At 43.6% G+C, this 288,358-nt stretch overlaps 3 protein-coding genes across 8 annotated transcripts; 1 reads left to right on the top strand and 2 right to left on the bottom strand.

Annotated features, from left to right (window-relative positions):
- The first annotated feature begins 84,762 nt into the window (after positions 1 to 84,762).
- ALX4 (ALX homeobox 4) lies at positions 84,763 to 125,892 on the top strand. Of its 2 annotated transcripts, XM_039731038.1 has the most exons (5): positions 84,763 to 84,943; positions 85,036 to 85,434; positions 112,646 to 112,956; positions 120,389 to 120,517; positions 122,563 to 125,892. In XM_039731038.1, exons 2-5 carry the CDS (start codon positions 85,038 to 85,040, stop codon positions 122,884 to 122,886), a joined length of 1,161 nt encoding a protein of 386 aa, XP_039586972.1. In that variant the 5' UTR covers positions 84,763 to 84,943; positions 85,036 to 85,037; the 3' UTR covers positions 122,887 to 125,892. The 2 variants fall into 2 exon arrangements, with proteins under 2 accessions (XP_039586972.1, XP_039586971.1); XM_039731037.1 differs by having other exon boundaries at positions 84,763 to 85,434.
- A 7,288-nt stretch (positions 125,893 to 133,180) lies between these two features.
- Positions 133,181 to 203,899, bottom strand: EXT2 (exostosin glycosyltransferase 2). Its single transcript, XM_039730970.1, is given in 14 exon segments — positions 133,181 to 135,941; positions 141,981 to 142,063; positions 143,238 to 143,366; positions 143,884 to 144,027; positions 151,118 to 151,284; positions 162,922 to 163,111; positions 171,907 to 172,038; positions 190,439 to 190,532; positions 191,404 to 191,543; positions 194,847 to 195,042; positions 196,976 to 197,089; positions 201,830 to 201,919; positions 202,091 to 202,650; positions 203,827 to 203,899. Coding segments are annotated over 13 exon segments (2,154 nt in total). The 5' UTR covers positions 202,627 to 202,650; positions 203,827 to 203,899; the 3' UTR covers positions 133,181 to 135,802.
- Positions 203,900 to 209,445: 5,546 nt separating this feature from the next.
- Positions 209,446 to 272,834, bottom strand: ACCS (1-aminocyclopropane-1-carboxylate synthase homolog (inactive)). 5 transcript variants are annotated; one of them, XM_039731012.1, is made up of 19 exons: positions 272,678 to 272,834; positions 270,699 to 270,811; positions 269,725 to 269,873; positions 268,241 to 268,415; positions 237,349 to 237,447; positions 224,207 to 224,820; positions 222,638 to 222,697; positions 219,985 to 220,055; positions 219,374 to 219,443; positions 218,179 to 218,245; positions 217,627 to 217,724; positions 216,979 to 217,056; positions 215,874 to 215,974; positions 215,111 to 215,200; positions 214,101 to 214,146; positions 213,810 to 213,951; positions 213,079 to 213,221; positions 212,546 to 212,699; positions 209,446 to 212,348 (listed from the first exon to the last, which is right to left on the bottom strand). In XM_039731012.1, exons 6-19 carry the CDS (start codon positions 224,801 to 224,803, stop codon positions 212,050 to 212,052), a joined length of 2,016 nt encoding a protein of 671 aa, XP_039586946.1. In that variant the 5' UTR covers positions 224,804 to 224,820; positions 237,349 to 237,447; positions 268,241 to 268,415; positions 269,725 to 269,873; positions 270,699 to 270,811; positions 272,678 to 272,834; the 3' UTR covers positions 209,446 to 212,049. The 5 variants fall into 5 exon arrangements, with proteins under 5 accessions (XP_039586946.1, XP_039586945.1, XP_039586947.1 ...); XM_039731011.1 differs by lacking the exon at positions 237,349 to 237,447; XM_039731013.1 differs by lacking the exons at positions 268,241 to 268,415; positions 269,725 to 269,873; positions 270,699 to 270,811; positions 272,678 to 272,834 and adding exons at positions 234,965 to 235,055; positions 261,751 to 261,904.
- Between the last annotated feature and the right edge of the window lie 15,524 nt (positions 272,835 to 288,358).

Genomic DNA, 288,358 nt, shown 5'->3' with positions numbered 1-288,358 from the left:
TGCATTTTGTTGATCAAAATCACTAGTCATTTTCATTTTAAAATAATGGCATATCAAAAAACAGTTTTTTCTTCTCAAAAGACAAATTAAAAAGATCAATCTTCATTCACTTTCTTAAAATGTTTTAAATCAATACAGTGAAAAATAGCTGCTCTGCCTTTTTCCGCATATTACATCTAAGCTAAGCCCTTTCCTGTTTCTATTCACAATTGCCCTTAGCTGAATTTTTTGAAAGATTTTTGTTTTTCTCTTATAAAATTCTCTCTTACTATTTTACCCTTGTACACTGGTATTTTTCTCTATAGCTCACTTGTGTATTTTATGCACCTGAATTTCTTTGCACTTTCATGTCTTTCTCCACTATTTGCATTTAATCTAGCTTAAAGTTTCTGCTCTCTTTAATTCCTTAACTCGTGCCATTTTATTGCCATGATTAAGTAGCTGTCCCTAGGCAGCAGCAATGAAAATGCAAGCTTTCCCATCACATTCACTTATCTGGTACTTGCTGGAGTTAAGATTAATTATAGTTGTCAGCGCACAACTAAAATCACAAATGTCAATTTCCTCTTTTCACGTTTTTCGCTGTCAGAATAAATTGCATAATCATCACTTAATACCGAGCTCTTGTTTCCCTAATAATCCCTAATAATATGCCGCAGCCCAACGTTTACCAAAGGGAGCCCAAGGAAAACACAGGAAACCTGAGAGGGTAAATACAACGTGGGAAAGCACAAGCGTGATAAGGCTGGTGCCACAGCTGGAGAGAAAGCTTCACAGCAACTCCAGACCTTAACCTCACTGGCAGGGCTTCCATGGGCCACAGCGCTGGGCTTTGCTCTGTTGGGCATGATTGCCTAGAGAATGGACACCTTGGGAGATGCCTGTGGTACACCTCTTCCTGGAAAAATGGCCAGCAGTCAGCCAGGACTTTTCACAGTTGCTGCCAGGGAAGAGTTCTGCCGGTCCAGAAAGAGATCCAGGCTGGAAACTCCTGGCAGCAGCCCACATCTTCAATATGAGCAGTTTGTGAGAGCCCTCCACTGAATACTTGCTCTCACCACCTCCCAAACATCTCAGTGTGTCTGCAACTAGATTTGGGCTCCTGAAGGTTTGTGTCACTTTGGATTTGACAAAATTAGAACATATCTGTTAGAACATATCTGTAACAGACTGCCCTGTCAACATGTCCTGTTCATGTGGCTCATGTTCTTGATATACAAACTCCCCTTCTGAGCATGAGGCTAGATCATGGCCCAAGGATGTAAATGGGGAAGCTTATTTTCAAATTAGGATCCCAGAAATGACATCAACAGACAATTCACTTTGTTGCCCTAAACCCCTGCTCGATCCCATCCTGCATCCTGATGTCAACCCTGTGAATCACATACTAGTTGTCCCCACAATCTAACTTTGTACTGGATTTTAGACCCTCCTTCTCTGTGCTTTCCCTCTTAGTGACGTTAGTCAAAATCTACTAAAATTTATGTTCCCATGGCCTTTAACAGGGGGCAGCTGGGGAAGAAATTGCCCCTTGTATCTTTACTCCATGATGTCAACTCAGATGTCAACTTTCCCCCAGAATTCCTCTCCTTCCTCCAACCTTCCAGGAAGCACTCTCAGGAAAGTCATCTGCAGCTGTGGGTACCTGCAGCTGGATGATGTTTGTCACAGCTTTTGAAAAACTGAAATGCAGTCTTCTCTTTTTATCTTCCTTTAAAAAACAAAACAAAACAACAAAACTTCAGATATTTACTATTAAAAGAAATAAAAACATATATTTAAAAGAGAAAATTCAGAAATTCTTTTATGAAAATTCTGTATTTTAGGCTCCAGCTCTTAAGCTGGAGAGTATATTCAAATCTTGACTCATATTTGTCATTCCTTGCATTCTCCTAATGCTTTCTAAGGGAATTTCCCATTAAAAAAATTAATTCTAGTATCAAATTTATTCAGAGAGTTCAGCACTACAAAGTGAGAGAAATATATGATTTCTGACCCGGTATATCAATAGTAGACTTGTGTGCAAACCAGAATGAAAATACCACTGTAGTCAAGGCCTTTTGGTAAAGTTACTGTTTCCTTTCCGGTTCCTTGGTTTAAATGGATTTTTTAAGATCAATTGCCATTACTCTTCTTTATTTTTGGGTCGGGTTGTTTGGGTTTTTTATTGTTGTCTGCTGTCTTCAGAAGCTTAAGGTGCCAAATTTCAGGAACTCTATGCAGAAACTTATAGGTGTGCTTCAGACACCAGCTGTTTGAAAAACTGGACCCATAAAAGGACATTGCTCAGCCTCTGACATTTGAGAAGATTTTTCAAGTCCAAAATACAGGAAACCTCCAAAACTCACTGTCCTCAGAAGAACCTGTTGTCCAGAGCAGACGAGCAGGGTGAAGAATCAGAGCAGAGGAGCTGGTGGGGGATTTGCAGAAGGGAATGGGGTGTTCTGGAGGCACTGCAGAAACAGGAATATCTGGGTCTGGCCCATGCCCCTCACCTGGCAGCAGCAAGGCATCCTGCAGCCCTTCAGCCTGCAGAGTGCCCACCCTGAAATTGTGTGGCTAAATTGCTGCACATTACATTGCACTCAGAAATAAACCCCCACACCTTGTAAAATCAGATACTTAAGACTCTTGCAAGCAGTTCAATGTCATCCTTGGCTCCCGTGGATGTGACAGCTCTTCTTCAGAGCCACAGAGGAAGGGAGCCCTTAGCAGAGGTGCTGGGTGCCAGATGCCTGGTTTTCTTTCTGATTTGGCTGCTTTGGCTTTGTCCCAGACTCTTGTGAAGTGCTCTGGAAAGCTGGTATGTGAAAGGAGAGAGGGAGAAGAGCTAAGATGATGTTTCACAGTGCATGTGCTAACTTCAACTGCCAGCTTTCACTGCTTTCCCACAGACAACTCTCTTCCCAAACCCTTTTCCTCAGTCTCCTAATCCTCCAGCCCTCTCTGAGGGCTGTGGTGTAGCCGAGGCACCAGCAGTGGCGAGACTGGGGAGCCAAATATTTCCATCCCACTTTCCAACAAGTAGAGCTGCTCCCCTCCTGGCCCCCCATCTGCCCCACAGCCCATCAAACATACCCTTGTGATTAATGGAAACAGTCAGAGATAAATAGCTGACTGACTGCAGCGCTGGAGGAGCAGATCATGGAATTATTTGAATAGAGGCAGCATATCAAACAGTCTAACAACTTGGCTTGATGTACTTCCTATGGCTTCTTTTTTTTTTTCATAGAAAGCTGTATGCATGCTTTTGGGTATATGCCTACTGGCTGTGGTGCCAGGATAGAGAGGGAACACAGAAAGGATGAGCTTTCCCCTCTGCATTGTGTCAGAAGTAACAAGCTGCCAAGATGAAAAGGGGCCTCATGAGATCCTGCTGCTCTTTTCTGGAGCCTGATTTGGGCTCAGAGGCAGCAAAAGCCCTATGTTACTTTACCCTTTCAAAATGCAAAGTGTGTTTGGGACAAGAGAGGTACCAGTGAAGGGAGCAAGCAGCAGAAAGTGGGTTATTTTTACTCTCCTAATGAACTACTTCTCCAGGCAGGCTTGTCTAAGGGAATCACAACTCCCTGAAGACAAACCTCCCTCCCATCACTCTCTTGCTTGGGTCACATTCTTGAACAATATAATTCATAGTTTGGTTTATTTTATTTTTTTTAAGTTTTTCTTTTTTAATGCTGTCAATCCAAAGCCTTCCATAACAATGGAATCTGTCAATAGCCCCCAGATCTTCTCACACTTCCCATCAAAAGCTCTTTAAACATTTGTAATATTCAAAATTGTGACAATTAGTGTTTTGCTCCTTCTTGGGTGATGTCATTTTTACTGGCTGATGCAGTAAGAGTGGCTCAGCATGCTAGCTCTCCAACTAGTGAGGAATACTTTTCTAACTGTAGGAATGATAATGTGCACTATCATCCTCTGTACTGCAAAACAGATGAGGGCTGGGGGCAGAGACACTGTTTCCTGGATGGAGAACTTTCTTTTGTCGCAGTAGGGTAATCAGTGGCTAAAAAATGCTGCTGCTAATTTTTCAGTGTTTCATGTATGCTGTTATAATCTGTGAAATGCTGGAGACCTGAATATTTCTTTTTGTATCTCATCCTAATCTGAACTTTTCCAACAAGCAAGCAATACAACATGGCATCAGTGCTTTAATTTGCAAAATCGCTTGCAAACCACTTCTAGTATTTGTGACCAGCTGTTAATTAATGTATGAATCCTAATCCTATTCCTACTCAATACAGAAGTGGCTTGATTTCTCGTATAGAACATCAATGGCACCGTGGAGGTTCCTGGATGTCAGCTCTAGCCTCTCTGTAAGGCTGAGGGTAGCACACAGAGTGAACAGCAAGGGTTACAGACACACAGCCTGGTAGCCATGAGAGCCAAGCTAGCAGGATGTAGGGCCTCCAGCACTGCCAGCTCGTGTGGACAGTTTTATGTGCCGTTTCTCTGCCTCCTGCTTCACAGGCGGGATAAACAGTGTGTGAAAGGAGCCAAGAACACATTTTATATGAACATTATGTACTGTAGGAAACGTGTCTCTGCCATCTTGCAGCCTTGGTTCCTTTTACAAGAAGTTAGCCACTCAAGAAAATTCCATTTCTTCCCGGTCTGTATTTTCTAAGTGTGTCAAGACCCATATGAAGAGGTCATTAACAGACTAGAGGAGCTCAGTGTCCGCAGCACACACTGTGGGGAGGCAGATGGCTTCAGAGAGATGTGAGCTGATGTCACCTCCGTGCAGCTGTGGGGGCTTTTCCAAGACAGGTAGCTGGGCTGATGTGCCCTGGGCCCAACAAGTGTGTGCCCAAGGTCCTTTGCTCACTCTGTAGGCAGGTAGCTCTCTCCTCCTTTGCACCTGAGATTGTTCTGGCTCTGTCCTAGGGCATGTCACCCTCCACTCCATGTTTTTGGGCTGCACATTTTGGTGGCTGCAGATGCACTTACAAGATGGAAGCCTACATGCTTTCTAAGCAGCGAAGTTCCATGACACCGCTCACTCCTGAGCCTTCTATTACATGAATGAATTCCTTATTCAGGGAAAAAGGCCTCCTGTGCTGAGTGAACTGTTTTTTCTGAAAGCGAGGGTCTTTTCTCGTACAGATGGGCTAAACACAAGAGAAAACATGTATTTTTTGTCAGTTCAAAATCAAAGTTTTCTCTTTAGGAACAAGGGCTTTTGACTGTGTGTATTGACGGCATCTAGATTCAACATGGGTACTAGGAAAACCTGTCCTGTTTTGTCTGAGGAGATACCAGGGAGTTACCAAAGGTTGAATTAGCTTTTTTTTTCTTTTTTTTTTTCCTTTTTTTTTTTTTTCCTGGAGTTAAATCAATTCCAGACTCTATTAGTTTGAGCAAATGCCCTTTGTCCCATTGCCTGGCTATCCAGAGCTATTGTATAACAACTAATTGGTCTATATGTCCCCTTCAATAAGGTGAGGCTGCCACAGACACGAGGCTCGTGGAGTCCATAAGTGACGCCCGGCTGGGGGGAGCTGCGACATGAGGGGAGCTCAGCGCAGCTCCTCGGGAAGGGGACTGGGGTGAGGGGAGGCAGAAGGATGAACAGTTCAGAGAGATTATGAACCAGAAGACAAATAAACACCACCCCCAACCCCAAGCTCTGAGGATGGTGAAGGTTTAGCTGTGCATGTTGGGATGCCAGAAGAGGGAAAGCGCGACCCCGAGCAGGGGTGGGCTGGGCTGGAAGCAGCCCAGCAGCCATAGCCTGGCAGCAGAGACATGGAGTCAAGGAGTCTGTGAAGAGCCTGCTGAGCTGCAGGAGTGGAGGAGAGGGGTGTCTGACCAGCCAAACCCAGCCCAAGGGCTTTGCTGTCACTCCCACAGACAGAGCTGCCGTGGCTCTGAGGGTGAGCCATAAGCAGCCTCTGCTCACATGGGGATCGTGCTGAAAACTTATTTGCCACCTCAGTAGGGAGAAACATCCTCTCCAGGTTTGGTGATGGGGCAACAGCAAGGAGGATGCCTCTGGTCTCATGGCACAGGATGTATCCCCAAAGCCACTCCCTGGGGCTGATCCCAGTCCCTGGGCCAAGGAACATGTGTAAAGGTGTTAGGCGCTGCAAAGGGGCACCCCATGAATGAACAGGCCTGTTCAGCTCTTAACATGAACAGAATTCCATGATGGTAAAGAGATTATTTTCAAAAACAAGACTCCTCTCTGGGGCTGTCCTGGCCCCAGAGAGGACAGCCTTTCTCTCCCAGCAGGACTGTGTCCTGTGAGGGCTTCAGCCTCTCCTCAGGAGATGCTGATGAGAGAACAAGGACAAACATTTTGGCTGCAAGAGGGTTTCCTGATGGGGCACTGGGGCCAGGTTTTGGCTCACATGTTTAATAATTGACACCAGGGGTAATTTTGGCTTCCTCAGGGCTTCATTCCTGTGAACCTCCCTGCCCACCCTCCAGCACCCTGTGGACTTGGGCCAGCTGAACTTGGGCCCAAGAAGTTCACTAGAAGTGGCCCCAGGGCAAAGACCACGGCTTGCCAGCCGAGTCCACCCCTGCACAGGGCTGATACAACGTCCCCATGTCCTTTTGCTGCACCAAGATGAGAAGGTGGATCTAGCACAGCTTTCAGCCCTTCCCTCCTGCCTTTTCCTTTTCCTCAGACAAGAAACAGAGAGATCTGCTGCCACTAACACAGGGGTGGACTGATGCTTTGCTCATCATGATGCTTGAAAGCAGCCACTGCTTTCTCCCACATTTGAGTCTGCCCTGCCATGGATGTCCTTCATCAGTTGTGATAAATCTGCTATTAATAAATATCAGGCAGATGAATAAAGATGTTATTAATTGGGGGCAAAAAAATAGTCTCCCTTGGCAGGAACAGTGGGGAGAGGAAGGCTGAGGGGAGAAAGGGAAATGGGTATGCCGAGAGCACAGGAGAAGGGAGAGCAGGAAAAGACAGAGAGAGGGGACAGGCAGGGTGCACAGGAGAAGGAAGAGGCAGGAAGGGGCAGTTGCAGAGGATGAGACACAGGAACAAAGGAACGGATACCAAGGAGGACAAAGAGCGGTGTGGGGTAGATGGAGGGAATGGCATGAATGTGTTTGCAGAAGAATACACACTAATTCTTGGAATATGCCAGTCCCTTAAATCACCACCGCGGGAGGGGACCCATCCAAGGCTGGGGAGCCCCACGGACTCTGGGTGACAGGCCATGGTCTCTCCTCAATAAGAGACTGAGCAGAGACGGGAAAGCTTGAATCGCTGCGCCTCCTCTGAGGGCTAACATTTCTCTCCCTCTTTCTTTTCTTTCTTGTCTTAAACTTGAGAAAATCAAAAAAGAAAGCAAGTAAAACAAAAGCTCCTTTGCCTTAATTAAATTACTCAGCCGCCCTCTGGGGTTGACACTGGGGATACATGAGGCTTTTGTGTAATATCTGGAGGAATTCTCCCGCCGCCTCTCGCCTCCCCCTGCCCTGTCCTGGGGACAGGCGGGAGGATTTCAAAGGGGAAGGGAAAGGAAGGGGGAGGGGGGTAAGCTAATAGGGATGGGAATTATTCTGTGATGGCTGGGGGGATAAGAGAAAAAAGGGAAGGAAAGTCGCTGCTGAAATTGAAAGCTGATTCCCTGCGCTGGCTCGAGGCAGTGCTCTGACCTGAGGTAACTGCCCTTTTGCCAGAGACACAGGCAAAGTTCAGGGCACAGGGAAAGCTGCATAAATATGAAGTCTTTATCAGGGGGATGATCCGCTGCCTCAGGACGTTCCTGCCCGCTTTGGACGCAGCGTGACGAGGCAAGGCCAGCTCTCCACGGCCACCAGTGCCGGGCAGGGCCCGAGGCAGCCCGGCCCCATCGCTGTGCAGCTATGCAGGGGCAGCTGTGGGGCTGTGCCTGAGCAGGGATGCTGCTGGCAGCCGAGCCAGGCCATCCCGCAAGCTCCCAAGAGCATCCCTACTGACCCAGGCAGCAACATCATCATTCAACATCTGCTGCAGCAAGATCCCTGGGTCCCACCAGAAGGTTAGCAGTGGGAAAACCAGCTCCCATGAGCAGTTGGATTCACTCGGAGAGGGAACTGATGTTTTTTATCAGTATGGCCTCCAACCCTGTTGTGCAGAGAGTGTCCTGGAGATGTTGCAGCAAATGCATGCTCTGTCAGAAGAATAGATTTTACACTGCTGCCACTGGTGGACTTATATGAAAGCTGTGGTTTTATTAAACAGAATCTCCCATTAGAAAGATCCTACATCTTCCTCTCTGAAACATGGGTGAAGAGAGCTTTGTTTTGCCCCTTCAGTTTGGTCTGAAAAAAGGGACCTATATCTGTGCTTGAAAGAGAAAGGCACCCTTCACATTAGGAGTTGTCAGCAATGGTAGTCCATGAGGGACTTGCTGGATCCTTCCTCCATCTCCGCCCGTATCTTCCAGCATTGCTCATGTCCCAGAGCCCCAACATCAGGTTTGATCAGTGGCTTTTGGGGAGGGAAGTGTGCTGTCTGGAACTTGGGGTGTAACCCATAAACAGGCAATGCAAACAGAAGGAGCGGGGACTTAATACCAGCACCAGTTCCCTTTTACTTACTGTTGGGAAGGAATATTTCTGGGAACAAAGAACATCTGGGCTGTAGGCTGAACTGGGCTTTATATGATGAAGCTTGTAATACTGTCCCATCTGGTGAGCAGCTCCAGTGAGCTCTGTGGGGAGATAAGAGACAGAGTCAACCATAAATCCACTCCTTTAAGCATGACAAGTGTGTGCCTCATATTCCAAAGAGAGGAGGGGGAAAAGTAAGTGGAAACATTTTTCTCTGTGCTGAACACACGCAGAGCTCAAAAAAGGCCCGTCTCTCCATAGTGTGATGGGAGGTTGGTAAGCATGGAGCACCCCCAGGGTGCCAACAAGAACAGTCAAAGGCTTTTTCTGCAGTGACAGCTTCATTCCCGAGTGACAGTCAGGCCTGGCGGGGACGCACAGGAGCTGGAGGATGCTGCCACACACACAAAGCCCCTGTGCAGCTGGAGCTGGAGGCAACTACCGCTAGGCAAGAGAAGGAACCAAAACTCTGGGGCTTCCACCTTGGTGGGGAAATTGGCCTCCCACTTCTCAGATCTTCTCTGCTGTTTATTACTAACCATGATTTATGGCATTAATAACAAAAGCCTAGCAGATGTGGAAGGCCCAGGTGAGGAATCAGGCTGTGGGCATGGGGGAATAGTATCAATGCTAGGGAAAAAAATTAAAAGGTCTATTATTTCCCCAAGTGAACTATCAAGGTTCAAATGAGCTCTTGATGTTTGTACCCAGCGGACTGGCAGCACATTCCAAATACACACCTTGCAGATGGCATGCGATGCTCCCTGCAGTGGTGTGCCTCCCCTGCAACAGTGTGGCCCCACGATCAGCCCACCCAGGTACCCCATGTCTGGTGAGCACCTGTGTCAGCCAGCTTGGAGGAAGGTATAAATACACCCTTCTGTTTATCTAGGATTTCCCACTTACAGCCTTCGGCTTTCAAATAGCCACCCACTTGAGGCTTTGCATCCTTGCTTCTGTCCTCCAAATTTCTCCCGCAGTTCCTTTTTCCCTCCCTTGCTTCCTATGATTTTCCAGACTGGGTTGATTGATTACAATATTTGACTCTCTCTGCAAGTTATTTCTGGTGTGTTTAAAGAAGTAGATGATTTTAATGTGCATCCAGGTCTTTTGTGGACAGTCTGCCACTGTTCATAAAGAAAAATCATTTGTAGGGCAGCAAAACAGCACGTTGCATGGCACAGTGCCTAGTGCAGAGCTAAACTGCCCTGCTCCCTGCTCCAAGAATCTTCCAATCAGAAAGCACTGGGGACAAGGCTGACTGGGATGGTGGAGGCCAAAACTTGGAGAGAAGTAAAGGAGGAATGCTTGGGGCTGGGGTAGTCACTTCTACAATCTGTGCCAGGAGGGATCAGTCCCTTCTCATCCAGGGGCTGGTTGTGCCACACGGAGAGCAAGGTGAGTTGCCAGCACCTGAATAAGAAAATATCACAAGGAAGGGGCTTCAAGGGAGGACTATCCTCGGGAAGTTACTCAGAGGTGGGAACAGGGGCAGACATGAATAATGTCAAGGGACTGTATCATGATCACACCTTTTGTGTCTTTGTCCACATCATCTCTGTGCCATTTATTAAAGTCATCTAGCTATGCCTGGACCGAAAGGAATGGAAAACTCTCAGCTTGCGTATCTATCTGAAGTGAAAGCCCTCATTTATTTATGTCCCAGAATGTGCTGCCTGGATCCTGCACCCCAGGCTGACAATAACTCAAGCACCACTTATCTTGGCTTTTAGTTGCTAAAAAGCAGGATTTAGCAAAAAATGAGATTTGTGCTGGCCCATGACAGGGATGTTATTTTCATTCACTACTCCCTAAACTATATTTTCCCATAGAAAAAAAAAGGGGGGGAGGTGTGGAAAGGACAAGTAAGGGGAAAATTAGAAACATACTTATTCCTGTAGAATGCTGTCCTCATCTGATCCATACCCCACCTTAGTTCTTCCTTCTGCCATCTCTCCCCATTCCATGGCAAAAACATCAAAGATGTTTCTAGGAGCTGGCCTGCGTGTGTGTCTGTGTCAAAGGGAGAGGGAGACCATTTCAGACACAGGTTATTTATTAAAGGTTTAATATTGTTCCATATAGAAATTAAGTGGAACAGCATTCAGACGTGTCATTAAAATTTACTGCTTTTTGCTATTTAAAACCCGTGTAATCATTTCAAGTAACACTGATTAGGGTCTTGCAAGAATTGAAAAAAACCCAACCAAGTCAACTCAGGCATCACCACAATGTCTCCACCTAATAGCTGCTTTATTAACACAAGTCTGGAAACAGGACTGCCTTATGTTAAATTTATTTATTTTCCATTTACACATCACTTTTCTGTTGGGTTTCTTTTCTAAAGCATTTGGATGATGACCACTTCCTTCTTGACAGACTGCCTGACTGTATGGTATTTAGTGTTTCACTGATATAAACATGTTCATTTCCCTAAAAGTGTGATTTTTTTTTAATAAATTTGACTTTTGTATTTTGTTCTTAACTTGCTCTTTCTGGAGTGAATGTGCCTGAATGCACATATATTCAAATGCATGCACATGAAACACATAATCTGTCACACTCTTCCTTTTCTATTTCTTTTATTTACACACATATGTATACCTCCTCCCAGTACTTTATTTTATATGCATTCCTAGGCATATGTTAATATATACAAGTACATGTGAAAAACTTTTTATTTTCAAACCAAGCTGGACTCTTTTTATTGCCCATGTCTTGAAACCCAGGAAAACTCTTACAAACTACTTAAGGTTTGGATTTGGGGCTGTTGTATTTGTGGTTTTTCAGATGAATTAATAAGAAGGCAGGAAAGCTATACTGGACTACGTGGTAAATGTGTATTTGCTTCAATTATTGATGCTGGTGTTCAAATTACTACAGATTGCTTTAGATCACCATTCAGTCTCCCTAGCTGGAGTCCTTTGGTAGTGTCCAGTGAGAAGGCCGTGGTTATGTGATGGGTTTATCCTAGCAAGTCAGGAAAAGGGAAGGATGGTAGTGATTTTGAAAAACATTCTGGAGGTCATTCACATAATTATTATGTCATATGCCTTATGAAGATCATCATATGGTGATCTGAAGGTTGAGAGTTTGATAATGTAGATACATAAAGGCTGCATCTTACAATATCTGATTTACTGGCATTGCACCAGTCAGGAAAATGTTGTAATGTACTCCTGCCAGATAAGGCAGGACAGGATTTTTTTCACATGCATTCTGTCAGTGTTAAGGCAAACACTTCTGGATTCACTGCCATCACATAAGACTGGAAGAACAAAAAAAGAGACTGCCCAGAAGTGTAAGCCATAAAAAGAAAACATGCAGCCTGGAGGAAGCTTTGAAGGATTATCCAGTCCAGCTTCCTATGCCAGGGGAAGGCAGGCTGTTTCTATGTCCTTCCTGACAGTCATCCAGCTGTTTCCATAGAAGTTGCAGCAGTAGAAGTTCTGCAGCTTCCTCAAGCAGTTTGTGGCTATGCTTTTCTACCCTCATTTCTGCAAAGCTTTAATCCCAACATCTGTCTCAAAATCATCACCACAGTCCTGCTCATTTTGGTATTTGCATTCCATTGGACAGAAGAATTGGGAAGAGCATTTGGAGACAGGCAGGAACTGACAAATCAGAGAGTTTCATCCTGGCTGAATGGCAAGACAGAAGGTAGCCCTAGACAGGATAGGGCTAGACAGACTTTTCCTGCAGTGGGGGTAGGTGAAGCATTGATAAGGTCAACAGTTCCCCCAAAATTAACTTTAAAAATCATCACTGGAAGGAAGATAGCCTTTAGGATGTATTATTAACATAGACTTCTAGTTTGCATGGATAAATAAATCTTCAAGGTGGTTAGATACAGAAAGGTAATAAGTGTTTTCCAAATGACTCCTGTTCTTCTACAGCTGGCATACCTTGCTTGAGAGCTAGAAAAAGGAATGAAGAGTCAGGTTACTAGTCAGAATTTCATTGCTTTCACTTGGGCTTTTTGGTGGGTTTTTGGGGGTTTCTTTTTGTAACTTGGTTTCCAAGTTTATAACCAACAAATTAAACCATTGTTTTGCCAGAAGTTTCTTTTGTATATGTAAGCTCAGTTGTTACATAACTGAACTGTGCACAGTAAGAACAGCTTCTACTTCCTCAGCTGTGGTCAGACAAGCAGTAGATGCTGTCAGAAGCAGTTCTGGCTGCCTGAAGCATCAGGAAGTGTCGGAGTCACAGCATGCTGGGAAGCATCTACTTTCAGGATGCACAAAGGAGCAGCCTGATGGCTGGTTTATCCTGCAGGTGTAACCAGAGGCCCTTTCAACAGGAGGGTCTGTGAGAGCCCACAGTCTGAAGCACCCCACACCTTGCACAAGGTAGGTCACCCATGACTGCCCTTTGAATGAGTGAAACCCATTGTGAAGAGGCTCAGCCAAGCCCACTTACACTCTTGTTCTCTCTTGAGTTTCTCTCTACCCTGGTCTTTGCATTTCCTCAAACATGGATTGTATTGATTCACTCCTGACCTAAGTAGAAACATGTGCCTTATCCAACATATTGATCTGATTTACAGAAAAATCATCTTATACAAAATATGGAAGCTTTAAATGCTGGTGTCCTCTGCACATCCCCACTGGGGTGAGTGACCTCCTGCCTTGGTTTCCCTAGTGACTAACAAAACAGACAGTGTAGGACTAGGACTGGGCAGCTGCTCAGGACTGACTGATGCTAGTCCAAGGTGTGTTATTCATCTCAACCTCCTTTCATTTGCCTGCACTCAGTAGAGGAAAATAGCAAAACTACAGCTTGTATCATGGTAGGTATTTACAACATGGCATCTCAGCACCACAGCTGGAACCACACAGTTAATTTGCTGGTTAGTTTGTCCTGCAAAATATCACCACCATGCAATGATGTTGCATTATGACTGCTCATTTTTAGCATACATATATAGCTTCTATAACTTCTTGAATATAAGTCAGGTGAAGCTGCATGGATGATGGGATGGATGACAGCACTGATAGAAGATTATATGCTGGGCCAACAGTGTGCCAACACCTTTAGGAGGCTTTCCTTATGGACAACTCCAATCACATCTCTACAATAGCATATACAAAAATACTTTGGTAACATCTTCACCTGTCAGGAAAAAAAATTGCCCTTCCTCTCACCAACTCTTTCTCAGAGTTAATTTTGTTTAATGAAATAGAATTTTCAAACATACATATTTTAAAATGCATATTCAATACAATTCTCTCGTGCCTTTTTTTTTTTTTTATTCTGAAGCTTGATACATGGGAAGGGTGCATTGATCCATGGATTAAACTTAGTTAGCTTGGCTAGCAGTTGGGCCTTGAGCGCCAAGATAACCAGGTCAAAGAGGAAAAAGCATGAATATTAAAAAAAAACAATGTTTGACTGACAAAAGCAATTTTGAAGAGATGTGCAGGGTAAGGGGAAGTGAGGAGGAGAGCCCTGGTTTACACTGAAAATGTCTGTTATGTAATTTAAACATTGTAACTGTTGGTTTTGCTTCACCACCCACTGTTCTGCCCAGATGGAATAGCCTGAGGAGGGTATTTAATACTTTGAGTGGCTGCAGAGCTCTGGGCCTAACGCTGATGGGAGCAGACTTCTGTCTGCTGCTGAGTCCCCACTGCCACCCAGCATGCAAGACATGGAGCTGGTGACATGAGAGGACTGGTTTGCCCCATGAGCCAAAGGAGGGGCAGCACCAGCTCTTCTTTCTGTACCTTCCTCAGCCTTCTTTACCTAACAGTTGCCTTCCTGGGGAAGAGCTCAGGGGGCATTTTCTGAAGAAACTCATGCACACTCATACACCCCTTAGAAAGCTCTGGCTTTGTCACAACATTTTCAGTTCCAAGAAAGGGCTAATTTCAAAGCCTCTTCTGGTCTGAAGACCAGAACTCTGAGGAGAAACAATGGTCATCCTATCCTCTTTTGGCATCTCCAGCGGGAAAATGTAGGGTTCTCCCACAGTTCATTGATACAAAACCAAAGTGAAAATCCAAGAAAAATAGTTTGGCTGACCAAATCTCTGTTTGGTTTTTCTGTGGATGCAGAAATATCAGAGAGCTTCCTCACCACAGGATTGAAGAGCAGAGCCCATCCATGGATGGTGTCCAGACATTCCTCCCCAGAGGCCCAGGAAACCTTGACAGAAGTAATCCTTTTGTCTGGAGCATTACTGGTGCTGACTTTTCAAGAGCATCTACAGAACCATTGTTTCACCAGCATGTGAAGCCAAAGCTATTGCCAGACTGGAGGTCCTTGTATTATCTTACCTTCAGAAATGCTTTAACCTTTGCTGTGAGCTCTTCATCAGTTTTCCCTTGACTTCCTGCACATGCATTCAAGGACGCACTGCAGAATCACAGGTCAAGAAAAGAAGAGTGATAGTACCTTGAAGCAGTAGAAGCCAGCCCATTGTTTTGTTCAGGGGGTTGAAATAGGACTCAAATGATGCTTTTGTTTGTCCTGAGCTTTATTGTACAGGCAGGGTGTTCATGATTTGATTATGGTGTGGGTACTTGGCTCTGAGTCTGTATTGTGTGCATATACATACTCTTCCTGGGAGACTTCTCAGTCAGGGGCAGGCAGTGAATGAGAGCTGGATTAACTGTTTGCAGTCTCTAAATTGCCACAGTCCCACAGGAATGTAGGACTCTATTAAGAAATCTTGCAGTACTGGATAACCAGCAGCTCTCATGCAGCAATTTCCAAGGCAAATAACAGAGCAGCCAGGCATGGCCAGCCCAAAGCTCTGTCAGCCCAGCACATTGTCAATGTATAGATGCAATGCAAGAACAAGAAAACCAACATTAATAGTTATAAATATGAATGGCATGGTGAAGGACTGACATTTTGTAAGCACATGAAGAAATGTGTATTTCAATCCTACTAACCTGGTCAGCTAAATCAGCTTCATTTGGAATTCCTAATTCTCTCCTCCAGGGGAGTCAAGAACTGTCCTCCTGATGATATTTTTGGTGAAGTACAAAGGCACAGCAACATTGAGGCAAAATGGTTCAGGGAAAGCTGAAGACCAGGACATATGTTTCTGTGAGCACAAGTAATTATTACAGTATGTTTTAAGCTAAGAAGGTTTGCTTAATAAAGGTGTTGTAGACTTGATGCAGTGAGTTTAAGAAAAATACTGATTTTACTTAATGGTTTTCCACATCCTATACACTTCCATCATACCTTTTCATTTACTGAAATAATGAAAATTTTTGGTTTTAGCCCCAATAGGATTGTGGAACTTCCTCAGTAATGTTCAGATAGGATCAAGGCATTCGCAGTGTCACCAATATCAGATCTTGACATCTCTTTCACAAGAGCATCAGGCAGCAACATGAAACTTTAAAACATTGTCATAACACAACAAACAAATTTGCAAAGTAGTCACTCTGTGAGCTCTGATAACCCTTGGTGGTGCAGAAAGACCTCCAGACATTCCAAGACTGCAATCTTTTGTATACTAAAAGGACAATTGCCATTGAGCTTGGCAATAAACTTGGCTGAATAACTAAGACCTCATTTCAACCCACAGATCTTGGATCTCCAAGTGACCGCTTGCCAGATTTACATTTGTTTCCTCTATGGGGAATGTGGAGTCCTTTTCAAACCCTTTGAGCTTAGTTTTTCTTCTCTTGGCTTTGCTGCCAGATGATAAAGATTTAATTCTTTTATTACCATTACAATCCATCTGGTTTTGAGCACAGAAGTCAGCTGAGCTTTCAGAATGGCTTCTGTTCCTAAAAGAAAAAATTAAGTGTTTTCACCTATCCTAGTCTGCTTCTCTCTTGAGCACAAAATACACTTAAAAGTGGGCGTTATCCTTGCTCTTCCCACACCCTGGATCTCACCTGTATTGATGCATGGACTTCAAAATAGAGAAGGATGGCTCTTCTTCCCTTCATTCTTCAGCCCAGGGGACTCCAACATGGAAAGTTTCCATTTTATCTTCAGTCTGAGTTTATGCTTAGTTTGGTTTAGAGTGGTATGGGGATAAATAAAGAGCAGTCCCAAGTACCACTGTTCAGCTGCCACAAAGAAAACAGTGCTGCCATTCCCTCCGGTAGCCTCAGCTTCTTGCTACCCTCTTCTACAGTCTAGTGATAATATATTGACTTGGAGGCAAAACCTGTGCTTGCTACAAATATGGTGGGTTTTTTTCATGAAAACAAGGCTACTAGGTGCCCTGATGCATGTTACTCCTGTTGAAATTTCTTCTGCAGTGCAGGCAAAACATAGGCTATGATTTACTCCTGTTGTGCATTGTTAGAAAAAATATTATATCCCAAAACTGGCTTCTTTCCATTCTTTCCCTTGCCCTCTGTTTCTAAGAGCTCTATGATCTCTGGGTGAAAGCTCCTAGATATATGTGAGTTAATTAATCTTACCAGACCAAGTTCTTCAGTCATCAAAAAGTTCTCACTCATCAGTTGTGCACCTCTCTGTGGAATATCAAACTTTCTTCACTTTCTAGTACAGCTCCCAGGGCAGTATTTCTCTAGAATAAGAGCACACAATATTTTAAGTGAGTTTTCTCTGTTATTTGCAATACCCAGTATCTGAGGCCTCTGTAACCAATGACAAGACTGTCAGAGACTTCAGTGAGCTTATTCCATAGTAATCAGGCATACCTGAGATCTAGAAATTCTGATATTAATATTAGCAAAATGTATGGGAAAAACATATAGTCAGATGTTTCTGATGAGATAGCAGTGCTTCACAAATACAGCCATGCAGTGTGTGCTTTTACATACCAGTTTATATGCCCATTTCATTCATAGCTGTTGAACTTTCTGCAAGCAGCATTGATACTGGGGGTTAAAGGTCAGAACTAAAAATCCAGGCACTTCTCTGACCAGGCTGCAAAAGCAATAGAGTCAAAACATGAGAAAAACATTCTCAGCTCACTGCTTACCTGCTCCAGGGGTTTGCTAGGAGTTGGATTGAGGGGATAAAAGAGAGTGGAAGAGACCCAGGACTGGGGCTCAGAGCTGGAAAAAGAAACAACAGTGAAAAGGTCAATGTTCAGATGATGGTATCACATCCTCCTTTCATCCCTGCGGTTCACACGAAGGCCGGGATCCTTGCTTTGCTTTACTTTGGGGAAAACTCTTGCTTTATTTGTTCATGTTGAACTGCTATCAGAGCTCAATGTCTCAGTGTTGTGTTTTAATAACATCAGTTTCCCTGGACCAGATACATATGAAGTCGGTTAGACGATTCTATAAACAATGGATCCAAGTCACGCAATGCAACATTTCTGATTGCGAGATAACCTTTCCAAGGGCGAAGTTAGCGAGGTGAGGGGTTGGATTCCTCAGCCAGGCACGAAGGGAGACCTTCAGTGTTCATAGCTGCTCCGGTGGGACAAGGTTCATCTCCTCTTCTTTTGGGGGAACAGCTCCCTGGTTTGTTTTTCTACTCCCCAGTCAGCACACTGGGTGACTTTTCTGAATTCTGGCTGCCCAGAGCATACTTTGTTGACAGTTCATTTAAGGAGATCTGCACAGAATATTTTCTTTGAAATCAGTTGAGAAGAGGAGTTACACTGAAGTTTTAGTGAGTGCTTCATTTTTATTTTGGAGTTTAAAAAAAAGCAACAATTGTGGGAAGATGTTTCTAAACCAAGAAATGGGAAGGTTCATTGAACATAGTATGGGAAAGGTCAGAAAGGAAGAGAGGATGGAATCAGCCAGATGAAGACTTTGGGAAAGTTTCTCTCAAATTCTAGCATTTATAGTTATTTGTTGATGAATATATTAGTTCCTAACATCTATTTTAATCCAATATGAAATGTACAAGAAGTTTGAATTTTTCTTCCCTTTCTTTAGTACCTAACACTAGGGAAAACGTCAAATCCTCAACCTGTAGCTTTACCTTCACCAGCTGATGAGCATGGTTACCACCACATGTGAAGGAGTCTGGCCTTCACATTTATAAACAACACCAGTTTGGCACCTACAAATACCCTAAATGTATGTCCTGGCATAAGACCCATTCCTACACTTAGGAGAATTCTGCTCTGGAGTGTCTTCTGTTCTTTTTACTGTATAACCACACACGAGCTGAGTACAGAGACATGCAGGCTTTATTCTTTTTTCCTGTAGCAAAGTTGGTGTGCAAAAGTACATATCATGATGATGAGATGCTGATGTGTTTTTGCTCATGATTCAAATCCTCATCTGATGGTTATTGAGTGTAAATCACAGTGAAAACAACGCTTCAATTAAGCTAAGTGAGTGGTTCTCAAAGTGAACATGCACTTTCTTCTTCAGGTACCACAAGCAGTCTTGACATTATGGCATAGGGTTTCATACTTCCTGTGGGCTGATTGACCCTCTCTTCATGTGTTCAGAGGAGACTGGATAAGGGAATTTGATTCATTTCATAAAATCAGAGATTTAGGTCCTCATCTCAATCTTGAAGTATAAATGTTCAGACCAGAGATTGCAGTTGTAATCCATTTTTATTGGCTATAACCCATAAATAATTTAAGTAGATCTTTAACCCAACATGCATCTCCATAACTCTCATCATAAGTAACTGATGTAATCCAAGATTCATTCAGAGAGAAGCTTCATTCATCTAAAGGAATGGGGCATCAAGGGGAGGCTAAACAGCAAATTCAAGTTGTCAGTCTCTCCCAGCATCCTCTAAAACAAACCCTCATTCACTTTCACAACAAAAAGATCCTGGAATAGACACTTGAAATGGTTTCCCAGTTCAAGGGATGGTCTGGAGTAGAATTGCATCCATAGGGTATTCCAGACCCTGTCTAAGTTACAATGTCATGTTTGGCCAACAGATCTGGCCATGGGCAGGCAGCTGATTCCGCCAGGCGTGGTGACAACTGCAAAATTCCTTTGCAGATAAGGCACCAGTTGGCTGTAAGTGGCACATGGATGCAAGTGACTGCCTGCTGCATCTTATCAGCTTCTACTTTATGCTGTAGAGAAACAGCTCATAGTGCTCAATAGTCAGGATCTCATAACTACTCAGGCTGCACTGGATTATCAAGCAGTTCCATGCACAGAGACTCAAAAGAGGACACAGTTCTAGCTGCACAGAATGCCCTTATGAACTGGGCTGATGTGTTTTAGGTCAGTGATTATCCTGATAAAGTCAATCACCAGCGCATCCCTCTGTGCGTATAGTTGGTTGTCTTCTTTTCCGTACAGAAAAGGAGCTAACATCTCACATATGTTTGTGGAAGATTTGTTTAATTAAGCAAAAAGTAATTGACATAATGAGAGTTCATTTACAGTTTACAGTGGCTTATGCATATAGATATAAAGCTGGGTTTTAGAAAAGGCTCTGGCTGAGTATCCAGGGGGTCTGGATCCAATTCTCAGCTTTGCCATAGGCTTCCTGTTTAAACCTAGGCAAATCATGCAAAGACAGATCTGTGAGGTATCAAGGTATTTGATTCCTAAATGTCTATAGATTTCTTCTGTTATCAGGGCTATGGTGCCTTTTTGCCTCAATTTTTCCACCAGGAAAAGGGAGATGATTGAGGGTCTCTTCATACACTGCGGCTGGAGCATTTGTTTCAAGCAAAGGATACTTCTGACTGTGCCTCAGTACAGCAGCAAGAGAAATCAGGTCATAATCTTTTGAGTACTACTGTGCTGTGAATAAAAATAACCCTTAAAGCAGAGACTGTGACATCCACAGTGACACTTAAACTAACACACTCTCTGTTTGTTTGTTACTTAATTTTGTGAGTGAATTGTTTTTTTTCTTGGAATACTGGTTGTATATTCCCCCCAGCTATGATACTGTGCTCCAACTGCAATGTTTAACAATGGGAAGATCCCTGACCTTTTGTCCTGACCTAATACTAACTGACTGGATTATTTTAACAAGAGGAAAAGTAAGTTTTCCCACTTCCTTCTCAGTTTAAGCCTTGTGTAAGAGTCATGGTCTCTGTTGAACTCTTCCTTTTTCTGTCTCTCCCTTTTTCTCTTCCCAGCTTTTTGCTGAGCCAAATAGTCTTTTCCACATGACATTATGCTCCATTGGTTTATAGTTTTTTTTGTATAAACCAGTATCCAGCATTGCCAGTGAGCATTAATTATTGCCTCAATTATGACACACAATGTTTTTTTGGGTAAAATGAAAGCCACCATCATCAAGAATTCATGACCAGCCCTCTCAGCAAGGACCAGTAATCTATGGGGTAGACATTTTGGAAAGATCCCTCAATCCATAAGTCATTGTATTGATTAAAAGCAAAAGGGGGCTGGCTGTGTTAAAAACAAAACATTCTGTAGCTTTTCCAAGTTAATTATTCAACCACAGAGGCATTCTGCCACCCAAGAACTGCACTCACTTTCTTGAATTCTAAAGGAAGTGTCTTTTCAGTTCCTTTGCGCTGGCCATCTCCTGGGCCAGAGTGGCCAAGATGAACTACAAAAACTCAACACAAAATGCCTTGCCCAGGAGGACTCTCACTGCCATCTGTTGTTTCCTGTTTCTTTGCAAAGACATTTGGGGGGATCCACCATTCTCTGGTACTCAGCACATCCCATCCTGATGTGGGAATTCCCAGGTTACTTCCCCATATCAGGAAATGCCTTTGTATCCTATTTTTCACTAATGTGCTGAAGCCCCTGACCAGGCTGACATGTTCAACCCTATTTCTTCCCTGGCCTCCTTAAGCCTCTAGGAAGAAGAAAAAAACAGGTGCCATGGCAGGTTTGTTTTTCTTCCTACTTCTTTTATCCCCAAAGGGTTTTAAAGAAGTGTCCAAGCTGCTCCACAGCAGGGACCTGGCCTGCTGTTCAGTCCTGCTGGATTTCATGCTCTTCTTGCCAGGCTGCCCTGGTGCTCGTTCAAACACATGTCATCACATGCAATATGGACACAATACCCTCATTCCTACGGGCTCCAGGACCCAGCAGAAGAAAGCGCAGGCAGAAGATCAAACATGGAAGGAACAGAAGACAGAGGAGCTGCTGTTGTCGTCTGTGTCTGGAACAGAAAAATGAACACAAGGGAAGAGACAGGGTAGGGGGATAATTACTTTCATCCCAATTTTATTCCCACAATTCCCAACCACTTTTGAAGCCAATTTTCCTTTAATAAAATATACTATTAATGACTCAAGTAGAAGCCTTTTGTGCAAGACAATACTCAGTGCTCCAGATGGAAATATTTTGTGTTCTGCACAATATACATGTATATATATTTATATACATAAATTGAGCTGTGAGCATAGTCTGTATTTCCCTACTTTTCAAAATGAAAAAAGTTTTTTCAAAATATGTTTAATCTACTTCCTTTCTTTGAAACTACTTCTTTCATAGTTCTCCCTCTCTTCTATTTTTCCTTATCCCTTAAAGAGGAACACAAGCCAAACAGCAACAAGAGCTATATCCCATCATTTCTGGAAGCCATTCATTTGCTATTTCTGTTCATCACAGCTTCAGAATGAAGGAATTTAAAGAGCTACTGATGCCTTTTGTTGGCATATATATCCAATATTGTCTTTCAAGCAGTTTAGACACATCCTTCTTCTCTTTCTTCTTTAACAGCCTGTCAAAGAAATAGGCCTAATTAGTTTATTGTGGGTTTGTGTGTGAAGAAGTTATTGAGGGAGCGCCAAGCCAAAAAGTCAAACACAAACTGATTAATTTTCACAATGCACCCCTCTGAGGTGGGGAAGTTCTGACAAATCCACTGGGTGTTCACAGTTATCCTGTGCTCTGCTCACGGAGGCTGGGAGCCATATGGAGAGCAGAGCACTGGCACCACATTTCCCACTTCCCAGAGCTCACACTCTGGGTGCTGGGGCTGATGCTGAACTTTCATGCCCAGTGAGAGCACAGTCCATCAGACCTGTCACTTCCTCTTCTTCCACTATCAAATGGCAGCCCATGACAGCCACACTTCATGACAGTCCCTCCTTGAGGTCAACTTTCTGGGCACAGCAGAATATGCACAGCTTAGGAGTGTGACACAATCCTTTATCGGCTCACAGAAGAGATAGCTGGGGTTTGATAAACCACTAGGGTAAAAATCAATGTGCCCATCACCCTGATTAGGCAGCCAGCATCCTGTTTGACCAGGCAGGCACCAGGAGAGGCTGGATTGGTCTCTGCAGCTCCTAGGAACTAACTCACTTCCTTGCTCGGTTGTCATATTTTCCTGGCTTCACTGACAGGAGCAACACTCCCTACACAGGACACTGCCATTCCTCACAAGCCTCCATGGGGTTTAGTGTTCTTTGCTGGTTTGTTTGTTTGGGGTTTGTATTTTTATGCTTCACAGTTTCCTGTGTTTCATGGTAGTGCTTTTCCTATGAATCCTTGAGCAACATATGGACCCGTCACAACAGTGCTTTCTCTATCAGTATTTTACGTTTCCTATGTCTCTACAGACTTTCTCTCAGTCCTTCCTCAGGAGCCTGAACCAAGGTTATGAAGCTGTGTCATATCAGAGCAGGGCTCTGCTCCTTGGTTCACAGGCAGTTGAATCCAGAGACGGTTTACAGAGGGGAGCTACAACAGTTACTTGGGAAGGTCAAAAGGAAATGACTGGGTGGGCTGGTGTTAAAGTCTGGCAAAAGACTGAGCTAGATTGGTGGCTTTTAGTTCAATGAAACTTCCAGAAAAATGTTCATGAGCCACAGTGGTTCCCATTTCCAACCAAACACAAATTAGACTGACCTTTAAGAGTTTGCTTAGTGTAATACTGCCCAATGCATTTTCTTACTTTCTCAGATGCCAGAGAATATCAGGAAGAGGAAGGTTTATTTCCCCCAATGGTTTTGTGAAACGCCTTGTAATGCCTTTCAGATCAGCAGTTGTTCTCCTGATCCTAAGCTTAAAACACTGTCCTAAATGATTTCCAAAGGTCCCTTCCAGCACTGTTTTGTTTAATTCTGGAAACTCAGAACCTCTTGAATTTCTATCACTATTCTATTGCCACCAGCTATGTGCAAGCTCTCAGGACTATCTTTTGTCCCGTATTATGCTGGCCAAATAGTTTCAATGCAACAGAATATTTGTTCCTGTCATAAAAGGTTATTTGAAGTCACAGCTGCCACAGGAATGAGTCTGATGGCACTGCAACCTTCAAAGTCTTGAATTTATCTCACTTGGAGCTTTTTACAGGTTACAAGTTCCATGAACTTTTGCAGTTTGCAAGGCTAGATCTCCACCCATTCAAAAAAAAAAAAAACCACCCCTAATTCTGTGAACTTTAAATTGTGCTTCAATAAAGCTATTCACCTCTCTGTCTTTATTTCTGCTTTAACAGTGTTCTCCAATGAGGCTTTTTTTACAGTCGTCTGCTTAAAACAGTTTCAAAACAGACACTGAATCAATATTAAGAAGCAATCACAAGGCATCCAGTTCTACCAATAGTTTCTCTGAGCCAAAGTGTCACCTTTCTTTGCTATAGAATTTATAAATATATATTTAAACAAGTGACTAGGAGGTGAGAGGAGAAGTTATTTCTATGTTCAAGGAACTGACAACTGACCTTTCAGTCACCTACCTGAAGCTGTGGACCTCAGCCCATGTTTCCATAGGGGGTCCATTAAGATGCTGGTCTGGCATTGACCACAGGGTCATTCAAGCCTCTGTACTGGTTTAGCTTTAAACCTCTATCTGCTGGGTCAGATTTGCAAGAGTTGGTTTTTGTGGTAGGGCGTTGTGCCTCATTTGAATTCAAACAACGTAATGACACTCGAGGGGTTTATCTGAAATATGAAAACACCATAAATATTCATTTTGAGAAAATCCTGCTCAGACAGGGAGCATAGGGCAAACTGATTTGTGCCCTGCTAATGCCATCTGGCTGTGAGTGGGCAGGGAGACCCCAATGCTGCCTGTTTTTCAGACCCACATCAGATCCATGTGCCTGGCTTGACGTCCTCCTGCTGTCAGCAGCCTCACAGCCCCGGGCAGCTCAGCAGTGACTTGCCTACAGCTAGGAAAGACAGTTCCCATGCCTTCCACGTATGCTGGCTGGAATGTGCTGCACATGGGTGCGAGGCAGGCACGATAGAGATATACAGTGTTGGCCTGATTTAGTGGAAATGAGAGTAACTAGACATGTGTTAAGCACATTAAAAGCAGTGGTGCATATTGTGCCCTGCTTACTGTTACGTCTCCCTGGTTGGTTTTTTTTCTGGGGGGGAGGATTCTTGCAGATCCTCCCTCCATGCCCACGTGTAGCCTTATCAGGGAGAAGGGCAAATTTTAGAAAAATAGTGTGAGTCTTCTCTGTGATCAAGATAATGTCCCTAATGATCAGAAGCCATGTCCTGAGTCAGAGGGGAGCATTTGGTGGAGCTTTTATTGAGTGCAGTGCTGGATCAGATCCCCCTGGTCTGTGCCCCAGCATCAGCAACCCAGAGTCCCTCACCAGTCCCAGATATTTTCAGAGGAAAAGGACAGGCAGCAGCCACCTTAATCCAATTTCATCTAAGTATGTAATTAGGGCTGTACATCTGGGATCACTTTTTCTCCCGTTCAAAAGTTAAAAAGCTTTATGAACTAGAGGCAGGAAGAAGGGTTTGATCCAGCTTTGGGTGTTGAAAAATTCCTCTCATCTCAGCTCAGCTGTACAAGGCCCCAGAGGCTTGCACTCACCATTTGATGGCCCTGAGGGAAGCCAAAAACTTGTGCAGTCATCCCAGGGCTGTTTCATTATAGCCATTTCTCTGCTGTGTGTGCACAAGATTTCTGTTTCTCCCCAGTATAATCTTCTGGCCTTCTTTTGCCAAGGTGGGACACCTCAGCAGTGAGCAGCTGCTCACCTGAGCATCCCACCAGGCTCTGGGGTTTTGCCTTTCCCGCATTATTGATTGGAGACACATACTTTATGTTTCCATACAATGCTTTGTACAAAAAGGGGCATCTCTGCCATCAACGTGTGCCCCTGTTCACTATCCCCATCTGACAAGGTTCAAAAGAGGCTGGATATTTTCAAAGATAGCAAAATTACTCAAAATACAATACCTAATGTGAAAATATTCCAGGCAGTTTGTCCAGCTCCTGCTTCAGGGGAGGACTTTTCTGACCTGGCATTCACAGCCAGCTTGTGGTCTGGGGAAAAATATTGAGCACTTCTGCCCCTTTGTTAAAATTCATACAGATAAACAATTACCTGAAGGTATGAAAATTTTTGAGTGGAAGGAAGAGGCAAAAAGGAAGAGCTGGGGAACATCATGCTGTGGATGTACTGTTGAGGAAATTCTCCAGGCAGTGTAAATGATCCAAGAGGTTTACCACTTTCATCCAACCCTTTCATAGGAGTATCTTTTGCCCCTTCAAGTGAGACAACACTAAGTCAACTGTTTGTGTGACCAGGTGTCTGCTGACAGCCTGGAAACTCCTCGGGCAAAACACATGTGGGTGAGGACACAGTCGGATCCATGTGGAAGCAGGAGACACTTATCAATGGACTTCAGGGCTTAAACACACCTTTACTACCAATAGGTAGGCGAGCACGGAGAGAAGGCAGAGGCTATTCCGTGTGGGCTCACAGGTCTCCTCCCTGAGAGCGCAGAGGGCTGGCGAGGGCGCACGGGCTGTGCGGGAGCTGCCATGGAGCTGATGGCCTGTGGGCCAGCGCCAGGCCCGCACGGGCACCATGGGGTGACACTGCCCAGCACCTCCACCCCCCTGCTGGCTCATCCTCGCTGCTCCAAACCAGCTGGAAAGATTAGAACATGCTTGATTTTAAAAGATTGCCAAGAAAAAAAACAACAGATTGTGATCCCCCTCTTAGGCCTTGCTTCATCAGATTGGCTGGGCCAGTCTCAGCCTTTATGGAGGCAAAAACACTCCTCTAACTGCCGCTTTTGAGCCAAACCCTCAGCTGGGGTGACACAATTTTCAATGGAGCTGTGCTAATTTACAGCAGTCTTGTGTCTGACCTTCTTCTGGGGAACAATTCAATGTGAGGAGAATGAGGATTATAAGGGGGTAACCTCAGCCTTTCTTCTAATATAAATCACAGAGGAGCAAAGTTGGCAACAGACACTGGTCAGAGAAAGCTGATGGAATTGCACTCTGTGAGAATATGCCCTTCCATCAAGATAAAACTGATACTGCTGTTGTTATGTGAAGAAGAAACCTGGAGGAAGGGAAGGAATTTCAGCAATGCCAGTAAAAAACACAAGATATTTTAATATTCTGGAACAGAGAAATCGCCCTTTCCTTTTTGATAGAAGGTTTTGCTATTTTTTTTTTTCTAAGTCGTGCTACATTTAGTATAAGAAAACAATTAAAAAATTAGAAATCCAAAATCAGTCATAAGTATTTCAGTGGCTCCCAAATATATTTTTCTGTAGAATTTTGTGTCATAGAGATCCTATCCTGGGGAGGGTTGATCAGATTTGGAGCAGAACAAAATTCCCAAATCTTGAACTATTTCATGAAACAAGCATTTCATCTACTTCGCTGAACAAGTCAGAAAACTTTGGTTTGTTGTAGGAAAAAGGTGAATGCTTCCTAGCTGCTTCCTAGCTGCTTTCTAGCCTTCCCAGACACTAAAGATGTCTGGTTTCATTTGAGACTCAACAACCTCAGTCCCAGAGAAGTTACAAAGAAGCTTGCCTGAGCAACTTACTTTTACTCACTTAAAAAATAAATAAATTCAAATGCACTAAGCAAAGGATTACAAAGTCAGATTTAAAGATAGACCCTGAAGAAACTTATTTGTAGATGGGCTTAAAGTGTGGATAATAGTACTGACTCACCATTATGAGCTGCTTTGAGGTCTAGGGATAAAAGGGTTTATGTTAGTACTAGGTATTATTACATTTTATTGTTAATTTCAAAAGCTAGAAAATTAATAACAAGAAGGAAAAAAAAAATCTTTCAGTGAAATGAAGGACTTAACTTGATAAGAGATCCCAAATGTCAACACTCTGGCATTAGGACTGCCCCTCCAGCCCTTTTTACCTTGCTGGCCCTTTTTAAACCCCTTCAGTGTGGAATGAGTCAAAAAACTGCAAGCACTTGGACTTGAAAATTCATAGGGTTTCTCATAACCTATTTCTTCGCTGTAAGTGTTGTCACGTATGACTTTGTTCCTTGTCATGTTGTCAGAGAGAACCCCTGCACACGCTCTCAAACACACGTTTTTCCTCCCATACACACTCTATCCTTAACAGGTAGCACATACAGCACAAAAAGGGGAGAAACAAGTACTGGGAAATCAACATCTGGTTTGAATAATTCCCGTATTTAAATTTTTACTTAGAGAACTCCCATTGGTATCAAATAATTGAACTAGGTTATTTACAGCCTAAAACCCTGGTAGCACTCTTCCCCTCTGGTTTCATGTTGTGGATCCTTGCACCTTGGCTCCTAAAGCCTCACTGGGGATTTGTGTTGCAGGTACCACACAGCAAAGGCAGATCCACGTTCCTCCCTGCCTCCTCCTCCCACTGGCAGACATTAAAAGATGTTGCCTTGCTTTCTCTCGCTTCTCTCCTTTATTAGGAGACGTTGAACTTATAACAAATACACTTCACTTTGCAAAAAGCAGTGTAATTAGCCTTGCTTTTTTTGGCCTGCATGTGTGTGGTAAAATGTCTAGTAATAGTTGGCAAGGCTTCTGCAGGGAATGAGATTCCCATGGTTAGATCTAAAGCCCAAATACTTGGAACAAATTAACACCAGCCAAGAAAGTGAGGTTAATTACTGGAACACTTGGAATAGGAGGTCTCCTTAGCCTAGAAAACTGAAATACACTATCTGCATGTATGGTATGTGGCCAGCCAGGATCTCTGCCTCTCTTTCTCTCTCTTACTTGCTCTCTTTCCTTTTTTTCCTTTTGTGTCCCAACTGCAGACAAATGTCAGAGCCACTGAGAGCAAAGATTTCATTCTTCTCTGACCCGCTGCTCCATCAGACCAGTGCCATCGATGGCCCTGGAAGCTACTCAAAGCTGAGAAACACTGCCATCAGGGGCTGGCTCTCCTCCTGTCTATGTTTTCTCATTAGTGGTTTTGCGTTGTTGAAAGGCATCTTCATTGGAGGCCCAGTATTCCAGCAACATGCTGCTTTAATCTGGGGTGGGCACTGAGGCTTTCAAAAACACAGCCTACGACCCAACAGGAGAACAGTCATCTTCCCTAATATGCTCTTTGGAGAGCAAATCTGTAAATCCTGTAGGCCCCCAAACATCTGCCTTTGGTAAGGTTTTAATGGGGAAAATTTGCCTAGTAACCACATTGCCATTGACCTTTGATGTGTGAGGAATGTATACATGCACATGTCTGGGGGGAGCTGCGGATGGGCGAAAACCTGTGAAATCAAGGTTGCAAAACCACGGAGGTGAAAGCTACACAGTCCAGTCCAGTTACCTGTGCACCTTTAGGAGGGCTCCCTCATGTGTTTGCTTTATTCATGACACGGCCTTCTTGTGGCATGACAACAAGGCTTTTTATCATGGGATGGCTGCCTCACTCTGTGCTCAGGAGGGACACTGCTCATTACAGGAACAGCTATTCAAGATTTTGTTTTCTCTTCATTGTTCAGCTTGTGACCTCAAGCCTTACTGACTGCGCACTATTCAAATCCGCCTCTGAAAACAACATCATTTTGTTTTCTCATGGGCTTTTCTATAGCACTCATGACAATAGTATCAAAGTGTCTCGTAAAGATTAATTCGTCTATTTTTGCTACAGCCCCAGGAGGCAAGTCGGTATTTGCTTCATTCTCCAAATGTTGAACTGAAAGCATAAACCCTGTCCATACAATCATGGGTGCAGTTTACCAAGCAGCTAAAGCTGTAGTGTCCTCTGAGGCCCCACGACTGTTTCAAACAGAGCCTGCATGGTCTGTCAGGCTACATCTGGCTTCAGCATGTGCACTGCCTGACCCCCTGGCCACGCTTGCAAACTTACAAAATTGAATCTAGTCTTGAAGGAAGCCTCAGGGCCTTTGACAGTATAGACATAGCCATATGGTCAACAGTGTGTCTACAAGATCCGTGGTAAGCATTAATTTTAAATCCTGTCATTGAGATGCCTAGGTCTTGATTTTTCCTCTTGCTTGTCATTAGCCAGCACTGCAGATGTTCATAGCAGAGTTCCTGCCGACCTCAGTCCCATCTGAGACCCCAGGGTCTCAGGCTGAGTCCCCAGAAAATGAGAACCTACATCTAGGATCCCTCGGTGAACAATTCCCTGTAGGCAGCATGGCCTCTGTGGGGCCAAACCTTTTTCTCTTACAACTCCCTCAGGTACAGCACCAGCCCTCCCACTGCTCATCCTGCTTCAGCTGTCTCTCTCTCACTGTCACCTGCAGGAGTCCAGGAGCTGGTAGCTTCCCCTCTTTGCTGGAGCATGGCAGGAGACCTGTGGGAAAGAGGCTTCAAGAATGTAACACATGATCTGCCCAAAAGGGTGGGATTACCGTTGTGCATAGACCTAATCCAAGTATTTCCTGATTTTTGAGTGATCAAATAGAAAACCTTGGTACTGTTCCCTTAGGACAGGGATGCCTTATTTCCTATGTTTTAAAGTAAGCTAGGGGACAGCATAAGCATATTACAGTAGCCATACCATGGATGTGTACAGGTTTTGGCATCAAGATGGCAACTTTCTAGGGCATGTCACTGTGCCAGGAGTTAAGCTGGCAGGAGTAAAAGATCCTCTCCACTTGCTTTTTCTAAGTATTCTAACTTGGCCAAATGTGAGTAGTTTTTCACAGAGACAGACAAAGCCCATCCCAAACACAAAAGCCACCTCTTCTGCCAAGTGTCCAATTGCACTTCCAAAGCACAGGGGTTCTAGGGCTTTCCAAATAAAAGGTTGTTAAAAAAAAAAAAAAAAAGTAAAAAGCAACAAGACAAACAATGTATTTTTCCAGGCTTCATCTCAGAAACACTATGTCATTTTGGCTGAAATTTTGGTAAATAATTCACTTTGAGGCAAACACCCTGTACCTAAAATTTAATACCAAACAGTTGAAGCTGTCAAAGTTACAAGTGAAAGACCCTATAACTAAAAACATTAGTCAAACTTACTAATAAGCAGTTTTGCAGCTGCAGGTGATGCATCATGTGGGCATTTGCACATATTCAATATGGGCTGATACATCAGGCAGGCTTTTAAAGTTGTTCCGAAAGTCCTGCCCTGAGAAACAGACCCACTCAGCGCTTGCTGTGCCATTTAGAAAAGAATATTGGAAAATGGACAGAGAGAGGAGACAAAATGACACTGTAGTGACAAGAAATTAATCAGTGCAGTGTATAGCCCAGAAGGGCTCTCTTCTTCTGCCAACCCAGCCCTCTGGAGCTTTCCACATTCTTAGACTAAGGGGTCAAGCAAAACATGGAAATGCAGGGCTGAAAGCAAGGAATTCATCTAGCCAACCCCTCATATCTAAACTAGGATTAAACCAACTTATTCTTGACCAAGTGACATCCAACTTTTTCTTCCAGCACTTCAGAAAGAGGATCCCCAGTACCCCCAGCCTTTCCCAGTGCTGAACTGAAAGTGCTTAGAATAGCTTCATTCTATTTCAAACAGCCTATTCATTGCAAACTGAACGCATTCTTTCTACCTCTGCCCAGTGTTAACAGGGAGCATGAACAATCACTGCTCTTTCCAGAAGCAGCTTTACATACCAGAGGGCTTCCATATCGCCGCCACAATTCTCTCTTTTCCGAACATACATCAAATTCCTTTCTCTTTCCCAGAAGTTGTGTTTTCTAACTTTTATTTTTCTGGACAGTCTTCACTACACCTTTCCTGAAGTGCAATACAAGAGAGTCTTCCATACGGGTATAAGGCAAAAGTCATATCTAAGCAGCCCATCTGCTCACAGCACCTCCATGTCTCAGCTAATGTTGGGTGAGCAAACCATTGACGTGTATAGGAAAACCCCAATTCAAGAGTAGTCAGGAGACTAATTTTACAGCTAAGTTAATGCAACCCAGCATTTAAGATGGCCCAGAATAAGGTGAGACCCTAAGCCTATAAGCCTTACAAAGACTTGCCTGGTACTCTGGCCACAGAGTACAACAGGGTAATTACCTTGCTTAAAACATTCATTTTGCCACATTGCAAAATCAGGTTGATGGGAGGGTGGGTTTTTTTTGCTGTGCAACTGCATCATGTTGTTGGCTAATGATCTTGGATGTTTTTTAACCAGTTTTGTGCTATGTTCAACCTGGTCATGCTTTTCTGTTCACATGGAAGGATATCTGAGAGTTTTCTTGATGCCAAGAAACATGTCTATAACATAGACATGGGTTTTATTTGAATCCACACAACCAATTACCATTTCCAAGAGGGAATTCTATGTTTCTTTATCTGAAACACCTTGTACAAAATTAGACCTTATATGTTTTTCAAGCCAATATATCCTGGAGTAAGGGCCCCCAGCTATCAGAAATACATCCATAGGGGTATCTGGGTACCTGACATTCCTTCCACAACTCACAAAGTACACCTGTGGTGCCAGAAACAGCCAACTAGTAATGAGATATAGTACTTCACATTCCCTTTAGCCAGGCTACTTCTGCTGAGCAAAGCACGTATCTCCCATTAAAACAAGCTTGCTTACTGTCCTAGAACCTTGAATCATTTCCCTACTAAGATCTGTCTGTATGTCCTCTTTACTCTTTTGACTACTTTAAAACCACACTTATCTTGCTAACACTTGCAGAGCACATTAGCAGCATCATATTCTGAGAGGATGCTTTGTGCCCTCTGTGATAATCCAGAATCTCATTGCTGTGCAGACATGCACACAGACATATGACCCCTGAAAAAAAATGTTTCAGAGCCCTGTCAGGTTTAGTGAATCCATCACACAGCTCAGGAGTTTTGAAAGTTCACAGAACAGCAAAGATCACTGTGTTTATGCATGGAACAAAGGGAAAGGGAGGCAGGTACAACACTAATGTAACTGTGGCCATTTACCAACTTGTTTTCATACCCCTGTAATGAGATGCTGAGGAAGGTGTAGGTCACACAACAACATAAATCAGCACCCACATGTGTTCTTTGCATGATCATCCCTTGTGTTAAGGCTATGCTACCTAAGAAAAAGTAGAGTATTACAAATGTGCTCAGACTTGCAATTGCTACCCATGGAGGCAGCCATCCCAGGATCTGGGCATGCTCACAGGCTGCAGGTATGGGCACATCCCAGCAAGAGAGGGAAATATGTATCCTTCCTAGCCTTTGAGTGCTGTATCTGCAGTCATCGTGGAGGATCTGTATGGCTTGTGTGTGCTCATAGAATGTCTTGCATTAGGGAAAGGTGAGAAAACCTCTGGCCAGTCTGCAATGTGATCTCCTGACAAAGTGAGGGCAGGAGTAGGAACTGTGAGCTGGGACTGTGGAGATAAGCTCACCAAGGCACACAGAGGAAATCACTGTAAGAATACAAAGCTCTCTGATATTATTACTCCATACCATTTAGTGGAAGGTAATGTGTACAATAAATACATATTGCACAATAGGGTTTATTTCCTTAAAAAATCATTTCACTCTATTCTCCAAAGTGTTGCTCAAAGCAAATATAATTTTATTGCTGACAGTTTAGAGAAGCTGAGGTTGTTATTCCAGGGTTGGTGGGAGGCAGCTGTATTTGGCGCATTTCATCACTTGCATATGGAGAAAATTTTGTTATTAGACTCTCTCAAAGTTGAAATTTATTTCCCTGAGACCCGACTTCCAGCTGTGAGAAACAGAGGCTTCCAGCACTGGTGGCATATGAGGACTAGGACATGTATCCTTAGCTCAAGCACATGAAGGTCTTGACAGCTGTTCTTGGATTAAATTTGTGTTTTCCTGCATAAAGGCACAAAAACTGTTTCTTGCGTGTGCTTGATGACTGACTTGTATTAGGGAAGGGTGAGAAACCCTCTGGCCATGAGTGTGAGCTCTGGTTGAGCTCCCTCTCTGTAAGATAGGAAATTCCCTGTCTCTGTTTGGAATACATTGTCCACATGCTCTTTCCTTCATAAGATCTGACAAAGTCAAAAAAAGCATAGCTCAGGCTTTGGTACACCTGTGAGTGACCCTTCTTTAGATAATTTTCTTTAACATTTCCACAACCCTTCCGAGAGCCTGCAAACATCTTTTCTTAATAACTGCATTGCATCATGAGGAGCAATATGTGTTATTACCAATTTATTCTTCATCCAAGATGTCAGAATAGCTTTTCAAAAATGCTTTAGTTAAGCCCCCTAATCTCTCCAACAGAGTAGTTGGTACTGTTATCCTGGGAAGACAATGGACCCAAGGTACAGAAAGATGAAGTAACTTGCCCACAGCTGCACAATATATCAGTCACAAAGCTGCAGAGTCCAAGAAGCCCAGCTCCCAATCTTAAGTGTTAACCACTAGACTATGATCTGTACAATACCAAAAAGAGCAGGAAGGACCAGGAAGCAGCTACATAACATGAGGAATTAATTCCACTGGAGGGATACGGGAGAGGCAGAGGAGCAAATCTTAGCACAGGCTCTGTGATGATTGCTGCCTTACTGTTCATGGGCAGCAGAATCTGTCTTCCGTTCCCACATCTGCCCTAGATCTCACTGTTCTCTCTCTTTTTCATTTTTCCTGTCTCTCCTTGTCTTCCCACAACCCCTCCAGATGTTTGTCTTTTAATGTCTTTAAAAAGAGAATCTTGTCTTTTACCCAGTTCTTTTTCTCAAAACTTGTTGGAAGAGCTCTAAAATGTCTGTGGCTCTCAAGAGTATTAAGGCAACACAGCTCATCTGTCACAGTGTCTGGGAAGCCAAGCTCTTAACCACTGTGGATTTCAATCCCAGCATAAGCCCCCATAGAATTTATCCTGTAGTATCATATAGTAAAACTGCACAGTATCTTGCACCTATCAGCTGTTTTGTAAAGACAATTTTCATCAGAAATTAATTTCTCTTTAGATTCCTAGTCCAAAGAAATTTAGGCTTTGGCATCAGTTTTTCTACTCTGCAGAAATCTCAAGAGGATTTCATTGCATATCTCTAGGCTTCTGGAAATTCATATGGAGCTGTAGGGCAGAGGGGAACAACCTACATGATGTGGCACCAGGCTTTTCAAGAGAAGTTTCCTAGATAGATTTCCAGGATGTGAAGCCAGACTGCCCCTAAATAAGTGAAATCTGAATGCAAGAGAGGTGGCCAGTAAAAGTGGAAAGCGTGTTTGAAACTTTAAATCTCAATGATCAAACCCCTGCAGCCCTGAATGAACTCTAAATTTCAGAATCAAAATCTTTTTTGAGATAGACATTATTGCCAGGAAAAGTAAGCAAAAGGCTCAGAATGGGTTTCTAGTCCATGTTTTGAGCGAAAAAATATGATGTGGAGTCTACCAACCGGGTTCTTTGCAAACAGAATTCTGATATAAACCATTAACCTATGAAAATAGGAATTTTCAAAGTCGTAGGGAAAAAATGTCTCCCTTTACAAGGAGCAGACATATCTTTTTCAGGGAAAAAATCCACAACTTAATCTCATTACAAATAATACTAATAACAGTAAGCTATGCCATAACAGAGAACAGTGTCTAGAACTCACAAACAACATTTCTCCTGAGAAACAGGACTGTCAACAGCATACAGAATGGTAAGATAGTTTGACAAAAAGCCATACTAATGTATTTATTTCCCTTATTGGTTCTATAGTGGTGAGTTTTGCAGGCCATCCCTTGAAGCACTGGTGATCCCATGGAGTCAGCATTCCTGTTTTGTTGCTTCCAGGAGCAAAACAGTGAAGTGAGCCAGCAATTACAGAGTTAAATGACAGTGGTACCTCTGGTGACTCCAGAATGCTGAGGGGATTGAGTTCCTGGACTGGATAGTTTTGCTGGTGTTCTTTCTAATGGAGCTACTGCAGTGATGCCATTTATCAATGGTTTTGTTTCTCAGGAGAGGAGCTATAAACTGTATATGGCTACTACCTGCCCATACACTTCAGATTCAGGTGATCAGAGATCCTACTGCCTGCTGGGTTAAATGGAGCTTTTGCCAATAGGAAAGTGAAGTGTGGCCACCTGGTATTCATCAATCCTCTTACCATTTCATGAGTGTCCATTAGAAACCTACATGCACAATCCCTGCATTTCAATTGTTAGAAAAATTAGCTGTTAACCATCAGGAAATGACCTGTTCCCCTAGCACAGTCACTCAGACCCATTATAGGCCCTGTTCTAAGCCCTCTTCCTATTGAACACAGTTTACAAGAGGTTCACTGTAATCTCTTCAAAATTAGATTCTTGGTCTTTTTCTAAGCCATTCAGATTGTTACTTAATAAAATCCTTTTGTCTGGTTGCAGAGAGAATGAGAAGCCAACACTAGGGTGGGTGATGTGGTATCATGCATGACTCCAGGAGAGTTGGCTCATAATTTGGAGTGCAAAATAGTTTTTCATCAGAAGTGGCTGATTTGCAAAGAACATTTCTCACATGTAGGGTGCCATGTCTGGCGAGAGCTGGGAAGAGGCAGGAAGAAGTTCAAGGGAAGACAGGTCAATAGCGCAAACCATGGCAAATCTTCAGACCCACTTTGGCCTCCTTCTGATACAGTGGGATACAGCCCCTTTCCATCATGTGGGGCTTGTGGATACTGCTCCTACTGCAAGGTTTCTTGCAATGTCTCTTGGCAAAGGTGTTAAATGTCAAAGAAATACTCATTAGGAAAGGGAGAGATGGAGCTGCAGCCCCAAAATTAAGCAAGGATTTAAATTCACAATATGTGAGTGCTTTACCACCAGTCTTACTGAAAATGTTTGGTTGTTTTTCTCTGTTTCTGAAAGGGAGAACAAAAGGGAAGAGGTGGACAAGGATTTTGGAAAAAAGTATTTATGTGGCTTGCTTTCCATTTGGCTGTGCAATAGAAAAGCACTTTTCTTTAAGCTCTGAAATATTTGGTTTCAAGAAATGCTTTCAGTTTAAAGTTTTTGGTTCCTGTCTAGTTCTAGCCTTTGGAAGATTGTCCATGACAGGTATTCTACCTTCAGGTACTCCTGTGCCAAACTGTGGGTACACAGTTTGTGGTAATTGGGGTGGGGCTGCAGCCGAGCCTCATCCCTATGGCTACAGCTGTGAGCAGCAGGTGAGCAGCACTGACAGCAATGAGCCATGGAGTGCCCAGCTGTGCTGAGCAACCCCCAAACCGAACAGAGGGCATACAGGTGCAGTGCATGAACATGAGGGGTATAAAAGGTTGGGCTGAAGAGCAAGAAGGACACATGCCTGAATCTTTCTGAAGTGGTGTGGTGTTACTCTGTATGGGTTGAAGCCTTCAGCTCTCATATGGTGATATTCTGTGTATCGTGGCTGTCTCAACTGTAGCATCTGCTGTGGCATGTACTTTGACACAACACTGCCTGTACTGGCTGCCCTTGGGAAGTTGCAGTGGTGTGGCTCCATTATGGGTGATATATCCCACACATGGGTGCTTGTCTTCAGACTTTAAGAAGCATTCTTTCACTGGTCTTGGGTCACTTCTCAAATAGTGTGGGGAGAGTGGCTTAACTGATTCCCAGAAGCTGAAACTGAGCTCTACATAGAAACCAGGATTGTGTCTGGGCAGTGTGTGTACAGAAGGAAGAAAAGGGCAACCAGAAGACTTGAGAACTTCAGGGGTGTCAGAAAGATATGGTTGGAGTCCAAGTCAAGCGTAGACACCAAGCTCCCACCCTCACAGCTGTTCATAACCCAGAAGATTACACTTTGTTGCAGATGCACTGTTTGCATTTCAAAGGAAACACTGAAAAATCTTAAAGAGTAATGTGTCTGTTTAGAGCAAAAGCTGATCTTCCACCTTTCTCTATCTAGTCATTGCCCTTCTAAAACTCATTTACTATGAATTACTCCAGAAAATATTATCCCAGCCACAGACCAGTAGAAGCCTGGAATTTTTTTCCACAAGGTGGAAAAAAAGCTTAATTTCAAACTGTAATTAGAGGATGCTGAAAGCAATATGTCAACAGTCAAACATATTAAGCACTGGAAAGTCTCTCAGGAGAAGCAGTGGAAAGAATATTTGTTCAATCACAGTGACAAAGCTCTGGGAAATGCACACTAGGCAGAAATTTTGCCTTAGCTAGTGCTGGTTATCAAAAGGCAGGAAGCCCCATCTCATGCCAGCAAGAGCACACAGCCTGTGGCAGGGGGAAACCCCATTCCCACAGAAATCCAAACCTCAGTTTGGGCTTGCATACTGCAGGGAGAGCTATGGGTGATGCTGGTGTGATGCTCAGCTGTCCCAGCGCTGGACACCCACTGTCTGCTCAGCCCGTGCTGCCTTACACATCTGGCCTTCCACCATCAGTAGAACTTTCTCTTTTTTTCCAAGTAAATTTAATCAGGAGTTTAGTCACATCCTTAACTCACTTCATGTGAACTTAATTTCCAGCCCTGATAGTTATTTTCAAAAAGGAATTTTTTAAAGTGCAGTGGGGTTTGAGGACAAAAGAAGGAGGAGGGAAAATTCAATTAACATCGTTTCCAGTGTTTCCGTATTTCTCGGGCGTATAAGCAAAGCCATTTCAGGCATTAGAGAAGTTATTTAGATTTGGACTGTACCTCGCCTGACAGATCATATAACCAGGCTTTTGGCTTCTTGGATCTTATCCAGTAGGAAGGATGATTTCTGCACTCCACCAGTGCAGAGCAATGCCCACAGGAGCTCCTGACAGCAGGGACAGTTTTGTAACATTGCCAGGGCTAACGTGCATGAGAAGGTGTTACAGCCTGGGATTGTTAATAGGTACTTAAGAAAACACAGAAACAAGAAGATATGAACTAAGCCTATTTCAAAATGGAAAAAACTATGGGAAATCAATAGATCTTATGGAAAATGAACTATTCTCCCTTGCTCTCCAGAGCAAGATTGCCCTTCAAGGATTTTGGGGTGGGGTATTTTTTTATTGTTTTTTACGTCAGAAAGCATAGCTACTTTTAACCTCCCTGCTTAATGGTAAGAAATAGGAAGCATCAGTAAGGACAACAGAATGTCTTAGAACAAAAATCTAGAGTTCAAAATTTTTATTCATTTGTGAAGTTTTTTAATTTAAAAAACTTAGAGTCAAATAAACTAATTCTGAAATAAAACTATTATATCTGATTTTAATGGACGTTTTAGTAACACTTTGCAACAAAGTAAAAAGTATTCCTTTCATAGTCTTTTTCTTTTTAAATGGAACAAAAAGTGAGCTAAATAGTTTTTGCAAGTGTTCTTGAAGGAGAGCAATAATTTCCATCCAATTATTTAACCAACCAAGGGCATGAGTTCCTAATGACTATATTATGTGATGACCAATTTAACCAATCCTTTCTTTGGCAGAGACAAACTTATCTGGGTATGGCCCAGGAGACAGGAGTCAGAGAATGACCTATGCCATTGGATTTGCTTAATTAATCCTGAACAATTTCTGATGTGTTTTCCATTCATCAACATGTCCAAATGCTTTCCCTAGTAAAAAAAAAAAAAAAAAAAAAGAATGCCAAACAGATTAACCACCTTAATCAGACATACATCAATATTTTGGTGGCCATCCCAAGAAAATCTGTGTAAATCCCCACTACTATACACTTTATGCAATAAAGTCTCTTATGTGGGGGGGTTATATCTTTTTCTAATTTTCCATCTTTCAGAAAGATACTCAGTGCTTCCAGATAATCCAGACTTCAATCCTTTAAGAAAAGCATTGTTGTTTGATTGATGATAATTTCAAAGTCATGGCTCTTGCTCTCCTCACCACTTACTAGTGGTGAGGAGACCAGGTGCAACTTCCCAAGACCTCTCTGTCCTCAGGTGACAAAATGAAATTTTTCTCAAACAACACCTTTTTTGGTTTGTTTGTTTGTTTTCCCTAGATGTTCTGTATGAGTTACCAGTTCAGTAAAACTCACAAATATTTGAAAAAACCCACCATTTGATACATTTCAATGGTGCAAAAATGTACATGCTCCGGAGAAATAAGAGATTGCCTTCCTTTCCATGTCTGGAGATCTCTTAGTTAGACACCTGGCTGGAGTTGTCTGAGCAATGATGGGTTTAGATGTTAGTTAGTCCCAAACATTTCCATCCTCTGACATAGCAGAGAGCTACCAGCAAGCATGCAATTTTGTGGGGAAGGCCATAGACAATGCATTCTTCAGTAGCACTTCTTGTCATAACACAAACCAGCCTGGTGGTGTGACATGGCAGCAATTGGCACAGCAATGCCATCTTCCCCACCGTCTTTACTTTAGCAGAGATCTTCCCAACCCACTCTATAGTTTCCTTTCCTTTCCATCCTCTTTTCCTAGCAGTGTCTCTGCTGAATCTTTTCCTGTTACCTTGTTGACTCATTCCTTTATGCATGTGGCTCCTCAATGATCCTACTCATTACTATTGAAATTTTCTTCATAAAGTCACCACTGTCATGATCACATCAATCAGCTTTTTTTTTTCCCTTCTCTCACCTGATTGCCTCTGCTTGGTTACTGCAGCAATAGAGTCCTTGGGTTTCACTCCCTGTCACAGACCACTAGCACCTTCCTGCTGCCATCTGCAGTTGGAAGAGCAACCTGATTCATGGAAGAAGTCCTCTGTACTTTGACATGCAACTTTCCCTGTAAATCCTGAGCAGACACCTTTGCTCCTGCTGGTCAGCAGTTTATCCAAATGAAGTACTTTCTGTGCAATTGCTAGTGCTCAGTAATTTCTTCTGTCTTCTGCTCAGAAATCTCTTTACTGAGGAGTAGTGACAGTCCAGTTTCCCCAGTGAGAGCTGCCTAAAAATTGTTTTTCCTTTGCTTGTGCTCCTATGCTAGAAAGCTTTACCACGACTTTAAGATATCTGGGCATTGTGTGCAAATGAAGGGAAGAGCAGTGAAAATGCAGAGGTTGGCCTTGCAGTGTGGGAGGTGGCTTAGCAGTGCAACTACAGTGCCACTATCAGCGTCCATTCTCCCCTTGGACACTCTGGCCCCTAGTGACCCAAAGGACTTTACAAATAATGGTAAATTAACCTTCATAGCCTTAGCCCAAGAGGGACAAGATTTGTCCGCAAAGCACACTTGGAAAAACTGAGACATCCAGCAACAAAATAACTTTGCTGAGCAATCCTGTGGTAAATCAAAGGGAAAAGGAACAAAAAACTTCACTCTCAATCTAGTCATGGGTTATTATCTTCCATTACTCAAAGAAAATAAATACATTAGCCTGGATGACATCTCTACTGGTGCCCAGATTTTTTTTACTGTCCTTCGTGCCTCCTAGGCCTCACCAAAGTCAAAGGTTCTCAATGGACATTTTGAGAAAACATGGGGCAGGAGAGGAATGGAGCAGGGTGGCATTAAGTTTTACCACCCCTTTAACTGTAATACTTTCCTTTGCGTGCTCTGTTTCTTATTCACACGGCTATAAAATCTGCCACATCCGGGCGAGAACATCCCTCCAGTCAACCAGGCGGTGTTTACGGACTGGAAAAGGCGTTCTCTTGCTCCTCTCTGTAGGGGTGAGACACAAACCTTAACAAGTCACTTGTGGTTTTCTCTTTCCAGGTTGGGCAATCAGACCTCTCTTAACACCGCAAGAGGAGACATAACAATTTAGGGACATTTTATACCTCTGAAGATTTGCAATCAGCAAATTGTCTGGAACGTGTTTGATTTCCCCACCCACCTCCCCTCTGTGGTGTCCCACCACAGAACTCTTGCTAGGGACATCTTGATGTTTGTGGTCTCACAGGCTCCTTGCTCTGGCCAAACTCATTTCTTGTAGTGCTGGTTCTCAGCCGAGCTTGCTTTACATCATAAATGTAAAAATGTTTCTTTTATAAAAAAAATTAAAATAAATTTAAACCAAAAAAAGAGACTAAACACACAACCAACCTATAAACAGAACATAAAAGCTGTTTAATGGAGTGCATAATGAAGCAGAGAGGAAACAGACTCACATTGATTTTCCCTGACATTTCACCTATTAAATTAAAAGCTTCTTAAGGAAGAGTCTGATTTTTTTTCAGTTAATTCGAGTTCTGTAATGAGTAACAAAAACATTATTGTCCCCAGCAAGCTGAGGCTGCATGAGAGGCAAGGCAAGAAGAAATAAGGCCTGAGTACAAAAATACCCAGAAGAATGTCCCTCCCCATTTCAGATACCCCTCATGCTAGTCTGGACACTACAGAAGAGATTCTGAAGGAAAAACAGGTCACAGAAAACCATATCCTTGAGACAAAATGAGAAAGTGAGACCTCAGGCCTGGTAACTGAGCTGTGAGATTTCTGCCACAGCTTTGGAAAAGCTGCTCAGATCTCCAGCTACTTGATCCTGTCCTCTGCACAATGGGAGCACCAGTGTTGACCACTACTAACCCACCTACTGAGATTACTGGAAAGATTAATTAATCTCTCAGGCTCTATTGAAGGCAGCGTTCATGCCAAGAATTCATCTGGAAGTCCTCATGCAGTAGTTGGGAAAAACTATAAAGCACACCATGTAGCTGGAAACTGGGGAGAAAAGGGCTGCCCACGCTGTGGCAGGGAGACACTTAATGAGGGACAAGATGAAAAAAATAGCAGCACAGCAGGAAAGTGAAAAAACAATGTAGGATTCATTCCTTCAGGCACAACGACTATTTTTAACATAACTCAGCCTCACAAGTCACTGTTTGCTCCTCTCTCAGCAGGCAGGAGAGCACTGCAGTGTGAGGGTCTGTGTGGCTGAGCACAGGGATGCTCGGGGTGGTCAGGGCAAGGGTGTGAGTCCCACGTGTTGACAGTGCCATTGTCAGCCCCACAGATTCTGCCAGTACAGATATCCCAGAGGAGGGCAAGGGGCTGGTGTCATTCACAGAGCCATGGCATGGCAGGACCAGCAGCCTGGCCACCAGCAAACTCCTTGTCGTAACGTGGGCTGACTGGTCAGCTGTCTCAGAACATTTTTTATAGCACTCCAAAATAGGGATAAATTTTGGAGAGGCCCTTGGTTTCCATGCAGACACCAAGACCTGTCATTCCCAGGGCAGCCCAGCATGCTGGGGGCTGTCTCAGGGCCCACACCACAGCATCTGCTCTGCAGTCACTTGGCATGATCCTTCCCTGATTTGTCTCTGTTATGAATGCTCAGGAGCAGCTGCACTGTGCTAAAACTGAAGCTTTGACTTATCAGTAGGTCAGAGCAGCCAGAGCAAAGCCTTGGACATAAGCAGTATTGGTTTGGTTTCTTAAGAAAGGTGGAGGTTTTCCAAGTGAATGTTTAAAAAAAAAAAAGGAAAGAGACTTTTCAATTGTAATTCTGCTAAATAGAGCAAAGTTCTCAGTGCTGTTAGCAGTGCCATGTCCTTGAGGTGCCAGCATGCACTGGGAGCTGTGCTTGTAGCTGAAGAGGTCAGCTTTGAGGTGATGGCTGAGTTCTGTCTCCTCGGGTGTGCCACTCACGTGAGTGACATGAAAAAATGCAATAAATTCCTCATGTGGGATTTGTAATCTTCAGGCTCTGGAAGCATGACACAAGGTCTTGCTTTGAAAGGATTTTCTTCTCCAAACTACACACAAAGCAAACCAAGGCTTATAGTACTGATGGGAACACCAGCTGAAGTAACTCTTGAATGTGTTGTGATGGCTCACACAATTGTAAGAAAACACCTGCATGTCCCCAAAACCATCCACTGCAGTAATACTGCTCTTCTGGTTTGCCATGTACAAGCGATCAATTTCAGTCCCTCTGACTAAATTATGTCAGAACACTGTAAATCAGTGTTTTACTGTAAATAAGTAAATTTTATTGAAAGATAAAGCAAAGAATTGTTCTGGAAAGCTTATTATTATCACCAGAAAGTACCAGACTTGCTCAAAGAAATGTTCCTGCACTTCTGGAGACCTCAGTGGCCCAGCAGTGCAGGGCACACAGTCTGTGCCACTGCTCCTGCACACACCTTGTGTGCCATCACACAGGTGAGCAGGGATGCTGCTGCCAGCCTGGACCCCAGGAGCAGCTCTGAGTGGGGACAAGGAGGGTGCTGATGTCCCTGGGCTCTCTCACAGCAAGCCCACCCGCTGGAGCATGGGTTTCACTGCCAGACCCCACATGCACTGCAATGCCATCATGTCCCACAGGTTGCCAAGGGCTTGCCAGCCCTGGCAGGGAGGCACAGCATGCCACGGCATGGCACAGCGCGGGGGCTGGAGTGCTCAGCTATGTGACCAGGTCACCACTTTGTTTGGTTTCACATAACTCCTTGAACTTATTAGGAGGCTGGGGAAAGGAGACATTGTTTTGCTTTGGCTGTGAGGTTTTGGATGCTTTGCTTGCAGGCCTCCATCCCAGTGATCCCAGCGATGAGGACAGATTGAGGGAAGATTAAGTCAATGCCTTAGGAAATTTGCAGTTGGAGCCTGGGAGAGAAGTCTGTCTTCTTGGGAGAAAAAAGAAAAGTGATATTAATTCAAATCAGAATATGTTTACATATGTGCGTGTATACACACACACATACAAACATGGAGTTTTTGCCTTTCAGTGTAGTTGTGTCTGTTATTTCTGTATTTCTCTATTTTAAGTTTCAGGTAGACAGAAGCAATTGAAGAGTTTTCCTCCCACGCACACCCCGCTAGCTATAATGGGGGAATAGCACCACTGTAATTAAAGATCAAGATTGTTACACAGAAAGATTTTCTAAGTGCTTCAAAAATCCACATGCTTATTCAGACTTTCTTGAAAATTGCTTGCCTCGAGGGCTGCTGGGGAAGAGCTCCAGCACAGCCTCCTCTGTCTTTGAATAAGCAGACAGCCCACAGACGGGGCAGCAACAGCAGCAGTGTTGCACTCTTCTTGCAGAGTGCACTGCTCTGCACAGCTGTGGCTCATACTTCCTTTTGGGTCCTTTGCACCAGCTAACTCATTCAGTATTCAGGTGGTATTTCATCATTTCCACTACCCCCACTACCCCTTTTTTTAAAAAGGAATCCCTGCTTTAAGAGTTTTTTGAGTTATAAACTGAACCACCGGGCAAGGGCTGCCCTGTAAGTGCAGCCAAAGGGGGAAGCTGCCTTTCAGAGCTGGGTCAGGCTACTGCAGATGCTGGGTGAAGACTGGCTTAAGTGAGTGGCTGCTACTTCCCAGGAGCCTGTAGAAATCACCATGCTCTCCACTGTACTCTCTCCCCTTCCTTTCCTCTGGTGGGGGACATTCAACCCATCACCCCTAAATAGCGAAACTCAAGTTTGCCTTTGCTGAGTGAGTCTGGGGATCCAGTGTCAAACACTGAGCCCAGTCTGGGACTTTCCTGCTCTGCAGCAGAGGCCCCAGGTGGCAGAGCAAGTCTGTTGTGAAGTATTATGCCATGGGGAACAATTTCAGGTGTCTCTCTACCCAGTGGCTTTGATAGTTTCATTTTATGCTCTTTAAAATTAAGGGATCAGCCTGTGTAACCTGGGGACCCCTGTAGAGGCTTTACTTTAAAAGCAATGATTCTTATTCCATAGCTAAAATGTCAAAATTTGCTAAAACATACATGCTGACTCTGATTTAAAATAATTAGCATCCAGAAGAAAATCATTAAGCAGTGAGCTATTATTTTAGAGCAATATAACAGTGCCTTGTGCTCTTTATCCATACGTAGACAAGGGGAATGAGTGCCATATTAAAATGAAGTGAATTACTTATTTCCAAAAACTCAATGAAAAACAAAAAGCAAAGGTTCACAGGAGACAGGTCAACCAAAAAATGCTGTAATTTGGGGAAACAGGAAAAATCAGACATCATGCCAAACCTACCATATGACCTTTCTTAGAGTGACTGTAATAAACTTCAAATGATATTTTAGGGCATACGGAAAAATGCGTGGAATGCAGACAAGAATAAACAAATGAAAAAATGTTTAACCTGAAGCTCAGAGATCTGGCAGGCCCTTCTGATTTTCACTAAAAAGAAAATCCCCAGATAAACACAGTGATGGTGCCATCACATGTCTCCATTTGTACTCCTGTGCCCTGCGAAGGCCCAGGGCGCTCTTTGTGATCACAGTGGTTTTACCTTTCCTCTTTGTCTTGTGGCTTTCTGGGCGTGAATTTAAATGAATCTAGCACAACATCAAGCATGCACTACACATCTCACACCAAGGCCATTACTGTAACCAAGGATTAAAACAGGGGCCTGATTCTCTGTTCTTTTGGGAGGAAAGCATACCCAGATATTTCATGGAACTTATATTAAATTAGAGTAAAGTAGTGAATTGAAATTAAGTTGATAAGGCTAGACTTAGCCAAAAGGCTGATTAAAAAAGGGAAATATTAAAAAAATAGAGTGGAAGGGAAAATCCTTCTTCTTTTGCTATTCCATATTTCTTTGACAAGAAGCTCATTCCTTGTCCTTTCATTAATATTTACATTCTCCCTTCTTTTGTGCCCTAAACTCACATGTCTCAAGTAGCATTTTCCAAAGCATTTCCCATCAATTTCTGGACATGTGAGAGGTTCATTCTGCTTCTAGAAATTAATTAAGTGCACGCAGAAGTTTATAGTTCAACAGGTACAATTCCTAAAGCACAGCCCTGGCCTTTGATAATAACAAATAATGAAAGTAATAAGCCAGTCTCCTGGCACAGATTCCTTGCAATGGCGTATGCATATAAATATACTGTAGCTTTTCCAAATGCCTTTTGGGGAGCTGGATTTTATTCATGGCTGCTCAGGAGGTGAAGGTTGCTTGGATGGTTAAGGTGAAAGACAGTTCACTAATGCTGCTGCTCTCCTTGGAGCAGCTGGGCTGAATGCTGAGGCACTGGAAGCACTCAGGGAAGGTGCTATCTTAAAATGCTATCAGACAGCAAAATCCATTTTGGAACAATTGGTAGTTTCTCAAGAACCACCTATTTGACCTGACACAGAACTGAACCTTTAACCACTAAATTGGGAGATTTGGTCAGGGCTAAAGGTGAACCTGAGGCACTTGAGACCTGCACGGTTTGGGAAATTATCTAATTAGGACTTTTCAGCAGTGACGTCACAAGGAGTTCCTGATTTTACAGCTGGTTTGTAACTGGCAAGGGTTTTGTAAAGGCTCAAGAGGTCTGAAAGGTCAGCTGGTCCCTGAAAGCTGGTCTGTTCTTTCCTCTATTGTGTTCTGTGCCCCCTGCTTTGGGACCCCTAAGATGCCAGCAGCAACTAAAACAAACCAAAAAAATAGCTTATTTATCTTTTTTTGCCTAGTACACTGCTAGGAAGAAACATTTCCAGACTATGACAATTGTCAATTGTAGGAGAGGAAGTTCAAACATAATCAAAACCACTGATGCATCCCAAACTCCCCCGGCCACAGCTGTTGGCTGAATGGGATTGCTCCTGGCCCCACAGGCATGAACCTGGCTGGTGTCACGGCACTGACCAGGGTCCCCTTTGAGGTGGCCTGGACATGCCTCCAGCTGGTGCAGAGGTTATTATCCCTGCTGTGGTTTGCAGGAATGAATAAGGAAAAATGAATGATAAGTGTGATGTGCCTGTTTAAGCTCTAATTATCATACCAGTTATCAGCCTTCTTAGCACTGTAATCTATCCATCCTATTCTGCTGGAGAACTGCAGGTCCCAGTGGCAACCGGCTTTACAGAGCTTCCTTCCTGCACCTCTCTCACACAGAGCCATACAACCACACTGCAGGCTGCAGGTCTCTGTATCAAAGCATCTCACTGTCAGTTTTTCCAGTCTTTACTAAAAGAAACACTCTTCTGCAGCTAACTGTTTCTTAGCCTCTGTCTCAGACCGTTAAATTCTCTTTCCTGAAATGCTAATTGTCACTCAACCTGAGGATTGACAAAGTGTGGGTCCATTCGGAGACTGCAGAGGAAAAGTTGTTTGCGACAACTCATCACAGGTTGAGTTAAAATTACAATAATCTGTAGTTGGAAAGGCCATCTGGGCTGTTCCTTAGAGGCCTGATTTAGTGAGGGACCATGAACAACCAATGCCCTGTCAAGGAATCCTTAAACCTAAAATTTTGGACAGAAGATGCAGGCTGGTTTTAGAAATCTCATTTCCCCTCTCTTGTCTTCCTATTTGGTCTGTTCCCAGTATTTTATGTCCTCCCTTTACCTCTCTTTTTTAGCACTTTTGCAGCACTAGTGGCAAATGTGGAGTAAATGTTTCTTTGTATGTTCTGCAGAGAAGGACTACTTTGTTCTTTCTGTGCCTTAATGGGCCTGGGATCTCTGGTAACATGCTGCCTGCTCTCCATGACTAACACACTTTGGAAGGAACAACATGCCATCTCAAATGACTTTTTCCACAGTGGAAATGCCTGGATCTGTAACCTTGTAACTTGAAAACAGGCAGCTTGAGTATCCTTCTGAGGCCAGACCCAGTGCTCAGTAAAGCAAGTTTTTATTAAGGGTGAAAATTTCTGTCTGAAATTCAACCAGTTCAGAGAAGAAGCATCCAAGGCTGTGGGTTTCATGTGCAATGAAGCATGGCACAGAGCCCCCCAACCTGCCTCAGTCCTGGCAGTGGGCACACATGTGCAATGCAGCTTGGGGTCTGGACAGAGCAGCAGAGCAGTGTCTCTGCAGTGTTGCTCCATTGTGGCCACACTCCTTCTACGTTCAGCATTCGTTCGTGCAGACCCAGCTCCTGCCTCTCCGTGCTCAAACACACATTCCTGGTCTGGTGGCAGAGACACCATTCACAAGAATGATGTGATAAAATGCTAGTGACCCTCAGGTTTAGGAGTAAAAAAACAAACAAACCAACCCTGTTACCTTTAGCTCATCCCCACCCATTTGAAGTCCAATCTTCCTTGGTCACACGTGTGAAAGATTGGGCCCAGTCACACAGAATGTTGTCAGAACCAAGCCTTGATGAAGAGGGCTTGGCAAATGGGCCCAGAGTGGGAGTGTGCCTGCCTTTGGGTGACTGGAGAAAACAGGAAAATGTCATATTCAGTGACAAGCCTCTTCTTTTCCAAACGAAACAGCTCTTGCAACAGTTGGAGAGACTATGTCTGTGTGTTTGTGTGTGTGCTCACATAGACACCCTCACCAGACCAGTCATACCCAGCAGTCTGTGTGCATAATTCCCAGCCAACATGAGGAAGCAAATACTAGTTAGCCTAATGACTGAAGAAAATGTTTTCTTCATGGAAGTCTCGTTCTGGCAAGATTCATACTGTCAGATTATGTCCTTGTTGCATGTCTTAAGAGGCATAACCACATTTCTGTTCCTGCATGCTGTGTCCCTATTACCTGGAGCATCCCCATCCAGTATATCCTTCCTCAAAGGTCAGCAAAGTGGTGATATACTCTTCACAGCACTAAGTACTAGTCATGCAGGGCCAGAAAGAGAATAAGACTGGAGAAAACTTTACATCTCCCTTCCACTCCTCTTCATTTTCTCCCCTTTCTTCTGTTCTTCCCCAGAAATTGTCAATCTTTCGCTTTCCAACCCAAAAGCAATCAAGCTGAAGCAAGATGGCAGGGTGCAGAGGGTGAGCTGAGTCAACCCCTTTTATATCAATTTCAGTTCCTGTTGGGTGTTCTCATGACATTTCAAAAGACTGCAATCCTAATGAAAACCACACAAGCTCCTGAAATTAAGTTAACTGCTTTTGTAAAAATGCAGGGGTGGGAGGAGGAGGGAGAGAAGAGGGGGGTGAGAGGGAAGAAAAAGGAAAGAAAAGAAAATGAGAAAATTAAGGAAAAATCTCTTTCAGGTTGTATTCATGCATGTAAAAACTGGATTGTTTATCAAGCCCTATTCTGCCCTGTAAACAAACATACTTCTTGTTACTACAGAGCATAAAATCTCTACAGAAAAGCAGAAAATATTTTTCAATTTGACTATTTTTGCCTTAAGAAACCAAAGTAAAATAATTCAGACAGTTTTTATTTTTGGTGCAAAATACCAGTCTTGAGGTTTTTTCCATATATATTTTTGTATTATTTTGACCATTAATGGACCAGCATGTTGAAAAACCTGCTCTCTTCCTAATAATACAATTTCCTAAGCAGCACAAATCCAGTACTTTTTCTGAATGTTGCTGACTTAGATCCTGACTTCTGTGTCTGTACAGAGCTGAACACAAAAGAACTCCAAATCTTGCTACACTACTGATTATGCTAATGTAAACTGAAGTAAAATAAAGTACTTAGAGCTCTAAAGGGAAGTAGCTCATGGGTCCCAAAATCTAGAGGCCAAAAATAATTATATAGAGAGAGTGAAAAAGAGTATAGAATCCCTAGCCAGCCCCTAGTGGAAAGAGGATATACTCCTTAGATCCCAGAAGAAACGTTGTTTTGTGGGGCACTATTGTTGAATGCCAAAGTGTAAGGAGCACATCTATAAAAAAAAAATAGATGTATAGCTAAGCCTGTCTTAGAGTCCAAGAAGCATCTGGACTATGTTCTAGTTACATGGTTTAGTGTTTGGTAGTCCTGAAAAGAGCAGAGAGATGGACTTGATGATCCTTAAGGGTTCCTTGAGATATTCTTGCTTGAGGTGTTCTTTGATTCTATGATTGCAACATTTCTTGGCTTATTTATAGAAGAAATGTTCTTGATGTCCTCAAGTCATAGAGCACATGTAAAATGAACTTCCAAAGCAAGATGAGCCCAGCAAAAGGACAATAGATTAGTGCTACCCATTCCAGCAGCCCAGCTGGCCAGATGTCAACACATCAACTGAAGTTGAGCTTGTTAGCCATTTAGTCACTTGGGTAAACACCTTCCTTAATGCAAGCAAGTATAATCACCCTTCCTTGTCTCCAAAAATTTAAAAATCTTGTTCCTGAGTCCTGTTGCTTGGTCTCCTGCTAAAGTAGTGGGAACATATTCTGGGAACTGAAAGCTTGGTGATCAATCCTTTTCAGCATATCAAGGAATAGTTAAAACCAAGTTTGTTTGTCCTTGATGATGGCTGGAGAAGAGAAGCCAGAATTAAAAGTCAAATCAACACTTGGCTTTCTATGCCTCTCTACTAGGTAGGTTTTTCTACAACCACTCCCAAAGTAACCTTTTGTTTTTTCTATAATTTGTGAAGGATCACGGTTTGAATGGAAGTCATCAGATTTTCCATTCTCTGACTCTCCTTCAATGGCTCACCCCTCAGCTTCTGCTGAAAAGAGCTCAGACTTTGCTGGCATACAGGTCTGTATGGAAGCCCCCACCTTAGGGAAGGTTTGGATACAAATGATGATTTCAGTAAACCCACTGGTGTCAGTAGATTTGCTTAGAGTACAGGACCATAGCCTGGCCCTTTCTGAGTCACCTTGTGGTTCAGATAGTCATTGACAAATGAATTGGAAAAAGCCTCATCATGCTCCTGTTTTCTAATCAACTCAGAGAAAATAAAAGATTTTAACTACATGATGACAGGAGACCTCTGGCAGGATTTTGGTTGCATTTCTCATAACTTCTAGTGTATACAACAGGGAAAAATCTCTCATTCCTGGTTATGATGAGCTTCATATATTGTGAAATCTTCCAGAGTTTCAACATGAGAATGTGGCAATTCCTAGTAGTAGAGAGTTTAAACTCTTGTGCCTGGACTATAATGTCAAGAAAGCTGAAACTTGGCATTGTCCCTAATTGTACAGGAATCATTATATACATTTTCTTCTAGTCGGAGTTATCCACTCCAATGCCAAGATGAAAAGGGAAATCAAAGTCATTAAACACACTCAAAAGTTAACAAAGTTCACCAGAAAAACATTCAGACTATGGACCTCACCCAAAAGCCAAGATGCAGAGGCCTTGGGTAGATGTGTTTTCAGGAGGTTTTTTAGAACAAAGAGGTTGAAAGAAAACATGTCACCTTGAGACTGGAAACTTCAAAACAGCCATTTTCTCTCTTTCCATCTCTCCCTCCTTCTGTCTTCACCAATATCCTCAGGCAGCTGGAAGAACCACTAGGGTGATCTCAGTGGTAAACAACGTCCAACATGTTTTTCCCCGCTTTTGATAATGAGCTGGTTTCATCAAAGCTTGGCCCATTTGGAGAGGCTCATGGGGAGTTCAGACCCACAAGGCTTCCTCCTTTGCAATGTGCTTTCAAAAGTTTCCAGGACAATGACATCATGAGAAAAATGCCTGTCTCCTGTTGCCTAGACAAGTTTTGGGAGAGGTGCGCCTCTTTGCACTGCTTTGCTCTGCTTCAAATGGGGAAGTCAGACACAGTAGGTTCAATTTTTCAGAAAATTATAGCAACAGTTCATCTGTCCAGAGGTGCAGTTGCACCTCCAAGGGTTTCAAGAAGTGGCCTGATTTGCAGACACCTCTGTTAGCTCATAGCATTCCACTAGAATGCTCACATTTTTACAAACCTGATGATGTAAATGGAAGGTTTTGTATGCTGAGAACTTCTGTTGATCTGGCCTCTGGTTGCATGAGCCACACCATAGCTAGGTAGGGTCTCAGTACAGACAGGGTATTGCCACTACAAAGTGGCTCGTGAGCTCTTGGCCATACAGTTCTTCCTGTTATCCCTCCATTAGGACCAGGTATTGCTTCCCTGTTACTCATTTAGGCTGCACTGCTACTGAGAATACAGCTCATGAATATCTCTCCAGTGTGGAATTAAACTACATGGCTCAAATACCATTCTGGGGTTGACTGGGATGAGAAGGCAGCATGAGTGTCAACGGGTAACCCACACGAAGGTCCACGGTGCTGCAGCTCATTCAAACTGCCATGCTGGTCCTCTAGCTGTAGAGGAGCTCAAGGTTTCTTCGCAGTATAGACCAAAACGCTTGCTCCTGCCCCATGGATCTTGGCCGAAGCTAAACCTGGCTTTTCTGCTAGAGAAGAGTGGAGCTTAAGTGGATATGCTTTAGAGAGCAAGGCTGGCTGATTCTGCTGCCATGGGAAGAGGAGAAGCGAGGGGTTAGGCACTGGTGCTGGGATCAACATCACTCCTACTATAAACACACAGAGCAGCTCCTTCCATGAGTGAAAGCAATGGTAATTTTGGCTCTCCAAACCTGTCCTTTTCTGCAGGCAGAGGATGTGTCAGACAAAGCGTGTTGCAGGCAGCTGCCAGCTTTGTCTAAACCCAGAGTCCACCCTATGTAAAACTCTCCAACACATTCCTGGATGTGGATAGGACTCTAGCTCAGGAGAATGAGTTTTAGAAATTACTCTTCCAACCTGATGAAAGCACATGTCACTGCAATGGCTATCAATGGGGTTTATTTATACATATACTAAGGGCTAATTTCCTCTCTCTCATGTCTGGCCACATGAGCCAGGGCACAGCTCACAGGACTTGTGCACACGGAGCAGAAAACACATCTCTAGCTCCAGACCCTGTAGAACTACAGAGCTGTTTGTAGGACTGGAAACCACTAATGCTACCAAGGCTCCTTCCCAGTCAGTACCTTGCAGCTGAGTTAGTTCTCCTGCCAAGCAATTACTGCAGTCCCTGTTACATGAAGAGGAAGGAAGAGCAATGGACTTAATGAAATCCAGTGCTCTGGGCCCAAAACATGGGCTGCAGCACTCCCACTGCACTCCATCCCATCTGAGATTGCACTCAAATCCCTTTATTTTCTATGGTTCTCCTGCTTTAAGGCAAGGTTAGTAATGCCCACTTCATATGGGGAGATAGGTGGTCAGTAGCATTTCTTCAACCCCGCAGCATGTGCTCAGCTGGGTCGGATCCCACAGTATCTGGGGACCAAAATCATGGAAATAAGATTGTCGCCCTCTGAAAAGGAAAGCTTTTCTGTCTTGCATAACATCTGCCACTCTGTCCCCTCTCTCTAGCCAAGTTGTCTACCTGTTCCCTGAAGCAGGAGGCTTCAGAGCCGCTGTAAGGCAAATCCATACAATAGTCACTCCTTTTTCCTGACTGCCACTGTTGTTTTCAGATAGCTCTCACACCTGACTGGTGTGGTCATAAGCCATTTAAAGATTGCTATAGGATTTGTATGATCAGGACTGGCTTTTTCCATATATGTTACTTTTGCAACATTTAATTTCCTATTCTATAACTAATCATTTGTAGTCATGTTGCAACCCTCTCCATTTAGTTTTTGGTTTTGACTACCCGGATCAGTATTGTATCATCTGTATTTTATCAGCTCACTGTTTATGCCATTTTGTGGAGGATCATTTCTGAATACCCTGAACTGTGATCCCAGAAGGATTCTCGAAGGACACTGTGGGTAACCTCCCTCTATTGTGAAAGATGACTATTTCAGCCTATTCTGTTTCCCTGTTCCCTTCAACTTGCTATTATTCTAAGAGAGGAGATTTCCTATTGCCCCAAGAGACTTTATTATCATTAGTCAATCTTTGTGAATGCTCTTTTGAAAATTTAAGTGGTTTAGATCGGCTAGACTACCTTCCTCCATGTGTTTACTGACCCTTTAAAGAACTGTGCTAGATTTAAAACTTGCTTTCTCACTACAAAGTCATGTGCTCATGATGTTAGTATTATACTTAAGCATATTTATTTTTATGGGACTTTGGGAAATTTGCCTGTAACCTGTCCTAAAGGATAAAGTGACAACTGCCACATTCAGGCACTTCGATAAGTGTTGGGGTATCCTTTAAATCAGCACCTCCATTTCGGTTCATCTCAGACTACAGGGTGAACACAAGCTCCTTTGCATCCTCCTCCTCGCTTCCGATTCTTCTCCTTCTGCTACTCCCACTTGACCAAGTGCCTCCCTTTTATGCAGCCTAAGACCTGGGTCTTGTATGAGAGCTGCCCACAACTGAAAGTGTTGGTCCTGCTGCACCAAGCAGTCATTAATGGGGCCTGACAATGAAATGTCCCCACGATACTCTCTTAAAGAATTTGTCCCATCTACTTGGGGATGCACAAAATTCCCTCTGTGTTTTCTTCTTTTGCAGCTATTTAAATTCCATTAGCATTTCTACAGACACCACCAAAACTGGACAGGCTGATCAATACTACACCATAGTCCCACTAGTGCTAATGGTCCCCAGTGACCCCTCATGTCTCTAGAGTTACAGTAAAAAGATACTCTGTGGTAGGTGTTGATGTGATTAGCTTGTTTCTCTTCTTTGACGTTATGCTTTCTGTAATGTAGAGGGCCACCCCCCACAAGCACTATCAGATCTGTCTTCCCAGCCCCTGGGTGGTAAATTAATGTTGTCACTCATATTTATCCATGAGTAAGTACTCTGAAATGCAGACAGCTGAGGGGCCCCCAATGTCAGCCTAGACCATAAGCTCCCCAGGGCAGAGATGGCATCTCTACTGCGTATGTAACCAAGATGTGCAACTTTTCAGCCTCCAACATTTCTTCTAGTGAAGGGATTTGCCTGAACCACAATGTTCAAATATTAAGTTGTGTAAATTTTTCCAATTCTCCAGGTTTCATTCAGACGTCTTCAACAAAAAGGCTCATGAGCCTCTGGGAGCCTTTGGATGAACTTTTGCCAAATTTGCAGATAGTCACTAAAACATAAGCCCAGATAAATTTAACAGAGCTTCTGGGTTTGCAGCTAAAGTTTAAATGTGAGTTCTTTCATCAGAGGCACTCTTAAATCAAACAGGGATCTCTTAAAGCACAGTGTCTTAGTGATGATTCTTATCCACATATGAATTTTGCCATTCAGGTCAACACTCTGTCAAAAGCAGATATCAACATATGTGGTTCTGCTTCCATCTCCCACAGCGCAGTGCTACACTCTGCTAACTTTCTCCAGACCCAAAAAGATTCTCCCATGCGTGGAGACAGCCACAGCACAGCCTGGCTACATCACTTTCAAGTGACTCCTTTATCTTTGACAATTGTTTTTTCCTTACAGTGCTTTTCCTCTGGATGAATCTGCTTATACAAAGTCAAAGCTTTGAACATGTTGTATTAGTTAACAGAAAAATTCAGCATAGCTAAACTATGCCGTAAGGTCTTTTGTACCCCTCTTCTCCACTGCAGAGAGAGAACAAAGGTTCTGAGGAAGGAAGGAAGGAAGGAAGGAAATATCACATGAGCCATAAGGGATCGGTGAGTTGGAAGGAATCTGCCTGTGAAATAACTTTATGAAACCTCAAATTCACTGGACTAAAAAGAAAAAAAAACTACTTAGATGCAAAGTGAGTACTGTCATTGAACTCTTCCCTTTGGCATGAACTAGTATCATTCACATGCATTTCTCTGTTTTTCAGAAGGTCAGGGCCTTTCATAGAAGGGGGAGAAGGTCAGTCATACAGAGATTGTGTGTCTCCCTAAGACATTGCCACTTTTAGATCCTGTATATGGAAATTAGTGGAGAATAAAAAGGAGGAGAGATGCATCTTGTAAGAAGATAAAACAATCCCCTGTGTTTATTTCTGCTGATCATAGGATCATTGACCATCATCTTGTTTTCAAAACCTTTGGTTTAGGAGGGCTGAACACATTTTGGGAGAAGCCTCTGGTCAAGTGGCAGAACAAACATGTCTACTCATAGTTCATCCTACAGTGTGTTAAAGAGCTTGAAGTATCTTCAGGACTGCCTGAAACACAGCCCACAGCTCTCTGTCCTGTAACAGTTCATCATTTATAGCCCATTGCCTACAATGGAACAGAACATTCATGTCACAGCCCAAATAAAAAGGCAAGTGATTCATCAACATCCAAGATTTTAAAAGATTAAGTTGAATGGCTTGTTAGGTTTTAAATTATTTTTTAAAAAAAGTATTAAAGAATGAAGTGGTAAGTTTTGATCAATACTGGAGTCTGTATTCCACAACAGACAAAGTAGAAATTATATCTTAGGGCCTGACTTGTCTTCCACTTCTTTTCCCCCTGCCATCTCAAGTCTCACAACTCATCTTAAAGGTGGATTGCAAAACTGTCCTGTTCATCCACATTTGGATATCTAAACAAGGTGGTCAATATCACAAGAAATTGGCCAGGAGACAGCATGCGACAAGTGTGAGGATTTCAGTTTCATCCCAACCCCCAGGAAAACACAGGCACAAATCAAAATGTGCACAACTTTTCACCATGTGAGGCAGAAATTGATCAGTGAAGGCAATTGGGATTGGAAATTATGTTACTGCCCCCACCTCCAGAGAGCAATAGTTTTTCTTCTAAAAGCAAAATGGAAAGAAAGAACTTCTAAAGGTATAAAAGCTCTTACAAAACCAACCAAGTTATTTCTGCACAAAGTCTACAAGCCAGCATTGCAGTGCTTCCAGATGTTCCCCTTTATCTGGTTGCTGCCTCCCCATGGTGCACCTGCCTTCCTCCTTACCCTTGTAAACAAGTTATCTTCCACAAGCCAGGGCATATTTTTCTCCTGTTTTAACCCATGACCTAAAAGTTTGTGATGAAGTTGTATAAGCTTTTTAATGAAATTATCAGAGGTAAAATAACACAGTAATAACATACCCTTCCTACATTATGTGTCTTATCAGAAAAACAATCACCCACATCTTAAGGAAGCTCAAATATCTGGAAATTCAAATAGAAAGTCTGCTCAAAGATGCTGGGCTAAGGTCTGCAGAGATGTCAGCATGGGAGCGAGGCCCAAAAGTGTGGCAAAAAAAGATTTAATGTTTCAAATTCCATCAGCTTCTAGCTTTTTTTCCCTGACATCTTCCCTAGAGACCTACAGAGGGATAGGTCATCCCAAGTCCCTGCAAAGAGCTTCCATTGACCAAACTGGGCGGTTTCAGAACTGCTTTGGTCATCCCCAACTGACTTGTGCTCTGCTGCCCAAGGCTACCTCTCAGTACCCATCTCCATGTGCACACTGCACACCTCAGCAGAGTGGCACTCTGTTTATGTCCTTGGTGCCTGCAGGGAAGGGGCTCCATGAGACCAGGAGCTGCAGAGCTGGGCTGATGACAGCTGCCAATGCTGCGGGCACTGAACCCACAGCTGAGCCAAGGTCAGCCATGCCCATGGCCAGAGTGGAGAGCAATAGTCAGAGTTGCTCATTTCCAAGTGCTGGCCTCTGTCCATGTGCAGAAGTGTGTCACAGCCACCACCGCAGGGCAGAAAACATGACCATGGAAATCAATGCAGTGTTTGGAGAACAAAATGTTCCAATGTGTTTGGCTTGTGATCCCTTGTGCCACAATCTGACTCTGTGGCTTTCTTGAGTCAATCAAGGCTGTAAAAAATACAACTGTGTCCTCCCACCACCGAGCAAAGATGTGGCCTCTCCAGCTCAAAGGGAGGGAATTTATGAAATGCCAATATTAAGCAATGCCATCCATTTGGAACAGTACAAGGCTTGAACTTCAAGTACCCTGTAGATATATTAATCAACTCTTTTTAAAAATTATTATGGTTTCTATTTTCACTTCTTCTTAGGTCTTCACTGCAGATAAGTATGATTTGGTGGACGCATTGGTGAGATCCTTCCCATCCATTCCAATGCCTGGTTTTATCTACTCGCTTCTAAAGTGGAGATTTAATGTTCATAATAAGAATATCCAGATGACACTAAGGTAATTAACAATAAGGAACAGCATGCTTCAAGACAGGCCAAATTCCAGCTGCCTGAGGTCTGGAGGAAAAAGAAATCTCTTTAGAAAATTAGCCCAAAAATTGTCCATAAATTATACTTTCCCAGTTTCTTAAGAAGTAGGCAACAGCCACCACCCAGTTTGCTCATCCAGCTAGTTCATCAGATCTAGCACAAGGATTTCTACAGTCATATGAAACAGGCAAACAAGTATAAGCAGCTCAGAACCCTGGGAAAAGCCAAAAGCAGGCACCCCACTTCACTCTGATATTTATCATTGCCTCTGGGAGGCACTGAGTGTCAGCTCAAGGACTTTCATTGCAGGAGAAATTCAAGATCATATCTTTGAAATGGTGCAACAAGGATAATTAATGTCCCCTGAATTTATTAAGAAATATTCATAAAGACAAAAGACACAAAAATCAATTGCACCTGAATTGCAATTAAACGTTTCCCCTTTCTGCTCCATACGTCATCACCCAGCCTACCTTCCTGCTCCCATTCACCTTCTTTATAGCATTTATCATTTTTGCTTTCCAGCCAACATATCCCCTCTAGGGATGGTCTGCTGGCTGCTCTTACCTCCCCCTCAGTCCCAGTCTCTTCCTGGGTTGCCATCCTAGTGCCTGTGCTCTCATGCCCCACACTGAGCACAAAGACCTCAGAGCCATCATTTCTGCAGGTGACAGCATTGCCCTGGGCCTGCATCACACTCGGAAGAGGTTGATGTGGCTTCTGAAGTCAGGCAGCACATCACAGCCCTCTCTGCTGACAGCCATGGAGAAGCAGGTGGCCCTACCAGCCTGTATCTGCTTCCCGTGACAATTCCTGAGTCAGCAGAGGGGATTTGAGCAGAAGGTCATTGTTGATTCATTGAGCTTTGCAGTAATACACAGCATCCTTGTCCATTATTTTCCTTCAACAATTGTCTGTCTGATTTTATTATTTCAAGAACAGATAATTAATAATTATATTGCAAAGAGTACTAGAAGCATGAAGCTCACACTGGTCTGAATGTGTTTATTTGGTTTGTCTGTTGCAAGAACACGAGTAGTTTCCCTATAATATCACAATTTTATTTTTTTAATGTTTTCATAAGAATGTAAGAATTGCCATCTCAAAGCTGCCGGAAGTCCTGTCACTCTCTTGTTCTGGATCAAAAAAGTTAGGTATTTCACAATGTGTGCTAAATGATATGTCAGATATATTCTTCAGATCTTCAGATAAAGAAAATAGCTCAGGCTCCAAAGCCTCCAAAGTCTAACGTCTCAGTCACAAAAGGATGACTATTGATGATCATGATAATGCATTTCCTTAGTGTCCCTTTAATGTGCAACAGGAACCACCTAAAATATTGGTGAGTCTGTTGGAACATCAGAAGTTAAAGCAAGACCCTAACACTGGTTATTTCTCCCTTAGCTTTGGGATTTAATTTTAGCTGGCTGCTTTAGGCACTTGATCATGTTCTTTTCAAAATACTTACTTTGAAATTTTGAAAATAATCAAAAATCAAAATAAAATCTAATAAGAACTTTTCCAAATAAGATTATTAAGTGGATTTCATATGCTTAGCTACCTTGAATCGATCTAGTTGCCAGTGACAGCCATCATTTTCCCTGGGGAGCATGGTGTGGATCTCTGCACAGGGAAGAGGCAGTGCCTATTTCAGCAAGGCTGCTCTGCTCCTCTCAGACAGCACTGGGTGCAGCTCAGGATGGCCCATTTTGGGATGGCCTCCACCCCCGACCCTGCCTGCCAGCTCTGTCCCAGCAGGCTGTCATGTATGTGGGGATGCACAGCAGGCTCCCTCTGATCACTTGCTCAGAGGGAAAAGGCAGCAAGCTCGAGGATTTCATGGCCTCTTTGGGTGGTGGATATCAGTTTCAAGGGCCTCCGAAAGGGAAGTTGAAAATGCACCAATTTCATGTGGATTCTGGCCAAAAGATGAATTTCCCCACTTTGTCCCTGGAGGATTGAAATGCATCAGTCATGAAAAACAGAGCCCTATAGCTGCTTCACTGGAGATGGGGGTGCAGCTAAGCAAGGACTTCACAATTCTCACACCTGAGGGCTCATACTGTCCCCCACCATTTTTTATTCTGCTCTTCATCCCCAAAGAATAAACCTTATTTTAACCTGGACTTTTCCTAATTTTGCCAGGCTACAGCAGTCAGAAAGGCACTAAAGAACATTCACCTTACCCTGGAGACTCTAACCTCACTCCTTCTCCCAAGCCTCCAAGAAGTCCATATGGATTTTCACAAGACCAGGGAAATAATGTGACTTTCACATTTAAAACTTTATCTTTTCTGTTAGGAAATGTTAGTGTTTTCCATCATGTCAGGACACTGCAGTTACACCCCCATGCCCTATTTCCATATGTGGAACAAGGACATTAGGTCTTTCCCCACTGTGGTCAGTGTGGAGAAGAGGTCGAAGCAGGAAGCTCTGACAGATGCCAATACCTGACCAGGAGAGAATGATTATTCACTAGCATGACGAATAAGTTTCACATGGTATAATTTCAGGAAGAATTTTATTTAGAGAGGTGAATTCTAGGTGTCTGAGTAAGTTGGGGCAGATCATTTAGCTCAGCACTAACAATGCACTAGTGAGGTTGGTTTTTGTTTTTTTTTAATTCAGATGCCAAGCTGAAATTTGTGCTAGGTTGGAATTGATGGCTTGGCATCAAGCTAAAATGTTAAGTTTTGAGGTAACAATAGAAAAAAAGTCTGTTTTTTGTTTTGTTCCAGCACCAAATGCTTCCTCCAACTCACAGCGATTGAAAACTATTTAATTTTTTTCTCTCGCTGTTATTTTTACCTTATGGGTTTTTGGTTTTTTGGAGTTTTTTTGATAAACTGCATTAGTTTTACACTTCTAAAATGCTTCCTACCATTGTTAACAAAAAAAACCCATAAAGCCTTATTAAACAGTCCATACATAAGACCCTTTTTTCTTTGATTCACGTTTTTCCAGGTTCTCTCCACTAAAAATAGCACATGCCATTTTGCCTGAGACAACAGCAGACAATCTCAGTTTGTCAAACAATTCCTTTTTTTTTTAGAAGAGGAGGATGCCCTTCTGGTTTAAGGCACACCTGACCTGATACCTCTATGAGATCATTGAGCCAGGAGAGCACCAAAGCAAATGCCAACATCATCAGGACTAAGGGGGCAATGAAAAGAAGCCAAAACATGGAATCAGTTTAATCCACTGCTGCCTGCAAGGATAGCACAAGGCAAGGCAAAGATCATGTTTAAACCACTGCCTATACCTGCTGTAAATAGTCCGTTCCTTTTTCTCCAGTGTGTTATACCCACTGTGTCTCTCTGTTTGTCCCAGCCTTTTCCCGAGCTGAAGCCAAGGGATTTTTCCATGTCCCCAAGGAGTGTGTTAGAAAAGCAGTGTTTATGTTAAAGGACTTCATTAACATTACTAGTCAGGCTGTAGTACCCAGAGACCATCACAGCGAAAACGAGACCTTGTTCCTTTGCGTCATTGGCCCAAGCAACCACCAGGCTGAAACTTAACCCTGGCTGCTTGCCTTCAGGGGAAAAAATAAGAAGGGTAAAGTAAACAAGGCCCCTGTTCAGCTTTCCTGAGCCTGGATGAGAATTGCTTGCAATTATATATCAAAACTCGGAGCTGACTCTGAGCAGGCTCAGCTCTGCTCCTCTGCAGCCACAACCATGGGAAGAAAATCCATGCCTGCAGCTTGCAGCTGCTCTGACCAGCCACCTCCACCCTGAGCAGCGAATCCAGGAAACTCTTAAGTACATGCTTAAATCTACCATTCCTCAGGACAGCACTGATTCAATACCAGTGGGGCTTAAAAGCAAGCATGAGGTTACAGGCTTTCCTGAACATGCTTACTTTACCGAGCCTGGTTTTCAGGCATTCATTATTTTATCCTGATGACAGCTGAGGTTTGGGGTTTTTTGGCTGCTGAGCTCAATCCCCCCACTCTCCTCTCCATCATGGCAAGCTCAGCCGTGCTGAACCCGCTGCACACCTGCCCTTGCCAGTTCATCCCACTCTGTGATCTCCATCACACCTCCTGCTCCTGCAGCTGGCTCCTCCTGCAGCGCCTGCTGCTCAGCTGCCTCTGCTCTCTGGGGATGCCTGGGGATCATGAATGGCAGCTAAAACCCCCGAACACCAGGTGCAGGTGCACCAGGGTCCCCTGATCACATTGTCCCCTCCCATCCCCTCCTGTCCCACTGGCAGAGAACAAGGGGGTCCCACTGCCTCCCCAGCCCATCCTGCTCAATAGGGCCCTAAATACACCCATCTAGGGTCCTAGACTCATTCCTACACCAATGCAGCCTATTGTCTAGCCTGTTGCTCATTCTTGGGAAAAGACAATTGGTTTCCACCTTCCCTATGAGCTTTAAAATTCTCCCACCTCCCAACAAATCGACTGCATGGAAACAGAGGAAGGGTGTCAAGTAAAATCAGTGCTGCCCTGATCTTGTAGTCTCTGACGTCATCTTATGTGAGAATAAAGAAATTCTCCAGACAGACTGGTAGAATCTAGAGATAGTTGTGCTGGGTAAATTTTATATAGTCAACAGGAAAAATTAAGCTTTGGATTTGAAGTGACAGCTGAAGCAATACAGCCTTATCTCACCAGTAATCTCCTCTCCTTCCCCAAACAGTGTAAGCTAACTAGGCTTCTGACCAGACAGCATTCCATATGTCTCTTTTCTCTTCTCTTCTCTTCTCTTCTCTTCTCTTCTCTTCTCTTCTCTTCTCTTCTCTTCTCTTCTCTTCTCTTCTCTTCTCTTCTCTTCTCTCTTTTCACAATTCGTAATGATGCATTTAATTAATAGTAAATGTGCATAGAAGTTTTCTGGGCAGCCATACGACAGCCACATTAACACCATATGAGCCTAAAATTGTTTATTGTTATTACAGTAAATACCAAAGTGAATCAAGAATGATTGATTAGACATTTATTGTGACTTGTCCAAATATATATATATTTAATAATAGGATGTTTCAAAAGAAGAAAGAGAAATGCTGGCAGAAAAGAAATTCAAATATATATGCCTCTTTCTTGTTTGTTTGTTTAAAAAAATAACTAATTATCTGAGCTGTGTGGCCATATTTGAAAGAAACAGAAGTATTCACTATGTTTAATACCACTACGCTAACCCAAGGTGACACCTACAGAAAAAACTTGGAAGTGTCACTTGACAGTCAATCAATTCCTTATGGTCACAAGCCCATTTAAAAAACCATAGCACCGAAGGTATTAAAAAAAAAATTAATAGGCCATTTAAAATCCTGCAGAAAGACAGAAATGTGTCAGGCTGGGAGGAAGGCAGGAGCAGGAGGGCCCTGCCTGGTGTCCTCGTGCTTTCTGCAGGGAAGAGCACAGGGACTGGGGCATTCCCCACGAGGAGTGCCCTTGTGTTGCGCTCACCCAGGGAAACAAAAAGAGCAGCAGCCCTTATTGAAAAGATTATCTTTCCCATCAATAATCCCCCTCTAAGAGTTCTTTATTAGTAAACCCCGTGGCAAAACTTGACATATTTACAGCTTGCAGTAAACTTTATGTATCTGAAACAATATTAATAATAAGGAGCCGGTGACCAGAGCAAATCATTCCAGCCTGCAAAATGATCAAGTGAAAGCTTAATTGTACTGAAAAGAGAGAGTCCTGACAAGTTGAAAATCCTTCCCACACACCCTTTCCAAAAAGCAAACTTTACTAAGATGAAAAAAGTGTGTTGGAGGATTGGAAACATAAGAATACATATTTAAAAAAAAAAAAAAAAAGAGCCCAAGTCTGATATCACAGGCTGAGCTGAGACAGAAACCTGATCTTTTACATGGAATGGGCAACATTTGGGTCTGTTTTATGTGAATTGCTCCAAGCTGTTTTGGTTAGAAATGTATAGATTTTAAGGTAAGGAGTACCCTATAGGCAGTGCAGGTCATTCTCAGTATTGGAAGACGTTCCCCATTACTTTTCAGCTGACAAAGGTAGGGTCCAAACTTTTCTTTCTTTGCTGAGTAACTTATTTGCTTTAACGCTGAGCTGGATTTGGCAAGAGAGACACTTGTATTTTGCTGCCTGATTGTGCTTTTCAACACTCTCATTGCATCTCTCCCTCCCTTCTAAGGATTATCCTACTTTAGTCACCAACCTGCAGAAATTTATATTTTCCTTGTTCCTTCTAATGTTAAAAGAAAATGTTATTTCTCAGTAATTCTACAAACTTCTCTCTGTTGGTAAAAATGGGCAAAATTATTCTGTTTAGAGCAATATTTTGGAGGGGATGAATCTGAAGATTTCCAACTGTTTTTCAAGTAGGCTTTGTTTCTTATTAGACAGCATTTGTGTGTTGTTATTATGATTTCTTCACTAAAAATATTGAAAAATACCTTCTCATTTTACCAGTCAAAAATATTTCCTTGCCTTTATTTTACTTGACATAAGATGCTCACAAGCATCTTTATATTGACTAAATAATATAACTCTTCATGGAAAAAGCAACCAGAAATGCCAAAAACAGCATAAGCATAAGAATTTTTGTAAGAATTGTAACATCTTCCAGAATGTTTTCTAAATCTGTTTCTGCTACCGAAAAAAAATCCCAAACACCCCCAAAAAATTATCAAACCTAGTTCCACTTTTATTCTTTGAATTATTTTAAACTATATTTTGACAGCATCATATTTCTTATATATGCAAGTTAAAACAAGAGAGACAAATATTGCAATTCATTTTTGAATGTCTGATACGTGCTATTTGTTGATTTAAAATTTACCAATGAAACGCATAACAAGAGAGCTGTAAAACTCTCTTTAATATGTTACATATTTAAGTAGTGTTTACTTGTCACATTTTGGCTAATACTTATGTAGCCTTTTAAAATGAAAATAAAATATCTTGACCATGATGTTGTAATTATGCACAGCGCGTTCATTCCCTTTCTAGAATGACTCCCTGCTTTATTCTTCTCTGATAATCACACAGCAATAGCTTTCCTATGTGGCAATTTATTTTTTTTGTCCTCAACGTATTTCTGCTCTCAGAAGATTTTGCATTTGTGTGGCAGCATGTCCAGACAACGAGCTGCAAACACTTATTTGTCTGTCCCCATGTACGTCTGTGCACGCATGGATAGGCAGCGGGTATAGTTCAGTTCTGCAATGAAAAGAAGAAAATCCAACATGAACCCGCTCCATTATTTCCCTGCCTTCAAGCCGTCCTGGTTTACCGTTGGGGTTTGTGTGTTTGGCACATAAGTTTCTGCTGAGTTTGTCCTTTCGATTTTTATCTGCTTAAAATGTGGATTTTTTTTCCTCAGAGCATGAGGTCAGATCTTATTTGTTTGTTCGCTTTGTGTCATCAATTGTCACAAGCCATATTTTCACTAAATTCATTTTGCTGCAGTACAATAGTTATAAATGAAGTGAGGGGTGGGAGGGTGACTGCTGGGTGACTTGTTTTTTCCTCAACTATCTTCATAAAAATAGAGAGAGATTTCATAAAAAGAATGAGGGAATCATTTTGTTTGGAAAAAAAATGCAAGCAGCAGAGATGTGCTGCTTACTGCCCTCAAGAAATTACTAAAACAGACTTGAGAAAAACATCAGCTATTTTTGCCTTGTGATTCTCTTTAATTTATTTTTATTGTCTATTATTATGTAGAGATACATCTGTCCATAAATAGATTACATTACTTGCTTTCCTAATATAGCTCTGCTAATTAAATCAACCTCAAAAAAGAAATATTTTCTCATCACATTTTCAGTTTAATTGCCTCAAACTTGGAATAAAAAATTGTTTAAATAGTTTTAATTTCAGTACACTGGGAAGACTCATATTTAAAAATAATAAAGTAGCATACTCTAAACTTATAGTGATTTTCCTTTAGCCCGTTAAACTTTCTAATAATCTTGACTTGCCTATTTGGAAATTTTAAAGACAATACCACTATAAACACAGCTCTTTCTGCATTACCAGGTACATGCACATATATATATATATTCCAAAGGCAGGTTATAAAGTGCACCCAGTTGGCAGCTGTCGGGAAGGTTATTTGTGGAGCGAGTGCTTTAGCCTAGGGACGTAGTGGGCTCTTAATAATAAGCAAGGGGGAAAAGAATTTAATGTTTTCTTTAAATTAAGACTCAAACAGAATTGCTTTAATGAATATCGGAGAAACTCATAGGCTTCAGTTTGCTCCTACTCTAACAAAATTTCCTTTGTGGTTTTCACTGTAAGATCAAAAGGAGCCAATTAACTTTTCTATAAGGTAAACAAACGGGGAACTGGAAATAGACCCGCGAATGATCCGACTGGAGGGGTCCGGCCTTTTGTTGTTTCCCGTTATTTTCGGTGCCTTTTCCCGCATTGCCAGGGCAGGGACAGAGGAGGTTCCCCCCGTGCTGGGCTCCGAGGGGGCCTGAGCAGGGCTGGGGAGGCAGCCCAGCCCCAAGGGGCTCAGGAGAGCAGCGGGAAAGGCTGACAGACCGCGCAGAGGAGCCAGGGCTGCACCAAGGATTGCCCTTGGTGCACCACAGCTTTTGAGATGCAAATGCTTCTCAGCACTGAGGAGGATAACATAAATTGAGACCACCATATGATGGGGGAATGGGAGCATTTCCTCACCATCACTGCTGGCTTCACCAGGGTCCTCCACAGCTTGGAAAGTCCCGCGCAGGCACAGGAACCCATCGGGCTGAGGGACCCGGGCACAGCTTGGCCATGCTGCACGGCCCAAGGAGAGAAGAGAAGGCACACACTGGGATTGCTCTGGAGGAATCTGGGGAAGGAGAGAAGCAACCAGTTCACACACAAACACAGAGACAAGAGTGGTGGCCAGGGTAGAAGAAAGAGAATGCACAAGAAAAACTTCCAGCTAAATCCTCTGCAGTTTTCTTCTCACAATGTGAAAAAAAAAAGAAAACAAACAAAACAACATAAAAATATGCAGGTCCTCACTCCCACCTTGCACATAACTAGGAAAGCTGTTCATTTTAACTTTTTCTTTGGTGGATATTTGCTTGGCTCCCCAGCACGGCAGCACTTGCCCGGTTAGCCGTGGAACAGCTGCGCTGCTCTCCCAGTGGGGAAGCAGAGTCCTCAGGATTGCACCTCTCCATCGGGAGTGCCACGCTGATCCACAGCACCACTGATCCCCAGCAGCCATTGCTCCCCACCATCACCCAGACAGGAGAGCCCAGATGGGTCCCTGCATCTCAGCAAAGTCACTCCAGTTTTAGGGAGCACCAGCTGTATTTACAAATACAGATAAGGGAATAAAATCACATACCCTGTGGGAAAAAAAAAAAAAAACTTTCTAGAGCTCCAGTTGCGTTTACTTGAAGTGGCCATTTTGTTTTTCAAAGAGTCCCTGAAATTGCATGTACCACAGTAGGACAAAAGAAGGCTCATTTTTTTACTCATTTTCTGATTTTCCACAGAAAAGTAGATACTTCAGGAAGATGTCAGGCCATGCTGATGCTCCTGCTTTGCCTCCAAGGTAGCTCTGTCTAAATCAGCTGGAGTGCCTCTGACCCACACCACCTCATGGTGTGGGGCCCAGAGGTGCTGCTTTGGAAACAGCGAGGCTGTGTCTCCAAGCCCCCAGCAGCATTGCTGTGTGGGAGAGCAGCTCTCACATCAGCCATCAAAATATCAGGGTGCTAAACCCCCAAGAGCTTCAGAGGGCACAATGTCCTGCCTTTAGCCATGAGGTCAGAGAGCTTGGCTTTGCAAGGCCAAGCAGGTCTTGGTCATCCATGCAATGTGAAGTCCATCAGCATTAATTGCTTTGCAGGGTCACATCTAGAGGTGGGAGCAAACTCAGCGTGGTGACACCGAACTCTTCATAGCTCTTGGGTCAGGTGCTGCAGTCACCAGCACCATGGAATACTACAGATTGACAGGCTCAAAGACACCAGGGTGCAGATGTGAGTCACATATTTCATCACTGTATAAATATCTCAAAATACTTCCAAACCTCTGAATAACACAGAAATGCAGCCAGCTCTGGGATGGAGGGCAGCAGATAGCAAACTGCAGCATTACAGATTAATGGCAGGAAGGAAGGAAGGATTTGGCAGGCCCCCACTCACACCAAAAGGCATCCACGGTGTTTGATGTCCATGCAAAAATATCTGCTCCCTCCCAACAGCAGCAAAGAACTGCAAAGCCATCTCTCCTGCATGTTCATCCTCAGCAGCTCCAGCCCCAGATCTCCCTCCAAGTGCCTGGGAGCAGAAAGGCACATTTGCACTCCCACCAGCCATGGGGTTTTGCTGGCTCTCATTTCAGTGCCACAGCCTCGCTGGAGGAATGCAGAGAGGAATGTGCTGTTCCAAGGGCTCTCCTCATGCTGCCACAGCCTGGTTCCTACACAGGTTCCTACTCAGGAGCACAGAGAGTTTCTGCCCCTGGAACGTGTGCAGGGGTGACCTGAGCAGAGTGCTCATGGGACAAATCATCCCACTGCCCTGATGAACCAATAACTTGAGGAGATGGGCAAGCAGAATGATGACTGCAATGGTGTGAATAGATTGTTATGTTAACTCTCAAATGGGTTTAATTGCTAGGAATTTTTTCCTTATTCCAAGGGACAGCTAACAGTTCCTTGGGTTTTTCAGAACAGGCTTTCCTCATCATGTCACCGATATACAAAACTAAGAATTTCTCTACCTCCACTCCCAACCCCCACATCTTCCTGTCAGATCCCTTTGGTGGGGAAGGAGAGTTAGCAATATTCACAGATCCCAGTCATTAGGCCTTTCCTGCATAATTTCTATAATGCACTAAGAGAAAAGTGGGGGGCAGGGGTGGGGGGCAAAGAAAAACTCCTTTATTGTGCTGAGGCTCATAAATTCACTGCAGGACAATTTATAGCAGCAGAGCGTAGCACCTAACTCAAGTCAATGCAAGAGGTTAATATGAAAGGTTAAGGAACTCGGTTCTGGCTGATTTATGGTTGGACTGTCGGCTTTTATCCTGACCACAGCTCTGCAACTGTAGCTTGGGACTCTACAAAGCACAAGAGGGGGTGGTGGTGTTAAAAAAATAATGTGTACTTAGACATTATCCCTGCCCATAAAATAAAGACCCCAAAATTCTTAAATGACCAAGAAGCTTTTGTATCACCACATGCCACTGCAAACGCAAAGCACCTCCACTCTTCTATTCCCAGGATCCCAGAGCAGAGGGGATTGCTGTGGTCATCTTGTTTGCCTCCTGTATTACACAGGCAATAGGTTTCTCCCACAAGCTGGGTTAAAGCATGTCTTTCTGAAAGCTACCCAAGATTAAAATTCCCACATGCCAGCACAGAGCCCAGGATAGGCAGAGGTGACTCTGTAACAATAAATGATATCTTGCTCCAAGGATGAACTTGCTTGACTCCAGAATCCAGCCACTGCACCATAAAAAGCACTTTTGCTTTCAGGATGGAAAAGCACCATGTAGGTGGATATTTCTGTTTGCAAGTGCACACAGTCACTGACCTCCCAACATTTTGTCTCCAATAGAACAGCCTCCTTCTATGAAATTTATTAGATTGTCTTCCTAAAAATCTTTTCAACTTCCTCCAGCACTTTTCCAGACAGAGAAAGTCAGAACAGGGTGCAACATTTGAGTAGCAGCCTTACCAAGTGTCATACAAGCTCTGCTTCCAGAAATATGCATTTCTACTGGTGTCACACTGGCAGTATTTTCATTAAAATACATGAATGAATTTTCTTTCAGTTTATGAAGTTCCATCTTAATTCCACATACTAGAAGTTTTTAATCTGGTGGTATTAAGACAAGCATAGTCAAGAAATATGAGTAGATGGATTTAATGTAATTTGGCTTTACCAAGTAAGCTGTATTCCTGTTTCAAAAGGATAAGTAGCTCCTCTCACAAGACCCATTCCTGTGAAACAACGTATTGGCAAAAGACTTTTGTCCTTGCTGTTTACCAAAACTTTTAATCCGTGACCAACATCAGACTGCTCTGTCTATAGATCCCCAAATCATCCTTCAGTCCCAGACTCAGCACTATTTATTCACAAAGTCTTGTGGATTGGCCCTAGATGTACCTCTGTGCAACTGAGAGCCCAGCCTGGGCACTCGGGAGCAGTCCTGTCTAACCATCCATGCTGGAGACGGGACATAACGAGGATATTTTGCAGTAACATTTTGCAGCAATGATCAGACCCACAAGAAATTCCTGTGCCTGTAGGTCTATTACTATGTTAGAGAAAAATTGCATTTGTCCTTTGATTTTTTTTTTATTTTTTTTTTAATAGAAGAGCATCTCTCTGTCAAAGCTTTGGGGAGCTGGGCTGTGTTAAGGCTTCAGCCTGGAACTGGACATGAAATTTTCCTGCTCAGGAGGGAGGAAGGACTGAGAGCCAGAGGCAACCCTCAGGCACTCGGTTTTCCTTTCTCTGCTTGCAGAGCAGGGTGTAACACAGCTGCCCCAACCAGGACACAGTGTCCCCTCAGTCCCTGACAGAGCCCTTGGCCATTCTGATCTTTGCCCAGAGGTGCAGAAACTCCACTCCCACAACTGCCCTTCCCAAGCTGCCTCTCCAGCAGCTGCCTCCCAGCATGGCACACAAAGGATGCTCACGTACCAGCTGGGCAGCAGCACAGAGGGGAGAGTGTCCCTGTCTGTTTGCAAATGCTTCCTGCACCAAGGATACACTCCTGGCTGAAAATAGCCTTTGGGTTTACATGTGTTGGCTAAACAAACCATGAAGCTTTTAACTCCACTTGAAACCCAAATCTCCTGAGGATTTCTAGTCGGACAGAGAATTGTACCCTTATGTGTTAGGGAAATACATTATTTTTTTCTTAGCTGTGTAACTAAGTTTTTTGTTTTCAATTCATTTTCTTTTTGGTCAATTATGGTTGAATAAGCTCAAATTTTAATATCTCCATGTTTGTGCTACTAGATACTGTTCCTGCTGCTTCTGGAGAGTAGAGGATATTTGTTTATGGCCTATATGAGGCAGAGAGAGACAGAGACAGTGAGAAACAGAGAGAGAGGAAAGAAGTTAACTTTAACTTTAGATTCTTCTTTACCCGATTTTGAAGAACAACTCATGGCCATATTCCTGGTCTTGGCTCTTAAATTATTTGCATAATACTCTAAGTGCGTAAGATGTACAAGTATCTTTAAGAGCCATTATGCAAAGGTGAAGTACAGAGTAACTTTGTCAAGTTATTGTAATCTGGGAGGTAGGCATTTGCATAGAATCATAAGTTTTGTACACAGCTAGTAAGATGCTTAAATGCTCAGTGTATAGTATTTCAAATAAAAAATAAATCCTCTCTCCTCTCGCTTTCCCTATCATCAATTGACATCAATGGTTAAAGGCCTTGGCAGAAAACCTAAATCACAGATAAAGAAGTAATACAAACAGAAAGCCTAATCCTGCTGCCAAGATGTTGAACAGCAAAAATTTTATTGATGTTAGCACAGGCCAGATTGGGCCCAGGCACAGAGAAATTAGGAAAAGTTGCTATCTAGATTGTATGAGCCACCATAATGCAGTCTCTAGAGGTTAGGGAGATTTCCCTTTGGAAACACGTCCACCCAAATGCTTGAAATGCTGGCATTTCATATGACTAAGAGACTGAGATAGTTCCCAAAACTCAACTTCCCTCACAGACTTGGATGTCTTCTTCTTGGACAACTCCAAATATATATATATAATTCTCTTTTTAGCAGATAGGAAAGCAAACATTATAGTCCACATACCTGTGCTAGTAGAGCATATGTGTAGGTGTACTTTTTGTGTAAAGATGGGCTGAAGAAATGGATATTTTTAACACTTCTCCAGACTCTTGCATGTTCTTGCACTCTTCAAGCTCAGACATCTTTTTACAGGTTTAACACTGTGAGCAGCCACCGCTGCAGGGAGTCCACGCTGCTGTATGTATGTGGTCCTCTATATTCTAACCAAAAGAATCTCTCAGGAGATGGAAATATCAGTGCAAGAGCCTTGAATTGGCCTCTGTTTCTGTAAGGAGACTGTGCAAGAGGTGTATCCTCAGCAGACCTGAACAGCAGCATCACTGCAGCAAACTTTACTGAAGGGCTTTTCCTCCAGGGGATTAATTTAATCTCCAGGTAAATTCAGTTCCCCATGACCACACTTGCCACTCAGAGAAGGTCATAACCTTGCAGACCCAGTCATAACCACGGCATTTTTCTTTTCCTGCTGTAGTTATTTAGGGATTTCAGAGGGCAGTCCAGAAGGATCAGCTCAGCAAACCCATATAGTTCTGAGAGCAAACCAAGACATTGCTCAGCAGCTTGCCACATGCAGGTATGAATCAGAGGTCAGGGTCAAGCATCCAAGAAGACCCCACCAAACTATCCCCACTGCCTCTAGCACCAGGTTTTCTAGGTAGTTGCCCAAGCCAGGGCACTGACTCCACCTGTGATGCTTGCACCCAGGGTAAAACAGGAATTGTGCCCCTGGAGAGGAGGAACTGGACACGAGGCAATGCATGGAGTTCCATTTCAGCCTCAGCCATGGAAGTAACTGGATTCATGTTTCTTTGGTATCTGTGAGGTCTCTGTTCATCTGTGCAGTTCAGTGATCTCATCCTTGCTGCTTGTCCCAAGGTAAAATAAATTTATGGATTTAAGGTGACTGAAGGTTTTTAAAACAAATCTCTTCTTGTCCCTCAAGGAATCTAAAAAAATCATATTTCAGCTTTCTGTTTTGTTTAAATGGCATCACACAACTCCATTGCCCTCCTGGAAATATCAGCAAGAAATGGCCTCAAATAAGATCTGGGAGAGTGCTGATGCAGTTGAAGTAAATCATGCCAGTCATCCAGAGTGAACTTTTATTCCCATTCTCCTTATAAAAATAATATTAACCAAGGTAAAAAGAAGGAAAAAAAAAAAAAAAAGAAAAAAGAATGCTGACTTTCTTGGAACTGGTTATCAGTTGAGTGGGTCAATTTAAGGTTTTTAGTGAATATATTTCCCTCATGCTGCTTGAGGCCTTGAAGAGGAACTACTGTACCTCTTCCAATATTTTTCAGTGCTGCGTGTTCTATAAAAAAAAGAAATCCTTTTGTCCAGGCTGGCTGGAAGTTTTGCTGATTCTGATTGCTGAAATACAATCAACCCAAACCCAAGCTGCCCTCCTTCTGAACAGCATTTTCTTTTTAACATAAATAGACTTTTTTTTTTCTTAATGGAGACAAATACTGAAGAGTCAAATGCCTTGTGTGAATTGCAATGATGCCATCATGCCATCAGAGCCATGCCAATTTCTGTGAGGTGAAAAACCATCCTGGGTGTTCAGTACACTAAGGCTGCTGTAGACAGTTCTGCTGAGAAGGAAGATGGGAAAATACAAGAGGTAAAAAGATGTGCCTTAGCCCCTGTAGAAACAGCAGGTTCATATTTCAGACCCATGGGGTCACAAACTGATGTGTTTCTTAAAAGGAGTCAAAAAGTCACAAATACTGTTCACTGAGCAGATGTTCTCCAGGTAATAGCAAAGGCTTGTTTGATTAATACTCTTTTACCAGCATATTTAAAATTTTCCCCACAGAGCTGTAGGCTCTTTAATTAAATTCCTGTTCAAAACAGGAGTGAAAAGAAAGAAAAGGACCAGCTTCTAGGTGTAAAACTAGTGTTATCCTCATTGAAACCACTCTGAAGCCAATAGAGCAAACAACTTGAAGTAAGGAAAAATCTGACATTTTCTAGCCATGTTCTGGCAGCACATATATTATTGACACTCACTGGCAAGGAGCTGAGAGTTGTTCCCTTCCTGTCAGTGGAGTGCCTGCTGGTGGGCAGCTCACCATTGCCATGAGCCTTTTGTTTCCAGTAAAGCAGACATGAGTTCACAATCATGTGCATGCCTCATGCACTCATGACGTGTGTGACTAGGAATAATTCAAATAGAAATAATCACGTTAGCTCAAAGATGGAGATCAAAAACCTTATTGACCTTTACAGGCAGTGACACCTTCATTCTGACCAGTGTGCTCAGGGCCGAGTCTTGATGCTTATTTCATACCACTGAAAAAAACAGAGGCACACTGCAAGATGCCATGGACAAGAGTAATAAATTTTGTCTCTCTATGATTTGGGATTTTTTGCCTTTGATGACAGGATTCAATGCAGAGGTTCACCCAGATGGCGTGGAAATTTCAGAGAGTCACAGACAGCATGAAGGAGAATCTGGGTACTGTGAACACTTACAAATTGGTCATTTATGTCAAAACATAAGAATTAGTGTGCCATAACAGGTTCTTTCACATATGGAAGTCATGAGCACAATTTCAAATTTATTATATACCACTTGTTCAATGAATCTAATATCATAGGCCAAACAACAGACAGTCATTTTGTCCATAGAAACCTCAAGTGTTGGATGTGAACTCAAGAGACACATGGCCTGAATACAAAAAGGGGTTGAAGTCACTGTGTGCCACCGTAGCAGAACTGTTTGTGGATTTGGTGCCCTTGACCCAGGGCAGAGAATCTTTCTGATTTCACTATTAAAAAATAGGGAGAAGTGAATGCCATACAAAAGTACTCAGAGATCAGAGATACCCCATGGAAAAGGGAGAGCTGGTTGAGCTGGTGGCACCTTTGTGAACCAATGGAATTTGTTCCGCGGGAGTGTGTACAAGCACTGGTGATTCAGTGAAACATCACAGTACAGTCAGTCTCTGAATCTGCTTGTGCTCTGGAGTGATCTGAGGAGAGAAGGAAATCTAAAAAATTCAGATCTAGCCACAACTGGATTAATACACACCTCAAGGCAGAGACACAGCCATGCCAGCATGTGTCTGAGCTACTGGGAATGCAAGGTGAAGGGTGCCTTGGAGAATTGGCAACCAAAAAGCTTTTATGACATTAAATCTGGTAATTCCTGGAACCCATTGGCCTCTCCTGGTCTGATGCACAAAGCTGTGTTTCACATGCTCTGGATGTGCAGTTCTACATGATTAGCCCATGCATACTTCACCCACACTCACTGTGGGCATGGGACACATCTCTCAGTAGTGAGCAACCTGGCTGCATAGTGCTGCTGCTCTCAGCACATTTTTGTTCATCACATCTGAATGAGGGTTGCTACTTCTGGGTAAGCAATCAAAAGTTTAAACTGCATCAGCATAAATATTTGCCATCACATGAGGGTTTAAGCTGCTCTCAGCCAAGTCAGGAGTCATCAAGCAGATGCCCATGGCTTGTCTGGGCGTATCACCATCTGTCTGCATGGTTTTGTCCTTTTTCAGTGGCAAATGTGGGCTTAGTGCTGGTGCACGTGAAGGACTGGTGGCTTCACAGAAAAGCAGGTGCTCTGAAAGCTTTAAATAGCTCTGCCACATACTTCAAACATGACTGGCAGCACTCCTAGTATTCTGCCCTGCATTATTTGGCCAAGAAGCCTCAGCCTTTAACTTCCAGACTTGGCTATTTCAACCTTAAGCCTCCATATGTCTCAGTCCTTCAGAGCATCCCACCACTGAACCTTGCATAACACAGGTATGGCTCCCTGGGGTGCTGTTCAAACATGCCAAGGGAGTGGAACATAATGAGAACCCATGGCAGGGCATCTTTAATTTAAGCCAGGATTTGAACCCAGGCCTTGGCAGATGTCTAGGAGAATTTTGCCCAAGTGTGCTTGTTTTCCTCCTTTCTTTTTCCAAGTGTTTGTTTCCCAGTTTGCACTAAATTTTATTGAAAACATCAGGCTAATAGCAATGGGGAGAGTGGTTGAGTAGATTTTGCCTCTCTTTCCCTTTTCTTTCTGGAATGCAGCCATCAAAATAAACATTAAATGCAAAATGCTGGGGCTTGAGTTATTACTTGTGAGGGTGCTGGGAGGGAAATTTATAGCAACATTACTGTGTTTTGCTAGAAATCTCTTAATGCACCAAAGTGGAGAGGTGTGTGTGTTTTTTATTAAAATGTTGCACTCTATAAATCTGAGCAGCAGGGAGGACACAGGTGGGCCCGAGGCTCAGCTGACTGGACTGTCATTCTAAACTTGGGGAAGGTCTGTCTGACTGTCCTCCCACCCCATCCCAGCATCAGCACAGCCACAGGCTGTCTCCATCACAGACTGCAAGGGCTGTGGAGGCTCTGCCTTTGCTTCATTACAGCAGCCTTCCACCTAAAGTGGAAAGAGGGAGAGGGACTTTTTGCAAGAACATGTAGTGATAGGACAAGGGGAAATGGCTTTAAACTGAAAGAGAGTAGGTTTAAATTTGATTTTAGGGAGAAATTCTTCACTGTGAGGATGGTGAGGCACTGGAACAGGTTGCCCAGAGAAGGTGTTTATGCCCCATCCCTAGAAGTGTTCCAGGCCAGGGTGGACAGGGCTTTGAGCAACCTGTTCTAGTGGAACATGTCCCTGCCCATGGAAGAGGGATTGGAACTGGGTGATCTTTTAGGTCTTTTCCAACATACACCATTCTATGATTCTTTGCTGTTATTGTTGTTGCTGTTGGGTTTACTCCTTCTTTTTGTCCTTCTGATTTTTAAGCCACCAAAAAATGACCAGTCAGACTGATATTGCTCCTGCTTTGACAGTAAATTTCCTAATGATGTCATTCAAACACCTTTCCTTTTGGGACTTTCTCAGTGACCTTCTCTTGTGCCCTGGAAGCAGTGTGTCCTGATGAGAATTCCTCATGAGTGGGTGACCTCTAAAAGCTGAGGATGGCAGCTGGGCAGAGGTCTGTCACTGGGACTGGGCAAGGTTGTCACTGTGCAGTTTGGAGATGGGTGCACTTCACCAAGGTTGCTAACTTAGTACTTAATACAGGCTCCAGGAAAGCTGAGGAAGCTCAGGACATAGAGAAATACCAGTCACTTGTGTCCCTGTGTCTGTCAGTAGATAAGGTTTTTTGCCAAAATTCGGAGGCTGGCCATGCTGCTCACCTGGGCTGCTGCTGCTCAGCTGCTCACTGAAGGAAGGCACAGAGACCCACAGGATTCCTGGGCTCTTTCCCAGCATCCAGTGGACAGCAGATATTGTGGCAGAGTGTGAGTTTGGGCAATCACTGTTTGAGGCTCATTTTCTCTGCCTTAAATCAGGGGTGCTTCCCTCAGTGTGAGACTTTAAAGTAAGGACATGACATTGTTGTGGGATGTCCATGCAGGCAGGCATGTCCTCAGCCTGCTCCACTGCTTGCAAAATATCTTGGATGCTTTCTGTAAGACCAATCCTGGACCATCCTGTGGAGGGAATTTGCAAACCCTGTGAACTGGCTTCCCCTTAATAAGACATGGCTCTGACACAATAAGCCTTGATAGGATTTTTTGCAAGTTAAAAAAATAATATATATATATATATAGGGAATAGCAATGTTCCTGGAAGTCTTAAAAAAAACAAACAGGCAAACGAGTAACAGGAAAGAAGGGGTCATATCTATAGTCCAGGAGACTGGAAGAACACCATGAAGCCCCTGCTAGGGATCACATCTACTCAGAGGTCCCGCCGCTGCGGCTGGGATGGAAAGCTGAGCCCCCGGGAGCGGCGGCGGGGCCGGCAGCCCCCGGGCCGAGCTGTGCGCCCGCGGCTGCCAAGGGCGGCTGCGGAGCGTCCGGGAGAAAACACCGCGCAAAGAAGAGAAAGATTTTATTTGCAAATCCCCTTTGTTCCTGCTCCCCACCCTCTTCGGGACAGTTCTGGAAGGGATTTTTCCAGGGCTTGCCTGAGCCTCCCAAAAAGTCGCGCAAAGAAGAGAAAGATTTTATTTGCAAATCCCCTTTGTCCTGCTCCCCTCCCTCTTCGGGACAGTTCTGGAAGGGACTTTTCCAGGGCTTGCCTGAGCCCCCCAAAAAGCGCACGTTCCCCTTCCTGTACTCCTCCTCGAATGAACCTGCTGATAAAAGGGGGTTTCCTCCGGGGCCAGTGCCTTGGAAACCAGCGCTCGGAGCAGCGGCACGGGAGAAAGCCGCTGCCGTGGCCCCGGAGCAAGCGTGGGAGCCCAGCGCCGGCGCTCCCACCCGGGCCAGGAGCTCAGGAGCTCCGCGGCGCATTGAGCCACAGCCCTGAGCACTTAAACCGTGCTGGGCAGCAAATTATGGCGCAAATCACAAGGAAAATAAGTTCGTGCGTGGTGCACTGTCCTCCTAAAATTGTGCTATCTGTAATTGGTACACAATTGTTATCAGGAAAAGGAAAATCGTCACTATTATAATTCCTAGCACTGGGTCAGGAGTTGCTTTATTTTGGGAAGATCTGTTTTCCTTTGGTTTGTAGCTGGTTTAAAGGAGCTGCTTGGACATTGCAACGAGAAAGGTGCATTTGTTACGAGCAACCCCGCAAATATCTACCGGAGAGAAAGGCAAGGAGAGGAGCAAACGAAATTCCAGGGCCAGGCAGGACCGGGACGGGGCTAAGCCGGCCGCTCCATGGAGGCAGCCCGAAGGTTCGGGGCGCCGAGCACAGCGCTGCAGAGTGCGGGAACGGGCGCGGATCTGCCGCCCCTCTCCTGGAGCCGCTTGCCCTGAGTGCCTCATAATTGTAATAAAAAGTATCCACGCTTCTCTGGGAGAGCTTTTCATCCTCCCTGGCAGCAGGCACCAGCTGCTGTTCGCCGAGGGATGCTGGAGGTGGGTCGCCGGGCTGCGCCAGCGGCCCGGGCGGCGAGGCCGGGTCCAGCACCAGGCGTGACGGACCGGGGGCGAGCTCCCTCTCGTTCAGCCTCCCCCCCCTTCCCCAGCATGTCCCCGTCTCTTCTCCCTCGCCCCCGCGGGCTGTCCCAGCTCTGCCCTGCTCATAAAGGTCAGGGAGAGCCGCTCTCGCCGCGCTGACAGGTGCACCAGCTGCCACGGGATGCCTTCTGCTCGGAGCTCTCTCCTCCCTGACCTCTTTGTTTCCAGCGCAGGGCAAGGGGGACATTCACAGGCCGACGCACCCCAAGGGGAAATGCCTATCCCGCGGCGCATCGCGGCCCCGGCCCCAAAAGGTCACCAGTGTCGGGGGCAGTCCCTGTCCTGTTCCTGGGACCAGAGCCGGGCGCTTGGGGCGGTGGGTCCGCCCGGTCCCGTAGCACATTCCCAGGACTGGGGGCGGTACCCAGAGCGGTACCTCGCATCCCGAGGGCTCCGCTGCCCCGCCGAGGGCCCGGCCCGCCGCCTCCCGCAGCTGCCGTGGGCGCTGCCGTGCAGCATCCCGCGGAGCCCCGGGCAGGAGCCGCGGGGCGAGCCCGGCGTCACCGCCCGGAGCACCACCGCTCCCCTGAAGGCAGAGCCGCCCTGCCTTCATCGCGCCCGAGCTTCTGATTTACGCAAAAAATAGCCCCTGATTTCAGAGCCAGTGCTGGTAAGGTTACACGCAAAAGGAAAATATCGAGCAAGTTGATAGCAAGTGCATATTTCCCCGCGGGAAGGAATTTACAGATAGCCACCAGGGATGACATGCTCAATATAGTCACCCTCCCCTGGTCTGATCTCCCTGATCTGTGCGGGGTGCTTGGAAGCAGGACTAAGTGAGCGGCAGGGCTTTAACTCAGCCCGGCTTCACCGTCTAAGCCAGTCTGTGGTCCTCGACCCGGCTCGGCCCGGATCGGGACACGGTGCCAGCTGGGAGGCGAGGCGGAGTAGGGGGCGGAACGGGGTGCGGAACGGGGTGCGGAACGGGGTGCGGGAGCCGCCCCTGCTCCACCTTCCCATTGGTCCTCACCTACTGGCGTCACCCGGGGCCCCGCGAGCGCGATGCCAAAAGAGGTGATTTTACGTGTTTTTCTGGGAACACTGGGGACAGGACGGGATCGAGGGGTTTCTGCTGCTCCGGGGACCCCGGGCTCGGCTGACCTCCCGGACAGCGCGGGGCACAGCCCGCTGCGGAGCGGGCCCAGCCGCCCTTCTCGGCAGCCTCGGGGCTGGTGCAGGGCCGGGGACACGAACGCCCTGCGCTGCCCGCAGCTGGGCGCCAGCTCCACACTGTCTGGAAAAGAAAACAAAACGTAAAAATTAAAATAAAAAGCAAGGGAACACAATTATCGTCTGGAAAGCCCTTGGGGTCCGGAGCAGCACCCTAAGGCACTTTAGGGCGAGCAGAGCAGGCCGTGGTGGCTCTGGCCCCCTCCTGCCGCCTCCCCTTGTGTTCCGCACGGAGAGGGCTGGGGACCCCCGCCTCGCCCCCTCATCCCAGGTACCGGGCCCCACCATGAGCTGCTCCGTGCCCGGAGCGGCAGCGGCGGCAGCCCGGCTCCGGCGGGTCCCTCACCCAGCCAGCCAGCAGGTGCCCTCTTTGGTGACAACACACAGATACACAGGCACAGGTGGCCGTGCGGATCCTCACGGAGCCCTCCGTCCCCGGAGCAGCAGGACGGGCCGCGCTGCGGACTGGGGCCGAGGGCTGCGGACAGCGGGACCACGGCCGGAAAGAAGGGCTGAGGGATGAGAGCCTGCGGGAAAGCGGGGCTGAGGGGTGAGAGCCTCGGGAAAGCGGGGCTGAGGGGTGAGAGCCTCGGGGAAGCTGGGCTCCCTTGCTGAGGTGGCTGTAAGAGGCAGCGGGGCGGGATCTAAGGAGGAGGATGAAAAAGCTTTGCCCGCATAAGCCCAGAGGAAGAGGCTAGCCTGGCCAGCATCGGAGCCTGGTCCTTCCTTCTTCCCGGAAAGAAGGGGAGCGGGTCAGCTTCAGTTCTCTGCAAGCGCTTTCGTTACACGAGGAACGCGTTTTAGCAACATTCGATATTTATTCCCGAGGAAAGGCTCAAAAGAAAGGACAGCAAAGCCGCCGCACCGTGCAGCTCAGGCCTCAGCCTGTGCCCGGCAGGAAGCAGGAGCCAGAGTGCAAGGCGGCAGGTACCAGCTTAGGTCACTAAAAAAGCTCCACTCCTGAAATAAAGATGCAGCCTTCATCCCGCTGGGGGAAAAAAAATGTTGGGGGAGATTAGCACGAGTACTTTTTTCCCCTCACTCCCCCCTTGCAGTGGTATTATAAATAGGTCGCCTTCAGATCTCGGTCCAGTACAAAAGGAGCCCATAGGTCTGAAGTGACCACACAAACCAATCTGTTGGGGAAATAAATTCGAAACAGTTTTCAAGAGCAGGGCTCTGCCGAAGTGCCAGGAGGGAACGGTGTGAAAGATCTCTCCTCTCTCCATCTCCCTCTCCAGTGAAATGACCCCGCTCCCTAAACCGAGGTATTTCCTCTGGGGTGCTGCATCCGGCACCCCGGACTCCTGCCATGGCTCTCCTCCGCCATCTCCCCGCCGCTCTGGCTGCAGCCATCGGGAATACAAGGAGGGAAACCCCTCAAGACTCGGGTTTCCCTCGGCGGTGGCTGGGAAAGTGGGGAAGAGCATTCTTGCCTCCTCCCCCCGGCCTCCTGCGAGAGCCGTCCCGCCTGCGCTGCCGCGCCCGGTGCGCAGGGAGCAGCGGAAACCTCCGCTTTTCCCCCCGACTTAACACAAGCTTGGGTGTTTAAATCACACAGGAATAAAGATTTATTTTTCTTCCAGAAATCGAAATGCAGGATATGCCCACCATCGCCTGCGCCTCGCTCCGGGTCCTCACCCGGGAGTGACGCCCGCCCTTGCCTCGGCGGAAAGGAAACAGCTCTTCGGAAACAAGCTAGTCAGGGCTGCTCTGGGCTGTCCCTTCTCCCTGGGGTGTCGCCGGCAGGCGACACCTGGAAGGCCCGGAACTGCAGATTCCTGGCGATTCCCGCATCCATTACTCGGTCGGTGTGAGCTGCCGTCCATACAGGCGGGAGCGGCTGGCTCTCACACGGGCTCCCGCAGCTCGGGGGGAGAAGGGACCCTCGGGAGTGACCTCTTCCGAAACCAACAGGGACCATTCCTGAACATTTTCTCGATATAAAGCCCATGTACACATGGAAGTGACAAACGGCTCCTACGGAGCGCAGACCTTCCGGCCGCTCTTTTCTCCTTCCCTTTTGGACGCATTTGATGCGGAGACAGGGCAGGTTTGGGGTCACTCGGAGGAAAAACGATGAGACCGCGTTTCAAACGGTGCGCGTCCCTTTGCGCCCTTGCTCCGCGGATCCTGGGTCCCGCAGTGGAGGATGCGGAGCGAGCGGGCGGCAGGACGCCGCGGCCGATGGACACGCAGCTCCATCGCCTCGCTGAGCGGGAGGGCGGCTACAGGCTCCCTGTGTGCTTCGGTACGCGCAAGGCTCCGCTCCCGGCTAACGGGGGCCGGGAATCCCCCGTCACACTTGCTACACGCCAAACCTAGTCCAGCTAAACGAAAACAGTCAGAAAAAGTGATTTCCCGATTATTCCCCCCCACGCCCGCTAGATCGCCAGGTATTTGCGTACATCCTTTCCCCCGGTAACGATTCCCGAATTAACCTTCCGCTTCTAGGGATGCAAATTGGCTCTTAGGCAGAGGGTTCCATTGCTGTCCTTTCCGAAGGCTGCGGATTAGCCCTGATTTGAAGTTACTGGATTTTTCGTTATAATTTAATGCAAGGAGGGGATAGCCGAGACTTCTGGCCAAAGGAACCCTGGGCAGCTCTCCTTCGGTTCGGCCACGCTGTACTGCCTCTGCGAGCCAGCACATTGCAGCGTTTCTGAATAAAAATGTTACATATATATATACACACACACACATATATACACACACACACACACACATATATATACAAATACATATGCGTGTTTATAATCTCCAGATCTCTCCCTTTAGTTTTTTGCTGTTGTTTAACTTCGCCGAAGAGAAATCCCGAGGCCGAGTATAATGCTGTATCATCGAGAACTGCCCTCACATAATTTCTTTCAGGCTTCTTTTTATTTCCCCCAAAACATTGCGGGGAAAGGAACCGGGGAACACGTATTTAAAGTGCCCCTCCGGCGTGAGAGACGCTGCGAGTCCGCTGCGGAGGAGCGAGGGATGCGGGAGCCGAGGTGCTCCCGGTACCCAGGGCAGCTGCCCTTCGGCGGAGCCGCTCGCAGGCTGCCGGTACCGGCAGAACGCAGGCTCCCTTGGCCGCCCCGAAGCGGATTTTAGAAAGGCTTTCATGCATTGAGCTGGTTTGGTTTTTATTATGTCGTGGACGAGGGAAAGAATGGGGCCTGCAGTGGGGTGGGCGAGTTTGGGAGGGGAGAAAGAAAGGACGAGAAAATAATTAAGTAGAGGTAATAAAGAGAATAAGGGAGGCAAATCCGCTGAAAGCTTTCTCGGACTAGAAAACTCAGCGAGCCCGGCCCTGCTCTGAGGGAAACTCGCAAAATGGTTTAAAATCTCGTAAATGAATCCGTCTCTGGCTGTTTTTAATGACGACGTCGCTAGAAATCCCTTCTGCATCTGGGGGGCGAGGGGTGGGCGCCTATTCTTGTCAGATCCGAGCTAATGAAAACGGCAGTGCCGCTCTTGCCCGTGGAGCAAAGGCCTGGAGGGTGGCGGTGGCCACGGGCCCCTCCCGAGCCGTCGTCTCGGGGGTCACATTCCCATTCTGCCGTCCCGCTCCCCCTTGAGCCGCATCCCGCTCCCCCCGCCCCAGATATACACACACTCAGATGAAAGCCACGAGTGCCCCCGCTCTGCACGGGGTGCGGGAAGCCACGCGGGACAAGGGAGCACACACGGCTCGGGCCCGAAGGGAGCCCGCAGGGAGCCCAGAGCAGCAGCGGTGCCCCCGCTCCCCGCCCGCGCTCCCGAAGGGGTTAACCTTCTTCTTGTCTTCCCTTTCTCTTACTCGTTTTTTCTTTTATTTCTTTAAACTTTTCTTTTCTTTTCTTTTCTTTTCTTTTCTTTTCTTTTCTTTTCTTTTCTTTTCTTTTCTTTTCTTTTTTCTCATTTCTTCTGAAGAACTGTGGATTTAGTTTGCGTAATATCTTTATTACTGAAAACTTCAAGGTAAGTGAGCAATAGAAACCAGATGTGGGGATGGGAGGAAGGCAGGGTAAGAGTAAGTAAGGGGTAGCAGGAGTTAACTGGGGGAGGAGGGGAGTCAGGTTGAATGGGGAGTGGGGGGGGGGGGGGGGGGGGGGGAGAGGGGGGGGGGGGGGGGGGGGGGAAGGACGACGAAAGGTGAGTATTGATTTATTTTTAAGCTCTTTCTGGGTTGTAATTGACCCCTCAAACCAAAAAGGGCTCCTGCCAGCCTCTGTCCCTTTGCAAGTCACCTCTGGCAATCCCAGAAAATTGGTCCAATTCTGTGTGCTTGGTGACTCTGTTAAAATCCGTCCCTGGCGCCCTCCCGTTTTGGAGTCAGTAGTTTTATACCTGAAGAGAGCACGTTTTTAGAGGTAAATAAATAATGACCGCCATAAACGTGTGGCGAGACCCGACGGAGAGCTCGCCCGGCTCCGTGCGGGGCGACGGCGGCACCGCCGTGCCACGGCAGGGAAACAGCTCACGGCACGCTGGCACAGCTGCCGGCCCCGAAGGGGTTAACGGGCGGGGGGAGGCTTAAAGGCAGATAGCTGCAGGGAAAATCCGTATTGCCTTTAACAGAGAGAAGGGGTCGCAGAGGCGAGGGTCCCCACAGCTGGGGCAGCGAGCAGAGGCGAGAGCGGAGTGAACAGAGCATGTCACGAGCATTAAATCGTCCCCGGCTCTTCCGCCGGCGCGGATCCCGCACTCATCCCTTCGTGGAGTTTATGTCATCTACTTGATTTTCTGGTTTATAATCATAAAAATTTTGGGGCTGGTTTGTTTTTATGGTTTGGTTTATTTTTAATTTTTTTAACGCAAAAGATATGACCTCCACCTTCCCCCTGCTTCCACACACCCCCACAGACACACACACACTCACATACACCCCTTCCTAGGCCCCCTCCCCTCCACTGTCATCATCTACATATTAATTGGGGGAGAGGTCTCCCTCTCTCTCTTTTTTTTTTTTTTTTTTTTCTTATGTGGTTGGGGGGGAAAGCCCAGAGAGGAGCCTCTTTAGAATGTAGTTTGGAGGGAGACACGGAGGGCAAGCGTATGTGAGAGAGGGAGGGAGGGAAAGAAAAAGACCCCTTTTACTGTGCGAGAACTTAAGGGGGTTTGGAGATCTGGTCAGCTTTCACAAACATCTGAATCCTCTTAGAGCTCCCCGGCCCAGCTGTGAGTGTGTGTCTATGCGAGAGGGAGAGAGAAAGAGTGGCTCCTGGTGCCCCTCCAAGCGCATTAAGGACACTCGGGCCTTTTAATTTTAGGAATGAATGCTGATACTTGTGTTTCTTATTGTGATCCGGCTGCCATGGATTCCTACTACAACGCAGCCTCCCAGGACACAGAAGGCTCCTCGCCTTTTAGGGCATTTCAAGCAAGTGACAAGTTCAGCCCTACTTTCCTGGCCAGCAAAGGACAAGGCTTTGGTGACAGCAGCACTAAGTGCCGGAGCCGCTACAGCCAGCAGGAATGTCAGTCCCTGGATGGCAGCGTGCAGGCTCCCGGCTCTGCCGGGTCTCCGGCTCCCTTTAACAAATACCCGCAGCAGCAGCAGCCGCCGCACCTCTACATGCAGCGAGGCCCCTGCAAAACCCCCCCGGACAGCAACATCAAGCTGCAAGAGAGCAGCGGCCACAACGGAGCCCTGCAGGTCTCCTGTTACGGTGAGTCCTTGGCGTGCGGCGGGGAAGCGCCGGAGGCGAAAGCGGAGAGAGGCTCCCGGGCCTGGGAAGGACCTCCCGGGAATGCGGGGGGCGGCTGCCCGGCAGGACAAACCCTGCCGGGGTCAAGGAGACCTTGCCCGGCTCTCGCCACAGCGGGGGCCGCCGTGCCCCACGAGTTCCTTCATTCCCAGCCGGGTCTGGAGCCCGCGGTGCCCGCGGGAAGCCGCCCTTCCCCCGTGTCCCGCTTAGCCCTGATCTTAATCGTAGTTTGGGGTTGCGGGCGATGCGCTCCCGCAAAGCGTTAGCTCTTGTGCGATGCGGGGAGCTCCGCGGAAACCGGGACGGAAACAGAGAGGGAAGGAGCGGAGCGCCGGGCTGTGCCGTGTACTCTCCGCGGGGACCGTTTTCCGCAGAAAGAATTTCTGGAAAATTTCGCCGAAATCATCATTTTCGCGGTAACGGCCTCTCCTGTCTCTCACTTTCTCCCCTAGTTGCCACTCCCCTAATTGATTTCTGCCCGGCTGCAGATAACCCCCTCGCATCCCCTCCGTGGGTCATTAGCGGCAATTAAGACACTCCCTCGCGCTGGCGCTCGACAGAACAGCCGGGAACGGGGGCGCTTCTCATGTCGTTTCCGACCGTGGCTTTAAAAGGGTTTTTCGGGAGGTTTCCGCTGTATCGGGGCAGTTAGGGAAAAGCAAAACAAACAAACAGCTCCCCCTTAAAACAAACAGAAAAATTCCACGATGAAACAAATAAACGCCCCTAAGTTTTCCTTAGAAGGTGGAAATGAAAGCTCTTCCTTTCCCTCCCGGTGATCTCTCTCTGGGCAGAGGGGATGTCCCGGCCTAGATTCAGAGCGCGTCTCCGCTGACGGGGTCTCATTCTCGATGTGTTAGTCCCAAAGGCAAGGACAACTATAGGACCGTGTCTCCGGGGAGACCCTAAGACGGACAGTGACTACGGACTGGGGGCACAGAGGACGTGGAAGAGGTCCGGGTCAGGCCAGCAATCCCATTTCTAGGCTCCCGCCGTCATTTGAGCACTCTTCGCTCTGTTTACCTTTTTCCTCCATCTCTAGACTTGAAAGAGGGTAGAGGCGCCTTACTTACTTCTGCCTGTCTCCCAAAGCCCGGCTTGCGAGGTCACCTTCAGGCGCCATCCCTCGCCCCCGGCTTGCAGCTGAGGTGTCCCCGGATCCAGCTCCACAGCCCCAGTTTCCCCACGCACAGGTGACTCCCCACCACAGGAAAAGGACATTAAGTCCTCTCCACACAGCCGTGCCCGGGAGCCGCAGGCACAGCGCAGCTCCTGCCCGGACCCGCGCGGTCCTTCCCGCTGCCGGCGGCACAGCCATCCTCCCGCGGGTGTCTCCTCACCGGGCCGGGCAGTGCCATGACGGCTCTCTTTGGGGGCTGCTTGCGCACATTTGCTGACCAGAACTGACCCTCTCTTACGCTCCCTCTCTTCCCCTGCCCTTTCCCCGTGGGCGGACAGCCCCCACCGGCGCCAGGCCCGCTCCGCATCCGCGGAGGCCCTCGGGGGCCAGCCGGGCTCCGCGGGAAAGGACGCACGGTGGCACCGGGGGGACCTGCGGGGCTGCGGCCCGTGCAGGAGGCAACCGGTCCCCGCTCCCTCTGGGAATGGGATCGCAGGTCAGTCTCCCGTGCCTTCCCCGCCGCCCCGGCATCCTCTCTCTGCTAACCGGCTCTCTTGTTTTTGTAGGTTGCAAGGCCCAGGGCGCCGGCATAGCCTGTGATGACACATCACAACCCCCGGTAGAATCACACGAGTTTATTGCCTTCCTGACACCGCCGGGTTTCCCCCGATTTATTTTCAAGCGAGGCTCGGGGTTCTCCTCCAGTGGGAGCCCCGCGGCGGCGGCGGGTGGCCCGGCCCGACCCGGCCCAGACCGCGCTCGTTGTGAGCCCCTTGTGATGTGGCTGGGGACGGTGGGCTGTAATGAGAGACACATGGTTCGGCAAGGATAATTAATAGCAATAGCGGTAATAATAGTGCTTAATGGTTGAAGAGAGACACTCGCTAATAACAGACAGATCAGGGTTTCGCGGAGCGACTGCAACATCCATGGGCGCCTCTCCGCCTTTTCCCAAACCGCGAGACCTCCGCGCCGGGCGCAGGAGTTGCGCCCGAGGAGCCCCCGCGAGGGCCAAAGGGACAGGGAAACCTCGGAGTCGGGGTAATGCCTTTGGAGCGGGTGAGCCCGGGCCAAGGGAAAGCCGCCCTCGCTCCGTGCAGCGGGCACAGGCGCTCGGGGCGGTGAGGAGAGCTACCCGAGAGGCTCGCTCGGGAAGCCGGGGACAGGCGGCTGTCCCACTGCTCCCCGCCGGCACCTCCGCAGCTTCGGCGCTGGTGCTGCCGTGCGCCTTGTGCAGAGGTGAAGGAGCGCGTCGGGGACCGCTGGCTCCCCGCGTCCCCTGCTGTCCGGGCCTGAGCAGGATGCTGGAGTGGTGGGACGCCGTGACCGTAAACCCCTCAATTTTAAAAACAACAAAATCCCAAAAGAAGAGGAAAAAAAAAAACAAACCCAACTAAGCAAAACACAAAGCGGGGCCAGCCAGCAGGCAGGCTCTCCTGCCGGGCCATACCCAGGCGCTGTGGCGGGCCCATCGCCCGGCGGATGCTGGAGTGGTGGGACGCCGTGACCGTAAACCCCTCAATTTTAAAAACAACAAAATCCCAAAAGAAGAGGGAAAAAAAAAAAAAACCAACTAAGCAAAACACAGCAGGCAGGCTGTCCTGCCGGGCCATACCCAGGCGCTGCGGCGGGCCCATCGCCCGGCCCGGTCCGGTCCCCTCCTGGGGGTGCTGCTCCCCGCACGGCGGCCCCGTAGCCCTCGCCTCCGCCTTTTCCCTGGTCGCTGTGGAGGCCCGGGAGAGCCGGGAGTCGAGCGGGGCACGGCGGGCATGGCACACACTCCGCGTGCCAGAGGGACAGGGTGTCCCCTCCTTTTTTTAGTTGCTTAATTTCATTTTATTTCTTTAATAAACAAGTCTTTTTGAGTTATAAAAAGCCCGAGCCTGCCATCTATTGCTCTCGGCTTCTATTTCTAGATCTAAGACCTTCCACTGCATTGTACGGATAAATATAGGCCAGGGAGAACTGCGGCCGTAAATACACGGAGGACACGGACGGCGATCGTCGGAGCGCTTCCAGCCCGGCTTCTGGCAGGGACAGCGGCACCGGGCGGCCCTGGCTCTCGGCCGGGCGCCCCGCGGCCCCCTGCAGTGGCGGCTGCCAGCCTGTCCCTAAGGCTCCTTCTGTGCCTTCCCGGAGCCCGCTGCCCCTGCCCTGCGACGGGCCGGCAGCCTCGCACTGCTCACCCCGCGTTCCCTGCCTCGGACAGGGGTACGGGTTGTTCCACAAACAGGCACGGGCAGTGAAAGCCAAATTCTTAAAAAAAACAGTCACAGAATGAGAGAATCTTCAAGGCTGGAAGAGACCTTAAAAATCATCTAGTCCTGAGAACAGGTTATATATCTTGGCTTAGGAGGGGAAAAAGCTTTCGGATGATTTATGTGCTGTAGTAATCTGACTTGCTATTTCTACTGCGTGGAGCTGAAGTAAGTTATATTTCTTGAAACATATGTATTCACATACCCCTATACACACAGAAATGTATACTTATATTGCTGTCTAGAAATACCGGCTGGAACAAAATCCTTTCGGGAGTGAAGGCGAACAAATGTGATGGGGATGTTTGCTCAAAGGAAACAGGAGAAAGGAAACGGCTTTCTCTGACAGAGGAAATTCTTTAAGTACCCCGTTATGCAAATAACGACCTTTTTTTAAATTTTTTTTTTAAATTTAGCTAGCAAATAAAAAGTGCGGCCGTACGTGCGTTATTATTTGAAGTACAGAAAGCCACTGCTGTGGGAATCGGAGGCTCGCTGCGTGCTTTTTTAAATTGACACTTTCAATGGTTTTCTCCTCCTCCTCGTTCCCTGATGCAACGCAAGCTGCAGGACGAGCTCGCCGGCGGTCCCTCTCCGCCTCCCGCGAGGGACGCTCTGTGCCCGGCGCTCGGGGCTCCCCGCACAGCCCCCGCCGACGCTCAGGGCTCCGCGGGCTCGCCGCTCGCCGCGCAGGGCCCCCTTCCCCCGGCTGCCGCACAGCCCCGCTCCCGGAGAGGAACGGGGGCCGTGTGCTCCCCTCGGGACTCCCGCGGGCTCCCCGCCTCGGGCGGTGCCGTGTCCCCGCACCGCGGCCGGGCCGCTCCGCTGAGGATCTCCGCAGCAGCGGCTCGCCAGGAGGGGATGGCGGTCCCTGCCCCTCGCCCGCCGAGAGGCCGGGCTGCAGAGGGCTTGGCGAGGGGTGTCCCGAGCTGCGGCGGCCCTTCGGTCCTGCCTCCCCTTCCCTCTTCCCTCGGCTTTGATCTCGGCTCCTGCCCGGGCTCCTTCGCCGCGGCCGAGAGCGCAGCGGGGAGGCGGGCGGGGTGCGCGGCCTCCCCCGCACCTCTCTCCGCCGGGGTGGGGAGATGGGGAGACGCTGCTGCCCTGATCCCCGCGGGGAGCAGCACGGGATATAAAGGCGAGAGGTGCGCGGGAGGCAGGCGTGAGCGGGGAAGCGGGGGAAGGGAACAAGGGGAGACGCGATCCAAGCTGGGAGCAGGGAGCGGCCAGCGGAGCCAGGAGGGCGGGGAGGCGAGGCGAGCTTCGGGGAGCAGGGCGGCAGAGCCGGCCCTTCCCTCCCGCTGGTGTGGGACCGGCTGCCCGGCGAGGCTCGGCCGCCGGCTCCCGGCGTGCTGCTGACGCCGCCCTGGCAATAGCCCTCTCTTTTCCACAATAGGGCCACCAGATCTGCCATTCAAGGGTTCCGGCACCCTCCCAGGGAGGGGAGGGAGCTCTCGCCAGGAGTTTGGCTAAGCCTCTGTTTGAACAGACACTCGGAGGTGCGGGATCTCCTCCGCGGAAACCTGCGGGATTTCCTCAGGGAGCCAGACGCGAAGGTAGGGCTCACGTTCCTTACCCCTAGGGCCGCGCAGGAAGGTTTATTCGCGGCTCCTTCCAAAAGGTGTTTTGCGCTTCTCTTGAATTGGACAGTAGAATTGATAGATCTGGCTGGAGGCTTTTATAGGATTCCTGACCCGAGCTGTTTATAACACTCATGTGTCAAAGGACCGGGAGACTCCCTCCCTCTGTATCCCTGCCGCTCCCTCCTTGCAGGAAGATTTCTTTTCGCACTAAAGCTGTTTATTTTCGACTTGTCCGCTGCTGATTGGAATTAACTCCGCTTTAGCCCCACACTTCAGCAGCGCTCGCCTGTAAACCCAGCAGGACGCTACCAGCAACAAGAAGGTGCGGAAAGAGAGAGAAAGAGTCTTAAAACTTTTACTAGTCTTAATTATTTTGAGAGCAACACAGAGCGAAGCAGACAAGAAAAATACTGATGTAGAGAGAGATTTGGAGGTGCTTATTTGAGTGCGTTTTTTTCCTAAGGGTTTAGTGTAGGAGTCCTATTAACAATATATGCTGATGCCAGATAGCGCAAATGAGCTCTGTGTGTGTTATCTGGAGCTGCAGGCTGTTTATTTTGTGCAGCCTTTTGAGTGTACATTCAGTGTGGTTGCATGACTAACTGGCTGGAGTGATTCACTGGCTGCTTTATGGGTGACTGCTCAAAACAAGTTGTGAATCAAAAGAGATTTCTTTGGCTGTGGTTTCTAACCTCCCAAGTTAAATGCACCCACGGTTTAAGGGGAGCTAATGTGCAGACTTCAATCCCTCAGATCGTGAGGATTTATTCATTTTCCAAGCCCTGCGTTCAAAGGCATGATGAGTTTCCCTTGTAAGAGGGAGGTGGTGTCTGAGAGGCTCGGAGCCAAGGTCTGCTGCTAAAGGACATCTCCAGACCTGTCCATTCGGTCACCCTAGTTCCTGGTCCTTTAGCCAGTTTTGCTCCCCGGAGTCCTTAAGATGCTTTATTACTCATTCAGGGAATTTTTGTAGCTTAGCAATTCTCAAGTTAAAAGTGTGAATGTGTCTTGGAGCAGTAAGAAGTTTTGATTCTCATTTTACAGTTGGAAAAACTGACACTTGGTATACCCGAGTGGCTTGTACAAGGTGAAGCTGTGGCCACTCAGTGGCATCAGTGTGACCTTTGCAGGGCCGTGGCTCAGGCAGAAAGAAGCATTCAGTCAGCTTGAGAGGAGCCACTGCTGGAGTCAGAAACTCACAGAATAGAGGTGCCATGTGTGATTTTGTAGGGGCTTTAATTTAGGTTTCTTGACAGCCATGTCCTTATTCTGTGCAAAAAGCTGTAAGCAATCGGTGTGTTCTTACATCCTGGGATTTTTCCGTATGTAAAATAGGTTCAACCTGCCAATCCACATTAATGGTCTAATCTTTAGAAAGTAACTCATCAGCGTAGGCAACCTATATTGGCCAACATGAGATATGAGTTATGTTTTTCAGAAAATGCTGAGCAATCACTGCCCCAAAAGTCATATGTTTCTGAGGTATACCTCCTACACATCTGAAAAAATATCCCATCTCAATTGTTAATCATGTTGGAAAGCACAGGTCTAATATTTTTACATAGATACATTTTCAAATGGAAAAAAGAGACAGCTGTGGATTAGGAGAAGCCTGAGTGGTAATGCAGCTGATATAGGACCACTGTGACTTGAGAAACATTTACTAAGAGATTGATGGAAATATTTAATATTAAAAAAATGTCAGAGCAACTTGTCATAGTTACATGTGTCTCAACAGCCTCAACTTGTAAAGGAAAGTTCATAAGTAAAGGAGGAAAGCTACTTACATATAATAAATAAATGACCTCCACTTTATTTTCTGTGTAAGTTCAGATGATTCAATGCTATTATACATACTGGTGAATCTGCTTGGCCATATTTTTTATTCATGCTTGTAAATCATATTTTGACTGTCACATAAGTAGACACATTGTGAAAGAGCAATTGTGATCGTGATAATTCTAAGGTAATTTTTTGGTCAAAGAGAGGAATCAGTGAGAAATAGGGTAAATGGACAGAGAGGAAGAAGAGATGAATGAGGAGAGGCAGGGTAAGAAGAAGAAGATATCTTGGATGGGTAACAAGCAGAGCAATGGCAGACTTGGGATTATTATGGAAGGTGGTCTACAACAGATTTCATGAGCTATCTAAGTATGAACCCACCAGTATAAAATTCTTTATATCTCCCTTGAGAATGTCTGTGATTCAACATTTTGTAGCTGCTGTCTTCAGGTCCCAGCAGGACTTAGTCATGACAAGTTGGTATATCATGAGCTATGGTCTCTCATCTGCACTGACTGGAGACTGTTGCATTATCCAACTCAGTACTAAATGTCAGTTTAAGTCTGTCTGTATCTAATTTTTTTAAAATGAAGATAAAGTTTAAGTGTTATCCTTTTTACATTTAATCTTCTTATTTGAAACAGATGGTTGAATCAGTATTATTTCTAAATATATTATTTATTAGTAAGAACTAATAGGTTCATTAGCTGTAAGGCAGTGGGTGAGCTGGTGGTGCAGCCTGAAAGGCAAGCTGGTTTATTCACCAACAGACTGTATGTTACTTGCTGAGCCTGGGTGCAAACTCTGTGGGATTCCACATAACAACACCTTTATTCAGTGCAAGTCTGAAAACCCTACAAAACCAGAGGGAAGGGAGTCAACAGCATCAAGGCCCATCATAGAAGTGCTATCAATGGGAAATCAGGAAACTGAGGAAGAGTACGAATTCTTTGGGCAGACTGGTGTTGGAGGGAAATAAAATAAATTTGAAAGCTCTCAATGTAACTCCTATCTGATTGCTGTTCCCCATCTGGGCTCTAGGTGCAATCACTGCTGTTTAAAAGAAATATCTCATGTCACATCAGTTCCTCCCTGTAGTGGAAGCATTCCCCTCAAGACTTTGAATATTGACTGACTACTTCTCTTATGAGCTGTAACATCAGTGTTAGGGTAGGATGCTCTTTCCAAAAAGGGGAATGGGGAACTGTATTTATTCTTTTCATGCAAGAGAGATCAGATAAAAGTGCTTGCAGGTATCTAATCTATTCAGGACCAGTGAGAAATGAAAGAAATTCACACCAGAATTAAATCAAAACAAACTAAAGTTGTACAGTATGCACAGGGAAAGAGTGCAATATCGAAAATTTTCCCAGAAAGGGTCAAAAGCAATCAGAGAATGACTCTATTCTGGGACAGTGCTCAGAGAGATCTGAAGCCCCATCTGCAAGACCACAACTCTGCAAGGTGTTGAGAAATGTGTGTGACGCAGGCCAGAAGATGTTTTACAGAACAGGGGAAACAGGAAAATATTGCTCAGGCCAGCAAGGTTTCTGAAAGAAAAGAAATGCACTTCAAAATTATACCACAGGCTCACAGAGGTATCAATCTGCTGGTCATGGAGCTGTCCTCAGGCTGTTGGGTCAGCCAGGTGGGGATGGGTTACCTGAGAGACTGGTCCTCCCCAGTGTGTGTGCCCAAGCCCACAGCAGCAGGGCTTTCCTGCCCCAGAGATGCCCCTCAGGAATTACTGCATGGGAGGCTGATGCACGTCCGCTCCCACTGTGCGGCCAGCTGGAAAGGGGACTGGGCAGAGCCTTGCTCTGCAGAGCTTGTTCCCAGAGGGGAGCCCCAGGCCAAGCAGTGGGCAGGGTATGCCCTAGAGCCTGGGCCACAGTGCTGGTCTGCAGCTCGTGAGGCAGAGACGTTCTGGAGCACCGTGCGGTTCTTTCCCAGCCTTCCCTGGGATGGTGCATGCCCAGACCTCTTCCTGGAGCAGAGTCAGGAGCACAGCTGTGGCAAGGACCCATAGCTGAGAGCTGAGAAACCCTGCACTATAGACATAACCTGGCTTATCAAGATTTGGTCTGAACCTTCCTAAGCAGATTGGAGCCAGATATCACTCTGAGCTAGACAGGACACAGCCAAATGCTAGAAGGCAAGAGGAAGAAGAACCTACCTAAATTGGCAGAGGACCTGCAGACATTTTGTGTTTCTCACATCTCCAGTGAGGACTTCCAAGATAAATAGCCGATGGACCAGACAGTTAGACAGAATGTGCAGAGGGCCAGAAACACTCCACGAAGCTGTGGGATTTATGGCAGAGCTTGTATATTGCATTTCAGCTCTTGAACAGAAGTTGGAAAGCTGCTACTGGAAGAGAGGGAAGCTGGTTGCTTTATATAGGTATGAGCTCTTGTGCTAGAGAAATGAGTATTTCCATCCAGATCATACCACTTCAAGCTATTAGAAAAAGGGATTTATGAAGGATAGAAAGCAATGGGGTATTGGCTGCAACATCAAACATGAGCACAGTAACTCAGTGGCTCTGTTGGTGAGGGAAATATCCACAGAGAGGGTTGTTATAAATACATGGCTGGTCAGGACAGAGCCTTATAAAAATCTACTGAAAGGCCCAAAGTCAGCCCAGGAAAAATAAGAACGTGTAGCTGCACATGCAAAGCTGGGTGATGCTGGTTTTAAGTTAGAGTTGAAACTAAAATAAAGCTTATTTGTGCCTAGGCTTGGATATTAAGTTGGTATCCAGAAAGCCCTGCTGTTCCCTTGTGGCCTTTAATTCATTTGGTTTTGTGGCTGGTTGTCCTGAAAATCCCCTTTTCATTGGACTGGGTGGTAAAAATTTGAGTTTTTGGTTGAACAACCTTTTTCTCCATTTGTCAGCACTCCACCTCAGAGGGTGGGCAATGGGAATAGCCAAGTAGCAGGAGAGGGCTTTGTCACCTGTGTAATTTACAGGTATCCCAGGTGCTCATTCAGGTGTGGAACTTATAGATGAAATGTTGTATAGGAGATGAGAAAATAAAACAACTTGTGACAAGCACTCTTGAGAGCTCATTATCACCAAAACCTTCAAAAAAGAGGTTCTGATGTTTTGCTATGATGTCTTGAAATTGTTAAGTCCTTAGTCATGCCATGAAAAAACTGGTTTTGAGGAAAATGCAGACAGATAATGGCAAATTAGTACAAGGAGGTATGATACTATTCTAGCATGTGTTGCAGGTCTAAAGTGGGTCTCCAAAGATGAGGAGAAACCCTACTGCAGTTGGTCATTGAAACCAGAGAGGGAGATGATAGGACAGTTCAACATGCAGCCCTCACCCTTGCATGGGTCTGAGGGAAGGCAGGGGCTGAGGAAAGTGTCCTTCTTGGCAAAAAATGCATGCAGCAGACTGGACTGCTGGGATCCAGGAAACTGCTCAGCATAGCCAGGGTGGGAGATGAGCTATCACTGAGCATACACATCACTGGGGCTGGGACCTGGTCAGTCCTGAAAGCACCAGGGCTTTCAGCCTGCGCTGTTTTCCTTCAAAAACATGGCTCATGTGAAAGAAAGAGGTTTGAGTAATCTGTTGGTGGTGCCTGCCTCTGTGGGCAGGCCCTGAGTTGTCTCTTTGAGCTTCTACACAGGTTTTTGGACCTCAACATCTGTCCTGGTTAGAGAAGAAGGCCAGCAAGAGCTTTGCTGTGTGGTACATTAACCAGAGGGTGCTTGTGTCTTACCATTACTAGATAATATCTGGGATGTGCCTTACTAGGCTCATTTTGGTTTCCAGCACAGTGAATATCTGGAGGTGAAAATGGCTTTCATGTCAGCACAAGTCCATCAAATACTGTAGCATGGGTCTCCCCTCCCCTGTGTACAGCAGCCCTCCCTCAAGAGACCAAGACAGCAGGTACTGCACAGGCAGCCACCAGACCCTGGGGTGCAGCTGGGATGTCCTGGTGTGGGGTGAGCCCTTTAATAGGAACCAGTGATGTTTTATAAACAGGCTGTCATGAGCTCCAGGCTGCCAAGCTGAATTGAACCCAGAGCAAGGTGAACTGCTGAAGAGAGGCATAACGTGCACCCTGGGCAAGCTCAGCCAGGAGAAAAGGAGCAGTGCTTCCCCAATGCCAGGGAAGGGAGCACAGGACTGTCAGCCTGTCTGGCCTCGCAGGGCACTGATCCTGCTCCTGGAGGCTCAGCTGAAGGCTTGCCAGGATTACAAAAGCTCCACATGCCCCTTGTGAGAAGAGAAAGCTACCCTGACAGTGAAAGGAGAGCAGCCAGGCATTTTCAGGCTGAAGCAGTTTCCATTGAACTCAGCTGGGGGTGCCTGTGGGGTCGGAACAGCACTGACACAAGAGCACAGTCACCAAAGACTAGTTCTGCCAGTGCCTTGTTCAAAGGCGCTTTTTTTTTGTGCAGATACCTCCCTCAGCAGGGCAGCAAGAAAAAACTGAGACTACATCCTTTTTTACCTCCTTCTTCCACAGTGTGCAGGAATGAAAACTCTCCTGTTTCATCCATAGATGTAAGCTTGCAAGAGCAGAGTTCATGGAACTAAGAAGGAGTGTTCCTCAAAAAGGCTCCTGGCATCAAACAAGGTGTGATTAAAAAAACCAAACCCTCGCTTGGCAACCTTGTCTGCTTTTTGACTCTTTTCAGACTACCAAGGCAAAAGCCCTCTGGTCATGGTGGGAAAGCTTGGAATTTGAAGATGAAATGTTTTATAGGAGATGGGAAAATGAAACAACTTGTGACAAGCACTCTTGAGAGCTCATTATCACCAAAACCTTCAAAAAAGAGGTTCTGATGTTTTGCTATGATGTCTTGAAGTTGTAAAGTCTTTAGTCAAGCCATGAGAGAGCCAGTTTTGAGAAAAATCCAGACAGATTATGGTAAATTACTACAAGGAGGTGTGATACTTTTCTTGCATGTGTTGTATTTCTAAAGTGGGTCCCCAAAGATGGGGAGAAACCCTACAGAGCAGTGTCTCCTGGGGACCTTACTGCCATTCATTGTTGTTGATGTTGTTGGGCCTTTGCCTGAGACAAAATCTGCCAGACAATATTTGTTGGTAGCTATGGATTTCTTTAGAAAATGACCTGAAGTTTACCCAAAAAGGAACCAAGAGGCTATGATAGCAACCAAGCTTCTAAGGGCTGAATTTTTCACCATATTTGGGGACCAAGACACAAAGAGCATGCAACAAAGCAGAGGCTGTGATGCCGAAGTGTTTCGACAGGTCTGTCAGATGCTAATAAAGGCAATAGGAGGTATCCAGCATCCTAAAGATGGTAGGGAGGAGAAGCTTGGCTGGGGCTCAGAGAAGGCATAGAGCCAACTGTGGGCCACCTGGCCTGAGATGCCTCCATTTACACTCCCTCCTCTCCCTGTGGTGCTCCTCAAGGTTTGGGTACCTGCCCTGTGTCAGCATCTGAGAGACTTTAGTGTGTTTTGCACAGCACCAAAACCTCATGAGTGTGCAACTGAATCACCCCCCAGACACTTCACAAGAGAGTGACAGAAGGACCAGGGCTGATCCAGCCCTTTGTCTGTTCTGTTGGGTTTTAGTGACTTTCAGTGCAAAGGGAAAGTGCTGTCTGACCCCAGTTGTCCTTTTCAGGCATTAGCCGGAAACACAGCACTGTCCTTGAGAGAAATTCCTAAATCTGGACTATGTAAGTCTGGCCTATCTGGAGTCTGCAAAAATCAAGTGGAACAGCCTAGGTTTTTCTAGAGAAAATCTGATGCAAATATTGCCTCAGGCAACGTGAATGTTCTCTGATGTATGCTTTTGTGTGTTAATCTGGCTGATTGCACCTCCCACAGAGATGGAGATATTAGGAGCCTGCAGCAGATAAACCATGGTCTGTGGCACTGACCACATGCATGCATTAACACCTAAGAGGCCAGTGGGTCTGGCCAAGGAGAAGTTATGAGGGTCCTGAAAGCCAAGAATACAGCCAAGGGTGTTGAGTCTGGTAGAAATTAGTTCCCCACTGGGGAAAAACAGGGAATGGCCTCATTTAGCCCACAAATTTCATTAAAACCAAGAACTTTGCTGAGAACTCCTCCTCAGGATTTCAAAAGAAAAGGGAGCAGCAGCTGAAAGCCTGTGGTGGCATCTCAGTGGGAGCAAAGTCAATCCAAGCTCTGTGAAAATGTCCCAGTAGGAAAATGTGATATGAGTGTGTAAATAGCTGCACTGGTTGCTCTGGCACTTCCTCCCTGCATGCCTGGCATGGAGTAGGTCCACGGGTCTGGGTTCTTCTGGAAGGAGGCTGAGCAGGGCATGTTTTTGCAGGTATGCCTGACATGGTGAGCAAAGCAGTTCCCTTTTGTTCAGTCCTGTGCCAGAAGTATTAACACAGTGGTGTGAGCATGGGCACTGAAGACTGCCCAAAGCACATCCCAGAGCGTGCCTGGCCCAGGTGGCAGGGGAAAGCAGGGCAGCTGGCAGCATGACTGTGGTTGAGGTGACCTGCTCCTCACCCTACCCTTTGTCCTGCCCAAAGGGATGTCAGACCACCCTTTTTCCAGGCAGGCAGTTCTGCTCCACAGCCTTCAACTCTCCTGGGGCAAAAACCATTACACAAAAAGAGGGTACACAGGCTTCCAGACTCTCCCTGCCTGGTCATAATCTATTCCTACTGCAGCATCCAAAACCACAGTCCATCAGTTGACAGGAGACAAAGTAACCTTTCATTTTCTGTTTGTCAGATCATGTTCTTGACAAAGTTAAAAACTCATGTCATGTAGTTCACAGTGTACTACAGTTTGAAGCAAATTTGACTTTATAGCAATTTATAAGCCCCAGCTTCATAAGATGAAGGAGATGTCAGTGGGGAGAACAGTGTGGTTTAAGCCAAGTCAGGAAGCTGCATCTTTGTTTTGGAAAACAGAGGACAGAAGCAGCAAATACTCAGAGGGTCCCTGATGCCAGGCAACTCGCTCGTTACCAGCAGGCAGTGCCCAGAGCTGAGCTCCCTTCTTTGGGATGGAGAGTTTCCTCTAGCACTAAACCTTGGCTCCAGAACCCTGGCTTCTTGGAAGCTACATACTTGTAACTGCGTTTGCTGAAGGGGTTTTGGAGTCCTATTATTTACATCCGACTGTATATTTTCTCCTGAGAGCCCTATAAACCAAATGAATTGCAGAAGAAATCACACATTCCCACACAGGCATGTTTGCCTCTCATGAATCTGAAAAACCGTGACCCAAATGTACTGTGAGATAGTAAATCTGAGAAGGCAGTGTGTGGGAAGCCTGGTCTGAGATGAGAAGGAAGGAGAAAGCAACCCACTGCAGCCCCCAGCATCTTTCCCTGCAAGCACTCTGAGCCCATGAGCTGGAGATGCTTTGGGGAAACAGAGGCCAGCTGGTGCCTAGTGGCCCCACTAATTCCAGGAGCCCTCAGACACTGGGGACTGAAGTTTTTATCTGTTCTTCCTAAATTTCAACCTTTCCAGACCCTTGCAGACAGGCTTGTTTCTGAAGAGAAAAGGAAGACAGCTGGTGAAAAGGGGTCTTGCTTACTCTCATCTAGGAAACTGAATGTACCTTTCCAACCGCTGCTTTCCAGGGGTATTGATTCCAGCCCATGTTTTCTGACTGTATTTTATGTCCTCTCTAGGCCATCCTGTCTGCAGTCGCTCTTTCCATCTGCTTTTAAGGCCTCCTGCTGCTTCCCACCCTGCTAGAAAAGGCAGCTTTTAAGCACTGAAGCTCTGCTTGTGGCACTGGCATCATGATGTCTCTAGGAAGAGACTTTCTGAGTTGTGGTCCATGTCAGCACACAGCCACCTTAATGGAGATGAGGTATCTCCCAAAATAAGGGCACCCCTAAGGAAATATTTTGGGAGACAGGGAGCAGGAAGGATGAACGCCCTGTGTGTTTTATTTGCAAATTGTGAACAAGGTATGAGTTTTTGAGGTCTGTCTGGGATGCAGGATTGTTGTTGGGATGATGTTTGTGAGTAGTCTTTGGTCAGCAGATTGTGTGTGGGTGAACTGGTGCAAGGAGCAGGCAGCTGAGAGGGCATCTGTGGTGGTGAGTGGAAGGTAGGACACAGTGGGCACAAATGATGAGTCCTTGTTCCCTGATTGGATGAGCACCTCTGGCAGAAGCAGGTTTCTGGGACAAATATTCCTTTTCACAAGTTCCTAAAGATGATTTCTGTAAATGTTTGCTAATGTTTACTTCACATTTGTAGTCACTCATGTCAGTATGATCCCATTCTGGAATGTTAACTGGAAGCAAACACAAAAGTGGGCATGAACCCAGCTGTCTAATTTAGGCTGATTTTCATGGTCATTATCTTTCATGTAATCATCCAGTTTGGTTGAGAACTAGTGGTGCTCCAGGAGCTCCTCTCCTTCCAAGAGTCATGATTTTTTTTGTTTTCTGTTAGGAAAATGTGTTACCAGAGTCACTGTTGTTTGTGTCTACTGCCTGACACTTCATACCACAATCCTGCATCCAGTTTCTTCTAACTTAATCAAAATTTAACAATCTTGCCTAAAAGCTCCCACAGCAGTTGTTTGCCTCTGGCTGTTTTTATAATACTTCTTTTTTTAAAGTTCTTCTGAATCAATTAAGCCATTTCCAAGAATGTAACTAAAACTAAGCACATTTTTGTTTTCTCCATGTCAGGAAAAAAATCTGATGATGACTTTTTTCATAAGTTCTGCTGCACTGTGCTGTGGAGCAAGATAATCAGATTTACAATGGAGCTGGGCTTTGGGTAGGATATGTGCTTTATGCCTTTCCTCTGAAAGATTATTTGACTACTAGCCATAAGGAGTTGTGGTTTGTACTGTCTCAGTAGTGACACCTTTGATTTTCACACCCAAAGACACAGCAGATTTCTCATGTTTTAGGAGTGTTTTCAGCCAGGTCTGAACTTACTCTTATTGCAGTGGCCATTTACTCCAGTAGCTGGTCCAGCCTTGCTTGGACCCAGAAAATGAAGGGGAGCAAAAGGCTGGGATAAGGATAAGGAATTTTGATGTGGCAGAAATTTGTTCTGAAGACTGAGGAGTGTGCTGGGTTGAATGGGGGTTTAGATTGAATGAGGGTTTAGGTCTACTTGGCCAGGATACAAAGGTATTGCATGATTCAGGGCATCTGAGAGACACAGGACCTTCACCTCCAGGCTGCAAAAACATTAGACAGTGCTAAGTACTTTTTAAAACTCAGGCTTAGAGTGTTTATTGTGTGCCTGATGGCTCTGTGTCAGTTTGCCATCCACACAACACAAGAAATAGCAGTGCCTGACCTCACCGGGCTTGCTGTGACTCGGGCATCTCTGTGGGACCCTCTGGCACAGCTTGGTGGATGCTGCGGGGAACCTGAACAGCACTGCTGAGCAGGGTGTGGATGCTATGCAGTAAATAATGATCACCTTCCAACACTGGATGATGATGAGAAAACAGAGAAGTGTTCACCATAGAGAGGGATCCAGTGTCTGTGATCCAAAGACCCGGAAAGCAAGAAGTATTTAGCTGGAGAGTATGTTCAGGATGGGCAGTCACTGTGGGAACGTGGCTCACCAGGCACAGTCTGGGAAAAGAACTGACACTCAGAGATTGGGTAGAAAGTAAAGGTCAAATGCTCTTGGCTCATGCAAACCTTCTTCTGGGTTTTTTTGGTTGTTTTGGTTTTTTTTAAATTTCATTTTTCCCCCCTGGTGACAATTATATGTGTTGCAAGGTGAAGTAGTTCTCAAGTGAAATGAAATCCCTTTCTCTGACCTCAGAGTGCATAGCTCTCTGAATTACTTGACAAGCACAGTTTACCCTTTGAGCAATTCATGACTCCCCTTTCACAAGTAAGAGCACACTTTTGTGGATGTTTTCCTTGCTCAGTACTACTTAATGGAATTTTTTCCTTAATAACTGTCATTTGACCTGCATCTTGGGTTCAATCCCCATATGGGCCATTCACGTCAGACTTGGACTCAATGATCCTTGTGGGTCCCTTCTAACTCAGAATAATCTGTGGGTCTGTGAATGTTGCTATTCTCAGCTCAAAATTAAAAATGTAAATACTATTTGTTGTTCATTTACTAGAGGAATCTTATGCACATCCATTCCATTTCCTCTTAGTGCCTCATTATCAATAAACCTTTGCCTCACTGCTTCTGTAAATAATTTTCATCCCTTTCCTTTGGGAACCATGTGTTTGGGCTCTTGCACGAGTGTCTCATAAGAGTAATTGGTCAAGTCATGGAGTATCATTTTCCTCCTTAATGAATTGGCAAAACTTCATTAAAGGGGGATTATTGAAAAACACATAAGTATTTTTTTGGATGAGGAAAGCATTGCACTTAAACCATGATGCAAGCAGGGTTTCCCAGTATTTGACCAGGCACAGTGGCTTGTGTCAGCTGTTGGAATAATTCAAAAGACTTAGATTATCCTTTCTCCATAGTAAACATATATCTTCTCTCATCCGGGTCATGAAGGGCATGGAGCTAAAGCCCCAGAGAAGTCCAAAGCTGGTGTATATGTTTCAGAGCTGATGACAAATGAGGGAGAGTTTCAAACACTCTTTCCCTACTCCTCACAGCCCCAGCAGAAATAAATGTGAGGTGCAAGAGAGTAGCACTCACAGCTAATGGTGGTCTCCCATCAGAGGCTGCAGCGGTGTTGGCAGCTCACAACAAACACCAGTGGTGGACACAGACCCAGAGCCAGACTGAGGCAGAGGAAAATTTTTTGCTGCAGAGACTGGGGGAACCTACAGAGGCCAAGGGTTTATTAAACTTCAGTTTGACTGGAGCTGAAATATGTGCCTCTAGAGCAGGGCAGGAGAGGTTCACGGAGTCCTTTCTGCAGACATTTTATGACAGTCTTTGGGGATACATATAAGAAGACTGGGGCATTCTGAGTAATTTAAAAAAATATTTGTTTAGACTGTGTCAGGGTCAACTGGAGTTTCCAAGCAAGCCATTCTTAGATGGATTTTTCTGTCTTTGCCCTTTCTCCACAGCTGTGGTGTAGACACACTGCAGTTCATGGCCAGGCCATGCAGTGCAGCCATGTCTCCTCAGTACCTCTCTCAAGCTCAGAGAGACCTTGATGTCATTGTACCCTCTGCACTCCATGTGGGCTCATGGAGACAAGGGATGAGTCCCTGGTACCAGACTTTGCTGCTGCTACCTTCAGAGCGTTTCAGGAGTCTGGGCTTTCCCACCCCAACTGGCATCAGCATCTCCTCTGCAGGAAACCCCTGTGGGGCTGCAGCACTAACCCCCTCTCCTGATGAGGGTATAAAGGTCAGGGGAAACAACCTGCTGTTCTCAGGTTTGCTGTTGGTTATTGTCTTGCTTCTAGGCTGGCAAGTTCCCAGTTTGATTGTTCTGCTTCTTGCTTCACTTTGGGATTTTGTTGCACTAATACTCTCTGCCAGTAAAAGCTGATGCCAGTCTGTTGCCCAGGCCCAGTGATGGTGAATTAGTGGGTTTGGTAGCCAGAAACCTAATTTCTTTCTGGAGTGTTTCTAAAAGTCTAGTGCTTGTAGGAATTATCCCAGACCCGGCTGGCCTTGAGTTTTGCAATGTGCAGTTGGAATGAAAATAAATTATAGATGTTCTTCCAAGAACAGGCAGGTTTGGGGAGGGCTGAAGGTTTTTCTTCCCTCGTTTGGGCCTTTCTTTACTAATCAGCTGTATAAAACTGAAGAACAACAGAACTGCTTTGCTAAGAAATCTTGCCCAAACTTTGTCTCAATGTGTAAACTCAACCCTTTCTGTGGTTCTGTGAGGTTCAGCCAACTTTGGTTGTTTTCTGCTTTTACTCCAGCTTTCTATCACTCCTGCTTTCCAGTTTCCAAGTGTAAATGGTAGCACTCAAATCCCCCTGAGATGTGTCATACTTGGGTTCCAATGGGTTGCCACAGCATCTCATCCAGACTCGGCAGTCTCCAGGTCTTCTCCGTAGGGGCACCTGAGGGCCCAGACTGAGAAGCACAAGGAGCACCATGGGAGTGGTGTTGGGAAGATTTGTTTGGACTTGCCTGACTGCCCATCTGAAGTACATAACACTGCACTTTTGCATAAGGGTAGTCCAGGGACACACATCCTGCAGTGCCTTGCTGGACTAGGGCCACAGGCTGGCTGCTTCAGCCTGGCAGAGCCTGCTGGACACCACCCTGGCCAGGGCCCACAAGCCACTGAAGTTCATCTGTCATTAATCTGAACCAGGACTTCATAAGGCAGACAGAGCTGAGCTCTTGCCCAGCCCATTACAAAATGACCCTGACCTCCCTCCTCCTGCCCCCTTCTCAGTCGGCAATTTCAGGTTGTAGGTCCAGCCCTGCTACCAGCAGCACGAAACAGGCAACTAGAAGTCACCTCTGGGAGGCAGCTAAACTTCAGCAATGCTTGGCTGTCTCTGCTGCAGAGAGGTTGCTTTTGCAAAGCAGACAGACAGAAGAATGCAGAGAGAGGCAGACAGAACAACCAACCCAATGAGGTGAACAGCGTTCAGGCAGGCACTGACCCACAGGATGGGGTGAATCACTCTGCAAGCTGGCAGCAGGGAATTAAACTGTGCCGTAGCCAGACATCAGAGCAAGGATCAACTCCCTTCAGGCAGCTCTGTCTCACCAGCAGGAAGGAGAATCCCCCACTCCCTCCTTAACTAGATGGTTGATTTATACCTTCTGTCAAGGTGATGGCCAGTGGTGCCTCACTTGGTGTGTGGTTGTCATGGAAGGCAACACACACATTGAGATATGAAAGGTTGCATGACTGCCTCATACCTCCCTCTCACCCTGTCAGAGCAGAAGTCCTGCTCATCCAACACACATCCTGGGGTGGAAATTGCAGCACAAATGTCCAGGGCATGTTGTGGGGAAAAGTGAGGCACTGACTGGTTGCAGGGGAAACCTCTGGAGAAGAAGACAGCTTGTGGAGAAGAGCCCCCTTTCCTCTTGCAGTGCTCAAGGGAGGGATCTTTTCAGATCCTTGCAGTGGCCAAAAGGCATGGGTGAGGTTAAGATGAATACATAAATCTGCATCTGATGGGAACTCATGCTTTTCCTGTCAGAGTGAGAGCTTAGCCCTAAGCCCTGCATCAGCCTCATCTGTCACTCTGAACAGCACTCAGTGCTACTGCAGGCACTGAGTGGCACTGAGCGCTGTCAGTCCCAGAGCTCCGCAGCACACACTTACCCTGCTGCAGGTGCAGAGCCTGACTTCACAGGGCCCAGCACAGGGAGGGGATTGAATGCTGGCTGCCTTAGGTGCTACTGTCACTAACTCAGCTGGAGATAGCATCCAAGCAGAGGAGCAGCAACCTTGCTGGATATAACAACACAACAGAGGGATAATTGAATGATCCCAAAGTAAGGTAGACCTGCTGGGTTGGGCAGATGTTGCTCCAGATGCTGATAGCCAATAAGGATGTCCCAGTAGGAGAGCTCAGCTCAGACAGGAGCAGAGCAGAGTTCCAACACTGGGACAGAGCATCAAGGTGTGCAAAACCCTAAGTGCCTGTCTGTGGAGAACATGTCTTCAGCAAACAGCACTGAGGACCTGTTAGTTCTGTGTGTAGGTAGGAGCCTATGACTGAGATGACACCATTCAATACTTTGCCCAATATTAGTGATGCTGATTTTTTTCTAAATGAAATAATACATTTAATCCATTCAGCATTGAGCTAAGTCTTCAGAGCACTTAGGTGCTTACATCTGGTTCTGACGAGCTTAGGAAAAAGCAAGACCCTCAGGTGATCACTGTCATGGCAAGGCATGCAGGACTGCTTGGGAAGGAGGAGACTAATCCAAAAGGTATCAAAACCAGAGCCAAGAGGAAACTGAAAGCCCTTTCAAGCCCCCTTCACATACTTGTCTGCCTTATCCATCTTCCCTGGCTAGTACTCACTGGGGGTATATCAGTTCAGAGGTTCTAGATGGCTTGTGGTTCATATGCACTGCTTTAGGCAGAGACACAAGTAGGGTGGAGCAGAAATCCACGATTTTTTCCTAGCTGTTTGTGACATGCCAGGGGGACTGGAGAAATCAGACATGTTAAAATGCATTAGCTGACCCATCTTGTCTGTCACCCATCAAACTTTGCACATGGCCTGGCATGCTGCAAACCTGTAGCTGATCACCCCCAGCCCTGTGCCTGGAACACCTGCATGGAATCTAACGAGGCTCTGATGTCACCGAGGTGGCTGCCACTTCCATCTGCTGTCACTTAAAAAGTCATCTTTTGGCTAATCCTGGCATATCCCCAAGGAACTGTGTCACCCCCTGCAACACTGAAGACCTTCAGGTGTCAGAGAGGAAAAACTATGTCTCTGGGAAATCAGCAAGAGAACTGAGATACCCAACTCCAGAATATTGGCATAAGCAATAATCTTCCTTCTCATTCAGTAGTGAAAAAGCCGTGGTATGCGATGGAGCAGTTTCATTTTCTCTTCATGGAGGCAATGGCAGTACATTTTCTTGCTCTTTCCTTATATCTTGTTCTGGGAGCCAGAAAGTCAACTGCAATTGCAGCAGGTTGCTAGAAGCATTTTTGTGCCTTCAAAATTTGCTAGTCAGCACTTTCCTGCTTTTCAGATGGATGTGCCACATGAAAAAGGGCTTGGGGAATGAGCTGTGCCTTTTTCTCTAGCCACAGCTTCTATGCAGAGTTTTCAGAATTGATTTGTTTATGTAAAAGCCAGTTTTGTTAGCGTCCTTTAAAAAACATGAAAGAGGAGCAAGAAGCACATGTTGCATTTGTACAGACAATGCTGAGCTCTCCCCAAGTAGCCACAGGGTGTGTGAATCCAGCTAATCAGGCAATAAAGCAACACATGCCCTCAAAAACAGATGTTTGTATTGGGGAAAAAACCAAAAAAACTAGTTCAGAATAAAAGTGAGAGGAACAGCAATTTCCCCAAGTAAATAGTGCATATTCCCAAGGCTTGCTGTGATGTAAACTTCTCAGCAGCACTAGAGCTAATGTTTATCAAGCTGTCTGTCCCCAAACTCATGCAGTGATTTAGTCCAGGAGAACTAGCCAGCCAGGAACAAGAGGGCTTAAGTGCAGCCAGGACTGAGGTGAATTTGACACCCACAGAAACGTCTCCCAAGCATACAGCGGAGGTAGAGCCAGTGACTCAAGTTATGCACTGGCTTCAGGGCCACCAAAAATCCACCCACGAACTTGCTGTGTGGGACCTTTGACACTGTCTCCAGCCTGCTTTTCAGGAACAGAAGGAGGTTTTTAGACCTTTCTGCTCCAGGCCTTAGTATTGTTCCTGCTGTATGCTCTGATCAGAAAAATAAGTCTCTTCTCAAAGAGGGGAGTCCTAGGTGCGGTCAGGAGGAGCACAGTAGAGAGAAACACTCCTGTCCCCTTTCAATCTTCTACAGGTAGACTTTTCTGTCGGACTTCACTCTGCCTGTAATTAGCTCCCCAAGGCGATCAGGTATTTCACAGCTATTTTTAGTCTGTGAGTTCCACCATGAGTAACCACAGAGTGTGTCCCCCCTTTGCTGTAGAGCCTCAGGAGGCTGCAGGCAGCAAAGCAGCAGTGCCAGCAGCTTTGACAAGCTCAGCAGAGAGGGACAGAGCATCCATGCAGATGAGAACATTCATGCACGGGTCTCTTGAGCACAGTGGGAAGTCAGTGAATGCTGTACCGTGCGCAGAGGAACAGCATAGACCTTATTCAGCCTTCCTTCAGGTTCTGCAGAATCAACCAAAGGAGGCCTGGTCTGGGAGGGATGGACAGGCTGTATATTCATCCTTATCCAGAGGTGAAATGGAGATGCTCCAACCAGCTTCTGCTTAGCAGCAGGTGGTAACTGCAGCTTCCAGAATGAAGCCAATGGTTTGTGTCCTATCTAGAATTATACCATCTGCATTTAAGAGACAAATGCTGCCCAGTTTTACACTTCAGTTGGGCACAAGAGTGAAAGTATGATTAAGCATCTGATCATTGCAAATAAAATCAATGATGCCACATACAACTACAAAAGTGTTAAAATATTTTCTACATGTGTAGACTGCAAGAGCATTGACACCCTGAACAGAAATAAACCTGAATATTTGGGTCTTTATATGTCTAAAATTCAGTCACTTTGTTTTTTCCTATATAACCCAAAATGTGAATGTTTTAAAAAGAATAGTCGTGTGTTGACTTCTAGATTTTAATGACAGATAGGAGGCAGAAGACTGCAACAGACAGCTTAGAAACAAGTGTGATCATTTCAGCATATGTTGAGGCAGGATCATAGGAGCTGGATAAGGTTCCTATAGCCGTCCAAGTCCTTGAGGTGTGCTGGCTGGGCTGTGGTGCAAATCTGCCTTGGTAAGAAGTGTAAAATGCACTGCCTGAACCCTTTTAGCACTGGTATTTAAGCAAGAGTTGAGAGAATGACATTAAGAGCTTTTTTTTATTTTAAAGGGCCATTGCTATGAAGAGTCAGACCATGCTTGTGCAGGCAAGGAGAGGCACCCTGAAGTGGCCAGCCCTGGAGACTGTGGAATCTGGGGGTGGGCAGGGGAGAACAGCCCTGTGCCCACACTTGGACAGGAAGGCAGAAGGCCCCAGTGCCATTTAGTGTGGGAGCAGAGGGGCAGCCTGGTGCTGCCCCATGCCACCTGTGCCGTGCTCTTTGGACATGGGCTGTCCACAGGCAGACAATGTCTGTGAGCTGCCACATGCCAGCAGAAGTTCAAGGCTATTCTTGAAGCCTCCCAAGACTGGGATAGCATTAGCTCTTTGCTGAGACTGTAATAGCTTGGACAAGGTGTTGCCAGAGCAGTATATTAGCAGTGCCAAGACCCAGCAGGGATTTTTACCTGGAGCCCAGGGGAAACTGCCCTGTGCTGGCTGTGTCCCCAGGCTGTGCTGGCTGTGTCCCCAGGCTGTGCTGCCCATGTAGCTCTCCTGCAGCCTTATGGGCTGTGGGGCTGCCATCCCAGGATCTGTGTGAAGGAACCTATCAGGCAGGAGCTGTGGCTTGTCACACACGTGCTGTGCAAAGCAGACCTACCCAAAGCTGTGTGTTGGAAATGTCCCAGTCTCCATCCCTGTAGATGCACCAAAACTGACTTTGCTCTAAATTAAATTCCATGGATAAGATTGTACATAGCCAAGATTTTACTTCAGCACCTTCTTAAAACAGCACACCTGAGGAACAAAACAGATACAAGCTGTGAATCCAAACATTCTGACAGCATGATAAAGATGGCTGTTCCCTTCAGGAGCATGTCAGCAGAGCAGAGCAATGCCTTGCTGTCTCAGGGCCTTACCTCATGGCCACAGGTGAACATGGTCTTGTGTCTCCTGCACCCCCTTTCTCCTGTAGGGTTCCCAGGACAGATGTGGTGAGATTTGAAAGGCATTATTCTGCATATCCCCTGCAGAAGTGGGAATGCAGGCATCCCTCCTGCCCAAAAGGAGCTACAAGATGCTTGGGGCCCACATGCCCAGTTATCCTGGACTGTCCCTTGTCAGCTGACACAGGGTGACTCAGGGAAGGTCTTGGGAGTGCTGATGGTCTAGCCAGCAGCCAAGGCACTGGAAGAGCAGGGTATAATTGTGGGAAGTCAGAAAATATCCTCCTTCTACTGCTACGAGGGCAAGGATGGATTGGCAAGCAGTGCAGGAGGCACCAACTCTGCTGTCGGGCTTGCAAGGGTGCAGTGGTGCTCACATCAACTCCTTGTCACAGAGATCTTCACAATATGTAACTCAAGGTCTCTCTAGGTTTGATTAGAAACAGACACCCCAAACTTTGCACTGAAACTTTGAGGCCATCTCCAGTTACAGGAAGTCTGGGCATATCCATATGCAGATGTATGCAATTTGTTTCACTTCAGCAGTTAGCGTGACTGTTTTGAGGTCAGGGAGCCTGTTTCTAGGGAATGAGAGTTGTTTCTTGGGATGTTCAGCTGAGAGTGGATGCACACCATGCCCTCCCAGCACTGCCATCAGGACCTCCATCCCAGAGTTTCCGCCCCATATAAACAGTTCATCCCTACCAGGGCTCTCAGGGGCTGGAGGTGAAGAAGCCCACACCGGCTGCAGTGCAGGAGCACTGGAGCAGCATGGCTGAGCTTCAAGGAGGGGGCTCAGGACTGGCAGAGCAGGCATGGGAACACCCACTGTGTGTGCAGCAGGGACAGTCCTTGCTCCTTGGGGCTGATAGTTTGTGATGGAGATAACTTATCAGTGCTGAAAATCCTGGGCCCAGCTCTCAGCTGCAGTTTGAGCTATGCTGTCAACGAAATTAGAACAGACACAGAGCTTTTCTCTCTTCCTCTGTGTGTGTTTGTGTTTGTGCATGTTTGTGCAGACCTATCCCCAGCTAACTGAGCTCCTGAAGCAGATAAAAACCAGCAGAGGATTTCCCAAGGAAAGGCTTCAGGTCTTGTGTTTGCTGCTGCTGGAGATGCAGGGGGCTTAGGAGTTAGGGAGGCAGCCAGAGCAGAGCTGTAGGGGAAAATGTACTGAGCTTCCTGACATCATAAATAATCCTCGAAAGAGAGAAAGAAAAAAAAAAAAAGAAAAAAGAAAAAAAAACAAACCAAACCCAGAAAAACTCACAACCTCTTGGAATACTTTATTTATTACTCTGTCTCTACTGAGTCTCATAGGTGGTAGTCCATTGCTGCAGACTTTCTGGAACTGTTTTATTTTCAGTTGTAAAAATTATAAATATCATGTCCGTAACTTATGATTTACCAAGGCTGTGGGGCAGGGCACTGTCCCAGCCCATTTTAGACAGGTCTGTCCACCTGCATCCCCCAGGAGCAATGGGAGAGGTCAGCCAGTTGGAGAAGGCAGGTTCAAAGAGGAGGCAGAGTGTCAGTCACTGGCCTAGACACTGGTTCTGGAACCCAGGGAGCATAAATCTTTGCAAAATGTTCCCAAGGATCAAAGAAAGAGAGCTGAGATAGACATCAAGTTTTGGTAAGCTTTATAGGGAGCTCCTCAAAAGTCTGAAGGAACAATATTAGAGAAAGCAATAAATCTGAAATCACAGTAGGGTGAAAGTGGCAGGTGATTGTATTGCCTTCATCCAAGGTCTGCCTACAAGCCCTCTGTACCACCTGGGCAATTTTCTTCCCAAATCCCTTTCACAGCTCATCCTTCCAGGCTTAAACCTGGGCCACCCTCACTCTTATGCCTGAGGGTGAGCTACATGTGAGCTACATTTCACCCTCCTGGTTTCATCCCAATCATCTCAGCCTTTCAGTTGTGAGAGTGAGAGATGGGCAAGGACTTGTACACTGTGCACCTTTTCATAACAATTTTCATGGGCTTTTGGCTGTGAAGATGTGACAGGTCTGTTCACAGAAGGGCTAAACTGTAAATACACAGTGAATTAGTAAAAGGATTTTGTAACAAGAGATGAGTATTGCCAAAGACACAGGCTAAGATGCCTAAGCTGACATTAGTGACCCTATCACATTGCCTGGGAAAAGCTCCCAGTGGAAACATCACTAAATAGTGGAACTGTTTCCCAGAAAGACTGATCCTGTCCTGGTAAGTTCTAAAAATAGACTAAAGGGAAATTTCAAAAAAATATGAGACACTTGATGTGCTCTTGGCTTGGTAAGAAGAGCATGGATAGAAAATACCACAGTATCACTTCCCACACATTTAGGAACTGAGCATAGTGGCTCAAGGTTAAAGCCTTCAGTAGGGCTACCATGTTTTTTGCCCCCAGATCCCAGGCAGAAACGTGGCCAGGCGCCACACTTGGCTGTGCATGATATGGCAGGTGGCCAGTTGCTCACACAGATCCCTCTTTTTCTGTCCTGGGTTCAGCCCACCATGCAGAGCAGTGGCATCAGATAAAGGAGAGCCATGGATCCCCACCAGGGTCCTGCAGGCATAGCATCACTCTTGCTCATGAAGGGGACACCACTGTCACTGGAGGCAGGAGGTGTGCAGGAGAGGACACAGACAGTGCCTGTGCCTGAGGATGCATATACCCTGTTACAAAGCCACATGGTGGTTTTACTGCAGCTGCTAAGCCTTAGAAAGGAAACAGTTCACTGGTTCAGTGGTTGAAACCTCTTCCTCCTGCCTGCCATACTGCTCTCACATGTTATGTCTCATTAATTATTAATTGTTGAGGGCAACCAGGTGGGAACAGCCCCCAGACTGCTGTCACACTCCTCTCATTTCCCTCTGCCCTGCACACAGGGGGTGCTGTTTCTGCAGGTGTGGCTGAAGGAGAGCCTTGCTCAGGTGTGTGTACCTGAGTGCACAGGGCTCATCCTCCCACCTGGGTCTCTGAGAGGGAGCAGGAACTGAGAGACCTTGCCCCAGCCTCCTCTTGCCCACCTGTGCTGGGCAAAATAGGTCAAAATATTCACATGTGTTTCTTTTTCTCTCTCTCCCTTCCCCCTACCCCTGGTCAAACCTGCCCTCCTCTTCCCTCCCCTACCTCCCACTGAAACAGGTAAGGAAAGTGGATTGGGAGAGCCTGACTTGCAGCCAAGCTCCGACCCTTCAGCAATGGACAGCAGCTACCTCAGCGTGAAGGAGGCCGGGGTGAAGGTGCCCCAGGACAGGGCCAGCACAGACCTCCCCAGCCCCATGGACAAGGCTGACTCGGAGAGCAACAAGGGCAAAAAGCGGAGGAACCGCACCACCTTCACAAGCTACCAGCTGGAGGAGCTGGAGAAGGTCTTCCAGAAGACCCACTATCCCGATGTCTATGCCAGGGAGCAGCTAGCCATGAGGACAGACCTCACCGAGGCTCGTGTACAGGTATGGGGGGAAATCCTGGGGCTGGCTAAGGGATGGATGAGCTGCAAAAAACCTCTGAAGTTCCCTTGCAGCCCCGCCATAAGCTGCAGGCAGCTGAACCCTAATCAGAACCTGTGGCACTGGGGGAGCATGAGGTACATCCACATGTTACACTGGTGTCACCTGCTTTATTTGGTCTGGTGTCCTGCAATCCAGTGCTCACAGAAACACTCAGAAACACTCTTGCCCTTGAGCTAATGGGACAGCAGGTGGGTAAGCCTCACCACCACCCTGAACAAAACTTGGACAAAACCTGCTCTCTTCAGGAGGCTTGCAGGGGAACAGGTTCATTAGTCTGAGTGGGAGCAAGCTTTTCCACACCATCGGCTCCTTCTGGCAGATGGGGCTGCAAGGTGACTGGGAGTTCAGTGCCAAGAACGTGGTGATGCAAGAGAGGCAGCTCTTACTGCTGCTTGGCAGGTGCTGAGACTGCATGAAAGCTGGAGATCTGTAGGCAAAAGGTGCACCCACCACCTTAGGAGAAGCAGGAGAGTCAAACAGCCACACTCTGTTGACAGTCTCAATCACCCCCACCCACACAGGCACCATCTCTCATGAATTAACTCCCTTGAACTAACCTGGGGGGCCAGTAGACCCGAAATGCACATCACAGGAGGGAATGATTCTCTGACTACTGCTCTTTCCTGTGAGTCAAGGTTAAACAGAAGGCATGTCAGGGCTCAGAAACATGTGAAAAAGGAGCATCACTGCACGGAGTGGACATCCACAGCTCACACCTTGGTGGCCAGCTCCTTCTCCAGCACAGCTAATCCTCTCACTTCCATCTGCAGGCATTTGTCAGCTCACCACCCCCAGAACCTGCACTAGCATCAAGAATAATTGGCCCATGGAGATGCCTGATTCTATCTTTTATACCAGGAATAGTCCCAGCTCCCAGGCAGCCTCTACTTTAATCTTTACAAGTAGTTGTTGCAAATAAGGCCCACATCCATGCTCAGGTCCATTTTAGTTTGTACATTCACTTCTGAATTCAACCAGAAGCAGAACTTTTCTTGTATGCTTGCCTAAACTGGCCTGCAGGGCTGGTGTGCTCTTCCTCTCCACAGCTGTTTCTCTTCAGGCTGGACATGGCTGTGTTTCAGTAGGCAGCAGGGAGATTCCCACTGGTCCTGAGTGCAGCATGCTGAGCACTGCAGGATGGGCAGAGCAGGGCAGTGCTGCAAACATCAGCTCTTTACTTGTGCCACTGCATGCAGCTCTTGATTTCCCAAGAACACACCACAAGTGCTAATGGGGTCTCCTGGGAGGCCTGGCATAGCATCGGGTTACTGGCTGCACAGTGCATGACATTCCTTCAGCTCAGGAATGAGAATGAGGTGCTGGAGGGTGGCGAGCTCCTCCTGCTCGCTTCCGAGCCAGGGTTTGCAGCTACTGTGTCGTCCCAGGCAGCGTGAAGGGCTGTCCATCAGAGCCAAGGCAGGTGAGGCAGATGCAATCTACACATTCCTTACATATGACCCATTTTCGGGTTTTTCCCCACTTCACTACTGGATCACACTTCATCTGAGGTCAGAAGAACTTCCTAGGTAGCCTGGAGTATATTTGGCAAAGAGGGGTTTGGTTTGCTCTGAGATAAACGTGCCAGTAGCCTGCTGCCATAGGCAGCAAGAACAGCCTCCCTGCCAGTGCCACCTCTCACTTGGGAGGGCGATGACAGGGCTCGTGTGACAGAGCTGCTGAAGGGCTTGTCTGAGTGGCCTGGCTGCTCGTGCACTTACCCCGTGGTGAAAGGGGTAAGCACTTGCATTTCAGTCATTCCCTGGCTCTGCCGGGAAGGACCCACTGACCTGGGCTGTGGGCTGGCACCAGGCCACCACCTCGTGATGCAGGACTGCCATGCTGTCAGCAGCAGAGTGCACTCCTGCCACTGGAGAGCAAGGACCCGCAGGCTTGTGCCAGAGCAGCAGGTGCTGGTATCTCCGATGTGTTCCCAGGGGGATGAGGCTGTTGGTTAGGGAGCTGCTTGGCCTTGGCACGGCAGTGGCAGCCCCTGGGAGGCATGGAGGTGCAGTCTGAGGTGGCACAGGGCTCTTCTGCTGGTGTCACAGGGCTGCTCTTCACATGAGACAAAGCCTTTTTTTAGTGAATCAGCCTAGTTCCTGTCTCCACATCTGGGTTGTGCTAGAGCTTGTTTAGCCTTGTTTTTGGTCTCCCACCCCCTGGGCAGTTCTGCTCGTCCAACACCAGCAGTTTGGCACCAAGGGCCATTAGCTCCCAGCCCAAGAGTGGGTACGGGCATGGGACTGCAGCTCAGGAGGCTGATGGTGAAGCAAATGCCTACTGCAAGGACCAAGAACCAAGGGCTAGAGGGTGGAAATCACAAATTAGACACGAGCCACTCGCTACTTTTCCCCTGCAAGCTAAAGAGCTACTAGGTACTCAGACACCCTCCATTGCACTGGGAAAGGCTCTGGCTGCAGTGGGGTGTTTGGGCACACACCTGCTGCAGTCCCATGAGCCTTGAGGGAAGCACAGTAGTCCATCTCCCAGAGAAGATATGGTCTTCTAAGGGATAATCCTGCCCTGGAATGATTTTCTGGAGGTCAGCTTCAGCTGCCTGCAAAGCTGAACTAAGCAAAGCAAGATGGCAGAAAGGCGAGGCACAGGTTTAAGGTGTGATGCTCCCTCCCACAGCTTTTGGCTGGAGGTCAACCCCTCTGGCCAGGCTTGGCTTCCTGGGGAGCATAACCAGCTGCACAGCAGGCAGGAGCAGATGCAGGGCCCAGACAGGCTCATGCTTCATTAGTGAAGTAGCTGCCGGAGATTTTGGTGTCTGGAGAAGAGCCCATGCCAGCAGCATATATGAGGTGGACCATACTGTCTGTGAATCAATGGCATTCCGTGGCCTGGCCCCTCTCCTGCTCCATTTCCTTGCCTGCCTCAGTTTCCAGCCATCTGTACTGGTGTCTGACAATACCAAAGCTAATTCCCCCTGTGATGCAGTGCAACATTTTCCTGTCTACTCCTCACAGCCTTGCCCCTTGTTTCCATGTAATATTAAGGTACTGCACATCCCTGTTTTCCAAAGTGGGAGCCATGCATAAGCTCTGTGCAGAGGCACAGCCAGGAAGAGGTTGCTATGGCTCAGCCACAAACCTGCAAGGGTGCACAGGGAGTGCTGGGTTCAGGTAGGTCCTATATATCCCATTCCTTTCTTCTCCTCTTCCATGTCTGGGGCTGCAGAGGCCCAGAAAGAGCTTCTGCTTGGTACCAGCAACTGCTTTAGGCTCTTTCAGCTCATCCAGGTCTGCAGCAGATGTCTGAGGCAGTGGCACTAGAAAAACAAGGTAGACACATGTATTCACACATTATTCCTTCCCTTTGCACAGAAACACACACAGGCACATCCCAAGTCCATGCTAGCCTGGCCCTGGCTGCTTATCTCTCTTGGGTTATCAGTATCTGCCTCCTGGACTGCTCTCTGGGAGAGGAGAAAGGGATGGGACTGGAAGGAGGCTTCACAGCCAGGGAATATAACCCCTCAGCCAGCCCCCCCTAAGAGCCAGCTTTATGATTGCTGGGACCATTAATGAAATGTTTTCGGCAGTGACCCTGTGATGCGGCAGGGGCTTGAAAGTGAGAGGGAAATGTCAAACTCCGCTGTAGCAAAATCACCGCCTTGGAAAAAAAGAAAAGAAAAAAAGCAAAGCAAAGCAAGAAGTAATATATCTTGATCCCTTTTCCCCCATAAAACCCTGGGAGGCTGGTGGAAGGAGCGGAAAGACTGAGCTAAGCCTGCAGGAAATTAAACATGAAATGAAAACAAGCTCGAGTTATTCAATTCTCTCATCCCAGGCTCCAATTTCCCATGCCAGGCCACTGATAAAATGGTGTCCAGTTTCAGCACTCAAGGATGAATTCTGGCTCTGTTCTTGCAGTCTGAAAAGCAAAGGACTGGTGTCCATCTCTGGCGAGAGGGGAGACAGCCTGGCCTTTCACAGAGGGATTGGGTCCTGATGGAGGCTGAGCAGAGAGAGGAGGGTAGCAGGGTGAGAGGACAGGAATGGAGAGAATGGATGCTGTAGGGCTGCCAGAAGAGAGTAAAAGCACAAGAGACTTGAACATGGTGGGCTAGTTCTTACCTGCATCAGAGCAGTGATGCAGTGAGAGGTGCTGGGGACAGGGCATGAGCACAACCCCACAGCTGCTACCAGCTCACCACCACATGTGCAGAGGTCAGCCTCACCCACCATTGCCATGGCGGGGATAGGAGAGAGGGGAAAACACTTTTTCTTTAACTTGGAGGAAGGAAAAATCAGTGATGCAGCCCCTAACTAACCAGACATAGTCAGTGGCCTGGGTTAAGTCCCAGCTGAGCCCATCCATCTGTGCCCTGTGCAGGGCATACAGGGATTGGTGGCAGGGACAGACTGGCAGTGCCCACTGGGTGCGAGGGTAGAGGCAGCAAGAGAATGAGGAGGAGCCTCCTTGATTTGTCTCAGGCCACTTCTGGCCTCTCCACCCCCAACAGCACATCAGCTGTCTATGCATGTGGATGTAGGTACCACATATAGCTGAATGTTTATGGACACACGAAACATTCTCTGTTCTGTAGATTTTTACAGGGCTGATTTGGTACATCAGGGCTTATCAAAGCATTGTCTGCATGAGTCAGATACATGACATTACCATACACTCCTGCTGTAATTGCTAACACAGAGATCCAGTGGCCCCTGCACAGCAGACACAGCCCATCCTGACCCCAGAGGACATGCACTAGCCACTGCAACCTCCGCTGCCACATTCCCATCCCACGACAGCCGCTCTTGACAAGGAGTGACAGGCAATGAAAGGAAAATGAACTTCTGTTTGGGTTTAGATTTGCTTTTTAAAAGCAGGTGTCTTCTAAGACTGTGGAAATACTGAGGATTAGTTGAGGTTTTTTGCTGACATTTTCACATTATACGTTGCCATGCCTGTCTTGTTTTCCCCGGAGCACTGTGGAGGCCTGGAGAAACCCAACTGCAAGACACCAAGAAGCCTGTAAGGATTTGGACCAGAGGAGAAAGGAGAGCTTTAAAAAGTGGTCTAAACCTTGCCACAAGTGCTTCAGAGCTCACTGTCAGCTGTCAGAGTGTCTCTGGTGCCTGTGACACCAACACTTGGACTGAAGACACTCTTCTTCAGCCTAATGTGATGACTTGTCACGTCGTCCCAGCCCACCAGCCACGTGGCAATTTGGGAACTGCCAGTTTAAATCAGTTTGCTCTGGTCAATCCAATACATAAATGTGTTAGAGCAGAGGCTGAGACCTCACTCTGCTCTGTCAAGGCAGCTGTTGTGCTGTCCTGGGAAGAAGAGGGCACAGACTGATGGCTTCGAAGGTCACACTGCAGAGCCACACACTGCCGTGGGGGCCCGAGCTCGGCCGCCCTGCTCCCAGGTGGGATGCTCAGGCGGGCAAGGCAGCCAGTGCCTTCACCCCACGGGGAACAGCCACGTATGCCTGGCACATGTTCATCCCGGCCTCATGCACAGGCAGCACTCTGCTCCCTACCTGCTCTGCACCCCTCTGTGCACAGCGGGGCCTCCTCTGCCTGAGGAGGAACCAGGTCAGCACCGCTAACTTTGAATCTGCAGATCAAAGCGGCGTGATCCAGGCCAGCCCTGGGACTGGCCTGCAGCTGGGCTGGAGTGGCTGTGCCAAGAAGAGGTAGAAGAAAAACAGACAGCTGCCTGAGGCATCAAACCTGCTCCAGTAGGACGCTCTGCATGTGCAGCGTGTGCGCAGCTGGGATAACGATAGGATGCTTCTCCCCATGCTTTTTGCACCTACTGAAAACACTCACAGGGTTTTTGATTTGGGGTAGGGGGTTCATAGGAGGTTGGCCAGCTTGTAGATGACCCACGCCAGTGGCATTGCCATGGCCATGGGGCCGGGCACTAAACTCTGTGCTATTCTCAGCCCACATGAGGAGCACGTGCCTGGCAGCTGCATTATCTGCTCCCTGCCCAAAGCAGAGCAGAGTGCACAGCCAGACCCTCAGCTGCCTACTCATACCACAGGCCTGGCTGCGAGAGACCAGCACGAGGCTGTCTGTGTGGTGGAAGGCAGAAACTGAAGCAGGAGAGCCTGAAACAACTCTTCCAGCACAAGCAGGAAGGTCAGCTCAGAACAGAAGACCAAACCCCTTATCCCTCCCTGTAGCAGCTTCTGGCTGCACTGATTCAAGCTGCAGGTGCCACAGCATTTCTACCCCTGCAAAAATTGTCCTGCCATCCCACCCTGTGCCAAGAACCTGGCTTGTCCTGCTGTCCTGTGAAGACATGAGCTTCCTACCTGGCATCTGCTCTCCACAGGTGCCTGGCAAGCAGCAAAGCTGCCCCACGGCCAGGCGTGGGGAGGGCCAAGCTGCTTGTCAGCAATACCCTCTCTGGCCCCCTGCAGCGAGTCACCGTGTAAAACTCGAAGCAGAGCTGAGAGGCTCTAGGAGTGCTCCTTTCATGCACTCGAGTGACCTGCACAACCCAGCCCCTGGTGATCACCCTCATCTCTCAGTGCCTTCAAAGCAGCTCTTGATTGATGTGTTTCCCTGACTCACGAGCTTGAAGAGGCTTTGAAGACACTGGGCCAGGCTCTGATCTTTCTTAGGCTGATGCAAATCAGGAGCAATGGTGCTGACAACAGTGCAATAATCCACACTGATGTCAAGCCAGTAAAAATAAGAGCAGAAACAGAGTTTTGGTCTTTGCCTTGAAGGGATCTGAGCAGCACTGTGAAGCAAAGAGTAGCAAACCCTGCAAAGAAAACTCAGTGTAAACCAAAGGATGCTATAGAAGGACACCTGTCCTTTCCTGCAGCTAAGGAGGGAAGGGGTGTTCAGCTTTGTATTTCTTGTTGCGGTTAAGAAAAATGAGGGAGTTGGTGAGAAATGCAAGCTGCAGTCAATGACATCATCATAGCCAGGATTAGTCCTGGGGAAAGCCCCGTCACTGCTGTTTTCAGCCTGGCAGCAGCACACACAGATGTATTCACACTTCTCCTCTGAGACTGGCAGGAGAGCTGCAGGCAGAGCCTGGGTAACACAGATTTAGGAGTGAGAGGAAGATGGGCTACGCCAAGGCAAATCAGGCTGTGGGAGGCAAGAGCTGGGAATGTCCCCAGAGAGGCTGTGCACTAGAAGATGGACATCCCCTTCTGCACGGAGTGCTCCCTTTCTAGGAGTGCAGGCTGTTCCCAGTCCCTCAAGAGAAGCAGGGAAGGACCGTCTCTCCCCTGCAGAGCATGTGTGTGGAGCAATGCCCTTCTCTGTGCCATACCAAACCACCCGCCTGGTGAGGCCCTGCCCTCTGGTGGGCTCTTCAGGGCTGCCGGGCTACCAGACACTGCCGGGCTCCCCTTGCTCACAGCCCTGCTGTCCCCTCTCCCCAGGTGTGGTTCCAGAACCGGCGAGCCAAATGGCGCAAGCGGGAGCGGTTCGGACAGATGCAGCAGGTCCGGACCCACTTCTCCACCGCCTACGAGCTGCCTCTGCTCACCCGTGCTGAGAACTACGCCCAGGTGAGTGCATTCCCCTGCCTGGGCACTGTGCTTGCTGGACACGCTGCCTCTGGTCCCAGTCCTCCCCAAGCCATGCTTCACTTCTCAGGCACATCCAGCTGCCCTTAGGCAAGCCTGCAGGGACACCGGGACTATACTGCCAGGCAAAGGGCTGGCAGTTTTTTAGTCAGGTGTCTTGCTTGGCTCCCTCATGCCCTGACCCAGAGCATCCATCTTTAAAGCAGGTACCAGGCACAGCACTGTGTGATATAGAGCAGCACCCTTGGGCACAAGTGCTCAGCACAACCTATCACATGTGCTACTGCCCACTAACTTTCCACTGGTTTGAAAAGATCCAAAAGGCTAATTCATGCCTAAAGAATAGCAGATCCCGGGGAGGTTTCCTGTTACCATGTCTGGTTTCGATGCCCCTTGGACATGGTGGTTGGATAAAAGCATTTTTCCCCTGGCAAATTCCCACAGCAGTCTCCCAGTGATGGGCTGTGGTACGTACAGCACACTTGGTGACATCTGGGGATGCTTCCCAAGGGAGTTGTAGATTTATGCTCCAAAGGAAGAAGGGAGGAAGCAGTCTTGTTGGGGTACCTGAGGTGCTTCTGAGTCCTATTGAAACTGTTCCTGCCCTGACTCTGGGAGCAAGTCACAGGGTTGCCTTCCCTTCTTAGCTTCCTGTCTTGGAAAACCTGTCAGCACAATAGCCTCCTAAACATTGGGCCAGCCCCAGTTTCACAACACTTCAGATGATGCCAGGCAGACTGGGGTTTGCTAGCTCCAAGGCTAGGCTGTGCCCCAGAAAGCACTCCCGCCTTCCTCCACTCCTCTTCCCACCACCCAGAATTTGCTCAAGGGCGCAATTCTGCAGGCATGATGCTCTGAACCTGACTGTCCTCACAGATCTGCTGGAAGCCCTCCCTCCCTGCCACCCTGTCTGTCAGCTGCCTCCCCAGGCAGTGCTGTACCAGTGCTACCCCTCAGCCAAGCCAGGAGTGTTTGACCTCTCTCCCGCTTGGCGTCTCCCATAAACTGAACAAGAAACCCTTTTGAAACAGCTGAGATGCCAAAGCAGCTTTTCAAGCAGAGAACACTCTCAGCAGCCTTTTTAGCATGTCCTTCTCTTGCCTTTGTAACCTACACTGCTCTCTCCCTCCATACTGCCCTCCTCTCCCAGCACAAGAGATTCAAATATTTGAAAAGCAATTTGCAGAAGGTAAGAGATCAGAGAAGGCCCAAGGGCAAGCAGTGGGATGAAGGGCCCTTTGCTCTCTTGCTCCAGCCAACTGCTCATCTCTTCTCTGCTTTCATTCTGCATGTCCACGTGCCCCCTGCTGCAGCACACCTATTCCCACTGCCAAATACTGAGCCCTCCTCTTTTCTGCAATATCACTTTATGAGTGACACTGCAGGATCCCAGGTGGTCTCTCAAGGTGGCCCTGCAGGGGTCTGCTCTGCAGCAGGGTGGGTGATGCTGCCCGGATGGGCACTGCTGGGGGAGAGGGGCAATGAAGCTGCCTGTGCTGAGGGCTCAGCTCTGACAGGCATGTCTGTGTGCACAAAATAGCTCTTGTCTAGGCAATTGCAGCTGCCCCAAGCTGGAGAAGGATGGTGGATGAGCAGCCTCCCATCACTGCTTTCTGCCTGATTCCTGCATAATGAGTAGGACCACAGAAACACCATGGATGACACAAAGTTTCCTGTGCTGAGAAAAGTGCTCATGGTACAAAAAAAGTAAGAGTGTCTGGGAAAGAAATAAACAGATGCTGTGGCAGAGAAGGAGCACAGTGCTGCTCCCTGTGAGTAATCCTGCTGCACTCCCTGCCCCTGTCCAGGCTGGCATACGGGTTTTGGAGCGGATTTGCTGCCTGCAGGAGGGCTGAGGGTGCTGCAGCTGGCAGGGCCCAGCAGACAGGACTGCATACCCATCTCACTGGCTGCCCCTCCACTAGGCTGCCCTGCCAGGCCAGGGCTGGGCACACTCCACTCCCCCAGGCCAGCTGCCCAAAATATCCTGCATGGGGCAGCCCTGATGCTTCTTTTCCCTCCCCCAGATCCAGAACCCCTCTTGGATCGGCAACAACGGAGCCGCCTCCCCTGTGCCTGCCTGCGTGGTCCCCTGCGAGACGGTGCCCTCCTGCATGTCCCCCCATGCTCACCCCCACGCGGCCGGCGGCGTCTCCGAGTTCCTCGGAGTCTCCGGGCCCGGCAGCCACGTGGGACAGACTCACATGGGTGGCCTCTTCGGCACAGCCGGGATGAGCCCCAGCCTCAATGGCTACGAGCTGAACAGCGAGCCGGACCGCAAGACCTCCAGCATCGCTGCCCTGAGGATGAAAGCAAAGGAGCACAGCGCCGCGATCTCCTGGGCGACATGACAGGGCTGCGGCCCAGTGCCCGCCAGACACGGAGAGAGCACGTGGGGACAGCCCCATAAATCCATCCGCTTGGACTCCAGACAGCAGTTGCCTCCTCGGGGATCTGAATGCAGCACTTTTAGCTACCCTAGGCATATAAAGTACATATGTTAATGTAAGTGGAGTGTTTCCAGCATGAACGTGGCAGCTCCCGGCTTCCTGGGATCAGGCAGGGAGAGGGAGGCTGTGGAGCAGCACCTCTTCCATCAAGATCTGGGATGGAATGCATCCCTTCTCACTGCCACCTCCCCGACAACCTGGGCATTTTTTCTTTCCGCTGTTTTTTCTGACACCAGACATGCCTTTCCAAAGAGCAAGAGGCCACTGGCCTTCCAGCAGCTTCTCCCATCCCACCACCCACCCCCACACATATTCTGCCCCGGGCAAGGGACTGGATGGGGACTCTGGCACCAGCAAAAAGACTCTCTCACAATGCCAACATCATTTTAGCGGGAGCTACACCTTCCCACAGCTGAGTGGGGAAGAGGGCTGGGAAGATAACCAAAGCTAGAAACAAGGCAACATTAGCCCACCTCCTTCTACCCTGCTCCTGCTCCATCTTGTGCTCTGAGATGAAGCAGAGTTGTAGAGGCCTGTGGAGGGGATGCCCCTCTACCCACCATAGCACAGTGTTATCACACTGAGAGTCTTTGCCAGCCCTCTGGTGACCCAGATGGAGACACACCCCAGCAAACAAAAGTTTTCCAGCATGGCTCAATGCCCCAGGGAGTGCCTGGGCTTTGCTTTCCCTAGTTGTGGTCTATGTTGAGGCTCACAAGCATGGTGGTACAGAAAAAGATTTCCTCTATCTCACTCGGTCGGGAATTAACTTCAGTTTAGAGACAGCAGCTCTGGCAGGGAAGCACAACTGCTATGTAAATCTGCAAGTCCCCAAAAAGACTGCTCTAAGAAAGATCTCAAGCACTAGCACACTGCCACAGTGGCACAAGGCCACCAAATTCCTCATGCACCTCATCCTGGCGTCAGACATGTGCAACGACAGGCTCTCCCTCAGCCCTCCACCCCAGTGCCCTGTGGCACACAATGGCTGCGGGCATCTCTGCACCAGAGACAGCAAAAGGAACAGGCTGGGAAGGGGCTCAGGGGAGAACAAGGTGATACTGCCCCATCTCCAGCCACCTCAGATCCTCTTCACTTTGCAGAGGAAGTAGGAGAGACCAGAACTTCTCTGGTTTGTGTGACCCAACATGCCTGTCTGCTTTTCCGTCCCGCTGATCTTACCTGCACAGAGCTGTTAAGATCTCCGTTGCAAGGCTAAATGTTTTACAAGTTTTTCAGTGATCATAGTGCATGGAGTAATTTTGGAACATCCTTTTACGCCACTGAAATACCACCAAGGAGAAGCTGAAAGTCAGCTGGGCACTACCACCCACACAGTGTGGCTCTGCAAGCTGGGCTTGAGCTGGGGTAGCCATCTCTGAGATTTGCAAGGGAATTATAGGATACTACTCCCAGAAAAACTGGTTTGTCACCTTGCCCTCTTTCCTCATGCTTACTGTTAGGGGATCTTGTGGTTTAAGGTCCAGGAATATCTAGTGGTCTTGGAAAAAGTTCCAAATAAGCTACAACCAAACGTCCAGCTTCAGGTTAATGAGCCATACAAGCATTCCCATAGTGCCTAGACTGTCAATGCACTACCTTAATGATACACTATTGCTAGGTCAAAAGTAATATATTTACTGGGGTAAGACAACACCAGTAGTCCTGTTTCTTTTCTCTCCTCAGAAATGCTAAGAGATGCATTCCCTGCTATGCACAGGGAGCCAGCATGCGTTTCACCACATCATGTGCATAACCAGGGCCTCTCCCACCACAAGCAGCCAGGATTTACATCCCAGCCTAAACATTCAGCTGAGACCTCAGGCACGGTGGCTTAGATGCTGAAAGTGATGCTGATCACCGAACCAGGCAGGATCATGCTGATCAGCTGGAGGTGTACATCCCCACTGGGTACCCCAGAAGCCACTGAGCTTCCCAGCTACCCAGGGACTGGTGGCAGGAGGCAATTTGTCCAGGTTTGTGCAGGCAGCTGAACACAGTGTTGAGAGCTTTTTCCCAGGTACACTGGGAATCTTGATGCTTCCCAATGTCAGCAGGCAATCAGTGGAGGGCTGCTGCCTGAACAGTCCAGTACCATTGCTGACAAGGCAAATTAGCAACAAGCAGAGCTAAGGAGAGGGCAGTGGAGCAGGCAGCCATATGGGGACAGGCCTCACTTAGCCTGCAAGCCTGAAGGCAGCTCCAGTGGAGGGCTGTATCTATTCAAGAGCTTAGCTGCATTCCCTACTGAAGTTAAAAGGTAGCTTTTCCTCACAGACTTCCACGGGGCCAGTATTTCATTTGAGCTGTTTAACAGCCCAGAGGATTAAGTGCTGTATCCCTGTCTTGTTAGAGAGAGAGAGGAGAGTCTCCTGGCAGCAGACTTGGCATTTAGAGAAGCTTGGCCCCCACTTTCTCTCACCTTAAAATTCATGTGGAAAGCACATGTTGGACTCAGTCTAATTTAAACACCACTGCGCGTGCCCAGCCCTCAGCCTGCCCGAAAACACCATGAGGCAAGGGGAATTGTTCCCTGGACCCCCTTGTGCAGGGCTCCCTTCCCACCTCCACCTGCAGGCAGCCCCACTGCTCATCAGGCTCTGCCTCACCTCTCTGGGTGCTGCTGCCATTCCGGCACAGTCCCTTGCACCCAAACTTCTGGGTAACGCTGGAACAGGGGCCCGTCCCAAACCTTCAAAAGCAGTTGTTCTGGTAGTTTTTAAGCTACATGCATCTGTACTTAAAACACATTTTAAAAATTAATTTAAAAGGGTTTTAAAAACTAGCTGTTAAATTAACATGAAAAACTGTATAAATATATATATATACTTATATATATGTATATATATATATGTGTGTATCTTAACCTAGCCAGCCTACAGCTACTGCATTTCTTAAAGGTCACAGGGTCAGTGCTGTTCTTGCAATCTCACGTTACCACGATGATACCTTTTTTAATTATTATTGTTGTTGTTATTTTAATACTTTTCAATTCTATTTATGACTTTCTTCTCTATTTATTTCTTATTTAGTATTTTACTCATGTCTATACATTGAATCACAATTCCCTGGCTTGGACTTGCCTTCAAAGCTGCAAGCTTTGTCCCCATCCACCACCATAATGTCTCACAAGCATCAGCCACCCCAACACCTGCCATGCCCATGGTGGCATCCTCTGTGGGTGCAGCCCAGCTAACTGGGCTCACCGAGATGCTCCCTCCAGCCTCATGGAGGGAGGAGAAAAACATTTCTCCCAAGCAGTCTTGGTCCTGTCTATGCAGCAGGTATCCTACAAAGTGGCTGCCTTTTGTTGCCCATGGTTGGGAACCCCAGAGATGTCCATAGCTTTGAGACCAGGAGGATGCAAAAGCAAGAGCAATGGGTTCCTGGCACTGGCTTAAAAGCAGTTGGATACCCACGAGTCTGGGTACTCATTGCCAAGCACTCAAAAGCACTTCTTGCCTATTGCTACTTCTAGCAGTAGTTAGTGCTTTGGTAGCAATTGAAACCAGTGGGGAACTAGGCTTGGGCTTGCTGGGCCCTGCGGGGTGCATACTCTTAGGGCTGCCGTGCCTCAGCAAGCTCATGGAGAAGGGCCAGGTCAGCCCCCTGGCACATCACCTACTGCCAGCAGTGCCACCCACCTGCACTCGCATCAGGCTCTCCGGCCAGGCTCCAGTTGCCCCCTCCAGAATATGCTACCCAGTTCAGGTCCCACTGCCCCAGCACCTACCTGGGTATAGCCCACAGGGAGGAAGACCAAGACAACAAAATAAAAAGAGAACCACCCTCTCTTCCCTCGAAAGCCTGTGGCAGGGTGTGAGCGAGCGTCCATCCCTGCCGGAATGCACATCCCTGCCAGGTGACACGTCCTTGCTGGACCACGCCTGGCCTGAGCCATGGCATGGGCAGGGTGTTAGGGAAAGGCCACACACAGTGACAATGTGTCACACATGGAGTTCCAGAGCTGCAGCACACATGGCTTCACCTGCTCCATCACCGCAGGGACGCATCACCAGCCTGGTCCAGGAGTGCCCTGTGTGCTGCCCAGCAGGGCTGCCTGCTGGTTTCCCCCTGCAGTGGAAGTGTTTTGGGATGGGGAGGCGCGTTCCCCTGATTCCCAGAGTACACTCAGACTGGGCAGCACATTGTAAAACACTTTCCAAACAAACTAAGGCAAAAAGGTAGTTTCTTGGAAAAGGATTGAAAAATAATCAAGCAGAGGCAGAGCCCTGTGTTTATTTTGCTGCTCTGACTGACACAGCAAAAAGCAAACAGACCAAGGGAGAAATTAAACCCAAATGGGAAGGGGGGTGGAATCGGATGGAAAGTCATTCAGCCCTTTGCAGCTTCCCAAAGGGAGCTGGGAGGAGGTGAGGGAGCAGCCTTACACCCCCTTAACTCTTTGCTGGTAACATGGTTCTCCACTCCCCCCACATAGCTAGGTAGGTAGGTAGAGCTAGGACTTTTATACTACTGATTTTGAAGGACAGTTTTCAATGTATAATAATATATCGGTTTAGGTGTGCAGTGCTTGAAAGAGAGACTGGGAGAAAGAAAACAAACCTCAATCAATATTATTGTTTTTTTGTTGTAAAATATTGTAACCTTGTATAAATGCTACCTTTTTTTTTTTTCTCTTTAGCTTAACAGCCTGGGGTAGAACATATTAAAAAATTAAAAAGTTTTAAAAATGTTCAGGAAAAAAAGAATAAAAAAAATCATTTAAAATGTTGCCACATGAGGTTTGTGCCATGCAATGTTATTGCCTATGCAACCATGTATTACCAGTTCATTACAGTGGAATATTAAAAAAGAACAAACAGTCTTGCAGCTTGACTCTTTTTAACTTTTTTTGAAGTAAGTTATTGCATTGCACTTGCAGCTTCTTTTTTTCTTTTTTTTTTCTTTTTTTTTTTTTTTGGAGGGGAAGGGCGGGGTTTTCCAGTCACCAATTTTTTTTTTTGCAGGTTTTCAAAGGAATGGGAAGGTCCCTGCTACCCAGCCACCCAGGCCAAGGGGGCACAAACGCTGTTGTTGTTTTGGTTTGCAATAAACTCCTTCTCTTCTCTCCTCTCAACTGCAATCTGGCTGGTTTGTTCCTGACTCATGACAGATGAAATGCGATCAGAGGGGCCTCCAAAATCTCACGTTAATTGAAGCTGGCAAAAAATACTAACAGTGCCCTTTTGAACTGCTGACGCAGTCCAGAATGGATTAGCCGGGGGTAGATTAACAACAGGTGGCAGCTCACGGGCTGCTGCCTGTCCGGCACAAAGAGCTGGGTGCGAGCCAGCCAGTGGGCACGGCAGCGCCCTGCGGCCCAGCCCAATGGGCCCAACAGGCCCCGCGGCCGCCGGCAGCGCTTCCCCACCGCACCGAGGGCACCCTGGCCACGGGCTGGACAGCACGATGGCCTCCCGGGCTTTACTGCTCTGCAGCTGCTGCTTCAGCTGAGCTTCAGCCTCACAGGGCTCTTGGAGGCCTCCCAGCCCCTCTCAAGCAGTCCTCAATGAGGCAGCCTGTAATCGCAGCTGATTTGGCAACAAGAGGCCACAGAACTGGGGACCCTCAGCTTCCCATGCTGTGGCACCACCCCTTTTACACAGCACAGTCACGTTAGGGGCACTGAGCACAAGGTCTCTTGAAGCCCTAGGAGAAGACACCTGGGGCTGGCAGCGTTTCCCATATTCCCATGGGCCATCACACTCCCTCCGCTCCCAGCTCCATCTTAGCAGAGGCATCCAAGCCTCAGCCACCCTCTTCTCCCCTGTGGGTCTGCAGGGTTTCCCAGCAGTGCCAACCTGCAGCCAGAAGCTGCTCAGTGAAAGCCAGAGGGCTCAGTCTGCCCTCCTCTGTGGGGCAGACTGAGCCCTCTGGCTTTCACTTGGCTCCACACAAAGGGAAGGGTTTGTTTGGGCCCCAGCAGTTCACAGGGCACAGCTCTTGTCCCACTGCAGGAAAATCTGCCTTCTGTGAGGGCCCTTTCTGTTGCTTGCACTCCATCAATAAACTCAGCTGCAAAACTGCTTCCTTCGGACTGCACAGACCCAGTAAGAGCTCAAGTCCCTGTACCCAGATGCTGGGTGGACTGGAAAGGACCTTTCTTGTTCAGGCAAAGCTGAGAAGGTGCCCAGCAGCTGCCAGCAACCCACCAAGACCCACAGAGCTCCTCTGGCCTTTTCATCAGTTTTCGGGGAGCATCAGCTTGCTTCAGATGGTGCTTTTCTGTCTCACAAAGAAATGGATAATGCAGGTGCTGTTGCAAGCTTATCCATTCCTCTCACTTGTAGGAGAAAAATTCCTTCCCTCCCCAAGCACTCAAAGCCAGATTCTCCAGATGTTGGCAGAGTTCAGAGTGTTGAGAGCCTAAAGCCAGTTTCAGTAACATCCTGCTTGTATGGGTTTACATCAGAAATTGCTCCTGGCCTAAATGATGTCAAAGAACTAAAGAGTCTCTTTCTAAACTAGATAGTGGCAGAACCCAGATTAGAAATGGGCATTTTCTTTTTGAAGCTACACCTTCTTAGTGGAGTTACAGGAGTTATTCAAAACACATGGAAAAATTTCTCTCTGGAAGATGTGGCTACAGCTCCTATGTTAACGCGTTCCTTCTCTGCTGGAGAATATGACTTTGAGGCAGGGCAAAGTTCGGGCAGTTTAAATGAAAACCAATTTTTTATTCCTGTAAACTAAACAGATTTGCCTTTTTTTCTTCCTCTTTTTAAAAGCAGGTTATTAACCTTTAAGCAGATGGATGTTCAATAATCTTCTCATTGGCAAGGAAGGTAACAGCCATGCAAGGTGCATCTACTTATGGCCAGCTGGAGCCCACATGTAAAGGTGTTGCATTTAATCTGAGACAAACAAGTGTTTATTATTTGTGAAAGGATCTTCCACTTTCTCTTGCTTTGCAGTTCGTAACTTACTCACAGGGCAAAGACAGATGCTCTGAGTTAGCAATCTGCTCCTTTTGCTGTAGCCTTACTGAATTCCTGGATCTCATTTTACGGTCCTTTCTCCTTAAAACCTTTTCCCCTCCCTGTTTGTATGAAGTGTGGCAAAGCAGTTATTGTTCCCATCAGTCTGCAACTGAAGGCACCCGGCACTAAGTGTGGCCAGCACCCAGCTGAGACCTGGCCCTTGCCTTCAAAGAGAAGTTTCACAAAAGAAGGACCTGTAAGTTTATAAACAGCCAGCCAAGCAGGTGAGAAACAATGATTTTTCTGAGTGTATGGCACCTATACACATGGGCACATGGGAGGGAACACAGCCAGTGGCTTGAAAAGCTCAGGTATCTTTCCAAGGCATTATGGGCTTATCTCCTGGATGAGCACAAGGTATTCACACTTGTGAATTGTGGGCACCTGGATATCTGTAAGTGGCACTTTGTTCAGTGAGTCCCAAGCTTTTTAGTTTTACATGTTCCCATCACTGCACAGAATGGAGGGGAAGGGCTAAAAGAGATAAGCTTCATCCTTAAAAGCACAGGATGCAAAAGAAACCACACCTCATAGTGACACATGGAAAATCTCATGTGGGTCTGCATATCCCAAGTTCTTCATGCCTTCATTGGTCAAATGGTGAGCTTTGACCAGTCCCCCTCAACTGAAATTTAGGTTAAAAATCTAGTAGATGTGACTTAATAATTATGCTGATATTTTCTTAGTCACAACATCCCCCCTGCACAGAGTCTGGTACTGAGCACTGACACAAGTTTATAGACCTAATAAAATTATAACCAAGTTGCATTGATCTCTGTCCATGGTCACTATGGAGTTGGTATGCTTGTCTGGAGCAGGAGTACTTCCTGTTTATGCAAGTAAACAGGCATTTAGCATGACTAAAGGAAATTTGAAGGACAATTACGGGATCCTTTTCCAGACAAATGGAGACAGCAAACAGGCAACCTTGCAGGAAGAACCTTTGAGCAGCACTGTTTTCAGTCGAAAACTCCCTTCGTGCTGCTAGCTCCAAGCCAGTCTACGTAATTGCCTCAATTGTCCCTGTTATCCTTTAATGGGAAACATAACTCACTTTCAAAGCAACCACAAGAAGCTGCAGACAGGGGAATCCTGAAGATCAGCAGAGGTGGGACTGCATTACAGCCATTTCCATCAGGCTGAAATTACACAGAGTGCACCAGGAATGTCTCTAAATGGCTTCAAGCCAGGGCTGCTGAAGCCTGCTGATTCTTAAAGTCAAGGCTAACAGTCCTCTGCCTTGGTACTGAGGAACCCAGAACTGCAAACAAACAACAATTCAGACAAAAGTGTAGCTGTTCTGCTAAATCCCAGGCTTGAGATACTGGTGTTCAATCCTGTTTTTTTTACCCACACATCTCCAAAGGGAATCCGACTGCCTCTCTGTGTTTCCCTATCTGCAGCTACAAGTAAGAGACTGATCTTACCCATGCAGGAGGACCATGAAGCTCAGTTTCTTGCACTTAGATACAGCAGTGGCAGGCATCTTAAAAGGAACTTACACTGTCCTACAGGCACTCCCAACAGCACGAGATACAATTTAAGGACCTATGACTCAATAGTAAAGCAAACGTGTTCTACCTGAATTTTCTGCTAAGCAAATGCTACCTCTGTCACATGCTAATGTTAACAAGAGGTTTGAAGTGATCTGCTCATGGGATAACTTGCAGATCCTATGGAGTATTGTGTTTGGTATTTTCTGACAGGTTTTGACAGAAATTATTATTTTCAGCCTAAAAGTTGAAATGAAAAGGCAGTACAGGCAAAATACTTGCCAGGATTTGCTCTGCTCTTCTCAGCTCTTTAGGATCAGACTGAAGTTAGCAACTGGACCAACTGGAATTGGGAAATTGATAATTTTCTAGCACAGATTTGATCAAACATAAGTTTGCAGAAATTTATTTTTTTTTGTGATTCAAGTACATGGATAAGACCACACCCAATAACAAGAACTACATATTATTTACATTTTAGTTTACAAAAGAACATGTTTTGCAGCAGTCGTAATAAAATTTAAGTATGCAAATCTTCAAAGAGAAAAAAAAAATCATACTCACTGTCTGATCCAATTTTCTCATCAGCACCATCAATTTTAGTTTTTCTTCCATGTATCATGTTTTGGTGGTGAGAGCAGCTTCCATGTAACAGGGCTGGACAGATTTATGCAGTACCCATTAACCATTCTGAGATCTTTCCTGATCAAAAGCTGCTCTACCTGTGAGAAGTACCCAACGTATCAGATATTCGTTATGATGGGCATTCATATAAAATCTTGGAGGTATATTTTAACATTAAAATTGCCCTTGTAAATCTATTTTCATGTGTCTCAGTACAGCATCTTTTCAGAATGCTCAACATTCACCAATACAGCCTAGAAGCAAAATGAGTCAGAAATACTGAGCATCACTTAAATCCCACCTCACAATTATTTTGACATCTGTGTCTCCGAGGTCCTTGAGTTTAAAAGGCCCTGAATAGATAATTAAGAGGGATAAACTTATTGCTAGAGTAAAGCATATTTGAACCACACCAGCGAAAGCATGATGGTGGTAGGAGGTTGCAGAGCAGGAGCTAGAGATGGAAGGAGAGAGTCATTCAGAAAATTAGGGCCTGAAACTTCACATCCTGTAATAAGACAGTAGAGCTGTGAGGAAGGAAAAACTCCTGCATTATAGGAAGAGTTAGTGATGCTAAAAATGCATCCTTAGGACTCCCCACGACTGGCAGAGCAGCCCCTGCAGCACATTCCCCCTTGCTATGCACGAGCAGCAAGGTGTGCCATGCACACGCTGCCCTTTTGCAGCATGATCCACAGGTCCACAGGGCTCCTGGAAACAAAAAGCTGCCACCACATTAGATTCCACAATCTCAGCGACTCAGCCAAAGATCACTTCTCAAAAGCACAGTTATTTTTTTTTAAAAAAAAAAAAAAAAAAAAAAAAAAAAAAAAAAAAAAAAATCTTGGCAGAAAATTAGAGTATCCCCAAAAGGTGACTGGGATGCAGACCAAACTTCTGTTTTCAAGAAAACCATCAAACTCCAGTTATGGGAAAGACAAAATATTGACAGATCTTTCTGAAGTTCATTGTGAATATTGAAGTTTAACACAGATTTATGTAGTAAAAGAGCTTGTCACTGAAATTCTTCCTTCTGAATTAATTAATGTTTCCTTGTGCCACTCCAGAAGTGAAATACAATAAACACTGATGTGATTTAATTTTTAATATACAATTATCAAGCTTTTTTAATATCATATATACAATGAAAAGTTTAAAATTACCTTAATTTAAAGATTGACAAAACTCCCATTGTAAATCAGACATACAATTACATCTTACCTTTACAGAATTTGCATCAATAGCATCACAATAATAAATGCAGAGAGCAAGTAAGTAGGCAATTTTACAATTTTTCTTTATGGTCAATTGCCCAATTTTCCCAATTGCACTAAACAGGGACAAATGGGGTTGTAAATGAGCTAGCTCTATAAAAGCAACTGTAAAAGGCCAAAGGATAAACATAATAGTTAGGGGTCAGTGGACATTTTGTGCAAGGGGAAACTACTCAGATGCTCCTGCATACGGACACAAGGACATGTTACCCTTTTACAGACTGGAGATAATACCTCAGTTTAGCAGGACTGGTTTGGCTGTCTACATCTAAAAATATTCAACCAAGTATTTCAAGTCCTCAGTGTCTTTTATGACTGTGCAAAATGAACCTTTACTGGCTTACTGAGAAAGAATCAAAAAATCACAGCAGCTTCACAACTCTGTAAGGAAGGTGTTATAACTCAGTTAAACTGCTAGGGCCTGCCAAGCTGAGATCAGCTCCAAAAGGACAGCTAAAACTGACTACTGCACTGTTACAGCTACCCTTTTAAAGCAAACTTCTCCAGGGAAATATGCTGATGCTCAAGCACCAGCACATAAATCAACAGGAAGAGTCAAAAAGAAGCTTCATGTTAATAAACCTGAAAGGCTGCAAAGGAGATATAATGAGTAACAAACCTTCCTCTCTCTTGTGATAGCCACTGTGCAGACAGCAGTTGTCACTGCAACAGCTATCCTTTTAGCTCCCATAGCAACTCAGGAATGAAACAAAGAGTGCAGCAAAGAACATTTACTAGTAATTAAACACTCCCAGAGAGTCAGATGATACAGTTTACAGGCACATCCCAGGGAGGTTATGAAGTGAAGCATCCCCTCAAAGCTATTGTTCCAATATGATTTTTATTCACAGCACATCCACTGCATTGGGCAATAAGATAAGTCTTAGTGGGGGTGAGACAAATAGGAGCAGATGTTTCCTGTTTCTAGCCTGACTTTCATTTGGTTTCTGTCATTGCTGCGTATCCAGTTTAGGAGAGGGGGTGAACCATGATGTCTAACACTTGTCCTATTGTTTGGGGTTTGGCAAATCTGAGGAATAAGGTTGCTTGCACTGTAACAGAAAAACAGCCCATCAAGTAGGATGTGTCTGTAACCAGCAGCAACAGAGGTTTCAAAAGACAGTGAAATCACACTTATCTAGTAACAAGTATTTTATCAGTGGAGCTAGAAAAGAGATTGCATTCTCAGCCCAACTTAGGACCCTCGTTAACACTGAAGGGCAAGAGTAACAGTCCAGGCAACTGTACTTCTAATTTTGTTGCATTTCTTTTTCTCATTCAGGTTCATTTCAGTATGGAGAAACAATTCAAATGCTCCCAAGAAATGTAAATCTTCTCCAAAAGACCTCCTAAGCTGTATGTTTCAGCCTGTGGCAATGGGTTCCTTAAATTACAAGCAAAGACACAATAGTTTTTCCAACAATGGTAACTTACAGGAGTTTGTAAGTGTGCGTTAACAGTGCCTTACACATACACATGTGCCTGTACATAGAAGCTGGAACTGGGAATTTCTGCAAATATAGTGTCTTACAAATTAGTACACTGCTTGTTGAAGAGGATTCAGACATGAAAAACTTATTTCACACTTCATCCCTATGGATGGCTACAATGTAAAAGAGTAACCTGATTGCTGGTTTTATAATGAAGATAAAAAATATAAGAAGACTAAAGACAAATAATTTTCTGTATTATACAACTAGTTCTGATAGACAGTCAGAGTCTTTTGCATGAGTGCAGCAGAAAATCTGAGATTTACACAGGAAGTGCAGCAATTGCAGTTCTGTCCTGCAGGTCTCTGCTTTGAAGGACAGTGTCCTATGAGATGCTGTGTCTCCATCTCCATCAAAATAATTTAAGTAACACAAATTTTGCTTTTCTCTTTAAACTAGATGAAAACAGACAGATTTTTGTTTGTGATGTTGTAGAAAAATAAACATTTGTCTCATATTACAGATGAAAATATTTGTAACACAGTTACTTAAGACAACAGTTAAAGCTCAAAAGACAGAGGCCCATCAGCCACACAGGAAATAAACTCCTCCCAAAAGAGAACAGCTCTACATGGCAGACAGTTGTTTGAATGGATGGATGCTCACTAACCAGAGAGCCTGCAGCACATTTGATAGAAGAGGTCAGTCATGCCAGTCAGGCCACAGAGAGCAGGATTCTGTTTTATTCTTCCAGGTGCACAGCCTCCTCTGGACAAAAGCATGTGTTTGACATTTTTTGGAGAACCCGCAAATAGATTTGACTCTCTGTGAGCATCAGAGGAGCAATTCAGCTTTCAATTACAACTTTGTGCAATGTAAAAGGAAGAGAACAACATTAATTCCCATCTCCCTCAGATGCAACGCACTCTCTAGCAAGTTTTGTCTTCAGGGCCTTACAGTCCTCATAGCACCTTTTTAGCTGTTGTTTTCCTCACAGAGGTTTGTCCCACTCTTTACAAGCTGCCGATATTGGGAAAGCTCTTCAGTTTCTCAGGAAAGTCATCTTTGTACAGGACGGGGTCAGCACGATGCTCCACCACTTTGAGAGGCATGGTCCCAAAGACAGAGGCAAACTTATTGATGCATTCAGATCTGGGGAAAAGGAAAGCAGTATAATTAAGAACTCCCAACAACTGGGCTGGCTACTGACTCCCACACCAAAATAACTGGTAGAAACCTTTCCTCTTGCACTTGGAAGTATTTCAGCCGTGCTGGCTACTAATAAATAAAAAGAGAGCCTCACTGCAGAGAGACCAGAAAAGAAGCTGGTGTTCTTTGATTTATCCATTTAATCACAGAGACGAGCAAGGGGATGCTGGCAGCAGCACATGTGCACATGGAGGTCAAAGCTTCCCTTCTCCCTCCCCCTAGAATTCCAGTCATTCTTAAAGCAATGTACATGCTGTAAACCAGAACAGATTAACTGCCAACATGTCTCTTAAAGGGCCACTGTTGGGTCAGTTTCGTTTATAACCAAGGTTTTGCAAAAACCAAGGCTTTGTGAAAACAGAGTTCTAAATAAAAAAAAGTCTGTCTTTCTTCAGGCTTCTTCAGAAGCTCTATCTTTTCTCACAAAAAAATAAACATGCCTCAGAGAATAGGCAGAGCTGATTGTACTGTAACTTAAAGGTGAAGCTGAATTAAAATTATAAAATGAAACAAACTAACTAGTTTATTTTCCTTGTCTAAATAAAGACATATTGAGCAATAAGACGATCATATTAGCACAAAAAACTGGACCACTGATGACTCTTTCAATTTTAATAATCTCAGGTGTCAATAATGGGGAAAGGAACAGCCTCTGTTCCTCAGAAAACAAGCAAACATTTAACCATTTAACCATTTACATTGCTCCTTTAACTTTTAACCATTGAAGGGCACTGTACCTGTGGAAGCAAGGCAGAGAAAACCTGGCTCATCTCACCTCAGCTAATGCTCAGCTAACATGAGCTGCCTGCTATATAAAACAGCTTTTAAGGAATTCAGATACCAAGGATCAAGACAACAGTTCCCTGCACATAACAGAGAGCTACAAGAACACAGGTGACATTTCTTTTGCCATTCAAAAGGGAAAACAAACAAAGAAGTGAGCACTCTGACTCAGCTACAGAGACTGAAGTGCTGCAGGCGGTGGCAGAGCAGGTCTCTCACTCTCCAACCACTGCACCCTCTCGCGACCCCTTTGAAGGGTTAGAGGGTCACTATGGCTCCAGGATAATTTTCCTCATCAGGACCTGGTCAATCACACCAACTGAGTGTGACAGTTCTGTGATGAGGACTGCTCAACACTGCCCCAAACACTCTTTTGAAGTAGACAGGACAGCAAGAGCAGTTTTCAAAATTATTTCCTCAAACACATAGCTGTTTCAAGCTATAATGGTCATAATTCAGACCATTTTCTGCCCTGAGAAAAGTGTCAGAAAACTATTTCATATGAAGTGATACTTGAATAAAATATTAATACAGGTAAATGCAGATGCTTCACTTTTTGCTATCTTCCCATCCTATCGTACATCATCCTACCTCATACCTTCCTATCTTCAGATTCAAATCATTGGGACCACAAAGAAAATAAAAGAAAAGGAATTCAGAGTGTAAGAGAAAACCATGTACAGTGGGACACAATCTCTACTCCTGTGACAAGCACTATCTGCTCCAGTGTAGCACAGATCTGAAATAGCAAAGGAGCCACCAGTGAGGACTGAAGTGAAGACCCAGGTAGCTGTTCAATATCTGCAGTAACAAGGTGAACCATCAAGAGAATGAGATTTGGACCACAGGCACTGAAAGGTTCACTGCAGTAGTTCCTGCAGACAGCAGGATCTGAGTGTATTCTCCAGGAACATTAAGCAGTTTCTGTTGCTTCCAGAGGATGCCCACCATGAGATATCTTAAACACATCTGATTTTTAGATAAAGTCAGACTTTCAAATAATCTGTTACTTGTAAGAAATGTGGTTAACTAATCCATTATGTGTATTGGAGAAGCCTCATGGCAGGAAACCCACAAACTTCACAGCCAAGGAGGTAGATGCACTGGGAGATGTGCATGTGAGAGGTTTGCACAGCTGCTGGCCTTCACTGGTTTCTGGAATACAAGAATACTTTTAGTCTACTGGTTCAAATCCTGCCTTTGCCAGTAATGACTGAAAGACATTGTAATGTAACAGCTGCTTGGTGGCTGGTGTGAAATGAATTCGTTTTCTCAGCCTACTGCCTGGTAGGCAGGTGTCCACATCAGAGCAGCCATTGTCACAACCGGAACTAAGTGGCACCCTCAGAGCAAAAGACAAAACTAAATGGATAGGGGCAGACAAAACTGACCTATTCCCTCCAGAGATTATACCCCCAAATCAAAAGTGAGGTCTTATGACAAAATATCAAGATGGGATCCTTCTACAGCTGAACTTATTTTGGTGGCATTATTTGGCTGGCATTTAAGCTTGCCAGTACAATATCTTCAACCACCAGGAAACCATTTAATTGTTAAAGAAATGGCAAAAATTAAAAATGGAACAATTAGCATGTTCTAAACACTCCAGCTGAAGCAGAAGTTAGCCCTCCACAAATAAATATCAAATTCAAAGATCAGAAAAAGGCTTTTTTAAAGGAAAGAAATATCATGCGCAAGCCACAAATTGTGTTTGAAAGAAATACACTTCTTTCCAAAAATTTCATCTCTAGCACTGAACTAAATCACTTGAATTCTGAAGTCCTTGCCACTTACGGACAATATAAACCAGAAAGGATATCCAGAACATTAAACACTGAAAGCTAGGTAGCTAAGAGAATGTAATGTCATCTCAGTATGGAGGGAAGGTGTTTCTCTTAGTTGTGTCAATAGTTTTTCAAAGTAACAGAGGCATGTTTGCTTCCAAGTATTATTTTTTCCCTGGCTTTGCTGACAACGTGCAGTTGTACTCAGCTCAATAAGACATTAAGATTGTGTGAACTCAGAAATTGAGAGCCCCATTGCCCCTGGATGAACTTGGTGCTTGTTAAGGTCTCTCTTAATCAGGTTCCTCACTGCTATAATCCAACTAACTTTTTGGCAGGGTAGCCCTGTACCTGCAACCTTTGGCCAACTGTGACCCAGGCAGTTTGCCTCTTAAGGAAATGGCTTCCTATTTTGACTCTGACAAATACTTGCATGTCCTAAATAAAAGACTGCTGTTATTGTGGCTGCAGAAGCAGCTCAGCCCTTTGCTGTATTTACTGTACTGGCACTTGCCCTCTAGACTGCACTTTAAAGAACTGTCCAGTTTTGAGAGCCAGATGAAAAGATGCTAAAAGCAGTAAACTTGTTGCTATTTAAACACCTGTAAATACAAGGATTATGAGACCTTCCTGCAGTTTCTTCTGTGACCTGAAGGCTAAGGGCAAGAAGGGAATTCTTGGTTCAAAGTTTCCTTCAGTTAATGTATTTTAATGATGGAGTTTGATAACCCTGGGAACTAAAGTCTTCTATTTATCTAAAATAAATTAGACAGCAGGAAGAATAGCAAAGTTGGCTTTCCCATAATTCAGTCTCTTGCTAAAATAATAAAATTTCTTAATAAGAGACAGAGTTCAACTATACCATCTTCCTTTATCTCCGCTGAACGAGTCAAAATGTCCAACAAAACCAGTTAATTACCTATCTTTCCTGGACAGATTTCCACAACTGACTTCTCAAATCTTTTCCCTTTACAAAAACCAACAGGCAGTTGCTGGGCATCCCTCTGCTATTTCTGAACCAGAAACCTAACACTAAATTCTGTACATGTACGTGACAGCCCTGATAAACTGTTTGTTTCACAAGCAGTAGGTTGATTCCTGGATATCCAGGCAAGTAATTAGCTCAGACTACCTGCTGGTTATCTCTGAATGCTAAAAAGCAAGGAGTCAGGTACTTGGGGAAGCTGCAAGTGAAGCTGGTAAGGGCGCTTTTCCTGACACCTCAGGTATTGTCACTGTAAAGTTATCAGTACAAAGTTATTCTTTTATAATGACAAGGATTCCCTGATGCATGCGTTTTTTTCCATTCAGCTTCTCTCCTAACCCTGAGAATAGTGGATGGATGGATGGATGGATGGATGGATGGATGGATGGATGGATGGATGGATGGATGGATATGAGAGCCTTACTTACTGCTAAGTTAGGAGAATCTGCTCTAGGAGTTGTTACTATTTATTATCCACTTAAATGAATATCTAGCATAGAAGATTAAAAAAGTAAAACCTTTTAGATTCTCAAATAGCTCCCTTATATTTAGGTAAATGATAACACAGGGCAAGAAGGCATTAGGTGTAGCAAGCAGTTTCAGTATAATATTAAGGATTTTCAAAATCTAGTCTGAATACACCTAAACTGTATATCTCTCTAGATTCTCCTGCACTCAGACTCTATCTCAGCATGTACTTCTTTGGCTAGGCAAATAAATGTGGATTTGCAGTCCATCTAACACTTCCCACAACCCAGTATTCCCCACTTTTCAAAATTACAGACAAGCAAAACAACAGTTTAAACATGTTCTCAATAAACTGTCAATGACACTTTACTCTGAGGATACAAGAACTGCTATAGACATGGAAACATGACCTTTACCCAGCATCATAATGCACTTCAAGGCAAAGAGCAATTTTTTCATCTTATGTTTTTATAGCATTTACCTTAATGAGAACCTAGTTCATAACTAAAATTCCCAAGTGTTGTTTTAGCACCACTACTACGACCACAGGAAAGCTTAACTTGCTTGGGTAGTCCATCCTGTAAGCCAGGTCAGAATTGTTAGATATGGGGGAACCTTTTGTGCTTCCCTTTTAGCCAACATTTAAGATCTACAAAATTTCCCTCCCCTTTATCAAGTATTTTCCTGCAGAATAATTTTTACCATCTTAATGGGGTATGTTTTACTTCTGAGTTGCATACTCCTTTTTTTAATCCAGTCTTACTAAAACCCATACAACACTTAAAATCTTGTGATTTCTGCAGAGAAGGACAGAAAAAGGTTCACTGTTAAAATAATAAGTGTCTTACTAATGACTAGTAAGATAACCATGTTGTACTTACCCATGCAAATCTGAAATGGCCTGTTTTAAATGTAGGTCATATTTTTTTTTTTTGGTCAACTCTTAGAATCAAAAATGTTGGAAGAGACCTTTAAGATCACCAAGTCCAACTGTCTGTATCTGCTGGTGACTTCTTCCCCCTGCTTACCTACCTCATCAGTTCTATCGTAGGAAATAATTTTTCCCAAAGTTTGCAGGAGAGATGCAACAGCTCAAGAAGCTTAAAGTGAGATGCCTTTATTGGTCCTAAATCTCAGGTTAATTCCACCTAATAACTGGTATGTACATTTATTGTCAGATAGCCCATTTCACACATGGGTACTGAACAGCTTTGCAAATGAAGAAACTTTCCCTGATTTCACAAATTCAGAAGCCAAGGCAGAGAGAAGCCTAGTGTCTTGGTCAAGGCTGGAAAGCCCTTTACTGGAAAGCAGGGAATGCAAATATCACACTTATAAACTTTCAGTATTTCACTCTAAGCATCCACTGCCTTTCCAAATGCATACTTCATTTCAAAATTAAATTTTTAGAAAAAACATAATAATGCTGCCATTGTCAAAAACTGCAACATGGAATTGTGCAGCAAATGCCCTTCACTAGTGGAAGCAATGTAATTCACAATCCTTAGAAATAAGACAATGTACAAATATCACTTAAAATTATTTTATTAGTAATTTATATCCTTTCTGCTCTTTGGTAAACTACAAATTGCCTGGTTTAAAAAAAGAATTCATACTTATTACAGCTGATATTCCATGGCAAACAGAAATGTGGTATTACTGACAATACTGCCAACCAAGAACCTGAACTTCATATATGTGTCCCTATAAGCTTTGCAGCAAAGCTGATGAAAATTGTAGCCTTCTAAAGTAATTTTTTGTAGTAGTCTGCTTTTCAGTGACACATCACCCATTTTAGGAATGACTTATGCTTGATAAAACATGATCAAATCCATGTAACATTCTTTCAAAATTAGTAATTTATAAAAACACTATCATTTTTGATCCTAACTTAATGAGACACAGGATAAGATTCTAGGGATCAGAACAAGGCAATCAGAGAAACAGAGAGTGGTCACTCACCTTTCCACCATGTGTGTCTGGTCCAGTGATAACCCATCAATTGCTGTACATTCTGGACATTTGAACTTCTTTCGTGGGGTCACCTGCAGAAAGGCATGCCAGATATTATCAAATATCAACAGAAGGGACATTAATCTCCTTGCACAGAGAGCAGTGCAATACCTCTGAACATGCCTGCAGTGTAAGCTGAGCTCTCTCAAAAAGAGGGGGTGTAAAAAAAAAAAGCCACTCTATTCCTCCATTCAGCTCCATCTGGCCCGGCTGACTGCAAAATTCACAGGGGCCCAATAAAAACGGCTTGGAGGGTTTTTTCCTTCTGTAACTGAAAAGAAGTGGCGATGACAAGCTCCTTAATTCCTGTTTAATGACTGTTTTCTCACTGCCAAGGTCCCTGTATAAACACCATTTGTTCTTGCAGCCATAACAGCGATGAAATATAGCTTCCCATACTTCACCGTAACGTTAATCCAACAGGCGCTCTTTTGCTCTCTCCAGTTAAGAGCTGACTGGCAAGCCCTGCAAGGCTCTCCGAATCGCACAGAGGTGCCAAATTACTCTGCTCTGCCCTCATACAGCTCAGAAACTTTTTCAGCAAAAGCACACACTTTATCTTCTAAAGACTTTTCTAGGAAATGCAGCCACCAGTCCCAGTAAATGATGATGGACAGAAGGGAGAATGGACCCTGCTAATTGAAGTAATGCCTGGTGGCCTCTAAATCTCATTCCAAGTTGACACAGTTGGAAATGAATGTACGGAGTGAATGTCTAGACCTGAAAACGTGTCGAAACATGTCAGGAAATTAATTCAGGGATAAAAAGTTCATTTAAAGCTGATCTTGCAATTAATGTTCTCGCAATTAACATTCCTATAAATCAGCTGTTGTCAGGCCACGACAGAGCGAGCTGTGGACAGTTGGCAATTTCTTTCCTCTAGCAATCTCAAATAGTTAAAATATATGTCTGTGGGCATGTACATATACACATATGTACAGCTGTCATTTAAATTATCTTTTTTATAGCTCATCTAGATGGCTAAAATAACCACCAGAAACAACTGGTAAAAATAATTCTGTTCTCAGTTAACGTAAAAATTTTACCAGAAAGGCTTTTCTATCATGGAAGGAGACCAAGATACTATACTGGGGGAAAATGAGAGAAAAAGGAGGATTAAGTAACATATTGAAGCCAACTGAATAAATTTAAGTAAGTATCTCATATTTTTTAATTTTGTAAAGATAAACAGCAGAAAAGCCCCACCTTAATGACTGATTTGCCAGTGACATTTGCTACTAGAAAATTCATGGCAATATCTTCACAATTCATATGAGCATCCACCCAATTCTTGATGTCTCCAGGCATCTTATAGGTGTAAAGATAGTTGAAATACTGTAGAGAATAGAGTGAGAGAAAGAAGATAATTTTAAATATAGATACAGTAACTACAAGACTAAATATTTCAGTCATGGAACGGCAGGCAGCTAAGTGATAGTGCCTTCAGACAAGAACTACTTCAGCAGATAGAAAATAATTTTTGGGTGCTAAACTGAGTATTATTCCTTTCCTGACCACCACACAAATTTCACTAAAATTGATTCTCTTTTTTAAACCTGCCAGCTACAAAGCTACATTCCCTGCAAAATTTGCTAGGTACTTTCAGGTCATGCAAACTGGCAGGAGTTTTGTAAGTTCATAAAGGTAACCAATGGTTTTATTTCACTGGCAGAGACAAATCAGTGATTTTTACAGCAACTGAAAGAGGTCTAGGGAAAGTTTGCAATCAGTTCTCCAACTGTTTTAAAGAATATAATCATAGCACCACAAAAACTGATGGAACAATGACAGAAACACATATAGATATTTTTTAATGTACACACTGTACATTAGTGCAGTGCAAGCATATCACCTTGTGATAAAAGGCTGCCCCAGTGAGCACCATGGAGACTTCATTGGTCCATTCTGATTCATATTTCCATTTGTTCATCTCGTGGTCCCAAAGATGCAGGCGACCTGGATATCCAACCAACCTGTCAGGGAACTCACGCCAGACCTGAAGAGAAAAAAATGTGACATGCTGTTAACCAGGCCTGCAAGAAAGCAAATGCAACACATCTGCTTTCTGGAAGGGTAGCAAATGCAACACATCTGGAAGGGTAGAGTTTCAGTGGGGCAAAGATCACTTAAATTCTTCTAAGTCCAAATTCTTGGAACAAAAGTTGCCAAGAAGAAGTACAAAAAACAGTAAGCTTTGCTGCAGAAGGACCCTACAATTCAGAGAAGCCATGTCCCAGAGCAAAAGACCACTAATGGACTACTAAAATAATTGTTATAGAGAAAAACAAATGACTATTCAAAAAGATTTTAACTCTAACTAAACCCAAGCATGATTAAAATGAAACTTCTGATGTTAACTTCAGTAGATATGACTACAACCTAACTACTTTCACAGCTGGCTTTGGATCTAACCAACCTGCTTCCTTTGTCAGGAACTGGCTTAAATTTTAATATTTCTGGTATTCTTTAGTGGGTGCTTGGCTACATGGAAGGCTGCTTTGCCCTTGACTTGTTCCAGACAGCTGGATACAATCAAGATACCATCCTTGTCACTCCATACATTATTTTATAGCTGACTACAGGATCAAATACAGTAGACAAGAACAAGGAGAAGGGCATCATTAACGCAACCCCAGTTCTCCACACTGCTGGCCACATTAAATAATAGACAATTTTTGCATTAGAGAAAACGGGAGGAAGGATTATAATTATTTAGAGGGGTCTGAATGCTATTTGTTTGCTAGATACAATTTGTCTGCATTATTTGCAGACAAATTATTTAAAATTTGTCCCTTAATCCAAATAACTGCTTGGCTTGTTGGAAGAATGAGTCTTCACTCTCTAATATACAGTTAGGTTACAAGTTTCTGGTTCAGGTTGGTAATGTGTAAACAAACAGATGCATCTATAATGAAATTTTTGTATGCAAGATCAGCAACAAGAACAAAGTACCTCAAAAATCCCCAAGGATCCATTCACAAATTCTTTTATCTGTACAAAAGACAAGGGAACCCTACAGTTGAATGTACAGTAAAGGTAGTGTCATCTGGAATTCCACCATCCTGCTAATGTCATCCCATCAGCAGTTCACTTTGGCCATTTCTTATGTGTCAGTGCATTTCAGCTGGGAATCCTGGACTATAAGGACTCTGTGCAAGTATTTTGTCACAGTAAATATGATAAAACAATCACTTTTAAGTTACTGTTTCTGCATCTACATTTCTGTGATTTTTCATTACTATATACCTTTTCATCTTTTCATCTCAACACATTTTATTGCTGTCAGTTAATACAGCTTCAGAATCCCATGATGAGAGCAGTTATTATTTCAAATGTCCAGATGAGGGAACCTGCCAAAAATCATACAGGAAACAGGAATGGGAACCAGATCTTCTGACTCCTCAACCACTATTTTATCCAGAAATCAATCTTTCTAGACAGTTCTAGGGCACAAGTACTGGGATATGACAATGCTCCAACACAAAGGGTTCTTGAAAGCAGAGATATTTTGGAACTGAAGAAAGAGAATTCATAGGACACTTACAAGTTGGTGCCATAAGCTAATTAAAACAATACAGACTTCTGGCAGGCAAGCCAGTGAGGGCTTGAGATATCTATTTTGACATGATGTAGAAAACCCTAATAAAGAACACAAAACTAAATGTACAACACCAAAAATTTATTCCTCACTCTCCAGGACTAAAAAATTTAATGATTTAGTTTTAAACCTGAATATTAAAATGTCTATCTCCCAGCTGTTGGAAGGCACCACCACATAAGCTACTGAGGCTCAACAAAGGATTTAATGGAACACTACAGATCTGCACCGTACTGGGCTAAGAATTCTTGTAGAGGAAATGGCATGCATATTAACAGCAGCTGAAAGAAAGATTAAAGTCAGCTACTGCTTCCCATGGGAGTGCAGTGCCTTCTCAACACAGAAACCTGGATTCATACCCTTATAGTTTTTGCCCTTGGTGTCATCTTCAAGAGTCTAAATGACATAAAATAAAAGCCAACTATAATGCACATTACTCATACAGATGTTGTTGTGTCACTCTAAATATCAACTCTACCCTGTAAAAAAAAGTCTTGGCCTCTGAAAATTGTCAGTTCGATCTAAAAAGTAACTTTGGTGTTTTGAACAAAGATTCCCTTTAAAAGTAATGCTTTTGAAGTCAGTGGAAAAGCTTGGCTTTTTCATAATGTTCACCACTAGCTCATTCAATGGTGATTCTGGAAAGGCTCCCAGTGACTCCATCCAGCTCATTGCCCAAATCCATACATATGCTTTGTGCCAAAATTAATATATACAGCTACTGCATATAAGGAAGCTTTCAGAATAAAAATAGTGGTAATGTTTCTAATACTACTCTCTATCTTGTATTACTGTCCATTTTCTTGTTTGATGGCTGCCTATAATTTATTAGTCTGTTAGGAGTACATTTTATTTTAGCCGGTGATCTTATTAGCTTTCTCAGACTAAGCAGGATGGCCCTGCTTTAATACTGGTAAGGGACACATCCAAGGAAAAACATATTGCCAAGTGAAGAGGAGGTATGCTTATTTGCAGACAAGTCATTCCAAAGACTCTGGTAGTCAACCCTGAAGATAAATATTTTTGGATGAAGCATCTCCCATATGAAATGTCAAATAGAAGTCCTGACTTAGTAGTTTTACTAAAAGTCTTGTAAGGAAAACCAAAAGGAAATGATAGTAATTTTGTTTCCAAGTCGAGTTCCCAAGTGATATAAACAGTATAGCTAAAACACCCTCCAGCCTCATCTCTCCAGAGCTCTTTCTGCCTCACAGCCTCAACTATTCTGTGCAATTTGCTGTGCCATCAGAACAGCAAACTCTCCACGCAGCCAGAAGGACCGGGAAGCATTTCCTTCTACAAAATATTCTCAAACATTTATGCATTCAATTCAGTAGACTATATTAAGTCACATGCAATTTCAGCAATTTAATGAACAGAAAAATAGTCAGCATTTCCAAAGCTACCATGACAACATTTTAAAAATGAAACACTGATTTACTGTCTTCAAATGAAAACAAACTCAACCCATAGTACTCCTTCTGCTTTCCAGAGCCCCATCCACTCTTAATTCTTTCCCAGTCCTCAAATAAGTGGCTTGTGCTATTACTAAAAAAATAAAGTAAAATGTAAACACAATCCATTAAAAGATGTATGATGCTTTGCACACACACATTTTGTAAAATATCATCAGTTTGAAGAAGAGCTTTGAATGTGTCCAGCAGTGAAGAATTATTTTGTTAAGCAGAGTTATAGTACTCGTCCTACAAAGGAATGCTGAAAACGAAACTTTTAAAGTCTAAATGAGCAAGGAAGAATTCTTCTGAAGAAGGCATTCCAACTTCATGAAAATTTCAGCCTAGCAAAATATGCAATTCAACAGAGAATAGATTTTTTTAAAGAGTGCCAGAGACATGAAGCACTGAAAAACAATTATGAGACAGAATAAGATCATCTACCAACAGAAGCGCAAAAGTTTTCAACAGAATAAATGCAAACTTAGCAATACACCAAACTGTATATTTTATGAATGAAAAACATAGGCTCAGAACAATAATCCCCATTTAGACTATTTCCATTATTGCTCTAATAAAAATATTTTGTCTCTGTAAGGACAAAGTGCTGCATAAGTATGGGATAAGAAATTAATGCTATGATATCTGCCTCGAGGCCAGCTGAGACACAGAGGTGGGAATGCTACAATGCTTGATTTCAGTCTTGTATTCAAACACCAGACACTTCAGAGGTGGCCAATAGTTTTGCTTTAACTTTTTAAGATTATGATAATCCAAATACTTGTTCCATTTCTTGAGTCTCTCTTGATACTCTCTCTGTGAACAACAAAGTTCAGTAAGTGGGAAAAAAATTATCTAGACATAACAGTTGTTTTCCAGTATCCCAAGTCATGTAACTGAACAGAACTACTTCTTTCCAAGTCAGAATGTCATGAGTATTCTTCTGCTACCTTAGTACAGCAGCACACAGGGACTATTTTTCTGCTTGCTCCAATAGATTTATGGAAGGTCATAAATCACGGAACCATAATAGTTCACTTTTAACAAGCAAAAAATGTCTGACACTTTGAGTGTTACTATATTTTTTATGGCTGATAGTGTACAGAGATCAAAGTTTTCTGTTTTTTTTTTTTTTAGGCTTGCTTTATACATTCAGAGAAGTGTGTGACAGAGGGGGTTTTGCCACATGTTTAAATGCAAAGTCTCAAGGATGTCCAGAGAGAAAAGAAAATTACTGAATGTCACGTTTCCAGCCCTTCATATGACCAAAGCAGAAGCAGACCTACTTTTAAAAGAAAACTTTCTAGTAACCTTATATGCTGCTACTGTTCCCTCTGGATTCTCCTGCAAATGAGTCAAGAGTTTGAGAGATACTTTTCTGGTAACACACATAAACAGATAAATAAATTATCACAGGCTGAGGACAATTTAAACATCTGGGAGCCAGCTCAGGCCTGTCAAGCAACTCACAGACACTCAAGGACAGGAAAGATCAATCTTCAGCCCCTGATTTCTGTGCCAGAGAGTAGGAGTTACATCACCCACTCCCTATACGAGAAAAACTGAGTATTTCTAGAATAATTTGCTCTGTTTCTGCATTCAAAGACATTTCTATTCATTTAATTTACTGAGGGAGTGGGGGTGGTGAAGCCAAACTCAAAATACAAGTATTCAAATTACTCATAGGTTTATCTCAACTGTCTTCTCAACACAGCAATTTAATTTTCCATCAATGTTACTGTGCAGCAAGCTGACTTCCCAGAATTAAAAAGGAATAGGATTTATAATAAAATGCAACTGCAAAAAAATAATTTCCAGTCTGCCAAAGTAAACAATCTCATGTCCAAACAGTTACACTCACGCACAGAAGGTAAGGACTGTTACTCAGATAGTCCCTGCAACCAAGGCACATGGCCATAAGGCCAATAAATGAGCCAGTACTATCAAACTGCTAGACCTGTTGGACTTAATCCTAGGAGATAAACAGTTGCAAGTCCTAATTATCCCCTAGATGCACTGACTACAGGGGAATTCACATCAAATTTTTTTTCTTTTTTTTTTTCATGAGGATTACTCCTTTCTGTGTGAGTGTCCAGACTCAATATATGTGATGTTACAAATATTGTCCACTGAGGGTGTTAAAATTCACAGTTCAGAGATACACAAAAAACAAGGTTCTTTGCATGACTTCTTTGCATGACAAGGTTCTTTGCATGACTTCTGGCTGACACAGCTGGAACTCTGTTGCAGTTTGAATCTTTGCTTCAAAGCCCTTCAAGCCTGCTCTGCCAATAGCACAACTACTTAGACAGTCACTTAGGTGACTTTGGTAAGTCACTCCTTACTCTTAGTCACTTTGAGACAGCTTTATGAAAATGGAAGTCAAAATGCAAATGGGGAAGGAATTTATGCAGCATGCATATTACGGATCTGCTATATTTCATCCCATCAGATCACTCTCAAAACTAGTAGTTATAAGCACCAACACAGGCAAAAGTAAGTCAGCTTGCAGAACTGCCAGCACTTGATTGCTCTGCTGTTGCAGTACATTGCTTAAAACATCCAGTGTAGACAACAAAGTATAGAGAAGGTCTGTGCAGCCAAAATCCCCTTCCTTCAGTTGTCTTCTCTTCCTTCCTTCTTTCACACTTCATGTATTAAGTCACTACTCTTAACCTGGCAAGGAAAGTATTTCCTTTCTGGAGACACACATGATAGATGAAACCTCTGTCTCCACTACTTAACGTCTTTGTTATTACTTCAGCATACCTACATCATCACAAGACATTTCTGGAGTCCAAAAGCTTGTTACTTGCTAACAGTCTCTTTTACTCAAGAGGGAGAAAGAGCAATATTTCACCTCACATGTACATACATTAAAGAACTATGTGCAATATATTTTTAAAATATCATCTTGTATGAACTACACTTAAGATTGCTAAAAATTTGACAGCTCAGCTATCACATTTTGATAGCTTTCTCCACCTTAGAGAAGCAGTTTCCATAATTTCATTCAACTTAGGTAACAGTTTCATGTTCTAGCTCTCACTTAGGAAGCCCAGTGTTGTTTTGCTCTTGATAATACATGTACAGGCGTGACTAAATAATTCAAAGCTTTCTTAAAATATGGCATTACATTTTGTAGCGTTTCTGATTTGTTTACAAATACAGCATCTTTGTCTTAAATACAGACATATAACAGTAATGATTATGGACTGTGGACTTAGACTATAGACTGTTATACACTGAAATACAAATGGAAGAAAAAATTACCTAATTCAAAACATAGTTTTGGAAGGAAGACAACCCTGATGCTTCGAGTGTACTTTTAACAAAAAATTCAAGTACCTATGAAGACCGTTGCTTCTTTGTACTGCCATGGCTAACTGATTTGGACAAGCTTTCTTTTTGTCCATACCCTCATCACAAGAGCAGCTGTTGAAGCTTTGCCATTTCAAGCACATGATCTGTGTGTCCCCTCCTTGAAATTCTTCAGTTCTTCCCTTCACTGCACTCCACCTTACTTCGGCATGTCCCCAAGAGGCCTTCTTTGCTCCCAATACTTAATCTCTGAAACTCATCGTGCCCATCAAGACATGTTCCTTGGCTAGCATTTCTGATTTATCTGAAGTTAAGAATGAAGCTCAGTCTTCAGACTGCTTCCCCTACACTTATTCTGCTACAACATTTTCTGGAGTCTCTTGGCACTCCTCCAAGACATGTTCCTTGGCTAGCATTTCTGATTTATCTGAAGTTAAGAATGAAGCTCAGTCTTCAGACTGCTTCCCCTACACTTATTCCGCTACATTTTCTGGAGTCTCTTGGCACTCCTGTGCCAGTTACTGATAACCTCTTAGCTGGCAGGTTTTTCAATAAAGAAGTCACTATCTGTAAACTGTTTCAGTCAGCACTGAACTATTATAGTAAAGAGAGATGCAACAATCTGAATCAACACACTGCGCAGTGCTTCCTCCACTTTATATACAATGTTGAAGTGGATGGCCCAGGAGACAGCAAAAAACCAATTCTCTTACCTCATAGCCAAACTGGAGTTCATCTGAGGTTAGCATAATGATATCATCATCAATAGCCAGCACTGCTTCCGTTTCAATCTCATCATAAGGGAAGAAGCGGTTGCTAAGCTTGTTTTCTGCAGTCCTAACAACTTTCAGGGGAACACGAATCTTTGGCCAGAGGGAATCTAGAGAAAAGTTAAAAGAAATAGAATTCAATGTTATACATTTGAATCTGCATATCCATCTTAGCTGCTTTTTACTCTTTTCTTCTTCACATCTAAACAAATGCTTCTTTAATGGTGAATTTATAGCCGTTTCAGTTTGGCAAACATGAGAGCAATGAAGGCAAGAGACAGAAGTTCAGCTACATTTCCCTCTGTATCTCGCAACAAAGAGCTTCATGGGCAGCTGTATAGAGGATAGCTTGCCCAAACCGGCAACTTGCAACACTCACAGAGTAAGCGTAGGGATAATATGTATTGGTTTAGGACACACAGCATGGAAAGATCCTTGACTCAACTGCAACTAAAATACTTTGAAGCTGCAGTATACAATCACTAACTGCAAGTCTAGGGTCATAAAGAATTTGATTAAGAATGTTAGTTCTATCAAGGGCTGAGCAAAAAAAAAAATTATATCAAATAAATGTTTAGCACTATTGACTAGTGCTAAGGAGTAGATTCTGTGTCTCAGCAATTTCTTTCATCTTCGAAGTCCTAAGTTACAGTGATAATTTAAAACTAGATAAATACAAATGGATTCTAACTTGTGCCCTACAGCATTCTTCCAAGTAGAATAGAGCACTGGAGTACACAAACATTAAAATACACAACTCAAATGAGGATTTAAATAGCAAGCAAACCCCCCATAGATACAAAACTGGATCAAATTTACTCTACCAATTAATACCATGGCATTAATTTCCATTTTTTCCTATGTTTTTAACATGCAGAACCTTAAGTGTCACATTAACAGCTTCTGCACAGATTCAAAAATTTTCAAATCCCTATTCTATTCCTACAAAAGAATAACTATAGGTGTAAATATAGAGCACCAAGCTAAAGGAAATGGAAGCAAGGGCTGAATATTAAACACTCATTCTAAATGCATGTAACCATCCACAGTTTCTAGTACAAAGGTTAACAGTAGTCATTATTACATTACGATGCATCCCAAAAGCAACTATTAATGAAAATGTACTTAAATTAAAAGCAAGAGAGACATGGGCAAACTGGAGAGAGTTCAGGAAAGAACCATGAAGATAATGATGGCACTGGAGCACCTCCCCTCCAAAGAAAGGCTGAGAGTGCTGTGGCTATTTAGCCTAGAGAAGGCTCAAGGAAGGTCTCACCAACAGGTACAATCACCTGAAGGGAAGATGCAAAGAACAGAGAACTAGGCTCCCCTCTCTGGTGGCCAGTGAAAGGACCAGAGGCAAAGGCACAAACTGAAACACTGGGGGTTCCCTCCAAACATCAGGGGAGACCTTTCCAGAGTTGAGCGTGACTGAGCACTACCACAGGCTGCCCAATGATGCAGTGAAATCTCTGCTCTTGAAGATATTGCAAGCCATCTTGGAGATGTTCCTGCTTGAGAGGGGGGTTGGACAGCTGATCTCCAGAAGTCCTTTCCAAGCTTAGCCATTCTCTGATTCTGTGGTAAGTGGAGTCTAGAGAAACTGATACTGAAGGTACTGGAATTTTCATGTCTGAAATACATATAAATTGCCAGTGCAATTTGCAAGTGACACAAAGCCTGGAGACATGAAAAACAGTGAGCACAACAGAGTCATACAGAGCTAACTAAACTCTATACAACCGGACTGCTTAGTAAACTAGGTGCATTTAAACAAAAAACACACTGACATATTGGAGACACGAGGACCAAGGCAACTTTTTCCCTAAAAGCCACTTCTGAAAAGGATTACAGGGACAGAATACATATTAATTCTCAGCATGCTGCTGTTGCAGAATGGATTAATATAATTTTTGTATATATAGATGGGTATGTAGTAAGAAATCGGGGCTGAGGGCAGGACAATTTTACCTGTATGCAGACACAGGCAGGTGCTAAAATAATGTTTCATTCTGGTGTTTTTATATTTTAAACCACGTTTCTTTACGCTCTTTTCTGAATTTTTCTATTTGCTCCCCATGTCCTAGTAGTTTTATTCAAACTTCCTATTCTTATCCTGGTGGCAGTCAACACTCTTACTGTTCGTGGTGTTTGAGGCAGAAGGTGCAGTAGGACCATCTGGGTTGACCTGTGTCCTAAGTCACCACATTGACTTTCTTTTCAGTCCAGTGACTTCAAACTTGACTGCATCTTCTATAATAATGCCCAGTCTTGTTGAAAGACAAGATGTACAGAACCAACTGCTGTCCTTTTAAACTTTTGCCAGAGGTTAACCACTGTTATTATTAAAAATGTCTGCCTTATTTATACTTTGAATTTGCCTGGCTTTAGATTCCAGTCATTGTTTTTTGTTATGTCTTTCTCCAGTTTGTTGAAGATGCATGTCATTTTTCTTCTTGTGTAGGTGCCTCTACATGTTAAGCAAATCTATTTTTTTTTCTTCTTTTAATAAACTAAACAGATTGATCTCCACATTCTACCAAAAGGCATTTTCTTCTGACCTCACATAACTCATGTGATTCTTTCTACACCATTTTAACATTGGAGCAGTATTTTAGAAAGGAAGATTGGCAGGCATGGGTGGCTAAAAAAAAAAAAAAGAAGAAACACAGAGTGATATTTACTGCCAAAATTTGTATTCAGTATTCGGTTTCCTGTCCCAAGGTTTTTCCTGTAAGGTTGAAAATGTGTCTGAAAAATCTACTTTTATCTGTGTGGTCTTGTAGACCATGGCCTTTATTTGACACGTATGCACGTTCTTGTCCTGTTTTACTCACCCCTTGTCCTTCTACTAGAAGGCATAAGGCATTAGCCCTAGCACATCTGAGTGCCTTGTGATATTGAGCAGTAGTCAGCTGCAAGGATTCGATCCCATTCTGGTGGACTCCAAGGGAGTCACAGTCAGCCCCCAGCTGGGGACATACAGCAAGCTCCTTGGGGCCACTACAGATATGGAGCAATGATTCCAATTGTAGCATTTAGGAGCTCATTTTAGTCTCAGCATTGTAAGGTCTTTGAAAGCTCTGCATGAACCATAATCTGAAATGCTGATTCCAGTAGGAGACCACTGAAATTGCAAAATTTTCAGCTTCCTAGTCATTTCAACCTTAGGAGGCAGTAAAATTAAATGACTGGAACTGTTTATTGCAAATTAATACTCTTGATTTCACTCACTGCTTTCTTACTGGTTTACCATACAATGTGCAAGTGCTATTTGATAAATGGCAACAGACACTCATAGGTACCTCACGAAGACAGATGTCACTGCCTCATAAAGACTAAAATGTGTAATATTTGCAAGCTTCTTACAGACCTTTAGATAATAGTCTATAATTATCCAAATGTAACCCCTGAATTGGTATAAAATAACTTTAAGAAGCCTGATAGGTCCCAAAAATACTGTTACAAGTGTTTCAGTTGCAATCAGAATTGCCATAGGTATGCATGCCTTTGTAAATTTATATTTATATGTAGCATCAAAGTTTACATTTGATACATGTTAAGCATACTTTTATTCAGCCTTTTCTTATTTTTGTGTCTGATACATTTTGAAAAAAATGACAACCAAATTGCAACAAAGTCCAGGAATATATTGAAACAGAAATGGAAACTGAAAAATCACTAGGATCGAAAAATAATAATTTGGAAAAACAAGCATGCATATAAACATTAAACTTCCAGCTCTTCTGAAAAATCAACTATTTGATAGCTTACTAACAGACATGCCACTTGCATAAAAAATGGTTATAGTAGGAAAAGTCATGAGAAGTGTATGAAAAATGAAGATGTAATCTAATTATAATCAGCACGCATCTCAGATGTCAGCAAATCCTCTTAAATCCACATGATTTACTAAGGTCTCGGAAAGTCTCTCAAAATGACCAGTTCTCAACAACGGGTATGCTACTGTCAAATATTTGTGCTTTGAGAAACATAATATAAAGTTTCTGAATTTAGCCTTAGATTAATGAAAAGAAAATATAAGCATTTTGGAGAAACTTTGAATAAGACATTAGGATACCAGTTACTCTGCAGCATGCAAAATGCACAAGGCTACTTGCTGCCTCAAGGCTGACTTGATACTGGAGCTTGCTGCCCTGCAGGGATGGAAGAACATGGGAGATGTTATTACACAATGATACCTGGGTAACAACTGGCAACCTGAGTAAAATTAACCATCATAAAGGACAGCAGGCTCCAGTGAGAGATCAAAGTATTACAAATCAGCTCTGCCACAGGAACTCCAAAAGAAATACATACATAAAAAAGCAACAGTCACTTCAGAAGTCAAAGTTTCAGAATCCATCAGGGAGATTAAAATTGCCTATATTTATTTTAAAGGACTACAAAAGAAAAGCTTTCGTATTTAAAGACCAATCAGAAACAAGATTTGTCACTTCTGTAATATCAGACTTTTCACATACTGCTCGGAAAGTTCTGAGAAACTTCAGCACTAGCAAAACATACATGGAGGAAATTCTCAGTTGACAAGACTTTGTTATAACCAAGGTAAAAGCACAGGCTTTATTCTTACAGTAAGACAGACCTTTAATAGAGTATGGTAAATACAAAAGAAGCTTAAGGATCATACATCATGGCACAAGATCCTTTAGGCATACAAAAGTAAAAATTCACGTTTGGACTGGGGACTACTCTCATTTTTTTAAAAAATAAGTGCGGACTCTGTGATGCAGCAGAAAACAGAAGCAAATTATAGAAATAAAGCTCTCTGAAGTGAATACAAGTCTATGTATGTAAGGATTCTGAAGAGAATGACAGGCACCTCCTATTGTGTGTCATACTGAAATAATCATGAGAGAAGAGTGAATAACACTTATACTTGCTCTCTGGTAATGACTCAGGTCATGATTGGAATTATGTGCTATTTAGGACTACTGATGCACTGAGTGCTGGAGAAGCCCATAGAAAACAGTGTGTGGTCCTCCAAACACAAAATCACCAGTTTCCCCACTTTGCCCAATGCAGCTCCTTCTTCTAATAGACTTACAGACTCTAACAGCCCATACATGGCTGTGATTCTGGCCAGCCCACAATTCCACTATTAAGTCCTGCAAGTCCAAATCTCACAGCAAAATGTTTAAGCATGATTTCAAGATTATTTAAATTGTAGGATAAAAAGGTGCCATAGTTACATTCCCAGTTAAAATACTCACACATAAAAGAGAAGCAAAACATCCCATCTTCTAATTATGTGTTTCTCAGCTACAACTGCCAGTGTATCACATGAAATGTAGATAAGAGAAGGGAGAGCAGTCATGAGAAAGAGGCAACTTCATTATAACCTAAAGGAATACCCCCTCACACGAAAAACCTCTCTCACTTTCCACACCTCCCTAGGCTTGTGATCAGATGTTTGTAATGAAAATGTAACTAAGTCTGCACACTGTTCATATATAAAAATGATTTCTTAGTCTGAAATCTAGCCCTGTTCCTCAGTACTGAATGAGCTGTTACACCATACATAAAAGGGGGATCATTAAAAATAATAGAGCACAATATTTCCATGGAATGTATTATTTCTTTTCAAAGAGGAATGGCACTGTGCCATGGTTTGGGAATGGTACTCCCCAGTTCAATGCCCCACAAAGACTCTCCAAACCACACACCTCTCTCGCTGTCTCTCACTCTTTCCCTTCCCCCTGCCTGCTGCAGGAGGATGGAGAGGAGGAGAATTGGAGGCACAAAAGGCAAAGATCACAAGTAGAGGTAAAAATAACTTACTGCAAACAGCAGTGAGATAAAATGAACCATAGTGGCAACATACTAACAACAAGGTATGAGAAAATAAACTATTCACATGGGAAAAAAAAACAGCAATAGACAATATCAGACAGCTCCTTCCACCAAGTTTTTTCTACCAGAAGGAAGCCCTTCTCCTTGGAAGAGACTCCCTTTCCCTCCAAGTGAGGGAGGTAGTACAGAACAGTGAGGTGGTACAGACTGCAAAAATTAACCCTGTCCCAGCCAGAACCAGGACACACCATCGTTAAATAGCACCATTCCCTGTATCCTTGCTTCTGAGAAACTAGGAAGCTAATAACATCTCAAGAAGTCCTTTTGCAGCACAAACATTATTGTTGATCTTGTCAGCAGACATAAGTGTATTTACAAAGTGTATTTACTTGCTCTGCTTACTAATCATCCATTCTCAGTTTCAACACTCAACATAGGGAAAATAAGAATCAGTACAGCAGCTGTACAGAGCTAAGCAATATTCTTGGCACACCACTTCTAAGTAGTATCAAGTTCAAAAAATAGCAAGTAATACTTGAATGCAGATGGCTTGTTGCATTTGCAATTGGAAGCAGCAGGTAAGGATAATGAGGAGCTGGAAATACAGAATACACTCCTGATGACAAGAACTGAATGCTTGTCAGTATTAAAACCAATATGACAAATTTTCTAAAATCCACTTATTGGATTTATGCCAGCTAAAATCACAGCATTTTGATGATTCATAAAACATTCTTTCTCTGTTTTACTGCCTCAATAACAACAGCTAAGAATATCTCATGACTAGTGATAATCTGGGTCCAGAATACGAAGTCATATAATGTTCTCACTTCCCAAAACTTCTACAGAGTCCATTTGGAAATATAAAAAGGAAAAACTTTCCAGAAGTTTTGCAAGGTAGACAAAGACTGACAAAAAATTGGCAGAAAATGTCCTTAAACATGCTCAGTTGGTACCTGCAGTTGCACAAAATCCCATACATCATACTCAATTCTCAGACCTGAACTTTTGTACAAGCTCTCCTGTGATGCTTATTCTAGCTGGTCTACAGTAGTTTGCATGAGTGCAGCTAATTGAACATTGCTAATGAAACCTAATTAATACTTTTTCAGTCTCTAATACTGAATGGCAGAATTTAGCTGGAGTCTGAAGTTTAAAAAGACTGTCAGAAACAACATCAGGCATTTTACATCTACTTATTATCAGAATTCCTTCTATTATAGCTGAGAGAAAAAGACTGTTCAGAGTTCAAAACAGGTGGTTTCTACTCACATTAATGTGTTTATATTGTTCTACAGAAATCCACAGAATTCCTCTTGTATATAACAAAACAGAACATTTGGTTCTAGGACACAAGGGCCCAGTTTGTTAAGATGGGTTTGATAGGCTACCTTTCCAGATTTCCCTAGGAAGTAATATTGCAAAATGTTTGTAATATGCCTTGTGGAAAACTAAAATCACCATGAATTAGTTCTCTAGCTAATCAAGGAAAATGGCATTAAGTCCATCATCAAGAAGCCAAATTAATTCAAAATTTAGAGAGAAACCATTCCTACCAGTGCTGACTACCAAAGGCACAGTATGGAAAAAAAACCAGACCTCTCACTGAAGTTGTTTTTATTAATTTTTTTTAAGATAACACATTCCTAAGGTACAGTAATCCAAAGGATACTCACTTTCATTAGCCCAAACAGTTTATATCAATGCTGTCCATTAACAGCATTAACTAGAAATACAAAGATTATTATTTCAGTAGCACCACAAGAAGTTTATAGCAACTTAGCTTCAGGATCCACAACTAAACAGAAAATACACATTCCTTAAAATACACTTTTCATTTTTATAAAACAACCTAAGGAATCAATCTACCACACATGATCTGTAGCTTGTTGCATATTTACTAACAGTAATGAATTTATACATTGTAATATGTGGTAGACAAAATGGTTTCTTCACTTGTCTGAAACAAATGGTGGTGGAAATTTCTATCGCAGACTATTTTTTTGAATTTCAGAACTAGCAATTTAGAAAAGCACAAATGAAAGGGAAAAAAATATTTGCCTGATGGAGAAAATCATGATTTCTACAAAATATTCCCAGCAGCAGGCACTTAGACCACAATGTTTATTTTAATTGATCCAGAGTGAGGGGGAAAAGTTTATTTTTTCCCTATAATATTTCAAGGCTTTTTACTATTTTTATTACTATTATACGCACCGTTATGGGTCTACTGACATTACTGCTGCATTGATGGGCTTCTTGCATACAATGCACAGAAAATAAGCAAAACTCAGCCAAAGACACAGAGCAGAGATCATGTTCCTAAATTCTTTGAGTACTTAAGATACAAGCTGATTCTATAATGTTTTAAGGTTCCAGAGTAGAATCATCATTGTATGTGATATTTTCTTTCTGCTATTTCACATATAAGAGTCTATATTTTTATCATCAAAAACATTGTGTAAACTTCAAACTTTGTTGTCTTTGCACAAGACATCAGTGTTTCTCATAGATTCATCTTGTTTCTTTTCACTGATTCTAAAGAAAACACAGAACCATGAGTTCAGACTTCCACAGACAACTCTCAGACATTCAGTTACAAAAATGATCCTTACAAACTCTTAAGGCTAAGGAAAAAACAATCTTAAAATTACTACTGATATCTAACCCACGTACACACATGTAGTTCTCCAATTTTATATTTTCACACGCTATTTGGTTGAAAACTTTCCAGTCAAGTGCTTAATTAATCCATTGTCCTCTTACCTGCTTAACTTTTTTATCAGCCAACATAACAAAAAACTTCTGTTGCATCAGAGCTGCATCTGCCTGAGAGGTTTAGGTTTGAAACAGTTCATTTCCAGACACCTTGCACACTCCCTACACTTGTTACCACTGCACAGCAGCTGAAATCAACTACAGCCTCTTAGCTGGGATGCTCAGCACTACTGATGGCAGCGACCACCTGTGACTCCATGATCTTAAATTTTGTACAATGTTTAGGGTATTTCATTTTCATTTGGTTTTCCTCCTAAGTCGTGAGTGTCATTACATAAAGACACTATTGCAAATGCATAGCATATTGTTTTGATAATAATGATATTTTCAGTTATAATAATTTTGTGGTGTTGACAGAGGAAAGAAAGGAAAGGCCACATGTCACTTGTGTGGCACCTTGCCAGCTGCATCCCAGGAAACCTAAGCCCAATTCTCAATTTAGCACACATACTCACTAAGGAAGGCAATTTGGATGTTCTTCACCCAGCCCTCCCACTTACACATGCGAAACAAAACGAAGACATGAAGAGCTGCAATGACAAAAGCCAAGATCTGCTTCTGTACTGAAACATGTCCCTTATGAGGAAAGGACCAAGAAATAAAGCACTTGATGCTCTAGAAGGTTAAGCACCTCTGCTTTACTACAACCAATTAAAAATGAATAGCCATAAAAGTGCAGATACTACTGTAGGGTAATAAACTAGACTTTATCAGTGACAGTGGTGCACATTACAAACTTCAAACTCATTCCTTGTTCTAATCCATCAGAAACTTCCTGGCTTTAACAGGCTATAAACAGCAGAAGCTTTGAAGTCCGAGGATTAGGATCACTAATAGACAGACTGAACGAGAGACTGGCTGAAGAGCCAAGTGGAATGTCCTGCATGGATCTGGAATAAAACAAGTTCATTTAATCAAACTGACCTCTCTCTATCCATGGGCCAAGAGATTACAATGATTGAAACAGCAATAAAGGGGCAAGGGACACTAAAAACAAATAGTTATTCGCTTCAATGCGATGCTTAGGCTAATGCAAGGACAAAACTGCTTATGCTTTCAACTGTGCTCTCAAGTCCACAATTTTAAGCCCTACAGGTTGGGGTTTTTTTAACTAGTTTATGACTTAGAGGTAGTAGAGGCAGAAAAGAATTAAACACACTTGGATTTTCAAGATCAATACAATGATTGAAAAGAAAAGGTAATTTTAAAGATCTTTTTGCTTCAACTCTCCTGTACCTCAGACTCACTTGAAGGAAATGTGGAAACAATTCATTTGGGTTCAGTGATTACATAACTGCATATATCACTATGCTTTTTTGCTTTTAGAAAATAACTGCACACTGCAAAAATTCCTGTTGCTATCAATTCATACACAACAATTTTTACTCTAAAGGGCTACAAAACATTTAAAATATTACTAAAGTTAAAGTAGTTAGCCCAGAAGTAATAAAGAACACTTTTTAAAGCAAACAATAAAGTTACTCAGCTTCAAACTGCAGCAAGTTGCCAAAATGGCAAATGAGCCAAGTGAATGGTAGCAACAGCTTGGCTCTAAGAAGTTCTTAGGAGATGGTAAATTAGACAAGTGGTCAGGGATTAATTTCTACATTCCAACTTGCTGCTATGCAGATTAACTAACCTTGAAGAGTAGAACATAGCAGCAGTTGAAGCCTCTGGAAAGAGAATTATAAAGTGAGGAGTCCTAATAACAGAATTTGTTACAGAAGACAAAAGAATACGACTCTTTTTTTTTGTGGGGGGAATATGTATTCCTAGAAGGAAACATTTCTTGTCCCACAAAATCACATTTTCAGATGAGAATGACAGATCCATATGTACAGCATATGGGAACCAGACTCATATACAGCTACCATAGCTGCAGTATTTAATCCAGAATGAGGAAGCTTTAATTGCCCAGCACAATGCTCAGGATTTAAGTACTGGTCTTCAGACCTTGAAGAAAGTCACCCTAGGGAACAGTAAGCACAGAAATAAAATAAGCAGCGTTGGAGAGTCTGTCTAGCACTGGAGAGGATTACCAAAGGCCAAGCCTAGCCAGCTTCCCTTACATGGGGCAAGACCTCCCATTTATTCTATGCTGATTTCATAATGGAATTCATTAATGTCAGGACATGTGTTTGCAGCGGAGGACCTGGGAACAGATTAGAAGCAGCATGGTCTCATGAGGCAGGCAGCCTGGGGATGGGAAAAAAGGGAGTTGGTTGGACACAGAGCAGCCCAGGGACTGTACAATGACATTGCATAGGAGACAAAAACCCATGGGATAGAGAGCATTGGTTTGAAAAGGTAGGCAGCAAGCTGCGAGGACTGGGCAGACTGAGACTGAGGTCTTGGCACAAGGGGATACAGCACAGCATTATGCCAGGCTGGCAAAGCACACCTCAGCTACTGAAAATGAAATAATTGAGATATTTACAGCACTGAATTCACACTGGAGTAATTAATATATCTTTGAAACCAAACCTCGTTCCAAAAATCTACACATATAAATAACTTGGGAAAATGCCTGTGAATGAGTCCTCATTTTAAAATAACCACATAATAATAAACAATTTTAAAACCATGCAGATGACACCAGACACAGTCACATACTACAAAGAGCAGCACAGTATACCATATGTGTTGGAAAGAAATATTTTAAAACAGGCACTTATTTTCATTTCATCAACCAATCAAAATATTCACTTATTTTATAGCTCCAAGCATTCAAACTGCTTTGCTGCTTTGAACCACATTTGCTCTAGAAACAGTCCAGTAGCAGCAGTATATACACTGTGACAAAAGTCTGTCTACAAAGAAATAAAAGCAAGTACTGACAGATCAAAAATAGGCTTCTCCTTACTACTCCCTCCAAAAAAGTTAAGGACAGAAATGTTTCTGCAATACTGTATTTATAACTTTTTATTTAGAAGTTAGCAGCACAACCACTGGTATGCTTTTGTTCTTGTTATCTACTTTGGCTTCTCTTATTTCACTTTCAAACACTTTGTCACAAAAAATCCAAACTGATTATTTTGAAAGAACCATTAAAGACCTCTTGAATATAAATTATGTAGAAGTGAGATCATTCTCTAACAGGTGTCAATAGACATGCTGTTTCACCTTCCTCCACCACCCTTCCCATGGGTTTTTACCTTCTGGTGGATTCTTATTCTGGTTGTTCCAGACTACCAACAATTTGGACAGACTGGGCACTTTCGATACCTCCGTGATAACTCGGAAAAGGCTCTCCACTCTGTCATAGGTCAGAACCACAGCTGTGAAACCCTGGGACTGAGGTGGGATCAGTGGAAGGAAGAGTGGGTTGCTCACACTGCTCCATTTCTGTGAAGGAAACAAAGAAAACAGCAAGGCAATTTGTGTAAGGTAAATTATCACAGTAGGGACTAATTCATACAGCCAGGCCCTAAACATCAGATTTGTAATTTGCTCAGATCAGGCAGGCTGACTCTCCAATTCTGACTTTGGCAATTTCTCAAAACCTTTATTCCAATCTCATTCTTATTTCAATTTTCATTTATGTCTAGCTGTAATGTTGCAACTAGATAGAGATTAAGGTAAAAACTAAAGTGGAAGAGGCAGATAGATTTGTGGAGAAGGAAAACCAAGGTGAATTGAGCCCAGCTAGCATGGTTCAATTCTCATTTACTAATCATTATTTCAAGATATTTATATTTATAGTCAGGACTCAATAAACAAAGAGAAACTTAATCAGCACTACAATTTCAGAGCGAAAAAATGTTAACAACAACAAAAACAAAGGAACACAAACTTGGCATATAATGTGCACCCAAGCAAAAAGGTAAAAAGCAGGAGCAAAGAGGAGCAACGTACAAGCTTCCACAAAGTTTGGTCAATGGTGGAAAAATCCTACCTATTACATTTAAAAAAAAATTAAAAGACATGAGATTCAAAGATGAATTTCAGAGTTATCTGCTCCTTGTGAATTTTAACTAGGGCATCCCTCTTAAGAATTTAAAGCTCTTACTTCAATACACAGCATAGGGAAGCCAGCCCAGATGGCAAGAGACAAAACAGACGACTACATTCCCATTGAATGTGCCAATCCCCTTTGTAGCTGACAACATGGGGGAGGAAGCACTGAAGGCACCATTTGACAGAAGGAAAACACCAGAATTTTAGTCTCAAATTTTCCATTCTAACTGACGTTCCAAGCAGGGGTCGGACAGAGAAGCAAAGGGAAAAACCAAACCCTTTGGGACAAGGTGAAAAGGGGAGTTGGGAAAGCAGAAACTGAGTGATGCTGTTTTGCAAGGAAGTTTTGAATCCTAGCCCATAAAAACTATGAAAACTCGTAAGAGGTTAGCAACTGCCAGCAGTTTACAGAAATACTGTGAAATTCTCCAGCTAAACTCATACCATAGGCCTGCTTGTATCAGGAGTAAAGCAAGTTTTACAGACTCAGAGTTATGAGGTCATATTTGTAGGAAGTAAACTTTGAAATCTTCTGTTTCCCTATTTAGTCTTTGGTTAACTTTATACACCCAACAATCACGTTCCTTATGTTTAATGGTTAGACACCTCTAACTACAATGACTTCAAGGATGAGGAGGATAAAGAGCCTACTTACTGAAAGACATCACAACATTTTGGTAAAGGAGAAAAAAAAATGATGTGAATATGATTTCCTTCTACGAACAAATCAAAACTGAAGAGGGGATAAATATGTGAGGCAGAAAAGTTAAGCACAGCATTGGCACACTCTTTTTTCCAGGATGGTCTAAGGGTATGTTCCAAGCAAGGACCAGTCAGTAGGAGTAATGTTTTACTAACTTCCTGAAATAGTTGAAAAGACAGACTGGCCTTCAGCTACACAGACTTTATCAGGTCTGGTAAAAGCAGCATTCATCTTAAACCGTTTGTGAGGATCCTAATGGAAAACACAAAGTTCTAGTTTTTACCCAAGAGGAATAATAGGATAATGTAGAAACAGTAACAGTACAATATGGAACCTTGGCTCTTGAAAGGGACATGGCTACCTGTGAAAGCACACTCAGTAATTCAGAAAATATACATCCATTACTTCAGCAACTGATATGTGCAGAGAAAAATCTGCTTTCAGATTATTGTATTTTCTAAAATTAAAGCTTTTCTACATAGTTTGCTAGTTGTACAAGATGACTAGTGGCAGATGGGGACAGCCCTCTGATTTTGATGTAGCTTCAATAATTCCTACAGCAAATCACAATCTAAATGTTACCAGAGCATAGTCCAACTCATTAAAGCATTACTACAGATTTGTTTCCACACAACCTCCACCCCAAGACTGTTATTATCTGAATGACCCTGGCAATGTCAAGCACTTCTTAGCACAACTCTCAGAAACCTCTTTTCATTAATACTTGAAACAGAGGTTTAACATCATAATCAGAGTGCCAAGAAAATATTATGTTTCTGTCCTACAAGAAGAAATAACTGGTAGAGCCATCTGCAGACAATGTTCTATTTATTATTTACGGGTGAGAATTGCTTACTAGATTGATGGCTCCCATTTGAAGTTTTTCTAGAAACGTTTTCTCTCTGTCCACAGCACTTCCTAACAAACTGCTTGCTCTAATATATTTTGAAAAGCATTATTCCTTTTCCATAATCTAAGACTATTGTAGATACTTACAGAAAGAAATATATTATGCACATGTGTGCAAGCACATGCATATGTACCTAAACTGGTCATGAATTTCTCTTATAAACTTACGTTTTAGGTACATGCCTTAAATCCCAACTTCTACTACTTTCAGAAAGGCATGAAAATTCTCCCCTGCTGGTCATAACTTAGGAAAATAAAGCAACTTTAAAGTAGGCTTTGCTTCTGCACATACTAAAGGATGATGGAGAGAGGGAAAAGCCTGTAGACACACACTAATGGATGGGAGAACCATGCCTCTCATTTGAGAAAAACATTTCAAAAAGGCAATTAAGCATCTCTCAAGTGCCATTAAGAGCCAACCCCCTGCTGCCTGCCTGAAGAGTGTGTCTACAGTCTGAGACCTATTGACCCCACTTTCTGCAGGAAATCAGGCAAATTCAAGCCTCCATAATTTGCTAAAGTCTTCCAGATTTCTGCTTGGGAAAAGCAAACCATACAGGCAATTAATACAACAGCAAGCTAATTAAATCTCCATTATGGCAGCAAAGCATGAAATGGCTAATGACATAGGGATGGGTTCTCCCAGTCACTGCTCAAGCAACCAAGTGATGAAGGCACATTTGCTCTATTCCCATCTTTATTAACATTCTTGATGGAAATTCACAGGAACTTTCACTCTCAGAGAGGAGAAAAACAGCAACAGTAGATTGATCATCCATCACCTTTCTTTGACAAAGTGCTGACATTCAGCTATAGATAAGACAGCCCTTCACTATCACCCTCCCAGCAAATATCATTAGAAGAGGCACGATAATTAATCTAAGATTAATAGGTTACTTGCTGTGAATCATTTTTATGGGCAAAAAGGATCAAATTGAAATGTTAGTTTCCTAAGAGTAATTTGATGTCGCTTAAGTCTCGCAGTCTCAGTTGTCTGACAGCTCTTTGCAGTTCATGTGAAAAACCAAAGTACTGGAATGTGAGCGACAGTGAGAGCTCAGGAATACCCTGAAGCTGGAAGAGGGGAGAAGTCAGGAATGGCTCTGTATATGCTTAAGATTCAGACTGCTGCAGCTGTCCTCTGCATGCTTTCTTCAAGCATGCACGTGTGATAATGCCTTAGAAACAAGGCACCTTCCTTTACTATAGCTCAATCAAATATTTTCCTCCCTTTTGGTCATCAAAAACAACCTGATGCTACTTTAGGAAAAATAAATATATTAAGGATGCATCAAGGGAACTGAATTCTCATGATGTGGGAGGCTTCAGGCTGGATTTGATGTAGAGTCTTCAGGTTCAACTTAGCAGGGAAGTTTACAGCAGACCTTTCTTAGGAGGGTGCAGAAGGGAGATAGGTGGGAGCTTCACAACATCAATGAACACACACAACTGGACTGAGAAATGGACAATCTCAATATTGAAGTTCTATGGAGCCTCAAAGATACTGGTAAAGCATCAGAGGTAAAGAAGACTCAGTCCTGTCCCAAAACTTCTTAACTGCTTGTTCACCATTGAAAGAGACTTGAAGAAAGGTACAGCAGACACATTAGAGACTACATCACAGAATGGTCTCTGGGAAAACAAGCTGTGTAAGATGTTCTATATCAAATAAGAATCGACAATTTCCCAGGCATCATTTAGTGGGAAAACTCAGCAACAGCACTTAAGAAAAATAAAATTTCACTGCTCCCATAAACAAGACAGTGAGCTTTTCCACCTGTTTTATTTTCAACACCTAGCCTGCTTGTTGTAAACTACCTATTACTGAAACCGCATAGTCTGAACAACAATTCATTGTCTTTTAAAAACACAGAAGTAAGGACAGCAGTGTGCTGAACTTAGTAGCTGAGCAGTCCTATACATCTAAGCAAAATGGAGATATATCCCCTGCCACTGTGGTTAAGGCTTTTTCAGCTGGGTTGTTCTTAAAATCAATCTAACCTCAACATGGTTTCAATTATGAATTACCAGACCAAAAAAAAAAGCCTTGATTTATTCTATTTTTCTCCAATTATTTATGGTAAGTTTCTATTCAATACTTTGAGAAAGTATTTCATCATGCTTCCCATCCTCAAGTGGTCACAGGGCAAACCCAAAGGAATTAACCCTCCCTACTTCTCCAGAGCCAACTGAAGTGCTTACACCCAACAGAATTACAAACAAAGATGCAGTGGCCATAATTTCATGGCCTTAAACCCTCCTCACATAAAAAATTAGTCACAAGACAGACAGAAACTTTTATCTAGAGTAGAATAATCCACAGTGTAAGAAAAGAATCCTAACTCTGGGCAGGTAAATTAAAGAACCAACTGTTAAATCACATTTCACACTCACATAAAAATACCAATGTTTACATCTGAATACGTGTGGGATATTCAACCAGTCCATAATACCAACACAAAAAAAAAATCAATAAACTGAAATTTATTTAATATTTTTAAAAAACCTATCTTCTAATATAATAAATAAAGCAAGATTTGATCCAGCTGATTGAAACCATCACACAAGTAGCTGGAAAATACAGCAGAAACAGAAATCTAATATTGTCCAATAGAAAAAAATACCAGATCTGCACTGCCCAGAAAAGTGCTAGCTTGTTCTCATTTACAGGTAGATAAAAAAGTGTATGCTAATATTTGCTTAATGCTTTGGAGATGACAAATGGTACTAGGAGGATAGCACATTTATAACAATAACATTATCTATAGACTGAGGACTATAAAATATTAGTCAAAGAAGTTAGGAATAGTTTAATTTTTTAACAAGTGTCAAGTTCCTAGTAATTGGCAAGACCCACAAAGTATTCTGTAAATTAACATTCTTCTTAGGCTTTGCTAAATGAATGGCATTCTGGGCACTAAGACAATTCTGCTATTTTACCTTACACCAAATGATGGTGCTGTTTTCTGCCTCACTGGAAGAAATGAATTCTGGTATGTTTATTGTTCACATACTGATATTCTCAAGTGATTATTAAGCTCTAGTCTGTATCATCCAAGGTCAGAGCTCAAAAGCAGCCCCTGACAAAAAAAAACATCTAATGTTTCATAGGTCTACATTATAAACAGGCTTGAAAGAATTTCAACAAAAGCAGCTGAAGAATTCTGACAAAACCTGTCTTACTCATTTTTCAGAAACCATACATATTAGTGAGGTATAAGGCAAAGAGGAGAATTTAAGCAATCTACAACGAAGCATAAGTGAGGAAGTAATTTACCTCTATCAGAGCATAACAAAGTACTTAATTGAAGGTAACAGATCACATCTCAAGCCCAAGTCATTATTTCTAATCCAGCCCAAACTGGTAACCATCAGAATGCACACTGCAGAATCACTCATTTTCTGGCTTACTTGGATGTAACTGATTGCTTCTGCCTAATGGATAATGGTGGGCCAAAAAATACAAGACATTAAACTTCCATGCCTGCATAAAAAGACTGTCTGAGACATAAAGGTCTCAAGTAGTCCAGCAAATAATTTCAGGCCCCAAAAGTATCATTTGCTCCTCTTCATTAAAAGGAGGAAATATGTCATTATGAATTTTTATTCAAAGTATTATTCCATAACATATTAGCATGTTATATGCTACTATGCTTCCTCAATAGGACAGTGAATAAGTAGAAAAATAATCCACTTTATTACTTTTTTTTTGCTTGAGAAAGGCCAACAGTCTTCAGTCAACCCACAAAAAACACATAAAACTGCTTGGATCACTTCCCTGTGTGTACATTCCTCTGTGCAATGTACTAAGCATGGAGTTAACTGTATATGCACTTATCTTCTGCATACTCCCTCCTGGAAAAACACCCTCCTGTACCACTGCTGGATCAACACTCTGGTGAAGATACTCAGACAACAGTCTTACTAATATTTTGAGCCAATATAAGTCAAGCTAATGCCAAGAAAAGCAGCCTTCAAGCCACCCAGTCCCTCCCTTGCCCACACCCCCACTCTTTCTTTTTTTCTCTTGCCTGCTAAGTTTTACATAAGGAACATTATTTTGGCTAATTCACCACAAGTGAAATAGAAATATCAAAAAAAAAGGTTGCAGATGAAAGAGGAAACTGTGACCCAACTGTAGAAGAGTACAGGACTGCTTCTTTGGGTAGGAATCTAATTCTGGAAGCAAACACATGAAGCTACAATACTTCAACAAAATGCAAAGCACAACGTGCACGTTGTGGAGAGTTACAAGCCATTCTAATTGTCAAAGTAGAAATAATGGTTATAACTGCTTTGTCTAACACCTGAAGCAGCTGTAACAATTTAACAGCCCAACAATTAGTAACCAGGACATTTTACCACACTTTTTCTGTTACTTCTCAGGATTCTGAGACCTACTAAGCAAAATTAATCACTATAAGGACACAAAAAGCCATCCCACCTTAAACCAAGGAAGAGGGCAGGTAAGAAACCATGGCCAAGAGTTCTAAGTATCCTTCTCTGCATAATGATCTTGCACAGCAGCTGTTCTTTCTGTTAGATAGGTAAAATTGTCCTACCAGGTAAATTCACAAATCCCTTAAAGCTGGCATTTTCCTGTATAGATATTCCACAAGCAAGTCTGTGCACTGATTTTCAAAACCTCACTATTCAGAGCACAGCAATCTGAGCTCTATGAACAGCCTTGTACTGATTAAAGTAATTTCTGGCTAGTTTCAGTAAATCCTTAAAACAGTGATTGCACCTCTGCACCTCTTGTTAACGTGCCTACATCTTCTACACACTCTTTCTGCACCTTTGTTTTCCAACAGAAACAAAAGAGTTCAGAAGAGCACTGCACTTAATCCCTACTGACCACAACACCACATGGAACAACAAGCAGAGCTACAGGAACTGGATGGACTCGGCTGAGCTTGAAGGCAGAATACACATGGCCAGTTCTGGAGGTTAGTTCTGGCCAGTAACATAAGAATTCATGACAGTTACTCACAATTTTCACTGTGGTATTAATCTTAACTCACAGGTGCTTGTTTTAACAATTAGCTATATCCTAGTCCCGAGACTGACCTGAACTAATTTTCTTGAAAAGATTCAGTCATGGAGTTTATTTAGAGAAGAAAACAGCAATTTTCTTGTAAACAAAAAGGACATTAGTTACTTTGCCTTCTCATCAAAGTTAAAGAATACAGTTGCCATTTTCTGCTACCTCAAATGTACATATTTAAGTCTTTCCAACTACAATGTTTCATCCAGGCTGACTAGAAATTTTAACAGTGCTAAGAGTGGATCTTAGGCAGGACCTAGATGAGACACAGGCTCAAGCAGATTATTACTGCCTAGCAAGCACACAGCTTTGAAACTCTGACTAGTGCATTACAAAAAAAAAGCATAGGAGAGAATCCAGGAGATGTTTTTAAGTTCCCTTTAAAGACTGAGTAATCCTTAAAGCATTTTCTTTATTTCACTAAGTGTGTTTAAAGGTGCTTGGCTCTGCTACCATAATTGTAAAGGTGTTAAGATATTCTGATTCCCTTCTTGTGGAGTACACACTAGTGCAGATTAATTTCTTCCTTAAATACTGACCAGGGCCACATTTCCTCCCCAAGAAGAGGAGATTATTAATGCCTTTGGCTCAGCAATGGAAACAGAACTTCTGAAGCACAGCATTGAGCTTCTGACTCTTCATCAGCAACTGTTCACACTCCATGGGTCTGAAGAGTTTAAAATAAAACCCACTTTACTCCTACCCAGTACTCCTACCCAGCTTTCTTTCTCTAAACTATCATAAAGCAAGACAGTTAACAAGTTTGGTTTTATTAGTAGAACAAAACTATTTTTTATATTTTGACACAGAGAAAATTAACTGATTATGAGTGAAAATCATCTACAGGCTTTTATATAGTAAAAAATCAGAACCAGCTGCTTGGTGCAGGAGGTTAATTAATACTGCACTTTTTCTTAACAGAAGTGAGTTCAACCAGTGAAACTTTAAATTAAACCAAGAACAGACAAAAAAAATCCAGTAAAACTTTGATCATCAGTCTCTGTGTAAGAGAAATTGCTAAGAAATAACATAGAGAAAATTGTAGGCATAGGAATAATTAGCTATTTCAACAGAATTATATGAATGATCCCTGCAGATTTTTTGAGATCTTCAGAATTTCCACTATTTTCCTTGCATCATATAGACTATATCCAAATATATGCAGTACTTCAAACTCTTCCTGAATTAAACAGAAATAAAGAAAAATGCGTGTGTGTGCATCAAGGAAAAATATATAAATAAATAAATAAATAAACAAGGAAGCAATTTAATGTGTGCAATAGCAAAAGTTAAAAGTTCTCATCTCAGTGCCAGGACATAAAACAAACTGCTAGTTATTTTGCCAGTTGTAATAAAATATATTAGCTTCATCTGTGCAAGTTAACAGCACAACCCATATACACACAAACTCATACACAGAATTATTACCAAGTTTCATAGCACATACCTTTTATACAAGAAAAAAAAACCAAACAACACAAAACCACAATTTGTTTTATGAGTAAATCAAACGAATTTACTCACCACAGCTGGGGGATCATTCCATTCTTCATAAGAAATGGCAGCATATGGGTAAATTCTATCATTGATAATCTGAAGAGTAGCGAGAGCAATTGCTTTCATCGATCGAAAATATGCTTCCCAGAACCACCTTGCCTGTAAAGAGAATAAAATTCACTTTCACATTGCACAGATCCAGTGCTTAATAATCAATTTCGGCTTGCCATGCACAATCTGTTCCACACAGCCTACATGTCAGGTGGAAATTAAATTAGGAGGCATGTTTATTGTAGATAGAGTATTTCCATAAAGCCTGAAGGCTTCAAACTCAACTCCACCCCTTAAAAGGACTCACAGTCAATAAAAAGAAGCAGCAGCATTATTTTACAGGAGATTAAACAGAATGAAAATATTTGAAGGAATCAAGTATTTTCACACTTAGATCATATGTTTTCATCCTGAAAAATGTAAAAAGCGTTTTGACTATAGAACAAAATAAATTATTGTTATACTCAATTTTTTCTAAGGCAAAGGAAATCACAGTGCAGTTAAATAGTCAAATAAAAGCATTCTGCCTGAAAGGCAGAACTCAAAAATCACTTTCTAACATCAATATTAGATACACTTAATCAGATAGAGAATTTCAGTATTCATAAACCCTACCAGACTAACAGCTTACAAGAAACCTAACATTATTTATATAAGTAAAAGATTATGATTTTCACATAGAAGTACATGTCAATTTATTACTGTTGTTAATCCAGGCCAATTTCTAGCACAGTGCAAAACTGCTGTAATGAAGCATGAGATTGTTATACACAGGTGCTCTGAATTTCTCAGATAAGCTGTTCCAAAACTAAGGTCCCATGCAAGTTATCATGTTGTCCCAGTTTCTGTGTAAGACAGAAATTACAGAAGAAAAGCAGGGGCCTGGAAATGAAAATGCTGACTTATCTCACTCTCTGTTAAGAGATATAACATACTTTTTCAATCTCTAGAACTATCAAATGATCCTGTAGGTCCCTATCCAACCCAAAAGGAAACATGCTTAACCAAACCATGTAGTTCAAGAGTTCTGGCCCAAAAGACATTATTTTTTTTACCTTACTTTTCTTCAGGAAACTGCAGCACATTGAACTTTCCAGAAATTAATTTCATTTGCAATCTCCCTATGGTTCATTATCAGCTATAAGAGTATGTGCTTGCTTCTAGGAGGTAGAGCAATTAAACCAAATGCACTTTTTCATTAATTGGAACCTTTAGAAGTTTTCAGAGTCAGGACAATACACAAATTTGGACAAGTGCTATTTTACTCTTACTACAGATTTCTTAAATAGCAAAAAGGCTCTAGAGAATTTAAATAACATGCTATGAAAATACTAAATAATATTATTTACCCTATCTAGTTACTGTATTATTTACCTTATTTAATTACTGAAGGAATACCAAGTTACTGGAGGTAACAGATCTTAGGATGAACCAAAAGTAACTCTTGTTTATCTGTTTTTAACAAATGCCAACAAAACCCACTCTGAAGGTCAGTACTTTTTAACAGAAGACACACAGTGATTCCTGCACTTACACTTCCTTTTGATACTCCTAGACTAAATAACAGTATAGAAGAATCATTATAAGAACAAAATTGCGCATATTCATGTTTATGCTACCCTGTACTTTACCCTGAGTGTAAGCTATGGGGTTTAGAACTAGACTTGTTGCTGAACCACCAACCCTAAAACTCTGTGAGTAAAAAAAAAATCTGTAAAACAGATTCTGCAGAATATTTTGCAAATATTTAAGATGAAAAAAAATCCATGTTACAATTTAAAAAGCAAACTAGGAAAGAGATTATTGCTCTCTGAAGTGCTACATTTACTGTGCAAACAACTGTAACTGTGACTATTTCAGGCTATTTCCAAATTTTACTGCAGAGTGATGGGTATGTCCAAAATGACACTACTCTGGAGCTTGTCATCTAGAGAGAGTGCAAAGCAACTTCAGTTTAGAATGGAATCACTTCCCTCTCCCTTATTTCTCTTCCTGATAGGACTTAACAGCTGGATAACAGGCTGATTACCAAGAACACAGAACAAAATTACTACCACATTCAAGTGTAAAAGCAGAAGAGTTTCATAAATGGGTAAGAATAAGTAAAAAGACAATAAAGCAAACAGCACATGGTAAGCAAAAGCATTAGTATTTCTTTCCCCATGTCCTATTCCTTAAGAAAAATGCATTATCAAAACAGCAAACTACCTAAAAAGAAAACCAGAAGCAGGTTAAGAATTAAAATGGACCACAACAGCTAACTTCTCTGTTCAATTATGCTAAATAAAAAGGATTCCAAATTTTATTTTCATGATAGACAACAGTTTAGTGCTGCTTACAGCAATTATTCTAAGTTGGAAGGAGAAACTATTTTATGTAGCCTTTTAACATACAACTTTATAAGCAATTAAGTAAATATTAATAGTGTGAAATAAAGGATTATGTATTCCATTGTCATTAAATGACAACATTCCTACAATGTTCTAAGACTGTTTATTAATACCGTAATATCCATTATTATCTAGCTTCATAAAAATCAAAGATGGTTTTCTTCCTTCAGCAAAACCAGGATGTATCTGATCTAGTTTCTCTTTGCTTAAAGAATGCTTGTAATATCAGGGAAGATAACACCTTTATACCAGAAGCAAATCTGGAGAAGAGGGCAGAGGGAATTTATGTTTTCTAGACTAATATTTGTGCAATTAATTTTTTGTAAAGAGCCATAAAATGTTCCCACAGTTGGTTGTAATATTTTTGGAGTTGTGTTTCTTTAAGGCAGAACTCAAAACCTTCTAAGGGGATTTGAAGTCCCCAAACAGATGTTTCAGGGTCTCATTACTTCCTCCCCACCTTGTTTGCTTTTATAAAGCAGAACTGATTAACATGGGTTGCTAGTGTCTGCTGCTCCACATGCTGAGTTACTAAATATTTTGGGAAAGTTTTCTATTGGGAAGATGTATGTTGATTCCATTCGAAATCTATTTTCTACTCTACTTAGTGAGGTTGAAAGCTTATGTTGGAATGTAAGAAATAGAGAGGATAGAAATCCCATGAACACATTTATGATACAGGAAAGAGTAACAACAACAACAGAAAAAGGTTTCTGTTCCAGACTCCTATGCCAACTTTCTCATTATTCTTATGTAGCTTTAATGAGTTCTCTGTTCTTCTTTTCCATATCTATGAATCCAGGAAACTCAAGAGTAACTTTAATACACTAAGCAATGTTTTTAAGGCACGGTAATTGTAATGCACTAATTAGAGCTAACTGAACACCTTTCAGGATCTTGAAATAAAAAATCCTTAAGTCCAGACCTTGGCTTTCACATAGAATTGATTATACACAGACTACAACTATGATGAAGTCGGACTCCTCCTTTCAACTTGAACTGAAATTAGCTTCTAGTACTCTAGAAGCCTGCTTGATGAGGTTTCCAGAGTTTTCTAAGGAAACACACTATCTAGACCACAGACTTGCAGAGAAAGCTAACTTTGTATACACCTAAATATTCCTTAGGCCATGGGCAATCTACATGGTTAAGAGAGATCAAACATCTACTTTGTACTTTGTTTGCTAAGACAACACAGATCAATGTACATTAACCTGTATGGCTTACAAGGAATTGAAAACAGAAAGAAGAAATACAATTTCTCTTCTTCTAAATTTCTGGATAAATAGAAAATCTAGGATAGATCCAAAAGGAAAGACAGAAAAGCATTACTTTGGAAAACAGTTTTACCAATGCTCTGAAGAGTCAAATCTGGCATACTGTGTAACTTGACTGACAGTGAGAAATACATTATATTATTGGGTTGCCCATTGGGTTGGAAGTGACGGGAAGTTCTCATTACACAATAGATTGCCCATGAAATTAGTTCATCTGAATTCAATTTCTGCAATAAATTTAACAAAGCCATGACAACTTCATTATGGAAGCCAAAGACTGAAGGAATTGGAGACCAAATTCTCTCCTCTCACCAAGCAGTGAGCACTGCAGACTGAGTTCACAAACATGGGCACGCCAGTAAGTAGTTCTAAGTTGTAGCCCTTCCTTTCTTCCTTCCTCCTGCCCCACTTCCAACTACTGCAATATCATTAGATCAGCCATGCAAACCCATCACTTTCTGTGAAAGCCAAAAGTTCTTAACATAATGTAGTGTTATCAATTATCTCTACAAATACACATGCACACCTTGAGAAAGACTAGCAATATCTGCAAGACAGATGTTCCTTAAACCAAGCAAGAAAGCATCCAACCCAAAAGTTCAATTCCACTTGATTTCAGGTCCAGGATTTAGTTCAGTTGGACCACAAAGAAACTAAAATGACAATATTCAGTACATACCAGCACAGGCAAGAGCTTGGGAAGGGAGCATTTGCACTTATTTTCATTCCAGACAACAGGCAGCAGCATGCAGCAACAGTGCAGCCTACTCATAGAAAGCAACATTTATTTAGGTAAGGTGTTATTTTCCTTAGAAATAAACACACTTGGGCTCCTAGCATCTCTCTATAAGCTCTTTACAAGCCAACATTGCATCAGGTTACAGAGTCCATTCATATAATGTTTATAAGTTCCAGTGTTAATGCCATTAATGGTGCACTGCTGTGGAGTGCAAGACAGATCAATGTAAATCTTTCGATTGGTTTGTGACAAAAAACCCCACTGGGCATAAGGTAAGGAAAGGACTACCTTCTTTAACATTTAGATCAAGGGGAAAACAGTCCATGAAAGAAACTTTCTAGCCTTCTGTCTTTTCACAGCCCATGATTTGGTGGCAGTCCGTAAAAGTAGCAAGAGAGGGAAAAAAATTCGCAAAAGAGTAGTAAAATTTAACTGCCCATAAACCACCACTTTTCTCAACTTTTAGGTCAGGCGCCATGATGCTGTGAGATTGTGCCCCACTGCAGCAGTTCAGTGTTTCCAAAATGCCTTGAAAGAGTTTACAAGACCTTGAAATACAACCATTTTCACACCACCTATGGTGACTCTACTTAAATGCTTTCCCTTCTTAATGGCTCTTGGTGTTCCTGGTTTTTACTCCCAGCTGGATTAGAGAAGTCTATGCAAGCAAAAGAGTGTGGCCTACCTGCTGCAACAGCACTGGCCTGGAAACTTGGTGATCTTACTTTTAATCCTGGTTCTGTCACTTACTCACAGACAAAAGTTTGACATTTATTAAATTTCTTGCTTCTACTTCAGCATCTCAGCAGTATGTGTAATACTGACCTCAAAGAGATGTTGTGAGACTTAACCATTCTAAACCTTTCAAATTTTGGGATGGATAGAAGAATAGGAAAAAACCCCAATAACTTCATCTTTTCTTTTTATTTGCAAATAAAAACTTTAATGAAATATTTAGCTAAGTAACTGAAGTAACTGACTGCAGTAACCCTTTGCTAAAATGTACCTTCAACAGGGATACAAAAGATATTACAGTAAATATCTACAGCTCAGCTGTGCATCTGATAGCTCTGGACATGGAAGTGCATCCACAAGGCCTGCTCAAGTTATATGCCATACTGTAATATAATCAAACATTTTCAAAGTTACTGAGACATAGCACGTTATTTCCCATCGAGTAAAATACTCAGATTGGTCCCAGGCAACCTCCCCTCCCCCCAAACTATTGCCATTGGGCAGCAGGATTAAATGGGCTACTGAGGTTCAAGATAAATTGAATTTTTGTAGGTTTGCCCTATACTAAAGATGCATATGAATATAGCTGATGTTATAAAATAGTCAGATAGCAAACCTGAGCTCTCAAGAGCCCTACTGACCTCCTCTGCAAAAGGGGACTGAAGAGAAGGTAAGTTACTCTTTTCGCAGCAATATATATTTTAGAAAACGTTTCCCAAGATACATTTTGGGTTTAGACTGAGGGACATATAGCCCCAAGTTCCCACATTTTTCTGCTTATAAATTGTAATCTGCACCCTCTTTCTGTACTGTTTCATTGTTCCTGCATCTGGTTCCCTGTTCCAACAGCTTCCTTGCTGATCACACATACTACTTTTAGTATGCAGTTCTCCAGCAAAGATTATACCAGCTTGTATCAGCTAAAACCAGTGACATGTTTAGGTTTTTTTATACAGGGTTACAAGAAAGCTTCAGAAGATATTATACTATTAAGAATTAAACAGTATTTTGTTTTTTCTAGAAAATTGTAAGATTTGGGGATTTAAGAAAAATACTTGATTGGTTTAGGACCCTTGGTGATATCACTCAATCACACTCAACACACCTAAGGCTGGCTGGCTGGCTCACTCTCTCTGTAATCAGTGCAGGAAAAAATCAGGGTCATTCAGACAGAAATTTGGACCTCTGGTACCTTAAAATAACTTCCAATAAATCAATTCTTCTCTTAATAATGGATCATGAGAGGATAAAATAAGTGACTAGCTCTAGGTCATGGTCCTTCTTCCGCTTAAACCTCTGTTTTCAACAGTGACCTGAAGTAGTCTCATTTTTCCCAGAGAGGCATGAGGATTTGAAATGCAAATCTAGGCTACACAAATCTAGGTTACATTTTTCAAAAACAACTCATGTGTTTCAGCCTATGAATAACAGTAAGAGAGCTGTGCTCTGAAAAGTTCTCTCTCTTTTGGGGTGCCAGTACAATTACCTGAAACTGGAGGTAAACTCTTTAGAAATTGCAGTCTGAAAGTAAAAATTAGTTTCTTCTCCCTATACATGGACTATGAAGAAATTTCAAAAGCAATCCATCAAAGCAATTAAATACTGGTAAAATCATGCTAACTTGCCTAAAACTGAGAAGTTTTCTGATTCTCATGTTTTTACAGAATATCAGATTAAAAGCATCTTCCAAATTCAATCTAAACTGGCTGTTGCATGTTTCTCACTGCAGACCTATCCAAGAAAAGCAGTAGTGCAGGCAGTATATAAAGAGTGCTCAGAGTAACAGCATGTCACCTCTAAAGCTAAAAAATGGAGATAAGCAAGGAATTGAAGTTTTGGAGGCCTGTGATCACTCCAAATAATGACTAATGCATAATTCAGCATGGGGGTTATCTGAACCTTAAACCAGAGGTACCTCTGCAAAGGAAAAAGGAGGAATGAGCAGTAGAACAATGCAGGGCACACACTGTTGTTTCCAGTTAAGTAAGGTTTGCTCCTAATGTAATCTGACATCATTATTTTAACATCATTTCTGAACTTTCATTCCATGTTACTGAGTTATATGCACAATTCTCAAGTAAAGCCCTGAGAGCACTCAATTCATCTATTTAACTTATACAAATTATATGAGTGGCCTATAGAGGAATATTCTTTAATTATAAGACACTTCAGCAGTATGAGCAAACAAAACAATAATGTATATTATTACAGTCAAATATTTCAAGAAAGAGATTCTAGGCAGACATTTAATGGTGCTGGTTTTTATTGTAATTCAGCTTCAAAAACAATATCTTCAAAAGTGAAGCAGTAAGTTGATTTAATTCTTTGGCTCAATATTCTCTGCTTTAGTAATTCCAGCTATGAAACAAGTACATTTGCCTCCTTCAGATACAAAAGAGAGTGAAAACTGAATCTTTCCATTATCCAAATTTCTTTTTTTCCTTTTTCTTTTTGAAGCTGCCAATTCATAAGGGGACAGAGGTCAGAGTTCGAAATGCTAATCTTACCCTTCAGATAGCAGCCACTTGGGAATAACTCACTTCTACTCACTCTCAGTTTTATTGCTGGAGACTACTTGCTGACTCTTAGAAAAGTTAAAAGAAAATGTTAGTGCAAGCTTAAGATATTAAAACTTAGCTTCTTGCACTGCAGCCTTCCTCAGATTCTCCTCTTTGGTGCTTTGGAAAGAATCACATCAATTACAGTAATCCACACATACAATACATACTGTGCATATACAAGAATGGTTCTTAGAAGCTTATCTTTTAAAGTTAATATCTTCACTCTTGCTTCCACACTTTCACATAACTTTGGGAGTTTGAGAGGGTTTTTGATTTGTTTTAGGGGTAGTGGGTTTTGGAGGTTTTCTTGCTTTGTTGTTTCTAAGGTTTTCATCTTCTCATGAAGAGCCTTCTGCTTAAATACATGACACAAAAGAAGGTACTTTCAATAAGAGTTCTCATTCTTTGTCATTAAATGGCATTTTTTTATAGTTTTGAAATCCTGCATTAGCTTTACCTGTAAAATACAGATTTCCACTATTCCTTGTCCTAGTAATAGCAACTTAATTCTAAAAATAGCAAGAACACAAGACTTGAATAGATAAAAATATCACTTAGCACTGGTGCTCTCCACTCCCTCCATGTATTTCTGCACCTCAAACTTGCTTCTTTGATTAATGAGTATGTCAACTTAGCAACTCTGTTGCAGAAGGCAACACTGCACCAGCCAGGAAACCTGACTTACCGTCCTGGCACCCTACAAATCCACAGTCAAAATACTTTTCAGTCATGGAGCCAACAAACAGATACCAGCACTATGAGCAGCAAGGAACCCTCCCCATTCTCAGCTGTGGCCAGGAATACTGTTACAAAATATGGAGACAGAGCCAGCAAAGACAGCAGCAGGATAAGAGGAAAAAACAACAAAACCTAAAAAAAACCCCACAACCAAACAAAACCCCAAAGTTTCATGCAGCATTTACAGCTTTTAAAACATGTGATATTAAAATATTACTACCATTTTCTGAATTTCCTTTGCTCCCAAAGAGCTTTCAGTTAGTCTTCCTATTTACAAGCAAATGGCATGTGTTGACACCATAGAAATAACACAGCTGAAAAAGGTGTGTTATTTCACATAGAAATAACACAGCTGAAAAAGAGAAATAAATACTACTCTAGCTTCCAGATAAGCCATTATCTCTACATAATCATCAATAATGATGTAAAGACACAAAAACCTGCTCTCTTCCCTCGAGTTTCCAGGATTTTGCATGGCTCTCTAATTACTCCAATTTCACCAGACCATTACTGTAAAGTAAGTGGCAGGCCCACTTAACCTGGGGAATAGTCAAAAATCCTTGAAGCTGTATCATCCTGATTATGATGTTTGTTCTCAACACAGTCAACATAAAACCAGACCTACAGTGAGCTAGAATTGTGCTATCACTGATCCAACAGCAGTCAGGAAAATAACAGAAAACAAATATTACGTATGTAATTGCAGGGAACATTCAACTACTGCATGCCCAGAAGATGGGGGGTGGGAAGATGTTTTATCCACATTTCTTGACAAGTGATGGACAGCTCCTGAAACTGAAAGCAATAGGTTTCTAGTCCTAGGGGTATTGCCTTCAAATATGTCTATGTTCTCAGGGTAGATCAGTTTTCCCTGCTGCAGGCATCCTGCTGAGAGGTGAGGTCCCAAGCAAAACACAGGAATCTGACTGCAAGTCTTTGAGGTGGCAGGAGCCAAGGGAGGTTCAAAGACAAGGCTGGCTGGTGGGCAGCACCTCTGAGTACTGCTGAGGTTAGAGGTTAGTAAAGCAGGAGCCACTGGCCAATAAAACAGTGTTTGGAGAGCCCACCCTATAGATAAATTGGGGATCTGTTTACACCTTTCCCAGCTTTCTGAGTTACACACACTGATGCTTCCCACTGTGATCTTGTCCTGTGTCCACCAGTCTCTCCCTTCCTTGGCAGCTGCCCTGCTCTCTGCTGGTTGGCTTTATAGGATAGCTAAAGGATGCTTGGAAACTTTTAATCAGCATCCAGCATCAAAAATAAATAAATAAAAGCACAACTGCTTTTATTTGTGTCAACTGCTGCAATAAGATCTGGCTTGTTTAAGATTTCCCATGACTGCTGTACTAATGCTGGGAGAATAGAAGCTTAAATTCCCTTGATTAGAGAAGCTAAACACAAAGCAAGCCCAGTGCCAATCACACACATGAAAGGACAGCTTTTTGAAGGACGAAAAAAAAATCTAGGTAAAGTTACCACCATATTATAGCTGTCAAAAATCAGCACATACCTCAATTTCAGAGCTTAAGCTGTATACCAGGAAGAACTTGCCCTTTTGATGAAGGCATGTTTTGCTCAGTTTCCTGTAAGCTATACAGTTCTGTTTTATATAAGCACAAACATAACACACATACCCCCATACACACAGTTCTCAACACTGGACAACTTTAACCACAGACATAACTGCCAGTGCTGCTTGAATACAAATTCATCTCACTGACTTCTCTGAGGATAAAAGCTGAACCATGGCAGTCATGAGGTTTTTTCCATATCTACTGGAAAAATTCCATTTAGGACATGGCACTGCTTTCTTCCTCAACATCTTAAAAATAACTGTTCTTAGCTTGAGCTATATAAAAATACCCCATCCTTCATGGATTAAACTGCACATAATGGCTATCTGATGAAATGGGGAAGGTGAGTATTAACTGCAAGTTGTGATGATATTATCTGGTAGTCACACCACAATGAAACAGGATGGAAAATAAATTTACATTAAAAAAATCATTGAAAGACATCAACAAGAGTTATTTATTTCTTCTTGGTAAATATCTGGAATAGCATGCTATTCTTTACTGTATGAAGCCAAACTTCTCTCTATGATTCCCTACTCCAACATTATCATCCTGGAATATGCACACCCTCCACAATACTTCTGCCCATAGCATCTCTACAGAACCAAGTCACCAGAATTCAATGACAACTAATGCCAGCTGCCATTTTAATTTATAAAGAGCATTCAAAATTGTAGCTAATTGAAAAAAAAAAAGGAAGAAGCCAAACTCTAGATACAAAATACAGCATTTGAAAGCCAAGGGACACAACAGTATATTCCTAAAACAGCCCACTATTCAGATTGCAAAAAAAAAAAAAGCATAATTTTCCTACCTCCAGGCATCTAAGAAATTATTCAATATATCTGCATAATTTACAGACAAAGATCAAAGGAAAAGCTGGCTGAAGATTATCTGGCAGCAAATTGTTTCTATAGAAAACGTAAGACCTTTCTAATTTAAAAGCCAGATGTTCCTACTGTATTGTAAGATACATTTGATACAGTCATTAAAACAGGATCTAGATTTCTAAATTCCATTATTAGTATTATGATTTGCCCTTGTACAAGTTATTTACATATCTATCTACTCATCAGTAAAATGGATACAAGACCAAGGTGTACTTACTATTCTATTTAATAGAATAGAATCAAATACTCATATGCAAACTACTACAGCAATGCAGTTTATTTATGCTATATAGATAAATTCTGAAGTTGTAATACTTTCAATAAATAAAGGGGGTAAACAAAGCAAGCAGCTTTGATAAGAAATGTGATGTGCTACAGACTATATAGCAGCAGAGGGAAGCACACAGTAACAAAGAAAGAGTGCAACACCAGGAGATATGCTTAATCATCCATTTGTCTGCAGCTAACTGCTTCATGTGCATGACAGGATATTTTCAAATATTCTTTCTAAAAGTACATGCCTTTCCAATTTCTGGATCATCTGGTTTATCTGTAGTCTATTCAAGTTGTGTATAGCAATCTGCAAAGGGTATCCAAAAATCCACTGTGCAACATGATACAGACTCTTAAAAGACAGATTCTTAAAATCTAATCTGAAAAACAAAACAAAATTGTCTCAGAATAGCACTATTTTCCTCTTATAGTTAAGTTTAACCTTTTACTGTTTAGAAGCTGCCAATGTAGATACAAAAGCAGCCCAAATGTATCCTATAAAAACTGTACATAGAAGTGCTGATTGGTCTCAAATTTCTGAGCTCTTTCTCAGAGATGCCACGAAGACAGTTTTCTTCATTCTGAAAAACAACAAGGCAGGACAGACAAGAAGAAAAAAAATCTAGGATAAGGATACTCTCTGCAACAACTGAAGAGAGAGGGGAGCAATGAAGGTCTCATATATAAATGCCAAGGATTCTACAACTCCCATGGTGATCCTGGCAGTAAGCCAGGAAAAAGTTTTTTTCTTTCCTTTGCTGTTTGCAGCAACAAATCTTTCCTCTGGGGGAGGGGTGAGAGGGCTGGAACTAACTTCACTGCATCTGATAAGATGGCAAATTGTCCAGGCCTGACATTTATGGGGGACCCAGAGCTTCACTGAAGCACTCTGGGAGGATTAAAGCAGGGTTAGGCTCTGCAGTCGCACTCCTTAAAACGCTACAAATGGCAGACAGATGAAAGTTTTCTTAAATTTGATAATGATGATTCTACAGAACCCAGAGACAGAAGCTGTCCCCTGTCAGAGAAAGAACTGCAGCTGTACATTTAATATTCTCATTAAAAGGACTTGTAAAAGCCTAAGTATGCTCAAAGAGCATCTAGTGTCCAGATATTGAAATGAATTTCTGTTTAATTGGTTAACAAGAACTAAATCCCATCTCTTTCATGTCAGCTGCACCACCCACAGGAAAACTCCACCACCCATTTGCTTTAACTCTATCCAAGACCATTTCACTGCAAGAATGGGATGTTTCACACGCTGGCAGTGATTGCCTGGAGCCAGCAGAAAGGCTCATATAGCTGTCAGCAAGCTGATAAGAGTAGAAATTACTCTACAGAGCCCTCTTTAAAGAAGAGCCAAAGAAGCACATTAAATGAAACGGAGGAGGGTCAGAAAAGCCAGCCACTCATGTTGTTTTAACGTGGCACTAAAACAAGTCATTGATTTATGCTTGTGTCTTCAGCTCTGTTTGACCTGGAGTCTGAACTTCTCTTCAGTTCAGGGCTGAGGCACATGGGATGTGCCCAAGAAAAACCACAACAGCTTGTCCAGGTATTCCAACTGTGGGAACAAACACTGCAAACTACATGTTTTCTATCCACAATTTTTAACCCTGAATTTACATCCTGTTCTAGCCTTTAATTGTCCATTCAGGCTAAAAAAACAAGAAGTTGTGATCATCTAAAACTTCAATTAATGAAAAGCAAGAATGGTACATGGCCACTATTTGAGAGGGTACCTTGTGGGGCTTCAGGAAAGTGAATTACACATTCACCCAAAGAAGGAAACTATGCACCACTTTCAAGAGTCTCCCTCTGAAGCGTTGGGCAGTCAGTGGAGTCAAGATGAATTTTAAAAACCCCTGATTATCTGACGTTATTACACGAGGCAATATAATACTAAAGTCTTTTGTAAACATGAGTCCTGAAGCTGCCAGGTCTGACCAAATAGCCTTCTGTTCCCATATTCTCCCTCTAACAGAGTTCCACAGCAGGTACCTTAGGAACCCCCTCCCACAGACACAGCAGGCATAAGCCACCACTTCCTCAAAGTACTCTCCAGCTTCCAGAAGTCTGCAATGCAGGAACTTTTAAGCCAGAGGGTATATCTTTGCATTCATCTCTGACAGATTTTCCTTCTCTGGATTTCTTCATTCTGCCTTTTATGTCAATAAAACCCCTTCACTCACAAAAAATTATGAAGCAGTGATTCTCACAGGCTACCTCGTAGTTCTGAGATCATCTCTTTTTTTTTTTTAGACCAGATTCCAAATAATAAAAGGACTGTGAGACATCAAATGAAATTGTGTCCAACAATGTACAGCCACATCTATTCACTTTTTCATTACCTACTTATTTTCAGTTCTGTTTTATATTCCTGCTTCATCATCACCAATCATTCATTTTCAAGATGAAGAGTGTTACACTATTTCATCAATCTTCTCTTGAAACTTTTGATCACATTTGTTCTATCACATAATTTTCAAGATGGGAGAACAATCACTACACACTGTATTCATGGTGCAAACATACAATAGATTTACATAGTGGCACAGTATTTTCCATCTTGTTCTCCATCTCTTTTCTAAAACTTCTTTGTATTTTTTTTAACATTACTGACTATAGGACTTATACTTTCACATAACTACTTATTACAGCTCTTAAAAATTCTTTCCCAAGAGATTGCAGCTAGTTGAGAGGCCAAAAATGTTTTAAATTGCATATATACCCCTTTGTACACTGAATTTAATTTATCACTTCATCATTTGGCCACTTTCTCCCTGAATTTCTGTGGCCTAAAATGTGTCAGTTCCAAATAAAACCTTTCCCAAAGCAGATAATTCATAATGGATAAATGCAAGTGGTTTTCTATGACTGTTAGCTGCAAAGCTGCAAAGTTTCTCATAAAAGGCCATGCTATTCTGGGGTACTTAACTCCTAGACAGGTGCCCCGCTTCAGGGAATTTCTTATCTCCAGCCTCTCCACTTCTCTGAAAATTTGGTTGAAATTTGGCACTAAGAGAAATCAGAAGAGAAATCAACATGCACATTGTACATGATCATACACATTTCCCTAGAGAACAGGATGAAAAGATTCCCACACTTAAGAACACCAGCTCACCATCCCTGTGCCATCAGAGCACACAAAGTCATCCAGTCTTCCAGAACAGATACGAATTCAGAAGTTTTATTTCTGTGAGATGGGGAGTGTTATAAAGTTAAAAAGGAACAAGAATACAAAGCCACCTTTTGAAAATAAACTCCTTACCTAAAATCTCTTCAGGGAGAAAGAATACCTAAATAAACAGAAGAATAAGTCTTCTATTCCCACTACACAGTATTTCTGTATTCTGATTCTATGCCTTAATGAGTCTATCCATGCTAAAAGAGTTCTAACTATGTTGGTATTAAGTGAAGATAAATACTTACAAGATGCCTGTATATTCATATAGACAGGTTCACCTCACAAAAAGAGGGTAAAAAAAGCACAGCAGCAGCTGAAATATAAGCCGAGGAAACTCTGAGATTAGTTAAACACATATATCAAGATTCTATGCCTTAATGAGTCTATCCATGCTAAAAGAGTTCTAACTATGTTGGTATTAAATGAAGATAAATACTTACAAGATGCCTGTATATTCATATAGACAGGTTCACCTCACAAAAAGAGGGTGAAAAAAGCACAGCAGCTGAAATATAAGCCGAGGAAAACTTTCAGATTAGTTAAACACATGTATCAGCTACAGTGCTGAAACACGTTTCCAGAAACTAACAGGTTTTCAGAACAAAACCTTCAAAAAAACCCCAAAACACTTGTTGCAACGGAAACTATACAAGGCATGACACAAGGTGATACCACCAAAGTTTTGTTTTGTTTTATCTATTTCACTCTGCAGGAGCAAGACAAAATTTGAAATTTACTCTCTACCATACAGGCCCATTACGTCTACTTCTTCCCCTCCACTTCTAGAATTTTGCTATTACCTGGGTGCTGGTTAGAGGTGCAGGTAAAATGAAAGCCTAGGATGCAGCATCAAGTCTGTGCAGCTAAGCTGCTTATCAACTTGCCTCTGGGCACTTCTGCCAGTGTTTCAGACTCCATATGGAACTATTTGTGAGAGGGGGACGGATCAAGGAAGCTTCAAAGAAAATGAGAATGACAACATTACTGTAGAAAACAGACAAGACAGCAATCCCAGAGATACGTAAGTTTCATCCAGGCTGCTATTAATTTTAGCAGCTCAATCAGCAGAGGCTGGTTTTGATCATCAAAATGTTGCAATTTATAAGAGCTATTATTATTATATTTATTATATATTATTATATGGAAGTTGCTGCAGTATTGAAAATATGTATCAATTTTTTGCAACTGTGTAGACCAGGCTACAAGCACAGAAAGCATTCACTTTTGTGAGGACAGACAGGAAACTGGACTGGCAATTGTTGAGAGCAAACTGTTCTGCAAGTTTGAACAATAAAAGTGCAAGTTAATATAGCTGAACTCCAGAGATCTCAGTCCAATCATGGATGATGTAGGACAGTAGAATTAATTTTGATTTCCCACACTCAAGCTCTGCTCAAACCAATGTATCTCCTTCCCAGTTTATACCATGTACTGTGTGATAAAAAGCTGAGCAAAATAAAATTGTGCTGTAGGAAATCACAGCTCAGGTCATATCAGCCACGGATCCTAGCAGATCATGTCTCCAAAACTGAAACTTCTGTATTTTATCCTCTTCATGACAGTGTTATGTGATATCCATGATAGGTGTACAAACTGGAAGAACACACTTTCAAATATGAGTTGTTATATAACTTAAATGTAATGACCTCTCTCTACAAGACTTCCTCTCTTACCCAGCTGATGTATAGCTAAAAGTATCTCCTGAAACAAAGAAAAAGAAAAGATGCATAGAGAAAATTTTACTCATTAAAAGCAGACAATCTGAAAAAATTATATACAACTACATATAGGTATGTGCTTATATGTTTATAAGCACACACCTTGAAAAAATTATATACAGGTATATGTAGGTGTGTGCTTATATGTTTATGTCTACATTTTAAGCTTGATGTATGATCTCCAGAGAATCTCCTGTGATAAAACATTGCAAAAAAATACAAAGTCATCAATAAAGAAAACTGTCAAGCAAACATTTACAGTAATATTTGTTTTAATTTTAACGTTTTCCAAATAAGGATAAGAATTCTATCATAAGACAACCACTGAAACCAATGCAGTTGGACAGCAAGGCTCCAATCCCACAAAGGTTATCAGACCCAAAAAGTCTGATAAATGCATGCTTCGGCAAGGAGAAATTAAGAGCAGGGATTTGTTCTATTTGCCTAGAAAAATATGATCTCAACCATATATGTCAGGTTACTGGTAGTCCACACAGTTCCAGTCATTAAGTACTTTTCACCATACTAGATGGCTGGAACACAGAGCACCTATCAGCAAGGGAATTTCAGAGACACACAGGTATTTTGCCTTGTAAATAAGGCTGACATGAAATGAAGGGCATGAAATGTATGGATAACATGTTTAGGTATCCTCAATACACAAACAGAAATAATTCACAAAGATGAAAGACCCACCTTGTGATTTCATCCTGTTACTTTCACAATCAAAACACACAATAAAAGCAACGAGATGTGAGAAGGAGCTTTAGAAAAACACAACACACCTTCAGTCAATAGAATCACATTTTCCAATGATGTTCAGTGATGTTTTAACCCAGTGACAATGACTATTGCAAACCACGTATAATCCAACAAAATTCACTCTGAACAGAGACTATATTTGTTATGAGCACTAAAATATAATCTAAGTTAATTTTATAGAGTTACATGTAATATAGATAATGTATATATCATCCAAATTAAGGGGGTTATTGTTGGTTTGCTTAGTTCTGAATGTTTAGGGGGTTTGCTCTTTTGTCTTTATTTTGTTGGCTTTTTTTCTTTTACAGATGAGTTGCCTGATTTCATACTTTAGTGTTTAAGATGTCCATAATGTCATGTGCATTGTCCATAGCTGGAGAACACTGTCCTGAAATGATTATTTTACATTATCAGTGAAATAGTCAACAAGAAAGTTATTGCACACTTTGACAGAATATTATTATCAGTTTTAAAGCTTTATTAGGCAAAACTCCCTAGTGTTGACATCTCCAAACCAAAAATCACATCTCTAGGAGTTGTAACACCAAGGTTACTTTCTCACCTCCTGGTTTTGTTGGCACATTTGTGCAGGCCCCATCAAAATGGTTCATTTGAGTGAAGGCATTAAAGAGAAAGGAGACCCCTGATGGCTGCTGTGGTATTTGCAGACTCAGAACAGAGTGAAGTGAAGCTGGCAACAGAATTTAGGCGTGAAAGATATTTACATCTACATTTAAGTCTATTTTCTCCCCATATATCAGTATTTATGTACACTGTGCAGCTTTCAGCATTGCCTAAGGAGAAATAACTAAAGTGTTGTAGGCTACATTCTAAAAAAATGTCTTGGGTCACTTTTTACAAAGGCCATGCAAAGGACCACTTTGTCACTAAGGTTGTGTAAGGGAATTTCAGACACTTGACTTCACAATTCTTGCAGAAATTGGACTTGAAAAGTCCAATTCACACACCTTGAACAGTCACTTGAAATCAGATAGTTAACTTTTTCCTTAAAAACCCAGCCCTTACTTCCTCTATGATTTTCCTGGTGAGGAACTGAAGCAGTGATAAGAGTACCATCTTACCGTATAACAGTATATGCTCAGGTACAATAAGATGTCAAGGATGAAATATCCTAGATACAAGTGTACATTACATGTTAATATCCTCTTTGCTGGCCTGACAGTTCATGGTCTCAGCTCTTGCAGCTATCAAACAAGAAAAATCTCTCTCAGAGGAATTGTCAATGTAGATAAAATATTTAAAATATTTTGGACTTAATGCTTCCCTCACATTTTAAGTGACTAAAATTTTTCTACAGACCAAAGCTTCCTTTGAAATAAACACAGACTCTTGAACTTTTTTACTACAATTTAAATACCATGTAGAAAAATTAAACACATATACGCCGTGATTTCATCAGAAATATGTTAATAGAGGTCAGTAGGCAATACACTCAGGGAGAGCTTCCATCCCACTGAAAAGTGATGGCAAATGCAGATGTTTAGCATAAAGAAAGAACAGGGTCAAATAATAAAAATATTAACATGAGAGTACAGTGGGTATTTCTGCATTCCACCAGCTTTCAGAGCAAGGCAGATGTATGAACCTACACTCCAACTGTAGAGCAAGGAAAGTAATTTGACCATGGTACATTGCTTTACCTGTCTTTGCATCTCTTCAATCTGTCGCTGGGGGATACTTTGCAGAATGCTGTACATTTCAGGCATCTTCTCTTCAGGGATGACAACAGAAGCCCTATAAGCAAAGAAAATAAAACATTTGGCAAGGTGAGAAGAAAGAAATTCTACATTGAAAGAAGTTTTCATTAAAAGACTGCTTTTCCACCCAGAATCTTGTGCTATTTTAACAAGACATATTCAAAAGACATAAGCAAAAAGAAGCAGTCTTTCAGTGTAACAAAATACTCCACAGAAGTTCCTTCCCAGCACCAGCCAGTCTGCCCACAGATAATGCCACCAAAGGCTGTAGACTGATCTGTCTGGACTATGGAAAGGACAGAGATTCAGAAATCCTGAATTCTCATCTCTGCATTGCCACTGACTTACTGTCAGCAGAGATTTTTGGAATAAACAAACAGTAACAGCATATACAGTGTTACACATAAAACACATAATTTTTGTACATATTATCCCTATCCCAAGATCATGTAACTGGGCAGAGTGCATAGAAAAATAATCTAAACTCCTAACAGTGTACTCCGTCACAAAGTAATGATATCTTTCCATTTCAGATAAACTTGGGAATCATGGTACAATACAGAGAATTAGCATTCCTGTGATGCAATATTTAGTATATATTTTCCTTAAAAGAGCCTGAATGGAGACCAGTCCTCACTGAATTCAAGCACAAGATTATACAGCAAATCTGTTTTAGAAAACTACTGGCTACAGGATAATCAAATGCTCTGTCATATCTGTCTCATTTACTTTCCTCTTCTCTTTTTGATACATAATAGACAAAGGGCAAAGACAGTGTGCATCTTACTCTGTAATTAATTCCCTGTAACCCACAGTACACTTGACTTATCACACAGATTTGATTCGAATCACTGAGGCAGTGAAGTATCTCAGGCAGTGGCTCAATGTACAACAGTGAGGGTACAGACCTCTTCCAGTCCAGAACCTCAGAGAAAGGTAAAATGTAGGAGTCAGCAATGATGACTGGGACACAGCCAGCTTGAAGAACATCACTCAGCACAGCCTGTCCCAGGCGGGCTCCACGTAGAACAACACAGAACGTAGACTCCTGTCAACAAATGGTATCCAAGACACAGATGAGGAAAAAAAAGGAAATGTTATATTTGCATTGTGTGTGTGTATGTATATGTGCATTATATTAAAAAAAAAACAAAAAAACAGGTCAAAAGGAAAACCGAGTTGCTCTGTGCAATGAACATATTCTGAATAATTAGCTAAAGTTGTAAAAGTATTTTGAATTATCTTCTAGAGGGTAGGAAAAATATCATAAGTGGAGGAATGAGAAATGGACTGGTAGGACAATTATGTGCTTTATTTTAATGGCCAAACTTTAGAATTCAGTTGAGAAAACTCAAGGATAAAAATAAGTTTAAAACATTTCAAAGGCTTGGCACAACAAGATGAGCAACAATTAAGATAAATTTATTTGAGTATAAACTGCATGGAGCCAACTTAATTTTCTTCTGTTATAAGGCAGCACAGCTCTATGGATAGCAGGGAAGTTTCAGATTTTGTATCTCAAGTCACTTGACGTGTTTGAAAGCATTTTCACATGCAAATTAAGAAATCAGGGGCTGGATAAAGCCCTTATAGGCTCCACAGTTACAGAAACTCCAGTTAGAGAACTCCAAGTATAAAGTAGTTAGCAGTTGCTCACAAGTTAAACAGTGATGTACCAAGTAATCTTTCCTAAGTGCAACAGCATTCAATGTGTCCCTCAGTTAACTGAGTAGCAGAATTAAGACCATACTTATTAGACCTCACAATAGCTATGATTTTGTAGGATTAGCAGGCATAATGGATACCAGGATTAGACTTTGACATCATATGCATAAATCAACTAAGAAATACTGATACATATAGAATTCAACACTTAGAGAAAAATAGCAAACTGCACAAATACAAAGCATGAAGTAACTGGCTAAGATTTCACTTTGAGAAGAGGGCATTCCCTACAAAAGAACAGACAAAGAAAGGTATTCGTGGGACAGAAATGTGGTACTGTTGATAAAACAAAACACTCCAGCCACAGGTAATATTACAGTCCAAAAAGACATACAAGTGAAGAGATCTGAAGGATTCGCTTACTCTTCACTGTAACAGAAGACCTCAGAGAGAGCAGGGTTCAGTCTTGGGCAATGCACCTCCAGTGGTAAGTAAAGGATGATTACTTACCTTGACAGTATAATCTACAAGGAAGGACTGACTCTATCAATGCTACTTATTCTGAAGGAATGGGCAGGAGGAAGGGAGCTTCAAAGATAAAAAAAGCTGTCACAGAGAAGAGTCTAATCCATTTACTCATGTCCACAACAACAAGACAAAATGCCATGAGTTCATGAGTTCAACCTCCAGCAGAGAGGACTTCTCGACTATGTTACACTCACCCCGTATTTAGGGATTTTGGTTCTCACTGCCACTGAGAAATCTTGCTACAGATTCAAGATCTCAAAATAAATGCTAGTAGAGTTCAGCTACACAACAGGGAAAATCCCAAGTCAGTATTATCCCTAAGTTTAAGAAAGAAAAATTATAAAAGTTGATACAGGGATTCCCACAGATAAGAAAACATTTTTCCAGCTTGTGTTCCATGGCCTGAAAAAAAAGAGCCAGAATGCTCAGCAGGGCAGCAAAACATCAAGATGGAACTAGGAAATACAAGAGGCTTTGCTGGCTCTTCACTTGTTTCCTGATGCAATCATAAGACCTGTGTTCATACCCACAGTGTACTAAGAGCCTTCAAAACGAGAAGCTTCCTGCAAACAGGAAGCATTAACAACCCAGAAGTCCAAGAGTCTGTCCAGTAAGACATCTGTAAAGGCAGTCCTGGAAAGGATGAACTGTGATCAAGTCCCCCTTCCCCCAATCTTAAGACAGGAAGAGAAGGAAAAGAAGGATGTGGGGAATGGAAGGAGCTGAGAAAATGAACACACATTTTAACCATTGACTCACTAGATCACACAGCAGCAGGTGGAAAAGACAAGTAAGGTCTGGGAGAGACAAAAAAGGAAGGAAAAAAAAGCCCAGATGTGGACACACATGCTCATCTGCCCAGATAACCATTCTTCCTGTCTAGACAAAGGTTACTATAAATACATCTCCTCACATCATCACTGTTATCAGCCAGACATTCCAAAGGGAAATGCAGGGGAAAGTATTTTAACAATCTCGGCATGTGCCAGCTCTCTTCTGAGTTATAAAATCATATATAGCAAGATATAGATACAGATTCCCTGACTTGCCAACCTTTAGCAATTCAGTCTGTATTTAAAGAAATAAAGCAAACAAGGTTTTTTTTATTCAAAGTTGAGGACTCACAGTGACCCTTTCCTCCCTCTCCTACTCCTCCACATGGAATTTTAAACAGATTTCCTACGAAACATAACAGGAGGGGTGGAAACTTTGCCTTTCCTCAGCTTGTTTGTTATTTCACCATCATTTGCTGAAGTTCAAAGACAGATTATATGCTGGTGGCCACAGACAGAGCACAGTGCCCTATGGCATAACTCACTTCACCACACTGCATGCCAAAGCACCTCTGCTAGTGAATTGCCAAGAGACACAGGGGTCTGAGAACACTATCTAGCTCTATCTTCACTGACACATCAAAAGGCCTCTGGAAGTTGGGCCAAGGCCATGAAACACATTTCACCTAGATGTTTTCATAGCTGCAAGCTGACAAGCCTTCTAGCACAGTCTGTCATATGTACACAGATAGTTTTGTACAATTTAACTACTAAGTTGCATACAACAAATGTAATCTGACTAACTCTACTTAAATGTAACACTCTTGCTGTTTAAAGTTTATCTTACTCTTCTATCCAATTGACAAAGTCATCTTCAGCTCCAAGCTTCATCTAGCAAGGCCTGGATTGTCATAGCTGAGAAATTAATTCCAAATTCATGCCTGATGAAAGCCCTTTTGTCTATTTTGGAAGGTGTAGATTCCAATATTCCTCTCCAGTTTTGAAGTGAGCAACTTTATCTGCCTCCTAAAGTTTTTCCTCCTTTCCTCCATTTTAGCATCTCATTGCTGCTGGACTTTGCAGTATCTTCTGTGTAATTTTTTTAAGTTTACATGACACTGTCTTGTGTTACTAAACCACCATGACCAGTCTCATATAAGCATAGTCTGCATCTAAGTTTGAGTACATAGTTTTTGGCCCTCGTAAAAATAAGGATAAAGTTAGGATATAATACTCAAGCTAACGTAACAAATTATGCAGTTTTAAAACCTATCCGCCACATTAATTAAATACAAGGAAGTACCCTACCACTGCTAAAGAGGAACAGATTCACAGCTAAGACAGACACCGCTAGGAAGAGGAGTCTGCAGGAGAGACAGCCTTACCTGAAGCACCTGAGGATAATCAAAGACTTGATTCTTGTAGCAGCGTTTGCGAACAGCAGGGACTCCATCTGACAGGTTTGAACATTTGTCCAGGACCAGCACTGACTCCCCATTCTCAGCCTGAAGAGCCTCCAACTCCAAGCGGTATTCTGGGTGCAGAGCCATCTGAGATGACAGAATGAAATACCTGCGAGGGCTGACAAACACAGCCAGGTCACCTGACAGCACAGCAACTTTACTTCCAAGATGCTCAAGAACACATTTTCTTCCATTCTGGAGAAGCAGAGCAAGATTAACTAAATGTGGACATGCTGCCAAGACCATATTTTCAGGCAGCACTGGAAAGGGTAATGATGAAACATAATTAAGTCTGGGAGAGTAACTGGCTCAACATTATTTACAATTCTGAATAAATTTGTACTTGGTAAGAGTGCTTATTACATTAGAATAGGCACTTGCATTATAACTTCTGTTATAAACTTAAAAGAAAGATTATTTAGCTGCATTTTAAATCAGCCTGCTACTGATGCCAGGATTGTACTTTTGTTCAGTGTTTGTGTACTAAAACAAAGTAGATAGGACACTGAGTGCTTCTAGTTTCTCCTCCCATATATGTTCTCATGAGTTTTAATTGAGAAAAGATGTTGAACTGACAACTCAGTATTTAGTATTTAGCTTATTTAGTCTTGATATGATGACAGCAGCAATAGCACAAGCTCATCTTTTTAACTGTGTTTCAGTTCTGTCCCTTGGGGCAATATAGAGAAAACATTTCCAAGGAAAAGTTGAAGGTCCATATGGTGTATATTGTCCCATACATTCTCAACTCCTACCATGCTCCAAAACCATAAATATTTAAAATGTGCTGAACATTTTAAATACTGACATGTTTAAAAACACTAATTAACACTGGAGGTAAACCATACAGGAATACAAGCTCAAATTAGAAGCTTGCTGCTTAAAAAAGTTATACTAATACTGGAAAATAGCATGGCATATAATTATTATACTCATCTACTTGGGTTTCCTTTTAAAAGAGGTCAGCTAAAGTCAGACTGCTCCAACCACTCCCCAGTGAAAGGAACACACATAGTGAGTGAGTGCCCTCATGCTGCCAAAAGAACACAGGAAGCACGAGCCCTGTACTTAGGGTTCCAGTTCTACTCCACGTGATGCTATCTTTAATTTACAGCTCTGAAAACACACAAACACACACACTTTATAAAGTCAGACCTCTCCTGCTGCTCTTCTCACCTCTTCTACTCATTTTCATGCTGGTCACTTTAGTTGCTCCAATTAACAGATGCATAGTATTTTTTTAAAACATTCTTTCTCACAAGTTTCCAGCTGCTACCAACTTGCTACCAGCAGAAGAGGATTTTAAGCAATCCAATTAAAAACGCAAATAAATCAAACCCCCTCAGCTGAGCTCTGTAAGAGGCCTTAAAAAAGGAAATAATGATACAGATGAGTGATAATAAATGCATACAACCAGCTAAAAAAAAGTAGGTTTGTTTGTGTACACATTTTAAAGCAAATTTTGTCTTGAAACTGTTATCACTCTGACACTCAAAATCTAGCTTATCAAACATTGCTACAAAAGAAAGAACATGCCATCTTCCAAGAAATAACACACAAACATAATATGATGAAATTATTTATCCCAAGCAAGTCTGGATTCTGGGTGGTGTGTCCTTGTCCCACCCCTCCTGCAAAAAGCAGTCGAGGCTGGGAACCCGTCTCACCAGTAACGCTGACTGGCCACTGGATGGCACTCCGGATACCAGGCTGCCCGACACAATTTAAAAAAATTAAAAAAACGGTTTTGAGAAACATAATCTCTTTACTGAACACAAGACTTACTTCTCTTATTCGGCCCAAAACCAGACACAGAGTTTATCTGACTACATGGACATGAACAATATAACTGCAACTGAACCAAGACCATCACCACTGGAACCATCAGCATTGAAAGCATCATCTATTTTAATGGCAACAGCCATTAAAAACAACTCTTACAACATTGCCCAAGCTCACCATAAAGATAGTAGCTATATTTATTTTCCATAATCATCAATATGAAATATGATAATGAATATACTTTGCCCAATTCATGGGAATTACTTTACCCTGGTCCTCTTTCTGGCAAATGTACTTCTCACAATGGGCTGTAAACAGGAATACTGACATCGTAGCCTTGCCGGTAAGTCCAAGTGGAAAAGCCTCCACCAGCCAACAGAGCTCTGGAAAATACAAGAAAGTAAGTTTAAACTGAGAATGTGTAACATTCAAACTCCGGTGATTCAGTGCTTGTCATTACCAGAACAAGAAGGCACGTGCTCTGACATAAGCTTTTCACTCAGCATTTGTCAGTGGCATGTTTTTATGCTGATTTTAGGTTGACTTTAGTTTTTGTCATCTTGGTTTACTGCTAAATTGAATCTAGTCACCAACAGAGTGCTTACAACTGTGTATGATCACTGAGGAATGGACCATTTTGCATTAATATAAGGAAATCTAATATATTGCTGTCATTGTTGCAATTTGCAAGCTTACATATCTTAAAACAATTTTAATCTGAAGAAATACATTCTGAATTATTTACACTAGTTAAGATATTCCTTGCTGCCTGTACTAAAATTGGGTATAGCACAACTTTCAAAGCTATATTTCAGATACAAATCACAGTACAGTAACAGTATTTTACCATCTAACAGTGATGCTGGATGCCTCAGGATGGAAAATAAGATGAAATTATTTGCAACTGTATTTTCAAAGTTATCATACTAGTGATATTTATTTCATTTTTATATTACACAAAAATTCTATAAACAGAAAACATGAAAACAAGAAATCTGTATGTCATGACACTAAGTTCCAACAGTAGAGGTTGCTTGCAACACTATATGCTAGAGAGCATGGGAATAATCAAGGACTGATAAATTAAAATGCAATTCAATCTTCCAATAGGATGACTTCTATTATGCCTTCTCCTAGATGGGACAACCTTTCACCATACAGAAGTGCTTTAAGAAACAGAAGACAACAATGTGTATAGAAGAAAGCAGTATATCACATACAATTCCAGAAGAAAAAAAGGTTTTCTACTATCTCCTATCACAAACCAAGCCTCTTTGAAATATGCCAGTAGAGGACAACAGTTTTTCTGTTGCCATTTCATGTCCAGTGACCAGGTGGCATCAGGAATACCTCATCCTAGTTCCAAAAGAATCTCAGATTCAGCTTCTTTTGTGAGACCTCTCAAAGAGCTTATCAAACTTTCTGTACTTTGTCACTCAACAGGAGGGTGTGCTATAGTTTTAGCTGCTTCTGGGATACTGGTTCTGCTTAAGGTACCATATTTCTTAATTCCAGTTGGTCTCTTCTCTGTGGAAAGGAGCAGGATACAAATACATTACTAGACAAGGCATTAAAGAAAGCATCTTGAGGAGCTGTACCCATTGTTGCAGCTATGATTACAGTGAGAAGCCTTACTGTCACAGTTCAAGTCAGAGCAGGCACAGGGCTCAGTAATCAGGACACACACAGAGGAACAAAAAGGCAACATGAGACTGGAAAGGGCACCAACAATCCATTAGCTAATATTCTTGTTTTCAGATATCACTGAATGAAATCCTTGGTAAGGTGTTTGGAGAAGCAGTTTTCCACAAATGTTAAACAAGAGATTACCATTCTACCAAATTATCACCCAAGATTTTTCCCATCAGAACAACACTCGGTATGTTGTACCTGTTCTAATCCCCATCAGATGCCCCACAGGATATTTCACTTCCTGCTCTGACCTGCAGCACAATTGTTGAGTGTTCAAACACTATGATCACACTTTGCCATAAATATGACTCTTCATTCAGAGCACAACCTCTGATAGGAACAAAAATCAACCTGAGAACCAGATGATAAATTAAGTACATGCTGAGTTTAGATTCCAAATAATTTCTAATTCCTTTCCAATGTCCCCCATTCCCCTGCTTTTGGTGACATGTACAACACTATGACTAGATCTCACAGTTGAAGCTGCATGTTCTATGTCTTATCCATATTAATTCAGTTACAAGTAGAGAGGAAAAAAATCGGCTTGAGTGTTACTGTTCTTGCACTTTATATCTCCCTTCTCTTTTTTACACCCCCTCCCCCCAGACTGGGAAACCAGAACCAGATTGTTTTAATAGGATCCAGTGAAAACACGACAGCACCTCATCAGCCTTGAGAAAGCAGGTGTGTGTCATGCAGGCTTTTACCTAAATAAATCCACAGGGAGCCAACACCAGTTAAGTAACTCCACTTGGATTTTCATTGTGCAGTGCATTAAGAGAGTAGGGATATTAACTCCTAATGTACTCAAAACAAATAATCTTTAAATTGCACTGATCAGCAAGGAATGACTGTCCCTGAGCAACTTTTCACCACTTTTCAAATATTGATCCTTCTTTCTCCCCATGAAGTGCTCCAGCTGGCCTGTATTCTAAATGTTTCTGTCCAACTGCCATCTGCAGTAGCTTTCTGCCAAACTTCACAAGTCACTGAACCCAATTCACGGACTGAAACAGAAATAAATAAAAAGTATCTTAGTTCATAAATTCAATTCTACAGCACCAGAATTTCTTTGCAAAAGAAATCCTTTCAACCTCATCATTGTACTGAATCCAACAGCACTAATTAATAGACAATATAGAGCTTATCTTTTAAGTTTTATGGCAGGAGATTACATATGTTATGGCAGCTAATACTAGCAACATAAACTCCATGCCCACAAGGCAAACTTTCACCTTTGAAACTATGGAATAAAGCACTTTTACACTGTCTTTGGAAATTAGATTTAAAGATTTAATAAACAAACAATCCCTTAGTGAAGTACCTTAGCCAAGAACTTTTCCAGATGTAAAATTATTATATAAGTGAACTGCACCCTGTGTATAAGGTCTTACTCTATCTGGATCAATACTCTGCAGCAAATTAGTGGAACACAAGTCTATTAAACTTCATGATCCATACAGTTCAACTGTGTATGATGTCTCAGACATGTGGACTAGAAGGCGGGCCACACTTCTCTGCAAATTTCACAAATATTACCTACGGATTTCACAAGTGATCCACAAATTCCCACAAATGCAGTCCTTCTGGAGTTGTCATGGCACAGTTCAGATAAGTCATTCAAAACCAACTGAACTCTGCCAGCATGCCTTTAGTTTGGCCAGCAGCTTCTCTCCCTGTGATGCTACAAACAACTGTCTTTCACACTTGGTTAACTAGCATTCCTAACACCTTTAGATAGTCTCAAATTAAGAAAACACACCCAATATTGCTTGTTCTATTAGACGTGAACTAAGAACTCCAAAAGTCTCCAAAATCATACTGAAAGCTCACACTGCATCACTCAGGCCTCTCCAGGACTAGGTCCACACTCCCTGCTTCTTTCACAGGCCCCTTGTCTTCATACCTGAGATCTGTAGAATAGGTTCTGTACATAAAACAGTCCAACTGCTGACTGCCTACAAAAAGGAATGTCCATTTCATTTCCATCCCAAGCACTGTTACTGCCCCTCTTATGTATTACAGCTCATGATGATACAGCTGTGGACTGAGTCAGACTGGCAAACTACAATAGCTGAATGCCAAAAAACACTTTCGTTTTTTACTTAAATTACTCAGTTTCCCATGTTACCATGACAAATACTTAGGAGAAACACCTACCAAAATAATAGGTTTCCTGCCTGCTAAGCCAAGGCACGCAAGGCCAAATGTAAAGGGAGATTTGACATCAAAAAGTAAAAATAAAGAGTTCTGTAGCATATCTACTACTTTCAGCTAATAAATTCAGTTCTTTGATAGACACGTGTATCCATAAACATGCAGACCATTCCACTGTCAAGTGAAAATTCTCCTTAAGTATAAATGTAAGATAACAAATGCAAGTATTTACTGACAGATTAACAGGCTTGTTTACTTGAGACTGATGCTTGACTGCCCTCTCCAGGCCAACCCACACATACAATATTTTTCATACAGAGAAGGAAAAAACTAAAGCCTTATTTCACAGTGATGTAATTATAATGAGCAAATTTACTCTTTAAACGTGCAGAAAAAAATTTGTTCTGGTACTGGAGGATGTTTTAAATTGTCTTTGCTGAAAAGAAATCAAGATACACTTCACAGACAACCATCTTAGCAAAGATCTCAAAAATCTCAGGCAAGATTTTATTGACATTTGGCAGAAGAAAGTTAACTTTGACCTTCAGGAAAAGCACTGGTTACAATGGACCTAACTCAGCAGAACTAAGCACACACAGGCTGACATATTAGACACATCTTCACCAACAGTATCACCTTCCTCTTATTCCAATTCTCTTTGCATTACAACCTCCTTTCCTCTTCCAAAACTAAACTATCCTGCAATTGAAAATTGAGATCAGAATGTATGCCTTTTAAGTTCCTGGCAAATACTTTTAAAGCACACTTGCCAGAGAATAACTAAGAGGATTTGTTCAATTACTAATAAAGTCTAATTATTAAGATAACAAAAACCATTGAAATTCAGCATAGTTTTGTCAAGCAGAGCAGCTGCTTTAAAATGTCCTTGAAGCATGTGACTTCTATTAGAAAGCTGCTGCTACAATCATCTTTGAATTTCTAATTTGCATCAAATGGGACATTCTGTAAAGCATTCATAATCAGTTATGCACCAGATCAAGATTCGCCACCCTTACAGCAAGTCCAAGAGTTAAAAGCAAACTATCAGCCACATCCCTTATAAATTTAAGGATGGGGCTAAACTGTCAAATTTCAAAAGTAAATACCTCTTCTATACAAGGCTTTATTTTCCCTTTTTGAGAAGCAAGCAAGTCATAGTCTATCTTTGCAAAGTTTAAGGAGCACATCCTTTGCTACCAACTGCTCTTCTGAGCTTGTTGCTTCATTAGTGGCGCTTAAACCCAGATCTGTCCATCCGACAGCACAACACATACCTATCTCTAGGAACATCCAGGGCAGTGTTATAATCTGGTGGCCCTCCAGGCAGCATATTGAAGAGCAAATGATTTGTACCTCGATCCCACCTACAGCAAAAGAAGAAACAAACTGCAATTAGGAAGGTGTTCTCTGCATAGAGACAAGTTCTGTCAAAGCCTAGTGCTGGCATTAACTCACTGCGTTCTCCCCTCCTGCATTAGACTCACTTTTTTCACTTTGTGTCCTTTACATTCACACACTGAAGTTCCAGCACATACCTGGATAACTGTGCCAAAGCCTGAGCTGTCTCTTTGATACGGAGGGCATTCTGATTGAGGACATCTATGGATGGCACAAAAAGACAGGCCCGGTTGACATCGTCCGTGTAGAATTCACTGTCAGAGATGGCTGTCAGCAGCTCATTGTACTCCCTGGAAATGGTGTTGCTCACCAACGTCCCATATTCATCCACATACTTTTTCAGTGAATAGATGTACACCTTGATTTTGTTCTTGGGATTGAAGCCACATCTATAGACATCGAAGCAGGTGTGCATCCTGCAGCTGAGGTCTCCCCGCTCAGGAATGGGGCTATCAGCAGGCAGCTTGACCACAGGCACATCATGGACGCTGCGCTTTTCAACTGTCCAGTCGCTGGATGATTCAATGGAGTGAGGCCAGAACTGGAACATTCCTGTGGCAATTAGGCCAAGCAGAACTATGGAAAAGAGAGTGATGTAATAGATGCGATGCTTGGTTTTCATCCTTGGGATGAGGGCTGGACCCCGGGTGTTATATTTGGCTGAGGCACACATAATGGCACCGATTATCTCTTGTCACTACAAAATAGAGAGAGAGGTTTTAGGATGAACTCTACAAGAGATACACAGTTATCACAATGCAGGAAACACGCAGTTACTCCTTTCAGGAAAGAGTCTTTGCCTCAGCAGATTGTAGTAGGCTTTCTTAGATGCTCATGAGTCCCACTGGAACGCAGGATGCCAACCGGGTCTGCCAGTCAGCAGGCACCAACTGAGGCTGATCTGTTGGGCCTGGCTGTAATGAAACCATGTGGGCCAATTAACAATCACAAGCCAGAAAAAGGCACAGAGAGAGGGAGAGGAAATCTCAGATGCTGCAGAAGTCGCGAGGCTTCATAGGTCCCACTACACCTACAACAAAGCATATTCAGAGGCAATGCCAATTAAAAAACAAATTGCTTATCTACAGGAGAAGAGAAACAACTTGGAAACCTACAAAGGGCTTATAAGACAGCATCACACAATACTCAGGACCATGATGCTGTTTCTAAGGTAAAGGTGCTTCTACACTGACTTTCATAGGAGCCCCACCATATCTGATTAGAATGATGGCAAACTACTTCTGGCAAGAAAAACGAATTATTTTGTCATCTTTGTAAACATGCCTTGTGGGGCATAAAAGTGTTCTGTGAGCTGCCACTGCAGCCACACTGAGAAAAGCATTTAAATAGTTCACTACAGCCTGAACTACAGGTGAAATGAAAAATGTGACATAATATAAAGTACCACAAACTACTGTCATCTTTGATCTTTCTTACAAGCTCCTACACAAAGGACTGTGGTTCCTGCAAAAGCAATTTACATTAACTACAGACTGAAAAATCGGCAAGCAACAACTTGCTTAGGTTTTCAACTAAAACTTTCATAATAAGTAAATTCAGCCTGTACTCTCCATAATGAGAGCTTTTTGAGAGTAGTAAACATGTTTTCCAGAAAAAGAATGTGAACAGTATAATTATGTGTTGTTCTTTTGGAAAAATGGAATGTTTTCTTGGTTTGTGAGCTAGAAAGAAACTTAGACATGTCAATTGTCCAGCAGACAACAAATATTAATAAAATAAGCATAAATGAACAAAAGAAGCATTGATTTAATTATTAATTAAATGGTGCAACAAATTCAATTATGCTTATTTTGTGTTCTTAACAAAAGACTGTTAGGATGGGGTGGCTAATGCATAACTTGACTGTACTTACACACAGTAGCACTAAAATAATCTCAGATGCTAAAAACCACTCCACTTTTAACGGCTCTTCCCATCAATTTATGTCCACAATCTGACTCTGGAGGAAGCTTCTAAAATCTCCTGTACAAGGCAATACACGTGTCATGCTGTTATCAGGACAGAAGGCAGAATGCTACATTACAATCAGCTTCATAACTAAAACCTTCCCACATGCTTCCGACTGTAAACCACGTCCTGTATTCCTCCTTCCTGCCACAGCACCAGAACCAGCTATGCGATGACACTCTGCAGCGAGCGCTTCAGTCAGGGGCAGCTCCGTCCAGCCCTGAGCGCGGCTGGAACACCAATGCCTCAATGGAAGGCACCTCTCCATCCATGCCAACATTCCCTCCTAGACAGCACACAGCCCACCGGGACAGCTGCACGCACGGCACCTGCAGCGCTGAAAGCAGCGGCAGCAACGCAGCACACAGACAGGCGGCAACAGCACGACGGGGCGCAGGGCCGAGAGACGGGACGGGACGGGCCCAAGCCAGCCCGGAACCCGGCCGGCAGGAGCCGGGCCGCCACCCCGCTGCGGCTCCCGCAGCTCCTGCTCTCCCGCCCGCCCACCGGGCCGGGCTGGGCCGCGCCGTCGGCACTCACTCGCTCCGCACGCGCGGCCGCCGGCCCAGCGCCCCCTGGCGGCGGGAGGGCGGGAGCGCAGCGGGGCCGGCCCGCAGGGTGTTCCCGGCAGGAATCGGAGCTTCTCCCGGGAGCGGGCACGGGGGGCACACCAGCGATCATCTGCCTGTGCAAAACTTGTACCGATGAACCAGCCTGGTCTCCAGCACATTTGTATTCTTGGCTCGCTTGCCTCCAGTCCTGTGTGCCTTTCCAAAGCTGTACTGGGCTTTCTCATTGACCAAGCATCTTTGGGTCATTTGTCACTTTCTGCTGGATCATGCTACTTCAGTAAGGAAATATCCCAAATCTACACCTTCCCCAAACCCTTCATAAGAGTAACTGGAAGTATCTTCTAACAGAAGATAGAGGACAAATTTGTTGCACAAAACTCCAGCCATGTGGGAGTCAGGAACACTGCATTCATTCCCAAAAATGGGAGCTGATTTGGTCTGTAACCCCACACACCTACACAAAAAGGCAAAATAGAAAACAACAACAAAACCAAACCAAACAAAAAACACTCAAGTAGGTAAGAACATAGAATGGTTTGAGTTGAAAGAGGCCATCTTAAAGATCATCTATTTCCAACGTCTCTTCTGTAGGCAGGGACACATTCCACCAGACCAGTTTGCTCAAAGCCTCTCCAGCCTGGCCTTGACTTCCAGGGATGGTGCATTCCCAGCTTCTCTGGGCCATCTGTGCCTCACCACCCTCACAGAGTAGAATTTCTTCCCAGTGTCTTATCTAAACCCTCTCTCAGTTTGCAGCCATTCCCCCTTACCCTATCACTACATGCCTTTGTAAAAGTCCCTCTCCAGCTTTCTTGTAGGCTCCTTTCAGGAGGGCTGCTCCGAGGTCCCCCCAGAGCATTCTCTTCTCCAGCCGAACAATCCCAAAATGCTGCAGGTACAACGGAGACATTCCAGCAGCAGCAGTGCAGTGTCCCTGCCTGTGACACCGTGTTCTTCATCCTCCTCTGCTCCCTGTGCTGAAACAGCAGACCCGGCTGACTTTGTATCTCTCACCTGTAAACAATTTTCAGCTGTTAGGACTGTAAATGTTTCAATTGTTACAGTTGACCCAATAAAGTTTTCAACAATTATGTCCTGCCACAAAAAGTTCTGCTGCAGCCCCTTCAGCCCCCTGGTCTCTGAGCCAGAAGCATTTCCAGTCTCTCTGCCCCCTGGGATACAATGCAGGCCAGTTCTGCTTCTGAACCTTGTGATCCTCGGTGCTCTTACCATGTGTATCTCATGATAATGTCAGCTTTTGTATTTTTGCCCTTTCAATTTTTCTTGTAGCCATTTTTATATATTTGTATCTTATGTACAATGGTAATGTGATGGTGTGCAACTCTATAAAGTGTGCTTGTGAAAGGATGGGGGTTTGCACCTATCCCTGCTCTAAGCCTCTAAACTCAATCTCTCTGTCACACACACAGTACAGTGTCCTTAAACAGCCTTGACTGTCAGCAACAGATTAGTTCTCTTTCACTTCACCTGCCCTTGGGAAAACTGCTTTCTGCAAAGCCATCCACATGCACGCACAGACAGCTCGGTGCTCCCACAAAAAACGCTGTCACTGCAGTGCTTCCTCCTGTTTCTTTCAGCTTCTCCTCACACACGTGGCACTGCAGGTGATGCAGCATCCTCCTCAGACTCACTGCTACCTTCTTCATCTTGTCTGTGACATTCAAACCAACAACAGACAGCACTCGCAGATCTCAAAGCACCTTTCTGAGCTCTGGTACTGGCTTGTTCCTCCCCACAAGTACAAGTTACGGGGTTTGTTACAGCACCTAATGTTTCTGGGCGTAACCCATCAGCTTCCAGTTGCTGCAAGCTGCCCCATTCATAAATCAGAGGCAGGAACCCTCCGTGTCTGATTTTTGTGAATTGGAAGGCGCCCCATTCATGTCTTGGGGCTGCTCAGATGAGCGCTGGCTCTCTGCAGTTATGGGATTCACCAGCGTGAGCAGTGCCTGGATGTGCCTGAGCCAGGCAGAGGGGTTCCCAGCCCTGTGGCGTGACAGGGACACTGGCTGCTCCACGTGCACGGCGGGCGGAGGGGAGGGGGTCACCGAGCAGCCTGCACCAGCCCACGCATGGCCCGCGGGCGCTGCCTCTGCCTCCCCGCTCTGCCGGGGGGAAGGAAGTGCATCGAATCAATCGTAGCTGAAACATTCACAAAGACTTGGTGATCCTTTTATCCCTGTAGGAAAATTTGAAAATCGATGCAATTTTATTAAAAGCTATATTAAACAGATTCAAGAGGAATCAGCTATATAGCAAGAAAAATGGAGGATGTAGTCTGTCTTGATGGAGATTTCCCTGAAACCACACCAGGGAGCCTGTTTATATTCTAGTGATGTAGCTAAGCCAGACAAGTCTGCGGCACAGCATCTATTTTTAGACTCCAGGTTGCCATTTATAGCTTGCGAAAATATTCATCAGCATCTGGATAACCAGCTATCAATTTTTATAAATGCACAGGAGAAATCAGATATTTTACTTTGCTTTGCCCTTTTATGTCCTGCCTTATGCGGTTCTTTGGGAATCATTTGGAATTTAAGGGCTTTACCATGACACCATACATTTGCCTGCTGTCGCATACAGCATTCTGCATTTTCTGCTGGGATAATGAGTGTACAGAAGAGAACCTTTTCCTAGCTACTGTGTCTTCACATGTAAAAAAGCTGCATGTGAGATTATGGTGCACCTTGTGCAGTGATGGAAGCAGCATATTCTGCCTCCATCTTGTATGATTACAGTGAGTACAAGGAGGTAATTTTAAAAACAAATGTGAGGAGGAAATCTAATGGTTTGAGGTCATCTTTTCAACCTTATTTTCTACCTATGACATAACTAAAAACTCTTAACTCAGTTTATTCTTCTGAAAAATGTTGGTTTTGGCTGCTGCCAATACATCAGGTACTGAACTAAATTAAATAGTTTCTATTATAAGAGAAAGAAGGATATTGCAACAGCCAGGTCCTTGCTTTGGTTCACTGTTCTGGTTAAAGTCTTACAACCAAATGGCACCCTTATTTATATCAGTGAAGGTTTTAACTAGTCTGATCAATAAACTATCTAGCAGCCAATTGCATGGTTTTCTCTCTTGATCCAGTCCATCATACACTTCCAGTGCTACTGGTTTGTGATGGATGGCACTGGTCAAAACAGTGATTTAACTTATGTCTGTAACTCTTACTTCCTCTACTGCCTTCCTGAACTGAAAGGAAAAAGAAGTGTAAATATACTTAGAAGGGGTGCTGCAATAACTCCCACTGAGGGATATGAGACACAAGGAAATTCAGTTAGGCAAGAGTTCCCTTCAAAGAAACTATTAATCTGGCAGAAAGATGCAGATAGAAACAATCTGTCAGTGTGTGTTTCCCCCTCCCTAAAGCTTTCAGCTGTCATGGTCTGCAGAGGCATTAATCTTTAATCAATTGAATGCCTTCTGCAGAGAGGCATCCAGGGAAAGGACAGGTCATAACAAGCACTCGCCTAGAATAACTAAGCAGTCGTGCATGAGCTGTGCCATCAGACCTTGCTGGATAGCAGCAGGGAATAGACAGAGAGCTAAAAATAGCCTTTCCTTGCAGTGTTTTTCCAGACTATTTTTGATTCTTCATTTTGATAAGGTCGACTGGCTATTTGCTAAAAATAACCGATCCTGGCAAACTGAGGACAAAAAGTAGAGTATTTATAACCTCCTCAGACTCTTTAGTACATTTGCTGGCTGTAAATAATCTAGGATCTTGTCATCAGTCTGTTGCCAGTGTTTTATGTAAGTCAGTAATAAATAAAGCATTAATTGGAATGGAAAATGAGTCTATCTTGCCACTCTGATTTTCTCGGATGGAACACATATCATTTTGTATATAATCCTTGTAGGTTACCTTGCCCTATTCTTCATGATGTGGTCTGAATTGCTTCAGAAATAACCAAAACAACTTCTTGTTAGGTCAGCCAACCTTACAAAAATACCTGCATAAGTAATTAAAAGTGCAAAAGCAGTTTTGTATGCCTGATACTTCAGATGCAGAAATTTTCAGGGGTGCAATTCACATAGCTTCCTCCATGAGAGGTTTTTTAGCACAGAGCCTCAGTGTGCAACTCTGATGAAATGAAACCACTACTCTGCCAGCAGGATGAGACCAACACAGGGATTCTGTAAGCAAGTTACTGGAGGAGGACTGCAGAGGAATTGTCAGTATAAATGACAATTTGACCCCAAGGCAGGTTTCAAGAAACTGAGTCATTATGGGGATGGGGGAAACACACAGCAGTCAGCCCAACTGTGTGACCTGTTGGATGTTCCAAGAGAGAAAGACAATTAAAGGATTAACATCTATTTTTAAAAAAAAAATATAGTCTATCACACAGTACATTTGAGCAACTGCTCTTCTAGAGTTAAGGTGGAAAACTCTGAAGTTATCAGTGAATACTTTCCCTTACAGGTATTTGGCTTAGGTCCCGTTAAATTTCTGTAAGAGAAAACTCATTTTCACAGATTCCTCCCATAAGTATGCATGATTTTTCATAAATACTTATCTTGAATGGGCCCCACTTATGTTTCTGTTTAACTGCAATGTAACACAGGTTAATTATTTGGAGATTTACAGATTTTTCCTTCCCATAAACATGAAATGTCATATATTTGCCTAAAACGTTTGTTATGGAAATTTCTCTGACAGAGAGCAGTTCTGGACAGGAAATTCCCACCTTTACCCTAAAATTATTGAATATTTCTCTGGAGAAGAGAGACAGACAGAGAGGAGAACAGAGAGGGAGGGGGAGTGAAAGAGTGACTAGAACATGACAAGAACCACGAAACCATCTAGGATCCTTTCTGTGCTCAAATTAATGATAACTGGAACATAAAAAAGTTGTGCAAAGTGGATTTTATCATCTTGTATAATTACAGTGAGTACAAGCAATGAAGGCACAGTGTTATACTCATTTTGATGGCATTTCTTGCTTTAGACGAAATGCAGAAGTTTTAAAAACATAGATGTGACTGGCGTCATTTGAGGTGCTGCTCTGTTTGCCTATCACTTGACAAACAAGTCAAAAGAAATGTGAGGGCAGGGACAACATGGGAGAATCCTTAATTTGTTCTCTGTTTTTGTCTGTAGAGATTTGCCACATAGAAAAAGAAAAGGCCATTACTACAAGATACATCAAGCAGAGAAAACATCTAACATGAAGGTAGCAGAAAGAACAAACAATTTGTACAGGCAGAACCTGTGTTTTTCCTCTCTGGGGTAATCTTAGAGCAAATAGGAATTGATTTAGCTTCTATATACATATGCACAGAAATTTCTACATGTTTAACACTTCTTGTAAACCAGTTAAAGCCATTTACAAAATTTATGGGGTTTGCACAGTCAAAAAAAACCATTGTTTTTTTCAACAGCAGACTCACGACCACATCTCTCTCTTGCCTCATTACCAGTTAAATTTTTATTTTGTGACCAAGCTAACATTCCTCAGTGGAGAGGTCCTCAGGCAGGTGTTAGACTTGAAAAAAACATAGAAAATACTGTGTGTGTGTGTGTTCTGTTACAGCAAGCTCAGATGTGACTGTCAGCCATATTGTACTAGCTGTGAGGATTCTGAAAGCACATCACACCCTCTTTCCTGCAGAGGTGTGCTTTACTAGCTGAATCCACACAGAGACAGTACAATTAACCTGCTTCCTGAGCAGTAAATATATATAGGTCAAAAATATTATATAAATTGTTACTATTGTATATTCATATACTCCAACAGAAAGAATGACTAGAACAACAAAAGAAAATGAGGAGTAATTAATGGGTTGAATTTGCTATAGAGATCCCCTAAAATATCACTTTAACTAATGACTTACCTGGTTCTTGACTTCAAAGAGCTTGATCCCTAAAATTTTATTGTTCATGTCCTCCTTGGGGTACATAAATAAGAGGGGGAAAATCAGGAGGTCCATTTGTAATTTGTCTGTACATCTCACTCCCCATTCCATTAAATGAGACCTGTCTTCCGCTATAGCTTTCTTTGTGGTCTTTGAAATATTGTCCAAATATTGAGCTAGTTAGCAAATACTATGTTTACAACTGTCCTTTACACTGATCTTACCCATCACCTCACCAACCTTGCCTCATTGCCAAACGAGGAGCTGGCTTCTGCTCACAGCAGTCACCAGCAGCACCATCTTCTCTTCAGCCACTGCTCAGACTTTCCTTCCCACTGTCCAAGCAGTTCTCTGCCATCACCACACAGCAATCCGTAGTTGCATTAATTATTTGTTGACTATGCTTTGGTAATTTGGTTTATGATGCAGATGTGCTTTTGTCACTCATGCCCATCTGCCAAAATCTATGAGGGGAAAGGTGCAATTCTATTCAAAAATTTCATGAGCAATTTCCTTCAACTCTTGATTAATACATATGCAGAAAAACAGCTCCAACTTCTTTAGGATACCTAAATTTTATAGTACCACAAGTTAAATAGGTTTTACCTGTGAAAGAAGCCTTCCAGTTGAAATATTCTACCAACAGAAAAAAGTTTCTTAAAATGGGAAAGAGAAGGAGACAGAAGAATACCATTTAGTCAAAAAAATTACTCTGCAAATTGAGAAACAAAAAATTGCATTCATTATTGTGATAATGGTGGAAGATGCATCCTTGGATGCCTATGGTAGGTGACAGAAGCAGCTGTATCTGCAGGTACACCTAACATGGTGGCAGAAGCATTCTCTGCACTCTTTTGCCAATATATGTTGCTATTAACCACAAGGGATGGACTTCCAGGAATAGAAAAATGCAAAAAGAACATATACTTTCTATTGCCTCTCCATTTGTAGCTTTTTTCTGGACATTCTGCCAAGAGGCCAATGGATGCAGTTTATTTATATGAATATAAAAAAGAAAAATAGAAACAAAACCAGGCATTTCACCAGCAGAGGGTGGTGGATACTGTCTGATCTGAGATCAGGCTGAAAACCAACTCAAAACAAAATGATTTATAGAACTCAGTCTAGATGACTATGGTCCTAAGAGCCTCAGTCATGAAGATGAATCTATGCACATGTTTATTTACCCTTAGCCAGGGCTAAGTTAGGGCTGACACTAGATTCTATCTCCCAAAAACACCTCTGTGAGACAGTTGGCTCCCAAATGGTTACATCTGATCATCATTTAAGAAAAGGGAATCTTCACATAAGTTGACAATATAAAGTGTCTTTTTGGAAAGTGTGAAGAAGAATAAAAAATTACACCACAGGACCTTATAAGAGAGTTAAGAGCATATTCATTAGAAATTAAATATAAAATACAATGATGCTGCAGAACAGAGAGCAGCACGCAAACAAGACACCCCCCCTTCCCTACCCTCACCCCAATCCAAGGAAACACACCTATATAGTACAAATCAGAGATCTCAAACAGGGGGGAGAGGAGGGGGCCTACAAAGTAATTTTCTTGCTATACAGAAAATATATTATTTGCTGGAAGTCACTACTGAGCTATTAGGAGCCCAGGGTCAGTCACTGCTCAGGAATGCCCCTGGAGGCACACTGATCCCTATTGCTTCCCCACCAGTTTGCTGAACATGTCATAGATCTCTGGCTTTTCCTGGGCAAATTGCTCAGCTGTGTTTTTCTGTAGCCAGTCAGATGAACGCATCTGTTGCTGCAGGAGGCCAATGAGGTCACCAAGGCTGGAGCTACTGGCACAGATAGGGTCCTGGTGGCGGGATACAAAAATGACTTCATCTGTGCTATCTGCTTTGCCATCCTGATCTGATTGACAAGGCTGCTCCTTCTCCTCAGCCAGTATCTCCTGCTCACGCTCTTCCAAAACCTTGCGTATCCGTTGCATACCTGCAGCGGTACAAGGAGCAGAAACATTACTGGATTAGTTTAAGACACAGTTAGTTTAAGATTCAGAAAAGGATAATGGAGAAAGGGAGAAAAAAACAGAGAAGACAAGAGGATAATAATAACCTAAGTTCAGGATTAAGAAGAGACGGGAACAGTGCTGCAGAAATTGTGGTGGGAGGAAAAAGAACATTACTCACCTAACTGCAGCCGGTGGGTCTTGTCAGCAAAGATGATGCGGAACCATCCAGGTTCACTGCACTCAAAGGCTTTTCCACAGGACAGGAGGACCTTATTATCCAGAAAACGCTTCCAGAGCAGCAACTCCTCCTCAAATGTGCCTGTCTTAAGGTACTAGGAGAGTCAGTAGGGCCAGAGGTTAGTACCATATAGTCTACATCACTGAGATCCTCATGAATCTGTGATTCCCATAAAGTCTGCAAAGGCCAAGGGAGACACCTTTTACCTCTGAAGTGCAGCAGTTGTGATACAAAGGCAGAAATGGGGAGGGAAGTGGCCTGAGAATAGTAAGATTCCTGCAAGGAGGGAAGTTCACAGATTGACGAAAGGAAAAGAACAGACTGAAACATCCGGCAGTCCTTCCCTCTCCTCATCAGATGACAGATTTGTTGAAAGAAAATGCTTGTCACAATATTAACTTTTCCTCTAGAGGCAGTTGCACTACATGCCTGCCCTCACCCCAGGAGAAGCCTCACTTCCTAAAACTACCAACCTTTCGGAAATCAATCCAGACAAAGAAGCCTGCATTGCGGTTGAGAAAAGGAACCCCAAGTGTCTTCAGCTCATCTGTCACATACGTATGGGCAGCTTTTAGGCGGGCATGGTTGGCCCTCAGGTACACCTGGTTGATCCAATCTGATCAGAAGAAGAAGATAAAGAAAAGAATCACAAACTGAGGAAGTATTCCAATCTGTTCAAGCTTCCAAGACACTCAGTGTCTGCTTCACACTTCACCTCCTTCTTTTGTTTCCTCATATAACAAAAAGCCAAGAAGTATTTTGCAATTTCATGTCTGTGCAGAAGAGGATCTCCCTGACCTTCCTGAGGAAGTTTTCCTATATTTATAGTTTTTAGTCATCATGGAGTGTTAGCATTCTACCCTGGGCAGAGTTTGAAGCCCATTTCCATTTCCCTGGTCCTACAAGCCTGTATTCTTTGTTTCTGATCATCTGGTTCTAGGTAACTCTGGCAATTTCTGTATAAATAGCTACCATGCTTCTTCCAAGCTGCTGCTCTAACTCTGCTGATCAGGAGCTCTGTAGAAATGGTCCTTTACTGCAGAGCTGTCAGCCTTGTGTTGCATGGGCAGCTTCAGGGTAATGGAAGACTGTCAGTTTAGGTGTACAAAGAGGAGACCATTAGGGAACATAACGGGAGGGGAGATCTTCCAGGTACTAAGATACACAAAATGGCAGAGGATTGTATGTGGAACTACTGACTCACCTCTGTCTCTAAGCAGCTGGGCAACCTTGTGCTGGACAGGTCCACAAACCCCGTGGAAATAACACAAAGAGGCCACTGCATTAGCAACATCTTGGTTCTCTGTATATAAAGTACCAAAACGAATCCCAGAAACAGCAAAATCCTGCAGAAGGCACAGAGACACTACTTTATTACACTGAACAACTGGGATCCTATTACTACTAATGTGATCTTCCAGCATGAGGAACCTGAGAAGCCCAGACCAAAACCTACCAGCCACAAAGACACAGCACAATAACAACCAGCACTCACCTTGGTTATGCCCCACATCACATGAGTCCGCTGTGGATCAGGCAATCTGTATGTAGAAGGATGCAGATGGGCAGTTAGTGTCATAGGTGCTGAAGCTTTTGGATCACCAGTGCAGCATTGCAGAAACAGAGAGGCAGCATTACACAATGACAGACAATGCACCACCAAACAGCAGTCAAGCAGGGAAAATTCAAATGCAACCTGACTTTAGAACCTAGGAACCCCTTGGAAGTAGCTTGAGACAGAATTTTTAAATATTTCAAAGACACAGATGCTTACATGTGCTACATTTTACATGCAGATTTCCTGAAGCTCGTACATTTAACACTAGAAATAAGGCTTCTGCCAATGTATTTTGTCAAGAATCAAAAGCAATGTTCTTGTACATCTAAGCCCAGCAAGGCTGAGCTAACACTTAACTGAGTATATTTTATTTCCTTGCAACTGAGCACAAGATAGCTAGCACCACAGGTGAAGACTAGAAATTAAAAAAACCCAAACAACTCAACAACACACCATATTTTAAAAAAAGATTTTTAAAGTTTTTAATCTCATTAAAATAATACCTAATAAAAGCCATTATCCATTCTGTAATACTGTGATCTGGGACTACTCTATGGAAAATTAGGAAGTAAACACCAATAGAAAGTCTTTATAAGCATCAACAGAAACATGGGGAAAAGATGTTTAGATAGGAAGGAGAGCATCACCTTCAACAAAAGAAAAATCTGTTCTCTTTTTTGGGGACTGTCATAACCAAATACTGATACACACATTGAGAAGTATACCACAATAAAAAGCTAGCTACCATTTTTTACTTGCTAGATTGTACTTGACAAAATGCATTTGCCATTCAGAAATTACTAAAAAAGAAAAAAAGGGCATAAATCAATGTAAGGTGGATTCAGAATTAACTAGCTCATGACTTAACTTCCAGTCACAAGTTCTCAGCAAGGCATCATGTTGAACTGTCACTGGAAGATGGCCAGGGAAGTAGGAGCTGCTTTTACCTGTCCATGCCTAGGACACTGTGAAACGTGGCTGATTCATCAAAAACTGACAGCATGTAGATCTCATCTACTATCACATGCAATTCATGCCTGCAAGAGGACAAAATGGAGATTACAAAAGAAGACTGCTTCTGGTTTAACAGAGATTAATTCTGGCCTCCAAATACTTGCCTTATAAAGAAGAGGGGATGCCAAACTTTGCAGAAATAAAGCAACTTTTCTCAACTTAGATCTATTTTGTGTACATTGAAATGATTTGAGGTATATCCACTTAAGTGTCACCCACTGTGACCATGTAACCAGACAAAGATCCTATCATTGCCAGTGTGAAAATTAATTCCTATATGTACTACCCATCCACTCAGCGTCTCATAGAATCTGAAACTCAAACAGTATTATGATCCATGATGAAACTGGCAACCCATATTCATATACTTCTTTGTCTTTACAGATACAGAGAAACTGAGAGAAAAGAACTCAGCTTTCTACCAGGAGAGCACAGTGCCACAGTGTTTCCTCAGATCACTGAAAAATAAAACTTGCATTCCTTGATGCAAGTTGCTTTGCCACCCCAGATGACTGCAGGGTCCATGATCCCAGCACTCCCCTCTCCTTTCTTAAGTCCACCAATGTGTGTGAAGAATAGACTATTTGCCTGACTTAAAAGGTATTCATAGATAAATTCAGGGACAGCAGGTAGTCCACCAGATTCTGAAAGCTGTATCTGACTCAGGATATCTCAGCCTTCCTAAAAGTGACATACCTTTTAGCAAATTCCAGGTAATCCCGTAGCTCTGACAAGGAGTAGATGTCCCCAAGGGGATTTTGGGGATTCAGAAGAATTAAGGCCCTTACAGTGACACCCTGCAGAATACAAATACCATAGTATTAAGAGAGTGCCTATCATGGGATAAATTTTCAGTTCCTCTACTGGAGCAGTCCCTCATTTGAGTGTGACACAGGATTCCCCTGAAGATTCTACCATAACTTTTCACCTCAAAGTTAAATTTGTACGAGAAAACTTTCAGCCACAAATTAAGATTTTTGTTTGTTTACAATTAAATAATTTGCAAAGTGAAATGAGTGAAATATTATAGAATTAATGTATGATTTTGAAAAGAGGGAATTGCCACCACCAAGTAATTGGTTGCCATCTGGTCAACCAATTAATGAGAAATATGATCTCACATGCTCTCAGTATGGAAGTTCTTTTTCTAAGCTGCATTAGTAATTGGGAAATAATAAATTACTGAAGACTACCCATGAAAGTGACAAGAAAGATGAGAATTTGATTTAGGTGGATGCAAAGCATACTTATTTAGAGCACACTTGGCTGGAGATATCAGAGCTGGTAACAATTCAAAGATGCAGCTAAACGTATATGGGATTTAGGACAATGCCAAACTTAGTCTCTAAGTTCACTTCAGAAAAGTGATATTCACTTATATTTTATCACTAGGGTTCCCTCCTCCAAAAAAATCTCAGCATTCTTAGTGAATTCATCTGCCCTGCTGTGTAGAGCAATCAGTTTTCAGGTAAGTCAGCTGGCCTTTCTGAGGGGGAAATCCTGGGTAGTCCCAAATTTTAGTGCATGCCCAAGTACATTATTTTTGGTTATATGAATGGGTTCCAGTGCTTTGTGAATTGTCTGGTTTATCCTTTTGTGCTGTGACCAAAACAGGACAGACACAACACTGAGGGATTCCCCCTAGAAGTTTGCAAGCTGTCATCTCAGACAGTCTATAAGGACAACCAGAAAGCCAGGTGCTAGGTTTTGAAAATGATTTGATCTTTAGGCCACATCTGGGATGTGACATCTCCAATATATTGCAAACTTAGCTAGTAATGTGAAGCTTAGCTAAACTCACCTCTGCCCGGGCATCCTGCAAGGCTTTTTCCAGTTTTTCCACTGTAAGCTGAAAAGGCCGAGTACTTGTTCCAGTAATCTGAAAGACATAAAAAAGATTTAAAAGGCAAAGTTGTTTCAATAGAGACTGCCTTGAGCCAATCCACTGAGAAATGTTCCCTGAAAGAAAATAATCCCCCAACATTAATGACCTAGCAACCATCTTCTTATCATTTTATACTACAGAGAGAATAAATAAATCAATAAGTAAAATCAAAGAAAAGTCCATCATGGCTGGCCAAAGCCAGAATTTTCTTGCTATCCTTGAAGAACTAAAGCAATGCAAGATCTCCATCTGCTCTTCTACCCTGGGACCACCTTCAGTAGGGCACCACATAACTTCTCTCTCCAAGGTTCAAAATGGTAATTTTTTTTCCTTTCAAGGACTTTTACTGGGAGTAAGATACAAGAAAAGTACAAAACTGGAATCCAGATTCATGGTCTCAAGTGACTTTCTTGTAAACCATGTGTCCACTTTCCCAGCAATAAACTGTGCAAATGTTCACTGGCTTTAGTCTACCCTTGTTCTGAGAACTGCTTGAAGAGATTCCCAAAGCTCAGTTTTCCAGTTTAACTACAGAGGTTATTATTCCCTTCTCTCAGATCTTACCTTACTGTCTAAATAGGCATACACCAGCTTGACATTACCATAGAGGAAGATACTCTGGGTAATACCACTATAACAGGGAGTAGCAACCAGAATAGCTTCTGGAACCAAGAAAACAAAGTTAGTTACCAACAGGTCATAGTCTTCTCTCCTAATGTGCTTTAGCTAAATATGAAAGCATTTTTACAGCTGTGTCCCTTGGAAACACTGCAATTCTACTGCCTCTTTCTTCACTTTATTTTTACATTAATTCTTTAATCTTCTGCAAGTGCCCAGGTAACCATGAGTATAGCCCATGTCTCGTCTGGCAAACTAAAACAGGGCACCACAAAAACAGTGAAGGCAGACAGGTCAGGCACCAAGTGTGAGTGCAAGACATCTGCAGACCATGGAAATTAAGAATTTCACAGCACAACTTTGCAGGAAACAAGAACTTTGCAGCAGACCAATGCCAATTCTATTATTTCACTTCTGTCTAACAGTATTTAAACAAAGTAACATTATGTCCCAGCAGAAAAATAACAAAACAAAACTTTGTTCTAACCATCCACTTACCCCCTGGATCACAAAGGACTGTGGCTAATGCAGAAAATAAAGAGCCACAACCATTTAAAACAATCACCTACAGAAAAAAGAGAAATGCTAGTGATAAATCCATACATAGAAAGTCAACACTATAAAGCAATATCACTGAAATAAATTTTCTCCCCAATTCTCTCCCTAATTCTCCGTTAGAATTTTCCTGCTGAAATCCCACTTCTACCAGAATAACTTTAATCCTGTTCTTTCACGACACTTTGTTCTAGTGCCATTTTTCATTCTAATAAGCAATTTAGAAAAATAATAGGCTTAAAATAGGGAAAAAGTTGGGGAGCAGTTCTGAGATGCTAGCAAATCAAAACACTTTTCAACAGTTAATATGTGTTATCATTTCTTCATGGTAACAGCAGTTCTAACCTCCTGCCAAATTTGTGCAGAAGGGGAAACTACTGTCTCGTACAGACGCAGGTTTGACTCCCTCTTCTACAGGACAAATGCTCACAGGTACCATGAGTTTCATTCCAAGTATCAGGAAGAATCTGGTGCCTTGAAGAGGCAGTGATCAGCAAACTGATCAGTGGTAACCTCAGTTCACATGAAGTGTGGGGTTCTGTTGAATTACTACAGCCAGAAAAGCAATGGCTGCACCAGCTCCTGCTGCCTTCAGCACTCAGCAGAGTCAGGATCTCCCGACTTCCACAGGCCCCTGTGCCCAGGGTGTATCTCTCACAAGCCAGCAAGTCCTGCAGAGACTCAAGTCCTGATGTCTTTCTAGCAACACTGCCACAAATTTTATAGGCTAAAACTAACTCTTGGTTCAATTACAAATCTGTCTTGAGGTGTAACAGAGGAATGTGATGACATGGAACTCAACTGAAACAGTGGGTGCTCTTTGTCAAGGCTGAGGGAGACAGGCAGAGTAGGTCCCTGAGCTAAACAGGGAGATCAAAATGTAAAGCTCCATTGAGAGTACTGGCAGGAGGAGTTGGCACACAGACGTGAAACACGAGGCAAATATACAGTAGGCCTGAAGTGTTCTGGCAGAAGTGTGTATCAAAAGCTATTGAAACGAAGAATCAATCTCATTTACATGATAACAGCTTGCATTCTTACCAAATAATTTGTTTTAAAAAAAAACCAGAATTTGAAACTTTTTCCCAACAAATGGCAATACATTAGAACACACACCAATGGACGCTGGGTTACCTACATTCTCTGCTTTGAGAGGTGCAGGGGCCTTGCAGTAATAGGTCAAAAATCGAGCCACTTCTTCCCGTAAACTGAAAAATACATGAAAGCAAATACTGATTCAAATATTCTCCAAGAGGCTGGGCTTCCAAACCAGGTTCACATCTTAGGAAAGTCAAGTCAGGGACAGTACAGCCTGGTGAAAATAGCTAGAAAACAAGATAGCTCTGGCCTATGGAACAGACAGGATTTTTACACCCAGTAGAGGCGCTGCAGATAATGTTTATAATGAGGCATGCATTTCTGATGAGCTTTAATCTGGTGCAGAAAAGAAGGATTAACAACCCCAAGTGTTCACTATGTTTTAAAGAATTGTTTGGAGTTACCCAATTTTTTAATGTACACAAGTGCTTTTAAAACTCTGCTTTAGAAAATTTGCGTCTTCTCTCACATAAAAGGATTTTTAACTGGATGAGCTGGTAGGACAGCTAATGTAAAGTTTTGCAAAGAAAAAGATTATTTAAGTGACCTAGAAATGTTTTAACTAGAGAATGTAGCAGAAGAGGTTTGTATTCATCCATTCTGTTTATTAAACAAGTAGTCAAAAAGAGAAGTGTTATAGAAAAGACTTACAACAGATGTCCTTTCCAGTCAGGATACTGAAGCAGTGAAGGGTCCATCACATTCATATCAGCCTGTGTCAGCTGGGAAAAATGAGAAGACTCATTAAAAGCCCAGTTACTGATAAGGGAAATATGGAGATAGACAGGATCCTTGCACAGGCACACACCTGCAGAGTCACTTATGCAACATCAACAGCTGTAGAACTGGATTGGGAAAGCTATTGACCATCAAAATTAATGCAGCTTGGAGAAGCAAGAACCATCAAATTGACCTGGGATTGTTTCAGGTTGTATCAACTACAGGCTTCTGCTAAGTTATTGCAGCCAAAACTTCACTGCACAGAAATCTACAAAAAGGATGCAGACAGACAACATACGATGCCCATAACCCAGGCATCTGCAAAAGACTTTCTCAGCAAATGAAACAAACCCAAAAGTGTTTTGCCCAAGCTCTGAGGACAACAGCTTTTGGCTGGAAAAATAAGTTGTGAAAGCTCGGGTCCAGACTGTAAGAAATAGTTAGAAAGGAATTTGAATCAGAGTCAGATATGCATTTTCCTTAATTAACTTTCAATCTATTAATTTTTTAAATTAATTACAGCTTTCCTTTACTGTTTCAGTTCAAAGTTATGGCAGCTTCTTCAGATTTATATTTCTGATCAGTATGGTAAATATTGAAGTAACAGGAGCTTTCAAAAGACATGAGAAAATTGAAATTATCTTCCTAATAGTTATTCCCCAGGGTATAAAGTACCTTATAAGGCACCTTGTTCCTTATAAGAAGTTCATTCGGATCTCAAGCACAGATTGACCTGAACTGTGGAGGTCCTTTTTAATATTTATAATTAGATAAAGTGTGCACACTGCTTTTGCCTAAATATTTTCAAGGTTGTAAGTATCAGGGTTTCACATAATCCACTTCTGTGAAGTTGCAAGGGAAAGCACAGCATTGATGCAGGCTGAGAACATTTTAGATAAACAAAAAGGCAAAAAACAAGTATTACATACAATGCCCCTTCCAAATATTTAATGGCAACCAAATCTATGAGTTAACACTAGAAAAATTAAAAGTGTGGGTGACACAAGTAGGTGACAGTGCAAAGGAGGAGGGAAATTCCACATGCAGTGTGAAAATTTCCCACATGCTAACAAAACCGTAATATTTTCTATAGGTGTTTTAATAACTGGTGCCAAGCTCTGGAGTTTAAAGACAATGTCCTTATCCCATGCAGAATTACAACCTGACAATATAGGATAAAAGTTCCTTCACTCAGCTGTAGATGTTTTTGGAGTCTATGTGGCTCCTTACATCTCTCTCCTAAACTTATCTAGAGAATGAAACACCAATCATACCAGCATACTTGGTCAAAAATGTCTATGAATTAATAAGAGGAGGACCCCTAAAAGTAATGTGTTAAGTGTTGTCTAATTTAAGGGTCAGAAGTTGCAAACAGAAAGTGGATACATTATTCAGTGGCAGCAGTAAGTATTTTTAATCCCAAATAGCAAAAAAAAAAATTTGCCTACAATCCCAGCTGATGCTGCATTCAGTGAATCCATAGTGTTACTCAAGGCTGTGAGGACTGAGAAGATGGCAACAACATCTTTGTTCTGCCTGTTACCACAAGCATGAACACTATACCTGACAAAGTCTCACTCACAGAAGCCCTTTCATGGAAGGGCTAATTAAGATGCAGCTGACTACTGTCTCCCTCTGCACTACTTACTGCAGGCATGGTGCTAGTTAAAAGGGGAAAGAACAGTGAAGGCACCACCTACACAGCCTGGAAGACATCTTTCCATGCAGGCAGCAGCTCTGCCTTACCTGTTCTTTTAGCTGGAAGGCAGAGTAGTGGGGTAGCATCCCCCGAGCCAGTGGAGTAGCAGGCAGAAATAAAACAGGGAACATTTTGAGGGTAGGAAGTGGTGGAATGGGAGCAAGCATGAACTTCAAACTGCAAGGACTGACTGTCCAACCCTGAGGCACCTTACCTCCCCGCACACAACTGCAGGTAGGAAGAAGTGCTACCTGCCCAACTCAAGGGCTGCCTGCCACCTGGGCAGTGATTTTAATGGAGATCTAGAAGCATTCCTCTACAGCATGGTCCTCTTGTTTCCTTTTGGCTTTTTCTACTTTTTCAGTTCTGCTATGTGTTCCACTCCTCTGCCTGGTGCAAAGCCAGCAGGTAGCAGCTGACCCACTCTGATTTTGAGAGATTTCACTGCCACACTTGCACATTTCAGGTGCGTTCAGAACCAGCTGTTCAAGTTGTGTGACATTATAATGGACAGGTGTAAATATACTCAAAATTAAATAGAGTTCAAAACTAATTTCAAAACATCCGTATTAAATCATCTACTGTAAGCAGGAGAAAATAAAATTCATCTTATCTTCATCTAAGTTTCTGAAATAAGTACATCCCTAGAGGGAAACCCATCATGAAGAGGAAAACACTCATGTTCCTATCCTCCTGGAAAAATAAAATAAATTGATATAATTGTAAGTAATTGTATTCAAAAATGACTTCCAACAAATGTAAAATCCAAAATGAGAAACTTTACCAGAGAAACCTGAGTAACAGCAGTAACTAGGAAAGTGCAAGCTTTGAAGAGAAACCGCACAGCAAATTCATTTTTGTGTTTTATTTTGAAATAGAGCTTACCCGCTTGGACATCAGGTCAAAGCAGAGCTTGTTCTCACTGGTGCCAAAGTTTATTATACCCTAGAAAAAGAAACAGTATTGTTTATAGACACATAAAACATGTGAGAACATCACCTTAGCTATCACTTCACTAAAATGCCTCCAAAAAGATTACCACGGAAAAGTCAAAACACAGTTCACATAAACTTCACTATATATAACTCAAGACATGCATCTACGTGTGTACATTTCCATATATATCCCAAGCACTCGGCTTCTTAGTCAATAATAATAAACTGTCTGTAAATGAACATGCACTAATAGTTTATAGTTCTTTACAGAACATGTTTAACTTAATCTTGAATTCACTCACATATGTAACTAAAAAAGAAACCCTAAAATAACTCTGAAAAAGCAATGTTTACCCTTCAAGAACAGTTTTAAACAAGGTTTTGGATATGTTTCTTTATCTTAAAAGCATTTGTTTACCATTAATTAGTATTCCATTCTACTGATTTGCTGAAAAAACCTATAAACATGTAGTCATGATAAGTGGTTAAAATACTGAATTTTCCCCTCTGGAGAGATGACCCTACAGTTCCAGGTTTATGATTTGGCCATATATAGTATGGCATTAGATCCTGAAGAGTTCAAATCTACTAGTACATTCTCGTTATTAGAAGAGCTTGGGTAAATAAAATTTTAAAATGTGAAAGAAAATTGAAACAACTATACACTTCTGATGCTATTAAAGTACAAGTCTAATTTTAGGTATTTGTTTAAAAAACCTACCTCCTACATAGACAACAGTTTATAGAAGCAGAAGCCTGTACCTCATAATACACCTTGTAACAAAAACTTCCCAGTGTGTTTCTAGTTTAACAATCTAGTTTTCACCCCCGCAACACAGGGCAACTAAAGTCAGGGCTAGTAATAAAATATTTTTAAAGTTTCAAGTAGTTAGTTCAGTATGTGAATGAAGGATCTAATTAAAAGTAATCCACATATTAATCCACATATAAATTATTTATATATACTATATTTGTTACTCAGTAATAGTTTGCCATGAACTATTAACACAGCCTTTGTGCCACAAGAGGGCTATAAAGAGCTACTTAAAACCAAGCAGCTGAGTGTAAATGGGCAGCAAAAGTGCTGAGTGTTATTAACAGTAATTAAAAAAAAAGGTTACTACTTAGTAGTTCTACTTCCTGCACCCATCACCTGCAATAATCAGATATAATCAGATAATCAGAGACAGTTCTCAGTGGGCAACAGAGGTCATAAGGTGGAAGGAGGAGCACGAGCTCTGTTCCTGCAGATTTCTTACAAGGTCTGCTACTGCTATTACAATCCTGATTAAAAAATCAGAACATGCAAATCTGAGGTGAACATAGCATTCATCCTTGGTATCTAGATGATCCACAAAACTATTTTTAACTTCTTTTCCTTAAACAGGCAGTTTTACTCACCTTGTATTACTGAGACCAAAAAGAAACCCTTTCTTTTAGCACATCTGCCAACAAACTTCTAAGAAACTTTTTTTACCTAACAAGGAAGCCAGGAAACCACCTTGAGGTTCTTACTCACATTGGGGTTCTTGTCTTCATCATACTTGTCAGCATGGTAGGCTTTGTACCCTTCCTCAGTGGAGCCCTGAAAAACGCTGGCAAAGTTGCCACGAGCAGAGAGGTAGGGGCTTCTCTGGAAGCCGCTGGGGTTACAGAAGCTGTGCATGTCAATCCTCCTCTTGGCAAGCGGCCGAACCCTCATCTCTTGCAGGTTGCTTCCTCTTCCTCCCATTCCCTCAATTTCGGACAGTGCCTGGCTGAAGTCCAAACCCTGAGGCATGGCAACAGAGGAGGAGGAGCCACTATGGCTCTGCTTTAGGATGCTGAGCATTTGAGCAAAGACATTGAACATGCGAAACTCATGTTCCCGCTCCAGTTCAAACCGGCGCTGCTCCAGTTGCATCCGGCGCTCCTCCACGTCCAAATCTCGCTGAAAGCGGCGTTCTTCCATCTGCAAAAAGCGCTCCTCCATGGCCCGCTGAGATGTCAGAGTCTTCAGCAGCAGATCGTCCAGTGGGTCCCTCAGGCGCTGGCCTTTCCGCTTTTTTCTCAGCCGATGCAAGGCAGAGAAGCCGGGCCGGGGAACAACGTTCTGGATCCGTGATGAGTTTGCCATGTTTGGCTCACTGAAACCTGTGAATACACAAAAGCAAAGAAAAAGTGCAGCAAGCAAAGTGGCATGGGCATGCCTTGCTTCCTTCTCCTGCCTGTCGTAAGAACAACCTTTTATCTACCACAAAGTTTATAGAAAAAACAAAGTTAAACCTGCCAGGTACCTCCTGAGGTTTGCAAACAGTTTTTAAGTTTGTTTTTAACATCGCACCTTGAGCACACCTTGATGCCGCCAGCCCCAGCATTAACCAGAATAATCATCAGTTCCCTCCCATAGGCTAACTATGCAAGCACCGCAGCCAAGAGGACATACCGTTTCTTCCTGACCTCATCTCTTCTTCTCCAACAATTAATGGTCTTCCATCAGCCTGTCCTAGACTGGTTTGAAATCCCCAGGATTCCAGGGACTGTATCTGGAACCCCCAGCTACCAGGACTGCACCCTTCCTGGTAGCTAAGCAATGCCAACTGCATTTTCAGTGCAGGAATCTCAACTCCTGTAAACAAATACACTGTTTCTGCCAGGGACTTCAAAAACATCTTCTTTGCAAGTCCCACTGAACAGCTTAGAATGTCAGGCAATGATTATTCCCAAGTATTCTTCACTGCTGAGTGGGCTAAAATATTACATCTGGAATAGATGTTAAAACTATGCAAGGACAGTTTACCTGCAGGTTTACAGTGCAACCATGGCAGAAGAGAGTGTCGTGATACAATTCAGCATGAGGACAGCAGACAGCTCTGGTTATGTTCAAGTGATAGCAAATAAGCATGCCAATGTTTTTTTTACTGTCAGCATTATATGCAGAAATCTAACTAGCCCAGCTTATGGAGCTCTTTGGATTTCATATACAGTATTTTGCCTAGCTCAGTAATTCTAGATTATATTTACCTACAGTGAGATACCTGCATTTTGAGAATGGCCAAAACACCATAAATTCAAATATCAGCCTTCTACTTTAAAGCTTTCTGGGATGTGGAAAACCAAGGATCCAAATGTCATTGAGAAAATCAGGTGTCTATCTCTGCACCAGAAATAATCTTCTCTTTCTGGGAAAATGGGCAGAAATCTTATGCTGGAATGCAAAAGGCTATCCCTACCTGAAGGTGAAACACTGGTTTCAATGGGAATCTCCACCCTGGAGATGGGAGAGTCATTTTGGGCCCTCTCCAAGAAGGCTCTCTCCATCTCCTGCTCTTCAGGGGAGCCCTGCTGGTAAGACATGGCTTGTGGGGGCTCTGGGGTCAAGCTGTGGTCATCAGAGTTCACCTCCTCACATTTGATTTCCATCAGCTCAGGGTGCTGGGAGTGTCCGAAGGGCAGGGCGGAGGCGGTGAACTGGTGGTGGTAGCTCTCCACCATGCTGCCCTGCAGCACCTGCTGAGCCATCATGCTGCCGCTCAGGGAGCCGTAGGCCAGGGCCGGCCGGCTGGTCAGCACCCGGTCCATCACCTCGTAGAACTTCCACGTCCGCCCGCCCCGCGGGGCCTTGCTATTGTCCTTGATCCGCCGGTACTCCAGCTTCATCTTCTTGATCTTCTCCCGGCACTGGTCTCCCGTCCGGTGGATGCCCTTCTCCCGCAGCACCTCGGCGATGCGGTTGAAGACGTGCTGGTTGCGCAAGCAGCTCTCCAGCTCTATCTGCACCGACTCGTCGGCCCAGAGCTGCAGCAGCTCCACCACCTCGGGGTCCGACCAGTTACTGCCGCGCTCGTACTTCTTCCCACGAAAATCCATCGCTCCCGGGGCCGCGCCCGCCGCCGCCCCGGGCTGCGCACCTGCCCTGCCCCGCCGGGAGGGGCTTTCGCACCTCGGCCCTCGAGGGCGCCCGGGCGGCCCGGCCTCCCCCGGCCCCTACCGGGCTGCAGGGCCTCGGGCACGGCTCGGCACGGCTCGGCTCGGCACGGCACGGCTCAGCCCATCCGTTGGAGCCAGGCGGAGCGAGCTAGCGGGGAGCCGGGCCGGCATGTTCACATCCGGGGTGACGCACATGCGTGCAGCCTTATTCCGGGATAACTTTATCCCGTGCCAGGCGCTTGTCGCGCTCCCGGGGCCGGGCCAGGCTCCGAGCGGCGCCGTGGGGTCCCTCCCACCCTGCCTCCTTTCCTCCCTTCCTGCCTCCTCCGTCCGTCCCTCCGCACGCCCCGGCCCGGGAGGAGGCAGCACCGACCGTGCCGTGCCGCATCACCCCGTGCCGGGCCGAGTGCCGCCCGTGGAGCGGCCGGCCCCGCTCCCACCGCGCCCCGGGCCCGGGTCACCGGCGGCGCTTTTGCCGGGGGCGGGCCTGGCCTGGCGAGAGCTGCGGGCGTGCGGCGGCAGCCCCTGACACTGCAGCCCCTGACAGCCGCTGTCCCCGCTGCCCCCGCGTCCCTCGGGGACAGCAGCGCTCGGGGACGCGCACGGAGACGGGGCACTGCTCCTGGACACCAGCGCAGGACTTGTGCCTGCAGCCTGGCCGTCCCGAGCGACCGGGCATTACAGCAGCCGCGTGATTCAAATCCTTCTGAGTGCGCACTCCGTCCTCTGCCACATCTCTAACGGGGCTGAAGGACTGTAGAGAGTGAATGCAAGATTTCTTCCTTTTCCTCCACACCACACCAGCTCGAATTCCCTGCAGGGATCTGTGATTGCGGAGCTCGGCTTCACAGAGCTCTCGTGCCGCATCAGCCATGCAGGTGGCCTGAAGCCTCGCTGAAGGACAGAGCCACATCGGTGAGGAAATCTCAGTCCAGACCCCAGCCTCGGGATAAGGACTGAGCCCTAAGGCACCACGTACAAACATAAACCAGTAATTAATGAGGAAACCAGAATGACACATAGTTTGTCCATATCCTGTATCACCTGTGGCCAACATACAGGTGGTGAAGCACATACTAAGTTTGTAATTTTCCTCTTAGACTAAAAGATCTACTTCATTGCCGCACTAAGTTTCTTATCCAACTGTTATTACCTTTATTCTGGATTTTAATAAGTCATTCACATCCTCTATGATTCCATTTCTCAGTCTGTGAAATGGAAACAGAAAACTTGATGTTTGCTAAATTTCATTCAATACTTTGAATACTGTCTTGGGGGCGGGGGCAATAAAAAAAAGAGGCAAAAAGACTCAAAAAAAACACCCCAAAAACTTAGGTTTAAAAATCACACTGCCTTTCTTAATAAATTATGACCAGAGAGAGTAGTTTGGATTTTTTTAGTGGTCTGCTGAACTAGAGTTTGTATTTCCACATGTCCATAAGACATGCTTTTACTTTCCTGGCTTTTTTTCATGGGAATGGCACTCTATGTTCTACAAGTACCTACATAATTACTTAAGGACTTTTACATAGATTGTATGCTGGAGTACACAAAGACCAGGGCAACCGTGAATAGACTCATTGATGGCAGAAGTTTAGTAGTAAATATAAATAGATTAAAGGCAGCATGAAATAGTCTTTTTAAAAAGCTTTTCAAAGAAGCCTGAGAGCTTGGTTAGGGCATGTTATACCTGAGGGCCATAACTTAGCCAGGCAGCAGCAGAGTATTCTCAAAAGTAATTTGTCATATATCCTGGCATCAAGAAAAGCCACAGTTTCAAAATGCAAATATTAAAAGGAATGTAACCTAGATTCACTATATTAAAAAGTATAATAAATCTTGAACTGTTTTTCATGGTTCAGTTGTTTTCACTGATAAAAGAATAAATTATTTTGTTATTACATAGGAAATAATAATAACAACAGCAACAATAATAATAATAATGCCTTAAAACCATTAATGCCTTCATGCTGCAAAGAGGATGCCTCATACCAAGCAGCATGTGGGTTAGCTCTAGATCAGAGAAGGTTACTTCCCCAGGATGTGCAGTGGCTGCTGGCAGTACTTAAATAAAGCCCAGAAGCACTGTGAACAAAACCACAACCACCTGATGCACATTTACATAGTGCCTTGAAACCAGACAAATTGAGCAGACTGAAGTCTATTTCCTAAGAGGCAACTAATAAAAATTAATTGCCATAATTGCAGTTTAAAAATTAAAGTCCAAATCTACGATTGAGACAAAAAAGGTCATGCATCTTCCTAGTGTGGTAAATAGTTTAAATAAATAAATATAATATTTTGCCATGTTATCAAACAAATGGGAACAAGTTAAAACTCTCTTAATTCTGCTAGTTCCTCTGGATTTGAGCTACTGCTCTGGCCAGTGATGGTGCAGAAGAGCATGCCCAGGCACTCTCTGTTCTGCATCTGATTCCCCTGATTGCCAAGAGGCACTAAACAGCTGAATTTTTATTTTTACATTCTTTAAAAACTGACTATTGTAAAGAAATGAAAAACACCCTTTCTGCTTCACAGACTTCCTAGATGTAAAGCTTATTAGTAATATTCATTATCTACTCAATTTCCTGCAAAACCCCTCAGGCCAGCCTCTGAAAACCACAAAATGCTGACTGAAACAAAGCACCTCAACCAAAACTAAGGCAGGATCTCATACGTACCAAGATCTTGCTTCCAAAATTATTACTAATTCTTCTATTTCTGTATGTTTATTTGGAAGCGAGTTTATTATGTCTCACTGGCTTTCAGAACCAGCAAGACCAAACAGCCACTACAGATGCCTTCTCTTAGGCTTCTTTTTGCATTGGCAGGCACTGTCAAGGGGTGGGGAGTGTACAGTTGGCTTTGCTAAATTAAGGTATCACTTTAAAAAGCAGCTGCAGCACATGGGCATGAGAGAAGAGAAGCAAAAGTTTCTGCAGGAGTCATATCCCAACACATGCCCACAGGGTTATTTAAGGTACTTCACAGTAAAGCCCACAGAGGGCAGTAGGACAGTCTTCAAAAATACTTTGTGAAGTGGAGCTGGACAATGAAAACTGCAGAAGAAAAGAAGAGTTTCGCTGTTCAGCTCCTAGACTTTATGGGGACTGATTCTTTTTTCCCCAAGTGTCAGTTTTGAACACAATTAAACAGCGTATTACATTTCCAGTGAAATTCTGAGCAGACCCACGGGACCTGTCCCTCTGCAGGCAGAGGGAGCTATTGGGAGTGCTGAATATTTTCCACCCTCAAAGTCACTGTCACAGCTACACAAACAATTAAGGAGTTTATACACTTTCTGTGGAAATTACTTTGATAAGAGCCAAGTCTGCTTACTCATCCCATGCAAATATTTAATGGTATTCCCTGGAGCAGGAAGTGGTGGTTGGACTGGGGGTGTTTCAAGTACTGGCTAACCCTGTGACTAAAACCAGAGATAAAGGGAATCTAAGTGTCTAAATTAATTTTTTTAGAGGGATTCAAGAGAAGAAATTGACCCAGATTCCTATAAACTATTCTCTTCTTCAAGATGTCTAAATTTCTGTAGATTTATCTGCCATAATTTGGTTTCTGTAAGTTGTGACTGAATGGGTGTTTGTGTTACATATTAAATAGTGGCAAATTTCAGGGCAGGAGCAGATTGCACTTCTGCTAAACTTATAAGTATGCCACTAGGGAGTGACAGGGCCTTTTCTTCTTCAGGGTGAAGTAACACTGACTGATGCCACAGGCAAGAAATCAAACCAAATGTATCTGTTAGGGCAAATAAATTTAACTTTCCATATGACACTGACATTTGTCATCCTATATGCAGAGAAAGCTCTTGCAGTGCCTCATGCTCACCACTAAGGCTTGCCAGGCACTCAAGGCCAAGGCAAGCAAAGGCAACTCAGCACTTGCAGATTCACACGTACATTTAAGTTCCTTGCAGGGCTCACTGAAATTATCCTTTTCTAAACAGCAGAAATCTTGCATTGCCCTACAGAAAAAAATCCTGAGAAGCTTCACCATGAAGGCCATGGTATGGCATCTGACAAAGTGACATCTGTTTGCAGTTTCTTCATAGTCACTGATAGGAAAAGAGGACTGTAAGGAAAAACCATGCTTAGGGGAGTAGAGGTAAAGAAGAGCTACTGGTTCTAGCTAGAAAATGGGCACTAGAAGTTGCTTCCCTCTTAACATGTTGTTTGCATTAGTCAGGCATGCATTTTTGTCTGGTTTCTTTTTTTTGGCCACTGCTGCTTCTTGGGCTGACTCTGGTCTGGGAGTTCTTTGCAAATGTTTTCTCCTTCTCTGCTGCCAGAAGACAACGTGGGTTATTTCAGAACCCACAGATACCAAGCCAAAAATCTCTCAGTCCTTTTTGTGGCCTCCAAACTCAGATTCACTGATCACTAAGGTAAATACAAGAGATAAAATTCCTTAAGTAACAACACAACAAAATCAGGTGTCAACCCATTTCTCTCCCCTGTGCCCTTCAGTTGCCATGATTTTTTTTGTCTCTCTAGTTTTACGTAAGGCATATTCAGGATCTGTTGTATTTGCCTTAAAAGAGAAAAGCCAGACTCAAGGAAGAGCAGGCTAACTGCCCTTATCTGATGCTAAAGATAGATACAGAGACCTCCATGTTTGGTCTTATACAATAAACAGTTGGAATTCAATTTCTATATAAAACCATGGGTGAGAATTCTTCTGTATTTTAATTTATAATAGTAAGGAGTTTATGCTGTTTTTGCCTGAGTTAACTACATGAGCTGAAACTGGGATCTTATTTCCACAACTAAGAGCCAAGCAGGATACTTCTGATGTCCCCCAAAAGGACCTGTTCATTCACACAGAGCCTTTTCGAGGGAGGGCTGATGGTATCAGTGCAGTTTTTTGAGGCCAGCCACTGCTACCCATGTCCTTGGTTTTCACAGGGCTCTGCCAGTGCAACTCAATCCTGCTGGAGCCCCACAACTTTTCTGCTCTAGCCTCACTGCACTGACAGCAGAGCATCCTCCTCACCCTGGCCTTCTTTTCTGCTCTGCCAGGCCTGAGAATAACAAATGGTACTGGTAGCCTTGTGTCTGAGGCTGAGCCACAAAACTTGTAACTGCTTGCCTTGATCAGAGAGCTACAAAGACAGCTCAGCTTCTGCTTTCCTGAGCCAAATATAATCCCCAAAAAGGAATGGTTCCCTCACATATTGTCATGCTTTCTTAGCAACTCTTACTAAATACTCTAATTCTTTCTTGTCTTTTTAAGCTTTTCTTTGCAGTAGTTCATGAGAGATAGAGACCTTTCTGTTCTCCTTCCCTCATTCTCCCTATCTTGTGCAAGAGCTTCAGTGATGATGCTCTTAAAAAGTCAGCAATTGCTCCCAGGAACACTATTGTCCTTATGTAATTAGCAGTATCTCAGGAAACAGCCTGAGACCCTGTGGGTCAACACTGCTTGGTGTAATGGCAACTGCCTGATCTGCACAACTCTTTGGTGTCTCATCCAGCTATGCTATCATTATCTGAACTTGATGTGGGACCAAAAATAAAGTCCTGTTTTTAAACAATATTTTAATGCAAACTTCTTGGGAGCAGGCTGGGGGAACCACCACTGTCCAGCTGTGCAAGAGAGTAAATGAGAGGGAGGTTTTTGAGCTGCCTGAAATAAATTTTTAAGTAAGGCTGGCAGAAATTTTATGCTAATATTTAAATTAAAATAACCACACTGGATTGATTTCTGTCTGGAAAGAAGTGATAACCAGAAGTGGGATTAGCACAAGATTTTGATAGCTGTAAGTAGATATTTGCCAACGCTTCTAAGAGTCTATCATCCCTTCAAAGTAGTGCATGGATAAAAAAATTGGTCAGGAAAAGAAATGTGGAAGTGGTTGGGATGGAAGTCAAGTCTCCCAAGACTGGAAATCTTTCCAATTTCTCACATGGATCCAGAACCAGGACTTGAAATTCCTTTAAAACCAGTGGCCCCCAGACACTTAAATTGAAGCTGGGGAGAAGATCCTCCTTGTTCCAACAGTTGTACAACCTGTCATTAGTATTTGCAGACTAAAACAAGACAGAAATACTCAACAGTAGGGTGCAGGTGGTGCTGTTAACTTTGTTTCTAAACAAGCTGACAAACACCTCTTTTCTTACTGAGTGATTTCTCCTACCCTTGGCCCAGACCGGCAGGGACTCTGCCTGGTCTGTTCCACAGCAAAATTACCGGTAGCTTGAGACTGGAAAAGAAACTTGTTTGCCCAAAGGCTTGTTGGGTTTGCACAGCTATCCTGTCTGGATTCCCTGTTGTTCTTTTGTTATTTACATCTCTACCTGTGGCAGCACTACCATGACAATTCCTGGAAAATGCAGTTTTTGAAATTTCACTTAAAAGACTCCCAAACTCTCCTACGCAGCTTAATCAATGCTCATATACGTTTGGAATGAGAAGGACTTGCTAAAGGCTAACACTTACCTCTCCTGCTACAATATAAGGGAGAGCTCTTATCCTACCTAGCACTGACTCAGAAAATTGTTTTTCTTCTTTCACAACAAGCTGAGAAGTTAGTGTACAGCCTTGTCAACAAATTGAAAAAACATAGAGAAAATATTTTCTAGACATCTGATTTTTTTTCCTCGTCTCAACTCTCTTAAACTAATGTGTGGCTTTTGTGAAACCTGCAATCCACAGTTAGACATAACACTCAATCCATAATCCAACCTGTGTGAAGCAGAGAAAGGAGGCTATTTCAAAGACTATATTCATGTCTGTCTCAGGATAAGAATAGTCTCTTAACAGTAGCAAACCACTTGAAACATTAATTTTGTGATCACTTAAAATCACTAAAACCTTCTTGCTGTCCTGCAAGCTGTCAACCATCTTATGTTTGTGCAGTGGATTGTTAATTGCTATTTTGTACCTCTCCATATTGAATATTATTTCATTTGGTCCTCCAGAACCTGAAGACCCCTTTGAATTCTGACCCTATTCTCCCATGTGCTTGTATGCCCATCAGCGTGACACCACCATCACATCTGATAAGCATTATCTTTGCTGCACCTATGAAGGAAGACAGGAGCCTTCCCATTGCTCCCTCCCATTTCATGGAAAGCTCCAAGGAATGTTCAGTGAATAAGCTTTTCCATGCAACTGTGACTGAAATTCCTGGAGTTTCACATGGGATCTGAAGTTGCCTTATGAGTATCATGTGAAGGAACGTGGAAAACCTTAGCCTAGTCAGAATATAGGACATCTCCTTTTTCTTCCCTGGTTGGTTCCTCTGTCAAAAAAAAGAGAGCAGGTGTCTCTGATAGGATTTCTTTTTGACAGGCTTGTGTGCCTATGACTTACCACTTTATTATCTTTTATAGGCTTATACACAGCTCATTCTTCCCACTTTTTCCAGAAATTACAGCTGTGGAGCTGTGGTGACTACTACCTAGTTTGTTCCACTTCCTTTTCTCCCTTCTTCAAATCTATCACTACATGCATTCTTATCTTTCACTTAGGAATCTCATCCCTTTCCTGTGATAACTCAAAAATATTTCTTAATATTTCTCAGCCAGTTCCATTAATGCTGGACTTCATCAAGGGTGCGTGAAGATGTGTATCTGAGCAGTGCCTAAACAGTCCTAGGGTTGAGTGGAACTACACAAAGCCAGTCTCCTTGGGGCCCATTCCCTCTGACACTGATCATGAGCCAACCCAGTCCTCAAAGCACAACAATTGCATGCGTGCATGTTGAGTCTGCCCTCCTTATCTCTGCCAGACCCCACTGTTTCTTCTCACTAGTGCACATTACAGGGGTGCAGACCCACCCAGGAGACTGCCACAAAGCTATTTAGATCTGCTGGTCCCGAGTCTGGTTTGGTCCAACATGCAGCACCTCCATCCCAATAGATAGCGTATTCTTCCCTACCAGCCAAACAATGGTGCGTTGACCAACACGCATCCCGCTACAGTGGTCAAGTTCCAAAAAGGTTAGCAAGATGGAAGTAATTACTCTTCAAAATACAGTTTGTGGTCACCCCAATCTCATTGTCTACTATAGAATAGGCAAATGCCTTGTGTGTTTATGACTGCAACATTACAACAGAGTCATATAGCTTGTTTCCACTTTACAAAGAGAGTCACAGGGCAATTCAGTGACTTGTCACAGGTCGAAAGAAATACTAACCAAAGATTCTTCTTGCGGAAAAGTACCAATCAAAGATGCTGGACATGTCAGAGTTCAGTGCCTCATGATAACAACAGTTTCATTTATTCAGAAATAGAATGTCCCAGAAATTAACTATACCCATTGGCTAAAGCAAACAAAATTCTCCATACCTTACAGTCAGCTGAAGCAAAACACAACTGGAGTGAGATAGTAATAGTTTGCTCTTACCTGTAGACTTTACTGGAAGATGAAATGGACTGACAGTCAGATTTTGTCTTATGATCCTGGGTACAGGTGCAGTTATAACTCTGGAAAAAGGCTGAGGAAACGCTCTCTTTGATGTTTGTTTACTTTGTCAGGTACATTCAATAGATTGCATCAAGGAGCTCCCCGAAAAGCATGTGTGAGAATCACACCCCCTCTTGGATGGTTTTCCCAGTCAGAAGCCATATCCTTGTGCCCTTGGTTTGAGTCATGTGGTTTACTTGCAGTACTTAAAGAGCAGAATGTGTGCAGGTTATCAGTCATCAGGTGTATGTATTCTAGGGTGGAAGGGAACATTCAGACTTCACAGCTATTACTAGAAACTTCTGAAAATCTGTTTTTTTGGAGGCTGACTGGTGTTTTATCACATTAGGGAAAAGTTTGTTTTGCAGTTTCTGGCAAACCTTTTCTTTGAAAACTCAGTCTTAGTTTGAAGTGTGCTATGTTCAAATAATTTTAACTCTGTAGTGTTTACTAAGTAGTTTTTAAACTGATTAATTCTAGGGAACTTCATAAAAGTTCTAGAAACATGTAAGAAAGTACTTCTAGGTCTACAAATGACAGGGGTTCATCCGCTCACTTGTTAAGATGTCAATAACAATCAGAGATTGGTGCCTTTAAGAATGCCAGTGCTTGCTGGTTTTCAGCCTCTAACTTCAGAAGTTCAAAGAAGGTTTCTGCAGAGATCATCTCCTATCCCAAGACTGTCACAGCAAATCCCCACCCCAGAGCCTGAGGGAATACTTGAAACCCCTCTTTACAAAGCTAATAAAGCTCTGTCAGGCTGAGGCCCAGCACACTTCGCAGGTGTGTGTCTCAAGCTTACCGAGTCTATGCTGCTCACATGTTGAGGTCACTTTCCAAAAGTGATACACTGTGGGAGCAAAAGAATTTCCTCTGGTTTAGTGAGCTGTTTCTTAAAATAGTAGGTAAGTGCAGTGGCAGTGAACTGAGTCAGGATACTCAATATCCTGAGTGCAGGCAGAAAGGGCATGTCGTGTTCAGCCAACAAAGGAAGGTTTCCCTATGTGACTTGCCACCATTGCACAGCTTAAAACTGGTGGGTGACTGCAAGAGATAAAAGAAATTTTTTTTCTATTTAAGCCTTCAGTGCATCTGGCAAGACTTCAGAAAGGGAACTGCTTTTGTGTCATGGGAGTTGTGCAGTGAAAATTGAGCAGGGGCCAGTTCCACCTAAATCTCCCCTCCATTTTGGGGAGGGAACATGTCCAGGACCATCACCACCTCACTGACAGACAGAAGGAAATAGAGTTCGCCAGTATTAAAGATGTGAGCTGCTTGGCTTGAGTTTGAGTCAGATGCCTGTAACCCAGACTGTAGTGGCAGCTTTCACCCTTTGTAAATCAAGAACAGGTGGGAGAGAGGGAACATGATCTCACCTGCAGTACTGTCAAAGACTTACAAAGAAGAGTCTTCTCATCATTTTCCCAATTTTTCAGCCTTTCAGTCTGTCCTGTCATCTGACTGTACATTCCTTGAGTATCCTCACCCTGAAGAGATTTTGTTTTAACTGAACCCAAACTTGAGTCTAGCCTAAAGTTCTCTTACTGATCATATTTAGTTCATGTGCCTTCACCCCTTCTCCTCTGCAGTTTTGGCTCCACTGCAGCTGAATAGGAAGGAATTATGAAGAAATACACGCATTAACTTTCAATTTGAAACATGTGCATTATTGCCATCTTTCTTCTTTCTGCTTTCCTGTTTTTTTCCTGTTTGAGTGAAGCTTTCATTCAGAAGTGATCAAAATTACAGAAACCTTTATGAAGGAAATTAGGTGCACTTCGAGTCAGTTATTTAGGAATTATGAATACCTAACAGAAAACCCATTAAGTTTGTTGTTGGCCCAGAGGCCATGACTCAAACAGGCTGTTTGTCCTACAGGGGAACTTGCCTTTTTTCCAATTAGAAGAAAGAAATATTTTGGCAAGCAAAGGCAGCATACATTGAAATGTGTTCTGCCTGTACCCAGGCTGCTTCAGTCTAATGGGATTTCATTTATTCTATCTTCATTAAACTCCTTAAACTTCACTCAATTCAAATATACAAAATGAGAGAAATCAGGGTATAGTTATGTTCAGAAAGATGTCACAAATTTCCAAACCAGCTCCCTTCATTAGCATACTTTGAACTCTGTTGTCTGCAAACAGAAGGACATCTCTTTCAGAAAGCACCGGCATATGTTTAAGCTAATATTAATCTCCTTTAATAACAGCAGCTAGTTTTAAACCACTCCACATTTCATCTGCATTACTGACCATTGACACAGGGACTTTGCTACATGGCAGTGATCACCTGGTACCCCAGAGGCAACGTTGTCTGTCACTTACATATCTCCAGGAGTGGAAGGCATGGAAGACCTCGGGTGCCCAAGCAGGAGTCACCTTAGCTGTGTTGTTTCACCAGGCTCTTTCTTGTGCTCCAAACCACTGGGGGAAGAGCAAGATTATTGCTGTGTCACTTCCAAACCCAGGTGCAAGCCACATGCCTGTCCCACCTAGAGAATATGCCAGGTGCTCACAAGTGATGCTGGGGAAAAGGCACAGCTGATCCACTGATTAAGTGGTCAAGGTCTGGCCTCCAGTCTAAAACCAATCACAGTTATTTACAGAACAATTTGCAAGAAGGGACGAAGAAAAGAACTTTTATTTACATCTTTCATAGTTTGTTTTTTTCCTCCATCAGGTGCTCAGCTAAAAGAAAAATACATAGGCACAAAAATGTGTAATTTCTCAATGTTTGTGTATCTCTATTCCAATAAATAAAATTAGAAATTAAACCAGCATCTATTTCCCATCAAAATATTGAGTTAGAAAATATTAAAAAATTATTTAAATAGTAATAAATAAACACTGATCTTCATAAAGCTGAAGCATTAAGGAAAGCAAAAGCAACAACAAGATTGATAGAAAAATCCAGACAACGCAGTGCTGGTTCACTTCTTCTGCCATTTGCAGCCAGTCAAGCCTTTGCCTTAACTCTTCCCTCTCTCTCTCTCTCTTTTTCCTCCCTCTTATGCACTGGGAATATTTATTTGCATGAGACCAGGCTTCAGAAGTTTCCCACGAACTGAGGAGCTAAACTGAGGGCATTTCTGTGCTGGGGTGGATGCAAAGATACTGCACGTCTGTGTAAGCTGTAGCCCAGAAACAATCCCAGTGGTAGCACTGGTGTGACTGAGTGCATCTTGGGCAGAGGCTGGAAGCAGGTATGCAGTGTTTGCATTCCCTCTCCCAAACCAATTCAAGGCCTTGTGCCAGCTGACCAGAAACTGATTAAATACCGTGTTGCTCTTACTCAATGAGAGAAGCTCTAAAAACTTTTACCATGAGCAGGAGGCAAGTGGAGGATGCAGCATGCTCCAGTCACTGCCAGACAGAGCAAGCACAACCAGGCAGCCAGTCACTGTCTCTCTCATGCATTTGGACATGAAGAATCCTCCATTTTGGGTTACTCCAGCATCACTGAGGATAAATTTGACCTCTTTCTCCAGAATCCCATTTGCTTTCCATTTCCTCTACTGCCTTCACATCCAGGCCATGTGGCAGTCCAGGACATGTCCAGTCTGAAGGCTTGATTCATACAAGAACTAAAGTCCAAAGAAGATACTCCAAACTTGTGGTACTTTTTTCAGACTTTGTGCTCTGGTTCGCAGCCTCTATCAAAATTATCTGCAACAGTATAAGCAAGGCAGACAGTCCCATCTGTATTCTTTACTTTTCTGCTGAAGTTCACCACTCCTATGGGTCATGGTAACCTAGGGCAAACTTCTGCACCAACTTCTATGAGACGTTTGGAAATTTCAGAAACCTTTGCAGACAAGGTCACTGGTGTCAGGTTCAGCACTCATAGCAGTAGGTGATGCTTGTCTCAAAGATCAGCAGTACAGTGCCTGTGCTCCAAACGAAGCATGCTTGTCCATAATTCCTCTCCATGATCATAGAAGGTACTGAAAGATTAGAAGAGGAATAACAGGAAACAGCATAAAGATGCTGATCTTCAGTGAAAGAGGCTGATCTGTGCTAGGAGGGGTCTGGGATCCTACAGAATTCAGAAGTCACCAGCACACTGTCATTTCAGTGCCCTGGGGTTAGAAGTGAGTTGAGTATGGTGGTGTTTTACCTCTGATATCAGACTTAAGTGAGATGCTATGCTGATCACAATGACTCATGGTTTAAGTATAAACCTTTCCTAATCTGATCCAAGACTTTCCATAGAAATGGTGTGATATTTCTTCTTCTGCACATACTAAGTTATGAGGGATATTTAGAGCTTTTTGGTGACACAGATTTGTTCCTTTCTCAAAAATATTTAGCTGTGCAAGTTTATGCTGTTTAGGCCTGGAATATCTCAAATGGAAGAGGGAAATGAGACTGCCTGGAGCTGAGCCCAGCATTTCTCTGGCAAATGTGCATCAATAAAACAAAACATTTACTCAAATAAGAGATCAAGGGGGAGGAGGAGTGGGGAACCCAAATATCTCTCCCATTTTGTCCAGCTTTAACTCAAATAGAGATATTAGAGATAGGGGAAAGGGAACAGAGGAAGAGGATAACTTGATAGACAGAAAAGAATGTGAAAAAGTTGTGTTCCAGCACAATCTAAAACTTTCCAGGGAGACAAATGGGGATAAGCAAGTAATACTGTGTGGCCTTTCATAGGAAGTCTTCCATTCATAGGAATTCTCTTCATTTTTCCATGACCATGTTTCACTGCTCTTTTTCCCCACCATTTTCTAATTCTGGATTCACAGGTTCTCTCTACAGTTAACCACACAAATATTTTGTGTACAAGTCACATTGGATCTCACAGAGTTTTGGAGAAGAAACCCAAGAGAGACCTACCAAGGTAACCTCCTGAGCTAATAATTTACATTAATAATAAAACAATCTCTTTTAAACCAGCATGTTTAAGGTAAATGGAAAGTGATGCAATCTTTCATTTACAGATCAGAAGGCAATGAACTCCATCTCTCCCTCAAACTTCACTTTCTGATGTGATCCATGAGACGGAAGCTGTGGTGGTTTCTGTCTGGAACAGAACTGCCCCAGGGAACATGACTGAGTCATGCCACTAAACAACACCAGGTGAGAGCCTGATTGCTCTGACCTCAAGAAAGAGTCAAGAAGGTGACAGAAGCAAAAAGATCATTCATCCTTCATTCCAAGGCTGCCTTAAGATAACAAGGTTTTCATGGACTTTGAGCCAATCTGTTGTGCTCCTTCAGGGAATTTTAGCTTTAACTTACTTTCCATGAAATCAAAACATCATTGTAATCATATTCCTTCTAGAAAGCAGGAATGTCTGAGTTGCTCTCAGAGAGGCATAAACAGGTTTCCCTAAAAGTAGGTGATATTGGGATAAGAATGCTCATCCAGATAATTTCAAAATACTCATTTGAGCAAAAATGCAGCAGCTGGAAATCTGGCATAAGAAGTAATTTTCAGCATAGAGGTATCTGAACTAGGAAGCACATAATTTATCCCTGACATTAAAAAAAGGTAAGAGTTTCAGAAAGTCCTAACTTAAGACAACAGGGCAAACTGCCTTTGCTGGTATTTTAAGAACAAAATCAACCACTTACACTGAAATAGCAGTTTTCAATATCTTTTTTGAGAAGAAATATCAAAATAAAATTGAAATTTATAAAGATGCAACTAGAAAGATTTGAAAATCCATGTAAAAACAGAGAGGGATCTAGAGAAAAGGTTTGTTTTTGAGCAAAAGAAAACAGATGAGCAGGAATAGAAGAGGGCAGACATAAGCATACCCATGTAAGAGATCATTTAGGCATCCCTAATGACCTCAAATTAAAACATAGCTCTTCAGGAATTTGAAAGACACAGCGCTTGTCTTGAGATCTTGTTTGAGAAATAGTGCTCACAGGAATGCAAAAGTATCCAGCAGAGATTTATGGAAACAGCAGAAGTACTCTGCATAGTCAAACATGGTGCTAGCCAATGCCTATTTTAATGGTATTTTGTGCTGTACTCTGAAGAAACAAAAGATGGGCTCAATGAAAAAGCTTTTGTCTAAGCCACTGTGGCTAGAGCGCTGCACTGATAAGGTATTCTAATCTACTTCCACTAAGGGAAGTCCATTTTTTCTTTCTAGGAGTCAGTGGTTTTGCTTCATTTTTCACACTGAAAAAAATCTCCCAATAATGTACCTGTATATTGCTCAAGAAAGCACCTGCAAGCAGTGCTTGCTGCAGTACTGGACAAGGGGAGCCTTCTGCCTGACTTCTCTGAAGCAGCTGAATTTCTGGTGCCACAGCCTCACTTTTTCAGAAAAGACAGCCTCGCATGCCAGGTCAATCAGAGAGGCTGCCTCTGCTCGCTGCTGAATGTGAATTAAGGCTTTTTCTATTCATTGTTGTTCAATGACTTTGGAATTTTAAAGAATAGAACAAATTGAAATGACCAAATTTCTGCATTCAAAACAAACTAGCACCAAGAATAGGATAATTAGTCAGATGAATTAGTCTGTGGAGAGGGAGCCAGTCTGGGAATCGTGTGCTTAAGAGAGCAATCACAGAGCTGTAGAGATGGGCTCATGGGTAGGTTTTCCAGGCACTGGGGAAATTACTGAGGCAGCCAGACCAGTAACAGCTGCTGTAACAAAAGCACAAACTAGATGCCAGGCCCTGTGAGTTCAAGAGGAAATACAGATGAGGATCCGACACTGAATGCATGAGGCGCTGACGTCAACAGTGTTGCACCAGGAATGCTCTTGGCCCCTACCCAAACCTTGCTCCACCAGAATTCCCCCTGCAAATTCCCTGGGACTCCCATCCAAACCCTCTGCCCTTTGAAGCCATGGACCCCTTTCGTGTTTGCCTGTTGAGAACACAAGGAGTTGAAAGCCTGTTTTCCTCTTTGCATCCCACTGCACAGAGTATGGCGTCTGCAGCAATTAAACCCAACTGGCTGGGGCTGCATTGATCCCAGCTGGTGAGTGAAACCCAGGCTGGAAGCAGGCTAGAGCTCCTGCTCCAGGGTTTCATTGCAAGCTGCACTGAAGGCCAGGTCTGCTCAAGTTCACAAAGGCTTTGACAAACCGGGTCATGCTTTAATTACATCTGACTGTTTTGGGAGGAAAAAATGTGCAGTGTGCAGAGATCAAGAGTGGGGTTTTGTTTTGGTTTTTTTTTTTTTTTAGTTTTGTTTTGGGGTTTTGTTGTTGTTTTTGGTTTTTTTCTGGGAAGAAACCCACTTTGTGTGTGAGAACCCAATAAATATCCAGGCAGTTCAGGGCAGCTACAGTTGTTGGGAATTTCACTCCCATTTCCCTGGGTGGGCTGGGTTGTGAGCCAGGCTCTGAGCTGGAATTTCAGGCCACAGTTTGGACAGGCATGTGAAAATTTTGAGATCAATAAGATTGAGCAAGCAGAACTTGCCCAGAGCCCCCTTACAGATACAACTGCATTGGAGCAATAACAAAGACCTGTATGAGAGTTTGAATTTGGCAAGTTCAGCCCCATCTCTGACAGCTGCCTGGTCTGGGGTAGTCTCTCTGAAAGGATAACTTTTCCTCTAAGACTTTTAGCTTTCTAGATCCTGGTAAATATTGTAGAAGATGGTACACCATGTACAGACTCACACCTCTGTGTCAGATCCCGAAAGACAACACACTCTGAGAAGAAGTATTTTTCAAGCCTAGAGCTGTAACAAACAAACACCTGAGCATTTTATATTTCCAGAGGAGGTCTGAGCCTGTGGAGGTTTTTGGCAAGAGGGAGCAGCTTTGTGCCTGGTCTGTATAGCACAAGGCACCGAGTCACAAGGGATGTTTTATCTGCAGACTCTGTGTTTCAACAGGTCCATTGCACGAATGGCCCCACGGAGCATATCACAGTACAAACAGGGAGCAGGTGGAGCCTCAGTAACCCATGAGACTTTTCCAGCTGTGAGTCTACACAGAGCCAAAGAGGAAGCCGTAACAGCTGCTGTCCCATGGGGTCCTGCCAGACCCCCAGGTACACCTGCAAATCTGGGAAGAGCTCAGCTCTTTTACTTTTTGCTAAACCGGGTGGGAAGTTTTCCCTTTTCTACACTATTCTTCATAAACCAGCCTCCTGCCCGACTTCTACTCCCCTTCTCCTTTGGTTTGCATTTCACCTATGTGTTTGTCATGGTTTAAGAATGCTACTCCGCAGTTCAGTGCCCCTACTGAGACTCTCTCAAATCACATGCTACTCTCCTGCTTCCCCTTCTCCTCTCTGTTCCTGCTCTGGTGGGATGGAGTGGAAAATTGAGACACAAAAGATGAAGATCATGGGATGAGATAAGAACAATTTACTGGAAACAGCAATGGTATAAGAAAAAAACAGTAACATTGACAATGTTTATTACAAAAGTACACAAAAGAGAGGGTGATTCACATGCAAAAATGCTCACCACAGAACCCAAGACAATGAAGAATGGTGGACAGCTTACCCTCCCCTCCTGCCCACCACATTTTTTTGGCCAGAAGCTACACCCTTCTTTTGTTAAGCCAGAGCGTCCTTTTCCTCCACCTTCAACAACCATTTGAGGTCGTATAGACTAACAGCTGTATCATGGTCAAAACTAGGACAGAGATGCTACTCCCTCACAAAAAATATCTAAGAGTGCATGCACTTTCCTGGGATAATGTACAAGAGCAATTCTTACTCATCACCCATGAATCTCAGCTTAAAACCAGGGCTCATTCCATCTGAAACACAGCCTTTGCACTCAACAATTTCTACTGCAAATAACAATCTGGAAGATCCTATGGGTTATATAGGCTGCCAGAGAATATTTTCAGAGATTATGCAGTTTGGTAAAGTTAGCATTTGCCTTAGGAAAGGGAAAAGCTACAGGCCTTCCAAGTCCACTAGTTTCAAGGGATTCAGCCTTACTCCCAAAGGATTAGTTATTATAAGGATTAAAAGCTACAGAAATAGGACATAAGAAAAAAAAAAAGGAAAATAAGGTGGGGCAGGCATATTTTTGACCTACTCTATTATCTAATCATTTTGAGAGTTAGAACATTGAATTTTCTGCTAATCATTTGTTGGCTTTTTATTATTATATGCTTTCTCAACATATTTGAATATACTCTACCATTTTCACCCACACTTTCAAGGGTTACAGAAATAGAAGGGTCTACATACAGAATATCACAGTCAGCATGAAAAAAATCTCTGCAGTGTGGGAAGATTGAACTGAATTTAAAAAAAAAGTTACTAACTGAAGAAATAGGGGCTGAACTTCTTCTGCCATGAGAAAAGGAACAGAGAAAAAAGGATAAAGGAAGGAAAGAAAGTAGGACAGAGATCACTGGGGAACACAGTAACCAAACTGACTCACCAGTACACTGGCACAAGTGCAGTGGGGGTCCACGACCTGATTTGGTATCCCCAGGGGTCTCTTGCCCTAGATCTGGCAGGGTCAAAGCCTTCCTCAGCTAAACCTGAAAAAGTCAAGTCTGTGGTAGTCAGGGGAAAGCTATTCTGCAAAAGTTTTCTTGACAGAATCTGAGAAAATATATCCTGCCCTGAAGGACAGAAGGGACAATCCTTCTGGATAGGATCTGTGGGTGATGTTTTCTGGGATACTTTCACTTAGTAGTGTGTAGCACATTGCTAGTAAAACATTATGAAAGTGCCAATTCAGAGAGGAGAAACAAACTCTAGCCAGACTCTCAGAATTGAGCTCTATCTGCCATTTGGCTGAGGAAAAAAAAAAAGCCAAACAGATATGCTCCTAAGTCTGCAAATATGGCAAAAATAAGGAGAAGATTTTTTTTTTTTTAATGGATGTGAGAAGAGCTTAACCTGAAAAAAAAAGAGAAAGATGTGAGTAGGGAAAAGGTAATGCAATATAGTAGGTATGAAAGATTCATTTCTAGAGTATTTTTCAAGTCAGACTGGCCATGATATCTGCCATTTGGCTGAGGAAAAAAAAAAAGCCAAACAGATATGCTCCTAAGTCTGCAAATATGGCAAAAATAAGGAGAAGATTTTTTTTTTTAATGGATGTGAGAAGAGCTTAACCTTAAAAAAATATATCCTGCCCTGAAGGACAGAAGGGACAATCCTTCTGGATAGGATCTGTGGGTGATGTTTTCTGGGATACTTTCACTTAGTAGTGTGTAGCACATTGCTAGTAAAACATTATGAAAGTGCCAATTCAGAGAGGAGAAACAAACTCTAGCCAGACTCTCAGAATTGAGCTCTATCTGCCATTTGGCTGAGGAAAAAAAAAAAAAAACAACAAACAGATATGCTCCTAAGTCTGCAAATATGGCAAAAATAAGGAGAAGATTTTTTTTTTTAATGGATGTGAGAAGAGCTTAACCTTAAAAAAAAAAAAGAGAAAGATGTGAGTAGGGAAAAGGTAATGCAATATAGTAGGTATGAAAGATTCATTTCTAGAGTATTTTTCAAGTCAGACTGGCCATGATACTAAGAAATCCTGCAGAGGGACTGGGTTTGTTTTAGCAGAAAGGACAGGAGGGAAAAGTAATGATCTGTGATGCTGGGAAATCAGAATAACTTAGGTTGAAAAAGACATCTTATTGAGTAACCTTTTACCAATCACCACCTTCTCAACTAGGTCATAGCACTAAGTGCCACATCCAGTCTTTTCTTGAACACCTGTAGGGACAGTGACTGCACCACCTCCTTGGGCAGTCCATTCCAATTTCTCTGAAGAAACTCCTCCTGATGTTGAATTTGAACTCTCCCTGGAGCAGCTTGAGACTATGTCCTCTTGTCTAGCTGCTAGTTGCACCCAAAGCCTTTCCCTCATTCACTGGGCAGGTCACCTGGTCATAAAAGTCAATCAGGTTGATCAGGCAGGACTGCCTTTCTCAAACCCACACTAGATGGGCCTGATCCATTGGTTTTCCTGTGTATGCTGTGTGATCACACTGAAAGTCATCTGTTCCATAACCTGCTCATGCACCAAGGTGAGGCTGACAGGTCTGTCGTTCCCTGGATCCTCCTTCTGGCCCATCTTGTGGATGGGCATCACACTGGCCAACCTCCAGTAATGTGGGCCCCTCTCAATCAGCCAGGACAGTAAATAAATGATGCAGGGTGGCTTAGCAAGCCCTTCTGCTGCTCCCTCAGTACCCTTGGATGAAGCACATTCAGTCCCAAAGACTTGTGAGCATCTCAGGAGGTTTATTCTGCTCCCTGTCACTGTCTACCAGCTCAGGGAACCAGCTGCCCTGAGGATAACCACCCTTAAAGGCACAGAAGGCATTAAGTACCTGGGCTTCTTCCTCATCCTTGGTGATACTGTTTCCTCCCACCTTCCATCCAATGTACTTATAAAAACACTTTTAATTATTGTCTTTCATAGCAGTGGTCAGATGGAGTTCTAGCTGAGCTTTTGTTTTTCTAATTTTCTTTCTACATGACATAATGGCGTCCTTGTACACTTCCTGAGAAATCACAGAAATCCATTTTGTGATGTGTGAGGGAAGGGTACCAGGTCCTTGGGTTCTTTCAAAGACCTAAATGCTTTTTCTGGAGTACTCAGCTCTGATGGTCTGGTGAAGTTATTCCATTTCCCGAGTGAGGATTTACTGGAAAAGGAAATGTGAAGAACAGTACTGTATCTACCTACCTGCTCTCCAAAATCTTCACATTTCCACAAGAGACATGACATTTCTTAGCTGCCCACTGAATGTCACCTCTCCACCCTACTGCATGCCAGCCCGTCGGCCTGGAGCTCACAGAAGTTACTAAATCACTCAAATGTTTAAGTAACACAAAAGAACAGGCAGCAGAGGGAAGGTTACCTGAAGCCAGCTTTCATCACCAGCTGTTTACCTGCCCAGCATTTCTTCCTGTTCTTCACCCCCCTAACTGAACCTTGACCTGAAACAACCTGTATGTTTTTTAAAAATCTTCCACCCAAGTGAACAAGAAATCCTGCTGATTTCAGCACGAAGGAAGAAACCACTTAAAGTAAGCAATAATAATGAAAACAGGCCCTAAAAGTTTAGATTAAGCTATGGAAAACTGCACCAGTGATTCATTCTGCCTGGTGACTCCTCATTTAGGATTCTGAGAAATACAGCTCTGCTTGGAGGTGATCTTCGTATGTGAGAATACAAAGAGGAAGGATAAAGGATGTGCAACATCATCTTGCAGATGAGAAGAGAGAAAACCTACAACATGTGTTACTGTAATGGGACAGTGAAGGGCAGCAGACCTGACTCCTTCCCAGAGTCTGTCCAGATTTCAGGCTGTGAAATCATAGGATCACAACAGATCAATAACATCCCAGAAGCAGCTGTTGGGTACCTGAATAGCTGATCAGTGCAGCCCATCTACTCAGAGTTCAGCACTTTGGTGTGCCCTGGCAGCACAGCATCAGGTGGAACAGGAGAGCTGGACAGGCAAGTGGTTATAGCATGGTGCCTGCAGAGTGCTTTAAATCACAGACATAGAAAGAGAGGATTCATCCAAAAATTCTCTAATAAATAACAAGAAATTGGGAAAGGCTGGACAGCCCCAAAAGGAAAACACACAAAATTAAATCCTTTGCATTGTGCCTCAGAGCAAGGCTGCATGCAGTGGTTTCCCAGAAGCAGGGTCCTGTGCTGGTCAGTGCCTTGCAGCAGTGCTCAGGAACACTGGAAGTCCATCACTCAGCTGAAGGCAGGCAGAGTGGCAGGGCAACCAGCCAGGGTAGTGGGGACAGGGGGATGCGGTGGCAGCTGCTCTGTGGAGCAGGGAGGGAGCACCCAAGCACCATAAAGCTCTGCACTGAGGGTGGGAGCTGGGAAAAGCAGAGTTCAGTTGTACTGACTTCCACAAGAAGGGAATAAAAGTGACAAAATGAGAGCCTTAATTGCAGAGTAGAGACATATCATCCCCTCTGCTCTGCACCCCTGTGGGGATGTGCCACACAGATGTCTCTGTCTGGGATGGTTGCCAGCAGGGCTTTGCAGAGGCTTTGTCTCTGGGCTGTGCACTGGCAAAGAAATTATGGCTTTTATGTGCTCTCTAACTGCAATTGCAGCTCCAGCTTTATGTTCCTGCTTTGCTGGAAGACAGTTTGTCCCTCCTTTCCCTCATTTAGCCCTGCTGAGGAGCATAGGGGTGTTATCACAGCCCAAATGACAGATCAGGAGAGAAAAGACTGATGAGTGAAATCACAGATTTGACATTGGAGACTGAGGTGAAGCTATCCCCATAACACAGACAGGCATCGTGCCTGCAGGCAGAGTTGCTTCAAAACAAGAAAGCCAGAGGCAGCAGCTGCAGGGAAGGGATGTAACTGAGCTCACACTCCTTCCCTGGACACTTTCTGTGGTGCCTGGAGGAAGGTCACTGTCACCACAGCAGGAACTTTGGTCCTCCATACTGTTCAAGCGAGACAGACAACTCGAAAGAAGGAACACTTCAGTGGCCCCAGGGCATGTGAAAGGAGCAGCTCAGCTGTCAGTGGGTAGAGATAAAGGTACCCAAAGGACAGATGGTGTTGAGAAACTCATCTGTTTGTCAGAGGACAGTCCTGAACCTCTGAACCACTCACCTCTCTTATTGCAGGGCTGCTTTTTCACTGGGAAGCAAACAGGCAGGTGTGACTCATTCAAATGTGAGCTTGACCTCAGGGTTGGAGAGTTCCCCTGTATCACTGTCCCCAGAGGTTCCCTCAGCCTGAGCACATTTTGCAAGGCAAGGGCACTTAGTGCTGCCATTTTTGCCACTTCACCTTTAGCATGAGAGGAGGTGAGGCACTAGTTAATTAATTCTGTTCTGTCATGGAACAGGAGGGAAAAAAAGGGAAGTGTTGTTATGAGTCCCCCTGAGAATCACTTCTTTTGGAATATCTGGCAAATTGAAAACATTTGGCTTCAGATTAAGTGAAATGTTTTATTAGGCGGAAATCAAATAATTTCCCTTGGGAGGCATTTTCTACAAAAGCCTAAAGAACCAGACAGAATGGCTGGATTCCCAAAAGAACAGAAGCTATTCCTTGGCTACAGAAGAGAGGCGGTACCACTTGGGCTGAACTAAGCACCTGGCCATGGAACCCACTTGACCTTAGAAGTTACTGGAAATGAAGAGGAGCAGCCTCAGCAGAAACAGAAGTCAGAGTAGCCCCAGCAGTGGTTGTTCATCATGTAGGAGAGAATCCCAGGTTCATGGACTTCTATCTGCCCTAAGTACCCTTCCTCTTAGAGGGTCCCAATCAAGAAACCATCAGATATGCTCCCTGTGTATTTCAGGCTTCTTCTGAAGCCTTCCCTAATTTCTACACCAAAACCTAATGTAGACCCCCTGGTGACTGAAGCGCTTGGGCATCAGCTTTTGCCAAAGGAGGCTTGGATGTGGTCTTGGTGTCTCTCACACCAAAATATCTTCTGCCCTAGTGGGTGGACTAGGAAACCCAGCAGTAACTGCTAGCCAGTTCTGCACAGGAACCCAGTCTGCAAAACATGAAACATCCTGTTACAGAAACATCAAAAAATGGATCAGTCTACATTCAGCCATAGATAGACAAAACAATCTGCTTATTTTTACATAAACTAGTCAATCATTTTGAGCAATTGGCTACTGCAGTCTTTGGCAAAATTAAAACAAAATCTGGTAAGGTGGAGCAAAAAAATGTAATAGGCACATATTTCTGGATTTAATTTTTCTCATATCTTTGCATTAATTATTCTTTCATTGACTTTTGTCAGTGATGAAAATGGACACACTTTTCTTGACCACCTGCAGCTTTGTCAGTAACATTTGAATAGGCAAACCAACTATGTGGCAGAACCCAAAGCTGTGTGGTACCAGGCAGATGTGCAATGCTCTGAGAGATACGTGAGTAAAGCTACCTATGTTCCACTGATATGTAGGATCAACAAGGCTATTTGGGATCTATGAGGGTGATGTAAGTACTAGAGGGAAAGACAACCAGATTTTCCATAAACAGCGTCAAGGTCTTTTTGTGTCAGCAGTCAGCACCTCAGAAAATTACCTCATGACAAGGTTTTCAGGGACAGAAAAGTTCTGCACAGATTTCTAGCTTCCTTGACGTAAGTGCTTGCAACACACACTTACTGAACATGCTCTTCTTCAGGGCCAATTTATGCTTGTTTTAATATCCTTTCCAAAATATCTCACTGGGGTCATGGGAAGTGCTATGCAGCCAAGTCAAGTGACAAGCATCAGCATGTTGTCAGCATGTGAAAGCAAAAACAAATCATTTTTAAAGGAATTGGAGAGTCTAATGACTGAGCTAATCTTTAACAGTTCCAGGAAAAAAATGCATCTGGTAAAGGAGAGAACTAGAGGTTTTTACATCCATTTACTCCCCCCAGGTGAAACTCCTCTGTACCTCAGATGCAAAGCCAAGCACAGCAGAGACAGCAAGAGGATGGCCAAAGCAGAGATCTGGCATCAGAACGTGCTATTCCCAGACTACACTGATTAGTCCATCATTTCTAGCACAGCCTACGACAAAGCCAGCTCCCCACGTTGCCTTTGCCATCTGTAAAATCAGGAGAACAGGTGGATTTGTCCTACTTCCAAACCAGTAATGACCAAGCCTCACAAGCTGTACTGTGTTCCCACGCCTGTGAGACAGAAAGATATTACTGCCCCCACTTTGGAAATGAGGAGCCAAGAATAGGTGAAATGTAACTGTTTGCCCAAATTTTCACTTAAAACTGATGACAGAGCAACTGACTCAAAACCAGTTGTCCTGTCCCTAGGTCAGAAGTTTAATTCTTAACACCTTACTCCAAGCCTGACCTGACATTTGATCTAGAAGGTAAATACTGATTGTGTGGGTAAGTTTTTCATTTTTCTTACAGGACTGCAGTTCTTGGAAGTTATTTTATTAAGATCTCAGTCTCTGTTTACTTATGGGCAGCAAAATTGCACACAGAGAAACTCAAGCATCCCACAGGTAGTACAATGTCAATATCCTGTGAAGCCACATGGAAATGAAGCAGTAGGCATGCCAAGGCTTTAGAAGCATAATATTCCAGGTTTGATAAGACTACATAGAATTGGGTCATAGGGTCTCTTCAGCCAACAATTAAACTTCTCTAGAGGTTTTGGTTCTCTGGGGTGGGGTTTTATCCAAGCCCTAAATATACCTGTGACCAAATTGCCAAGAAAGGAGCATCTCCTGAATACAGAAAATAATAGCACTATTTTTTGTTGATTCTGTTGCGTTTCAAACTCATTCTGTAGAGACAGAACAGACCAATATCTTATCAGAACCTGTAAAACAATTTTCCTTCTTGCAAAGAATTTTAGAAATGGCCAAACTTGTTCTGCCCTTAATCTCCACTGGATGAGCCTCTGGAGCCTATGTGCAAGTAAACCTCAGTGTAAATTATATTTTAAACAGCAATAAAAGCAACTACTATCTAAAAGTATAGTGGTTGTCACAACACCTCCAGGCACATCTGCTCAAAATTTCAGCAACAATAAGGTGGAAGTCAGGTCTCAAGCTAGCTGACTAATAGGATTTCCTTTCTGTAGACATTTTCAATAGCTTGAAATGTAATTTCAAATAGGCATTAAAAAGTTTGCAAGTTTCTTATAAAACTGAAATCCTGTAAGATGTTATTTCAGAAATGCTAATATATACAAAATATTAGATGGAGGCCAGGACTTCAGTAGCTGTTCAGTAAAATTACCATATCTAGGTGTTTTTCCAATATCATGGCTGCTCAGCACTGAATAAGGATGGCAAACATATTTGGGAGTGAACAACAAAACTGAAGAGGCACATTAGCCTCACACAAGAATCAAATTTCCAGGTTCTAAGGAGCAAAAGAAGTCCCACTTCAGCCAGCCAGAGGATGCAGGACTGACTACAGGGCACCAGTTCCTGGGCAGACCTCAGCAGCTTTTTTTCTGTGCAGTTCCCAGATTAAATGTGTGATGCAGCAGGCAAGTTATCCAAAAGTTATCCAACATGAGACTGACAAGTGAAATTTGTCAAACCACATGAAACATTTCTACTTCAACACATATACATTTTCTAACTGCATCAGCTGTATTGGAACATTCCTACTCAGTTCCTACTCAGCTTGCAGAAACAAGCTCTACTTAGTTCTGCTTGCTCCCAAAATTACAATTTCTTCTCATACAAGCAACAGGAGAGCTGTCATTAGGGCCTTATCAGGACCCTTTGGGCATGCAAATGGACAGGGTAATTCTGTTACTGTCATTCATCAGCTGTAGCAAATCGTGTACATGTGCTCCCTTAACCAATTTGTCACAGTATTTAGAAACACACTGGCCTACACTAAATAGACAGCAATGACCAGCTCTGCAACCCTTCATTAATTACTGTGGTGGAATCATAACCTAGCACAGGTAGGTGCTTTTCAGAGCGGAGCCACAGAGGCAAACTTTGTTTTGGAAATAGGCACCTGCATGGTCCATAAAAGCCCAGCTAAGAAAGGAAAGCATGCTCCAATTAATCACTAATGACTGACTTTCCTTTGTGTTGAACAGACTGTGCTGAACAAAGCAAACCTAGAGCTTGGAGTATTTAAACAAAAACAGAGTAGTGCATTGAGAGACTATAAAAGGAAGCAATATATAAGAAATCACGTTTCTGCATGTTTTCACAGTATCACCAAGGAATGCACAGTACTGGGTACAGCCCCAATACTGGGGCTGTGGAGTTCTCACACTGCAGCAGGCCATGTAGGAGTCATCAGATACTCTGCAAATTTGTGAATTCTCTATTAGAAAGAACACAGTTCCTTCTGTATAACAGAAAACCCAGTCAGTTTAGTTCCCACAATCAAAGAGGCCCATCAGTGTGCAAAGACCATCAGGTCCCCGCTGTCACAACACTGTCCTTGCCAAGTCACTGTTGGCTGTCAGGGATGCAGGTACCCAGAGTAAAGACAGAGGCACTGGGACAAAGTGATAGGGTCTCCTAGATATATGGTTACAGCTTCTCATATGGGATGGGTGGCTGCAAGCACAGTGTGCTCAGTGACTTGCCTCCTCACGAGCAGCCCCCAGACCAGCTGCAGAACAGCCTAAATAGATGTGCCCAAGCAAGGACATCCCAGGAGATGGGCTCCAAACTCTCACTGTGAGTCCTCGGGATGGGTGGCTGCAAGCACAGTGTGCTCAGTGACTTGCCTCCTCACGAGCAGCCCCCAGACCAGCTGCAGAACAGCTAAATAGATGTGCCCAAGCAAGGACATCCCAGGAGATGGGCTCCAAACTCTCACTGAGATGACATCAGGACGCTCTTCAAGGAGTCCCTCAGCTACTGTGTTACAACTCCGAGTTCTCTCTGGAGCAGGGATTGTTTCCTATGTATAACTTGTGTCAGGTTTGAAGCCTCTGGATACTGCTGGCGGGGGTGACTCAGACCAAGAAGGCCCAAATTAATTTCTACTAGATGTAATTAAGTAGATGTGTAAATGCACTGAAGAAAATACTGTGGCTCATTACAGACCACGGGACAGATTTACTGACCTGTGCTCATCTGTACAACCCACATATCAGGCACCACATTTCATCCAGAAGAAGACAGAGCCACAATGAGAGATTTTCTCTTTCACCAGTTCAAACTCAGAAGAGTTAAAACAAAAAGGACCTCTGCCCCAGCTGCATAAATAAGAATATTTCCACTCAGAACAGAACTGAAATGGAGGTTAGATAAGCAAGGCCTTGGCAGCAGGAAAAACAAACAAAGCCAGTCCCTGCTACGCCCACTGAGAAGCAGCTTGTTTTGCCATGAAACAGTTTGTCACACAAGATCTGCAAAGACTCACTGGCAGGCAAGAGCAACCTATCTAGGTTTCTGTGAGCCCAGACAGGAGGAGGAATGGCTCCCAGTTAGGATGTTTCAAATGTTGTGACAGGAGGGCAAACCTGCAGCCCTTGCAGGCACTCAGCAGCACACCACCAGCTAGAGGTTCCCTGGGCAGAGGGCTAACCTGGAGGCTACCCTGGTTCCAATACACCATGTCAGTCAATAACAGGAAGCCATTTTAATCAGACCATGTAATTCCCTGGCAATCCTCACTTCCCTTAAAAAGGTTTTCCACTAATAAGATCCCATCTTGGCTCAGACAGCGCTGGGAAGCTGGGGTTCGTCTGCTGAGATCTCAACACTAAGTTGAAAACAAGAGATATATAAAATCTAAGCAGACATCAGAGCACTCATTTCCACACACCTCTCTAAGGCATCCCAGAGGTTCAGAAGAGAGGTCTGAGCTCACCCCAATGTCCTCACAGAAATTACACTATTGCAGTCACTCATGAAGGAGCTTCAGCCCCGCATCCTCATGCTGCTGACAGAAGCAGAGTGGCTGTGCTGAGCCCAGCTGCACCCACCAACCTCCTCTGCCCTCTGGGACACCTTGCCCTTTTTTTGCTTTGGGTAGGCTGGCTGATGAACAGCTCCTTGACTGAAGGGATGATTCAGATACAGCTCTAGCAAGAAGAAACTCTTGAGCTATGACAGCAACACAGAATGCAGCATATCTGTTTTTGTTGTCAAGTGTCCTTTCCCCTCCTGCACCTCCCTCAGCTCTCTTCCTCTAATTTTATTCCCAGAGCTGAACGATTGCTTTTAACAAAGATGGTTGAGTCATTTCCCCGCTCTGATGTGCCATCTACCAAATGCTTCAGATGACTGATATCTTAAGAAAGAACCCTGTCTGTTCCCTTGCTGCACATCTTAAAGCCGCCAAAATGGAGCAATTATACCCAATTTCTGTGACAAAGAACAAGTAGACCTGTCATTATCACAGCTTCCCCTTGGACAGGCAGTGGGTGAGAGAAGGAAATACATGATCAGTGTCATAACAATAACAGGCTGATGCATGCCATGAACCACAGCCGGCTGTGAGTCCACATCAGGAAGGTGTTTCTTATGCCTGCAAATAATAAAGCCCGTGAAGGATTGACCTGGACATTACAGGAAGGCACCACTGTTCAGTGCTGGACCCCAGGGACCCTCTGCCAGACATCTGCTGCTACACCTGTGGTCCTACTCTGTGCCCTCAGTACAGGCTCCAGAGGACATGAGGCATGGCACGTTTGACTCCCCACACCATGCAGCATGGGCTCAGCAGAACACACCCAAGACCTCCAGAACAGGCAAGGCAACTCTCTGGGGAGCTGCACTACTCTGCTCTGACTTTTGAACACAACACCCACCTCTAATAGGAACAAAATTCTGTCAGACAGCTGCCAAGTAACCTTTGTATGAGGCTACAGAACATTTCTCTGTGGCTTCACATCCACGGTGGGAGAACATGTGTACCTTTGGCTTTTACTCCCTCCTACATGGAGTCCCATAAGGGATGCTCAAATTTAAAGAGGATTAGGCCATCCCCAGACAACACTTGCAGCTGTTGTGGATTTTGGCAAGGCAGTGTACACAGCACCTTGCTGGGTACTTCCCTGACTACCTCAAGCAACCAAAACCACACAGTGCATCCTCCCTCCCCACACTCTTCATGTTCATCCTCATAACTCCCCCACCCTTTGTTGGTCACTAGTTTCTCATGGCCGTAACTGACTGGATGCTGCCTGGCTCAGAAGATGCCTGACATGCTCCAGTGTGCCTCACAGCAATGATGAGTCCTTCCCTGGAACAAGGAGGGGAGGCAGCAGGCCCTGCTCTCTACAGAAGACTCATGTCAGAAGGTAGGAGACCTCCAGCTTTGTTCAGCCAGAGTGTGAGGCTGATAGATGAAGGAAGAACAAGTAGAAGAGACAAGGCAAGTGGACTAGTCACAGTCCTCAGACCTGAGCTTCCCTTGTTGTTCCCTTGTTGAGCTTCCCCAAGCATGTCACTTGTGTCTGGCTGCACAATTAATATTTAGAACTTGGATGCCATCACAAATTTCATCAAACACAGAAAATCTTTCACTGGCCTGACCACTCCCTTTTCAAGGGGTCTGTACCACTCCAGCTTTTCCCTTCCTTCTTTCCCATCTCAGTCTCTCTGCCTTCATATTCTACTCCTCATCCTTCTCTCTTTTCACGTCTTATAACTCTTCCAGCTCATCACGGGCTTCTAAAACACAGGACCCATTACACCTGAGTCAAGCCCTTTCCATCTCATGGCTAAAGCTCTCCTCTCCCTGCTGTCTCCAGTCAACACAGACATGTTACACACTAGCACAACCCCTCCAGCCACTGCTCCCCATCCTTTGCTGTTTGAAGCTCAAACCAACACAATATAACCATGCAAGCTGGAGGCATACCTTCCTGCTCCCATCTAACAAGAGTCAGATGCTGTGATTTGCTAAGGTCTGATCCTGAAAGTCGCAGACCAGAGAGACCTCAGCTGTCCCAGTCATTTCCCTGCACTCAGCCTTCAGACTCCTGACTGGGTCCAAACAAAACAAACTGATGAGAAGTCTGTAGATTGAGCCAGCCCTTTTACCGGTTCAGCACTTTATATTGCTGAAATAAAAGTGTGAGAGCAGAAGAAAGGTAAGGACCTACACTCAGGAGTTAGGAATGCAACATACTATTTGTATTGTTGGCAGGAGATTGGCTTTATAAGTAAGTCAGCCTATGCTTATATTTTCAGGTTTGAGCCCAGCCTATACCCCTTGGAAAAAAACCATACACACCTTCCCACCCACAAAGGACAGTCCCAGGGACCAGCTCTTTCAGGCATTTTGTATATTTTAGCAATATCAATACCCTTGGACAAAAGTCATCATTGCTGCGTAGCAGGGTCACTGATCCAGCCTTGCCAAAAGTACAGCAAAGTTTTCTTTAAAGCTGAGCACTTGTCTCCCCAGAGCAAGTCCCTGCCTCAGATACCACTGCCTGTCAACTCATTTCTCTGTTGTCATCCAGAAGAAGGAATAATAAGTGAAAAACACAAAGCAGTGTGGCCTGGGAAAATTCTGACAGCCTGACAAAAGAAAGCAGAGGAAGTATCTACTTGTTTATATATTTTGAGATCTTTGAATAAAGATTTCCCTGAGAAAACATCGTGACTTCCTCTAACCAGATGAAGAAAAGAAGATGTCAGCTTGTATCTCATCAGATTTTCTGGTGTAAAATCTAAACCAGGTATTTAGATGGATGATGCCATTCCATGACAGTAATGTTCCTTCTGAGAAGCACTACCTGCATTTAAAAACACAGACTAAACCAAACCCACTAAAAGAACAGAGTGTACAGAAACTACATACCACCCACTCAGCTTTGCAGATGCAAAACAACTGAACCCACAAAGAAGAAAACAAACAGGGAAGGGAGCCAGAGCACAATGCCTGGCTCAGGCAGCAGCAACCAAGCAGCAGCTGCATCACAGAGGTGGGTAAATGGCTGCACAAACACAGCCCTGGGCATATGGTCCCCCGTGTCACCCCAGAGACCCCTCTGGAGCTGCCAGGGGTTCCAGCTGCCTCCTGCTCTAGCACCAGAGCACATTTCTCAATAGGAAACACACTTGCAGAGCTGTAGTGCCCCAGATTTCCCTGAGTACAGTAAGTGCATGCTTGGCTCTGTTAGTTCAGACATTTCAGGAAGGGCAGCAAGACTAAAATGGGAAATGGAAGGAAAAGCTGATAGGGAAATACTTCAGAATATCTCACTAAAGAGCACAACAATAGGATTATGTAGACTCAGCAAAGGACAGAGCAAGGGAATTTTCCTTGGCTGTTAAGACACAAAACAAACCCTGATGAAGCAGTGCAAGAGGCTCCTGGAGAAGCTGTGAATTCACCATTATTGAAGATATTCAGCAATAAGCCAGACATGACCCTGAGTGGCTTTGCAGCTGGTGTTGCTTTGAGTGGATGGAAGGACCAGGCGACCTTCAGAGATCACTTCCAGTCCAAATTAAAACAATGGTGTTTGATCAAAAGCCACCATTAAGAATTGGAATAAAACAGGAGATTGAGAATGGCTATTCACAGTACTTAGGAAAAGAACTGTGATCAGGGGGACGAATCAAATACAGAATGATTTGGAAACATTCTGTTGTTAAAATGAACTTGATCAAAGAGGTTTTATTGAAATCACAGGCCAGTCATATGCCTGACATTCCTGATACTGCTGGATGACTCCAGAATGGGAAAGCCATACTGAAGAGAAAAGGAGAAGCACCTTTCTCCACCTCCAAGAGATGTCATTCCTGCCCACCGTGCTCTGCAGATTGTAGAGGTGAGAGTACGGATCCGCCCTAGGAAGAGGCAGTGCCGACAGGTTCTGGCAGGCAGGAGTGACCTCTCCTGGAGGCTGCCAGCCCGGTAGCCTTGCTCCAGGGACAACAGGAGCCCAGCCACAGGCTATGGTTGCCTCTGTTTGGCCAGAGTGCCAGAAAGAGGCCCCTGACAAATCTCTGCAGCACCCCAGTGTCAGCCCCCAAGACACACTTCCAGTAGGCACCCACCATAACATTGTCAGCCTGCAGAGAAATACATCTTTGGAAAGCACCTCCGCCAGAAAGAGGCCCCTGACAAATCTCTGCAGCACCCCAGTGTCAGCCCCCAAGACACACTTCCAGTAGGCACCCACTATAACATTGTCAGTCAGAGAAATACATCTTTGGAAAGCACCTCTGTTTTGTATTTGGCATGAGCAGGATTACCTGATAATGAAATGCTCTCTACTTCATCCATAAACACAGTTCTTTAAGTAGATTTGATACAATAGATATTTAAATCTGAAGGGCCTATTCCAGTTAACCTGTCTTTAGAAAAGGGTGAAATGCAGAAAGGTGACTGTAGAGGACAGTGACAGTTATTAAAAGTAGTGACCTAATTAGTCACAATTATATAATTACAGGCAATTTGGAGTTGGGGGGGACTTCTGGAAGTCACCTCATCCAAGCTTCTGCACAAACAGTTGTGATTAGGTGGTGAGGTTGTTCAGGGACTTGTCTGGTTCAGTTTTAGTATCTGCAGAGACAAAAATTCCACTTTCTCTCCAGGAAAGGTGCTTATCCTTTTATGGTATCAGGTCTTATTAAAACAGAGTCCCCTATTTGGTGACATCACAGTTTATTTTCTGTGGATAGCTCTATCAGTATGTTTATGCCAGGAGTCGTTTTACAGCCTTGCTTGACATTGCCATATGAAAGCAGCAATCCACAGCATTAGTATTGCTCATGGAAAGCAGGTAGCTTTAACTATGACACAAAAATGGTGAGCTTGGAAAGACAAGGAGCATGCTCAGATGCACAGGCCCACCTAAAAGCCTGTCCAACATGACAAATTAAGTTGTACATTATGGTAGTTAATGCATCCAGATTTGGACCAGTCATATGGATGGTGAGGGTTACATGGGTGCAGTGGAAGACAGTCCCTCACAAAACAGCATGTCCATAAGGGATGGTTAAAATCTGACTCTACCCAAGGGTCATGGTACAAAGTAAAACACGATCCTATTGCTAGAACAAATGTGATTCTTGGACATAAAAGCACAAAATTGTCCTGCAATAGCAGAGATGTGGCACTATCTTAGTATACATTGCTGTTGAAACAACAGTGGCAGAAACCACTCTGCTGTATCAAAAGAGAATGTGTAGCTTCATGTCAGTGTTCAGAAACAACACAGGATGGTCAAGAGTTTAAAAACAACACAGGATGGTCAAGAGTTCAGGGAAGAGCTTCAAGAAAGACACAGCATCTGGAAAACATACTTCTAGCAAGAATCTTGAGAAGGTCAACCCAAGTTTACCCCACAGAAGGTCAAAAGATGATTTGTAATTACCAGTACCAGAAGACATTATAATAAAAAAGGTTTTTTAATCAGGTAGAGAAAAAAAAAACAACCAGGAATATAATTTGATGCAGTGGTTAGAAACCAAGCAAATTCAGAGAAACTATAGGAGCACTGTTTAATAAAAGCCATTAACTATTAGAACCATTTATGTAGGAATGGGATAAGTTTGAGACCTTGAACTGAAGACAAAACAGCCTTTTTTCAAAGATGCATTGTATCTCAAGAAATGTTGGAGCAGAAATTATTGGGTGAGATTTATTGTCAGAACAGATAATCATAAAGATCCCTCTGGTCTTAAAAATATGAAAAGTGCCCAGGAAGAACAGAAAATACCTCTGAAAGCACTGAAATACATCTGAACAAATTGTGCTGTGTTATGAAAGAGATTTTAATTACTCTTAAAAGTTACAAAAGAACATGAAATCTTTTTGAAAGCCACAATTTCTTTAATAAATATTAAAAATCCAGTGAGGAAATCCTTCACATAGCTGCCAACAACTGAAGAAAGAGGAAAGACATCTGTAGAAAACAAAAAAGAGGGCACAGAAGTGTTCTTTTTCTGCAAAACCTGAATGTAAATGTAGACAATTTTGGTGCCACTTAGAGCAACACCCGCCCTATCATTTTAAACAAAAAGGGCAGAGCTTTGTACTCCCATAAAATCAAATGCAGAAAACAAAAGAAGGTGTAAAAATTACAGTCCAGAGATTGCTCAATGTTGTTGAGCTTTCTCTGCCCAGTTTTTGAAAGCTGGCCTTGTGCCTTGTGTTTTTGTATATTTGCAGAGGCTTTGTGGGTGCAGAATACCACCAAACCAGCCACTGTGTGCTGGTGCCAGTGACAATGCACAGCTGCAGGCTGCAAGGGAGCCTGAAGCTCTGGCAGAGGATTGCCTGGGAAGTGCTGTTTTGATGTGAAACCAGATGGTGTTTCAGTGGTGTTTTGCTTTGAGATTTCTGGGTTTGCTCAAATCCAGGAAACTCGGGAGGAGGGAAACCATAAGCAGATGAAAACATACCCCACTAACAAATAGAGTTTGCACAAGCTCCCCTGTGCACAGTCTGGGGAGAAATGTAACCCTGGCCTTTCCCACTGGAGCCACACTGGGACCCAGCACACAGGAGCCATGCCGTGAGCGAGGACATGCAGGCAGTGGGAGACCTACAAACCCAGCTCCTTGGGCAGATGGGAAAGGAAACAGTAACTCAAAACAGAATAATGCTTTACAGAAGATTTTTTTTTTCTAAAATAAATCCCAACAACCACCAGCTGGTTCTCATTTTAGTCTGCAGATGAATAGATTTTGAGCAGAAAAGCAGCAACAGATGCCTTGGTGCTGCTCTGCAGGAAGCAAAGAAGCAATTATCCACATGGAATTCACCCCTGGGATTTACAGCCCAGGAGGCTGTGTGATGACAGGCTGGCCCATAGCCTGAGAGCTGCACCCTGCCAATGCCTACTGCTGTTGCTCTTCCAGCCCTAGGTGCATCCCTCTGGGGCATCACAAGGCATGGCTGTGCTCTGGGAACTGGAATAAAGTCTGTCCTTTCCCTTCACATGCCCAGAACTGCTCATGAGCTGGGGAAGTGTGGAGGGAGAACAAGAAAAGAGCTGGGACAGACAAGGCAAGACTTTCACAGGTGTCCCCAGGAGGGAGGACAGGGCCTGTCCTGAGCTCTCAATGGTCTTTTGGCAACAGAAAGCAAAGATGATCTGCCAGTTACAGGTTTTACCTACTGAAGTTTTTAGTTTTTCAGTACTTATAGGCAAGGGAGGAGAGATGAGAGCCACACAGCCTTTCAGGAAGCATGTCACCTCCCTCCGTGTGCACCTTACTCTGTGTGAGCGAGCCCCTTAAAACCAGATCCACACAGGCCCTGAGAGCCTCACTGCTTGGTCTACAAAACTCTTTGACCACAAGGATTCAAGTTGCATCAAGTGACACACAGGAGCCCTGGGACACAGTCCAGCCATCCAAAGTCAAGCCCCCAGCCTGGGGCTTTCCACCTCTCACACCACCACCCCATCCTCAGCCACAGGGGTGTACCTGGTAGAGCAGCAGCAGTCTGGGCAGCTTCAGCCATAAATCCAGCAGACGAAGTTCAGTAGGCAGGGAATTGGCTTTGCATGGTGGCTGCACATTTCCTGCACTTCCAAGGACGACCCCTGTGCCAAGAAGCTGGAGGCTGGAGCTACTTTCATGGCTTTTACAGAGCCTACAAAATCCTCTCTCCAAGGAGATGTATATAAGGAATTACTGGTGGATTAGTTCAAGCTGAGCCTTGAGGAGGAGGCAACAGGTTGGGTTGATGTTGGGACAGGACACACATGTGTGAGCTGCAGAGGCAACCTCAGAATGGCCTAGCCCACCGTTCCTGCTCCCCAGGGCTCTTCCTGGGGCAGTTGGCTGCAGGTGTGCTGCAAGGTTGTTTGATACCTGCTGCAGCTGGGGTCAAAAGGGAAGAAACATGGGTGGGGATTAGCACAGCAGGTTCATGGCAATCAGCATCTCTTCTGAGGGTGGGGTCCTATGTGTTTTCCAGCCATTTCCATCCGTGCCACAGTCAGCATCCTTTAGTGCTAAGCCTAGATCATAAGCTGCCTGGGATGGACTCCATGTCAATTTGTATATAAAACAAAGGAACAGCACATACATGCTTTATAAACGGATATTGGAGTAAGGAACTCTGCCACAGTTAGCATTTCTGCAGGTCAACCCGAGTCCTTGTTATGATTGCAAATGGCTTTTCAAGTGCAGCTCTTCCCAACAAGGAATGTGCGTGTGAAGCGTCTGTAACAAATCGCGCACAGACACATCGCTGTGTCAACAGGGACATGCACCCTCAGTGCTCCAGAACTACATGCTTACATTTACCTCATGCTTACATTTACCTCCTGATCAACAATCTTCCAAAAGCCAGAACACTTTTCAGGTTTGGAGGGCAGCCTGGACTTGCTAGTTAATGTCACATCAGCCTGTTCGGACAGATCAAGAGGATTGGTTGGCTTTCTGTGGTCCTGGAAAAGCAGCTTATGATTTCTTTCAGACCAAATAGTCCAGTTTCACTGACTGTTTCTGCCACCTTACAGCTACCTGGCACAGAAAGATGACAGCCCTGGTGAGGGAAAGGGCCACAGAGGAACACAAGACTAGCAGGCACTAATTCTTGCACTTGTTTAGAGCTCAACTAAAAATAGAGGTTCTTGAACCCGTTTCACCGTAAAAAGCCTCCATAATTCAGACAAGTTTTACCAGTAAATTGAAGCTACAAAAGAAAAACCCCACAGCCTTAAAAGGTCTCTGGAAGCCCATCCAAAACAGTGTTCTGTCCAAGTGTCCTTTACGAGAGGGCAGTGGAGAACAGGGCGGGATCTCAGATGCTAAAGACAGCTCTGGCCTGTCGGGAAAAGAGCAAACTTTGCCCCCTGTCTCTGGTGTGTGCCTGCCACCAGGACAGCATGTCCGAGTGCTCTGAACTCAAAGCAAGAGGCAGCCCCTTGCTTACTCATTTCTGTATTACACTGTGTACTGCCTCTGCCCTGGGAGCTGACTTTAAAGGAACTCTGGGAAATGAGGAGGAATCTTTGCTTACCACACTGCAATGCAAGCCTTTTATGATAAGTTCTACCCCTATGTTTATATAATTATCCAAAGACAAAGCCAAACTTTGAGTGCATTTTCAAAAAAACCTAAACAAATACAACCCCCAGATATACATATCTTGCTCCCCTCATTCCTCAGGTGAGGAATTCCTCCCCTTTGTTTCTGCAACACTGTGAGTGTAAGGAGTTGACATTCTCCACCAGTCTCCTGCCTTCAAGTGTCATTTCTGTTTTCCTCTTCTTTTATTCCTTAAGCCCTTGCTTCCTTCTTCTTTCCTTCTCACAGACTACCCTCAGCATTTCCTCAACACAAAACGGCAAACAGCATTTCCTCAACTGTAACCTTCTGCAGATGGTGTAGTCAAATATGAACTGTCAGAGCTCATCCCTCCTCATTTGGCCTGTAAAGATTTCCCCACAAGTATTCAGTTTTATTTCATCAGCTACCACTTTTAGATTCTAGGAGTTGCAAACTTTCTTTTCATGCTAAACCCTCTACTTAAATTCAATGCCCCCTTGAATGCCCCCTCACTAGGTGAGGAGCAGCACCTATCCCTGGAAATGCAGGGGAGAAAATTCAGCTGAGCCAAGATGAAAAAGGTGGGTTTATTCCCCAGTTGGAAGCATTGTAGAACTTTTAGTAGTCATGAAGATGCCCAAGCTTTACTACATAACACATATATCAAAGCGGACTTCCATGAAAAGTCTGCATCAGGGAAAACCCATCTTTGCCATGAGTAGGAATAGCTGTGATAAGGCATTTGGCACTTCAGGCTCTGAATTCAGGCATGCATGAGTGGAAGGACATCTGTGATTCAAACCTGTTGGTAAGATTATAAAATGTTCTTTCCAGCTTTCCATGCAGCTATTTGGACTGCTGTCTGACACTCCTGGCACCAGCCCTCCCTGAGAGGGGGATGCCTTCATCTGTATTTGCACCGGGGAATGTATTGAGCGATTAAATCAGCAGCAGCTCCCCCAAGGCTCCAGCTGGCACAACAAGTAAGGCACCAAGGCAGGAAGCAGCCAAGAATGTGGGGCAGTGAGCCAGGAGCAGCTGCCTTCTCCATGGGACTTCAGGTGCTATCCCCACTCTCAGCAGAGTGGTCTCTGACGTGTCCTGGGCACGCTGTCACTGTCGCGGTGCAGGGCCTGGAGTCGTGCAAGCAGAAATGCTGCAGGGTTTCCCATGGGTGCACTTACAGATGGCAGACCGAATTTTTCCATTAAAAATCCACCTAGAAATAATGGGGGAAGCCCAGGCAGGGAAAACAAGCATGGTGACATTCAGCAAAACTCCTCCACTTTCATGATAAATTAATTAGTCTGGAGGCAGCGAGCAGAAGCATCCTCAGCTTGCTGCAGCAGTGAGTCATCCCCTACTCTTTCCACTGTTTAGAGACTGCCCTGCTCAACAGCCAAATGCATCTGTGGAAACAGTGAAACAGAACTGACATGAGCTTGTAGGTAAGGGCTGCCATTTGTTTTTTGCTGCAACCCTTATACAACCAAGTTAAAGGAGTAGTATTTAACAGGAAAATTTTCACCGCCCTGCTGGTGTTGAGAGGATGACACACAGCTGGTAAGTCAGGTTTATTGGAATTTTCCAAGCAATTCAGGAGAAATGACAGGTCAGGAGACCCTGACAGTGCATGGATGGAGGTCAACAGTAGCCACAAGGATTGTCTAGTCAGCCTTCAAACTTAATTAGAAATATGATCTGCCTGCTCACCGCCAGCCAAGTCTTCTTTTCTCTCACAAACAGTGAAATAAAATAGGGAGAAAAAGATTGGCTACTATTCCTTGAAGGCTTGTTTGCATCTACACATTAATTAACATGTCTGATGGGTTCTGTTGCTACCAGGCTTTATCCTCTTAAATAATAAAGAAATAAGAACCTAGCAACATTGTGAAAATTCCCATATCATCCTGAAATGTTTATTGTGACTGTCAAAACATAAGAACATATATTTTGCACATTGTAAAACTTATAACTGGGTCTCAGGTCAGGAGAGAGAGAAAAGTGGACCTGTACCATTGCATTCTTGATTAAATGCAACAATTCCCCCCATCACAGCAAAGAATTTATTATTGTTATGCTGACGCAGGGCCAGGATCATGCGTCCAAAACTGTCTCAGGTATCACAGACTCAACAGGCTTTCTGCATAGTACTGTTCATGAGCCCCTTCTGATCTGCATTTCAGATGCCTGGTTTTGAATATAAGAGATATAAATAGACCAAGGCCAGATCAAGTGGTCTTCAAAGTCACTATGACAAATGCTGGAGGACAGCAATGCACCATTAATATAGCAATATTTTCCTAAATTTCTCCTATGGCCACCTCTATCAGACCCCAAGATCTCTCATGTTAGCCCCCAGCCCTCTGTCAGGGCTTTTTCCTTTCCCAGGGAAGCCAGGCAGTGGGTCATTATTCCTAAGACATGTTAAAATTGATTTAGAATTGTTGAAAGATGACAGCCCTAGAGTCCAGGACAGAGCACTAAGGCAAGCTGCCCAGGTACTGCCTGGTATCAAAATTTCTCCAGGGAAAGGAGGCATTTAATCTTTTAAATAATTAATCATTCAAGCTTCAGCCTGCTCCAGGTTTCCTTCCCTGGGAATGCCAATTAATGTTCAATATGGCATTTCCTAAAATGTAACTTTGAACAGTTTATGAACTTGGCAAAGATGCTGAACTCACTGGAGACCCAGAGTGGCCATGAGATGACTGTCAGCAAGGATTTTTGAACACAATTAGCTAGGGTCACGTTCTAAGCAGTGACTCAGAAATGAGTGACTCTCTAACCTTTTTGCCAGCCTTTCTTCTTTGCCTCCTAATGATTGCTAAATGGAATCTGAAGCAACCCCACTGATGACAGGAACAAGAGCTCTGATTCCTGGGAACAAGTGTTGATGACAGAGGAATCTCTGGTTTAGTAAAGCACTGGTTCCTGGGCTCTGTTCCATCAGATGAATGTTTCCTTATTATGTTCCCAAAATCCCCTGGGCAGGGGAACATGCAGTAGAAGCACACTCAGTCTATTTTTCAGAGACTTGCCCCTCCAGGCTGTCAAAGATCTGAAGGAGCTGGCAACCAGCCCACACTTTTTCTGATAAATGCTATTTGCAACTAAAAATGGATTAAAATAGTCTCTGAAAACTTGTCTGAAGGGGAACATGCAGTCTTCTTCAGAGATGCCATTAGCAGGAAGATGTCTAGAGGGCTATTCTGAGGGCTGTTTATTTTTGGCTTTCACCCCACTTTGTCATTTGCCCTGGCCAAATATAAAGAATAAGGAAATTATAATTAGCACTTGGGGCACTGTCGATGGGAGCAGCAAACAGGCCATAGCCAAAATTCAAATTCTAGTCTCCTCTGCTTCTTCATCCATTCCTCTCCCCATGATATGGACCCAGGGAATCTGAGCTTTGGCCACTGTGTCCACCAGACAGCATGAATTCTCCATTTGCTACAAAATGGTGATACATCAGGAATTAGGCACTGGCCATCTTTTTTGCCTGCCTGATCCTGCTTTTAGTCTTGTGGATATCCAAATATTCCCTTCACAGCTATCTGGAAGTGAGAGAAGTGCAGAAGTTTGAAGGGAGAAGTTTTAATGGTTAACAGAAGGAAAGTTCCAATTTCCCATTACATTTTTAATCACTAAATAGCCATATACAATTAAATGGTTGAAGTGGGAGGAAGAGATGGGCTGATGCTATGAGAAGACTGGTGCACAGTGAAAAATGAAATTGAGCCTTTGGTCTTAGAAGACAAGCTGGTAGGTCAGGATTTCCAAAAGCTCATCCCACTGCTGTAAGACAGTAGCTGACAACAGTGGTGGGAGCTTTGCCATCACTACACTGGGAGCAGAGTGAGTCTCTTGGCCTAATATCCACCACAAATTCAGGAGCTTTTGCTGTTTCCAGAGTTAGCTGTTGCAGCTCAGCTCTCCAGTTAATACTTCTCAGGAGGGATAACCCTACCAAATCCCAGACATGACCAAACAGAGGAAGATGGGGATGCTGTCTCCATCTGACTAGCTGGTTGGTCTGCATGCCCACCTCCTCAGCACCATGAGGTCCCCCTGGCCAGCAGACCAGATGCTCATTTCAGTCTCAACAAACTGCTTGTTTCTTATTCCCATCCTCCTGGGGGTCAGTGTACCTCATCGGACCTCACAGGTCACAGGCAGAACAATATATTTTGGCTTCATGGTGTGATACAGTCTGCCTCTGAGAATAATCCCAGAGTTTTGTACCCCTATGGCAGCCAGGACCTAGGAAACCAGGTTTGCTCTTAATCATTCATGTCCTGTTCCCACAGCAACTCGAAGTTGTTGCAGGTTTCATTCTCTATGCTATAGTCTGAATTCACTGCATTAGTTTGCAATGAATGCACTGTGTACAGGGAGTGCTCAGTGGGCTGGGCTGGGAGGGATGCAGGAGTCAGGCAGGAAATTCTAGTTGTGCCCTTCCAGACATCAGGGTACCCCACTCAATGGCAATTCTTCTTTAAGGTACACTATGACTCAACAGCTTTGCTGTCTTTCCCTGTTTTCCACAGGCTCCAGATTCTCCCTGGGCTGCAGGAGTCTGTAATAAGCCTAATTACCTTTTCTTCTCCTAGTAGATATTCTGCCAATCATCAAGCCATGAATAAAAAATTCATTTATAGCTGAATATTCCACCCAAGGTGCCAAGCTTACTACTGCTTAATAGCAATAGCCTCCTGCCTCCGTGTGAATATATTTTTGCATTGAAATACTTATGCTTTACATATTTATTAGTTAATTACAAATAAGAAAATAGAAAATCCTGTGTATGTAATGAATCATAAATTAATGTATTTTCCCTTAAAAGCATCATGGGTAACTGTAAGGAACTTGTAAGAACTTAGCTGTCTGTTTCACACATCTTCACAATCCTTACCTTCCTCCTCCACTTATTTGCTGACATGATTCTGTGCATAGTCTTCCTTTTGGTATAGATTTGCAGCTTGTGGATCTTTGCACTGGAGTTCACAACACTCTGCTCCACTGGCTGATCTACTAGGATTCGTCCAGTCTTCCTGCTTAGAAATCCCACATTAACCCCTGTATAAAGACTAAGAAAGAGAAAATGCCATTAGTTTTGTTGCCTTTTAGTTAACAGGAATAAATTTACAAAGAGCCATGGTTCATAAAAGGAATGAAACATTTAGAAACATGTTGTTTCTAAACCTCTTTGTCTCCCTCTGCTATGAAACTGCTGGAAAGTCATGATTATTTTTAATAGTTGATGCATTTCTCCTCTCTCTTCCCAGCCTACCAAGAATACTGGAATCCCTTTTTAATGCTCTTTCTTTCCATAACAGGAAGTGGAGAGATATTTGCCAGACCAGAGGCTTCCAGGAGCCAAGACAGTGAGAAAAAATCCTGAACTAGCATAAGATTTACAGTCAAATTGCCAGAGCTGGGACTCAGAGCTGGGTTAGGGTGACATGAGTTACCATGAGTAACCAGCCACGCACACAGGATGAGCCAGGACTATTGCAAGGCAAATGAAATTCAGCTTAGCCTGTGATGACAGAGAGTAAGTTGATCTGCTCGTCCTGGGCTGCAGCACGTACGCTCAGACAGCTGCCCCAGCTCAGCAGCTGCACCAGGACTTGCAATGGCATGGCAAAGCCAGGGAGCGTGGGAGCCCTTCGGGACCCAGGGCCCTGCAAAGCAAACTGTCCCTCAGGGGAGTCTTTGTCACAGGGGACCCCAGCACACAACAGCAGCAGGAGAGATGGCCACAGGACACTCTGCTGCACTTTCCCAGAGCAGGCTGAGTGTGCACTCCTCAAACTGGTGCCCCAGGAGCCAGAGGAAAGGGCTTGTGGCAGCAGGCAGAGTGTGCAGCCAGGGCTGTCACTGCAAGAGGAGTCACTGCCCCCAGTCTTTGGTCCCTTTGCCCTCTCACACATCACCTCCATCCCTCTTCCATGCCTGCAGCCAAGCAGGTTTCCATTCATGAAAGGGGGCTGCAGGTTTCCCTTTATGGAAATATTGTCTGTCCAGCCTTAGGTTAGCCACCTCCTGTCCCCATGTAACCAGGCTAAATAGCAGCAGTGACATCAGCTGTACTGCAAACACCTCCAAAGGTGTCTGCTTTAGGAAGATGGAGAGCCAATGCAGAATCTTCAAACATCACCCTGGTCTGCAGGCCAGAAGCAGCACTTCATTCATTACTGCCATGATGGCTCCAGGAAATGTTTGAAGCAAGACAGGAGCCATCACACTGCAGCACCAAAGGCATCAGGTACTGGCACAAGATAAATGGGATGCTCTTGCCCTGCACTCCTTTTTCCTATCAGCTACAAGAGAAAGCAAAGCTCAGCCCTAGAGAGGACAGAATTGTGTGCACCTGGTACAGCAGAAGAGACTTACAGTGATGGGATAAATGTTCTGCAGTTTCCAATTCTTCTCCATACTCCCCCTGTGCCCACAGCTGGCTCTGGAACAATTGAGCTGCTGGGCTTTCATTTTACAGAGTGGTTGACTCTGAATGTTAAAAATTGTCCTGGAGACATTCTCACCTGAAATGTTAAAGGGATGTTTTAGTACAAGTTCCCACCTCACTTTTTGGTCACAGCAGGGCACAGTACTGGTGAATGCCCCCACAGCAAAGTTTTCTACCCTGTTCCTCCACTTTGATCCCAGGGCTGACAGACCTCATTGACCTCACAAGGCTTTTTGTGGCAAGAAGACAGGACTAGAAATCGGTGGCAAGAAATGCACTGCAAGGGATATATTTTGAGCTGGGCTAAAAATAGAGCTCTGACCCTTCTTGTTTATATATAGCAAGATCTATATGTGCTCTTGCTGGCAGTAAGTCAGTGCAGGGGCAAAGACATCCCTGCAATGCACCCTCAGCTCTGCAGAAAGAGCAAAACTGGTGGGAGCAGCTCTTAGGTGGCTCCAAAGCAGTGTCTCCCTAGGGCAGAGGGGCAGCAAGCATGGCTGCCTATGGGCAGAGGTGATAGCTCCTGGTGTGAAACAGCCCTGAAAACACCTCATTCTCCAGGACAGTGGATGGGACAAATCCACAGAGAGGGGGAGCATCACCAGCTCAGGACTGCAGCTGGAGGGTTCTGCAGCACCCTCCTCGCAGGCACCTTGAGAGAAGCTGCAGAGTGAGAAAGAAGGCACAGTGCTGTAATGTGGAAGGTGTACAGCTTGCAGCTCCAGGGGTGCAAACTTCAAGTGCAAGACTTCTGGTTTGTGGCTAACTTCTTGGCTGCAGAGAACAAAGCCTTTCCTTTCACCCCACTGCACCCAAACACTCACACTCCAGTCTGGCACTTCATCCAGACCCATGTGCCTTGGGCTTTTATCATGATAGCTCAAGAGAGGTTCATTACCATCGTTAAATCCCAGTCTCTGTCTTTGCATAAGATTCTCAGTTTCTGCTCAGAAAAAAACACCACATTTCTGGTCCTCCTTTAGAAAAGTGTTTGAGTCTCTTGAACTGTCGCTGAAAACAAGGAAAAGAAACCAAAATTAATACTTTGTTTAGTCTCAAAACTTTTTCTGCACATATTCCTATTTTTCACAGCCTGAAGCCATGGCTGAGCAGGCAGGGGCAAATGGGGCTGATTGCCCGAGTGCTCTATGCAGAAGGGAACCAGGTGTCTGATCCTGTTACATCAGGACATCGCTCTGCTGAGCCTGTATGTAAAGAGTAATCCTCTCTCTTGCCTTAGGCCTCTTGAGTCCTCCTTCTGCCCATGGTATTAAACACACCAGAAGAATTGCTTTTCAAATCCAACAGGACTATAAATATCAAAGAGCAGTTCAAAGCCCTGTATCCTTCCTCAATACCACATTGCCCATAAGATGTGGACCTTGTAGACCTCTGTTGCCCAAGACCAGCCCTGTTTTTGTAAGCACTTCCTGAGATGTCTGTGAGCTCCAGAATCAGGGGCTGGTTTTGAAATTATCTTTCTCCTCTGTGATTCTTTGAGCAGCCATGAAAAGTTTAACTAGCTGCGCACTGTGCTGCCTCACCATCAGGAGCTTCCCTCATGGTTGTAGCAATCAGGGCTGCCAAGTAGCCCACAAATAGCTCACAAGTTGCCTGGCAATGCCAAGCTCCTTGGTGTCTTCTCACCCATGGACAAGTTCAGTCAAGAATCAGGTTCCCAGGGTTCGCTGTACAAGCCAGGGAGATTGTTAAGGCAGTGGCAGAGGAAGCTGGAACTCAGCTAGATAGCAGGAGGGGCCAAGGAGAAGGGCTTTGGAAGCCTCTAGGTTAAGAGCAGCATGTCTCTCTCCCCAGGGCCATGGAGCTTGAGACCCTCCCTAGGGTGACAAAACCAGACACAGAGCTGCAGACAGGGGTTCCACTGCCATCTTTGCCTACACTTCCCTCCAGGATGTGGGGGAATCAGGTTTAATCCCAGAGCCAAATCAGGCAGAGTAAGGACAGGACACAAGTCTTCATTTCTGTCCCATCAAAGGTGAGTACTCTGTCTGCTGGCTGCAGGACAAAGTAACACAAAATGCCAATATTTGCTGACATTTATCTGAGGCCTATTCTAGGAGACCTGGTCTGAGCACAGTTATGGGCTCAGGCCGGTCTGAGACTTCAGAGTGTGTTGGGCAGAAAACCAGAAACTTCATTATTGTGATTAGCTGAGCATGTGGGTTTAAGGTGGAATGATTGTGACACTTAAATGTTAGGTACAGAATCCCAAAGACACAGTGGGTCCCATTTGGATTTAGTCCTTCAGGACTAGCAGGTACTGACTTCGGGGTGGATGTTCAGCCTTAGCTTTGCCCTCTGAGATCTGGCAGGACAACAGATTCAATATCTGGTATTGACATGACTAACTCCAATGCTTGCACAAAGCAGATAACTGAATGGAAAATGCACTAATAAAACAAAAAGGGAAATGTATTAAAGAAAAAATACATAAACAATATTAATAGAGATTGATAAAAAAATAATGAATTAAATTAATAAATAATAGCTCCTGGAGTCATATGGTTCTGGGATCCTATTTTCTGTGGCTATGCCCTAAATAACAAACCTGCCCAGAGATGAGCACACTGGAGGGTCTCAGACTTGCAGCGTGGCTCCAGCACAGCCCTGTCAGGCAGTGAACAGAAGAGGCATCCTTTCTTTGACAGCTGTAGCCCTGTGAAGTCTGTGATGGCTCCAAGGCCACAGTAAAAGCTTCTGCTGCTGCACAGCTGCACACACAACTGCTGCAGCCTCAGGTACCACATGTAGGGGAGCTTGCCTGGATAATACAGAGTGCATCCCTAAGGTACAATACAATCACCCTTTGTGGGTTGTACAGCCAAGGCCCGCCAATACAGACAGATGGTTTCTTACCTGAAGGTTGTACTGCTTCATGGATAGATCCATCCTGTCTGGGCTCGGATGTCCTGTCACACCAGCCCAGAGAAAAGCTCTTCTGCCACAAGCCAGTCCCCCCTGCAGAGTGCAACGTGCTTCAATCCACATCGCTTCCTTTGGAAATATCAGCACCTCCTGGGAGTTGTTTCCTACCCAGGAGATAAGTGCTGGATCAGACTTGTGGCAGAATTACATCCAGCCCCGACCTGCTTCCCCTGGGTCATGCCCTGCAGCCAGCATGCTGATGTGCACAAAGTGCCTACAAGGCTGTGGCCAGGCTCTTGGGAAAAGAAGCAGGCAGCTAAGGAGAGGGAACTGTGCTTCCCACTCATGCAGAGACTTTGGAAGAATCACAAATTCATCACTAACCACATTCCTCACCTCATCACAAAATCCTCTCCGCTGACCCCTTGTTAGAAGCAGAAGTCTCAAGCAAGGCCCCAGTGAGAAGCAGCAGCCTTAGATCTGCCATGCAATGTCCTGGCTGTATTTCAAAAGCCAGTATTTAGATTTTATTGCTAAAGATACAGGGATATGTGGTTCCCACAGCATGAGGAGCATTTTGTTCTTTCCACTGATCAATAACCCACGACTGAGCAGAAACCCCTCTTCTAAAAGCCTTTTTGGATCCCTGTTTGCTGGAACTTGATATATAAGGAGCTGAGCATTTTGTCTCCAGGGAACATTGCACAGAGGGAGAGCTGCTGGTTGTTAAACAACAAGTCCAGTTCACTGGAACACACAGAAAGGATTAACAGACACCATTTATCTCTTGGATTTTATTTGGTGTTTTCTTGTCCCAGCCAGCAGCAAAAGAAACCTGACCTCAGCTCAGATACAGCCCTGCAGAAAGCGTAGAGAGCACGAAGTGGGGCTCAAAGGAGGCTCAGTGGTGTAACTAAGGGCAAAACAGATCACAGAGGACACTTTTGGATGTGTATTACCATGCTGCCCATCTGCACAGCAAGCCTCCCAGAGCCCAGCCTGCCCTTCCACAGCCTGGTACTCTCAGACATCATCTTCTTTCACAGTGTCACCTGTGGTTTTCCTAGGATACAGAGCAGCACCTGTTTCCACAGCTTCTCACAGATTCAGCACTGCTGTGCCTCAAGTGTCAACAAAGATGCCCCCAGTGTCCAAGCCTTTGTAGAATTCACCCCTCTTTTCTTCCAATCTTACACTATTTTCCTGCCACATTTAGCCTTCCTGAAGACAGAATGGAACAGACAGTTCTGACACCTTCATATTGCCTCCAGCAAGAATCCTTCCCAAAACGCTGAAGTTTTTTGGAACAAATAGCACATACCTCACCTGACCATTCCAGCCTTAAATCTGAGCACCAACAGTCAGAACCCCAAAGTACCATAAGGTAATGTCGTTCTGATTTCGTTTTGCAGGACAGCAGTGGAGTGGTACATGAGTGATTAGGATAAGGGCAATATATTTAAGGTTTCTGTTCCTCATTTTCCATCTCAAAAGCCTTAAACACAACTACTCATCCTTCAATTTTCCTCCAAGGAAATTTGCTCCTATTAACAGCCCCCTGCACACTCAGTCTTGCCCTTGTCTTGCTAACTGTGTCTCTGCTCCAGCATGTACATCAAGTATGAGAAACCTGGGATGAAACCTTGGCTCAGAGGCATGCTGTGACAGTGGCTGTGCAAGACAAGAGGAGCCCTGACCTCCTGCCTCAGCCTCCATGGGCTGACAGAGATATACCATGATGGAGCTGAGCCAGCAGGAGCCCAGCCCACTCTGTGCCTTAGCAAAACCCACCTGAACCCTTCAATTTACTCATGGTCACTTCAAACTCCCGGGGCAAGAGAAGACCCCAGAAATTTCTCCCCCAGCCCAAAGAGGTATGAAATCAAAGCCTTAGATTAAGTCCTTGTGAGATTGCTGCTAAAACACAATGAGCATGGTCCAAGAGCAAGCAGTCATAATTGGAGGGCTATTTGTGCTCTTTTTATGGTTTTCAGTTTCAAGGATCAAGGGATGAATCCCTTCTCAGTAAGCCAAGGGCTGATTTTGACTTGTCAGAAGTGCATCCTTGTGCCACCACCATTAACAGCAACCCCTTTCCCCTCTGGTTATCCCTTCACCACTAGCCAGCTAATATCCAGTGCTAATTACAAAATCATAGAATCAGCTAGGTTGGAAAAGAGCTTTGAGAGCATCAAATGCAACCTATGACCTAACACCACTAAATCATGGCACTAAGTGCCACATCCAGTCTTTTCTTAAACCCCTCCAGGTACAATGACTCCACCACATCCCTGGGCATCCCATTCCAATGCCCAATCCCCCCTTCTGTGAAAAACTTCTTCCTAATGTCCTTGTTCCTAACAAGAGTATTTAGATGCCAGGAAACCAGAGGCTATCCAACCTCTAAAATCCCAGTGGCATTTCAGTTTGAGGTCTATACACTGGCCATCCCTAAGAGCCATGGCCACTCCTGCACCAAGGGCAGTGCCAGAGGCTGCAGGTTCCTCCACATGGATAGGTTTTCATTGCCATGCTGGCACTCAGGTGTGCAATGGGAGTTTGCACATGGCTTTCTGTGTGCTGCATAGGGCACCTCTGATCTCCTGGATTTCCAGGTGGAAGCACATGGAAATGTGTGCACAGGGCACGTACTAAGTGCACACATTTCTGGATGGCACACAGAGCTGTGTGGCTCTGGTAAGCATTGGCACAACAGTTTTCTCAGCAGTCACTCTGGCCACAGCAGCCCCAGACTGCAAGGAGTCTTTGTCTACAGCTGGCAGCTCTGGCTTTGGCAGGGGACAGATGAATCCATTCCAGCAGCACAGCCACCCCACAGCAAAACTGGGCTGGAGGCTGCTTCTCGCATGGAGCTTCTTGTGCTGCTCATCTTCTGCTGCGCACAAAAGCCACCTTAGGGCACCCTTTGTACTCTTTGGAAGACAAACCCTATGCCATGAGGACACATTTTGCATTCAGCATGCACATGTAGCACCAGGGTAAACAAAGCTGAGGGTTTGTGTTTGTGCACTCAAGCGGGAGTGCATGGGATGTGCTGGGTTTGTATTCCAGTACCTGTAAATGATGGATGAAACAAGAGTGCCTTGTGGTAAGTTGTAATCCATGTTTTCCAAGGTGTGGGCTTGTGTGGGTGTTTAGATGTGTTTGCAGGTGACTGAAGGATCTCCAAGGAGCAGTAAGAGCAGCTGGGGCTGGCACTGTATTAATCATGCTAAAAAGCAGCACAAAGGGGTCAGAGATCCTCCTGAGCTTTCATCAGGTTAAAGCATCCACAAGGGCTGAGGCATGCTGAGCGTAGGTGTCTGCATGGGACAACTTTAACCAGACCCGTGGCTCATGAGCGAGCAGCACACACCCCAGGACAGAAGAGTGTCTGTGCCGGTGCTGCAGCTTCTCCCATGTTCACACACAGCCTCCCACAACACATCAGGTCCTCCTGCCTTTTGCTACAGCAAGGGAGCCCTAAAGCTTTCTTAGTATAGCAGCATTAAACAAAAAGCCCCAACCATGTTTTTTTTAAAGTCGGAAGGTTCTGACAGAGACACTCAAACAGCTTTACAGGAGTAACTGCAAGGGTTACCTCAGCCCGCTGTCTCTGCTGATGTGCGGCGGCAGCGTTTCCTTGCAGCCCTCTGCCTTCCCACCAGGCTCTCTTTGCCAGACCTGAAATCAGCAGCGGCTCAAAGAGTTAGAGGCAAGAGCAATTCCCCCCTGAAAATTGCTGTCTCTCAGGTGAACAAAACAAAAGCAGAACATTTTGAGAATTTGACTTTATCTGTCATTTGGGCATCTCCAGCTGCCCTTTTTCCCAGGTGACCCCCCACAAATGTCCACCCACTTCCCCCTGTGCCAGCAACCTCCTTGGCAGCACTGCCTCAGGAGGCTTGCACTGCTCCAGGGTGGAGAATGGGATGGGATGCCCTCATCCACTGCAGCCAAGAGAAGGGCAGCGTCAGGCCACAGAGCTGTGGCCCCCAGGAGACACTGCTGCAGTGTACAGGCACAATTAGATTTTCCCAGTATTAATCAAAATCAGGCATTTAAGCTGGGTAAAAAAAAAATCAAGACAGCAGGAAAAAAATATACAAGCAGTTTCTTGGCCAAAGAAAAAGAAGTATACTCCACAACATTTTGGCAAGAAATATTTACTTAATAATATTTCTATTTAATTGTGGATGCTGTGGCAGTCAGAGATAGGATGAGAGATCTCCATAATGTATCAAGTGTGACATAGAGGTTTTTTCAGGCACACACAAGGTGCAGCACGTGGAAGGCCTGATTCTGGCTGAGGCTGCATCATGGGAACTATGAAATGAGGCTGTGGAAGAGGGGAGAAGCCTCATCCCTCTCCAGGGCACAGGCAACCCTGACCCAGTCCGCCTATGTGATGCTCCCATCTCATTAGATGGAAGCTGTTGGCCAAAGCATCTGCCAGGACAGCAGCCAGGACACTGCTGTGAGAGCTGCTTTCAGATCAGTGCCACCAACAAGCAGAGGGAGGTGGTAAAAATAACCCCTGCTTGGAGAACCGTGATGTACTTACAAGCTGCTAAGAAGGAGGCTGAGCCTGGTGTGCTGTCCCACTTGAGCAGCATCAGGCCGAGAGAGAGAGCAAAATGGAAAAAGTGAATCTGCTGGGGTACAGAGAGAGACAAGCAGTCTCTGGGCTGTAAATCAGAGCTGAGAGCACAGGAAAGACAGGGAAGAAGCAGGGAGGCAGTGCAAACACTAAGCAGAGTTACAGCTTGCTGTGAAGTTTGTTCATTTTGGGATGATGGCAAAAAAGAGCAGAGCATTGTGCAATGGATGGGGCATACGGCTGAGGGAAGAGGTGCTCAGCTCTCCAGTCTCAGCACTGCATCCTCAGGGCAGGTTATATTCAGCTAGGAACATTGACAAGCCAGAGCTTTACAAAACAAAATGTACTTGGGAAAAGCTGTGCCAAGAATTGTGTCAACTGTAGCTGTATTTTGAGGAGCACACAGCTGAAAGAGAGCTTTCTGTGGGCTGGACAGGATATATACCTTTAACAACATCAAACTGGTGTTTCACAGGGACACAATGGCAGAAGGTGCGAGAAAATAGTCCCCAAAGATCCTGAGCCTTGTCCTCCTTTCCCTGCCAGCACGCAGGGAATGAACTGGGACAGCCCAGGAGGAGCTTGGCTCGCAGATCCCAGTCTGCAGTGAGCCCAAGGAAGCCCAGGGGAGCCAGCCTGCTGCAGTCTGGCTTGGTGAGCTTTCCTTACAGACCTCAAGTCCAGCATTGTCTTAAGAGGTTCACAGAGGACAAAGCAGCATTTTGAAGGCTTCAGATCACAGAAGCCTGAGTTGGATTTGATGATCCTGCTGTGTCCCTTCCAAATCAGCATATCCTATTATTCTATGATTCTATAAGCCTTAAGGATGGGCAGGATCCAGAGGACTCCCAAGAGCCTGTGGATGGGCAAGGGAGCTCTGGACTCTTCCTTGCTTTAACAGCATCTGGTGTGTTTAAAACCTGAACAGTATTTAAAAAAAAAAAAAAAAAAAAAGCCTGGAGGCCCTGTCAGAGAAGTGCAAACAGTTCCTACAGGAAGCCAACAAGACCTCCCAGCTCCAGGGGTTTCCATAGGGAATTCTGCTCCTGCCCGTGGTGCACCAGAGACAACTGCAAACATCAGCAGCCTTCCTCTTCAGCCTGCCTCCCACTCAGATGGCCCTGACCCTCTGAGAGTGTAAATCAATTCTAAAATGCAAGGAAACCACAGGCACAGGTCTCCTGGGGAAGCTGAGCAAGGAAGGCACTTGGAAAGCTCTGCGCAAAAGGGTTCAAGAACACAAGGACCTTCTCCAGATTTTCACTAGCCTGGTCAAGCCTAGCAGATAAGAAGCAGGAAATACGTCAAGCCAAGCTACAGAGATCAGCCAAGACCTTCACACGTGTATGAGTTTGTTTGTGTAGGAAGCAGGGGCATCACACAGTGATAAGGGCTTTCAGCCCATAGCACATGAGCTAAGAAAGTGCTTGATAAAAATAGGCACTGCACATTTGGCAACAGCAGGGAAAAGCATAATCCTGGCTCTTCACGTACAAGTCTACCTGTTATTATTGTCTGGGCTCCAGCAGTGAACCCTGAGCCAAATTCTGGGATGATTTATTCCTCATTCAGTATCACTCCATTTATTGAGTGGAGTTACTTAGTCATTGCAAAATTTGGCCCAATTATTTTATTTGGACATCTATTTAATGTTTTTAATCTTGCCTCTGAAATGTTAACCATGCAGCTTATGAAAATAACCATTTTCTCTAGCAGGACCAACACGGCATTTGGAAAAGAACCATATGCTAGCACTCAAATTCTGCTTTATTTAGATATGTTCTGGAGGTGGTGCTGATGCGCACTTGAAGATCAGTCTCCAAGTTCCTACGCAGGAATTAAACACAGGATAGGAGATGAAGCTCATGTCCATAGGGACACAGACATGGCAGAACAAAAACATAGATCTTGGCTTTCCTCTCATAAATCTGAATTTCCAGTCACTTGGAAACAGACAAACCTGTAAGCACAAACACACACAAATGCATGCACTGGGCACGGCATCACCACGGGGGCAGAGAGGAGCAGCACAGGGACAGGACTCTCACTTCAGTCCACTGTGGTGGTGCCTGGCCAGCTGGGGGTCAGTGCAGCCAGCCTTGGGGGGGGGTTCTTGGCTCCTAACAAAACTTTCCCTCAGTTTTGGGTGTAACATAGCATTTGTGCAGAAAACACCACAGCCTTGAACACCTCCTTCCATGGCAGGTACCTATAATGCTCTTGGATGGACCCAAATGCTAGCTCCCTTCTGGATTCCTGCTGGATTCCTGGAGCTGTGTGGGCAAGGAGCTGTTGCTTCACCACAGCCATGAAAAAGAATTCCTCAGCCAAGAGTTCTTCTCTGCCACTGGGGGAGCACTGGCAGGCGATCAGCACCCCTGACCTGCTCTTGCTCTGCCCAGACAGACACAGGATGGGCCAGACAGATGGACTTCCCCTGGAGAAGTGCAGGCAGCCAGTGCAGCTGGGCAGCAGCTCAGGGGTGTCCAGAGGCTGCTGCCATTTGGATAAAAGTCCCTCATCCCAGCTGTAATTGTGGCCATGGGCAGAGGCTGCAGGGAGGCCCTAGGACATCACTTGGGTACTCCACCTGGCTTTTGGGCACCAGGGGCTTGGACAGCCTGTTCTCCATCCCCATATGATCACTACTAGACTGCATAAACCTGTCTCCTGGGAATCTGGCTAACTGCATTTTGAGTGGGCTGGTCCTTCTGGCATCTTTGGCAGTGAATTTTGGGATTCTGTTACTCATTTTGCAAAAGAAGTATTTATTTTTGTTTGTCCCATTAGTCATTGCACAAAAGAAATATTTCCTTTTGATTGTCTAAACCTACTGTCCAGTAATTTATACACTGCTCCAACTTGTCAGAAATAATTAAGAAGATCCTCATTGATCTTCAAAAACTATTCCTGCATCTCCCTCCTTTCTTCATGTTTTTTTCTTTTTTAAAACAAAAAGGTCCTACTGTTAAATTTCTGTTCAACAGCAGGAAATACAGATCTTTCTTTGATTTTTTTTTCTGTTTTAATTACTAGGCCTAAACAGAATATTCACAATACCACACCAATGTCATTTTAGATGGTTGCCAGATTAGGATTTTTGCTTTGCTCTTGATTTCTTTCTGACATGGTTTAACCCCAAAAAGCTACCAATCCCCACACAGCCACTCACTCACTCACTCCCCACCAGCAGGTCTGGGGAAAGAATGAAAAGGGTAAAAGCTGGAAAACTCATGAGTCAAGATGAGGACAGTTTAATAGGGAGAGCAAAAGCTGCACACAGAAGCAAAGCAAAGCAAGGACTTCATTCACTGTTTTCTGTGGACAAATCACTAATTCACTAATCACTGTGGACTAGCAGGTGTTCAGCCATTTCCAGGAGAGTGGGGCCTTATCACATGGAATTGTGACTTGAGAAGACAAACACCATTGCTCCAAACATCCCCCTCTTCCTCCTTCTTCCCCCCTTTATACACTTAGTTATGTGGTCTGGAATATCCCTTTGGTCAGTTGGGGTGCCCTGTCCTGTGTCTCCTCTCAGCCTCCCGTGCACCCCCTGTTCCCTCACTGCTGTGGCAGCACAGAAAGCAGAAAAGGTCTTGGCTCTGTGTGAGCCCTGCTCAGCAATGACAAAAACATCTCTGCATTATCAACCCTGTGCTCACAGGTCCATACCAGACACCATGAAGAAAGTTACTTCTACCCCAGCCAAAACCAGCACACTTTCCCTGTAATTGTCAACATTCTTATTGCTTAATAGTTGCTGAGCAGCAAGCTGACTTCAGACTACCTGCAATGACTCCAGCATTTCTTTTGCCATCAATAATTGCTCTTTTAGACTATCTTGTATTGAATATCTAGTCAAATGTGCCGAATTTACACTGTTCTGGGGAACAGAGTCAGATTTTATGATATTGTCTTGTTCTCGAGTGTTCACTTTAGTCTCCATTCAGGCAGGGGTCCAAAGACTTTCTAGTGAGCATAGAATATACCTCTTTCAATGTGTTTATAGCAGAAAAATATAGCCTTTTTACAAGCAATTCTTCAAAAAAATTTTTAAGCACTTCTCTTTATGATTTCACATTTAACATCTCAGTATCTATGATCCTTTCTGTTTTCCCCCTTTGGACATGACTTATGCTTTTTGTAGGATATCTTTTTACTTCTAATAATATTCTTTCATCTACTATCTAACTATGCTAGCTATTTTTATTCTTTTTCAAAAGGCTTTCTGGTAGTTTATCCATTTATCATGGACTCCTAATATTCAGAGCTAGATATCCTCAAGCTTTTTTTACTCTTTCATCCTTGAAGCTAAGAGTTTAATGTAGAGGATGGGGGAAGGAAGTTTCACCCTGCAGAGCTAAGAAATTTGAATGCTTGATTATGTCTATTGCAAAGTGCCTCTTTGTTGCATCTGTACATTCACTGAGCAAAATCAAGAGCTCTCTGCAGCTTGCAGGTGCTCAGACTTCTTGCTCTAGGAAGCACTGCTTAAAAGAACAGTACAAAACCAGCATCACTACCATGCCCTTCTGCAATAATTACTCAGTCTGTGTCAAGTTAAGTGAAACCTCTTGCTACTGCTTTATTGGCTACCTTTGCACCCTGTCTTTCTGCCAGAATAGTTCCTTCATGGCAGCATTCCCTCTGGGTGCTCAGTTTTAGAACCTGGCCATGTACAGGTGCTATGGAGTCAGGACACCTCTGCCTGTAAGGACTCTTGTGTTACGTGCTGGCACTGCTTAGCTCAGGTTTGCCTTCATGCTCAGCCACCCCATGCATTTGGATGTCCAGCTGGTCAGTTCCTTTCCATGAAGCCCCTGAAGTAACCACATTTCAACTCAGGCACCATGCTGCTCTCTTCCCTCAAATGTTTACAGGAATCCCTCCTTCCCCTCTGATTCAGACTCACATTCATGCCAACAAAACAGGCCCTTTCCTAACACAGAGACACCATGGGATCCCTGCACAGCAGAAGGAGGAAAGGCACCAGTCCTGGGTTCCTAAGCAAGGGACACCTGAGAAGGCCACATGCAATCGCAGTAATGTGTAAATACCACTCATCAGCTTCCTCAGCTTGAAATCCAGTTCACCAGCAGTGGCAGAGCACTACTTTCTCCCCAGTTCCTATAAATATTTTCTGAGCAGCCAAAAGAATGTTTGTGTCCCCAATGAGCAAGTGCCTCTGGCCAGCCAGGGGCTGCACACAGCCTCTGACAGGTGACATGGGAATGGTTTTAAACTAAAAAAGCTCAGGTTTAGGTTGGATATTAGAAAGAAATTATTTACTGTGAGGGTGATGGGAGCCTGGAACTGGTTGCCCAGAGGAGTTGTGAATTCCTCATCCCTGAAAGTGTTGAAGGCCAGGTTGAATGGGGCAGTCTGGTCTAGTGGAAGATGTCCCTGCCCAAGGCAGGGCAGCTGGAGCTGAGTGATCTTTAAAGTCTCTTCCAAACCAAGCCATTCCATGACTCCATGGCTCTGGCCCAGAGGGTCTTGGACCCTGTGCCAGGCTCTCCAGCAAAGCAAAGCCTGCTTCCTTGGCACAGGTGATCTCACCAAACAGGGTTGGTTTTATAAACCCTGACATCACCTTGCTAGGCATTTGTCCTCTGAATAAACCCACGTCCTTCCCATTTGCCAACCAAACATATCTCCCATGGCTGCAAACCAAAAGATCTCCATCTGCATGGATTAATGAACCAAACCTCATAAATTCCTAGCTCTCCTACATGGATACTGAGGTCCAGAGAGAAGCATTTTTCTCAGGGTCAGGCAATTCATCACTAGCAAGATCAGGAGCAGCACTGTCCTCCCTGACCCATCTCCCTTCATCTGTCCCTGAAAGCACAAGACCATTTTCTGCTGCTGAACAAGAAGTAAGCCTGCGAGGCCCAGCTGTCAGCACCCTTGCTCTGAGACCTGGAGCACCTTGGCATCTAAATCTAAGCGGAAATCTCTGCAGTCCTGCCACCTTCCCTGTTTTGCCTGCTTGCTTGCTTCATCTGTATGGTAAAAATACATAGGGACATGATGTCTGGGAGTAAATATGTACATAGTCACAAAATTCATAACTAAACTCATAAAACTAGTGAATTTGTTATTTTGGTTTGATTTTCTGGGAAAAGCAGGAGTTGGTAGAAAACTCCATAACCTCCACATTTATTTCAGGGGAAAATAACTAAAAATGTCACATGAAAATGTCAATATGCTTCAGAACTTGTAAAAGCTGGCAAAACTTCATTCTTCAGTTCATTTCATTGGATCCCAAGGGTACATAAACTGTGGGGTACTACTGACAGAAGTTGATTAAAAACAGGCTCTTCTTTGCTGTCTTAGGCAGGCAGGCCACATCCAATTTTGCTCTGAGTTTGGATGTTTTTGTTTTCACTCCTCAAATGACAGAGCTGACCAACAGAAATCAAAATTGCAAATCCCTTGTTGATGGATCCAAGGGATGGTGACTAGCTACTGTTAAGTAAAAATACATGTTATTGACTTTGACATATGGTATTGTTGCACCTTAATTCAAGCAGAGGCATCTCTCTAAGAATTTTAATAATGGGATCTTATCAAAGTCTCAGGGAGAATATAATCTGTATAAACACCTGATGGAAGGCAAAAAAGAAGATGCACTTGATGCTCCACAGTTGTGCCTACTGAGAGAACAGTGACAGTGGGCCCAATTTGTAATACAGGAAAATCCACTTAATTCAAACAAAACTTTTCCTTTCCTTTCCCTTTCCCTTTCCTCTGAAAGTGGTCAAGCAAGTGTGCCAGATCTTGAAGATATCTAAAACCGACTGGACATTGTCATTTTCCTGAGTGATCTCTTCTAGCTGACTCTCCTGTGAGCAGGGCAGTTGGATTAGATGATTCCCAGAGATTCCTTCCAACAACAAATATTACCTGAGATTCTGTGATTTCTGAATTGACTTTAGCTGTGGCAATATAGGGGAGCTGAAACCTAAATGGCATGAGGCCCTGTCTGCAGCATCCATTTTTAAGAGGTTCCTCCAAGTCCTTAATTCTACATTTATATATTTGAACAAATTGAAGCACTTGAAACATATCCTCACCACCGCTTAATGTAATTTAAGCAAATGTCCTAAGAATGTTATAGTTGGAAAGCTCTACAGGTTCTCTCAGATTATTCAGCATCCACATAATTTTAGCAGATTGTATCTGAACAATGCAAATCCAGCATATACTGCATACTTAATTCATGTTGGTTAGCATTAGTTTACACACAGCCTGAACCACAATTTTAGTAGGAAGTTATAAAAAGTATTTTCACTTTTTTTGGGTGAAAATATTTCTGTAACCAAAGTTCATGCATTTGAAATAAAAATAAAGAACCATAACTGATTTTTTTTTAAAAAAAATCAGTTTCTTTTACAAAAATTGCATTATGTGTAGTAACTATTCTAAACAAATAGCAGTTTCAATCAATAAATTTTCTGGTTTTGTTATTAAATTGGTTACAGAGGTGTTATTTGAGCAAGTTTCATGTTTTTCAGAGCCTTTGGTAAAAATAGTGCCTAGAAACCTAGAGACTGGACATTCTGCCAGGTACTCATTCTGGCCTGTGAAGTAATAATGAGCTCGCAGTTACATTCCACCTGTGCTTCCCACCTCCCTGCTCACAACACATTTTGGTCAAGGCTTGCTAGAGAATTGTTTTGGTTTTTTTCTAAATAAACGTATTATGCAGTAAAAGAGATTCACAGTGTAATCTCCTTTTCTATAGAGTGACAACTAAACAAAACATAAAAGTCTTCAAATATTTTTGTTACATTGAATACAATGGCTTTTGTCTTTTCTGAGGGTAAAAAATATATTGGCTTTTTTTTGTCCTCTCACACTGTGTTGTCTTTAAATCATATTGCACCTTGCATATAATAAACTCCATTTTATTTGGGAAGATTTAGTCCTGTTATAACTGCTTTCTTATTGTAATTCCATTTTGAAGATATTCACACGCCAGCATGTCTTAGCTGCAAATACACTTCATGTATTTTTACTTGGCATAATTCATTAAATATGTAAGTTTACCCACAGTGTTTACTACTAAATTCCACAATAAATTGATGACACATCTTAGATAACTTAGGTTCTGTTTTTAGAACTTCGATAATTTCAGGCCATACATTTGTTAACTTGGTTTCTAATGTGCTTAATATATTATCATCAAAAAATTCAAATATGAGTTAAGAAGAATAGAAAATAATGGTGTTAGCATTTTTATTTAGTTCTGAGGGGTTTTTTAGGCTCCTGCCTTCACACCTGATCCCTAAAGAACAGTGTTCAGAATCATTGACAATAAATATGTGCTCACAGATAGCTTAAATAATTCCTAAATAAATCCAAAAGGCAAAAATGGATTTCTGTTTATTACTGAGTTTGCACTTTTCCATTATTCTTGATAGTCACAGGTAGAAGGTTCAAAAAAACATTAGCATTTTCTCTGTAATTGCAGTACCAAAACCTCAGCGACACCAAATTAAATTTAATGAGAAAGTTTTTTGAAAATACAAAACTTCGCTTTGGGAAAGGGATAAAAATCTTGTGAAATAAAAAAGAAAGACTTACAAACACTCTGTTGGGAACTCCCCATGTGTGGAGATGTGAGGTTTGACTCCATTTTTAGAAGGCTGGTTTATTATATTATGATATCTATTATATTAAAATACTACATGAAAACTATACCAAAGAGAAAAGATCATCAGAAGGCTTGAAAGAAGGAATAGAATAGAATAGAATAGAATAGAATAGAATAGAATAGAATAGAATAGAATAGAATAGAATAGAATAGAATAGAATAGAATAGAATAGAATAGAATAGAATAGAATAGAATAGATGAGGTGCAGTGCAAAGGACCAAAACATGCCAAACCTAACCTCACCAATGTTGCAAAAGCAGGGGAAAATATCAAGGAGGAAGACAGAACTTTGAGGAGAAGATATGAGAGGCATGGCATGGATACTGAAAACCAAAAAAAAAAAATAAAAAATTAGTGACCACAAGAAAATGGACCAGGATTACATGAGGTGCAGTGCAAAGGACCAAAGCATGCCAAAACTAAGCTCAGAGATGTTACAAAAGCGGGAGAAAAAATAATGGAGGAAGACAGAACTTTGAGGGGATGATATGAGTGACATGGCATGGAAACTGAAACAAACAAAAAAAATATCTTCGCTGAAGTCAAAACCATCAAAAGGCACGGGATGCCATGAAGTGCAGAGACATGGACCAAAGATTGCCCACTTGATTCCCATTGAAATGGCAAGGTTTTGTTTCCCTTCCCGAAAGGGAATTTCATTTCCTTTCAGGGAGGGAAACTAAATCATGCAACCATCTAATCTGCCTCTAAAGCACAGGGAACCTCAGAACATCCCAGCCAGCTAATGCCAGCCACTTGCAATTGAAATGCATCCAACTTCTCTTAACAGCAATTGGTTAAGAGTAAGGTCATGTGATAACCTATATGTCCAGTGCTGCTTTCCTTCTGTTTGCTTTTACATGCAGAACAGTGAAAAACCATGTTACCTTGCTGAATTTCCTCCAAAACATTTAAGCCATCAGATTGCAGACTGTCTCAGACATTAGAGGTTGTTGTGAAAAAAGCCTGAAATGTATCTTTAACCATCATGGTCAGGACCTCTAAATATTTCTCCAAGGGAAAACTCTCACTTGCAAGAATCCAAGATTAAAAGTTACAAGCACATAAACATCCTTCACATGGTTTTGTATTAGCCAAGAGCTGTTTCACAAGCAGGGATGGCTGCCTCTCTCCCTCTCTCCCTCTCTCCCTTTCAGCAATCCCCTTCCCTCTTGCCCAAGAAAGGCAATTTTCTTCATAAGGAAGAAAAAAAAAATCACTTCTACAACAACAGTGTTTTAAATCACACTAAAGAAGAAAACTTCCCTTTTACCAGTTCCTAATAAATAACTTCAAACTCTTTAATGCAAGCATTTCCAAAAAAAGAATCTCTGTTCAGGACAGAGTAATAATTACTGAGGTAGATCTTGTTTTATTTGAAATCAGATCCAGGTAAACCTCACCTTGGTTTCAAAAGAAGTCTTCTGCAGTCTCACATTAGTATGGATGGACAGAGGAGACAAAGGAAAGCTCCCTCCCCTCCTGCTCCACTTTCCCAGCTTTTCACTGTTGCTGCTGTTGGCTCCTACTCCATGTGGGTGAAGGGGACAGGTGTCCCAGCCAAGTGCACATACATCATTCACACTGCTCCCAAAACACAAGGATGCATAAAGTTGTGGAAGGTTGTGTGAAACCTCAGAGTATTCTGAGCATGATGGACCAGGGCAGAAGTGTCTTGGAGATTTCAAGCCAGTCCAGAAACATGCTCAGCAACATCAGCAACAAGGAGCAAATCCAGATTGACTCCTGAGCGCAGCTGAGCCAAAGCCAGTCTGACACCATTGCAGCCAAAATCAGGATCTGTCCCTAAGCTATTTGTAACATACCGTGACATTTGCTAACACAGGAGTCACAAATGCATAATTACCAATGTTACACAATTAATAACCTTAAAGCTAATACTCTGGCACAAGAAACAGCTCTTGGTTTTGCAGGAAGAATTTCCTTCTTACCTGTGACCAGTTAAGTAATTGCACTGCCAATTAAATATCTGGCAGTGCTTTGTTGTACAAAGGTTGGCCTGCTCTGCTACTTGCAGCACTCACTCCAGACTACAACAGACCAGGCACAGGGACACACACACATACATGTGGCAAGATGCTGCTTGAGAATTAATTCATTCCCACCATTAATGAATTCTTCCAAATTCCGTCACCTGACTTCAGGCTACCCAAAGACTTAATTCATTCCCACCATTAATGAATTCTTCCAATGACTTCAGGCTACCCAAAGAGAAGTCCACATACTACTTGATCAAGTCCTCAGGGTTGACCTGGTGATCTCCCTATCCTGTGCACTGGCTTCCTGCTTCAGGAGAAGGGAGATCCTCTTGCTGTGTTGTTATTGGACACCTGATTATGTTCTGCTCAGCATGTAATCTTACATCTTTACAGCTTAAAAAAATAC

The sequence above is a fragment of the Passer montanus genome, unplaced genomic scaffold (genome assembly GCF_014805655.1).
Source record: "Passer montanus isolate IOZ18808 unplaced genomic scaffold, ASM1480565v1 scaffold75, whole genome shotgun sequence".
In the NCBI taxonomy this organism is placed as follows: domain Eukaryota; kingdom Metazoa; phylum Chordata; class Aves; order Passeriformes; family Passeridae; genus Passer; species Passer montanus.
This window is presented reverse-complemented; position numbering and strand designations above follow the sequence as displayed.

Excerpts from the sequence above, each read along its gene's own strand:
- ALX4 (XM_039731038.1), top strand. The coding sequence starts at position 85,038 with ATGAATGCTGATACTTGTGTTTCTTATTGTGATCCGGCTGCCATGGAT. Across the intron at positions 112,957-120,388 it reads TCACCGAGGCTCGTGTACAG|GTGTGGTTCCAGAACCGGCG; the intron begins GTATGGGGGGAA and ends CCCTCTCCCCAG. Across the intron at positions 120,518-122,562 it reads GTGCTGAGAACTACGCCCAG|ATCCAGAACCCCTCTTGGAT; the intron begins GTGAGTGCATTC and ends TCCCTCCCCCAG.
- ACCS (XM_039731008.1), bottom strand. The coding sequence starts at position 226,536 with ATGGATTTTCGTGGGAAGAAGTACGAGCGCGGCAGTAACTGGTCGGAC. Across the intron at positions 219,444-219,984 it reads GACTGGAAAGGACATCTGTT|TTTACGGGAAGAAGTGGCTC; the intron begins GTAAGTCTTTTC and ends TGTATTTTTCAG. Across the intron at positions 215,201-215,873 it reads TACCTGGAATTTGCTAAAAG|GCATGAATTGCATGTGATAG; the intron begins GTATGTCACTTT and ends GTCCTCTTGCAG.